Genomic DNA, 288358 nt, shown 5'->3' on the forward strand with positions numbered 1-288358 from the left:
ATATCTATTTTAGGACAACCCACTTTTGTCTGGATGTACTTTCAGAGTGGTAGTGTTAAGCTACCTGCAGCCCATTCCTGCATGTAATCATGGGAAAACACACACTTAAAATGAGGTATGTTTTATTATCATTTAGAATATTATGATTACAGAAATCAACTGAAGAGACAGTTTTATTCTTCGTCTTATAATTGCAGTTGTAAATTCTTAACTGCACATGCCGTATTTTCATTGTTTAAATAAATCCTCACAATATGGGGCCCTGATCCCCGATGAGGGACTCCTGCAGCACCACAATGGAAAAGAAACAACAACGATGAGTAACTGTGCTCTTGCTTATGAGCCATGCCAAGATGTTTGTTTGAATTCCTAGCTCTTTAATTAATCCTGAATCCTGCATGTGAGTGGTTCGAGTTCTAAGGCCTGTTACCTATGTGGTGATGTTACTCCCTGGTTTGCAGATGAAAGAGTGAGCTTGAAAGGGAGAGAATCATACTGGCAATTTGACCATATATATGCATATATATATATTTTTTTCAGTAGAGAGGGTAATTAAATGTATAGTAATACACAGCAATAAAGATGATGTTGCCTGTCTACAGATGAGCTGCCTATATGCAGGACTCATTTCCTTTGGCATTAACAGAAGTAGAACCACACAGGCTATATGATCCTAATGCTGCATTGTAAATTGATCGCGGCTTCTTTCCATTTCAGTTTCAATATTGGAAGAAACTTGATCTAATGTGTTTGAACACAGGACCAAACACCAGATGCAACTGAGTTCCTCTCCTGATGTAGTAGCATCCTCTCTGTAGCATTTGGCAAATCATTTAATCTTTGAATTGTGAAGCTTTGAATTTTGCTATGTAAAAGAATTTTGAAGATGTGATGGTGTTAACCTGAGCCACATTAGTGCTGGAAGAACTGTTTAGATGTTCTTAGTAAAGGATGGTGAAGATCAAGGGTGCTAGGCAAGAAGTGTTACTAGAGATACATCCAAGGAGCAAAATTCAGATATTGAACCTAGCCTGAGTGTCCATAAAGATAAAAGAGCACTGAGATTTAGGGATCAGTATGACCTCGTTTATTTATTTTATTCACAGAAGCAAGCAGTTAACCGGTTTTATCAGAGATTCAGAATTCCTAATTCTTCCTTCACTTTCACATACCCAGGTTCAATTGCTTTTTCCCATCAGCAGAAAAGGTCATTCTCATTAGGAGACAAATAATGCAAATTGGATGCATCCAATTTGCATATTTGAATATGCAAACGACCACACTTCTCATTTTTCTTCCCAAGTACTGACCTCTGAGTCAAATGGAATTTATTCCACTCTAAGCTGAAAGTGAACTTCTATACAATAAAGATGATTGGGTGTCACAGGGCATCTGACATATTTTATCTAATTGTGATTCCAGATACTTGATGGCAGACAGACAGCCTGTGGCAAGATTTCACCAGAATGAAAAATTAGAAGTCAGCGTAGATTCCAGTTTTTTGTGTAGAAACAGAGGTGATTAAGCAAAATTATTAGACCTGTTCAATGCCAACATCAAAAATTGTTTCAGAGACCAGTGTTTAAGATTGATGTTACCAGCAGCCCCTTGATGCAGACTGGGAATGTAGCCATGGAACAAGCCCAGCCCCCTGCAGTAAGGAAGCAGAGATTCAAGGTCACTGGCAAGCTGAGATGCTTTATATAGCACATTTCAGTGCTTGCTTACATTGCAGACTGACCGAGGGTTCTTATAGTACCAAAGATCGTCCTTTTATTAGGTAATCACTATGAGTGATGAGAAAAATCTTGCCATCATTATCTGTGATGGACAATACACTATTATTCTGCAATAATATACTATTGTTCTGCAATAGAATTTTAAAATATTGTTGCATTTTATGCTTTGGTAACTAGGTTGAATAAGGGTGTGATCCAGTGTTGCTCTCCAGTTCCTTCAAAAATAATTACACACTAAAAGTTGTAATACATCAAAAATTTAATTACATTAAAAGTGCTTACTAATGTTTTGTTGTTACTTTGTTTAATCTTGGCATCTGCATGCCATCCGTTAATTTATTTCAGTAAAAATTATAGGTCACATTGTGAAGTTCTTATTATATTTCCATGTAGTCAAAGCTCCCATAGCTTCAGTGAAGGCATTGATTTGGGGTATGGGGCTTTGTACATGCAGTGATGTATCTAACACAGGACGATAACTAAGATAGTACTTTAGTTTACGTATATTTCAGATTTGTATATAAGCATATTTTTTTCAGTTTATGTTACTTAAAGTTATCGATTCTTATAATTAATTCAAATAGTCATTTAAACATTTCTTCCATGTTGAAAGAGTTTATCTGGGGCATAGGCTTCAATGCTCTTAAGTAAATAAAATATAAGCCACATAATAAAATGGAAAACTGAAGAGACATTCCAACAGCAATTAAAGTCCGTCCTTCCTTCCTTCCTTCCTTCCTTCCTTCCTTCCTTCCTTCCTCTTTCTCTCTCTCTTTCTCTCCCTCCCTCCCTTTCTCTCTTCCTCCCTTCTTTTGTATACATACACAACTCATATGAAAGAATACTGTAAGCTGCTGCTTCTTTATAAAATAAAAATACTGTAGTCAGTCAAGTCAATAGACAGTGATTTAGTCAAAAAAAGAAACACCGGTACCTTGATTCAAATTAACTCAGCATAAAAATCAGAATATTTTGGCTCTTGTAAATAAATTCTATAGTGGATGCTATGCAATGCTGTCTTCCACAGCAGCTTCTTTTAATAATATTGCAGGGTGACAATGTATTTCAGAGGACTTTAAAGATATTAAAAATAAGCACACACACATTAAAAAAATATATATAAATACACGGACACACTATATATAAGTATATATAAAATATAATACAAAAATTCATTTAACAATTTTAAAATACACACTTTAAAATTTATTACGAGTGAATCTTTAATTCTTCCAAAAAATGCAATAAACTCGTCCTGCTGACACTGTGCATAAGTATTTCTTACTCCATAACAAGTATTTCTTACTCCATAACACAGGGCAGGAAGAACTATCTGGAAATTATGGTCCATAGTTACTTCTTGACTCATGAATCCTTTATGAGGATTGTGTGTGTGCGGAGCAGAAGAACAATAAATTTTCTCACATTTTCTATTACTCTCAGTATAAAAAATGGCATCAGCCAGGTAGAAGAATGTATTTGTGATTGCTTTGAGTCTACGGTGGAGCTCTCAAGCATTTCTCTCTGTGACATGGTGGCTGGAGTAGCTCCCTCTGCTCAGTTACATCATTCCTTCTGCTGTGTGAACACAGGATGAACAGGCTCAGAGAATTCCTTCTGATAATATTTAAAATTTCTGCTAGGTTATTTTCCTCAGGCCTACCTGGCCATGTATCATTGTGTCAATACCGTTGAAGGGGTCATGGGAGCACACTGAACAAGAACAAAGCTGGACAGGATCCACACACAGGATCCACATCTACAGCCCCAGAGATACTTACTTGGGTACTTCTACACAGTGCTAAACTGAAATCCTCGCTTGGGTTTTTCAGAAGCACTATGGAGATTATTAGCCTGCAGTAATATAAAAATCAATTAGATGTAGGGAACTTGGAGTTGTACAGTGTCTGCTGCAGGATTACTTTGCAAGTGCCAAATTATGTGATAAATTTTGTGACACGAACAGACAAAATAGTTTTTGATTCAGTTGTTTTGTAAGGTTGTTTAGGCCACAGAGAAGGAATTTGAAGCTTCCTTCTTTCATAGGAAAGCTGATGTTCCCTCAAACCTGTCATGACTCAAGGAACGACCAGAGAATATGAAGGGCAGAGGATGTACCAGCAGATCCAGGGTGGTGATGGTGTTGATGGAAGTCAGCTGTGGGGGCGTAAGCCAGAGGAAGGGAAGGCTCATGGCTGTTGAAAAATCGTATCTCACTACGGTGCTGCAAGTGTTTTACTGTGGTATGTGAGGTGAAGAGAACTTGGAAAGGTTACAAGCTCACTGCTGTGCTACCTCTACCACCACAACAGAAAATCCAGACATATGCCATAGCATATAGTGTTGTTTTGGACAACTGTGATGTTCAGGAAAGATTTCCCTCATGGATTTGCTGGTGTCCTGAATGCATTCAAGACTAAACGTCACTTTGGCAAACTGAGTTGAAGTGAGAAGACCCATCTGAGAGGGGTTGGTTGTTTTCTTACTTCGTTGGTGATATCCAGGTGTTAATACACAATGACGCAGCAAATAGGTCTGAAATTATATTCTAATTATGCAAACTCTGGGAGCATGCAAATCTAAATGGACCAAAGCATGCTGTAGGCTAGGGTTTAAAAAGGTGATACTTGGTCAGCCTATGCCCAGACTAATGGCACTGGGATACCCACAATGACAACAAGACTGAATGCGGCATGGGGAGGTGGTTGTTGGGCCACACAAACAGCGTGCAGCACAGATGTGACTACGTAAATAGTAAAACTCTGTCATGTGCTATGCAGCATGACTGGTACTTCAAAGAACACGACATCCTATGCAATACTTTACCAGTGACTACAAACTGCAGAGTTATTTCCTGTGGTTTGCTGTTTCCGCTATTCAGGATGAAGTGACCCCTTCATCTCCAGGTTTCCCGTTGTGCCTTATGTAGGCTTTTAATGGATGTTTAGTTTTTGGCAAATTAATCAGCAATACAAAAAATATTATTTCTGTAAAAGCAAATAAGTTTTGAGATATCAACACACAAGATGCAAAACCATATAAATGTATCCTGTGAAACCTTCTTAACTTTGTACCATCCTTACAGTTTGAATCAGTGATTACTCACAGAATGACATGATTTAGAAACAAAAGACCATCTGTCTCAAACAGATGACATCTTTGTAACCTTATCAGTCCTGAAAACAGAGAAATTAGATTCTGCAAGTTTATCAGTAACCAATTTGTAGGGAATACAAGAAGAAAGAATGAATGGGGTACCTACTTTACATTGAAAAAACTCCTTGACTTTGTGCTTCTCTAGAAGCTCTGCAGCTTTCTGTCCTCCCACATCTGATAGAGAGCCAGCATACTGTGGTGAGCTGAGCTCATGAGCAGCTCTGAACTTGTCACATGATGGGCTACATGGACCTCTATGGGTTTTTTTTCTATGTGAGGTGGGACCAGAATGTTGGGAAAGCCTGACTGCAACAGCCATATCAAAGTGGAATATGTGGAAAATGGGGGGAATTGGCTAGAGGCGATAAAGCTGAAGGACACCTATAGCAAGGCCAAAGGTATGATTATCTCCTTGATGAGAAATGGGGTCAGTGACGATTGTTATACACTGGAGACGAAAGAGTGAATGTTGACTCTTTCAACCTTACGTGGGTTATGCTGTGAGTTGCATTAGTGGCATGTAGGAGAGCAGGGTGCACTTGATCAGGCCAAGAAGGTGTCTTATGCAATTCAACAAGGTCAAGATGCAACTCAAAAGCCAGTAACATAAGCAGACGTTCCCCTCTGCTGCTTCTCTGTTGGAAGACCGGGAGACACATGTGCTTTCTATGTGTAGGATTCAGCCAACAGTGAGAGGGTTTGGGATGACTCCATCCAGGCCATGGATGAGACTTACAGAGGGAATGGCAAACAGACAGGCCAGAAAGTAGTGCCATTGCCATGAAGAACTTTTGGCCCTGCCTGCACACCTCGGTTTGGAGCAGAGGAAAACTTGAGACAGAGTAAGATGGTGGCATCACATATCCATGGTGGCATATGTTAAACCCATGTCACTGGGGGGAATTGACAGGGTCTGCTTCTGTAGTCGACCTATCCTGGATTCAGGTGTCTCCATGAATCCTACAATCTAGGAAGCAGCCTTCAATATCAGGCTGTTAAAGAGGCTTTTGGGTATCAATGCTATTTGACTAAACAATCCAGGCAGAAGACAGGGCAGAGAAAGCATCTGCCACATATCTGATGTTGTTGGTGGCATCCCCAGCATTATGAGATCAAGGGGAAGGGATATGCCAGGACATCATAGCAGCATGACTGATGCCTATACCCCATCACTCTTAAACTGTGATGCTGGACTTTGGACTTTTGGTTTTTTTTTAATGAGGATGTAGACTGGCATCATCAGAACTGAAGGCCTGGAACAGTAGGTCCCTCATTTAGAATTACAGCACCTACAGAGGTGTTTGCACAGGAACGTTCTCACAGGGCTGCCCACAGCTCCAGGTTAACTTCTGTATCTTGGTGGATTCCAAGCCCATCTACAGAGGCAGATCGCAGCCCTGAAGGCATCTGCAGCACCTCCATACCCAGAGCAATTCCTGTTCCCCAGCACCTTCTGTGGGGACCAGTCAGAGTGAGGGTTTTTTTTTTAGCTGGATGTGGCTATTTTCTGCTGCCTGCCCAGACGCCACTGAGTAGACGTGGCATCAGTGGAGGTTCCTGGTGAAGCTGGTCAGGGGCCCGTTGGGACATTCCTGTTGGGACATTCTCAGGGAACAGGCTAAGTATGGTCTCTGCTTATACTTAGTCTGAATGTACTTTGAGAGATTCCAGGTGTCTGAAGGAACACAGGGAGTTAGAACTATATCTTTCAGTGTCTGATAAGTGCCTGGTTTGAGCTGGCTTCAGGAGGAAGGGCTGACCTTTATGTGATATTTTCTCTTGTATTTTTCTGAGTCTTCTTTCTAAGTATGGCCTGGCATTCAAGGCACAGTCTTTGGCAACAGCCTCTCTATGCAAGTCAGAATAGGTGGAAGTGAAGAAAGCAGATGACAGATGAGAAGTGTGTGGACAGTAGTCTCTAGACAGCCTTGGGTTTGGAGGGTTGTAGGACAGCTGCCTGCTTTACTCTATGTTGTGTAGATTTACCTTTCTTCTTGCCCAGGCCAAGGGCTACAGCTCACTATAAAACTGAAAAAACACCCCAAACAACTAAGCAGGTGCAGTGAGATAGTGACTTTCAAACGGGTGCCTCATGGAATGCAATGAACTTGCATCAGGGGAAGTTCAGATCAGACATTAGGAAAAGGTTCTTCACTGAGAGGGTGGTCAGTCACTGGAACAGGCTCCCCAGGGAAGTGGTTGTGGACTCAAACCTATCAGAGTTCACGGAACATCTGGACAATGCTCTTAGTCATATGGTTTAGTTTCAGGTAGTCCTGTAAGGAGCAGGGATTTGTACTTGATGATCCTTTTGAGTCCCTTCCAACTCAGTTATATGATTCTGTGTGACACACCACAAGTAAAATATGGCAAAATATCTATGTGCCTTGCAGCACAGACATATACGGGATGGGTATCTCTGCAGTTGCAGTCACTGGCAAGGCAGGTATAATTTGAATCTAATGCGTGGCTTACAGGACCTAAAATTAGGAGACAAAAGTATTTTAGATTTGAATGAATCGCAGCCTGTTCCTTGTTCCAGCCTCTTACCTTCAAGACAGTATGAAGTCTCTGGAGTCTTCCATTCAAATACTTAGATCAACCCAAATGTCTAAAGTCACTAGAGATTACTTTTGCTTTTATATGAGGTCCAGAGGACTGTATATCATCCCAGGGGTGGAGGATCCTGCCATATTTTTGTTATTTGGAGGTGTAATTACTGTAACAGGATGTCTATTTGAGAAAGGAAGCTAAATCCTCAAGAACAAATTAGCTAATTTCACATTACTGGCATGATTTTTGTTAAAAAGGCCTGCTAGATTTGAGCCCAGTTTCTGAAAATAAGTATTGTCCTGTGTCCAGTCTGTTCTCATGGTGTCAGTATTTTCTGCTAGAAAATAATTCCACTGGTGCAATGGATGAGTGATATGAGTTCTGTGGATCAAGTTCTGATCACCGGAGCGCTATTTAGAGTGCAGTTTTGATGGGATAATTGCAGAAAGTTCTCGTCAGGACATCAGACTTGACAGTTGCAATGGCCCTTTTTGGACTTTGAGCCTTTGATGCCAGCAATAAGCTTATACAGCAATGAGAAACTTTAGCAGTTATTGTAAAAGTGCATTTTATACATGACTGTTGCATGAAACAATTCCTGCTGAAATTTATTTGCAATGTCCTTGAACAACATTGAATTCTTCAGATTAGGTGGTGCCTGTGAAGCAAACCTATTCATTTTGCTAATGAGACAGAGGAGGAAGATAAAGATTTTAAAAAATGCCTGGCATCATATTTTATTAGTCACCCGATATAATTATTGACAGGGATCAAGGATGTTAAGTTCCAGAAAAGGACTACTTATTATCTTAACACTCCTGAGATGCATTAAACACATTTGAATTTAATTAGAAAGGAGTATCCATGATTTAAGAATAAATCTTGTCCCTATTAATTTTAGAAATTAAGATGATTAATTTCCTTTAAAATTTCTAGCATTTTGGATAAAAGTCCTTCATAAAAGGTGCATGGCTTACTTTCAAAGACTAAATTTATACAATGTGGTTTTGTCAACCAGATTGAAAAATGGTTGTAGTTTAAGACTGGATACATTTCTGAAATGCCTTCCGTGTGGTATTTAACAGTACAGTTATCTTAGTCATGATGAGTCAGATACTGAGTTTAAGAGAGAAAAAGAAAATGATTTAACTAATACCAAAAATGGTTTTTTGGTTTTTATTGTTTGAGGGTTTGGCAGTGCAACCCATCTGCTCCAAAAAACTGTAAGATTTCATTTCTCAAAACTATGTAACTAACAAATAATAACTTCAGGATAGTTTAGAATGAGCACAGATGGTCCAGAAGATAATTGATTTAATTTCTTTTTGCTTTTTAAAAGGACAATGAGTACAGCCATGTTATGTAGTCAGGAACTAATATGGGCAGATATTTGCATTTTCATCATTTATAATACAGCTAATGCATGGTCACATGTTTTAGGATCAATAGTAAACTGGCAGACTGAGGTGTCTAATGGAAGATGTTGAAGGGCCCACAAATCAAAGGAGAATATTCAGGAAGGACAGAGAGACAATGAGAGGTAAACACTCAGCAAAACTCACAGAGAAAGCACAGACGTGGCGATGGGTGAGTCTCCAGAGCCTGTGCAGCACATTGTGTAGATGTAATTCCATAGCGCTATGTACACAACAATCCAAAGTGGAGCAGGAGCAGAAGCCATTTTCACTGGTACCATTTCAGCACTTCAAGAATGGGAACTAAACAGCGGCTGCAGGGAAAACACAGGGGTGAAGAAAGCATCTGTTCTGTATGAATGGAGAATTATTTGTGACGCTTTGGTTTCAGAGACATATGCTGATGCTACTCAACCAGTGGTAAAACAAGATTAAAGCTTCTAATGATTATTTGCTAACACAAGAAATTATTGGCTTCACTCTCAAATAACTCTTGTGGATCCCATTATGATGTTGCCATGGAACCAACTCGTGATATTGGCAAGCTCATATTCCATATGGGCAAACATAACACTCATGACTAGTAAAATAATTGCTTAGTATGTCAGGAAGTTCCGAAAGATGAGAAAAATCATAAGAAAAATTGATTTGGATAAAAAAACAGGCATGGAATCTTTTTTTTTTTTAAGGATGTATTTATTCTGGTCAACAAATCACTGCTAACACTACTGGCAGATGACAAAAAAGTTGGCAAATACTGGAAATAACAGGGGTAAATTACAAATACGAGGTAATCATACAGAGCAATCTGAAATGTTTGGGAAGCAGAAAACAAGAGGCTTGAATTCAGTCAGACACCCATGGATGCACCAGGAACAGGAAATCGAGGCCCTGTCTACAGAACCAGGGCTGTATCTGGAGAACGATGATTCAGAATAGAAATCAGGGATTGCTGCTGGCTGATGTGGGCAGAGTTCAGAGGTAGCCACTATTTTCTACCTCAAGGAAATATAGCATTTGTATTAAGCTGTCCCTACAACTGACTGTAACCCTATATTAAGCATGTAAGTGGACACAGCAACCCAAAACAAAGATAAAGAGCCATTATTCTGACTTCAGATCTGCCACACGGAACCTTTTCCATCCAGCCAGACATTTGAGAGCAGGAAGACAGGAGCAGACACGAGTTTCTTCAGTAGCACATCCCATTTGCTTCTGGCAAGTAACCATGTTTTTCACCTCTGAAGCTGTGTGCTGTTTTCCTCCGTAATTACTAAAACGGTCTGTAATACAGACCATAAACTAAGGAGGTGATTTTACATCTATTCATAGAATTGCTGAAAGTGAGGCCAGAATACTGCTTTCAGTTCTTTTGCGTGTGTTTTAATAAGAGTGTTAAAAGTTTGGTGAGAGTTCGGGGAAGAAAGAGAAAAAAAATGAGTTCATAGTTGAGAAAAATCTTTAACAAGTAAATTTACTTAGAGTAAATCTTTTCAACTGACTGAAAGGAGATTTTGAGGTGAATTGTGATTAGCAGGAAATATCAAGTATTAAAGTTCTTAGCTGTAGTGGGGAGGGGCAGAACAAGAACCATAGTTAGAAGCTGAAGGCAGTAAAATTCACATCAGAAATAAGGCATGATTTTTAATAGAGATGGTAATTGATTATTGAACACAGCATCTAGAGATGTAGTGACTTTTGACTCTCTTGATCCATCCACTGTAGCTGAACATCTTTCAGAGACTGATTGAATCAAACACTAATTTCTGGGCTCAAAGCAGACATGGACTGCTGACAGTAAGGCTTTTTAAAAATTATCATTATTTTTTATTTCTCTTTTTTTATTCTTCAACTCTGTAGCAATATTGACCCTGGCAGGAGTCTAGGAGTTCTAGCAATAAATACCTACTTGAAGAATCAACCAAATTAGCTGGGAGTAAACAGCATGGAGCAGATAGAGGTTCTCCTGCCCCTCTACTCTGCCCTGGTGAGACCACATCTGGAATATTGTGTCCAGTTCTGGGCCCCTCAGTTCCAGAAGGACAGGGAACTGCTGGAGAGAGTCCAGCGCAGGGCAACAAAGATGCTGAAGGGAGTGGAGCATCTCCTGTGTGAGGAAAGGCTGAGGGAGCTGGGGCTCTGGAGCTTGGAGAAGAGGAGACTGAGGGGTGACCTCATTAATGTTTACAGATATATAAAGGGTGAGTGTCATAAGGATGGAGCCAGGCTCTTCGCAGTGACAGCCAATGATAGGACAAGGGACAGTGGGTTCAAACTGGAACACAAGAGGTGCCACTTAAATTTGAGAAGAAACTTCTTCTCAGTGAGAGTAACAGACACTGGAACAGGCTGCCCAGGGAGGTTGTGGAGTCTCCTACTCTGGAGGCATTCAAGCCCTGCCTGGACACCTTCCTGTGTAACCTCATCTGGGTGTTCCTGCTCCAGCAGGGGGATTGGACTGGATGATCTTTCGAGGTCCCTTCCAATCCCTGACATTCTGTGATTCTGTGAGATGTCACTGGTCTTGTTCACATCTGTATAGCAGGTGAACTTTGATTTTTATAGGCAGACACAGATCTTCAAATATTTCATTTTATCTCATTCCTAACCAAGTTTAAGCTGCAATGTGGTGGGTGTATTTTGTTATTGTTTTGTTGGGTTTTGTTTTGTTTTGAGGAGTGTTTTGAATCCCCACAGTGAGACACGAAACACACGGTAAAGGTGAATGGAAGCAAAATAAGTCTCCTCGTGCTGCCTAGATGTGGAATGGAAACTGTTCAACTTCGTGACTTGCCTTATGCTTCCTTTGCTTAATGACACCAAGGTCCTACAGAGTTTATGCCTCGAACTACAAACTGCAGATGTCTTCTGATGCTGGGCTCCTACCAGTGAAATAAACCTAAGGACCAGAAAGGGTTTTATTCATCACTGAATCCAGTCCCTTGGTTATTGAAAGCAATCTCACTAAACTTTTTATAAATGCACCCAGCTCTAAGTTAAAAGTAGTGGAGATACTTTACTCAAGTGTTCATTTCAAAAGCTCATTCAAAACTGTATTACTCTGATGATGCATTTTTTTCCTTCTGTTTTTGGGGGCATAGATTCATCGAATATTGACAAATATATATATCTAAAATCCAGCACATACCTATGTGGGTCTATACTGAACTAGTTTATATTCATCTTTTTGGTGCCAACATTCTAATTTTCCATTTAAATTTCTTTCCCTTGGCTGTTTCAAAAAATATATGCATTATACCATAATGTAGCATTTAGCTGGAGAGTTAGTGTTACTGGGTTGACACAATAAAGATATAGTTTGGAAGCATTTGGAATAAAAAAAAAATATGCTTTTTATTTCAAAAAAGCAAACAAATAGAAAATAAAAAGAAGCTATGAAGGATGATTTGGCTTTATCAAGTTATAATGCAATTCTTGCTATGCTTTAGCTTACAAAATATAAGACATTGAAACAATGACCCAATAAATAATCTTGATGTACATAATTATGATAGTGTAAAATTTTGTACCATGACCAAGTTATTTTAAGTTTTCCATCTTTCTTTTTGTCTTTCACAATTGGCTTTTGAGTATGTAAAGTGCTGGGTATCATCTGTGATGTGTGTTTACCCAAAGTTCTCTTAAAATCAGTGGTCACTCTCAGCAACATACCTTCAGGCTTCGATCTGGCCAATTCTTAGGCAATATCTTGAATGTAATAATCTAAATAGCCATGTTAACTGAGAGAATAACTTCTTATTTTCTGTTTAGTCCAAGCTGCATTTGGCCGAATGATGTCTGGAAAAGATGGCATCACCTATTCAAATGCTGCTAGATAAATTTCAGTTGAAAGGCATGGTGCCCATTTCACATTTACAGTTAAAGAGTGTGATCTAAAATCCATTTGCAAATTCTGTGGGAACCTTCCCAGTGAAACAGTTCCAACTTGAGCAACTTCAATTTTAGCCAATTCAACTAATTTTGTTAGCTTGAATAACCCAATGTTTTTTTTTCAGAGAATCTTAGAGTTAACCCAATGCACATAAAACCCTCCTTGGGGTCTGAGGATACCAGATACTTACTGGGTTATCCTGAAGCTGGAAAACTGTTGATTTAAATCTAGGCTGAAAAGGAATAAACTGAGCAACATCTATTGGATCCTCTCAACTTTTATGCTGAGGAGTTAGACACCCTTAAATGTAAGTTTAATAGAAATCTGTTTTTCGTTACTTCCTTTGTGTGTGTAGATCTCTACATCACCAGCTTGAGAAAATATTCTGTTTATACTTAAATAATGTCTTGATTAAACTTAGACCAGGCTTCCTAGGGTTAGTGAGGAGGTCCTAAGAACTGCAGAGGACAGTCCCTCCAGAACTGCCTTTGTTTTGTCTGAAGTATGAATGAAAAACATATAGAGGCCTTTTAACCAGTCTCTGGTACAAGGTACCTCAGGCTTAATTTTCTTACTTTTGTATTTTTTATTTGTATTCCCATCAAAAAGCAATGAATTCATCAGTCAGCCGCCTCATTAGTTTGCAAGAGCTGCCTCCTCTGGACTACATTTCCTTTAATATAAATAGATTTTGCTGTGGTGGGTACAATGACCTTCTTTTGTGGTGTAGGCACCTGGAAACTGAGCAATAACTACTGCCCTGGAAAGGACCAAAGCTATTTCCTCCCCCACCCTGTCTTTTTAGCAAATATAAATGTGTATCATGTTTCTGCTGATTCATTTGCTAGAAATGGAAGACAGAACTTGCCAGTCCATAGTGTGTGACAAATTATGTTCTGTATCTCTTTCTCAGGTATATTTCAAATTAAATAGATTAAAAAGAAAACATTCAGCCCAAGTGGAAACAAAAGGTGCAGTTCTGCTAAATCTTAATTTTATTTCTATAACAGCTACAAAAGTACAGCTCATTTTCCTTACAACCTTCTATTTCAGAGCAGCATTTAATATGTCTGCACATAACATTAGAAATGTATGAAATCCTTGGCACCTAGATACAACCCTTGGACCTCCTTAATGAAATAAACCTAGTTTGAGACTCAATGAGCTGTTCTTTAGCAGTGGGTGGATCATTTCCCAGGTAGCTCGGGAACTAAATCTCACCTCAGGCATAGATTCTTAACCAACTCGGTGTAGGTATTGGTATTTACTGGCAGATATACCCTAGGAGCCTATGGATTTCTATGCCATAAGCTTAGTTCCTTCTCTTGACTCCCAACCATGGCTTTCGCTGTCTCTTCTCCCCCAAACCACTTCACTCTTCCATCTGCATCTTGTGGGTCACCCTTGTTGCCTGCATCAACTTGCTGCTTGACTATGGCCTGATATCCAACCGTGCTGCTCCTTTGTCTTGGTACTTGTATGTATATTTTAACATATTGATCGCCGATTGTTCCCATTTTCCCCCTTTGACTGGACCTGCTGGTCTCCGCAATTCTTAGATCTGTTTTGTCCTGGCTACAACACTTCTGTCTTCAGCGCCGATTTAGTGAAGGTCTAAACACAAGGTTCCTTGCATCCTTGTCGTAATGCCGTTGTAATTTATTGCATAGGTCTGTTATATAAGATGACAAAAGCTGGGAACCTATCTGCTCTGTACAGATGTTAAGCACAACACTTTGCAAGAGGAGGGTTTGTCTTTGAGTCCCCTGAGATAATTTCTACAAGCAGCTCTGAGAGAAATTGATTTCTCCGGGAACAGGTCCTTGCACACCAGTTATCTACTTTCTCCAGCTGTGTTTGTCATTATAATAAAATATTAAATATGTTACATCTACCTATAAACCTAATCTTCAGTGGTACCGTTCTCTCTGGACTAGCTCCTGAGAGGGGAACAGCAGCCGCCACTTTCACAAGCTAAAGTCTCATGTGAAGTTCCTCTTGGCAGCTACAGATGCTTTCACCACTTTGAGCATCCCAAGAAGAAAAGGTGACTGAAGATAAGTGGGAATAGTTGAAGAAAAAAGCAGATGAGTGATAATATCGTCAATCAGATGCAACCTAGGGCTGTGCAGGGAATAGCTGTAAAGCAGGACAGCTTCTCCCAATAAGCACCTCAAAGACGCTGTGCTCCATCAAGTCTGTCTTTAATGGTCCTCTCCTGTTCCTACAGCCTCAGCGAATACCTAGAAACTCTTCTTCCTCAAGCAATGGACTTCAGGAGGAGACAGGGTGGGGACATTTCTGACCTCTCACACCCATGGTGTGATTGCACCTGCAAATCCCGTGTCTGTATCTTCACAAGCAGCAAAAGAACAAGGGTGAAACTGCGGCCATACTAAATCTGGAAGACGATCTGCACCATTCAGCGCAACCCGAAATACATTAGACAGTCAAAGATTACTTTTGCTAACTCTAAAATTTAACAGATACTTCACCATCTGCTTTTAACCAAGAAAACAGGCCAAAGGCTGGGAAGTGAATGTAATCTGGATTATAATTGGCACAGATGACATGTATAATGTAGCAATAGATGTAAATAGGCAGAAAGTGATGAGCCTTATTTTTGAAACTTCCTTGGAATAATGTTACTTATTTGGAAAGAAATAATTGTTTGATTTGCAAAATCACCTTCTATAATTTATAGTGTGTCCTAGATTAATAGTTTTTTTGTGTATATTTAGCCAGTTGATCTACTTGCAAACTCAGAAACAAAGAAAATTACCTTTGTGTGGAGGGAGCAACCGGGAGACTGTACTGCAGCACTTGGCCAAAAACCAACGCAGCAATTTGTCAACAGCAATCACTCAAAGACTAAAACCTGCTACAGACAAGTGGAACACAAGGTTTAACTAAAGTCTTAAGCGTGGCTTTGAAATTCTGACACATTTACAGGGAAGGCTGAGTTTGAGGAGGATCAGTAGGACCAGAACCCCCCTGGTGAGACCCCATCTGGAATATTGTGTCCAGTTCTGGGCCCCTCAGTTCAAGAAGGACAAGGAACTGCTGCAGAGGGTCCAGCGTAGGGCAACCAAGATGATTAAGGGAGTGGAGCATCTCCCTTATGAGGAAAGGCTGAGGGAGCTGGGGCTCTTTAGTTTGGAGAAGAGGAGACTGAGGGGTGACCTTATTAATGTTTATAAATATATAAAAGGTGAGTGCCATGAGGATGGAGCCAGGCTCTTCTCGGTGGCAAACAATGATAGGACAAGGGGTAATGGGATCAAGCTGGAACACAAGAGGTTCCACTTAAATTTGAGAAAAAACTTCTTCTCAATAAGGGTGACAGAGCACTGGAACAGGCTGCCCAGGGGGGTTGTGGAGTCTCCTTCTCTGGAGACATTCAAGACCCACCTGGACATGTTCCTGTGCAACCTCACTTAGGCGTTCCTGCTCCAGCAGGGGGATTGGACTGGATGATCTTTTGAGGTCCCTTCCAATCCAGAACATACTGTGATACTGTGATACTGTGGCTTCCCCCGTGAGGTCGGTGCCTGTCCCCTTCCCTGCGGGGAGCGTAGCCCCTGCGCACACCCACGTCCTGAGAGGCTTCGTGGGCAGGACCGGGTGAGTGGTGCAGGCGGCATCGGGGTGGGGGCTGCTCCGGTGCCCTCCCGGGAAGGGGGTCCCCGCCGGGCCCTGTGCCGGTAGAGCCTCAGGAGCCTCCTGGCCCCTCCCCTGGATACAGCGCAGGTGCCTCTTCCATCCCCCGCGACACACTCGGGCTCTATCTGTCCCCAGGCAGCCGCCAAACGGGCACAAACCCGTCCCTTTCGGGTCAAACCAGCGATCCCGCCACCCCGCGCTTCGAGCCCCGCCCCTTTCACACCCCCGCCCGCTCTGGCTCCGCCCCACCTCGGCCACGCCCCTTCCAGCCTATCTCCCGCCTTCCTTTTAGCCACACCCCTTAAGGATAAACCACGCCTCTTTCCCCGCCCCCGGGGAGATATAACCACGCCTCCTACCGGCTCCGCCTGGCCCCCGGGCCGTTGGGGCGGAGCCGCGGTGTGCGCGGGGACGCTGCGTGGTGACGCAGCAGGCGGAGCCGGGGCGGTGCTGCCCGCCCTTCCTGCTGCTCCGCGCCCACCGGTCGCTGACAGAGCGGCGGAACCAGCCGCCAGCGCCGCTGCCGGGCCCCGCAGCCGCCGCCTGGGCCCGCGGGGAGCAGCCGACGCTGCCACTGGCCATGGTGGCCCGTCTGCCGCCGGGGGGGCAGGAGCAGGCGCGGCGGCGGCGGCCGCCATTGCGCGCGGGGGCCGCGGGACTATGAAGGATGGAAGCGGACGAGGTGACGATCCGCGAGCAGAACTTCCACAGCCAAGTGCGGGAGTACACGGTAGGCGACAGCCCTCCCCCTCCCGCTGCCGCTGCCCCCCGGGCTGCGCAATGCACCTTCTTCCTGACCTGGCGCTGCGGTGTCCCGGAGGCCGCGCTGCCCCGGCCCCGCCGGCCGTGCTGTCCGCTCCGCCCGCGGGCGGCCCTGCGCTCGTCCCGCTCCTTCCCTCCTTCGTTACCCGCCCTTTGCCGCTTTGCCCCTCGCCCCAGCTCCTGTGCCCAGAGCGGTGGGGTGGCTTGTCCCGTGTGGGCAGACCCGTGTGTGCGGCTGTCGCTCAGGGCTGAGGAACGCCCGGTGAGGGTCTTCTTCCTGTGCCCTCGGGGCAGCGGGGTGTGCTGCTGGCTGTGTGCAGCACCTCAGCCCTCCAGTGCAGCCTCGCTGCTTAAGGTATGCGTGGGATTTCGTGTTAGTGCTTGTGGCACTAAGATCCTTTTTGCTGCCCTGTTTGCAACCTTCCTGTTTTCCCTAACCCCTCGTGTCAGTGTCTGTCCGTGGGGAGTGATGCAGAGCACGTCAGCAGCGCCTGTGCTGCCCCGTCTTCCTCAGCCTCCTATGGGCAGGTGCAGCCCTGCACCTTACAGAATAACAGAATGTTAGAGATTGGAAGGGACTTCAAAAGATCATCCCGTCCAATCCCCCCACTGAAGCAGGAACACTCAGATGAGGTTACACAGGAAGGTGTCCAGGTGGGTGTGAATGTCTCTAGAGTAGGAGACTCCACAACCCCCCTGGGCAGCCTGTTCCAGTGTCTGTCACCCTCCCTGTGAAGAAGTTTCTTCTCATATTTAAGTGGAACCTCCTGTGTTCCAGTTTGTACCCATTGCCCCTTGTCCTACCATTGGTTGTCACCAATGTGCAGGTGGAGAGAGCTCTTGTGGTTTCCTCCTCCAACTACCTTGTAATTGTTTTCAGGACTGCTCAAAGCTGATAGAAGTGTTTTGATGGGGCTTATCTCTTTTTTGCTTCAGTTCAAGGGAGGAAGTACACTCTGCACATGGGAGATGTGTGGTGTTGTCTTTTGTGCGCGGGGTATTCTAACTCAGCTGGGTAATTGCATTCTTGTTGAAGTTGCTGCTAAGAAAGAATGGATTTCTTGAATTAAAATAAGATTTCATAGGTTAGCTTTAAGTATTTTTTATTTAGAGGCAACATTAAATATACCACTGTTAACTGATTTATGTAGGCCTATAGTTAAGTTATTTGATGAAAGAGACTTCTGTCCTTAGTGTGTTAATTTCTGTTCCATATTTTATGAATCCATATGTGAAGACCTTATTTCTTCTGGTGAAGTATTATATTTCTGGGCTATTTTTTTCTGAAGGCTGCAAAACAAGTCTATGAAGAGAACTGTTACTTTAGGAGATTTTTCTGTATTTTCTTTTTTTCTGTGAGTGGATGCAGTGGATGTTATAAGACCTGTGACCTGTGGAGAGGCATAAGAAGAAAAATACTTTTTTTGTGAAGAGTCTTTAAGAATTATCTTAATCTCCTTTGTGCTATGAAAACGCAACTATGTACACAAATCGTGCATCTCTTCTCGATGCTGGCATTCATCTTTTCCCTAGTGTCCATTTTTCCATTTGTATTTCTTTGTCTTAATTATCTCCTGCCTACATCCACCAGAGTCTTGTGATACATCATATGCTACATATTGTGCTTTTGTACCTAGCAGGATGCACAAACTTTGAGTCTGAAGGAACGGTTGTGTGCAGTCTCTCCAGGCACTCTTACAAATAGTGAAAGTCTATTAAGTTTTTAAAGAACAAGCTCATCTATAGTGCAGCTACTTCACTAAAGATTTTATTAACCCCTCTAGAACACTTGGTAACTCTTCCTATTGGTGTAGTTGTGTAAGAAATCACCTAAAACATCAATAACTCATATTGTAGAGGGGCAGTGTTGCTCTAGTTGGACCATGGAGGCAGAATATTCTTGCTCTCAAAACTGTACTTTGGTCTTTAATATTAGATTACAAACCATCTATGTTACTGTTTAATCAGTGAGAATAATACCAGTTTTGCCTTTTAGATCATGCATTGCTACGGTTGTGATCTTGTCTTTAATTTATCTTGGAAGACCACTGTGTTTTATGAGTGTGTAAGCTGCTGCCATCCACAGCTGAGTCTGCTGAGTGTCCTTGTGGCTCTCCCATGGCTGCAGAAGCATCTTGCAAGTATGAAGACACTTGTGGTTAGTTTAAACATAACCATGTACATAGAGGATGTTGCTAACGTGTACCATTATGTTAACATCCCCTCCTCATCATTCCTGCCTTTCCTGGTTGTGAATGTATGTAGTGAATGTAATTTTTTCAACATCTGCAAATAGGCAGTTGTTTGGGTAGAGAGTGTAATCATCAGCCTTTCAGCTGGAGGAGGAAACATATTCCACTTTCTGACACACACAAGACTTTCATTCCAGCTGCAGTTGGGCTGGGGGCAGTGAAACTATTAATAGAAGGATTTGATGTTTGTTGTGTAATATTACAGTGGAGGAAACCTCTATATGTTTGTAAGAAGTCAAATTTGTGGAATCTGGTGGTATTGTCTTTGGAGATCTAGTTGTGTGGCACAATCTTTAATGGAAGCTAAAACGACACATTCATGAGAGAAAAGAAATCAAAGTAAGTTGATGTAGTTGAAAAGAAAAGCCTTTCCACTTTTACTTTTTTGTTTGTTTGTTTTCTTTGAATAGATACAGAATTTCTAGATTGTGCTTTTTGATGGAGTCCTAAGGGCACACTGAGCTTCACTTCAGTGTAATGCTTCAGTTCTGTTTCATTTGTTCTCTGAACTGGCAAGCTACAAAGTTTTCCATAAAGTTGTGTTATGTAACAGAAATTAAAGGCTTGTTATCCTGCTGGTGGTGCCTCTTTCTGCAGGTGCCAACTTCTGCTAATTCTGCCTTGAAAAGACAAATGGTTCTCACAACGTGTTTATAGATTGAACAAAGGTAGTAAAAGATTTCTTTTTTTTTTTTTAATAAATCCTTCATCTGCCTTTGAGGTGACTGCCTCTGTGATTTAATGCTTAGTTTAACTCTGCCCATTCACTGTTGGCCTCGTTTGGGTTGTCTGTATGGTACCTGCTTTTTTTCAAGAGGGTGCCTGTTTGCAAGAAAATAGTCCACATTGTATTTTGTTATTTTATGAGGATGATCTTTTACTAACAGGTGATGAACTGCCCAGCCTAGTTTTGGCATGGCTCTTCAAATATGAATTTGCTGTGTTCCTTGAAACAGTTGCTTGAAAACACCCTGATTACTTCAGACTTGTACAACTTGAAAATTCAGATTCAGTAGACACAGAGACTGAGAAGTGACCCAGTATAAGAGACATGGCACAGGCATGTGTTTGCTGTAGGTGAGAGCCTTGACTTTGATAAAGTTGGAGTCATACTTGGTTCTATCTAGAAGGGGCATCTTTCTGGAAAGCAGCTTTATTTGGTTTCAAAATATAGAAGAGCATCAGTGTTCTGTACTTGATCAGCATTTGTAGGAAAGAGTTGTAAAGGCCGGACAATGTTCTGTGCTAGCCTGATACTGTTATTTTTGTCTACTTATTTAGTTTGCCTTTCTTGAGCCTTTAAATTCATTTATAATTTGCTGAGATCTTGCACATCCATGGAAGTTATTTAAGTGTTGAGGGAACTGCTTTTCCCTTGTGTCCTGTTATTATGTCTGTTTATACAACATAATTATAAACTGCTGTTCTCTGTTAGTATTGTCTTGAACTGTTTATTTCAAATGCAAATTAAGTGCATTTGTTTGGTGTCCATGTGTGCCACTGTATTTACTTTTTAAAAAATTATTACACTCCTTTTTTCCAGTTCGAGTCTATTCTGCAATATTTGTTTATATATTTAAAATTTAGACCTACTTTTTGATGTTATTTTTCTATTTACAAAACGTTTGTTGTGTTTCCATTTACAAAATGGAAAATATACACATCCATTTGGTTGTGAGTTTTCCTTGGCAAAATACACTGTATGTGCATTCGTAGTGTGGGGAAAACTGCAGAAGAAAACAATTTGGTGATCACAGAATTTTCAGGAAGCTTAAGAACAAATGTAGTATATTTGGAAATGGCTTAATTATATTAAATATGTCATGAACAGAATCAGTCCTGGTAGAATAGGGTCACATGCGAAAGTGCTATTATAACTCTAATTGCTTCGTGCAAGTTCAGGCAGACGTTGAAACTGGTGTAATATGTAATTTTATGATTAATGTCAGATGCTTCCATTTGAAGGACTGAATGTGGTGTAAGTGTAGGTAGAGATGTAGGTCTCAGTTGCTAGATGTTCAGAGCAACTTAGTTTATCTACTTCTTAATACGATTCGCTCTACAAGAATGCCTTTAAAACAAACACACAAAAACCCAACACTCTTTAATATTAAGGGTTTTTTGTTGTTGTTGTTGCAGTTGATATGATATTTATTCTGTGTAAATCTGAATCTAAAAATAATTTCCAGCAGCTTAGAAAAGCCTTTTTAGGTAGTTGCAACTGTCACATCTTTGATTTTTGTTTGCAACTTCAGACTAATACCACTGGCTTTGTTTTTTTTTTCTCTGGTTTCTTTTTGTACCTTTTTTCCTCTAATCTTCGGGGTGGACAGGTGTTTAGGATCCTGCTGTCTGGTCCCTGGTGGCATTTGTCACCTGTAGGGCTGTGAGATGGGCATGTTGATGTGAGCACCGTCCTGTTGATACTGCGCTCTTGTTCCTGACCAGTTCTGCCTCCTTAACTTTATGCCTCAGACAAAAACTGTAATCTTCACAGATCCTTCTTTTCCTTCCAGAAGTGATGATATTCTGACAGTGGGTCAGGAAGAAAATGCTGATTAGAAACATGGGTGATTTTTAAGAACAAACTTATTACAAATACACTTGTATAAACACTCAAAGATTTCAGTATCTTTTATTTAAAAAAAAAATTATGCCTTTCATTTTTTTATTCATATGCTGAAAATCTGAGTAATTTGTATCATAAACAGCTTCTTGTATCTCAAAAATAACTAGGTTTCTCGGTATTGCTTTTTTTAATGTTTTGGAAAATAATTGAAGAAAGGAGTATTTGTGGTAGTGACATGAGATATAAAGCAGAAAGATTAGTGCACATTTAAGGTAATTGCAATGTGTTAGCATAATTCTGTCATATAAAAAATACACATTTAGTTGTAAACATGGGTGATGTTCTGAACTTTAAGGAGTGATGAATCATCTTCTGGCTGCTGGTCCTTAGGGTCAGCACTGGTGCATCCATCTGGAATCAATAGGCATCTCCAAACACTTGGCGTAGGCAAATGGATAAAGAGATGCTTATTCCCAAAACAGGAACAACTTTTGGAGAGTTCTACTTTTTCTGTTTACATAAAAGAAGCATGAAAGGCTGAAGTGTAAGAAGTTGCTATTAGTTACAGTTCAAAATAATTCCTTTGGAACAGTGATTTGTTTCTTTGTGGTAGCAGTTGACCAAAGGGGTGACACACTTCATGGGGGGTACAGGCACCTGTTTAAGAAAATTTAGATTAAGGTGTAAATTAGGTTTGAGAAAATCTAATGAAAAGTGAAAGAACTGACAGCAAACAAAATCAGCTATTAATTACAAGACCACAGAAAAGTTTATCCACCGTGGGTTTTGTTGGCATTGCTGGTTGTGTGGTGTTGGGTCTGTAATGGAGCTGGATGGGATGGCAGGAGGTGACTGAGAGGTGGTGAGGCTGTAATGAACGTCTCAGTCTTTGATGTGGTGTAGAGATGCCGAGTGTGATGGAATCTATAAGCACAAGACCCTCTGGAAAGAGGCGTTTTCAGGGATGTTGAGGGGTGGGTGAAGCAGAGAGCAGGGCTGCAGAAGGGATGGTGGTAATGTCAGCAGAGGGAGGGTCTGAAACCTGTTGTCAGTGAAGTTATGACAAAGTGACAGTTCAATTCTGGTGACATAGAAGGAAATTTGGGTTAATCAAGACTGTCTGAAGAAAACATTTCATTCAATTTAAGCTTATCGCTTTTATTTGAAGGTTCTGTAAGTGATACTTTTTTTAACTGCAGTGCTTTCTCCTTTCCTGTCTTTCACCCTCCCCAATTTAATTTGCTATTCATCCTCATTTAGGAGGGCAGTGATAATTCTTCTTGAGAAAATCTTAACCTCTGTGATACTCGCTACTCTCTCCACACCCTCCTCTTTACCTTGGGAACCACTGAAGCTTTCCTATAAACACAGACTGTCAAATGACTGGGGACACTGACTTCTTGGTAACATTAATTTGCAAGAATTTACATCACTTATAATGCAGGAAAAGGAGAGACTTTGAAAGTCGTGATTATAGTTTGTTTTTATGCATATAATAATGAACAGCCTGAGTTGTTGCCTCACTCTCAAAGGTAAGCATACAGCCTGGTAGAGGTGATCTGGAATAAGTCGCTGCTGTAACTCTCTTATTAGTCATTCATGTGACAAGTGAAATTGCATCGTACTTTCAGCACCTTTGATCTGTTGCTCTTTGGGGCCCAATTTATTCTCATGAAGACGGTGACAAACCTCGTGTTGATGTTTCATCAGCTCCATGTCGACTATGTATCGTAGTGTAGCTGAGCAGCTTCCCACACAGGGGTTTCTAGTTTCTTGATGAACTGAATGTAGGAGAAGTTCTTTCTAACCACAAAAGAGCCTAGTCCTTGATATTGTTTTAATATTTGAGCACTTTAATTTGACTTTGAGAATTTTGATCAACTGGAAAATACTTGTTTCAGTTTCCCTGCTTCCATGTCACCTTGTGTTCTCCACGGCAAGTAGCACATACAGGAGGCATTGAAGTCTGATATGGCCCAGTGTGATACACAAAGGATAGAAGCAGTATGTGTGCATGATTCTTCCCACCCGCTCTTCCTCTCACTCCCCCACCACTTTATCTTCTTGGCTTATAGTGGTGTGGTTTCCAGTGTTAAGCACCGCGCTTGTTGTTGAAATGTGATACTTCACAATTTTACTCTTGATTTTAAGTGCCTGTTTATGCCTCGAGTATCCTATTTTTTCCATTACCTAACTGTACTTTCTATTTTAACATATTTAGCTAATGGGAAGAATTGGTGCTGATGAGTTTGTGTTGAATTTGACAACAGCAACATGTCTAAAATGTTTGCTCAGTTTAAGACTGGTAATTTATGTGCGGTGGAGCATCTGCATAGATGGTGAGAGCTACGAAAACTAACAAGCATTGCAGTTTAAATATATTTGTGTTTTGGGAGTGGGGGTGGAAAACAAGGATGTGCTATGTAAAAATTCTACAATATGTATGTGCAGGAAGACAAGGAAGAGGATTTTTATGAGTTAGGAAGAGAAAATTCATTAGCTCTATCTTCTAAAATATTTAGGTGTCTTGCCCTGGACAATAATATTAGCCACAGAAGCTGTCTTAACGCAAATAAATTTTTTACCAAGTTTGCATTGATTAGACTTCCCAAGTTATTTTTCAAAAGGAAATTTTAAATTGAATGACTCCGAAGTTTTAATATAACCAGTTATTATAGCCTGGCTGTAAAATGTTGAATAATAACTTCATTGAGTGGCACAATGTTAGTGTGATCTAGATTGGTGCTGTTGTTGCTAATTCTAAACGGTGTTTTTAAATCTTGTGCTAATGCTGAAAAATATTATTGAATCTAATCTTAATGACATTGCTATTGCCCATACAGATTGAAGAAAAATGAGTTGTAGTCATTTTTTTGAGGGGTTTTGAGGGTATTACTGGGTGTAGAATACAGTAACCTGAACAAAAGTATCTTGTGCCTATTACTGGTGGTCCTGGAGGTGTCAACTTTTTTTCCCTTTACCTAGCAACATAAATATATCCAAGTATATAAAAGGGAATGTAAAAGCTCACAAATTAATATATTGGTTTGAATTCCTTCATTAGTTTGAAGTGGGGCTCTGCTGCTGAAGTTGATGGTTTTAAGGGAATGGCATATGGAAGCTGCCTTCTGAAGGGCTGTAGAGCTTGTTTTTTATTTTCGGCTGAGCAGTATTTCTAGCACACAGAATGGTTTTGGGTGTTTTTTATCAATGAGCAAAACTAGGCATCCTGCCTCAAAACCACCTAATTCATGATTGGGAACCAACAAACAAAAGTGGGTCAACTTCTTGAACATGTCTTAAGCCAAGGAGGAACTCTGAGGGGGAAATCATAAGTATGGAGGGCTGTGTTAATGAATACAATTCATCTGTAGTCATAAGATGTATTTGACTTTTTCTCTTAAGCTTGAATTTAATGTGTCATGCTAAGTGTATAAGGCTGCTGGATTAGAGTGAACTTAATCTAACCACAGAGTGCAGAGTTTTTCAAATTATATAGCAGATGATATGAATGCCAAGGTCAAACTGAGAGCATAGCTAAACATTTTAGTGTTGTTTAGGGTGCACAGTTTGTTATAGGTAACTTACCCTTGACACATCCAAAACAGGGGAAGCACCTTGTTTGCTTTTTAGATGTCAGTGGGATAATGGGGTTATTAGAAATAGACCAAACAGAACTGCTTGTCTCCACCTGTATTTTCTTGCTGTTTATTCCTGCCATCCCTTCCACAAGTAAACAAAAGTAGTTGCCAAGTGGGGCAGAAGGAGGAAGCTTTTTAGTTACCATGTGGCATTTTAGCACACATTAAAATATTTTAGCAGGATGAGAACAGTCAGAGCTGGGTGCACAATGTGGTGTTTAGTTGTTTTCTATTATAGAAATTAAAACCCAGAAGGGCAACACTGGTGCTTTTCTCTAGGTAGTAATCACAGGCAAGCAAACCACTCAGTTTTGTTTTCAACTCCTAAACATGTTCTTGGACACATTCTTAGGGTGGTGTTACCCACAGTGACCTCCGCCTGCTCTCTGTGCTGTTTTTCCTATTTAGGACACGTTCTGTAAAGTAACAGCAAGAGGTGGAGATATTCTTCATTAAGTCTGTAGCTGATTTTTTTTGGTGTATCCTTTGTATGGAAATGCTGGTGGATGTAATAGCAGTAGCTTTTTTTGGTTTAATAGTGACACAGCTGCTTTATTTAAAAGTTATTTCCTCCCTTCTCTTATTCCTTAGTTTTTTGGAGCTTCTTGATCTTTCATTTCATACATATAGCATAGCAAAATGCTGCTCACTTGTCTGTTTTGCTCCTCCAGTTTTACTCTCCCTGTTCTAAACACCAGTATGCAGCCAAGTGGGAGGGCATGAGCACTTGTTTGCTTTGATGCTTTTTCAGTGGAAATCTTGAGCCTGTGTTTCATGTTTGGAAGTGTGTTAAATCAAAGAACATTACTGAGGTTTTTTGACTTCTTTCTGCAAAGGAATTCTGTGGTGGTTCCTTACTGCTAAAAGTTGTTGTTCTGTAAGATGTCCAGCTTTTTCATAATGGGAGGACATCCTTGACACAGTCCTATGGAGGCCTGTGCTTACACTATATTAAACACAGTCATAAATGAGAATGGTTTAAACTATGAGGTCACAAAGTTTCTGATGGTGTTAATTTATACAGGCTAATAAAAAGATCTGACCGGGCCCCAGCCTCCTGCTCAGAGGAGGGTCAGCTCTGGTATCAGACAATGTTCCTTAGGACTTGAAAACCTCCAGGGTTGGAGATTGCACAACCTCACTGGGCAACTGGTTCCACTGGAACTGTGGAGGGGATTTCTCCTTTCGTCTAGTCTCATCCTCCCCCGCACACACTGTCAGGAGCCCAGCTCTGCCTTCTACATGACGTCCTCATGGGTACTGGCCAGCTGCTGTCATGTCCTCCTGAAGCCTTGTTGTCCTCAGGCTGGACAAGCTGTGGTCCTTCAGCCTGTCTGCACCAGGCAGGTGTTCCAGCCTCCTGACCATCTTGGTGATGGTCCTTGCTGCAATTACCAATGTCTTCCCTAGAGTGGAGGCTCAAAACTGCATACAGCAGCTATGTGTGACCTGATGGATGCTGGCTGGAAAGGGATAATTACTCCCTGTGGTTATCAGCTTTGCTTCTGGTGGTATAGCCCAGGATGCTCTTGGGAGTGTTTGCTACTAGGGCACACTGAGAGGTATTGGAACAATTACTGGACAACACAGCTGTATATTTTTTTCCTAGTGTAAACTACAGCTCTATTTCCTGCACAACATTTGGGAAGACTGATAGTGGATAAGTAGCTGTTGATCTTTCTGTATATAAAAATGTGGCTTTTAATGCACACATGTACAGACATATGCACAAATTAAAATTGTGAATGATGGTTGTATCTTGTGCATCAGGGAAAAAAGAAAGAATCTTGTGCATTTTGAGCGTTTTCTTTCTTAGCATTAAAGTGCAGCTCTAGCACTTGCAACTGAAGATGATGCTTTACCAATCCAAGGCATGAATTTCAGTGCCATTTTTTTTTACAGATCATCCCCACAGACAAATTAGTGTCAACTGATCTTTAGTAACTGTCAGTGGGATAAGTATAATGTAATTTGAGTTAGTTCAGACCTTTATTGCTCGTGTTTAGTGCTAGACTCTTCAGTGCCAGCCCCTTAGATGTGTATAGTTACAAACTGAAATGCACACAGTTTAGCTCCAACTCCTTTCTCTCAGGAGCTGAGAGCTGCCTGGTACAGATCCAAAAGTATGACTTGAATCACACTTGGATGACAGATCCGAAAGTATGACTCTATGGAAGAGCTGGACACAAGACACCCAAGAATGCTGTGCAGTGTGTCTCCAGACGTAGCCTCTCTTGGTGTGTCTGGTGTGTAGTATAAGCAGGAGCATAAAGCGCTTGCTCTCCCACATGAAGATGAACTCTGGGGAAAGACAGGTTTCTTTTACTTGTCCTACAGAGGTTGTATTTATTCCATGCAAAGAGCTGTGAATGAATTATGTGCGTGTAGTCTGAAGACTTCTCAATGTGCCATCTGCTAAAATGGAGCCCTTAAATGTAAAATAGATTCTTTATGTTTTGTTTTCAGTTACTGGGTGGTGTGGAGTGTAGGGGGGGAAACTCACAAAAAACACATGAAAAATTGTTAATTCCTTTACTTTACTGGCTGTAACCGTTTAAAATTTTCAGACTTAATTGCCTTAATATTCTGATGCAGCTGGTCAAACATGGACTGAGTTTATTTCCCCTGTCATGTGGGAATGTACTGTAGCTGGGTTTAAAGTATCTTCCCATGAGCAGTCTGACTATGGCAACAGATCCACAACTACTTTGCCCATCTGTTAAGTTTGAATGAATTTAAGGAAATAAATTTTAAGCTTGAAAGTTATGTATGGGATGTGCGTGCATGTTTTTCTTTTAAGTTGACACTATAAAAGGATGTCAGAAATCCTCAGTGTCTTCCCTGTGTCCTCAAGTCAGATGTGGAAGAGCCTCATTTGAGCTCCAGTGAAAAACTTCTGGGGGAGAACTTGGGCTGACAAGGAATATAGTTTGTCCTAGATTTGTTGCATTTGCAGCATCTTTAACTTTTGTTGGTTCTTGTTGTAGGGATGGGTGATGGCACAAAAAACTGCTTTTTTGCTTGAAAACCTGGCTTGCACTATGATTTACATTTAACATTGTATTCCAGTATTGGCTCCAATACTGCCACATATAACAGTTTTCTGAAGAAAAGATGGAATTTAACAAATACACGCTTTTCTTTCACTGAAGATGTCAATGTAGCTTTATGGATGGTGTACTTTTTTTGACTAGTGCTCTATTTCAGTATGACTGCCCATGCTTTTTTACTAAGTGATTAGAACTGAAAGTTGATGGATGTTTTAGGATACTAGCAACATATGTGAATTTTCCCTTCTCTGAATTTTTTTGAAGTCAAATTAGAAGTTGTTAAGAACTGTATTTTCTGAAGCCACATGACTATGGGTGAAGTGTTTCTTGTGCATATGCCAAGGCCTATATTCAATAACTGCATCAAAAGGTATTTCTTAAATAAGGGTCAGTGGCCTTAGTAGAACAGCTGTGAAGTGAATAAAAAACTGGCTCTAGTGTTCATGAAAACAGGTGTTGTTTGGGGGGAAAAAAAAGCTACTATTCAGTTTCCTCAGGTATCAACACTAAGAACAACCTTGCTCTTGATGTGAAATGTTGTTAGCACAAACCCAAATTTTCATGAGATATTGTCAATGCAAAGGAGGGTTAGAACATGGTGCAGAAAAGACTCTAGTACTCCAAAATAATAGATATGGTATGAAATCAAGGTGTCTTTTTTTGAAAGGAAAAAAAGACACAGTGATGAACTTGAACCCTAAAAACAAGTTCCTGCTGAAACTTGAGAGCTGCTCTGCCAGCAGCAATTGGGGAGGACAGTGGATGGATTCAGCGATGGGAGGATAATGTGAAGTTATTACCATGATTTTCGGATGAATGTGTTGAAGTGTTTTCAGTACAGAAAGCTTAGTGCTGTTACATAGAGCCAGAAGATCTTGTCTGAGGCCTGCACACGACCCCTGTCATTCATAATTGAGAAACATGAACTAAAGCTAGAACAGGTACAAACAAGGGTGGTATTTTTTTTTTTCAGTACAAAAACATCCTGAAACAAGGACTGGTATGAAGTGTAAAAACCCAGGATTGCAGTGTGACAGGACACTGGAGTCTGTTCCTCAGCTGGCACGGGCAATATGTTCCTTTTCACCAACTTAACTGAGTTCTACTCTATAAATAATCAGGATGCTGACTTTTGTTCCTCCCTTTAGACAGCTATTCAGGATGTGTGGTTAGAAGCACTGCAGGATTGTAGGTTTCACCAAGTAAAAATTGAGACTGATGTAATATTTGAGTTTGCTTATTGGCTTGTTTTGGTCAGTATGAAGGTCTTTTGATTTACGAATTCTCTATGAGGATCCTAAAGCTTTCACTGATTAGAATTTACTTATTTTTTTTTTTCCCTCGATATTTTTAAAGTAACGTGAATCTTCAGCAATAAACAACTTTATCAAGTATTTACAAAATTATTCTCAGCTCTGACAGAAGTAGAGGCATAATTACACCAAGATATATAGTTACACCTTCTTGCTGAGTTGCAAAGTAGCTGTCATTTAAAACTGGAAATACATTTGACAGTTGGTGTTACTGGGCAGCTTTCATCTGCTGCACCCCCTAAATACCTCACTTGTCTCAGTGGTACCTTATAAATACAGACCCACATTGTCATTGCGATGTTGCTATCACAGATAGAATAAAGGTCATCTGGCTTATTTGAGGATACAAACAAGATCACAGTAATTTTTATTTCTGTCTGAAATACATGAGCTTAACTGTGTCTTTAAGTTTATTTTACCCAGAGGCAGTGTTATTTGGGTCTGATAGATTTTTAAAGAACTTTACTGACCCTTTAGGGGTGATACCTGATTTTTAAAAATGGAATCCTAAAATTAGATGTCTCTACCTGTAGCCTTGGTCTAGTTTTCAGAGGAACTGGAAATTTAGAGGAGGATTCTCTTTCAGCACTGACATTGCCTTTTCTGATACTGTTGGCACAAACTGTGTCAGAGAGCTCTGAAAACTCAAGGCTATTCTCAGTTTCTTTTGTTCTTCCTGATTCAAAAATATACCCGCATATTTTTAAAATTAAATCTTAATAAAATTGTTTAGAATTATTTGTTTAAAGAATGATTTATCAAAACCTTTTCCTTTTTTTGAAGCATGCTCTGGAAAGTTGGAGTGATGAACTCTATTCAGATGAAATATTTGAATTTGGAGAGCTAGTTATGCAATCTGATTTTCAGCATCTGTATTTCGCTGTGACCACCATGTGCTGCTGGCGCACAGAATGAGCTCAGTTGCCGCTTTCAGACGTGCAGCACTGTGATACTTCTGGGACACGTCTGTTGTGGGCACCCAAATGCCACGCTCAGACACTCGGCCATTCTTTATCTAAAATGTCTGGCTACACAAAAGAAATAACCCTCCCAGTTTATTTTGTTGGTGTATCTGAACAAGTCTATCTTTCCTGATTGAGCGATACATTCTTTTCCCACTCCAGTTCTGCTGATTTGGGTGTAGAGTGCTTATTTAGATGTAAATTTTTTGGGGGCTATTGTCACTGCCTTAGCTTTCACTTTTTCCTTTCACTTACAGTAGCTTTTCTGCTCCTGATTTCTTTAAAGACAGTTCTTAAAGGCATCAAATATTGAAATGATGGATTAAAGAAGTAGATCAACTGTTGCCCAGGGAAGTAATTTTGCCATTTCAGATCACAAAGGAGCTTAAAGGTCAAACTGAAATGAAACAGAGTTAGGGTGCTTAATATTATAAACTGCAGATCCAGGCAGGACAAAAATCCCAAACCAAACTAAAAAAAAAACGCAACCCAACCAACCAAAAACCCACCAAAAAACCCGAAACACCTTATACAGATAGTAAGGCAAACTGACTTTAATAGTAAAAACTGCTGCAACAGTTTTGCCCGATGTTTTTGGTTTACTGCTGTATATAAAGACTTACCAGGTGGCTACTAGTATTGTGCACAAGCAAAAGAATCTGTACAGTTTGGGCTACTTCAAGTAGGTTCTGAGCCTGTGGTGTGCAGGTAATTGTCTCTTGCAAGCTGCCAGAAAGCAGAATAAATACACTGTTGGTATTTAACAACGTTCCCTGTGATGGCTCAGGTATGGGTGAGGGCTGCAGCATCACGGAGTGACAGGCTTTGTTTTTGTTCCATTTCTGATTGACTCATGGTTTTAATAGGTCTCAACAAAGAATGTTGAGGAAGCAGTTTTGAGCCACTGATGTCTCATTCAGGAGCAAATAAAATGTGGTGTTTGGTGTTGTGTGGTGTTATTTTTTTGTTTTGTTTTGTTTGGGTTTTTTTTTTGTTTGTTTCATTTCCCACAAAGGCTTGGAGGGTTAAAACTGCCTTGCTGTTTGATTCCTTTCCTCCCAAGATCTCCAGTGTATTTGTAGGTGCTTTGATCTTACCTGATTGTATTGAAATTCTAGTGCTAAATCTTAAAAACAACTTGATGCAAGTCATGCTGGGCTCAAGGCACTTCTGACCTAAATAAGCTCCCTACCTAATGAGAAGGGGAATTGTATCCTGGGCATCTAACTTGAAAACAGATTTTCAAGAGCCCATTGTGTAAAATTATTACCCTTAGGTTACCTGTGGAGAGGATGTTACCTGTGGAAAGTGTGGTAACTTTGCAACTCAAGTGGATTCAAAATTCCCAAAACAGCCCATCCCACTCATCCCCTCCCAAATAAAAAACTACACTGTAAATAAGGCTTTTTTTCTTAATTTTAGAGTAAAACTTGCTGACCATATAGTTGATCCAATACCTCTAATTAAACTGTTCCGATTGGTTTCACTTTCTGTTGATAAGATGTAAAACATAAGCAACATTTACATAGAATACACTTCTGTTGATCTGAATTCAATTTTAAATTGTGGAAATTGGATTATATGTTTATTCTTATTATAATCCAGGCATTTCTTCACAACCTAATGAAGGCTTTTTTTTTTCCCAGATCTGTTTTCTCCTCTTTGCTGTTCTCTACATAGTTTCCTACTTCATAATCACAAGATACAAAAGGAAAGCAGGTAAGCATAGACTCACTAATATATTGAAAAATAATTTTATTTTTCAGATTGTCATGGAATGTTGTGTCACATCTGGAATATTGTGTCCAGTTCTGGGCCCCTCAGTTCCAGAAGGACAGGGAACTGCTGGAGAGAGTCCAGCACAGGGCAACAAAGATGATGAAGGGTGTGGAGCATCTCCCATGTGAGGAAAGGCTGAGGGAGCTGGGGCTCTTTAGCTTGGAGAAGAGGAGACTGAGGGGTGACCTCATTAGTGTTTACAAATATATAAGGGTGAGTGTCACAAGGGTGGAGCCAGGCTCTTCTCGGTGACAACCTACAGTAGGACAAGGGGTAATGGGTTCAAACTGGAACACAGGAGGTTCCACTTAAATTTGAGTAGAAACTTCCTCTCAGTGAGGGTGACAGAGCCTGGAATAGGCTGCCCAGGGGGGTTGTGGAATCTCCTTGTCTGGAGACATTCAAACCCGCCTGGACACCTTCCTGTGTAACCTCATCTGAGTGTTCCTGCTCCGGTGGGGGAATTGGACTGGATGATCTTTCGAGGTCCCTTCCAATCCCTGACATTCTGTGATTTTGTGATGGAGGAACCCCAAGTCAGTTTTAGGCAGACAACAAGTTCCAAAACAGACTTTATTCTGGCCGGAAAAGTACAGCCAATAAACTGACCAAAACAGGGTTTATACAATTAGTTAGCACTCCGACAACATAAAATAGAGGTTCAGATATCAGTTGAGGAGATTATTGGGGTGCAGCAAAAGGAGAATAATGAGGATCCACAGCGTGCATGCACACAGTCACAAGAAACAAACCGGAGCCCTCTGACTCTAGAGCACCCACAAGAAATAATCTCTTGCCTGGGTTAGGCAAGGACTCACACTCGCCGGGTTAGGCAAGGACTTATTCAAAGATATATCCAGTAAATAACCACTCACCCAAACGAGAATGTGAGGTCCTCTCAAACCCGGGAAGTCTCCTTAGACAGCATCCCGGTCTAAGGAGGGTGCTACAGTTTGCAGACCCGCTGGTCCAAGAAGAGCACTCCAAAGGGGATCTTTGGCAGGAGCCCCATGTATAGTCTGGTCAGATCTGGCCATGGGCATTACAGCATGGTCCAGAAGCTTCTCAGCTCCTCTGGGCACCTCCTCTGCTAACGATCCTGTCAACTGACTCAAGAGTCCCATAAAGGTGCTAAAAGAGCCATTAACTGCCCCATTGAAGGCTCCAGATCTCAGGGGGATGTTCAGCTGCGCACAGGTGAATAGGTGATTCTTTTTCTCTCCGCCTCCACAAGGAATGGGGAAGAACTAGATCTCTGCCCATCTGTGGCAGCCTGGACTGATCTGATTGTATATGCTGCTGTCTTGTCCTCTGTTTGCTCCCTTTCTCCCTGAGCCATGAGTTTCCATCACCTCATGCCCATTCTGGCACTTCTCAGACCCTTCAATGTGCCTTCTAATATCCCTAACGAAGGGAGGGAGTGCACCGAAACATCTCAGAAAAGGATCAGTGAGTGTTGTAGCTGGGACTTCACGATACAGCGAATGGCCACAATTAATTTTGTTGTGGCTCTGTGGCAGCCTAAACTTTAACTGTGTTGAGAGGGAAGAAAGGGGAGATTTCCAAGTAGATGCTTGTGTCTCCCTTGCCCTTAGGTCCTGTTGTTTTCCCTTCATGTCAGCTTTTCCAGAATAAGTGTTCCAGCACCAAAATTCAAGTTCAGAGCTTTAGCTGGTAAAGTGAAAAGTTTGACAGTAATACAGAAGGCAAATAGCAGATTTCTTCTAAAAATCCTGCTTGGCTCTGGTACAGTTATTTCAGTGCTTTTAACCTGTTCATAATGACCTCACCACTGAAGTCTTGTACATGGAGATAATCCTGTATTTTTTCCTTGGTCTGTCTGAAACTAGTCTGTAGGAACCCCTGTCATTTTCTATATTTCTTCTAAAAACAGAATAAAAATCTGTGTAAAACAGCAGAAACTTTGACTCTTGACAGCTGATCTATGGCCTCAGTAATAGTCATGCTGGAGAAGCATTCTTACACATGGTGATCTTAGCACTTTGAACTTAAATGGAAACTTTTTATTGATCTGTAGTGACCTGTGCTATGATAGAGCTGCTTTTGTAGTTGGATTAATGTTTAAAAAGTAAACTCTTCAAGAAATTTAATATATATATATATTTTTTTAAAAAAAGTACACCTCTTTAAACATAAGAAGTAGTTAAACAAGTGATTAAGCTGGGTACTATCTTCTGATCCTGATATGTATTTTGGATAGTACAAAACTGGAGATAGGGCAGAACAGGGAGGGGGAACTGTTTTGACAAATGCTATTGAATGTAAAGACACTCTTATTTCCTTTTAGCAGTTGATCTAATCAGCTACTGAGGGGAACTGTTCTGCAGCTGTCCTGATTTGTGGAAGCTTTGTGAGCATTTAGTTTGGCAGACTTTGTAGCCTGCTAGGATCTTCCTGATGAGACATGTTTGAAGAGTTAACATGTCTGGAATTCTTTCAGGACAAATTGTTTGTTTCTACAACAAGCTCTCTAGCCAAGATGATTCATAAGGGACCTTGACTTAGTCTCTCAAAACACCATAAGATTCCCATCAAAAAGCAGAAACAATAACCCAATGTACTTTCATGGGACAATTTCAAAATAGCCTGATGTTAGTGGTTGCATGTTTATTGCAAGCGTGCGCATGACTCTTAAGAACTCGAAACACCTGGTTTTATTTTTTCTTAGATTTTAAAATAAGTTTGAGTTACCTCTCATGGAAAATCTGAGATACTTTAAAGAAGAAAGCTGACTCTAAAATGATTTCATATGTAGAAATGCATACATTGGTGTACAGATGTGTGTAGAGAAAGGTGTAAAGAATAAATGAAGGGTATATTAGTGATTGACCTCTGAGTTAAATATTGATAATACTTCAAAAAGTTGGGATGTTAATTGATGAAAAAATGAACAAAAACAGTGTAAAATGTGAAATACCAGAAGGGAAGCTTGTGGTAGCTTAAATTCAAAACAAACAAGAACAACTCCTCTCCTTCCCTCTCTCCCCCTACATTCCCCCTTGGTAAGAGGAATAAGGGGAAGCAACCAAATGGTCATCACTACTGTTCTGGGAATGCCTTCTTGTTTTTAAAAATACATTAATACTGAAAATGAAACATTTATTAACAGACCCTAAGACTCTCCCAAACTTGCCCACTCTCTGTGGTTTCAGAGATGCCCGCAGGGACCATTCCCAGCAGCAGCTGTGGTGGCAGTCTGAGAACTTGTTTGCTGTAGAGCTCTGTGGAAGATGTTTCCAAGAAGTTTTGATCTGGATATTTAAAGAAAGTGAAATAACTTCATAGCTCCATTGATTGGAAAGAGTTTAAGACTAGCAAAGAAATATATATATATATATATATATATTTTCATTTTTGGTAGGAATGTTCTTAAAATATTGATGCTAATAAATTGTTTCAGTAATTCTAAATTGTAAATTAAAATTATTTTTATGTGTAGGCATTTTAGCCTAAGGAAGGATAACTAACTTCTGAATATAACCTGCTGTAATTTAATTTTCAGATGAGCAAGAGGACGAAGATGCCATCGTTAACAGAATATCGTATGTATAGCTCTTTTTTTTACACAACTTTTTTTGCTGGATATATTATGGTAGGAATCTTGTATACGTCCAAATAAATAACAGACCATTTAAAATGTGATAGCAAATAGGTTGCTAGCAGGTGGAGGAACAAGATTTGGGTGGCACCTTGTGTTATGAAAGGCATGACAACAGACAAGGCACTTTGGTCTAAGGGCTTTCTTCACCCCTGGCTTGTCTGGTAGGCATGAAGTTGCCCAAAATATTGCACAAGGACCGAATGCAAGAGGTGGAACTCGGTGCAAGACCTGTGCCTAAGTTTAGGTCTCTAAAATTTGGGTGTTTTGTGGGAAGTAGGTGTTTAAGTTCCCTCTGCAGTCGATGACAGTCCTGTCAAGGGAGGCGATGCATCCTGGAAGGCAAGTTACCTCACCCTGAGGTAGACATCTGTATTTGATCATCTTAAAAAAGAATAACAAATGGAAGACAAGCACTTGCCAGACCTGCTGATCTGCCAGCAGCGCTCTCTTCCTGTTCCTTTATAAAGCTAAATATTAATATCTCATATTTAAATATGTCTAAAGAGTTATGGAATATCTGTGGGCTGTTGCTGCCCTCTCAGTTACACGATTTGCTAAACTATATGGGCTTCCTACTTATTGCAATGTTCTTAGCTTGTCCATGGTGGTACTTTCAGCCTCTTGGAAGGAGAGCTCATTGAGTATTTTATTGATTTGTCTTGTACCCTGGGAGAGCGCTGAATACATCACAAACTTTTAGTTGTGCATTTGTGGCAAGCTTCAGGGGGGTACGAAGATGATTCTCCCAGTAGTGTCTTATACCAGTATTTTTTATAAACTTGAAATGCATACTTGCCATAAGGTTTATTGCAGATCTAAAGGAAAATATATACTTTTAAATGCCATGAAACTCTTCCCTCTCAAGCAGAGGAGAATCTCTCCCCTGCTCTTTAAGAATACAATGAAGGCTCTTCTAGATGGAATTATTTTCATAGCAGTGGTAGTCTCAGCCTGATTCTGAATTTTTCAATATTCAAAGAGTGAAATTTGCCATGTTAACTGTTATCCCCCTGCATCTAATTTCTAGCTTAGCTTTAAAACACAACAAATCATATATACTGTGTTCTTCATGCAAAACCAGTGTAAGACAAGATTAGCACTTCCATCACCCTTTCATTTAAAGTGTTGTTATAAATATTAAAAGCTTCTTGTTCCTCCAGCCTAAGCCTTCTTGTTCCTTAAGTGTGCATGTTATTTTCCAAAAAGCCGTAACTGTCAAACATACGCAGATGGATGTTGCTTTGCATTGCGTAATTATCAGGACCTAAGAGGAAGGTGGGGGGAGAAAACAAACCCAAACTGCTGTAGCACTTTGAAAGGCTGCAGTGTGTTTGGTTGTTCTGCCTTAGAATACTTAAACACCCTTAAATAAGAGAAAGAAAAACACCTCAGAAAATGACAAAACCATACAAGAATATTTTAAAATAAAATTAGTCACCCGCACTTTCTTCTGTAAGTTTTGTGTGAATGAAAAATGGATTTGTAGACTGTTAAAGTAAGATCTCTGTAAGCAACTTACTGACATTCCTATTGTAGGAATGATCTATTGAAATTTATCTTTTTTGTCATGCAATTTAAAGAACGATTTCTTATTTTATTCTAGCATTGGATTAGTATTGTTATAATGTTTTTGTTAGTCTTATTTTTTTAAGAACACAGTTCTTCCTAATGCCACAAGATGGCATTTGATGTGAGTCGTACTTGAGATCTAAAAGGAGTAAGCTTAAATATTTTAAACAATTGACAATTTCTTTGTGTTGACTTTACAGTTGTCAGAAAATGCCGAGATACGAGATGATACCCGAATAACTAAAAAGCAATATTGTTGCTGTTGTTGTATGTGTTAAAATATTTGTGTAATTGTACTCACTTTTTAGACATTAAAAAGCTGCTCTGCTTTGAAAAATTGTAGAAAGAATATAGAAATGGATTTTCTTTTCATTCTGTGTCTATGTGGGAAATGAAAACTAAAATAGATTTATGAAAATATATTCTGTGAACTTAAATAATCTAACCTGTGTATGACATGGGAATTGAATGCTTGCAAGTCCCAACAGAGTAATTGTTGTAGTTGGTAAAAACTAGTTATTTTTACTGGATTCTGTAAACTACTTGGTATTTGAAGTTTGCTTTTTGGAAGTGAAATATTGTGGAAATCAGAGTTTCTTCTGCACTTTTACAATGTAAGAATGTGTTACCTTCAGACAGTGATTAATAAGTAGGCTAATTACTTTTTTCATCCTGTTCAGAGCATGTTGGTGGTAACAGTGGTACATTTCTTTAACTTTCAGGCTGTTCTTGAGCACCTTCACTCTTGCAGTTTCAGCTGGTGCCGTGCTGCTTCTACCATTCTCAATAATCAGCAATGAGATCCTGCTTTCTTTTCCACAAAACTACTATATTCAGTGGTTAAATGGCTCACTAATTCATGGTTAGTACTCAGCATAATGTAATTAAACTGAATGCCTTCATTATACTTGCATAGATATGTTCTTATTTTCAAACTAATAACTATGTTTTCGCTTAAATGCTAATTGAATTGTTCACATGTTACTGACTAGTTGGTTTTGCTGCTGTGTCACATATCACAAAAATCTGTCTTAAATCTTCTGTTGAGTTTTCTAAAGAATTGTGCAGACTTGATGGAATTAAACCAGATTCACTGCTTTGATTATTAATGTAGAGTAAGAGCTACTAGAAGCTAACTTGAAAACACACTGTTAAACTCCTTTATCATGTGTTAATGCACAAGCCTATCTCTGTATGATGATACGTTTAAATCTGTTCTCAAAATAAATGTTTTAAGAAACTTGCTAGCTATGAGCACTTAGGATTAGTTTACATTCAACTGTTAGTGATTTATTTGTAAAGAAGGACAATTATAGAATATAAGTGTATCAAGTGTGATAAGGAAGCACAGGAAAAACTATTTCAAGGAAATCAAGATACAAAAAAGGAATATTACAGATACTTGCTGTGATGATATCTTGATGTCGGGCAGAATGTGTTTTGCAGGCTTCCTGATATTGGTTAACATGCTTATGTCTGACACGTGTAATGGAAATACACTTCTATGGATCTAAGGGAAATAACTGGTGGAAACAGGACATTCTTTAGTAGACTCAGCTGGAGAAAGGAGATAAGACCTTCAAGATGTGAAACAGTGTATTTAATCTGGTACAAATAATTTACAAATTAACTGTGCTGTCCTCTTTCTGTTCTCATGAAAAGATAACAACTGGGCTTTGGAGGAAATTTCTCATAAAAGTACACTTGTTGCTAAATGTCTAATACTCACAGATAGCGAATTAATGAATTTCCAGATCCCTAACTTGCAAGGGTGGTATTTTTTCAGCTTAAAGATGTTTACAACAAATTAAATGGTGATAGATAAAGACAGGATATAACACATATTATCTGTCATGTTTCTGAAAATGAGTATTTTTTGTGTTATCTGGACAGTAAAATTTTAAAGCTGTGGATAAGGAGGACCTGACTGTAGGTGTGGTGGTCAGTGGTGACCCTGACACTGGTGACAATAGTTTAAGACCTAAGAAAAGTGAGGAAGGGAAAAAATAGAATGAAGACATTGAATTTTGAGAGAGTAGACTTGGTCCTTCTCAGGTAATGTGCATGTGGAACCTTACTGGAGAATGCCCTGGAGGCAAAGGAAGCCAGGAGAGGCGCTTACTTTCAAGGAGAACCTTTGAGAATTGAAACATGCACCTCAGTGTCCAAGAAAATGAGCAGGTGTCATAGGAGGTTGATGTGGCTTAATGATAAACTGAGCTCAAAACCCAAAAGGAAGTGTGTGGAAGGTAGAAGTAGGGGTGAACTGGCCAGAAGGGGTGTAGAAATACCACCTGAGTTAATATCCCTGTGTGAAATTAGGAAAGCCACGGCACAGCTGGATTTGTAAGTGGTGAGTAGTTTGTATCGAGCCAACTTCTCTAGACCGCAATGAGAGGCAAGAAGCAGTGTTTGCAAGGCACAAAGCAAGAGTTCTTCACACTGGGGGTGGTTGAACACTGGAACAGGTTGTCCAGAGAGACTGGGAGATCTAAATCCTTGGAAGTTTTCCAAAACTTGGCTGCCTAAAGCCCTGAGAGGGCACTTCAGGGGTTTTAAGCAGCAGATCAGATGTTGTGGTTTAACCCCAGCCAGCAGTTTATTACTCGCTTGTGGTGGGATGGGGGAGAGAATCAGAAGAGTAAAAGTGAGAAAACTCTCGGGTTGAGTTAAAGACAGTTTAGTAAGTAAAGCAAAAGCTACTCATACAAGGAAAGAAAGCGAAACAAGGGATTTGTTTGCTACTTCCCATCAGCAGGCAGGTGTTCAGCCGTCTTCAAGAAAGCCGAGATCCATCACAGGTAATGGTGACTTGAGAAGACAAATTGTTCTTCCTTCCCCCCAAATATGTACTGAGCATGATGTATGGAATATCACTTTGGTCAGGTGGGCTCAGGTGTCCTGGCCGTGCCCCCTCCCAGCATTTTGTGCACTTGCAACCTTCTGGCTGAAAAGTCTTCCACTTGGCAAAACCCAAAACATCGGTGTGTTACCAACGTTCTTCTTGTACTAAACCCGAAGCGCATCACTGTACCAGCTACTAGGAGGAAAATTAACTGTATCCCAGCTGAAATCAGGACATCAGAGTATATGACTTTAGTTCAGTTATTCTATGATCTGTTTTGTCGCACGTAGTCAGGGATCACTAATTTAGTATGTCTCCTACGTGGAAGAAAAATACCACAGCTGATTCTCACTTTTCATGCAGATATAGCTGCTCAGACAATACCCAATTCAGAAATTTTCACTCTGTCAGAATTGCTACAATACTTGAGAAAACTTGGGTTAGTTAGGAAGCTGCTGGCAAAAGCGACTGTCACATAGGAAGGCCTTTGAATTTTCCAGTGACCGTCTTCTTTTTGTTTTAATGTGATAATCTTTAGAAAGCACCACTTTGTGCACACTGTATAATTTATATTTAGTAAGTCCAACAGTAATGCCCAACAAGGAAGTAAATTCAGGATCTTGGTGTTTCCAGGTCCAAGTATTGCAAAGCTTGTGTTAGGGGTAAGACATGGCTGAACTTAACCAAGATTTATTACAGTTGTTCCAGCAGTTCAGGCACATCAGCAGATTTTACATCTGACCACAGGTTTCTGTTGCTGTAAATTGACAAAAATCAGTGTACTTCAATTTCCAAGATTATCTAGGGGAAGGACTCCCTCTTGTGGTATTCGCTAGGTTTGCACAATGGCATTGTGCTGCTCTGCAAAAACCTATTGTCATGCAGTGGCAATATCTTTTTGAGGTTAATTATGGAATGTTGGTGCAAGATTGGAGAGCTGATAGTGCTGTCACAAGCACTCCAGTTCAGAAAATGTTCTTATCTCCATATTACTGTCAAGCGTAGCCTTTGTTTCTGGTTTGCACACTGCTTTGCAGATGTTATGAAATGGGAAAAGTTTAACTGCTTTCAAACACTTGGGTTTTGCTAGATTTATCACTTAAAGTCTGAATAACTCGAACGTGACATTAAGGGTTTTTATTCTGTAGACTGTTCCATTAGTTGTAGCATATAGAAAAAGAGAAAATATATGCCTTTAATTTTTTAAACGAGCCAGAAAGCCTGTACCTGGATCCAGTATAAACACTCTTGTCTAATGTGTGTTGAACTAAACCCAGAAGTACTTCCGCCAGCTGGATGTTCACTTGTGCTGTTGTTGGATACAACCACCAGGTGGGGGTAAAACGTAATGAAACTGCCCTGAATAAGAAAGCAGAAAAATTGCTGGGGGTCTTACCTGTTTGGCAAAGGCTGTGAGATTTTCAATTTTTATGTTTTATTAACTCGTTTTATGAGGGATGGTCTTAAGTCACTAAAAATGCAAAAACAGAGATTCTAATAGACTGCTTAAAGCTTTTATATATGTTTATCTGCAAGTCTCTTGCAAGTTTATGGTGCAGTCAGTATAATAGGAAATAATTTTCTGGGTCTATTTTGATTCAATTTCTGAACTGTCAAATTAGGATAAATACAGTAGGGGAAGAAGAGGGCTCTCTGGTCCTTAATTTGAGGAAAGCGTATATGTCAGCAGCGGTGCAGCACTGTTCTTTCCTAACTTTACATGCATATTGTAGCTCTGTAGTTTAATATTCTGTAAATGTGATTCCTGTCAGCTGCTAATGTGTAAATGTTTGGGTTTTAACTTGTTAAAGCTCACTCTGGATGTGCACCGCTCTGCCCTCCCTTCAAGTGCTCTGTACATACTGTGCAGCTCCTAAGCCTGGTTTACATTGTAGATGTACATGTAATAGAGCTGCTGAAATTAGGACAACCAGGTGTTCAGCTTTGCATCAGGTAACTGAATGCCCTGTCTGTTTTCAGTTAGAGAAAACTGCTGAAATAAGGCCCCCACCCCCATCTAATAGTATTTCTGTCTTAATTTTCTGGGGGGAAAAAAAGTCCGCAGACTGCTGGAGTTAATGTACCTCTAGTAAGGGCTGTTAATGACATTCTTGCTGATGTTGCTATGCGTGAATGTTCCTTGAATGGTAACAGGAGCTTCCTGGCTAAGCAAATTCAAAAGGAAAAATCCCCTTCTTTGTTAACTGGAGTTTAGCCACCTTTAGGCAGTCTGTTTTCTTTGGCAATTAGTATTATATTTCACGTATCTTTTGGAATTTTCTTGGTTTGTTTTTTGTAGTTTATTTGGCTGAGTGTGGTTCTTGGTGTCCTGGTGCTATCAATTGCTGAAGACGTAGATTTCTTGCCTGCGCCACCCCCCACCCCCTGTTTTTATTCCTCTTTGATATTTAATTTCATTTAAAGAAAAATATACGGTTAAGTCATTTTTAAGGGGCTGTAGATGAAAGTGCTAACTATTTTACATTGGGAACTAAATACAGGAATTTCTCTCAACAATGAATTACCCAGACATGCAGTAAATGTCACTTTCCTTCCCTATTCTTTCCAGAATGAAAAAGAACAAGCCTGTACATGAGAAGAAAGAAATAAACAAAGCTGTTAGTTCAAATTTTCTTATCATGGGGGATGTTCTTTTTTTGACTTTCAGGTGATACAATATAGTCCTGCGGGATTGTGGAAATGTGTGTGTTTTGGGGAAGGTGAGGGACTGAGCCTGTTTTTCACAACTACAGAATAAAAGCTGCGTTTTTAGGATGCAGAACATGTGATACTAGTTAAATCTGTTAGCTGCACTAGTACTGAATTGCAGGTAAGCTGCTGCTTTTATCAAGAAGGAACACAGCATCCTGCACACCTTTTGATGGGATGATGGTGAGTTCATGTTTATGCACCAGGAACAAGTCTTTTCAGCAAGTGTTGAGCTTAGATAATCTTAATAGAGCAGATATGCTTAATGGAGATCAGTTATCACTTCAGGTTGTTCTATAAAGCTTTTCCCTTCCTGCAGATGTCACATGTGTCTTACAGATGTCTTAGTTTTAGTCAGTTGTTGATTTTTCAGCTGGATACAGAATGGAAATCGTCTGCTCTGAGCACCCCTGCACAAAGCAGAGTTGGTTGGAAAATGCTGCTCAGGGTGCTGCCCATTTGGGCTTTGAGTGTGTTGGGGGATGGAGATTACAAACCCCAAAACTTCCTTGTGCAACCTGTTGCAGTGCTTGACTGCACTCACAGTGGGAAAATGTGCTGTTGCTTCCATGCCCCCCATGTGTAAGTAGACTTTCCAGTTTTTAAATCCATGCTCATTGTCTCTTCGTTCACTGGATACCACTGTGAAGAGTCTGACTCTGTTTTCCTTGCTCCCTCCATACACGTTGATACAGTTTCCTCAAGTCCTCTCTTCTCAAGGCCAAGCAATTCCAGCTTTCATAGCCTTTCCTTGTATGACAGTGGCTCCAATCCTTTAATCAGTTTTGTGGTCCTTTGCTGGATTTGCTGTAGTATGGCTGCATCTGTCTTGTATGGAGGAGCCCACAACTGGATGTGGTGCTCCAGATGTGCCACCAGTGCTGAGCAGAGAGGTAGGATCACCTCTCCTGACCTGTTGATGACACTTCTAATGCAGCCTGGGGTGCTGTTGGCCACCTTTGCTGCAAGGGCCCGTTGCTGGCTTGTGTTCAACTTGGTATCTAACAGAACCTCGAAGGCCTTTTCTGCAAAGCTGCTTTTGGGGCACCTGGTCCCCAGTGTGCTCTCCGCTTGTTTGTCTACCTTCTTGAGGTTCTTTTGAGTGTTAGGCCACTGCTCCTCTCCATTTTGTGCACCAAGAATAGTGTGGCCAGCAGGGCTGGGGAAGTGATTGTCCTCTTGTACTTGGTGCTGGTGAAGATCTGCCTTGAATCCTGTGTTCAGTTTTGGGCCCCCCATGACAAGAAAGACATTGAAGTGCTGGAGTGAGTTCAGAGAAGGGCAGTTGAACTGGTGAGGGGTCTGGAGCACAAGTCTGGGGAGCGGCTGAGGGACCTGGGGGGTTCAGCCTGGAGAACAGGAGCTGAGGGGAGACCTTATTGCTCTCTGCAACTGCCTGAAAGGAGGTTGGAGCATGGAGGAGGTTGGTCTCTTCTCCCAAGTACCAAGTGATAGGACAAGAGGAAAGGGCCTCAAGTTGTGCCAGGGAAGGTTCAGATTGGATATTAGGAAAAATTTCTTCCTGGAAAGGGTTGTGAAGTGCTGGAACAGGCTGCCCAGGGCAGTGGTGGAGTCACCATCCCTGGAGAGGTTTAAAAGAGGTATAGATGAGGTTCTTAGGGACATGGTTTAGTGCTAGAGTTGGGTTATGGTTGGACTCAATGGCCTTAAAGGTCTCTTCCAACCAAAATGATTCTGTGATCTTGCATCTCCAGCAAACTTGCTGAGGAAGCACACTCTCACATCAGCCAGGTCATTAATGAAGATGTTAAACCCAGTACCAGCCCACTGGGTTATACCACTGGTGACTGGTTTCCAGCCTGACATTGTACTGCTGGTCACAACCCATTGAGCCCAGAAGCTTGGCCAGTTTTCAGTCTACCTCAGAGTCTGCTTACGTAGCCCATACTTCATTAATTAGACTATGAGGAGATGTATGGGAGACAATGTTGAAAGCCTTACTGAATTGAGAAAAACGACATTAACTGCTCTCCTCTTGCCCACTGATGCTGTCATCTCATCATGGCAGGCTGCTGCTGCTCTTATCATGGTATCATCTTTTAATTTGGAGGTGATGATAGCGTTTGTGTGTTGCTGATGTTACAATCCATGATTTGACTGAGTTTCTCTTGAGGAAAAAAATACAGGAGGAAGTGAGTACACAGAACTGAGTTTTGTGAGATTCACTGATAGTAATAAAATACTTTTGTCCTGAAAAATTTTGAAACAGTTATCTGAAGAGCGGTGAGTGGGATGTTGTGGGAACAGCCCACTTGAGTTTGCAGTCTGTCTTCCAAGAGTTCAGACAGTTGCTGCTGTTCCAGTTGGTATCCAGTTTTTAACTGAAGATCATTACACAGATGAATGGGTATTTTTCAGCAATTACGGGTAGATAATTACGTATCCATAAAAATCTGGCGTCTGCTATTATTTGAATGTATACTACATTCTTATATATAAGGGAGGAAAATGTAACATCTTTAACTTTCAAATCTGAGAAACTTATCATGTGAACTTTTTCTTGTTTGTTGCAGGTTTATGGAACCTTGCTTCTCTTTTTTCAAATTTATGTTTATTTGTGTTGATGCCCTTTGCCTTTTTCTTCCTGGAATCGGAAGGATTTGCTGGCTTAAAAAAGGTAGGAAACTACCATTAATTATATGTGTACTGAGATCAATAAAAGATTTTTCTTACTTTTAATAATGAAATGTTTTAATCAGTGGTTTTGTTGGAATGCTAAAAGAGAAGGTTCAATAAATGCACTAGAAATAAAGTAACAGGGGAAAGTACAGGCTTAGTACTAATCGGAAAGGTGATTAAATAGATAACACAGACTAAATAACAGATGACTCAGAGAAAACAGGCTTCATTTTTGAGCTTTAAAATATTACAGATATCCCAAAGAAGGTTCAAATGTGGTCAATATTAACAATATGTTAAAAACCTGTCTTAAATTGATAGAGAATAACTGAGAATATTCACAGTATCACAGTATGTTTGGGATTGGAAGGGACCTCAAAAGATCATCTAGTCCAATCCAACTTAGTTGCATATATTCAAGTTGTGAGGGCTGAGTATTTTGGCTCAGCATGGAATTTCACAAAGCAATTTCTGAACAATAAGATAACTGATATATTAATATGGGAACTAAAGAAATGAAGAGTTACTGTAATGGGAGGCACAGTAAAATGGATTTCAAATCATAAATATAAACTAAACTGGAACGACTGTCTGGGGACCAGTTGTAGCAAGTTTTCATTAATCTTTACCATCTAAAGGATTACACTCTTGTTTTTAATGTTACTACACTTGAGGGGATTCCGTGCTTTTGGATGATGGTTATTAGAAAGCAAAGGATCTTGAACAGATCAGGAAGGATGAAATGCATTAAAGAGGGATGTGAAAGACTGAGTCACCTCTTGATCACATGTAACGTAAATCAACAAGGGGAGGGTTGTGGTGGGAAGGAAAACACAATTCCCATTTGCATTGACAGGAAAGTGATGTGGCGGCAATGAAGTTGCTGGTTTTGTTCTTGGTGGAATTAAGGAAAACTGAAGTGAGTTCTGCATCCAGTTTGGGATTTGAGGGTTCATGGAGACAGTTAAGAGGCAAAATGGAGGATAGCAAAGGATGTAAGATACTTCAAGTACAGCATGATGGAAAATTTTAATTTGGAGATGGTAATGTGAAGAAACAGATTTTAATTCTGTAGGTAAAGCTACGGAGAGATTACGTAGCCTGAGCAATAACAGCGGTGTCAGAAGAGACCTGCAGGACCCAGACAAGGTGGTGTGTGAATACGTGTTTGGTGGAGCCTCTTCTGTGCTCCTTGATGCAACCACGGCGTTGATTTGTATTGACCAAACAGTAGATGTATCCAAGTTACTGCATTTATAAGTCTGGATGACTAAGCTAATGAGTTTGGTTTTAAAGAAGTTTGGTAATGGGTGTAGTATTGTTCATACTACTGTATTTAACTTGACTTACCCAACTTGACTGGAAAACATTCTCCTCTTCTTCCTTCATGTCAGGTATCCATAGGGCTAAGAAAACTTTCAGCAACTCATCTTGTCCTTTCAGTTTTCAAAATATATACAGCTAATGTATATATTTTCTTCTAAAAAAGAAATGTTTACTGATTTTAGTGGGGTTTGTGTCTCTTGCAATCCAGCCAAGCCCAAGGAATCTCTCCATTAGTTTACCATGTACAATACTGCTGGTGGGTCCCCTTGACTTGTAGATTTATGTTGGCTCTAACAGATGCATCATGTATTACAGCTGTGTGTAAGCTCTTGCTTTACATAAAACTTTGCTAGTTTGTAACTTTTAAACTTGCAATACAATAAGTACCATTCAAGGTCATTAGAATCACCACTGCGTGTTTACACTTGGAAGCATTTGTAATTCCAGATGAAACAGAACCATGATCTGTTTGCAGATGTCAGGAAAAAGATGATTGTTGGTGCTTTAGCGTTGTTTTGCTTCTTCATGGGGGTAGAAAAGACCAGATTTTAGTATCAAAACTCATCTGTTGCAGGGGGGGTGGTGCACAACCCAATTTTTGTCATGTTTTGTTACTTTGACTTCTCTTGGGTGTTTCTGGTACATTGCAGAAGCCAAGTGTGGTTCCTACTACAGGTACTCAAGGCCTTTGTCCAAGGTCTGTTCTACCTGGCTGCTCTGTTTACAAGTATCCAGAATGGACGCAGGTGTTTACTGAATTGTTTTACCAGCTTTGGGTGAGCCCTAAAACTGCTTGTGAAGATGCAGGAATTTAATCTATTTAAATACAAACATACTTTATAAGAGAGGTGACCAAAGACAAATGAAGTTGCAAATGCCACTTCTGGACTAAGTTGATATGTAAAATTGAGTGTGCTGTTATGATCAAATTCTGATGGAGGTAAATGATTCTACTTGCAATAAGTACTAAATATATATATATTTTTAAAAGTAATTGCATCATATAATAAGGCAATGGGAATCTGGTGAAATTTCTGCTTAATTGAACTCAGGATTACGTATAAGCTTTTCACTTCTAGAATCTGTGAAGGATACTTCCCATCTTTTTTTACTTTGCTTACATTTTGACACATTGCTTATCTCAGAAGATTTTGAGACCGTGATTACCTTGTAGAATTCTGATATTTTAACAAATATTTTTGATTTTGATTATATTTGTGCAAGTTTAAGGAAAAGTCATATTTTGTCATTCATCACATCAAACTAATGGGCTGGAGAGGTAAAAAATCATTAATATGCTATGACTAACCGGCAAAATCAGATTTTAGTGATCTCTGTTTAAAAGAACATTTCACACATTTGCAGCACTGAAGAGAGGAGTGATCTGTTATAAATGGGAGGTTTGGCACAGGGTATGTAATCTTTAATTTTTCATCTGGGAGCTGAATACAGGGAGTTGGGAAAGCAGTTGGTTCCAGATACCCAGGTCAGCTCAAAACTTGGATAAAAAGACTGTTGCAGTGGAAGTGTTTTTGCAGATCATCTTTAATTTGCTGTAGAATTACCTTCACTATAATGAATAAATAGGTCACCTGAGATTTAGGTGCGCACAGTCAAGACGTCAGTTTGAAGATGTTAATGTACGAATTATTTGTTGGGTTTTTTCTTAAGTTCTGAAAATTATTAAATGACTAAAAGAGGTTCAGTTCTGAAATGGGATGGATTCCTTTGTTCAGCTTTAACTGTGAACAGTGTTAGGCATTATCAAAAATGGGCTGAAGCCCCCAAAGTTTTTAGCCTTCTGCATGAGTCTTAATCATAGCTTATGTATAAAAGTTGATTTTTATCGACTGGCTCTAATGAGAACTTGTTGCAAGGTATGATATTTCAGGTAGCTCATAGGTTACTATTATGAAGTTCGTATAACTTTCTTTCCATGTTTACGTGAGGAAGTGTTTCCCCCTTAACTGTTTCAGTTTCATGAATCTGAATGGGTTTGATTAGCCATCTTCCAATTTACTATGGCTTTTTTTCTTGGTTGCTAGTATACTTTCTAAATGGCACATGGCCCCTCTTATAGACTCTTTTTGATTCCCCAAGGCAACAGTTTAAAACAACCGAGGACTTGCATATTGTGCAGGGGAGAGAAATACGGAAATGAGGCCCTGGCCATGGACGGATGCAGTGTTGTACTGAAAGTCAATCTGATTCTCTGCCTAGTTTTTAATTAAAAACACTATGTTAATTCAAAAAGGGTATTTTGGGCCCGAGGGGGCTGACCATGCCCCTTTAAAGAACTTAAGTGCTCTTCCTTTCTATAGTTTTATTTCCATTTAATGGCACTTGCAGACTTCTGATATCAGGAAAATAATTATAGAAGCATTATTGCTGGTGTATAATCCAGAGTGTTTCAAAAAGATGGACCCACTTTCAAAGATAGAATGATTTCAAATTGGGCCCATCTTTTTGAAACACCCTGTGTATGTGTGTGCATCTTTGTGCATATATGTGTACATGTTGTGTGTGTATTTATGCACATGTATTTTCATATATGAGTGAATTAAGTTTTCCAAGACTACTGAAGTGTTTGGAATTCATTGTGCCATGTTACACCTTAGCTGCTGTTATTAACTCAGGTAATGGAGAACCTGAAGTAACTTTAATCTCCTGCATTGGTATTGAAAACATTTTTGTATCATTCTATATTCTTCTTATCTTCCTTTGTGGAGTCTATGCATAAAGTTCTATCTCTCGTTTAGATGCTCCTTCAGTTCTTTGTCACTGGCTTTCTGAAATATTGTAGTACAGTTATGAAACAAAGGTCTCAACCACATTTCTTAATGTCAGAATTAGCCTCATTCTTTATCATTGTGTCTCAAAAAGAAGCAAAATTATGGTATTTGTTGCTCAGTGTGGATGTTTCCATGTGATACGGAGTGCACAGAAAGTTACGTGTGTGCTGCTGTGTGAAGGAGACAAGCACTTTTGAGGAGATAATTGCTATACCTTTTCTTGACCTTAAAAACGCTTTGTCTTGATGTAACTTCAACTGAAATTTGTATTTGTTTGAAGTTGACAAAGATAAAGATGCTTGGGAGTAATTTCCTTGTAAGAAAATACAAATAGTGCAATTTACCATTGTGAGAAACTGGAATGACTGGATATTGCGTAATCACGAGTGCAGAGTTTTAAAAAGGCTTTATGAAGTATTTTACCTTAATACTGATCTTTGAACTTGAAGTCATGGCATAAAGTTTAACATGAGCGACAGCAACATCCTGACCAATTATCCAAATTATCCAGACATCCCAAAATGTTCGGAACACAACACACAGAGTCTGTGGATTAAGAGGTTAACTCCTGGAACATCAAAAGAAGTGCATGATAATAAAAACAAATAGTACAAAAATTTGAGGTAACTTCCTTGTTTAATTAATTAGGTAGACCAGGTGGAAGCGAAGAGGCCAGAGCTGGTGCTCAGAATGTCTATAAAGCTGAGCAACATGACAGCACAATGGAGGAGGAACAAAGATTTTTTTAATATACTTCTATCCTGTGTCACAGTTTGAAATTGTCCTGGTTTATGTCCCTTTTGGCAAACTTACATAAAAGTGACCCTGTACTGTATTTTATGACCAGATGACTTTTTTTTTCCCAGTGGCTAATTTGTATCAGACCCCCATCTTAAAGAGACACAGAAATGAGTAGGAAGTCCAAGCCGGTTTGTCTCAATGAGCTTTCATTGCATGCTTTCATTATTTTTGCTCGTTTTTGCCACTGATCATCCATAAATTGTTGGAAATGAGTGATTAAGGAAGTGCTGCTTAGTGTTAGTGGCACATGCACATTCTTGGTATGTTTTTTGTGGGTGAGAGGAAATCGCGTACTGCACAAACAAAAAGGAAGACTCCTGCTGGGAACCTTTCAAGGAAATTTAACTTGCATAATGTTTTGATCTTGGTGTTTATTACAGAAAATAAGAGTAATATTTCACCAGCTATTGTTATGTGTCAGCTAGACCCTCCATCTGCTTGCCTTTCCTCGATACCTCTTCCCAAATTCTCATTGAGTTTATTTTAATAAAAACACCACTTAAAAATGTAGCAGTTTATTCATACACTTAAGGCAGGTGAGATGGGCCGGTGTCCAGAGTAGTTTATTGCGTCGCACTCAGCTACTGTATAAAGATTTGTCTGTCGGGACTACACAGTCCTGCCTGTGTGTGCAGTTGCAGCTTCATCTATGTGAATAAAATGTGCTTTCTAGCTTCCCTTCCAAATATTAATAGTGAAATACAGTGATTTCAGCTTTCAAAGGTAGATCCCTTCTTTCATTGAAGCATGGATTTTAAATATGTGGGGGTTTTTTTAGTAATATTACTTATTTGGGGAGGAAGCGAAATGTTGAGGCTTTGCAAAAATACAGTTAATGGCATTTTGTGAAATATCTTTTTCAATACCGAGCACCCACATCGCCTCAAGAGTTGAGTTGATTTGATACACTCTGTATTTATCAATAGCAATGACTTTTCTTAGTCAAGTTACTATGTAAAGACTGAACTAAGCTTAAGTTTGTAATGTGTTGAGTGCACTGTCTTTGCGAATTCTAGGTGACAAAACATAGTAATAAACAAGTAAAAAGTAAACCTGCCACTTTTTCATTTCTTGGTGGGTATGGAAATTCTAATTTCTGTATTTTTTCAGAAATGCTGTACTCCCCGGTTCTGCTCTGTGTGCCGGTAGAAGTCTGGTACAACTGTAGGTGTAGAGCACTGTAAAATACATTTTCAGTATGTGATGAAGCCAATGCAGGAGTATTTTCAATGTTAGTGTTGGAGTATTCACTTTTAGAAACTCTTTTGCTAATCTCAAGCAGCGTTCCATGGAAAGCAACTGTTTCTATAATACAAAATACTGGGGAAGGTGGCTTGGAAAGCCTTTCCAATCTGAGATTATTGCTGAGTAAAACGAGTCAGTTTTCTAAATTTGTCTTGATTTTTCTGGGAAAGGGATTTGGAGGGTGCAAGAGTCTTGAACCTTATTCGGAAACAGCATTTGAGTTCATGTGTTGTGCTGCTTTGCACCTCTAACCACAGCACCCACGGGCCACTGTGTGTAATGGCTCACCAAAGAGTCTTGAGCTACCCTGGGAACATTGTGTGTTTATTTGCCATTTAAACTCATATTTATTTGTCTACAAAATCATTCAGTGTGAACTGAGACTTTAATGCTCTGATGTCCATGAAATATTTACTAGTATGTAACTGAATTATTATACATTCTATTACAACCCATTTACTCATTCCCTTAGTAATACCAGAGATAAAAGTTGTTTAATCAGTCACATCAAAGGCAGCTGTTTAGTTTTGTATTTTTGACAGACGATAACATCTGAAGTTCAGATATGAAGTCCAGTTCTTTAAACTGGAGTCATTTAAAATGACACCGCTTAAAATTTATTAGACTTTTTGTTGTTGTGGTTTAGAACCAAATCCTGATTCTTCTGGGCTTCTGGTTTGGCAAGTAGCTCCATCAGGGCATTTCTTCTCCCTATTAAAATAAGAATATACTTAACTGACAGTTACACAAACCTGTAAGAAAATCTGTAAGATGTAAGGTATATAGTCAAGGACTATATTTAATGGTAAGTCTTCTGTTAAGAATGGTGCATATATTGACTCTTTGCATGCTGAAATCGCAGAAATGGTGTGTACACAGCTAAATGTAGAGTGTGTGTATAATTTGTAATGTAGAAGACAGGCACATCTAATATTAAATTTGAGACGAGCTATAAAACAGCAGGAAATAGAAGATGAGAAGATTTAGCATATCGCATTGACAAGTGTCTACATGCAACTCTGAAAACATGTTAAAAATACAGCTTTATGCTACCAGGTCATTTATTTATAGTTCTGCAGAAGAAACTTCTTACCTTACAGGTATATTTCAGCAAGTGAGTCTGGAAGGAGTTATGCAAGTGTATGGCCTGTGTTTGAGGACCTGTGATTGGAATATGTAACTGTTCTGTAGATCAGTATAAGACGAAAATACATTTATCTGTAAAGGTATTGCAGGGATGTCTGTTTTTCTGTCCTTTCACAACTTTGTCTTACACTCTTTAAGTTAAAGACAGAATGTGAAAATTACCACAGTAGGTCAAGGAAAAGTTGGGAATGTTGGTTTTATTAGTTTGTGTATTACAAAGCATAGACTTCAGCATGCATTTTTATGTCTGTATTTAGACATTTGGGAACAAAGGCTGTACAGGACAGGTAAATAACACACATATATTGTTCAGCTTTGGGCCACGTCATGTTTCAGTGAGAGCAAGATAAAAAGAAGTTCAAGAAGCAGTGACTAGGAGAGAGAAACTGGTGGCTGCTGAGGAATAATGGTTCAATGTCATTTTGGTTTTGTAGGCATATGAAGCATTTTGTAAGGTTTAATAAGACATCTTAAGTCAGGTGAGGACATTATCTGCAAAATCTGTCCCATTTATTTTACCACAGGGAGATGTATGGTTTGACTGTATGTAACAGTTTTGTATCTGGGGACAGCTGAGGGGGAAATAAGTGGGTGTTGGTTGTTACACACATTGGATCAAGATGTGATGAGATGTGATCTGTGCTCCGTTTCATTGAAGTAGTTAAATGTCAGTTGGTCACTTCCATAAATTAGAATGTCCTCCTTTTAAAGAGACCTCAGAGTAAGTTACAAAAAGAAATAAAATAGGCTAACAGGAGATAAGTGTAGCTTTTCTGCGCTACCTGCCTCACTGCAGCTTCATTAGCTGAGCAATCATTCAGCTTTTCTGCTGTAGTTTATGGCCTTGAGATTATAATTGCTATTTTTTTGACCTAAGGTAGATAGAAAAGCAAATTGTGTCAGGTTAGTCTTTGTTACTGCAACATTTTCATTTATTTGAGATACAGAAATTAGTAGAGTGACAAGATGGAGCAGGAATTATTGGTAATATAGGAGTAAAACACTGTGCAAAGAAAATCCCAAATGCACTTGGTGTTTTTTCAAAATGTGATTCTCTGACCATCACTTCTCCAGCGTATTGTGAAAAAGTGTAGTATATGACTTACTATGAGTAGGTAATCTGTAAAACTCATTAGTAATAGAGTGCTTGAGCGTTAGTTATTCCCCCTCATCTGAGCCAGGAACAAAACCCATCGCTGAACTTTGCTCTCCCTGCTCCTACGTTGTTCTGAACTCGCACTTCTCTGCTGCATTTCACACCCTTGTGTTTGGTGGAATTTCCATAGCTCTTTGCTAAAAGCTTTAACATGTAGGTGGAAGCCTGCAACTGGAATAAGCTGTGAATATTTTTCCCTGCTGAATAAATTGAGCGTGTTTTCTTTTTGTTATGTTCCAGCTTTTGTTTTAGTGATAACTTGTGTTTGAGTAAAAATAGACATTCTAAATACTTCTACAACTTGTAAGCACACAGGTGGACCAGCTACCAATACTAAGCTTGACTGTCTTCATTTTATCATCGATGTAAACTGAAGCACTGGGTTCTAAAATACTTCCCCCTCCCTGATTTTATTTTTTCAGGCAGAAGTGAGTAGTTTTCAAATGTTGTTTGGATGAAGTGTTCTTAATGCTCTCTGTAGACCCCTCTCTTAGTCAATGGAAAAAGGCAAATGCCTCTAAGAATTTGGCAAGTCTGAGTTAGAGGCTTCTTCAAGAGGGCAACATGAACACCTTTCCAGCTCACTATTTGGGTTTCTATGTTATTAAATGGTAAGAAACATGATCTGCTGCTCTTTTTATTTGAGCATGGTGATTTGTTGTATAAAAATGGCTGTTTTCTGAGGAATATTTTATGAAGATTTGAATATTTTAATATTCTCATATTAGCCCATGTTTTGAGTGGTCATTGATCTCAAATAGTGACCTTTCAGGTCAAGCAAAAACATTGTATTTATTTGAAGACTCTTTATGCACTTCTGTTGCCTTTTATAAAAAAAACAAAACCAGACTTTACAGATTGAATGGAAGTGTCATTTTAATTCACAGAGAGGAAAATTGCCATATAATTTTATATTGATAGTGGCAAGTCTTTATACAAGTCTCTTGATCATAAAAAGACATGAAACAATTTTTTAACAGGCTTCCTTTATTAAATGAGGCTTTACTAGGTAAACACCACTTCTCCACTTCTGATTCCCTCTCTAAACCCAATAATTTTTTCATTAGTACTGATAACCAGCAGCGTGATATTTAGACCTTGAGCCTGTATTACTTATTTACTATTACTAGAAATACTCCACATTAAGGATTACTCAATATTAAGAATTAGTTACTCTGAACGGGCAACAGCAAGGAGCTACTACATTTGTAGTGAGAATTTGTAAGGCAGCCAACAGCTTCAGTTACAAAGGAGGGGAGGAAAGGAGATGATTTTGTCTCCCATGCATGGCCATTTTCTTTTTTTAAGTTGTGTGTGTGGTTTTTTTTGTGTGTGTGTGTGTTGGTATTTTTTTTGTTGCTTTTTGAAGGATTTCCCAGCTCATTAAAAGGAATTTCCATCAGTCTGGTGCCTTGGCCAATTCCTAGAAGTGTCCTTTCTTCTTGAACTTATTTGCCTTTGCAATGGGTTAGTAACGGACATTGACACCAAAGAAGCTTTAAGATTTTCCTGAATTTTAGAACTTTATTAGTGACCTGTGTGCTTCTACGTGTTATTTTCTGTCTTTGAGGCTTTTTTTTTTGCCAGAAACACAATCACAAATTCCAAGTGTTTCTTTATACTTTCGCATTACTTATCTTAATACTCTGCCAAGCTCCTAAGAAGCTGGAAAATATCTATTTATCTTCCCGTCACTCCCGTCTAGCAGGAAAGGTTCTTTCAGATCCAAAAGTCAATGATGAGAGGGAGACTCATGGTGTCCGAAATCCCAGAGCTCCCGTGTTGGTGCAGGTGGCTGCAGAGAGTCTGGGAAACCGGGTGGGCGGCGGGAGTGGAGCATCTATGAGTTGATTAGCAAGGGCTGAGCTAATGAACTGAACAAGGGAGAAAACTTGTGGGGGAAAAGGGAAGTGTTGGGACAGTCATCTTTTTATTATGTGTATCTTTCATTTCTTCCTTCCCTTCTTCCCACAAGCTTTGGGTTGTGTGCTTTTACTGTAGTGTCGGTAGATCCGCATCTGCCCTTTTTAATAAGGGATATAATAATTAATTAGGTGTAATTTTTTGCAATAGTTTCTTTCTGTGAAGGAGGAAGGGACAGGCTGCAGCAAGGTAGTTGTGCACATCTGACAACTATAGGCTGTCATTATTTTGCGTTTTCTCTGGTACGCTGAGCTTTTCCTCATTTTGAAAAACTGGCATGACTTCTGTTACAAAATTTGGAGGGAATGTTTTTTCTAATATACTATTTCTTGGTTAAATATGCGAGAGTGATACCTAGATGTGGAAGAGCCAGGTGTATGCACTTTCCTTAAGTAATTTGAATCCATGTATTTGAAACAATACCTTAGCTGCTAGGCAATAAATGAATCTCACATCAGTCCCACTGGAGCCCATCTTGTATTGGATAATTAAATAGAACCTAGGATAAAAAGTGAGAAATAACTCATTTTTTTTAATCCAAATCTCAGCAATGCAAGTGTGCAAGGAGTCTGTCTTGGTTCTTAGGTTATTTCAGTGAGTTATTTGTGTGCGGTGACGTTGACTGGAAAGTTTGCCCAATCTGGATCCCAAAACATCCTAGAACACTGTGGTTTGGATGCTCTTGTGGGACACTGGAGAAGAAAGCTGAAGTTTTCTTTGGCTGAGGATTGTACTGTATCCTGGATAGATGGCCTGTTCACCAGCCTGCTCGTGTCTTTTTTTGACCTCTAGTTGAGTGATTTTTGGTCCTTCATTTCCAACTGGGCAGATGTAGTTTTAATGCTTATTAGTACATGTCTCTAGCCAGTACCCAAAAATTCATCATGTTTTTTTTCCATCAAGTTCCTTTAACTTTCATTTTGTTTGGTTTTTTTTCCAGTTCTCAGTTTCTCTTTGGCTGGATTTTGTTACTTAGACTGTGTAACTATTACATCTTATACAGTTAAGCGATTTCTACTGCCTCCTCTTGCTCCATTGACAGGATGATAACCACTGTTTAATCATTGGGGAAAAGATACTACCAGAAAAATCAGCTGAAAGTTGCTGGGAATGTTTTGTGACTGATTTTTTTTTAACATTTGTATTGTGTGGAAAAGATAAACTTTAAAATGCACTCATTGTGTTGTGATGAAAAGCATTAATTTTAATTTTAAAGTCCCCCCAGACTGGAAAGGTTCAGTAAGGGAAGAGGTGATGTGGGAGAAAACACAGCACTGGTTACACTCTGAAGCCTTTGGTTCTTGTGTGGGCGAGGAATCTTTTCTTCCCAATTGCTTGAATCTGATGCCTGAATATATTATTTATTGATTAAAGTTTTTTAGCTTGTTCTGAGTCATTGATTTCTACATTTTTAAAATGGACTGAGTTTTCCTAAAACTACAGCTTCTGGTTTTGACTCAGTCATTTGTGGTGGTGTCATAAGGTAATGACACCTTGACTAAATATCAGTGTGCTAAATGTAGTACATGTTTTCATGTTACCTGATGAAAAATAAGTCTCCTCATTAAAAATAGTTATTTCTACACTGTCTTGCATATGCCAGAGCAAAGATTGGTCAACCTACAGTTTCTAACCATAGGAATGGTTAGAAAGCTTGAAGCTGATCTGTTCTTAATGCTCACAAACTAAGAGGAGGTATTGCATGCTAAAAATGTAATCGATGTTATTGTTACATCCTCAACCTCATACCTGCTGTAATTCTTATTCTCTCTTTGGTGTCCTCATTTCTTTTCTGCAGAAGTTGCCATGTGTGTTTGTTGTAGTCGGCCTCTCGCTGAACAAATCTTAAGGGTGCTAAGACTCCTTTTTGTCACATGAAAACAATGGGCTCTGTGTGTACTTTAAATGTGCCGTGATTGCAGAAATGTTTCCCAGGCTTCCCCCGTGGGTCAGGGCACGGTGTAAAAAGTGATGTTTACCTACCTTGCAAGAGGTCAAGATGTCCAAGCAGAGCTGTGTCCAGATATCCAGCACCATAGAAACTTTGCTAGAACTCTCTATTTGTATGTAATATGTTATAATTTTTACTTTATTGATATTTTTTTAAATTTTTTCCTGCACAATTTGCAACCAAATTTAAATGTAGAATTAACAAAAGCCGTATCATGTTGTACATTAGAGATGTAGTTCCAAAAAGGTCCATTTTGTAGGAGCTAATAATTTGTCAAAATCACTATAGCCAGGTAATATTCCAGCAAATAGATGCTTTTTCTAGTATTAGGCATTAGGCTGTAGTTCTTTGGTTTTACCAACAGTTTTGCCTCTTATGGAAAGAGAAAATCATAGAATTTCTTAAATTCGAATGGACCCACAAGGATCATCGAGTGAAACTCCTGTCCCTGCATGTGACAACCCCACAGTTCACACCATATGTCTGAGGGAATATGTTGCAAGTTTTTCTACTCCATCAGTGTTAAAACATAAGAACTCTTGATAAATATTATCTGTACATATATATTGCAGTCCTTGTAGTGTTACAAAGCATTAAAAATTATGCTTAAATTGCTGGAAAGTAATTTGTGTTCTTAAGCACAACTGGCAGATCAAATATTGGCAAAAAAATGGCTTGATTGCTTTCATTTACTTAATGATTCTTTCCCTAAAAAGGAAAATGGTTGTGAGTTTCTGGCACAGGGTTGTGTCTCTGCTTGGAAGATAGAACTGTATCTCCCACAGCGTTTCCTGGATGTGAGGTGCGTGTTTTACTGTGGTTTTGCAAGAATGGCGGTTGTTGGAGATTTCCTATTAAGTCTTTCCAGATTTTGCTCAACTCGTTATGGCCAGGGGACCGTCACAGGTTCCTGGGCTGTGCACTGTCCTCAGGAGTCTTGTAACCAGGGAGGGTCCCTGTGCTACCTGAAACCTTGGGGACAACCTGTGTGCGGAGCAAGGGCTTCATTTGTCACCTGTGCTGCCTTAATGGTGAAGCATTTTGTACTGATACATTTATATAATTCCAAACAGTTACAGAATTTCAAATGGGAGAAAAACCCTAACACTTCTTACTGTCTCCTTTATCAAGAAATGTCCAGTTTCCTTATTGAAAAGCTGTAAGAAACTATTGCCAAACATGTTTTCTTATAAAGTAAAACCCAGCATCTAGGTTGTATATCACAGAATCACAGAGTGTCAGGGATTGGAAGGGACCTCAAAAGATCATCTAGTCCAATCCCCCTGCTGGAGCAGGGACACCCAGATGAGGTTACACAGGAACATGTCCAGGCGGGTTTGAATGTCTGCAGAGCAGGAGACTCCACAACCTCCCTGGGCAGCCTGTTCCAGGCTCTGTCACCATCACTGAGAAGAAGTTTCTTTTCAAATTTAAGTGGAACCTCTTGTGTTCCAGTTTGAACCCGTTGCCCCTTGTCCTACCGTTGATTGTCACAGAGAAGAGCCTGGCTCCATCCTCATGACTCTCACCCTTTACATATTTATAAACATTAATAAGGTCACCCCTCAGTCGCCTCTTCTCCAGGCTCAAGAGCCCCAGCTCCCTCAGCCTTTCCTCACACAGGAGATGTTCCACTCCATCTTTGTTGCCCTGCGCTGGACTCTCTCCAGCAGTTCCCTGTTCTTTTGGAACTGAGGGGCCCAGAACTGGACACAATATTCCAGATGTGGTCTCACCAGGGCAGAGTAGAGGGGCAGGAGAACCTCTCTCGACCTACTAACCACCCCCCTTCTAATACACCCCAGGATGCCATTGGCTTTCCTGGCCACAAGGGCCCAGTGCTGACTCGTGGTCATCCTGCTGTCCCCAGGACCCCCAGGTCCCTTTCCCCTACACTGCTCTCTGATAGGTGATTCCACAATGTATACTGGAACCTGGGCTTGTTCCTACCCAGATACAAGACTCTACACTTGCCCTTGTTATATTTCATTACATTTTTCCCCGCGCAACTCTCCAGCCTGTCCAGGTCTCTGGATGGCAGCACAGCCTCTGGCGTGTCAGCCACTCCTCCCAGCTTCGTGTCATCATCAAACTTGCTGACAGTGCACTCTATTCCCTCGTCCAAATTGCTGATGAATATATTGAATAATATAGGCCCCAGTACTGACCCTTGAGGCACTCCATATGTGAACACATGTAGTGTGAAAAATCTTAAATGTCTTGCAAATGGCATAATATTCATCCTACTTAACACATTTTTCCTTGATAATTACACTTTTTGACCCGTATATCTGTCATCCTTTCAGGACTATTGTTGCTATTTGTGCTTCACTGGACTTTTCAGCTGTTTTTTTGGCCATGTGTTGTTTTTTAATATATTTTGGATATTTATCATCCAGGATGACTCATCTATATTAAACGTAATAGGACAGAAACATGTTAAGATTTTGATGATGCTTTCCAGAGTAGCAACTAAAAATTTGTCAGAATGCTTCTAAAATAATTAAAACCTTTCCTGCTAAAATTAGGGGTTTTTTGAAACATAAACCCTTAGGCCTGCTGCTCCAAGGAGTGTAAATAGTTCAGGATTAAGCAACAAAGATTTCTGAATGTCTCACTAATTGACTTTTAAAGAAGTTGCAGTCTGCAAGTCAGATATCTCTAAGGTTGTACAAGCCACAAGATCATTAGAATGTGTTTGTAGGACAGTGTTTGTTTTGTAGGCTTGCCTTGAGAGCTTCAAATGCTCTTTTTTGTTGATATTTTCTTATTTAGCCCCCTTCATTAGTGTACAGAGAAGATGACAGATATTATTAGGCTTCTGGCAAGTTCCAGGCTTCTGGAGCCTCCTTTTATGTTTCAGGTTGGTCTGTATGATGCTAAGTTTCTGCTTCCCTGACAACAGGGAGCGATGTGGGTAATTCACTTCCAGAAGTCCGTTCTACCATATGGATAACCTGGAAATCCCTTGAGGAAATTGCAAGCTGTGGGATGTGTTTTGGTTCTCTGTTTAGCAGTTACCAAAGATGATCTTCTGTGCTTGTAGTGATGGAAGCAATGACAGTTGTGTTATTCTAGATACCTTTATGGAAAAAGACTTTAAAATCGAGCTATTAAAACTCAAATCACTGTCCAGCAAGAGAAGTGCCACCGTCCTTCAAGTTGTGGTTAAGGTTGGCCCTTAATTGATCCCATATTCCTTTTGATTTTGGATCTCCATAGAAATTTATGTATTAATTTAAGACCAAAGATCAAATGATTCTTCACAACACTTCTTTCTTTTAGCTCATGTTACTGTTTTCCCTTTTGTTCTTTCTGTTTCACTTCCAGTTCATTTCTCTCCTTCTTAGTGTTTTATAGCCTTCCCTCTTCTCTGCATATCCTTGGGGAGTAAAAGCAACACCTACAAAAGTGAGGATACTTTCTGAACCCCCTCTCTATGATTAAAGAAAATCTCTTTGTATCATGCTTGTTTTTTGAGATCTTGAGGGCTGTGTGAAGAAGTAACCATGGACTGTGGTGCATCCTCCATTTCCTTTGAGGAATGTGTGTCCTGGTTACTGAATCATATTTTCTGATCTTCTTGACTGGCAAACAAGCTTTTGAATCCCAGGTTTTATTCTAGATTTTTTTAAAGGAATATGCATTTTTCTAGGACTTCCTACTTCTTTCTTTCCCACTTCTCTCTCCTTGTACACACAAGTGTAAGCTGAAGTCACCACAACATTCTTAGTGTATAGCCATGAAAGTATGAAAAACCACCATGTTAACGTGTGTTTCCATTCCCTGTTTACTTTTATCGCTTCAAGCTCAATGGTATTTTATGCAGTGTTTGTTTTTCTTTTTGATACCTGGTATTTGTTACCTCTCCAACTTCAGCAGCATCCCAGCAGTAGTTGGCCAAGAGAAACAAAGGGACTTGGCCTTCCTAGAATTAACGTGCTGATCGACTTGCTGTAGGGATCAGCATCTTACTGAAAATAAAGCAAGTGTGTTGCCTGAGTCCACTCTTTTAAGATTTTTTTACTTTTTGTATCTTCATATTTAAAACCAACACAAATTAGCCCAAAGTGGAGGGGATCACTTTTAATTTTATTTCTAAAGGTTATGGTTGTGTTGATCTCAGCTCTCACAGCATGGGAGAATTACTGATGGCTGTGTAGTTAATGCTGTAGTGAAATTTAAGTGTGATGTTTTAACTGATAGTAGTGTCAAGATTGTTCTCCTTATGCCTCCTTCTTAATCAGCTGTATAGACACTTATAACTTGTTTCAGTCTGTATCTTCTGAATTCTTCCTGAAATACAAGAAATAAAATAGACCACAGGATCACAGGCTGGTTGGGGTTGGAAGGCACCTCTGGAGATCATCCAGTCCAACCCACCTGCTAAAGCAGGGTCACCTGGAGTAGATTGCATATACCACACTTAATTCAGTGTTTTATGACATTTGATACAAAAATCTTTTCCCTCTGTGCTGTCGGTGTGCTGGCGGTTTCCTTTTGGTGCTTCACTGCGCAATCTGTGCTTTGTTTGGAGATTTAAAACAAATCCCTGCTCCCTTAAGACAGGTTAAACTGCAGGTTTAATTTCATTAAAATAAGTCATAAAGTACTGAATTAATTGTGGTGTATGCATTCTGTTTGTAATGAAGGACATCTCAGGAGTGCAGAAGTATTTGTGTTGTCAAATGCAGATTTCAAAGCTGTGATCTGAACAACTTTCTGCAAAACGTGATGTGAGTTGTTTGGTTGTATAGCGTCCTTTTCTTGTTCTTACCTGCCAGAATTATCAGGAAAGGAAAACTAGAGGAAGACTTGAGCATCTTCATTTTGCTTCTTGAATACAATACAAAAAAATTAAAAATACAAAGTATTTTCTCATTCCTCTTATAGTCAGTTCCCATAGGAATGTTAAGCAGTGATCATAGGATCTCATGAGACAATTTCTCCTGAATAATCAATCTATTGGAAAGCTCTGTAAAAGGAATCAACAAGTGACTGAAAGGCAATCGCTGTTTTTGGTGTTAAGATGTAGTGCTGCAAGGCTTTTTCCTTGCTTAGTTAGAATGTTAATTTGAAGGAATCCTGTGTACCAACACTACATGTTTTTTCATATAGTGCTTTGTTTCCTCTGTACTCAAGGCAGCCACTGTGGTGTGGACTGAACATGAACACTAAACATACTCTTATGGGCTGGTCTGAAATCTTCAGTTTTAGATGGGGTTGTTGCTGGTTTTGAAGACAACAGACTCTAAACTGAATGTTCTCTTTCGCACAGAAAGTAGTGAGGAGTAAATGGGTTCAAAAGTGCAACAAGCATGATATGAAATAAAAGCAGCGATGTCTTCTGTGCCGTGAAGATACACTGTGGCGTTTGATTCATCTGAGAAATCTGAGTAATATAATGGGGCTGTGGGGGAGAACTGAAATGACTCAAAGAAGAAATGTTAAGCCAAAACCAAAATGTCAGTGAAGAGGTTTTTGCTCAGAAAAAAAATTATATTCAGCATTGAATTTCAAGATTTATTTGCGTAGTTTTGCTTTCATTGAACTAAAGTGAAATGCTCTTTGTATTTACCCAGTTTTTCCCTCTGTTCTCGAGTCAGCCCAGCCCTTAAATGAGTGATGTTACTAATTATAATGTTCTAGCTTTATGTTTTTCATCTGAACAAACAAAACTACCTTCAGCAAAAACCATAAAAAGCAGTAAGGATCTCTATGTCTCACTTTTGGGTTTTTTTGTTTGTTTTTTTACCAGTGAGGATTCCTGGGTGCCGGCACAGGTTTCCAGGCAGGTTGTGGAATCTCCATCCTTGGAGGTTCTCAAAAGCAACCTGGACATGGTCCTGGGTGGTCCTGCTGGAGCAGGGGGGTTGGACCAGCTGAACTGCAGAGATCTCTGCCAACTTCAACTGTTCTGTGATTCTCCAGAATTTTCTTGTGTGTGTGTGTGAAATTCTGTACTTTCATTTCTTACAAATAACAGCTTTTTGACAGGGACACGTATGTATGTGGGTATGAACTAATGTGCCTTGAACATTGATGTTTGAATAGGGTGTAGCCTTATGGGCACCTAATTGAGATTAAGTATTTACCTGCATGCTTAAGCATCTTAAAAATATAATAAGATTAATTTAAAGAATCTAGAGTTTGTGCAAATAGTACTTTTGGCCAAAAGCACTGGTCCTTGCTGTGGTTGTCTCCCTTGTTTTGAGAGTATTATTTGTGTCATCCTGATGTTACCTGTTTTCAGACAACACTTGCAGTAAATACAAAATAAATTTATTTATAGTTGAATGTCTCCATCACAATGTAGTTCTTGTTTCTCTGTTTTGACAACTGTGCTACGCCATCCAAGGGAGGAGGATTTGGTGTTCGGGTCATTACGTAAAATGAAATATTTTCCAGGTTTGTCCAGAAGAATCTGTTGCTGTAAAACTTGAAGTCAGAGAGGCTGAAATTTGTGCCTGTGTCTCACAGAAGGGAAGTGAGGAATCGGCTTTGAGGCTTTCGGAAACCCAGAAGGGAGATTTGTTTTCCTCTGCCTGGGAGAGGAAAGGAGTCCTTAAGAGTTTTGGAAGCCTTGAAGCGGATCTGTGTCCATGTGTCCCTGAATATTTTGCGTTTTCTTCTGATCCTGACTTTCTTCTGTTGTAAAGGGAAGGTTTTATATTGGAGCTCAGTACTTAGACTGAAATCTGTTTGTTTCCTGGTAATGTATTGCTCAAGTTTGAAACTAACATGAAATATATGGCTGTTTAGTCTTCAAATACATATATTTGGCTTAGAGGCTCACCTCCAAAATAACTCATGGAAGACTGAAAGCTAGTTGCTGAGCACTACAAAAATAATGTTTTAATATCTTTTAGTGACCTTAAAGCCACTTGTGTTGTACACAAAATACATTATAGGAGTAAATCCATATCCTGTCCATACTACCTTTAGTTTGAAATTTGATGTTTGAGATCCTTTATGGAGTTGGATATAATCTACCCAATTAAGCCTAAAGGGGAATTTTGTGAAGGTCCCGTTTTGTCTGTGTTTCCTCATCTGTTTTGGAGAGGGCTGAGGATGGAGAGGATCAGAGCTCATGGTCGGGATGCCTGAGGTCCTCACCCATGGCTGGGTGCAGGGCTTATGTAGGGAGCAAAATTTTCAGGGTAAATGTAGTTTTTAAAGTTAATTTTGTGTTAAGCAGTGAGGGGAAGTAAAAGTAGACAAAAAATAAATTAAAACAAGCTTTCTGCTTTGAACTGTCAAGTAGACTTCTCAGTGGAATATGCCCAAGGTAGGTGAAGCTGTGTGAGAAACAGAGGTTGCTTGTGAAGGCGTGTGCTGGCGAATGAAGAAAAACAAAAGTCAAATTGTGATGTGAACAGCAATCTGATGGTCCCTTAATAGCAACGTTATCTGAAGAAAGTGTCCCAATATGGCTGTTGCTTGAAATTAGTAAAATTAGGGTTAAAAGCACTAGTAAAAAAGAAATAATTTTGTCTATTTCACAGAATGTCAGGGATTGGAAGGGACCTCAAATGCTCATCCAGTCCAAACTCCTTGCCGAAGCAGGAACACCCAGATGAGGTTACACAGGAAGGTGTCCAGGCAGGTTTGAATGTCTCCAGAGTAGGAGACTCCACAACCCCCCTGGGCAGCCTGGTCCAGGCTCTGGCACCCTCACTGAGAAGAAGTTTCTTTTCAAATTTTAAGTGGAACCTCTTGTGTTCCAGTTTGTACCCATTGCCCCTTGTCCTATCATTGGTTGTCACCGAGAAGAGCCTGGCTCTATCCTCCTGACACTCACTCTTTATTTATAAACATGAATGAGGTCACCCCTCAGTCTCCTCCAAGCTCCAGAGCCCCAGCTCCCTCAGCCCTTCCTCTCACAGGAGATGCTCCGTTGCCTCCATCATCTTCATGGCTCTAGTTTTTGGCATACTTACATTTGCAAACCTAACACTCATCTGTTAGACTGTTAAATTTTTAGACGCACGAGCAGATACTGTATTATAACTTTGGAGAGCTGTGATTTGTGTGTGTTGGGAGCGAGAGATCTGCATTGGATGGGCCGAGGGCGGGAGGTGGGGGCTGCGGCAGCCCCGGGCACCCCGGAGCCGGCAGTTCTGCGGCCGCGCACTTGAGGGCTCTGAAGACTGTGAGGAGCCGGGCAGGAGCCGTCGCGCTTGAGAAATGTATTTTAACTAAATTGGTGCATTGTACCTGTGCGGAGTTTAATGCTTGCCGGGCCATTTGGCTATTTGCCATAATTGGCTTTCCATTCCCTTGATTGGAATCATAGATAAAAATTTGCTAATCCACTTTCTGTGCTGAGAGTATTAGGAAAGTAATCCATCTTTTAAAAATGCTCTGGCAAAATCATATGGTATAAAGAATACTTTATGGAATAATGAGATTAATGAGGACTGTAAGGCATATGCAATTTAAAACACTTTTTTCTGTGGTTTTTAGGGGGGAAAGAAGTAATCTGGGCACTATAAAGCCATAAGTACTTCCTTTTTTATGCACTGCCTTTTAAGTGTGCGTTACACGCTCTGCTTTTGCCTATATGATAAAATGTGAATGTATATTGAGGATGAAGGAACTGCTATTTGTATATTTTTTTTACGGTTGAAAATACCTGATTCCAAGTTCCTGGCTGTGTTCTGCCCTCCCTCTCCCCTCTTCTGCCCACAGGGCATCAGGGCGCGCATTTTGGAAACCCTTGTAATGCTGATTCTTCTTGCACTGCTCATCCTCGGAATCGTGTGGGTGGCTTCAGCGCTCATAGACAATGATGCTGCCAGTATGGAGTCTCTGTATGGTATGGAATCTAAAAAACAATAAACACAACACACTAGTGTAATTTTGAATAACAAAATGGATATTTTCAATTAAGCGTATTTCTAGTAAATGCTATGTGAGTATTGCACAGGTTGTGAAGAAGCTGTATTAATTTAGTCAATAGCTTTTTTATTCTGTTAAATGCATTTTTAGCGTACTGAGTATTTCCATGCTCACGTGGACATGAATGCATGTTAAAAATGTCTTAAGTGGGATGGAAGTAAAAGCTGAAGATGATTTTTCAAGCTAAAATACTTGGGGATTTAGTTGCCTGCAGGATATTATACTGAATAATTCTCACTTTCTACTTGAAAATACAATTGTTCAATCCTCAATGCTTAAAAAAATAAGTTAATTCAGTTGTGTTTGAGTTTAGTGTATTTGTAGTTAGATAAGACTGTGCTCAATATTTTCTTGACAGACCTCTGGGAATTCTACCTCCCGTATTTATATTCCTGTATATCACTGATGGGATGCCTGTTACTTCTGTGTAAGTATTTTCCTGATTATTCCAAAAGATGTATTTTGTTATTTATTAAAGGTTATACGAAAGCGTTTTTCATTGTGAAAATGAAGACTGTGAAAGTCAAGAGTATGAAGAATGTTGGTTTAAATGCAGAAGGAAATTTGTTAGGTTTGGGTTCTTAAGTTTGTGAACAAATGCTATCTTACAGGTTTTGGGAAACTTCACACCTCACCCAAAATAACTTAAATTTTTAACTTTTTGGAGCAGGTATTTGAAAAATAGGAACTCTATTCTGCAAAGAAAAGCACAATTTTTAAATGAAATGTCTGCAGGAGGTCAGTAGTATGGAGAGAAAGTTATTTTGGAACACTTAGTTTGTCCTGTATTCAGCAAACGAGCCTTCTTCCTTTTTTAAATGGAAAATGTTCCTGTATAGACAGAAGTTAGCACACAGTGCAATTAGCTTGTGTAATTGCAAAACTGTTATGTGGCCAGTCTGGAGGTCACTTATATGGTTGCATATGAAATAAATGCAGTAAAACAACCCAAAACAAAACAAACCAGCCTTACATCAACTGGTCCCAGCCAAAGTTCAGTGGTCCATGGTTATGAGAATGAGAAGATGATGGAAGGCTCTAAATCCTGCTTATAATTTCAGGTCCCCTTGCCTTCCCCAGATAATTTGTAGAAAATTGCTGAGAGGTGACAGAACATCTCCTGTTCTAGATTATCATGATTTCACCTGTTCTCCAGGCTTTACAGGTTTACAACTAACACAGGGATGTTGCTATGGAGAAAAGGTAGAAGTTAAAAAGTGGTTCCGAATGTCTCGTATATGCTGTTCAGGAGTGTGATTCGCAACAGCTGCTGGATGTTTTAACAGGAAAGTTGGTTTACAAACTCCCTATGTCTGCCTTGCAGTTTGTTTCAGCAGAGCTGTGTGTTCTGGGGCTACTGTGAACCACTTCACCCAAATAATTGGGATTCAATGCCAATTTTTGGAAGAGTTATTTGTAATTTTTACAGACATATCACTGAAGTTCTTTAAGGCACTCCGAGCTGTTATATGTGTAGCTGAAATGCCAGTGTACAGCAGTGGGAAATTGGTAGATGTGGAGGTCGAGCATCATTAGATCTTCAGTTGGCTTAATTGCTGAAAGGCTCATTACAGTGGCGATTTGGAGCATCATTTCCATTGTATTTTCTCTTTTTCCTGCAGGCTTCCACTGTCATAAAGGAAGCCTGGCTTAAGCGTTAGCCTTTTTGAATATTCTTGTGTTTTTCTTGTAATACATAGTAGTCATAGTGAAACACTACTTAATACAAATAACTATAATCCTCACTCCTTTTGTAATCCTCAATTTTTTTGACAACACTGCTTTATTATAATGGAAACTACAAGTGTATATCCTCATCCATGATGTTACAAATCCCATTTCCTACACACTTCAGTATTTGAAAGCTGTTTTCCCTAAACTGTTGACTTCCACTAATAATTTTTGATTATCGTGGTTTGAACCTTTCTCCCAATGTGTGCACCACACCTGGAAACCATCACAGCCTGATGGTTATTTCATAGAAAAGCAGCTTAACATCTGGTAGGTGAGCCTACTGTCAACTGAAGTTACAGAATAACCTTCCTCTGAAAGCAAAGCAGTTTCATCATCTCTTGCCCTCACAGCTACACCTGTGCTAAAAGATTAAATGTGCCAGAGATGTTCTCCAATGCTGTGGCCAGCTGGTGTCATTCCATCTGTGCTATTGCAGTTTGCAGGAGGTGGCTGTGTACGAATTGCTTTGTGACAACGGTTCCTGGGCTGCGTACACTCCAGAACCGCACCTGGGAATTGTTTGGGAAAGTGTGAACTGGCCCAAGGCAACTCATGCCAGGGATAGTTCTAGGAATTTACCGGTGTACACAATCAAGTCTTAATGCCCAGGAATGTATCCTGGCGCTGCTGAATTTACTAGTGTAGACATAGCCTCTGGTGCCACATGCTTTGAATAAATAGTTACTTGAGTAAGATTAAGATACCTGATTATATGGTGTTTCTTGTTGACAAAAAAATTCAGTCATGCATTTGGAGAGATGCTTCTCTTGTTCAAAATTCATGTGATAGCAACATATTTTAACGTTTCTGTTGGGGTTTGAAGCTCTTGCAGTTCTCTTAAACTTTATTATAGCATATTGAACATCCAAATAAATTGGTATTTGACATACAAATTGCTGTTTTGCAAAATTTTTCTTCCTCTGCAGTATGCACGCCAGTGGGACTTTCACGGATGTTTACAGTCATGGGTCAGTTGCTGGTGAAGCCAACGGTAAGCGTGACATGAATCTGTCCTCATGTGCCACCTGTTAGAAGGCAGAACGGCGTTAGGGTACTTTCTTTCAGAACACGTGCGCCTCTACAGAATTCTCTTCAGTTCAGGGTTTCTATAGTCAATATTTATGTGCTTGTTAAAAATTCTTTGTGTAGCACAAGAGCCTGCTTTTTCAACTGAAGTTTTTTTAATAGCATAGACTTCCTCTGATTTTTCCAATTTATATAAATGCTGCTAGTACTAATACTTATTGCTAGTGTTGCCTGCAGTGTCTGTTTTACAAATGCCCGAAGAGCGTGGGCTTGTATCCTTCGCTCCCAAATTCAGAACAAGGTAAACTAAGGCTGGATAACAAGTGAGGGACCTGGGGGTGCGCTCAGATGGGTAAGATGTTGGTAGCTGGCATCTATAAGAGCTTCTTACCCGGAGATGCTCTGCTGGTCTTGTACTGAGTGCTGTGAGGAAAGGAAGAAGTTTGCATCATGTGCAAGTGCTCTATTGACTTTGATGTCATGTTTCCTAGTTCGCATTAGTAAAATTTGTGTGTGCTTCATCCTTGCATTACTTTTCATTAGTCAGTTCACCTCTGAAAATACATAGAAAATATTTAGTGTTTTGCTCTTTGTAAGCTTTAAACTCAAAGCACCTGATACTAAAGTAGACAGGCTTCATTAAGTTGGTTCTAACTTCCAATAGCAATTTATATTTGCTTGGAATATTGGTTTACATTAAGAAGTCACTTTTTAACATACTTTTCCAAAACCTGTAATTATTTTTTGTTTAAATCAAATTGAGTGTGAAGGTTGATAGGTTTTTAATTTTTTTTCCCTAGAAATTATTTGAATGTTTTGAATGATTTGAATATAGGTCAGGTGTGTTGTCCCTTCCCCTGTTCCTTAAGTCCGTTTAGACTGAAACTGAATGTAAGAGCTTTAATGTGAAATGACAGCTAAACAAAAATTTACTTACAGTAAAGAAATAGATATGTAACAGAATGGAATAACTTTTTGTGGCATTCTTCTAAGTATCAGTATTGTAAAGCTGTAGACTATATATTTAAAATATAGGTTACTAGAACTAGACTAGATCAGTGCAGTCAGAAAAACAAGTGACTGATGCTCAGACAGTTTGTGTTTCTGTTTCCGAATACAGATCCTTGAAGACCTGGATGAGCAAATGTATATCATCACTTTAGAGGAAGAAGCAATTCAGAGGAAGCTTAATGGTATGTTGTTCTGACACTGCTTCAAATACAGTGTTAGGAGTAGGGTGGTTCTGGTCATGAGTATTAATCTCACTGTTAGAGAACATCTGCCCTCAGAACAAAAAAGTTCATCATCTTATTATGTAGCAGGCATTATAGGTTTACATTTGTTTGCTTACTGTACTGTTCACGATTGGTTTGTGTGTGTGGCTTGGTTTTTACCGTGTTCATCAGCTCTACTATGAATACTCTGAGACTGAGAAAACAAATTGAATAGTTGACCTAGACCCACTACCCTTACTACAAAATAGTTTGGATTGGTAAATGACTGTATTTTAGCCTTGTCTGAAGAACCATGGAATTATATTAGCAAGAGGCTCAACTTCCTGCATTAGGAGTTTCGGGTTTTCATTTGGATGATTTTTTTTCTATTTCAGTTCATTATTATTTAGAATCTTAGGGTAATAATTCATTAAACATCAAAGCAGCCCTTTATATTCTAGGAGCTATTTGGTGAGTTTTATAATTTTAATAATCCCATTCATGAATAATAATACAAATGTTTTAGACTTCTTGTATTTAGTATTGCAATTTTGCAGTTCTTGATAAGGTGTTTCTGTTTCGAAGTATTTTAAAAGCAGTTTGAAGTTTTGGCTTCTAAGAGAGTGAGTATTGCAGCATGGCAGGCACCAGTTACGAACATACATCAGTTCTCTAAACCTGGAAGTCATGTTGTCCACCTTCTTCTCTGAATTGCTTTTAACTGCATGGATGAGCCATCCATCCACAATTTACACAATTGCTTCAGGTTGGAAAACCAAAGAATATTCATGTCATGACATCTCCATTGTTGTGTTGTCTTATGACTTATTTTAGTCTTAATTTTCTCCATTTCCTGCCTTTCTCTCTTATTCTTCAGTCTTCTGTCATATGTCTCAGTCCTTTCTTCTTTCAATTCTCAGGAAGTCTCCTTTCAAAGTTGCTTGGTCAGGGAAAGTACTTCTGATAACAGTAGGTCATGGTGGTTGTCTTTATTCCAGCCTTTAAAATTTGTGGAGGAATAGTGACTTCTTTGTGCTAAAATCAGCTGTGGTTGCAGTGGATAAGTAATGTTCACCTTTGCTATTTTGGAAGCTTAGGTTTTTATGCTGACACGTGTATATATACAAATGCACGCACACAAAGAGGTGCATGCAGTGGACGTCTTTGAAGCTGTGATGGGGTAATTATAATTGTCCTGTGTGTTTGATGTTAGCTAGCAACTGTAAAATATTTGCTACTGAATATTTTAAGTTGTCATGGTGATTGTGCGTATGTACAAGAAAAGCAGTACAGGAAAATTACCCCATAGTTTATTCACGTATCTATTAGAAGTAGTGCAGAGTGGTTTCCACTGTTCAGGTGGATAACGTGATTATTTAGGTGATGGTTGCTGTTTTTCTGAGTAGAAGCCTACGCAACAGTTGTTTATATTACAAATTAGTTGTGAGGTGGACATTGTTTGGAGGCATCTACTAATGGGATCTGGATTTTGGACGTGCAGGTGGCTCCCCTAACCAGTAGCCAAAAGGCTGAGTTCTCGTTCTGTGAATGGGTTAGTATTGAATGTGAAGTGGACCTGCAACGCACCCACGTTACACCCAGCTCTCGCCAGCTGGCCCTTGAGAGGGGAAAGACATGAGGATTAGCTGTCCTGACAGTAGAGGGATTGGAATTCTGCTGGTTCGCGTGTTGAGGGAATGGTATTGACACCACTGTCTGAAGGAATGCTTGAAAACCCATAGTTTGGTGTACGGAGAAAATTAATAGACTTAAGCTGAAAAGCAGATAAAAAGCTAAACTTGGATATAGCATGTAGATGGGGGGCAATGTGTTATATGCACAAGAAGATACTATGCAAGACTTCTGAGTAAGGTTAAAGTAATTTTAAGTATGGTTCTTATGTGGTAAGTGTGGAAAGCTTCATCTTCTCTGCCAGAAGTCTTTCTAATATGTACAGATTATGCCAGAAAAATAGATACCATTTTTGCCAGAACTATAAAGACTCATGCTTATGTTATTACATTTCTGAAATATGTACGCTATTTACATGTACAAACAAAGAGCTGAATTTTTATTAGAACTGAAGAGGACTAGAGCACAGACTTAAGCAATACTTGGGGATTGTCTTTTTCTCTTGGTGGGATAATTGCTGTCACAATCCTAACTCTACTTTGCCCTGTCCTAATTCATGTTTTGTCTGACAATGCCTGGACACAGGAGGGGTGTAGCATCAATCACTGTTCCCCCTGAACAGGCTGGGCAAAGCCTGTCCCTTCAGAAGAGGAAAAATGTTCAGCTGTGTGAGCTGGTGCCCTTCTTGATTCACATATTGATTAATATAGATTTAACTATTGTGGCAGTGATGCAGATAGAGTGTTTTTTGAAACTCTTCATATTTGAAAAGAAATCTAACTGTGAAAGTGTATATCTCCTTTTGGAAATGGCTTTTCTTTCTTCTCAGTTGTCTACAGTGTATAGCCGAAAATCAGAGAGGGGGGGGTGGAAAGTTTGATTGTGTTATCTACCCCAGTATTTTTATCTATTGAAGAGATATTGGGCTTTGGGAAAATGTTTGTTTCCAGTGTATTATATTTCAGTACCCACATCACTCCTACAGTCGAAGAATAAAGCCGGGACTTTTTTATATTAGAAGAAAAAAGTTGCCTTCGGCTATTAGTTTTCCTGAATCCAAAGAGAGGGGTGGAGTAGGATCAAAAATACTTACTTGATCAAAGTTATTGGCTCTGAAGGTATCCTTACCTATGTAAGAAAGATGAAAGGTGTTGTTTTTATTGCACGCTAGTAACAGTGTAATTTTGAACTAATTGGTGTTGAACTGCCAATCACCTAGGGGGAATGCAAATAGATACTCTTACAATTTCCTTTGAGGTACTGAAATCTTATGTCGAGGCTGGAAGAAAAACAGAATAATACCGTTAAATTGACCTTAAATGAGCTGCTTTGTGGCTTTCTCGGAGAATCCCTTCTAACTTTTCATTGCTAGTCCAAACAAGTCTCGTCTCCCGATTTGATTTATTGGCTAGACAGCACTGACATTGAACTTTGTGCGTGTTTGAAATAAAGCTAATGTTATAGAGCTTTTAAGAATTTAGCTGCATCCTTTTCAAATACTCTTTTGACTGATCTGAAACTTTGCCTTCCCCTCTCGTAAAATACCCTTTTGTGTAGCAACCTGTTGTTTGCTACTACTTTTAAGGAGGAACTACAACAGCACTTAAATATGATTCACAATTTCTACTGAAGTGTCAGGGACCTAATGTGATCACACTGACTTTGTTGAAAAGGTTTCCATGAATCTCAGTGTTTTGAGCTTGGGATTTTTATGCCGAGGGAAGGAAACAACATATATCTTGAATAAAGCTTTTCCTCAGAGACCCCTAAATCAGTTATGGAAAAGAAGAAAATATCAGATTAACTTGTTCTCTTACTTTTTCAACTGCTTTCATTGAAGTTCTTGAGACTTTTTCCACTGAGCTCTATAGCAATCCCTTTTCTCAAGTCATAATCATTAGTCATTCTGTAAAACAGATGTTTTAGACTTTTTTGGCAGGAATGCATCAGGCAAAAGATTATTTTTGTAATGATGAGGGTTTTTTTTTCCTCAAAACCCCTGTATTATCATGATTTACTTAAAAGACACTGAGAAATTAAACTGACATTCATATTGTAGGCACTTCAAGTGAGCAGAAGTTGTCACAAAACAGTGTTTGTAGGTCTATAGTGGTTAATCTTGGGATTTGAGATATTTATATGTTTGAAGACATGTAAATATTACCACATGCACATTATGGCACTGCTATCAAAGATAAATGTTTAGGCGTAGCACAGAGGGGATGTCTTATATGCAAAAATGTGTGTGAAAGAAGCATGCAGTTAAACATTTGAAACTCAGTTTTTGAAACACTTGGATGCCTCACTGATAATTTGACTGCACTGAACAAATCAGTATTAATACTCCAAAATGAAAAGATGAAAAGCTTGAAAATTTGGGAAATACTCTCTTATATGTTGGTTCTCATGTGGGACCTCAATGTGCTGGAATATCGAGTATGTGAGGTTGGGTGGGAAAAGAAATTCACCTTATCTTGTACTGAGATTGCTGGATGGAAAATAAGGAAGTGATGAGATTTGACTATGAAGTAGCATTGGTGTGCCAGCAACTTAAGTGCTATTTAGTTTTTGTAGGCAAATGATCAAGATATGAGATAAGAGCCTGGACAAGACTGTTAGTGTCTTAGACATTTATTAGAGAGTGTTTAAAAAAGTATCTGAAGGATGGTGCTATTACAGGTTAGCTCGCAATGGAAGGTGAGGCCCAGGGTGGGGAACGGCCAGCAGGTGAAGGGTGTCAGTGTAAATAAAGAAATAAGGTAACAGAGAGGACTTTGGGTTTCTAAGACCTTGAACTGTTGCTGCTGCAGAGCGAGATTGGCCTGGAACAGGCAGGGAAAATACCAGCCCTCTTAACTTATTTTGAGGTGATGTTATTCAGACATAAAAGGGATGCAACTTGAGAGTGTTGTCAACTTATTGCAGGAAGAATGTTTCCAGTTTGTGATTGCAGGAAGTAAAGCAGAAGTAATGAGATCAGAACTGAAGCAGCAGATCTCTAGTCAGCATTTCAGAGCTGTATCATTGCCTGAATGCTGGGCAGTGTTTGTAGAGGAACTGGAGTCAAGGAGAGAAGCCACAGGGTGCTTGAACTGGAGAAGTGATGGGATGTTGAAGGGAAAAGGATGGAGAGGGAAAATGATCTGCATTGCCTAGAGCCCCTGTAGGGATAGGAGGAAGAGTTGCAGAGCAACTTTTAGGCAGAGAATAATTAGCAAGGGAGGGAGGAATTAAAATTATGGTTGCCATTTTTCAGCAGGTGTAGAGGAGAGATTTGGAGGAGCAGTGTAGGGGAAAGGGACCTGGGGATCCTGGGGACAGCAGGATGACCATGAGCCAGCACTGGGCCCTTGTGGCCAGGAAGGCCAATGGTATCTGGGGTGTATTACAAGGGGGGTGGTCAGTAGGTCAGAGAGGTTCTCCTGCCCCTCTACTCTGCCCTGGTGAGACCACACCTGGAATATTGTGTCCAGTTCTGGCCCCTCAGTTCCAGCAGGACAGGAAACTGCTGGAGAGAGTCCAGCGCAGGGCAACAAAGATGATGGAGTGGAGCATCTCCCATGTGAGGAAAGACTGAGGGAGCTGGGGCTCTGGAGCTTGGAGGAGACTGAGGGGTGACCTTATTAATGTTTATAAATATGTAAAGGGCGAGAGTCATGAGGATGGAGCCAGGCTCTTCTCGGTGACAACCAATGATAGGACAAGGGGTAATGGGTTTAAACTGGAACACAGGAGGTTCCACTTAAATTTGAGAAGAAACTTCTTCTCAGTGAGGATGCCAGAGCCTGGAACAGGCTGTCCAGGGGGCTGTGGAGTCTCCTCTGCAGACATTCAAATCCACCTGGACACCTTCCTGTGTAACGTCATCTGGGTGTTCCTGCTCCAGCAGGGGGATTGGACTGGATGAGCTTTTGAGGTCCATTCCAATCTCTGACATTCTGTGAAACAGATAAAATTATTTCTTTTTTACCAGTGCTTTTAACTCTGATTTTACTAATTTCAAGCAACATCACTATTGGGACACTTTCTTCCCTGGGGAAGGGGAGTGGGGGCAGAAGCTGAAACTGGAGGTCCAGCCACCAGCTTACTTAGTTTGGAGGCAAAGGTCCTCTCTGCCTTTAAGTTGCTAAATAATGATGCCCTTGAAGGGCGTCTAGAGGTTCTTTACATCCTTATATATGAATCACATAGAGATACAAGAAGGAGTTTGAGCCATTCTGTGCCAAGCTGCCATACCACAACTGTTTTTTGGACCCCTGCAGTGGTTCAGCAATAGCTGTTCTCTTAATTCTTGAAGCAGCTGCTCAACAGAATAGTCAGGGATCAGAGAAGATGACTCTGAAAGTGCTGTGTTGAACCCTTCTGGTTAGACACAATTAGAGGGTTCTTGCCAAAGCCTCTACTTATATTTTTGAAAAGGAGTTGAAGAGTCTCAAAAACAAACCTGCAGTTTAAAGCCACAAATGTGGATGTGACACTTCCTAAATCTGAATCATCACCCTGTGTCTTACAGTACTATAGTGATTCTCATCCAAAAGAAAACACTGTCTTCTGTGTTACCAGGTGTATCCTCCACAGTGGAATTCCAGACAGCAGAGTTGGAACGGGAGCTTGAAAAAGTGAAAAGCAAGAAAACTAATCTAGGTAATTTTTATTTTCTACTGTTTCATGTGGATTGCGATTTAGTAAGTGACCTTAATCAAGTGACTGCTACAAGCTAAACACAGCACCTTAATTTCAGCTGTGTTCTGAACTGAATTTGTGCATTTGCAGTCCTTTCAATTGTCATAGTTGCTATAAACGCCTCACATGGGATCATTGTGCCCCTCTAACAAATACATTTAAGTAGGGAGTCTGATTTTGATCTATTTTTTAACATAATTTTAGAGAAATTGTAACGCTGTCAACATCCTGGCATTGGTATAATCTAAGACATTACTTTTTTCTTTGTTATTGAATTATTTCTGTACAAGTCAAATTATTCTTAAGAACAGTAGAATAATTCGTAGCTGGTTTGTCTTTTAAAACCTGTAAGCAATACTTTTGACAATGGCAGCTGCTTGACAGATGTCTACCTACTTATTCAAAAGCTTGCAGGATGTTGCTTGTATCAGTGTGTTATGTGCAAAACTCAGACTGGTAAGAAAAATGCGTTGGGTTTTCTTTTGAGACATATTGGTGATGTCCAGTGAGTTAGTCTTACCTTTCCTGCTTTATTAGAGGAAAATAACATTTAAATATTTGCAATTCTCTTCTGTCCCTTTAGGTCTTACTAAAGTATACATGTGAACAGCTTATTTTTAAATTCATAATGTTTTAAACTTTGCAGAACTGCTGTATGCCAGGGGAACAATGTTATGATGAAACAGGCCTGTAAATAAACAAGAAAAATCTGCCTCTGTGTGTCTCTCCAAATCTTTTTCTGAAGATGCTTCATATTTTTGGAACAGCTTTGTACAGCTGTTCAGGGTGGATATTTTTATGGTTCTGGTTCAAGACAAGTTCGCTCTTGTTACCTATAGTTATAACAAGAGCTTGTAGATATCTGAATGACTTATACTTTGTTTTATTCTGAGGTGACCTTCCAATCGCTAACATTCTGTGATTCTGTGACCTGTGGTATTAAGCTGCTGTTTTTCTCTTCTGAACAGAACGTCGGAAAAAAGCTTCTGCTTGGGAAAGGAATTTAGTTTATCCAGCTGTTATGATATTGCTACTGATTGGGACGGTAAGAATTTTTGTTTTTCCCCCTCCCAACAAAAAGTATAAAGAAATATATGGTCATTTGGGGAAATAGCTTTAAAACTTTTGAGTGGTGTGTGTTTAAGCAACAAACTTGATATTTTTTGCTTGACTATTTTAAAATAATATTATGAAATCTAAGATGTATACACTTTTAAGATATGGAATACTTTTAAATAACGAGACTGTTTCTACTTCTTTATAGTCCATCTCAGTCCTGTTAGTTGCTCTCAACATTCTTTACCTCTTGGTTGATGAGACTGCAATGCCAAAGGGATCAGGGGTAAAGTAAACTCTTATGATTTTATAACTTTAATAACTTTAGTAATGCTTTGGAGCTCTTACAAAAGTGCAAGTGAGAACTTTTGCTTTAACACTGAAACTAATGAGCCTCAACCTTCTAGGTTTTGGTCTTGTGCACACATGAACATTTATTGCGAGTTCTTAATAAAACTAGTCCAGAATCTTTATGAAGATGCAGTGGTTCAGTAGAGTAAATCAGTAGTTTGGAGTTTGCATTTTACTCATCTGCTTTTGTATGGTCTAGAAATGTTCTGTTTAGGAGACTGTGTCAAAAACAAATATGGAAAGCCTGTCTTGTGTTTGTGTTCCTTTTACAAAACATGATGTTTTTCCCCCTCTATGATAAAAGTACTTCAAGAAATTAAAGAATGGCAGATTGAGGAGAAGAGTCTTTAATGACGAGGAGGGTTTTATTAGCTCGGTGTTGCCTTCCTCTGCGTGTAGCCGTGTATGAGCTGGCACAGCTGGAAAAGGGCTTTAGCGGTGGTGGCTGCTCTGCCTGTGGTATTGCGAACAACTCAAGTATTTATTTTTGAGACATCTTATTTTGGTTTCCAAAGTAATGGAGTGTAACATGCAGCATGATGGGTAGATGCAGTGTCTATGAACTGTGAATCATTAGACCGTCTGTCTTAGTAATACATGTCACTGGTGTTTGAAAGCTGCCTGGTGCAGTTGCACAGGATGGGAGACTTGCAGGTCAGCCCATCAGAATGCCCCTTAAATTCTGAATTGAGGGCTGTATTTCATGTAAGATGTTAGTTTTTTTGGTCCTGGTAGAAGTTAATTTTATAAACATGCGCATGTATCTTATTAAATTCTGTAAAGTTTATTTTTTTTGTTGTTTTTGTAGGGTCCTGGAATAGGAAACGCTTCCCTGTCCACCTTCGGTTTTGTGGGAGCAGCCATTGAAATCATTTTGATTTTGTATCCTTTCTTTAAGAATTCTGTCTGTTAACAAGTATTCTCTCGAGTTTTCTGGGACACTGCTAATTTACTAAGACACTTGCCTGGAAAGAAGAAAGAGCCAGGTTGGTCCTTCTCAAGCATTCTAAGTGTTTTTGGTGTTTTTCTTTAGTTCTTAAGGCTTGAGTGAAACTTGTGTTCCTCGGAGGTTCCTTTTTCCTTGATTCTCACAGCTATCTGATGGTATCCTCTGTCGTCGGCTTCTATAGTCTTCGTTTTTTTGAAAATTTCACTCCCAGGAAGGATGACACAACTATGACAAAGGTGAGCTCAAGTCTGTGCTGGCCACGGCCCCCTCCTTAATGTCTTGCCACCCAAGACAAACTGACTCTTTGAGTCCGTAATTGCCCTGAATGGCTCATTTGCGGTGATGGGTATTTGTTTGTACGCTGCTGCGTAAACACAAACTGGAAGATTTTCAAAATGCTGAATGAGTGGGAAAAAGGATGTGCTCTGTTTGGTTTGGATGGCATCCATTCACTTGTGAAAAGCCGGGAATAGCAGAGCTTGTTAACCAGCTATAGAAAAGCCAGTGAAAGAACTGTTTTCAAAGGAAACCTATTGCTAATGAGTAACTGGGATTGTGGTAACTGTACTTCAGGGAGCTGGTTTGAAATCTGAAGAACTTGGTCCCTAGAAGTAATACAGACAAAGTAATTCAAATTTGAATAATTAAACTAAGACTGAGGAGGTCTATTCAGCAATAGTCTGAGGCTAATTTGACTTTGGCTTCAGAATAACAAATGCTGTTACCCAACGGGGAGGAACACACTGAGGTTTGTGGCGAAAGATTCCCACAGCTGACAAGGGACTGTGATCAGTACCCAAGGAACAGATGTTGAATGTAATTTTTCAATGTTTCATTGTGTGGCTTTTTTTTAAAGACATTTGTACCATAAATTGCTGGAAGTGAGAAAGTAGGCAAACACGTAGAATGGGTAGAGTAAGTAGGTAGTAGAGAGTTGTAATGTTCTTAATGTTTTCTGTTGTTTGTTTACTGTACACTGAGAATAGCATAGAAACAAATACAGATTGCACAAATATCTACCTACTTTTAAGAAGTTTTCTGTTTATTTTCTTTTGAATTATGTAGAATTAGAGCTGAAGAAAATGATCCCTTGTGCGAGAGAGTTTCAATTACTCTTTATAAAGGCTTCACAAAAACTAGAATAAAATCTTAACAGCTGTGATTTTTTTCTGCTATTTGAAGTAGTCAACAGGCGTTCAATTGAAAGGAAGCTCTTTGTAATTTTTTCAATAATGCTAATCCTGCAAGCAGTTACATACATAGCTTAAGCTGATATATCAGTCATCTCTTTGGAGCCCATGGAATGGTTCTTTCATAAAAGGTTTGTAGGAATTAAGTAAACAGTCGACGCTTTGCAATGCGGTAGTTTTGAATTTTGAATCTAAGCATATATATAGCGCTAATTAAAAGCAAATGATTGCTTATTTTATTTTTTAACTCTCCTCTTGGATCATCTTCATCTTATATAACACTGTGTAGAGAAGCATGACAGAAGTAAGCGAGACTAACAATATGTTATTGTGAATTGCTTTAGCTTCAGTTTGAAGAATGTAACTTCCAGGGACTCTTTTTCATTTTGACCGTTGTTTGTCTTTTATTTTTCGTCCACAATCACGTTTATAATTTAAATGCTGTTTGTCATTTTGGAACAGATCATTGGAAACTGTGTCTCAATCTTGGTGCTGAGCTCTGCTTTGCCAGTCATGTCAAGGACACTGGGTAAGTGAAATGGAAACGTACAACATTGTAATAAAGGATGTTGAAATAAAAAATCAGCCCCTAGCTGTACCTTTCATAGTGTGTATGTGATTTGCTGTCACTTTCAATAGAAATGCCATGTGTTTTGGGCATTTTCTACACCAACATGAACTGTTGAACATACATTCTAAATACATGAACTGCAGAACATCCATTCTAAAAAAAATCTGTTATTTTAAGAAGGCAGGTCAGATTTTAAACTTCTTAAAGCAGGAGATGGTGAGAATAGATCTGGAGACTGCTTGTTCAGGGCAGTATAAAATAGTTTTGTGTTCGCTTTGAAATCACAGTGCTCAGTTTTTGTGGAAAAAGAAATACATTTGGGGATTTCAGGTACAAAATTTGAGATAAAATTGAGGGCAAATGGCTTTTTAAAACCAGTTAATGACTCTTCATTTTTTAAGCATCTTTACTGGCAATGATACTGGGCTACTTCTGTCTTCCCTAATATGACCTGCTTGCATTCTTTGTTACTTCAGTTTTCAAATACGAAAAATTGGTATCTCGCATAGCAGAACTCAAATTTCTGATTTTATTGTTAAGAACTCACAGTAGCATTTGAAGCGGAAAAACTATTTTAACCAGTTGGAAAAACAAAACATTTGGTATCTTCGCTTTGTTGAATGAGGTAAACTTCAGCTTGAATTCTCAAAGTTAGATTGCGAGGTTATTATATATTTAGTGTATGTAGCAAATGTGAATTTCCTTGGGAACATTAAACAGAATAAACCAGAAATTTTCACCTTGGGCTGTGTGAGTCTTAATTACAAGCTTAAGAGTTTAAGCTCAGGCCCACAGAGCAGTGATGTTGTACTCAATAGCTCTGTAGCTGATTTTCTTTTCAACCAGGATACTGTCAACTCAAGAGTAGTTCATATTTTCCAGTAAACTCTACTGTATATTTTTGTGCTGTGTGTATGTACAGATGAAAGGTTTTATCAGATTAATTAGATCATATCTTTAACAAACAAAAAAAGCCTGTAATGCATTTTTAAGGGTTGAATCTTAAAGTACACATTTTAGAGCTGATGTTTTAAAAATCTATTGTAAAACCTCACAAAAAATGCAAAAGAATAATTCTAATATTTAAACTAGTGCAGTGTGCGATAAAGATCTAAGAAATAAAACAGTTCTAGCACTTAAAGCAAGATGTTAAGTTGAAAAATTAGTGCTTTAGAATAGAATTTTAACATGAGTATTGTGACCACTAAGTTAGTGCGTTCACCATTTGTTTAAAAATAAAAAGATAATTGTTAATAATACATGAGATTAACAGTTGATAATGAACGGATTCTGTGGCAATAAGTACACATGCTGGCTGCATTGTTGTCTCATAGGAAACAGATTAATGGTAAAACTCACTTTAAAATAAAGGACTAACAAATGAAATTCCTGAATAGTTTGCCATAGAGATAAATAAAAGAAGAAAAAAGATGGAACAATTAACACACAGCCAACAAATGCAGAGTCACAGCTGTCCAAACAGGATTAATAGAGCGCATTGGAGTACAGTGAGTCATGTGGCGCTTTGCGAGAATATCGACATGTGTTGCACTGCATGTTCCCGCCCTGTGCACCCAATAGATGAAAAGACAGAAATATGTGAAGCAGGTTCATAGGCTTTTTGCTTTATTAAAAAGGCGAGTTTCTAGACTATCCAGAAGACTTTATCATTATGGCTAAGGTAAAAAAGCAAGTTACCTAATACATGTACTGACCCATTTCAAGTTTCACAATAGAAATATGAGAATTTTTTGTTCTTAGCATTTTCATTAAATATGTAGGTGGTGGATGCCTCTAATCTGTCATTCTGTGAGAAAGTTTTGTCTGAAATCAGTTATTTTATTAGAATCAGTCAACTCATCCTCTCCAGAAGTTATCAGCCTTTCAGTATTCCTCCTTGGAAGAAGTTTCCCACCAGCACCATATTGCTGACCACTGTGAAACAAATTGGGAACAGAGCACTTAATAGCCAGGAATATGCGAACAAAATTCGATTTTCTAATGTACAAAAGTACTCCTAGAATTCTTCTCTGATTATGGCTAATAGGTAAATAGGGAGTTAAAACTTATTTGTATATACAGTATTTATATAGTAAAGTAACATAGTATTTATTTTTTTTCAACCGAACAATTCTTTAATGTTTTATTTGGTAAGTTGTCACCGGCATTATGGGATCTATATTTGTGTCCGTGAGAGATGCAGCTTTCTGTCCAGTTACTGAGTTGTCTTTTACATTGCAGTCTTGGGGTTTTTTTCTGTGGGTGAGTAGAGACTTCTGTAAGAAAACATCTCCGAAAGCTTTTTAATGCTTTTCTTCCACAAACTTATAAAATGATACTGTGTCAGGTTGTATTTTTCTGATGAGCAGTGAATTTTATTTGTAAGAGGCAAATGAATGCAACTTGTAGACAATGTTTTTTCCCCACCTTCTCTAACAGAAGCATCAGGCTTTGTTTTTGTTTGTCACCATAACACCCGCTTCATTGCCAGTGACTTCTGAACCCGCTTTTGTCAAGGAGCATTTTTGCAGTTCACTCAGTGCTCTACCTGTGTTGTTTTTCTTTTAAGTGCCTGGAAAACTATATGTTCAGAATCAACTCTCTCAATTTTCGTGTATCTGCACTCTGACTAAACCACTCTGTGCTCCTTTGAAAATATTACTCTGAAGGACACCGTGTATTCGGCTTCAAGTGTGAAAGCAACTGGTGTTTATGATCCCTCATCTGTTTACCGGCTCATTCAATCCTTCTGCACTTTCGTGATATTCTGCCCTGCCTCTCTTGCTATTTTGATCAGCTTCGGGATTATTTTTCTCGCTTTATCTTTTGACAGTTCTCCTTTTAATTGTCTTCATTTTGACGTGATTTTCTTACATATTAAATTTGAATCCCCTATTTTTTTAAATTGACTGCTGCATACAAGAAGCGTGTGTGTAACTTTTAGCATTGAGAGCCGGCTGTGAGCCTTGTGATCCAGGTACAGGGAGGTTTGCAAGTGACAGGTTTCCCCTCGACTGACCCTTCATTCTGCCTTTCTTCGTTAATTATCACTGTTGAAGTCATGATTCTTAAAAGCCCTCAAACCCATTTAAAATAAAATGCTAGAAAACTTGCTTCCCAGGACTTCAGAGCCAGGGTTATTTTCTGCTTGCCTATTAATAGTATTAATAGTTTTTCTGCTGCCATTTGAACTTTGGGGTAAGCTAAGCTTCCTTCCTTTATACTGTTGATCTCCTCAACAGCGCACATCACAACATCGTCTGTGCCACAAGGTTTTTTGGGGGTGTAATGGCCAGCAATCCAGACAACTGTCATTTGGGTAGCATCTCAATATTTTGCCCTTTATTCAGTGCAGCTTTTGGTGGAGAACTGGCAGAGGAACAACCTGTGGTTCTTCTACCTCCCGGGATGACCCTGTAGCTTGGAGACACTTCCACCCTTTGGAAAAGCTTTGGTATAGTGTCAGGGATTGAGTAGCTTCCCATCAGCACAGAGCTGAGGGTCGGTGAAGAAGACCTGTCAGCACCATCTTTCACCCAAAATCTTCCGTGCAAATGTTCTGTGCTGGTGGGGAGACCCAGGAGAAAAGCTGCCGCTTGAAAGATGTCCTGAACTTCGGTTTCAAAAGCAGCAGCTCTACAAAAATACTTCCAAAGGCTTCATGTTTGCTGTAAGTTGTAGTGGTGCTTGTGGAAAGGCTTTTTACAACCTCTACTTTTTAATGAACATTGTCTTGTGTTCAACCATGTGTTTTGTGTGTTATTTGAGGGAATTTTGCTTCTGTATGTCCAAAGTAATAAATGGAATTTCTGTGTTTCTTAAAAGATGTAATCAAGATTTTTGTGTAAATCTGAAATGCAATTTTAACAGGAATCACCAGATTTGATCTGCTTGGAGACTTTGGAAGGTTCAACTGGCTGGGAAACTTCTATATTGTGTTATCTTACAACCTGCTCTTCGCTATCATGACAACGTTGTGTCTGGTCAGAAAGTTCACGTCTGCTGTGCGAGAAGAGCTCCTGAAGGCATTAGGTAAAATAGCACTGAAAATTGAGTTTGTACTTGAACATTTTTTTAACAGTAGCACATCAAGGTAAAACACTAAATTTCTGTTACAACTTACAGCAATTTTTTGGGGTGGAAATTTCTGTAAGTTAAGGTGAGAACGCATTGCTTTGTGTTGTTTTCTTTAAGAGTCAGGAGCTAAAGTACAATGTCGACCTTAATGATACATCTGTGAACTTATTGATCTGCAGTTAGATTTTTCAGCCTTTAAAGAGCACAGAAACATTCTCATTGCTACAGAGAAATTATTCCAAAATCAATCTTCACCTTGTGTGTGGGTTGACTTCTTTTTGTTTCAAGTAACCTATTTGTTCCCTAAGAATAGTTTAGTGGAAGCCTTAACTACTTTGTTGTGATGCTTTCTTTTGAGCTCTGCATGTTCATAAAGGCTTTGTACAGAATATATAGCATGAGTAAAACCTCTACTTGATATAATCAAAATTTTGCTCCAGTTGTGCATTCATGTTTCTCAGCTGTAGAAGGCTTGAAAACATATTTGATACTAGGAGGATAAAATGTACATATTTAGTACTTGTTACTACAGCTTTACTATTTAATTAAGCTCCTACCTCTTTAGAACCCTCCAGTAGTATTTGCTTAAACTGAGAGGACTAATGGTGAAACTTCAGTGTTTATTTGTCACCGTGGATTCAGTTTGTAGTGTCTAAAAGGAACGTGGGTTAGTTGTTACCAATGAATGCTTTCCGGAGTTGTGACCCTGCTATATAAAATCGAAGCACTACTGGTGCCAATTAAGTTAAATCAGACCTATGAAAAAAGGAAATAGAAAATCACTGATAGTGTATCACAGTATCACAGTATGTTTGGGATTGGAAGGGACCTCAAAAGATCACCCAGTCCAATCCCCCTGCTGGAGCAGGAACGCCCAGGTGAGGTCGCACAGGAACATGTCCAGGCGGGTTTTGAATGTCTCCAGAGAAGGAGACTCCACAACCCCCCTGGGCAGCCTGTTCCAGTGTCTGTCACCCTTACTGAGAAGTTGTTTCTTCTCGAATTTAAGTGGAACCTCTTGTGTTCCAGCTTTATCCCATTACCCCTTGTCCTATCATCGTTTGCCACCGAGAAGAGCCTGGCTCCATCCTCATGGCACTCACCCTTTATATATTTATAAACATTAATAAGGTCACCCCTCAGTCTCCTCTTCTCCAAACTAAAGAGCCCCAGCTCCCTCAGCCTTTCCTCATAAGGGAGATGCTCCACTCCCTTAATCATCTTTGTTGCTCTATGCTTGACCTTTTCCAGCAGTTCCCTGTCCTTCTGGAACTGAGGGGCCCAGAACTGGACACAATATTCCAGATGGGGTCTCACCAGGGCAGAGTAGAGGGGCAGGAGAACCTGTCTCGACCTACTAACCCCCCCCCTTCTAATACACCCCAGGATGCCATTGGCCTTCCTGGCCACAAGGGCACAGTGCTGGCTCATGGTCATCCTGTTGTCCACCAGGACCCCCAGGTCCCTTTCCCCTACACTGCTCTCTAACATGTAATTTCCCAACCTATACTGGAACCTGGGGTTGTTCCTGCCCAGATGCAGGACTCTACACTTTTCCTTGTTAAATTTCATCAGGTTATTCCCCGCCCAACTCTCCAGCCTGTCCAGGTCTCTGGATGGCAGCACAGCCTTCTGGTGTGTCAGCCACTCCTCCCAGCTTCGTGTCATCAGCAAACTTGCTGATAGTACACTCTATTCCCTTGTCTAAATCGTTAATGAATATATTGAATAATACTGGCCCCAGTACTGACCCCTGAGGCACTCCACTAGATACTGGCCTCCAACTAGACTCCGCACCATTGACTAACACTCTCTGGCTTCTCTCCTTAAGCCAGTTTGCAACCCACCTCACTACCCTATTGTCTAGACCACACCTCCTCAACTTAGCTGTGAGGATGCTGTGGGAGACTGTGTCAAAGGCTTTACTGAAGTCAAGGTAGACCACATCCACTGCTCTGCCATCATCCATCCACCTTGTTACATTCTCATAAAAGGCTATGAGGTTGGTCAAGCATGACTTACCTTGGTAAAGCCATGCTGACTGCCCCTAATAACCCTCTTAGGGTGTAGGATTAGAACAAGTGGTTCCATGCTGGGGTTTATGAGTGTTGAAGCTCCAAGGGAACAGGTCAGTGGGCCAGGGGTGTGTAAATCTCCGCATTGATTTTTATGCTGTTTTCAGAAAAGTTCCAGTATCGATTGAGACACACGGTGTGAGCATGATGTATTTGATGTTATCACCCAGCTTTAAGGTCATTTTATGAGAAGACCTTGATTCTTCTCTTTCAGTTCCCTAAAAATAGTTTAGTGGAAGCTTTAACTACTTTGTTGTGATGCTTTCTTTTGAGCTCTGCATGTTCATAAGGTCTTTGTACAGAATATATAGCATGAGTAAAACCTTGTATAACCCTATATATTTTTTTTGGTGTGCAACTGTTTTGACCGTAAAGGGATTATTGTGTATAATGTAGTGGCTGTTGTAGAGCTCTGAAGGAAAAAACATCAGTCACCATGGGCTCATAGCAACAGATCTGGTGAAACTTTAAAGTTTCTATCTTAAAGCAAATGATTTATCTTCATAATTCATGGCACTTTATTAAATAGTGTTTAATAAAAATTGTGTTGAAAGCAGATTAACCGACTTGCAGGTGTAGTAGGATAATGGTCGTTGTTCTAGTGGATTTGTAAAGGATTTGTTTGGCCTCTTGCTGTCACAGATTGTGTGATTTTTGTGTAAGTACTGTGACCAAAATGGAGAAACAGAGTCATTGGTAAGAGATCTGCATTTGGTACAATCAGGCAGCTCCAAATCCATGACACAAACTGGGTTTGTTTTCGACGCTGTACGTAACAAACAGGGCCTGTTAAAAACTGTCACGTGGGATTTACAGGACGAGAACCAAAATCTGTGTGTTTATTTCTTCCCTGTGCTAAAAACAGTGGCACTCAGAGTTAGAGGCTGGTGGAGCATCATAGTTAAGGACTGGAAGGTAAATTCCTGCTGCAGAGCGTGATTAAAGGAATAAATGTAATACCGGCACTTAAAAATAATGCAACATTGAGTAGATTTGGTTTTTTTTAGTAGTGCGGTCAGTTTTGGAATTCCAATGATAAAAGAAACTTAACTTTGTATGTCATGGCTCTTCAGTAACACAGTCAATTTCCTCTACACTAAATGAATAAGAAGCTCTTTCCATTTTTGACCCTTAATTTTGGAGAATTGGTAGGAGACTTCAGAGAGAAGTTGTAGCAAGCAAGAAAGGGCTGACATTGTGCCTCTTGTCAATAAAATATTACATTTACCATATTTCCCTATCTCCCCCACAAAAAGAGAGTTTAACTACTTGCCTGTGGCAGGATAGGAGACTTTAATTAGCACTCATAATGCATGCAATAAGAACAAATGGCTGGAAATGGAGATAAATTAGTAATAATGTAGGCCTGAAAGTATCATTAGACAGTATAGAGAGGTGATGCGGTCATCACCAGTGATCTTAAGATCAGCAGTGGATGCTTTTAGAAAGATGCTGTAGTTTAAAAGAAATATTTTAGGTAATTATTTTGGTCTTTGTAGACTGACAGAGTAAAGGGTTGTGAGTCCTTCTTGGTTCTTCCCATCTAAGTCTGTGGTTTAAGTGATGTGAAGTTCGGCTTCTCTCGCTTCCATCCCTGTCCATTGTAATGGACTTTTCTCACTTAAAACACAACTGAGAGAATTTCCCAGCAGCAATTCTTACCTGAGCTGGAACGTCAGTTCTGCTCTTCATCCAATTCAAAGTCCTTAATCACAGAGTAGAATTTGATTTGTATGTGTTCTTTTGAATACCTGTATGCACAAAACATGGGAGGATCTCAGTTTTTTCCCTTGTCATGATATGTTTTGCAGGATTAGATAAACTTCATCTGTCGAACAACCCAAGAGACTCGGAGACAAAGCCGTCTGCAAATGGGCATCAGAAAACACTGTGACGAACAATCACCTGCAATCACTAGAGCTGAAAACATCAGCCTCATGGCATTCCCCTCATCTCATCAGCAGTTTGATATTGGGTTTATTTGTTGATAATTTGGGTCCAACCTTGTCTCATTTTTTCATGCTGTGTGCTTGTGTGGAAGTTAAGTATATCAGATTCTTCTCTTTCCAGTGAACTTCTGGTCTACTGGTTTGTTTCCCACTAAGTTGATGCAGGAGGTGCCTTGAAGACTGGAAGCTGAAGAGAATAATGCATTCCTTTTTATTTTTTGACCGTCTCACACCTTTAGATATAAACCCACTCCCGTTTGAATGCACAGTACCTCCTGTGTTATACAGACACAGCTGTAAAGAATAACTTTGGGACTTGGTTAAAAAAGAAAACAAAGATACACTTGAAGCCCTATATGACCCATGCTGGGATTGTAAACTACCTGGAGTAGGAATCCTTGACGGGAGATGAATAGTTCCAACTAAGAACAGGTAAAAAATGAAGGGAACTGGTGTGGCTCACAATTCCTTTCCTGCTGGGTTCAGTGGGCTCTTCACCGTCTAACGTCCTGAAGCTTTCCTGGCAGGGCAGCGTTTTCAGCTTTGTTCTCAGCTATAAATGCCAGTCGCTTTACTGGTAGCCAGACAATGTCTTATCAAACAAAATGCAAGATGAAGATTAACTTCAGTGTTCAATCTGAGCCTAGTATGCTTTGTAAAAAGCTGTGTAGACCCCCTGTCACAGCTCTTACAGTTCTGTAAGCTATTGTGCCGCGGAGGTCGCCAAGTACATCCCTGTAAAATTCTTTATGAACTACTGTGTATAAGCTGTACTTGTAATCAATGCAAGTAGCACAGGCCTAGGAGGCTGCAATTGCAGTTTTTTACGATCTTCTTTAATTTGAAGTAAATTATTTCTCTGAATTTATACTATAGTTACGAGGATTTCTGTTCAGTGGCATAATCCAGTATCTTTCGCTAGCCTATTTTTTAATGTACACATGAACATGTATATAGACCTTTATGTGTAGATATCATAAATTAAATTCTAAGCTTATAGAGCTGACATAGGTGGTTTGGTAAGTCAGGCTTTTGTGCTGAGCCTTGGTAGGATGAATTTCTGTGGTGTTACAGTTGAACTGCTCAGAGGCCTTAGATTCAGGATGGCATTGGTGGGTTGTAACATCCTTTTTTTTTTAGAGTTACTGCAGCCTTAGGAATCCTTTAGAGTAAAGAAAAAGCCCACCAACCAAACTCCAAGTGAGTATTTAGAGTCTGGTTGCATTTGTGTCCTGCTCTGCCACACTCAGCTGCAAACAGACTGGGGTGGGGACACGGTCAGTGTGCGCCCACCATGGAGCGACCCAGATAACATTCCTTTTTCTGTAAAACAAGCAGGTCCGGCTGGAGTTCCAGGTGTTTTATGCGATCAAGCAGTGACAACTGGCTCTCCAGCATGGTTCTGAAATGAGATAAACCTTGTTGGACATCTCCTGAGATGACTGCTCTGCACTGTAGACCTTATTGCTGTGGGTGTGAATGTGAGCCTTTTTTCCCTATTTTATTTTGTCCTTACCCCTGGAGTGTTTAAAAAACCCCAGAGAATTTCTCCTTCCTTTATTATTTTTTGCAGGCTGCCTTTTCTGACTTGAACTGGGGCATAATGTAAATACTACTGTAGTAAATATGATGCTAGAGAGTTACTTTTTGTGTGTGTGTGATTAGTATAAGTTCAAGGTTTATTAAACTGACTGTTGATGTGTTGTGCTGAGTCTTGGAAGACTTAAAGTAAAATTGCTTGATTTCACTAAGATTTACAAGCATCTTTTTTGTTGTTTGAGTTTCACGCTGACATATTAGTGACAGATCTTTATCTAAGTCAAAGTTCTGCAACCAAGAACAGGGAACTGTAGTTAAAAGTTGGTTTAAAATGTGTTTACATTTAAAATAGTGGGAGATTTATTATTAGGGGTGTCATTTGGGTATTCTCAGAACTTGTAGCCTTATCTATTAGGGTTATAGTTAAAAATAACCAAAATGTATCCACTTGTCCATGCAAGTGATTGTGACCAAAATTGTCCTCATGTCTTCATGGGGCTGGTGAATTGTGGTGTGTGGGGGGCTGGTTAGCTTGGTTGAAGTATTCGGGTACAACTTTAAGACAGTTATTTAAATACATTCTGTGAAACTGAATAAATGGATTTAAGGAATAAATGTAGGGAGTGTGAACCAGCGTAGGTCTCGCTCTTCATGCTTTTCTCAGTCGTTAGGCTGCCCAAGGCTTTGCAGAGATGTTTGTCCTGCCATCGGTGACCCAAGACCATAGACAAAGGTGGGATTATGATTCAGATGGGGTTTCTGAAAGCGAGTTGGTAATTAAACTGAGCAGAGGTGGTTCCTGCTGATAAGCACACAAGTTTCAGGCCAGACTATAAAAGTCTTTCAAAGATGTTAGAGCCTTGGCTGGTCCACCCCGCCTGCTGGGTTCTGCAGTGGGAGACGCGTGGGTTAAGGCTGCGTTACCGCGGTTTTACACACAGTACGGAGGTGGTGAAGATGCTGCGTGGTTTCCGTGGTGGGCGAGACGGTCAGAACTACCCTGTGCAACTCCTGACAGCGTCTTGTTTTAAAATGAGCTGCTGATGTTGTGACACTGTCCACATGAAAATACGCCTTTGGCCTTGGAAATGACACGCTTATGCAAAAGTCCTCTAGAGATACGGCGCTACTTTCAGATATACCGTGTGTAAGATACAGGTCACTATATACTCTTCACAGAAGCATATGGTCACTTAAATACAAGCAACTGGTAATTCATTAATGGATGTTGACGACACATTCCTAGTATTTTGACTCATGTAGAGTCAGGTGGTCTATACCTTCAAGGTATATACAGCTGATCTTAGTAACATTAACATCTGCCTCACTTCTTATGAGGCAAAAAGCACATAAATGCTTCCATCTTCGACTAGATACCACACAAGACCAAAAACTAGATGTAAACGGAGTGTTTTGAGTTAGCTGTCTCCTGGCTTTATTCTGTGTTGGTAGCACAATATTAGATGCAGTGGCAGAACTGTAATGTTTTGGGCTTTTGAAGTGTAAAGCACACATAATTATCACTTTAAGCTAAAAGATAATCGTATTGGTTACTGAATAGGTAACAGTTTCTTCATTCATAGGAAGCTTTGTTTACTGTCTGTAATGTGATGTTTATCTTTGGCCCTGTTGCTCCGATACCTTTTACCCTGTTGACTGTTTTACAGTGTCATAGAAATTAAAGGATTTGACCAATTGTTTTCCTCGTGTGGTTCTGAAGTGCCACCTCGGGTCCCGCAGAGCTGCAGCCGTGTGCCGGTGTCCAGCCCCTGCAGGCGGGAGCTCGTGTGCTGACAGGGATGGATGCGTGAGCAGGAGCTGCAGGGGGACGTGATGTTCCTCCCAGCGCATCACCTGGCAAATCACAGAATCGTTTTGGTGGGAAGAGACCCTCAATATCAAGTCCAACCATAACCTGACTCTGGCACTAAACCATGTCCCGAAGAACCTCATCTACACATCTTCTAAACCCCTCCAGGGATGGTGACTCCACCACTGCCCTGGGCAGCCTGTTCCAATGCCTGACAACCCTTTCTGGGAAGAAGTATCCAATCTGAACCTCCCCTGGCACAACTTGAGGCCATTTCCTCTTGTCCCATCACTTGTTACTTGGGAGAAGAGACCAACCCCCTCCATGCTCCAAGCTCCTTTCAGGCAGTTCAGAGATCAGAAGGTCTCCCCTCCAGCTCCTGTTCTCCAGCTGAACCCCCCAGGTCCCTCAGCCGCTCCCATCACACTTGTGCTCCAGCCCCTTCACCAGCTCCGTTCCTTCTCTGAACTTGCTCCAGCACCTGAAGGGCTTTCTTGTCGTGAGGGGCTCAAAACTGACCCCAGGATTCAAGGTTTGGCCTCCTCAGTGCCAAGTACAGGTGGATGGTCACTGCCCTGGTCCTGCTGGCCACACTGGTGCTGGTACAAGCCAGGATGCTTTGGATTTTTTGGCCACCTGGGCACACACTGGCTCATGTTCAGCTGCTGTCAATGAACACCCCCAGATCCCTTTCCCCGGGCACTTTCCAGCCACTCTTCCCCAAGCCTGTAGTGCTGCCTGGGGTTGTTGTGACCCAAGTGCAGGACCCAGCACTTGGCCTTGTTGAACCTCATACAATTGGCCTCAGCCCCATGATCCAGCTGGTCCAGACCCCTCTGCAGAGCCTGATGTGCCACCAGGAGTGACGAGTGCCCTTGCCTGTCCCACCAGCTCCTTCCTGCCCGATGTCTCTGTGGCAGCTGCTGCTCCTTGGGGTGCTCACCCGTTCCTGCTGCTGTGCTGTCAGACAAGCTGGCCCTTTTCTTAAAGAACTTACAGTCTGAAATAGCAAGAATAAGGTAGAAACAACGAGCACTTGGCTGCCTCATGCATCTGACTTTCCTCGAGTGTTGTAAGAATGTTGTAGGTTATTTTCCTTTCATTTCCCTCTCCTCCAGAAGCAGGATGGGCTCCACAGGTGTATGTACAGTGGCTGAGCTGTATGCTCAGTGGACTAGGATCTGCGGTTTAGAAATACCAAATACAGGAAAATAGCTAAATCCTGTTCTTTTACATACACTCTGATCTTTAAAAGAGCAATTTTAAAACACAGAATGCTAGTTCTGTATTGATGACCATATTTTTCTAAGCAACTTTTCCAGTTTATTTCTCTTTTTTTTTTATATATACATAGCATTAAATGTTTAAACAACTATAGAAGGTGACTCCAAACAAAGGGATAGTGTCAGAAATGTCCTTTAAGTGTCGGCAATCCTAACATATCTAAATCCAAGCTATTTTAAAGCTGTTTATGTCTGAAGACCTCACATAATCATAGAAAATAGGAAATCTCAGCTCTTAAAGGCTTTAGGTATCCAACTATTCACTTGTACCTATATGAGCACTTTGGGATACGACTTCTAAATGTTTATATCTTAACCCCAAGTGTGGCTGTTGCTTCCCCCTCCTGCCCCCGTGCATATGTTTGATATTCCGTGTCATGGGATGAAGCTCCTTTCATGAGCAACGCTGTATTGTGCATTCCTCTTGTATTCGGTGATTACATGGATATGCGTAGCAGGGCACTTGGCTTTGATCTTAATATATTTCTTCTCCCATCAATGTAAAGAGATATTCCTTCCCTAGTTAGAAATGTTCTTCCATTTTGAAAATGTTAATATTTATTCATTCATTTGCACTGGATCTGATTTTTACCACTAGATTCCATTAAAACAGTCCTGTCATTACGGTGGGTCCTCTGACAAATTGCCAAGAGCTCACGTAAGTTTGAGTTCACAGAGATATGGAAATGCTTTAGCCATTGCATAGATACGCGCTTTTGACTTTCAGTACTGTGAGGCCACCAGCCTGTTCCTCAGTGAGAGAGTAACATGCTTGTTCAGCCAGTTTATCATAGAGTCATAGAACAGTTTGGGTTAATAAAACCAGGACATGTTGGAAGGAACCTCCCAAGCTCATCCAGTGCCACCCCTGCCATGAGCAGGAATGTCTTCACCCAGATCAGGTTGCTCAGAGCCCCATCCAGCCTGGCCTGGGATGTCTCCAGGGATGGTTCATCCACCACCTCTCTGGGCAACCTGGGCCAGTGTCTCACCACCCTCTGTGTAAAAATTTCTTCCTCATGTCCAGCCTGAATCTCCCTCCTTTAGTTTAAAACCATCACCCCTTGTCCTATCACAACAGGCCCTGCTAAAAAAGTCTGTCCCCATCAGGCCCTTTTAAGCACTGAAAGGCTGCAGTAAGGTCTTCCCGGAGCTTCTCTTCTCCATCTGAACACCCCAACTCTCTCAGCCTGTCCTCCCAGCAGAGCTGTTCCAGCCTCGGATCATTCCTGTGGCTGCTCTGTCCCCTCTCCAGCAGGTCCATGTGCGTCCTGTGCTGAGGAACCAGAGCTGGACCAGCACTGCGGGGGGATGTGAGGCTGTGCTGATGGCTGTTACTCCAGAGTAGCTGATCTACTGCAGGACCACTCTTCAGTATCTTCTTTGTAAGTTGTAGAGTAAGAGCACAACCCTTGATGTGTCCCGCCACCTTGGAGATCAAGAGACGCATCCTTCTGGTGGGTCGGCAGCGCATAACTCATCTTCTGATCAAACTCAAACTCTGCATGGTGCCAAGGTAAAGGATTTGTGTATGTTTTCTGCACCTTTTGTATTTCATGTGTTTATGAGCTTATTTTGGACCTTCTCTCTCCATGTAAAATAATTGTTCAGGTAAGCAGTGTGATGGTGGTACCTGTGTTGTGAGTACAATGGAGGGGTTTAAACACTTAAGAGGAAAATTAACTGGTATGTGACTTCTGTTTTCCCTTTAAGTTTTTCCAGCCTAGGCCAAAATTAATTTAACAAAATCTGTGCAGGTAACTTTCTCCTCCCTGGCTTTATATAATGAAGCAAAGTTGAGCCACTATAATTTAAATATAGATTTCTAAGTATTTTTGTCTTATTTGGCCTGACTATTATTACTTTAATATGAAGGAATAGAAAATGAAGACACATTTGGGTCATGGATTTGAAATCTTCGAGTGTGAAGCACAGGTACAGAAAAAGTACAGCTGGACTTTATTTAATGTGGGGTTTGGAACCCAACCCTGTGTTCCCTACCTAGAAAACACGCGTGGCTCCTGTTTTCACAAAGCTTTGTCTGTAGAATGCACACTGAGGGGACTGAAAATATCCCAGGAGTACCGCTGGTGTCAGCTACAATGGACTGGGGTGATGCGACCATAAGAATCCAGTTGAGAACCAGCGTTTCCATGGCAGGGGGTAAAATGCAGCTGAAAAATTATGCTTTGAGTGTTACTTAATTCAGTACAATTTTCTGTGTACATTTTCCCCATCAAACCCTTCCTGGTTTCTTTTAGGTTGTCAGAAATAAGTTATATGATGTTCTCAGTTGTGGATACTTTGCTGTGTTACAAAACTAGGTTGTGTATTTTTTTGTTTTGAAAAGCAGTGGTAGCGTCTTTTTTCATTTGTTTTAAATGTTACACTGAATGTTTTATAGGAAGATTTTTTTTTCCCTGTGTTTTCAATAAAGTGTGATTCATAGTGTGATTTTGCTTCTTTATTTTAAGCAATGAAAAAAAGAATCTGTGATATTCTAAATTATCCTGCCAGCTGCTGAGGTGAGTGGTTGCATTCCTCTCTCTTCCTCCTTCCTCCCTCCAGTTGAACATGCGTTTCAGATTCTCAAGCGATCGGGTTTTTAAAATACACGCTGTATGGTACACGATGGAGACTCCTGCATGTTCAAAGGTGTTGCAGTTGTGTGTTTAAGGCAAGTGCACCATGAATCTGAACCCTCGAGGCAAGTGGGGTTGACTTATAGAAGAGTATGTTGCTTATGCAATGTAGAAGTCATTTCCAATAGCTTAATCATTGGACTGAAGGGCAAATTTTATACGTTAAAAACATGACCACTGTGTTTCCTAAACTATTTGTAACTTAAACAGTTTCAGATTTTCCCTTTCATGGGAGATCTTAGGCTATTTTTAAAGTTCAGGAATCGGGTGTCTGGAAGGGACCTGGAGCTGTCGGATCCATCCAGCTGCAGGGGATCAAGCACATCTGGGATCCCACCAGCCTGGTGGGGTCTCTCTGCGGGGCCATTGCTGGGCTGTCTCTGGGGGGGTACATTCCAGTGCCTAATTGTGCAAGGGTTCCTAAATGTCACATGTGGCGAGGGCTGTTCACACTTGGAGCTTTCGCTTGGTTCTCAAATACTCATCATAAGACAAGGAGTTGAGGAAGAAATGTTTTACACTGAGGGTGGTGAAGCACTGGTCCAGGTTGCCCAGAGAGGTGGTGGATGCCCCATCCCTGGAGACATCCCAGGCCAGGCTGGATGGGGCTCTGAGCAACCTGAGCTGGTGAAGATGTCCCTGCTCATGGCAGGGGCTGAACTAGATGAGCTTTGGAGGTCCCTTCCAACCCAAACTGTTCTTTGATAAGTCTCTGCTTGCACCAGCATTTTCCACACTTGAAAGGTCACATTTCCTTTTATCTTCTCCATAAGCAGTGACCTCCATTCCCTCAGCTGTTACCTGCAGGGTTCTGCTCGTCCTTTCTGCTGCCTGAGGGGACCCTCGTGTGTTTCTACAACTGCAGAGCTCAGAACTGGACACAAACCTCCAGGCCTGAGGCTTCACCTCACATCATGGCTTCAGTACTTTGTTTTTTTTTATGGTCTTTTTTTTGCAACGTCATTAATTCATACTGAACCTGTGTTCTCAGATTTCTGTATGTCTTTCCATGGAAAGTCTCTATATGGCTACATAGATAAGATGCAAGTCGTCTCGTACATGGGGTTATTTCTGTCTATTTTGCACTTCTATTTTTTGTGACACCATGTTTTCTGCAGGACTGTATCCTGTTACAGAAATGCAAAGGCTTGATATGATTCCCTTCATGGCAAATCCCATGTCAAATACTGATTCTTTTAAAGTAATTTTTACCAGTGGTTTTTTTTTTTTTGGAAATGAAGTGAAACCAATGTCTGGAATTCCCCAGGGTTTCTTGCCTCCTTTCTGGTTTCAAGATGGTTTATCCATTCCTGGTCCTTCAGTGTCACACGTTCTCCTTGTGTTCTGAGGGACAGCCCTGCAGCCCATGTGCTGAGGCCCCAAAGCTGAGTCTGTCTGCAACTGAGCTGCAAAACACCTGTATCTAATGATTCTCTAATATAATACAGCCCTTCCCACTCCCAGCTCTGGTGCTGTGGGCTGTGCCTCATTCGGTGCATGACACAATTTGATCCTGTCAGCATTAAGTTATTGCCTTTTTATGCAAAATTAATTTTCTTGTTAGCTTGATATCTTCCTGCTTCGTATTGTTTCAGCTTCTGGCTTTTGTCTTTTCTGGCTGGAAAGTCATAAACACGTTTTATTTCTCTTGAAAGTAGTCAGTGCTTACTGGTTCCATGGTTCTCTCGGAAATGATCCTGCATCTTTGAGGGCCTTTGTGTCTACCCACAGCTCTCTGGAGCTTGTCAGAGCTGTTCAAGCAGAAGCAGCAGCCAGGGTTCTAGTTAGTAAACATGGCTGAAGGAAAAGGGGGTCCAGAGAAGAGCAACAAGACTGGGGAAGGGACTTGAACATAAGACCTATGGGGAGAGGCTGAAGGAGCTGGGGTTGTTTAGGCTGGAGAAGAGGAGGCTTAGAGTGAGCTCATCACTCTCTAGAACTACCTGAAGGGAAGTTCTAGCCAGGTGGGGATTGGTCTCTTCTCCCAGGCAGTCAGCAATAGGACAAGGGACCATGGGCTTCAACTCTGTCAGGGGAAATTTAGGCTGGATATTAGAAAGAAATTCTTTACAGAGAGAGTGGTCAGGCATTGGAACGGCCTGCCCAGGGAGGTGCTGGACTCACCATCCCTGGAGGTTTTTAAACTGAGATTGGACATGGCACTTAGTGCCATGATCTAGTTAATGGACTGGAGTTGGACCAAGGGTTGGACTCTATGATTTCTGAGGTCTTTTCCAACCCAGTCGATTCTGTGATTCTGTGAAAAGTGTTTCTTGCTACAACTACCAGTTGCAGCAATTGAGTGGGAACCTGTGCTGCAATAAATCAGGTGTAAAAACACACAGGTGAGGAGTGGCAGTGGGTACTGCTGAGGGAGCACAAGGCCTGAAACAACCCTGGCTCATCTTTGGGAAAGGGAAATGAAAGCAGAGAAAGGTGGGAGAGACAGAGGGAGGAAGAATAAAAATGCTGGAAGACCAAAGGTGAAACTGAATATAAAAGGGAAGCAAGAGCACCCTTCTGTGTTTTATTTCTCTAAATACAAGGTGACTACCATTGTCCATAAAAAATAATTTGGTTTTAGAAGATCTGGATCTGAAAAATCTCCCAAGTATGTGTGGTGCCTGCTACATTTGACAAGGTAGTTCACGATGAGTTATATGTTATCAACATTTAAGGATTTTCTTTTGATAATATGAGCGACATAAAGGACAAAGATGTCGCTCCCCCAAGGAAAACTCTTCAAATGCTTGAAGACAGGTATGATGAAACAAATGTGAACAAGAAAGCAGAACAGTCTGTCGTGAAAACTGTTTGCAGTTACCAGGAGAGAGACCGGTGGGATGGACTGCAGGGCTGAGCGGCATGATGCAGATGGGACAGTCAGAGATCTCTTGCCGAAATGCCTGAGAAGAAAAGAAACAAACCAACCTGTAGTGAAACAATGGAAGGTAAATATATCAGCAATATGCCAATCCAAATGTTATGGCTGTAATTACTTTCACAAACTATTAACACTTTAATTTTCAATTTTTTTCTATAATCTCCTTGGGCTCTTTAACTGCGTAGAAGAGCAATGCTGCTGAGGTAAAGCTCTGAACTGTAAAAACTCTTTAATAGTTCTGATTTGCAACAGATGGACTAAAATTTAAGAAAACAGAAAACACCGAATTGTGCTGAAAAGACTGCCATGCCTCAAAAGAGCATCAAAGAGCTTAAAAACGCAAAACGACTTTAAAAACGAACAAACAAAGCCAACCCACCTGTATCTGGATCTTCTCCCAGTCAGTTTCACTTATTACTATTTCTTCCAATTGCTGAAACACATCTCGACTTGCAGCTATAGAAGAATCTATCTCAGAAAAAAACTCATCTAGGTTGATGTCATAAGAACTCAACAGTCGATTGCTGATCTCTTGAACCTGAAGAAAAGAATCACCTGCTGTCAGGCTTGGAGTTCCTCATAGACAGTCTGGATGGGGACAAATTGCGACTGGACAAGTGGGCCTGATTAGCTGCATCATCTATGGAACCTCATTCCTGTTTGCTGCTGGTGTCCAGTGCTGGCTTAGAGGTTAAAAGCGTCAGGTCCCCAGCATGCCTGGATGGACAATTGTCCTTCAGACAGAACACAGGACTTTGGTCCCTTTCTCAAGAGAGAGGGGCTGCTCTGAACCCCTACGGGTGCAGCTCAGAGGCTGCTGATGTGTCAACTTAACTTAAAAAAGACTAATAATAATAATAATAATAATAAAGTAAATAAAAATCCCCCTAGGGCCCTTGTATAGCATGTGTATTTAAATCACGATGGGCTAGGAAAAGCAGCAACCTCTTGTGTCCTCTGTGAGAGAATTCTGTGTCTAGCAAAGAGCAGATGGGTGATGTTGTGCTCCCCTCATGACTGTTCACTGACAAAAAGGAAAAATAAAGTCTGATTCTATCCCATGCAAACATGCACACTGACCTTCAGTGGTATGTGTAAAACAAAAAAACCCAAACAAATAAGAATCCCACCACAGGCCTCCTTCAATATTTACACTTAGTGGTCTCCAAACAGTCCCAAGCAATGACACTGTGGGCTTCCTGAATGACACATGAAACACTAATGTACCATGATTTAATCGAGTTATGTCTGTAATATTTTAATGTGATTATGTGTTTAACTAAGTAGTGACAGTCCTAGTAAGTCTTATCTGAATTTGTCACCCAGGTTCTAGAACTGAATCTACTCCACATTGCAATTTTAGCTGCTTATAGCGATTTAATTTTGAAATCCAGCTTCAGGAAGAACAGGGTAACTAAACCTTGACTTATTCATGGTTTCTGTTCAACAGCAAGTAAAGGTTGATACATTTCAAAAGACTTTTGGTTCTGATTTATGCTTGGTCTTGGTTTCTACTGGTATGAAACTTGAATAGACCTGATCACTAAGTGATCCTGAAACTCCTCTCATGATGCTCCTTGATCAGAAACTGTAAAAATCAAGGAAAACTTCTCCTGCCCGAGACAGTGATCTATTAAGTTCCCTTGCTGCTAAGATACTATCTGCTTTGAGCTACTCCTGTCTTTCCTGCAGTATGACCTGACCCAATCCATACCCATCAATCAGCAAATTAAAGTCTAAGGATAGGAAGAAAAAAAAGTACAACTGCAATTTATCCCCAAACTCATGCTAAGAGGCAAATCAGTGCAAACTATCAATGTGAACAGGAAAGAAATAAGCATTTTGTATAAATTGTTAGTGTTAATGTGTTATAGGATTTAAATATTAAATCCTGCTGTGTTTTAATGCATAGTGCTGAATGACCTTTTTTTCCTCTGAACAACTGAAACTGATTAATTGAATTTATGTCTGAAGAGCACCATACCTCTATATTTTATGTCTGTGATTTTTTAGCACTTGAACAGAATGGGCCAAACTGAGTATTTGAAATAGTCTCTCAGTATGCAAAACTACATCAGTCATCTGTACAGCAGCACAAGACTGATAAAATAAAAGGATGAAACAAAGCCCCGAGGTGAACTTTGTCCACAGGGAAGCCTTTTTAAGTGATCCAGTGTCAGCAAATTGCTTACTAATGTGTTGACTTATGGCAGCCCTCAAAAGTAAAATGAAAAGGCTGGAATTTACAGCGTATCAATGAATCAGTTGATAAGCTTTTACTGGTTTAATATCCTCCTAGTTTTGCTGCTCGGAGCCACTTCAAGCTAGCAACAGAATGTTTACCATCTCCATGTGATAAAGTCAAACGGCTAAACAAATTCCAAGACCATTATACTGTTTGGTGAGATTTAAATTAAAGAAATCATATGGAGGGGGGAGGAAGAAACTAAAGTCAACTCCATCGTTTCTCAAGGACTTCCCTTGCTTCCTAAATGACAGGAAGATTTTCAGCAAAGCTAGAGATAATGCAAGGCATTTGAAAATATTTAATTGCACTAATAAAGGACTATACCACAATTAAATGACATACAGGAGTGGCACTTATAGGAAGGATCAAAGAAATTCACTACGTAACATGCTGAAGCAACACCCTGCTTTCTGTGCAAAGCAGCGCTAAAAAGTAGCCTACTTTGGTTACAGTGACCTTCCTTATCTCCTTTGATCTAAATTATTAAACATTTTAATGATAGGTGTAATACGGGCTATTGCAGCGTCCTGAAACAAGTAATATGTGTCCTGCCTGGTACTAATATTTCAGACCTTGCTTTTCATTTTGTGATATTTATTGAAGAGTATGAAACTTAATGTTTAACCTTTGTGGTCCTTTCAGAGAAGGCAGGGTTATTAAAAATCAGATTTTTTTCCAATTGTGATGCCATTTGGTTATGCTAAAGTTTAGGGAGTGACATTTTAAAAGCACAGCGCAAGTTTGAAAGGCCAAATGTATTTTAGAAAAGCTTTTTAGCATCTGGAAATGGATAGCTCCTTGTGAAAAAATTTCTTTAGTGTTTTCATTAACCAACGCTTAAAAGTATAAGAGCAAACAACAGCAAAACTCATCTACAATTCCCACTTGAAAGCTACTAAGAAAAATGAGTATATATCCTTTAATCATAATTGGTACTGAATCCATTTAAACACGGCTAATCCATATGAGAAAACTTTATAAATTTATTCTAACTGAAGGTGAAAAAGTAGCACCCATTTTATTCCCTGCAAAACCCTGAGGAGTTACATGTGAGAAAGATTTCTTAGTGCTGGGGCTATATACAGAAACTATTTTACATGAGGACCTTCTCATTGCTGATAATCTTGCAATGAAATCTGAGCATTCTGTGGGCAACTTGGTAGACAGCTACTGTAGCCACCTGAAGTCCCATGAGAGAAATCTGAAGGAATGATGCTCAGCTGCAACTTTCAGCACATTTAGAAGCTGCCTTCAACCTCCCTTTACTGAGCCCTTGGTTATAGCTAAGGGAAAGCCGCATAGAGCTGTTTGCTCAGTCTTCCGGGCAGAAAAATCAAGGGGTTTCTGTTGTCTGTTCTCATCACGCTACTTGAGGACAGTCACAATCCAGCGAAGGATTCCCTTCTTCCAAACGTCAGTGTTTGAGCACTGTCAGGTGTAACGCTGCCTTTCCTCAGCTACCTCGTGGCCAGCAGGTGGAGGGAGGTGATTCTGCCCCTCTGCTCTGGTGAGACCCCATCTGGAGCCCTCAGCACAGGACAGACATGGACCTGTTGGACAGGGGCCAGAGGAGGCCACCAAGATTATCAGAGGCTGGAACAGCTCTGCTGGGAGAACAGGCTGAGAGAGTTGGGGTTGTTCAGCCTGGAGAAGAGAAGGCTCTGGGGAGACCTTATTGTGGCCTGTCAGTGCTTGAAAGAGGCCTGTAAGAAAGACAGGGACAGACTTTTTAGAAGGTCCTGTTTTGACAGGACAAGGGGTGATGGTTTTAAACCAAAGGCTGGACATGAGGAAGAAAGTTTTTACGCTGAGGGTGGTGAAACATTGGCCCAGGTTGCCCAGAGAGGTGGTGGATGCCCCATCCCTGGAGACATCCCAAGCCAGGCTGGATGGGTCTGAACAACCTGATCTGGGTGAAGATGTCCCTGCTCATGGCAGGGGGCTGGACTAGATGAGTTTGGAGGTCCAAGTCAAACTAGTCTACAACTTTGTATTCATTTTTTCTGTTACAGGGCAGGACTTTGCATGGGTTACTAAGGAAGCACAGCAACCAGCAAGCTGTCTCAACATTAAGGCTGAGAACCGTATTTCCTATTTGATACCAGTTTGGTTGCAACATTTTGCAAGATCACATCCAGGCTACCAATCTCACTATCATACATAAATGTATAACATAGCAAGGGAGAGTTTTGCCTCCAAAGCTCTCCTCTAACAGGATATAACCAAATAAGTGTGAGAAATAATGAGAAAGTAACAAGACTTTTATACAAGCACTCTTCTGTTTAACTAAAACCGTGATTTAAAAAAACCCAAACCACCTATTTAAGTCTTGGTTTAAATCTATCACTGATGTAGCTTGCAACCTGAGTATGAGTATTTTTGGAGTTGAACGCACTAGCTACCTTGAAATAGCCATCTTGTGTGGATTTGTCCATCCTTGTTAGGCAGGCGGTTCGGTGACCTGGACTGGAAGACAGCACCTTGTGCTCCTGGAGGGAGCAGAACCAAACTATGTCAGAGCAATTTTTATTACTCAAAAGCTGAGCTGGACTGGTCATGACTAAATTGGGAGAAGACTGGAAGCTGGTGAAGAAGGACTTGAGGATGGCACAGGGATTCTGCAGCAGTTGTGGGTTTAGAGGCAAGCAGGATCATTGCAAAATGCTTGCACCTGATTTGGCCTCATTTCTATGGGGTCAGGACCCCAGTTTATTACAGTTGGACTTACAGCTGAGCAGAACTTAGAGAAAGGCAAAGCTATGGAATGGAACTGTCCAGTTCAGTGCTCAGGGAGGGAACAAGGACAGTGAAAAGAAGTTATGATTGTTTATGGATTTCTTTGTTTCTCCTCTCTATATAGTTCTATAGGGAACTAGTTATTTTGCTTTACCAAAACCAGAAGAGAAATACAGAGCCTCACAAAAAGCCCCACTATTGTTGGCCTAGGCAAAAGGCAGACCTTAAAATTAAGCATTTAAATTATTTTCCTTACTTTACATTGTGAAGAGGATGGAATGAACAAACTAACAAAACAACCGAGTGCCTCCAGTGCTGCCTGTTTGATATGAATAAGAAGGAATAAATGAAGAGGTAGAGAACTGATATTCAGGAGTTTTGATTTAAGGGAGCTGAATTATATCAAAGAAGCAAATGCAACATACCTTTTGCTCAAGGAACTGCTTTCTTAATTTGCTGTCTTTAGGAGGCACTGTTTTTCTCAAGTTTTTATACCATTTTCTAACAATATATCCCCTCCAGGAAGCTTGAATTCTGTAAGACACAATTTTACTCAATAAGAGGAAAATAAAATTTATATGATTTTACTATTTATATGAAACAATCATGTTATGCCTTTTTTTTTGCAATTTGACTTTTGTAGTGTACTCATTCTGTCTGGTTTCTTGTAATATTAAAGTTTTAACACATTTGGAACATTATTTAGAAATGAATATTGTCCAGTGACAACACCTCTAGCAGAAACAAGTCTTACCTAATAGCGCACTTTATTTTAAACAAGCGTGCCCCATCATGGATGACTCTGGTCTGATACTGCTCTTTTCTACACATCGGACAACACTTTTTACCTCTGCATTTTTCAAAGGCTTTAAGGCATGCCTGCAAAAATAATTGACATTACTTACAATATATTTCATATCATCAGAACAGATAAAACAGGATAGATGGCAGAATGCAATACCAGTTTATTCACCAATCCATGAACACTATGCAAGAAGCATATTTTTATAACTAAAATATCAAGGGAATTTTGTAAATCTCATATATTCACATGAAATTTCATTAATTAAACTACTTCCGCTTAGTATACAAATGTATAGCTCAGGTACAAACTATGTTTTCCCATACGGTTTTTAAAATGGTAATAAAATTGAATAAAGTGCCTCATCATAAAATAGCCTTAAATTATATTTCTTACCATAAAAATCTGAAATCAAAATTACTGTTCAAGATGACTACATTTAATTCCTTAAGATATTCACTTCAGTAGTTTAATTAAAAAACTCATCATTATGTGCTTGAATAGTTGTATAAAAATGTACTCACTTTGTGGAATACATGGGAACATGAAAGCAGCACCTATTTTTCAAAGGAAAAAAACAATCAAATCCAACCTGACTTTAAGCCATTCTAAAAGCTGGAAAGTAAAAAATGCTGACAAGAAAAATTCTGACTGCCTGAAAGGCCAGTTTCTTTCTGTTACTACTGCAGTCTTTCCAGTGAAAATAAAATTAGCCTTCTGTAGAAATTACTTAATACATTACACCTTAAACCAATAAGTGAATTTCAGATTAAAAACACATGGAGCAGCAGAAAGTAAGAAATGCCAACTGCTACTGACTGGAGGAAAAGGTTATAAAACAAGTACTTAGAATCAAAGCTGATTATTTTTTTTCCCCCTTTCCCCACAGAGATGTCAAATTTCAAGAAGTGATACACATCAAATGCAGCATTTCATACACATGCACACACAAAAAAAAAAGAAAAGAGAAAGCATGTTCACAGGCTACAAGAAAACTTCACCTTTATCTGACCTAAATTCCCACCAAATGCTGACGACCTCCATCCTGACAAAAGATACAGAGTTGGACAAAAAAAGGCAGTTGGCTCTTAGAGGAAGGAAAAACTGGGAAAGGAGTGAAAACCAGAACAAGTAGTGTGCACTATTGAACTGGCAGACACAAAAGGATTAATGGCTGGCAGCTAGCTGAAGGGAAAGCTTTCAGATACAGTGGCTTTTTTCCCTTGAGGGAGGAAAGCTAACAGAGTGCTAAGGACAAAAAGAATTCCAGAGGTATTTCCCTTTTTGTGCCAAATCTTAAGTAACCTTTTTAATGAGTGCTGTCTTTTGCTCTCTCTTGTCAAGCTTTAGACTGTCAGGGTAGCCAGAAACTGGTAGAATGGTCTTTTGCCAGATCCATTCCACCTGTCCATGGACAATCGTACACCTTCAGTTAATGTTGATGTAAAAGGAAGCAAATGCCCTGTATCTAAGGTTATTGCAAGACTTTGGTTCACATCACAAACTTGGCTGTAAAATGTTTTCACGAAAAATTAAAAGAGGGAACAGGCAGAAAAAAACACCCGAAATGTAGCACAGCAAGAAACTTGCAAGCAGTTGGGCTAATTCTTCTAATTACCATCCTCACCTCTATGAAGCAGCCGTCCTCTTCAATCAGTCACTTGTCCCTTTTGCTTAACATTTTCAAGATGATAGATGAGAGAATCTAACAGAGCATGATGTATTTATGCTTATGCTACACACATGAATTGAATAAAACCATCAAGGTAAAATGCAAGCATTTCTTCTGATAACCTTAGGAAGTGACTGACTGGCACTGAGAGCACACCTACTTCCATTTTCCAATTAGAAACAACCACGGAACTAAACTGTAAAGTAACAAAAACTGTCTGAAAACAAAATATATCTTAAAATTCATAATTAGTGAATATTCACCATTCTGATGAATGAAGGCTAGCATCATATCTAATAGGAGTTTAAATGAAGCAAAAAATAGCCTATACCTGCTTTGCAGGAAAAGATAAAAAGGCTGATGACCTTCTCCTCTATCATCATAACTTCAGAACTGAACAAGCCCTACTGACCTTTCTCTACCATTCCACGTCCAAAATACTTTCAGAGTTGGCCACTGATAGCTGGGTCCAGCGATTAAATGCCAAATGGTGTCTTAACGTCTTTCATTTCTTTCCTTTCTATCTCCAGCTAACGATTTTTAGCAGTAACTCTGGGAATTTTTCTTTTTTTAATACAATTCTGTAGTCTCCACAATTATACAGTACTACACATACCTGAGGCTGAAGTGCAAATTCTTCCCTGCATATTGCACAAGGCTGTGTGGAGTCTCCATGCTCTATGGATCTCTGCTTTATTTTTACCCACTCTTCAGCAGTCAGTGGTGAGGAAGGAGGCTCAACTAGGCCTAATTTCTGAGCTGTAGACAATAACAACAACAAATCACTGAAGAAAACCCACTGGCAGGTGCGGACAATGGATGGTCTTCATGTGAAACTCATTGATGATGCAGTTATTAAGAATACACAGATACTTCACATAAAACTGTAATCAGACAAACCACTGGCAGGCAACATACTTTTTACTATTAGTTAGCTGTTCAGTAATTATCAGAACCTCTTTTACATACAGGATTTATACGGGAAATTTTTAAATGCAAACTTTTATTTGCCAAGTAATTTGAATTTATATCTTTTCACTGCCATTATGATAGGGAATACTAAGTAGCCAGTGTAACAATGCACATTAACATAATGTTGTCTGTATAAACAAAATCTCTATTAGAATTAATTTGTGAAGGTTTCTGCAACGTTACATTTTTGTATTCTCAAAAATAAACAAAGTGGTATAATAAAAACCTGTTGCTGGTGCAAAATACTGAACTGTAATGAGACTGTGATGATGCAAGAGAAATAAAGAGCATAAAGAAACAGAGGAGGTTACAAGACAGCAGCGACAGTGTCACTCTGATAGGCGAGCTTCTCGATCTCAAATGATAACTGTGAGGTGCCTTGCTGCATGTCCTTGGGAAATCTCAGCCTTCTCAAAAAAGGAATCAGTGCAAATACTTAGAGTATTCCCTCCCTCCTCCACAAATGGCAGATAAAGTCCAGAGTCAGTATCTCAGTAGTAAAAAAGATGCTAGTAGGTACAGCAAAGAACAGACCTTTGTCATCTTTGAAGACCAGAGGAAGCAGCTTGTGTGGACTGGAGGAGGAACGTCCAAGGTACGTGTAATAAGCCAATAACATGAGTCCATGATGAGGCCTCAATGGTATTTGCTAAAACCCAAAAGGAAGAGGGACAGGCAACAGGCAGAACGCAAGCTGATGGTACAGAGATGAGAGTTTTAGTTCTAAATGGGAAAGGTCAACTCTTTTGTTCATAGCAAAATCCTTGCATAAACCAGACATTAATAAGCAGCACTTATTTGTTCTGGATAAGCTTTCAAAACTCCACCGCGCAGACTGTGTATCCAAACCCATGATACTACTTAGTCACGAGGAGAAAAACAACCAAAGAAAGCAAATAATGGGGTTTTGGTGATCCATTCGCTCTTATTATAGGATAGGATTTGTTAATCTTTGAGACAAAAATTCTGCTCCTGAGCTCATGCATCTACAGATGTACATCAATAATCATTTAAAATTTCCACAAAATTGTCTTTGATCTTTTTAAAGAACTTATGTGAGGTACTAAAGGAATTATAAGGAATACTGTCTTCCCTCTGGTTGAACTATCTGCCTAACCTACTTCCTTGTGAGCTCATGACAGCCTTCAAACATCAATCAATTTGGTGCCATATCTTAGAACAACAGGATGGCTTTGATGTTTCAAGCTGGTTTATGCTTTTGGAACTACATGGAAAGTGCTTTCACACACGGCTTGGTTCATACCCCCTCCCCCACCTTGTTACTTTTGTTACCCTGTAAAGGTATCAAGTCAAATGTAAGCAATGTGTGGAAACCTAAGTATCAAAATAAAATTGGAATCAATGAATGCCGCAGATTACATCGGTGGCCATATACGAATTGATTTAGAAGCACGCGGTTTTGGTTTTGCGACAAGTCGATACCCAGACACAAATCTAGCACCTCCCCATGTGCAGGAGCTCTCAGCTCTGCCTGCAGCCTATGGGCTCCAATTCATACCGCTCCCTGTCAAGTGGGCAAGCATGTACATATGTATTGATGGCATCATAAATTCAGAATGTAAAATATACACTGTATTAACATAAAATAGCATTGTCTATCAATTTTGGTGCAGAAAATGCTTTTATCTGCTGCTCCTGATGGTGAAAAATAATATGAGCGTTAAGAGAAACATGAAGAATCCTGCATTTAGAGTCTAAAAACTAGTTCAGAACATATATTTTGCTTAAAGCTTACACATGGGAAGTGGCTGAGTCACCATCCCAGAAGGTGTTTCAAAGACACATAGGTTCTTAGGGACACGGTTTAGTGGGGGACTTGACAGTTCTACGTTAACGGTTGGACTTGATGATCTTAAAGGTCTTTTCCAGCCAAAATGGTTCTATGATTCTAAGAACTGCTGGAATTGGTAGCTGAGTGACAAGCAAGTTTTTCTAACCAGGAGCACTTTCCATCTTGAGCACTCAACTCTCAAAGAGCATACACTGCACAGAACAGTGTTTCTGCTACAATAGAAGAATCAAGTTATAAAATACATGATAAAAGTTTCAGTAAAAACATACATCAAGTTTATCTGACAGTAATACCCAAGAGTATAATAGAATGAGTAAGGATACAAGATCTCGTTTTGATAGTGCAGTATACACAAGTAGTCTTTACGATGAGAAAATCTGGATAAGCAGGAAGCGAAGAAGAGAGCCATCCAGTCACAACATGAAAGGCAGTATCACAACCTAAAAACTGCCTACCCTTGATTTCTTTTCAAGCACTGTGGTCAGAAACTGTTTCAAGGAAGACAACGAGATGGCTTTGTGGAAAGCCCTTTGTATACCCCTGTGGTAAGAAAAAATACTTATTTAAAACTTTCCCAACTGGCTGATTAAAACTGCAAATAGGAAGAGAATGGCAGCAGAACCTAACTACTAAATAACATAAACCAGATGGGATATTTGTGAGGAACAGGTTATACAGGTGTTAAGATGGGAAGCTTTTGTACAACATGGCTGATGATGGAAAAATGGCAGCAGGACAGACAAGAAGGGATATGTCGTTGAAGCAAAAGGCTCTATGAAGGTATTGTCAAAGCAGCACTTTGATTAAATATGAGCACTGAGAGCCTACATTTATCACAGCTCAAGACATCCAAGAGTTTTCATCCTTATGCATCAAGTTTACAAGCCAAACCCATTTACTGACACACCCATTTACAACCAAGTGAGGTATTTATACTAAAATTAACATTAGCAAAGTGATTCCACAAATTAACCTTTAAACTATTATTATTTGATTTTAGGACTTAAGTGCCTATTGAGAAAAGTGTAATGATAGAGGCCTATGAGATTTTGTTTGATTATCCACAAACTCAAGAAGAAAAAGTTGCATTAAATTACATTTTCAAAGTTGTTTCACAGCTGTAAGGTTTAAACCACACAATTCTTATTACGAAGAGGAAGCCTGCCACAAGCATTTTAAAATAATCTGAGACTATAGGTGAAAATATCAATAAACAAAACCCAGAGACAATTGCAATTTTTAAAAATCTTTCAGCACATTCTTTGTAATCACTTGCACAAGCATTCAAATGGGACATTTCAGGCAATGCTGTGATTTAAAGAGAATATACTACGTCTCTCTTATAATTGCAGAGAACATGCTTACACTTGGGCTGCATTTTTTCACCACGACCTTTTAGCTTCCACAATCACTAATTATTTATATTTGCATTAACCCCAGTACCTCTCGTTTTTTTTCCCTCTCTATCCTATCTTCTTTCAAATTCCTCTTCAAAATGAACCAAAGAAAAAACCCTCCCATCTTTAGAACTCCAAGCATGTAAACATAGTAATATTCACCTTGTCTTACTACCTTTGTCCCATCACTTGTTGTGTATTATCTTAAGTTACCCTCTTAACCTTCAGCTGATTCCAAGAGGCAGATGCCTGTGCTTGTACAGAGCCTCATTGATTTACATGGTTCTCTTTAGAGCTGGGACTACTGTGACAGTTACTGCAGCAAAGGCAACATGATCTGCAGAGAGGCCTAAGGGCATTTGTATGAAGAAGAATAAATAAAACAATTATTAATGATGATGGAAGTTTATTATGCTTCAAACTGCAAACTGGTGAGCAGGAAGGTCCTTTAAGAAAAGCCTAAACAAGACAACCGAAAGGACAAGATGTTCATGGCAAGAATACTGTAGAAATCTTTAGAAAAGGGAAATACAAGCCTGAGACTGGTAGGTGGGAAGCACATTTGGATGCCTGGTCTGATAAGATGCTCCCTGGCTTTGTTTTTTTAAGCAATATTGTCTGTTGCTGCTCTACAACGGTATTATTATAATACTATTTAAAAGTGAGTTTTCTCACCAGGCATCATTCCAAGTCTTCACATCTGTGACTTTTATCTTGTTGCATGTTTGCTTCTAAATTTGAAAAAAAAAGGTATCTAGCTACAGGTGTTAATTCTTCCCGGGTTTAGCCCCAGGACCATTGTAAAAACAAACCTTTTAAACTTTGAGTAAAGGTGGGTATATATTAATAAAGAATACATTTAATGCAGCACTAGTAAATGTCTCTTTACTGAGTAAGTAATAAAACAAACCATTTCAAATAGACTTAAAAAAAATCATAATAACAAAACACTCCCTCAAATAAATATGTCTAAATCACTGATGCTTGCTTGAGAATATGACCCTCAATATACAAAACATATTAGAAAAGTGTAAGACTTCCCACCTCTTTATGAAGAATTCTTCTTCATCAAGATGCACTAGCTTTTTCATTTTTACCTTCATTGTCACAAGGATAATTTTTTTAATGCATTTCAGATATGAAAAGACACTTGCAAGTCACTGACGGCAACTCCATTGTTTAAATGACTGTTTACCTGATGGCATAAGCTGCTGGTTTTTTTACAGATTTTAAGACAAGACTTTATGCTGTTTAGCATTAAATTATCTTCCTGAACAGAAAAGTTACATTCCTCATTTTAGTTTATTTTAAGTAAGAACAAAAATTCACAAATTAGAATATAACAGTTTACCTAATGTTAGCTGCGGAGGACTGGGATCAAGAACATACTCCTTTTCTGCATCTTCCTTGTTTCTGTAGTGAGTGCTCTTTTTCCTTAGTCCAGTATCTACAACTGCTCTGACCATTTCTTTGTTCACGGGTTTGAAAATGTTCTTGATATTTCTTGTCCTTGACTTAAAAGGATTGGCTAAGGAAAGATCCTGGAGCTGATGACTGTGTATTATATGATCCTGCAGAGCAACTGCAGAAACTGCTATTGCCTCTCGTTTGGAGGAGCAGCCCTAAAAAAAGAAAAAAGAAGTAAAAAAAAAAAGTGAATAATTATAGTTATAAATTATTTTTTTTTTAAATTAAAAGAAATTCTGCTCTCAGCCAATGTTTTTGACTTGTCAAAGGCTTTTACACACACGCAACTCCCGTACTTGAAGCCTAACATACAATTACCATAAGATGAAATTTAAGACTGATGTTTCTGACATATCCTAATTTTAACTTATAAAAAGTCAAACAAAATCTTTGATTTATCATTTATATTAAATAAAATAGCAGTAATTTTAAAGTTTTAATTACCGAGCCCATAATTATTGTATGCAATAAACTCATTACGGACTATAAAAGTTTGGCATGCCCAAACACATTTTACTTCATTAAAAACAATCCCAAAGGCTAACCTTGCCTTCCAGAACACTGAATATAAACAAAAATATATTCTTTTTATACAGGGAATGGGTTTTTCTATCTATTCCTCCACTTCTCCCCACCCTTTTGCCTTATTTTAAAATATGTGAAATCATACCTTGTAAAAATCCTGATGGTCCATTGATAATTTTTAGTTGATTTTACAAGAGTCATGTGGCTCTGCAAACAGATGTACAAGAATTTGAATAATATTTCTCAGCAGAAAACCCCTCATTGATAGCAGAAACAAAACCTACAGTTTCATTTGTTTTCTCCTAGGCCTGCCATTGGAGATGGCTTAATATGTATTCCAGGCACAAAAGTTACCTCTGGAACCATAAACACTGTGCCCATCTCCTGTCAGCCTCATCTCCCCCTCAATGGACTGTCTACAAAATACACAGAACAGCTTCAAAATGAGCGGAGGTAATCGCAAATTTCAAGCTGAACCAAGGAAAAATATGGCTATAGCAATAAACCACATTGAACCACTCTCGCCAGACTAGTTTATTGTAGATAATGAAGCCTGTGATAGAGTGAGGAAGGATGGTTCTATAAAGAAGATGGGGACAGACTTTTTAGCAGGGTCTGTTATGATAAGGCAAGGGATTATGGTTTTAAACCAAAGGAGGGGAGATTCAGGCTGGACATAAGGAAGAAATTTCTTACAATGAGGGTAATGAAACACTGTCCCAGGTTGCCCAGAGAGGTGGTGGATGCCCCATCCCTGGAGACATCCCAGGCCAGGCTGGATGGGGCTCTGAGCAACCTGATCTGGGTGAAGATGTCCTTGCTCATGGCAGGGGCTGAACTAGATGAGCTTTGGAGGTCCCTTCCAACCCAAACTATTCTATGATTCTGATTCTATGATGTTAGCAACCGCTGTGTGGTCGCAGCTGCATCCACACTGGTACAGCAGGAAAACCTGCGGCATGGCTCTGTGGTGGGAGGAGGCTGGCAGAGGGTGAGACGCTCCGTTCAAAGCTGTGGCAAACAGGACCCACTGCTTACACCGCTGTTGTGTTGCTGTGTGTAGTTGCTCCTCCTGCCACCACAGCCAACTCTGTGCCCCCCGAGGTCCGGCCCGGGGCTGCTTTCCCCTGCCGGGTGACCGGCTGCCCCTCACACGGGGCAGCGCTGACCCCTCTCCAGCCCCTGCCCGTCGCCCCGTTGCTCTTTTTTTACCTCTCGTACGTTTTTTTACCTCACAGACCTCGGCCCCACGGGCCGCCTCACTCACCCGCCGGAGCCGCCACCTCCCCGCCTCTGGCGGCACGGCCGCGTTGCCAGGCAACGCAGCACCCGGCCCGGCAACGGCTGCGGGCGGGGCTGTGCGCAGGCGCAGTGGGTGCGCGGGAAGGCGCGATGAGGGAGGGCGCCGGTTGCTCAGAGGGGTGCGGGTGTTGCTTCTCCTGGCCCGGCACCAGCGGCTGCTCGTAGGGACGTCCCTGCGAATGGCTTGGAGGGGCTTTCCCTGTGCACCGAGGCTGCTCCCTTTCCTCTGTGTCACAGAATCACAGACTGGTTGGGGTTGGAAGGGACCTCTGGAGATCATCCAGTCCAACCCACCTGATAAATCAGGGTCACACAGGTCACACGGGAATGTGAACAGGTGGGTTTGAATGTCTCCAGAGAAGGAGACTCCACAACCTCTCTGGGCAGCCTCTTCCAGGCTCTGGCACCTCCCAGTAAAGAAGTTTCTCCTCATATTCAGATGGAACCTCCTGTGTTTCTGTCTGTGCCCGTTGCTGCTCATCCTGTTGTTGGGAACCACTGAAAAGAGTCTGGTCCATCCTCTTGACACCCACCCTTGAGATATTTATCAGCATAAATAAGATCCCCTCTCAGCCTTCTCCCCCTCGCTGGTCACTGTTTTCCCCACTAGCCCGGTGTCATAACGTGAGGGTTGGCACTGCACACTACTGGCAGCCCTCCATGTGCTTTTTGACTCGCAGACTGTTTTTTCACTTTGCATTTTTCAGTTTTTAATGTGTATTTTTGACCTCAGGGCCATTTTTAACCTGGCAGGTGGTAAGATGAGAGGGAGGCCCTGTGATTATTGCATGGAAGGACTTTCCTCAGCAGCGGCCATTGAGCTGAGCTCTCTGGCTTCTCAAACCTTTCCAGCAATGGTGACAGGGATGCGCAGTCTTGGGCCATTTGCTCCAGTAGCTTCCCTGGTTAGTGATGGACACTGAGCCACTCTGTGTGCTGCATTAGTTGTAGCTGATCTATGATCCACTGGGGATCAGTTTAGTCATGGGTGGCTCTGGCCTGAAACACACCTTTTTGGAGGCCAGTATCTAGTGCAGTGCCTCAGGGGTCAGTACTGGGGCCAGTATTATTCAATATATTCATTAACGATTTAGACGAGGGAATAGAGTGCACTATCAGCAAGTTTGCTGATGACACCAAGCTGGGAGGAGTGGCTGACACGCCAGAAGGCTGTGCTGCCATCCAGAGACCTGGACAGGCTGGAGAGTTGGGCGGGGAATAACCTGATGAAATTTAACAAGGAAAAGTGTAGAGTCCTGCATCTGGGCAGGAACAACCCCAGGTTCCAGTATAGGTTGGGAAATTACATATTAGTGAGCAGTGTAGGGGAAAGGGACCTGGGGGTCCTGGTGGACAACAGGATGACCATGAGCCAGCACTGTGCCCTTGTGGCCAGGAAGGCCAATGGCATCCTGGGGTGTATTAGAAGCGGGGTGGTTAGTAGATCAAGAGAGGTCATCCTGCTCCTCTACTCTGCCCTGGTGAGACCACATCTGGAATATTGTGTCCAGTTCTGGGCCCCTCAGTTCCAGAAGGACAGGGAACTGCTGGAGAGGGTCCGGCGTAGGGCAACGAAGGTGATGAAGGGAGTGGAGCACCTCCCTTATGAGGAAAGGCTGAGGGAGCTGGGTCTCTTTAGTTTGGAGAAGAGGAGACTGAGGGGTGACCTTATTAATGTTTACAAATATATAAAGGGTGAGTGTCAGGAGGATGGAGCCAGGCTCTTCTCGGTGGCAAACAATGATAGGACAAGGGGTAATGGGATCAAGCTGGAACACAAGAGGTGCCACTTAAATTTGAGAAGAAACTTCTTCTCCGTGAGGGTGACAGAGCACTGGAACAGGCTGCCCAGGGAGGTTGTGGAGTCTCCTTCTCTGGAGACATTCAAGACCCACCTGGACATGTTCCTGTGCAACCTCACCTGGGCGTTCCTGCTCCAGCAGGGGGATTGGACTGGATGATCTTTTGAGGTCCCTTCCAATCCCAAACATACTGTGATACTGTTAAGGTGATTATTTCCATAGTTGTGACTACACCTCTTTACAAGCATGGCTGGGTGGGGGTTTACTTTTTCTCCTCCATTTAGCAATGTCAGGATGGCCCATTTGAAGTTATGCACTGGTTGCTTTAAATTTTAAAGGAAGCTACATCACTACCATTCTGGGTGACCTGTGTTTTTTGGCAATTCTGTTGTTACCATTGAAAGAGAAAAATCTACACCAAGAGAACAGATGAGTGGTATCCATATGGCTGAAACCAAAGATGCTTGTCAACTAGTGTCCCATCTTTGGCCATGATAAAACGTGGCTGTCTCGGGGGATCTCTGTCAGACCCGGGTCAGGTGCAGCAGCAGCTCCTTCAGGACTTTCTGAGCCACACCCTTGTTTTCAATAACCACATGTTGTATTTCTTCCAGATCCAGAGCTGTGCAAAGGTACCTTTAGCCCCTAGTAGGAGTGTAGGTTTCCTCTGGCCATTTGCCTGGTTATTCTCACTTGGAGGCCCTGTATTTCCCAAAAGGACAGGTGCAGATGCTGCTTCAAGTCCAGGTGTGCCATTTCTTTAATCTTTTGGGTTTAAATAGGTTGTCAGAGTCCTTCTCATGTGCTGCTGGTTTGAGAGATTTGTTTTCTTGTGGAACCGACATTTCCCGAGCAAAAGCAGTGAGGCTGTCCTGAGAGTAATCCTTTGAGCAACATATAAATGGAGTGATTAATCCACTGGATGCACTTCTTGTCTGTAATTATAAATAATTACTTTAGAGTCAAATCTGCAAATGAGAATACCTTTATGTACTGTAGGGGAAGATGTAAAAAACAACTGAAGTGGCTATCTTCAAAATGGCATTAAATCACTGATTGTTTCTAAAGACAGGAATAAAAAGATAAAATAATGGTTTTTAAAGTGAACTTGCCTCGCACTAAACCTGACTCGATAATACCGTAAAGGGATATTTTACAATATAAACTTTCAAAGATTTTTAGTAATAAATGTTAATTAGCAAATAAAGTAGAAAACTTGATTTTCTGCTGTCTAAAATTTAAATGAAAATGTAAATGCTATAATATTTGCAAAAATAAAGCCATTACTGTGTAGGATAATCATTAGTATGTATCAGTTTTAATACAAAGATACTGAAAAATACCTCTCTCATTTTGTGCTTGAACTTGGTCCAGCATTTTGTGTCTTTTCAATGTTGCTAGTAAGGTCCTTTTAAAAGAATGTTTCCTTCTCTTCTGTTTCTGTCATACCTCGTTAAGGTGATCCTGTACACATGTATGCTTAATTAAGGCTTTTCATTAAAATAAGCCTTTAATCCAAAGGTGCTGGGCCTTAATTGAAACTCAGAGAAGATTAGTGTCGTCTCTTATTTTGGTTTTCACTTTTACTGTGCTTCCTACTGCTTCTAAACTAAAATGTCTGTATTAGCCTTAGCTGATACGTGGTCAGGATGAAATTAAAATTCATACTGCAGTCTTCTGGAGAGTAACGTTCCGCAGTAATTGCCATTTCTTATTAAGTGCCACCTTTTACCAAGAGCCCCCACTTCAAATGCAAAAGGTTGCTTTAAACACTCTGAGGACATTAACATAATGAACACGCAGCCTGTTTTGAAGGTGACTAGTAAGTGACTAATGTTACCTGGTTTTATCCATATGTATAATGTAAAAATGTTTAAATTGTGCTGAAATCATGGGTCTGTCTAGAGTGGTTGAGTTTTACAGAATTCTTTTTAAGAAGATTTGTGAAAAATGAGAATTTTAGCCACAGGTTAACAGCACACATCCGAGGTACCACACAACGTACTAAGATTTAGGGCCTTTTTGGGGGAGTAAGACATAGAAGCAACAGCTTCTGGTCTTCTAGCACAAAATACACTAGTGGAAAAGCCAGTCTGTTTTCTTTCTTGTAGAGCTGCAAGTGTGATACTGCATTCTGCTGTCAGCGGAGGGAGAGTAACTTTTCAGGAAGAGCTGATAAATGGTGTGTGTTGAATAAATTTGATACAGAAACAGCTATGACAGGGCAAAGGTTTGAAGTAAGCTTTCTAGTATAGCGACTGCAATGAGCTTCGCTGAAACTGTGTCTTCATACTGTGGTATTGTCTGTAATATGTTTTTGTGCTTTGCCATGTTAGAGAAGTGTAATACAAATATTAATATATTTGAAAGCAATGCGGTACTTCTGTGGAGGTTACTTCAAATTGATCAACAGTTGAATGGCGATTTTAAAATACCATGTTATAAAAATGTATATTGACATGATGAGTAAAGCCTGTGCTGCAGACAGCAGGAAGGGTGAGTAGAATACCTTATGTAAGCTAAACCTTTTGTAGGCTTAGGTGGGTTATGTAGTTTTGTCACAGTAATATTGGGCTGTGTGACTGTCTCCAAACCACACTCCAGGGTGTGGACAGTGAATAGGATGAGGAATCACCTTTACATGTGAAAAGATACAGATTAATTTTTCATGGGAAATAAGGACATTCATGCTGCTACAAGTGTGCAAGCCACTAATTCTTCTAAGAATCAAGTGCACTGCTGTCACAGATGAGGAGAGCTGAGTCTGAATGTGTGAGCGAGGAATTCCAGCTTGAAATATTTCTGCTGGCTGAAGAAGGCAGATTTTGGCAAATCTGCACATGTGAGCCGTGCCTTTGACTCAGCAAGGAACACCGTGTTGCAGAGCTTTGTAGTTGCCCAGTTAAAGGTTTTTTTAAGAGAACTGAGTCAGACATCCTTAATTATAAAAGTAAAATGTCTGCTCTTTCTTCTCACAAGTTTGGAAATGTTTTACATCATTTACTATTTGTTCACATATATATTAAATATACAGATTTGTTTATACTTATGTCTACACACACATAGTCTGTGTTTTTCATTGTGCTGCTTGTTTAACGTTGGTATTTTCTGTCACTTTCTGCTAACTCAGGCATGTGCTTCCAGCTCAGTAGGAAAGCTGCGCAGTTTTAGTTTGTAAGGGTAGTAGAGATGCTATTAGGTCCCATTTAAAGCCCTTTCAAGTCAGTGAAAAGGCCATCACTGGTTTACAGTTGAATTCAAAATATGTTCTGTAAAGTAAATATTATTTCTCTTTCAGGGAGGAAAAACATAATTTAAGGAGAAATTTGTATATGTACATTTTTGGAACAATTTAGATTCCAAGCCAAATGTGATTTAATGCATGACCATTGATTTTTATTGAGCTTATGTCATAGTGAATTTTTTTAAACTCCAATGATACACATATTAAGGATTTATAGATCTGGAGTGCTTTATTTTTGTAAAAAAAAATCATATATTTTATAAGAATGCATTATTTAGGTAATATTACTGTAAAAAGAACAAAACCAAAACACCTGGTTTGCAATACTCCTGATGCCTCTGTATGAACTGTGTCTGGTACTACGTTGTGTAATGCTGTAGATGTATGAATGTTTAGTTTTGGATGTACCTCTCTGTGAAGTGCTGCATATGTTCTGACCTGTAATTTCCAGTTAGATTAATATTTGCTTAATGGAGACATTTTCACTTTGTGGGAAATCTGTTTAATTATGTGAAGGGCGAAATTTCTCCAAATGCGTACTGTAGAGTACAAGCCTCGAGTTCATCCTGTTGTCAGCATTTAATGCACTGATATTGTTTCGTGCTCTCTGTTTGTCTTTGGAGAGGTCCTCATTCCTCGAGGATGAAATAAAGCTCTGGTTCCATCACTGCGGTCTTCAGAATTAGCACTGAAAACACAGGATTCTTTTCCTGGGTTGATGAAAGTAATTTCTTGTTTGCTGTGTCAAACAAAGCATGCTATTTGTCACGTTGTGGTTTGTGTATCTTTTAAGAAGCTTTCAACTTTGATCTGAGTCAAGGTACACTCAGTAGCACAGATGACAGAAGTAACAAACCAGTGATGTGCATTGTCATTCATACAAACTGTTTAAGTCAACAAATACTGAGACTCAGATGTAGAAAACCATATTGCTTTGGAGGGGGCTTGTGCATTCTTGTGAGAAAATGCAGACCTTTGCTTTTCTTGTTTCAGACAAAGGTGTGGAACAATTTATTAGTTAAGGATTCAGTTCAGTGTCTGCAATCAAAAGGTGCCTCTTCTCGTGCAGATTCTGGCCCTTGCTTATATTTTCTAGGTAAACAGTTGCATTTAAAAGACATTGTAGAGATGGGCTCAGTCGCACATAAAAGCTGCTTTCTTCAAACTGTCATCACAGGGGTTTTCAGAGCGTGCTTTTAATACATCCAGCACTGGTGTTTGTGTGTGTCTCTCTCTCTCTTTCTTTTTACATTAAATGGTATTTGAAATGGGTATTTTTTTTTAAATGCAACTTTCACCTGCTTTTTACCTGATCTGTCCATAGGGAAATGAACCTTTTGTCTAGCGAGACAGAGGGTTAGAAAACTGTTTCACAAAATTACCATTTTAAGAGAATGCAGAAAAGTCCATTATAACAAGCATTTGTTCTGAATGGTTGTGTGGATCTGAAAGTTATATCTTGCCACATGGTAGAACTTTCAGGTTGGAGGTGCAATTTGATCCAGTCTGACCTGCTAAGATTGTGCAAGGAATTTTATGCAGTTAGCAAAGTTTAGAACTTAAACCATTTGTTTAAATCATATCTTTCAGAAAGCCATTCAGTTTCCAACTAAAAATTTCATAACTCGGGGGAGGTTGTTTGTTCAAGTGGTTAATCATCGTGACTGTTACCCTTTATTATATCTCATTTGAATTTGTCTGGCATCAGCTTCTAGCCATTTGCTCTCTTTATGCCTTTCTCAGCTAGGCTGAAGAGCTCTTTATTAACTGGTATTTTCTCTTTGAAAAGACACATTAACAATGTCATCAAGTCATCCCTCAATTTTTGCTGCTAATCTGAATAGATTTGGTTTGCCAGACCACTCTTGAGACATTTGCCTAGGCCTGGAATATTTTGCTGTCTTTTTTCCTCCTTGTGCTTTATATAAATTTTCAACTTTAAAGAATTAAGATACCTGAACAATATAATATTCTGGTTTTATTTTTTTAATATGGACAAATTGTACAAAGCAAAAATACTTCTGATTCTCCCTTAGCACTATACATAACTTGACATAACAAAAGTGCATGCAACAAAAAAAATGTTTGTCACAAGAAAAAGTATATTTCCGCAATTTTGTTTTTCTCCTCTTGGTGTTTCTTGGCATTTTCAGATGAAAATATTCCATTTCTTAACTGCTGTTCAGACCTCTCATCTTTGCAAAATATACCTGAGAACAGGAGATACAGTAAGCAACTGTATCTGTGGTGCAGAAAAGGTGCAGAGACACCTTTACAGAGGAACATTTCAATAAAGTAATAAAAGTTGCAAGTACTGTTATAAAGAGCTTAAAGAAAACTCTAGGTAGGGCTTGATGTCTGGCTTTAAGATAGTACAGGTGTGATTTATCACTTGTGAAATATGGTGCTCGTGAAAACAATGAGGTATAATAATTCATTTTTGTAGACCGCGTAGGAAAGACAGTGGAAGTGGGAGGTGAATTCTATAAAATTCATAGGGTTTTTCTGGGGCAAGAAAATGGAAGAGTGGATAGGATCATGTGAGAATATGTAGGGTAAATACCACCTTGCATAGGGTAAGTGTGACAGTAAAGAGCACAAAGCAAAGACTATTTTCTTCTCCAGTTTGATTTTAAGGAGAATGTGAGTAGAGGTAGATGACATAATCAATTTTATGTCAAAATGTAATACACAACACAATATAAACTAAACATCTTATAAACCTAAGGTTTGTATCTCATCTAAAACTTGGAACGTGACTTTTGGTGTGTATTTTAAATAATGGGTATCTGCTGTTGTTTCAAAGCTGCATCCCTGGAATTATCGTCTAATTAATCTCATAAGGTGGAGGAAAGCTGCAGGATATTTAGAGTTATGGTGATAATGTGCTGGAAATACATGAGGAGTCACCAGGGAACAAAGGCAACAAACTGAGAGGACAAAGAGCTCATGCAGAAACAAAGTATTTTGGTTGCTTAGAACTTCAGCAGAGCAGATCGTAAGAAATTACCTGCCCTCGCATTTGCTATTTACAAACAGCAGGTGTTGCCAAAAGTGGTGATGTATGTACAAGGTTTTCAGCAACCCATGGAATTAAATGACAGTGAAAGTGTGGCATTCATCCAAGGAATCTCAAGGAGCTAAAGAATTGCTAACTGAATTCCTATTAAAACTTAGGTAATTAATCAGCAAAATGTGATACAATAGAGGAAAACTGAAGGTAGACAGCTTCATACAAAAGTGTTTTGGCGGAAATGGTTCCGAGAATGATTCCAGGAATTAGAATGGTGAACTTTTCTTTGGTGTCAGGAAACTTAATTGATAAAATTGTTAATGATAAAAAAACCTTTTTAGAGTATAATTCTAAGGAGAAATTACAGTTACTGTTGCAAGAGTATATCTTGTTACTCTGGCCTCATAGTGTATTTTAAAGGTTAACGATCTGATGAAGAAAGTTGGCAATGCAAGTACATATATAATTTTATCAAAAAGACGTGAGTTCCACAAAAAAAAAATTGACAATATTTTTAGATAGTAGCTAGTCATAAAAAAAGACCTTGATAATTAAGGTGACACAAATGAAGCCAATGTGGGAAAGTGTTGGTGATAGAAAGCAAAAGATTTCATCATAACAATAAATTAGCCATTTGAATGTCCACGGATCATTGTGGGTGTGTTTAAATTGCCATCGAGTCAAAGCACATGCCACCTCTTGTGAAGCAGCCCAGTCAGCACATCCTGTTGCCCGAGAGGCCACGCAGGCTGCCCCGTGTGCTGCCCCCCTGCACTGTCTGCTCCCCGCCTGATCCCAGTTCTGGTTGACAATAGGTTGACCATGAGGTAACAAGAAGGCCAATGGCACCTGGGGTGCATTAGGAAAAGTGTGACCAGCAGGTCAAGCGAGGTTGTCCTCCCTCTGTACTGCCCTGGTGAAGCCACATCTGGAGTTCTGTGTCCAGTTCTGGGCTCCCCAGTTTAAGAAGGACAAGGAATTACTGGAGGGAGTCCAGCGGCGGGGTACGAAGATGCTTAAGGGTCTGGATCATCTTTCTTATGAGGAGAGACTGAGAGAGCTGGGTCTGTTCAGCCTAGAAAAGAGAAGCTGAGAGGGGATCTTATGAATGCTGATGAATATCTCAAGGGTGGGTGTCAAGAGGATGGACCAGATTCTTTTGAGTGGTGCCCAATGACAGGATGAGGGACAACGGGCACAGACTGAAACACAGGAGGTTCCATCTGAATATGAGGAGAAATTTCCTTTAAGGTGCCAGAGCCCTGGAACAGGCTGCCCAGAGAGGTTGTGGAGTCTCCTTCTCTGGAGACGTTCAAACCCACCTGGACACCTTCCTGTGTGATCTGCTCTGGCGAACCTGCTTTAGCAGGTGGGTTGGACTAGATGATCTCCAGAGGTCCCTTCCAACCCTAACCAGTCTGTGATTCTGTGATGTGCTCCCCCGCTGCCCCATGTGCTGCCCCCCCCTGCCCCATGCCAAACCTGGGGGTACACCAGCCTGGGACAGCACTGTTGCAGGGCTTCAATGCTGCACCCTATTGTGAATCTGTGCTCTGAGGAAAGGCTGGAAGTGGTGACTAATGACATCCTAATTTGCTGATGAAACAAAATAAAGCATTTTGTCACTATATTTCTAAGATAAAAACCCAACCTCCAACACAAGAAAGGTCAAGGGGGAAAATAGAAATGATTAGAGGCATGTGGGGAGCTTCTTTACAAGTAAATTAACAAGAATGGTCCAGATTTGCAGCTGATGAAAATTGGCACCGTTCCACTAGAATCAATGGCACTATGCCAATTTACACCAGCCGAGAATCCACCCCAATGCTTTTTTAATATGGAAAACCAGGGTGATTACAGCAGAGACCTACAGTAAAAGACCAACATAATTACAAAAGCAAGGTTGTGAAGGTTAGGACGTGCCAGAATTAATGCTCTGTGCATCTTTAGAGATGTGGGGGTTTTTTGAGTGTTGGTTAGGATCCGTTTTTACAGTCACTGTGAAGTTGCTTTCTACTTTCTACCCTTTCTCCTGCCTTTCTCCAGTTCCTATTCTATACTCCATTGGCATCAGGAAGTTTTTTTAACTATTCTGTTTAGGCACCACAGAGCGAAAAGGGGAGCAGTGGGAGCACAGGAGGCAGCTTGAGTGCCCATATTACTGTAAAGATCTGTCTACTCGTTTGTCATCTTACCCAAATTAGCTTTAAGGAGAGGAACTCGCCTCCTGCCTCTAAGTCTCTGCAACATACAGCTCAGTGGGAGCTGTAAAATCTCAGAAAACTGAATTAACACTTAGGTGGTTGGGCACACTGAGCTTAAGGCAGACTTGAAAGTGTTGTTAAAGTGCCTGGGTTGGATCACCCAGCTGTGTATCCATGGATTTTAGGTTGCAGTGTAAGACTAAAAGCCATGGCTTTTCTGATTTTGGTCCCTATGCTCCTTACACTGATATCTCCCAGTTGCAGAAAAAGTCCTGTGTAGACTTTTAGGATAAGAACAGTCAACTGCTGGGGTTAAAATATGGTCGATGTGGTTTTGTTTTCAGAGCTCTGGGCGGATGGAACATGTTAGTAGTAGACAGAGGCTTTAAATCTGCCAACTCTCACAAGACTCCCTTGAGCACATGTAGAAGGACGTGCCCAAATTTTATCTCTTTGCTGCAATTGTCACACCAACAATATCAGTGAAAACCACAAGTTTTTGAAGGTCAACAAAACACTTTTTCCACTGACATAGAAGTTTTTTACAGAAACTTTCCAGAAAATTTTCTTCCTGAGACAGAATCCTGGCAAGGAAAACAATTGAAGTTTGGCAAGGTTGTAAGCAACTGAAAAGATGTAATAAAGTGGTGTTAAACCACTTAATTATAAACATCGTTACCAGCTAAATAATTTGCATAGCGAAGTTGTGCTTGGTGCTGCTAATTGCACTTCCTGATACAACCTGAAATAAAAGGTAAAGTAATGAGAGGGAAACACAAAGTTAATGAGAGTTAATAAGATACAAGAAAACGTGCATATAGATACATCCACATGGGGGAGAGAGAGGGAATCCATGTTGCTTCTGTAGGGCAAGCTGTTGCATGGACTAGTAATTCCTTCTAGAATTATTTTTTCCCCTGTAAGTTTTCAATTTGTTTTACTGATCACCATTGCTTTGTAAACTCTCATCACAATCTTTCTTGCTCATCTTCTCATTTGCCCTCACCTTGTGATTATTTTCTTTTGTTTTGGCCTGAGTGGGAATTCGTTCGAGGAGTCGATGTGCTCGTCTTTGAGAGGTGAGGAGGAGCGGGACACCTCAGACCCTGGCTCTGCGTTTGCTTCACATTGTTCGTGGCCGTCATTGCCTCGTATGCATGTCCAGCTTGGCAGGGTGCGAGCTGTCCTGTGGTGATAGGTGTTATTAAAGAACAGTTTCAGCTGGCATTGTTAGTATCCAGAATGATTTGTTTCCAGTAATAGTAACTTCAGCTGCTGTACAAGTTCGCATAAACCCAAGATTTTTCTCTACATACTGTATTGCACAGTAATAGACATCTTGAAGGGATTGTTTCTTCTTCTAAAACAGAATTAACTTAGTATTTCAGACACTGGTCACTGGGCTATTGGTGCTCTGTGATGTCCTAGTATTTCTGATTTTAAATTATTTTTCCTCTCTATTAATTTATTTTTAAGATAAATTTTAATTTTCTGTTTTGAATGCCTATTATATGCCTATTTAAACATCTGTTTAATTTCTATTTAAATTTCTTATTAAAACCAAGCTAAAAGATGATAGCAAAGCTGCATCTTTATCCTCCCTATAACATTTCCTAATGACTCTGATATTTCTGATTAGAGCTCATCTCCAAGGTTGAAGAACCGGTGAAAGATTTGTTGTAGAGGAAACACAAATGCTTTTGCTAATAATGTGGTAGTGTTGTAGCTATTTTGCCTATTAGCCTATGCGTCTGAGAGACAATAAGTATTTGTTTCAAGTATTTCTGTTAATCTGACAAAAGTTATGAAACCACTTTATGTGTGTCATCTCTCCTAGAGCTTTGTATTTTTTTTAATTTTTAATAAAAGTTAGACTTTGGATTTGGAAGAATGAGCAAAATCAGACATTCTGTCAAAAATACATTAACATTTATGGTAGGTCATACAATTAAAAAAGTAAATCACAATTTAGGTTTAGCCTTTACACTGTCAGTACTAGTGGAAAGGTAGCTGAGTAGCTCTTGTTGAATGAGATTTTCTCTAATGTTTAAGCCACCAATAAAACCCCCAGTTAAGCCCTTCATAGGAAACTTAAGAATTGACTGATGGGAGTCACATGGTTAAATCAGTGCTTGTTATTCATAATTTATTCAATGGTTGATGGAAAAAAATTGTCCAATTATTTGACAAATACTGCTTGGCAAGATGATTTACAGAGAATAATGCAAGTATTTGTTGAAGAATTTAAAGTGACAAAAAATGCCAAAATTACGGCCTTTATTCTCAATGCAGTGATTAGAGCTGATTGAATGATATTCAGACAGTTTGACTAATTTTGAATAGTCCTTACACAGGCAATATTCCCATTGACTTCAGCTGGAATTTTGCCAGAGTGGGGACGACAGGATTGGGCCTTTGAGTGTAAATGTCTTGAAAGGGTCCCTTTATGAAGCAGCAGCTTAAATTCTGAACTGCAATGAAAACCCATTTTCAGTTTTCCCTGTTACTTTGCCTGTTCTGTGGAATTGCTCCGTATGAATGTTAATCCCATTCCCTCTTTATCAGCAGAGGGTGCTATGGGAGTTTTGTGCTCTCCAGTAGCCTTTTGTTTATGCACAGTTCAATCGAATTTAAGTTGAACTGACCATTTCAATGGGAGTCAAGTGTGTATTTAAATGGTGTGTGGGAGAGTCATAATTTAATGGCAAACCATTTCCTTAATTGATCCAAGTTAAGAAGGGAGACATTTTAAAGTGGATAGTTTCAGATTCCTGGCCTCTACCCCCATACCCTCCTAAATGGGTCACTGAATGTGGTCTTATACCCTTACGTGATAAATGATAGCATTTTCATGTATTTTCAAATGCAGATTCAGTACTCCAATTTACTAGAAATCTATAATGAACTAATATTTTTGAATATAAAACTTTTTTAAGTTCCCTTTTTCTTTTTTTTTTTTTTTAAATATTAGTAGGAATTTAATACAAAAAGGTGTTTACAAATCCCTGATGTGGAAACACTCAAAAGTGGAAAAATAGGTTTTGGTAAGCCAGTATACCCTATGCTTTGTTAGAGGAGTGTTAAGGTTGTAAAGTCAAGTGTAGAGAAAACAGAAAATACTTAGGCAATCTTAATTCTGGTAATTTTTCTGATTGTTCATCCACATCCTGACAGGGATATTAAATTACATGATTGCATACCTACTTTTTGCTATGAGACATCTGCACCTTTAACGTATACAATAGACACCACTGAATAGGAACTTTATGAAATGTTTCTTTTTATTCAAATTGCTCAGTGTATGGCGCTGGGTTATTTGCTGCACACCATTCCGTCCAGCATTGAACGTGCTATTATCGACTTCTTCAAGTACCTTTCTATAGCGCTACCATAAAACGGGAGTTTATTAATCCTTTGATTAACCACTGTTTAATGTATTTTTGCTGTTTAACACACAGGGACAGAAAAAATGGTGAAGTGCAAGGTAAAAGTGATCACGAGTTTTATCAGTCCAATTTGAGATTGCTTAAAGCCGATACATTTCAGAATGCTTTGCACTTCATGTAGTAAAAGCAGATGCGTAGCTGTGTCCTGCTGCAGCTCTGAATTCTCACCCCTTTATAAACCATATTCTGGCATCTCAGAAAACCCACATTTTCAGAAAATGAGGGCCAGACAGTCAGAGTTCAGCAGTGAAAAGTTCAGGGTGATCTTTTCAGCATCATATAGGCTGTGGTCAAAGCTGAGCAGACTCCAGTACTTGAGGATGGCATTTTTTAACCTTAAGACCATGTTTTTTTCTTTCCTCATGCACTGCCTGTCTTTCAATTCCTGCTGCTGTGTGAGAGAGGATCTTGAAGATGACAGTCTACTTGCCTGCAGAGCTGTCATGGGTTCCCAAATGATTGGCTTCTTGGTACACAGAATGAAACGGCTTCATGTGGATGGACATCTAATAGTTAAAAATGGCTGAGGTGCTGAAGTAAAATTATGGAGGGATTCCAGAGTGTTGGGTTGGTGTGTGTTTGGGTTTTTTTTCAGCCATAATATTTATAATGTCAACCTGTGGAGGGAAATAAAACTTCAAAATTGATGGAAAGGTTGTTGGAAAGCTGCACTTCAAAAACATACTGATTTCCTGAGACACTGGCAAGGCCAAAATCCTTGGAAGCGCTGGGCAATCTGCGGCCATTTGTTGTTCTTCATTATGTGGCCCAGCTTCTGCTTCATCCAGTCATCCCCAAACCTTTCTGCCTGTTCCTCATTCCACTGGGATAATTTGCAATATTCCCTTCTAGCTGTGACCGAGGAGAGGAAGGATAACAGACAGAGGCAATAAAAAACACAGGAGGGAGCAGATTTACAGCTTTCGTTCCGAGGTGGTGAGCCTGGTGGCTGCAGACAGACCAAAGGGCTTGCAAGGCTCTGCCAGGGGATGGACCAGTAATTCGGGAGGACGTAGCATGGTTGCTGCAGCTGGCCCAACAGGTTTGAGTGGGTGAAGCTTCTTATTGTCTGCTATACGATCAAAATTTCCACTCAGTCTGCGTGGGCAGATCCGTAGAAGCTCGCAACTTGGCTGGATTTGAGGACATTTTCACACAAACAACAGAATGTTGACACTATGGCAACTGCTGTGCCATGTTTCCAAAGCCCAATCTGAGTCATGCAGGGAGCTGTAGCATCTCCACCAAACAGCTGGAAAAGGTGGTTTTTATTTAAAAGAAAAGAGAAGGGGAGGGAAGGAGAAAAGCAGAGTGTTCACCCTTTCATCCCCGAGAAAGAGCAGAATTGTTTAAGGTCAACATTTCTCTAAAATTTCAGCCTTAATCAGAGCTATTTTCAAAAATTTCAGCCTAAACCATTAGAATTTGAGGAAAGCTGTTGAACTCCTGGAAAGATGGTGTTTTAATGGGAAGTCTGGCAGACACAGCCTTGTTTAAGAGCACTGTCCTCTGCAGACAGCATCTTCTCTACTGTAAACCATAATCTTCTGGTGCTGAGAATGTTTTGTTCATTACTTTTGAATTGTCTCCTATGTCCCTTAGAAATACATAATTAGATTTGGTCCAGTCCTTGTTAGTTCTGCTCCATATGGAAATTTGGTTTCCTGTGGCATCATCAAAATCCTTTTTATGTTTGGGTTTTTCAAATAGTGGTTTGAAATCCAAAGGTGGCTTCTATATTATTTGAGGCTACTGCTAGAAATGGTGTAAGATGATGAGTTCCGAAAAATGCTTGTAATAATATACATAAAAAAAGGCTTTCTAAACTGAAGACTCTCCATCTTTTTTGTTTGACACTTACTAATCAGTGTGCTTCACTTCCAAGGGTATTTAACTGGAAATTTTACTTCACAGTTGTATTCTTAGTGCTTCCAATAATAGAATTTTCTTGTAGGTCAAGTTAATGTCGTTCTATCTTCCTGGTCTCTAGAAGATGGTCTTCCCTTCCAGCTTTAAGGAATAAGGATGTTATTATTAATGATATTATTACTGTGACACAGCTTTTAAGTACAGAAATGAAGAATGTCTGTATTTAGTTAGGCATTTAGGAAAAGTGATATAATACAACCTAGTACTAGAGGAAAATATTTGGCTTATTATTTATTTGCTTATATTCAGTGAACTGGAAGAGGATTTTAAGTGGTGATCTGTACTAGAACAAAACGGATACAGAGAAAGGCTAAGGGAAAGAATTGAACCTTAGAAGGTTTCCTGGCAAATCTGTTACCCCCTTAGATCGTTCATCCTGAAGGGAATAGTAAAATGCCATCAGTGACCAAGCACATCATCATTTGAGTAGAAAACAAAGCTGTTCAAATCACGTCTGTATCCACACTTGGAAGAGAGCAGTCAGATTTGGTTATGCCATTAATAAAACTTTTCTTAGGCCCTGACCTGTGCTTTTTGTTTCCTTAACACTGACATTTCCTGTCCAACATCCCATTGTCACTCAGGACATGAGCCTGAGCATATGCTGAGCTTCCAGCCTGTTCATGTAACCTAAACACCTGAGCATAAGTAAAATTCACTTCCAGGTTTGACCCTGTGCCATCAGGACAGGTTCCCTGCAATGAGATATCGCTTGTCCAGTGTCTGCTGGGAGCTTTCAATGGTGGGCTGTGACAGTTTATTCAATGTTATATCTTTAGAGATCACCCAACTGAAGCTTGGAGGCATCCCAAATTATTTTATTATTCAAATATTATGTATGTGGTTTTTGTTTCCAAAGGCTCTAAACCAAACCTCAGCTTCTCAAACCATTTTTAAATTAGTAATTCTAAGAGGAAGTGTTATCTATAGGTACATATTTTCAGATATGTGATTGCTTTTTGTTGATAAGGCCTATGAATTTTTTTTACAAATAAAGGACTGGTCCCTGCACCAGTGAAGGCAATGTTTTCTTGTAATTTGGTTTTGTATACCGAGACCATTTTGTAGACTATTTTTCTTATACCATTGAGAAAGTTAAGTGAAGATGGAGATTTTTCATTGCATGTAAGTATTAGGATGTGTATCTGATTTTATTACTGTTTTAATTCTCTTAAAGATTTGCTGAGTAGTGAAGCAGAAGCAGTCAGGAGGGAATAAACTGCTAAAACTGTACTTGCTCATCATACTTTGCTTTCTTGCAAAGTTCTGTAGAATAGAAAAAAATTTGATTTATTATTTTTTACTGTTGTAAAAGTCTCTTTAACCTGCATTCTGCATTTCTGCAGGTTACAATAAGGAAGCCAACAATTTTGCCTTATGCTTTCCTTGTTTGTTGAGATCACTTGCAAAATTATTGGCACCAAACTTAATACTGCTCCTTCATTTTCTTTAATTGTTGCTAAGCTCTTCTGCCACGTGGTGTATTTTTATTTTACGTTATATCCAATGTGAGCAGAAACTGTCCTCATATTGATCCTTGTGGTGACCTACTAATCACTTCCCTTGCCGTACACTTTTCCATTCACAAGCGCCTTCTCTCTTTGATATCCTCCCAGTCCAATAAACAGCTCCTTCCCAGTGCTGGGCATGTTTAACTTTCAGATTAGAGTATCAAAGGGCCTTCTTAAATCTTCATTCTTCCTAAGTCTTAGGCAAGTTATATCCAAAGCTATTTAATATCAACATTGATGGGAATAGGAGGCACCACAGAAGGGAAAACTTAGGTGAATGAGGAAATTGGAAGACCGAAAGAAGAAAAGAGAAAGCAGAGAAGTCTAGTTATTGATCACCTGCACAGATACAGTTTATAAGTAGAAGTCAGAGCTCCATGCGTAAGGAATCTATTTGTTCCTTCATTACATTATAAATGCAATGTAATATCCTTTTTTCCAGGGCAATGCACAATATCTAAGGTGTACTTGTGAAGTATTTATTAGGTATCAATACATCTGGATTTTGGCTTGAACACCAAAGTGACCTGGAATATTTTGTTCATGATGGCCAAAAACCTGCAGGGGGTCAGATCTTTCCACACTGAGTCATTGAGATAACACAACAAATTCAAGAGGTCCGTTCAGAGAGCAGAGCACTTACAGTGTGAATTGGGAAAAGTGCAAAAGTGGGTGCTCATCCTCTGAGAAATCTTTATGAGTAAACACTTTGCAAATAAAACAAAACAAATTGGAAAAACAATTTTGAAAAAAATCGGAAAAAAAATGTGTAAGGTTTTTCTTCATGTGATTTAGTGTGTTTGTTAGTTACCCTACCAGGTTTTGTCAGGAGGAACCAGGCAAAATAGGACTCCCTGCATATATGTGTTAGACATACATAGTGTGATTGTTCCTGATTTTGTAATAAAGACTTATAAGGAACTGGGACTCAAAATTCTGAATCCCACCCATCTGCTGCTTCTTTAATGCTAAAGGCAGACTGACTGGGAACTACCAAAATACACCCCCAATCAATAAACAGCATAGGAAATTTCAGTTTCTCCTGCTTATGGAAGCTTAGACTTAAAGGCCACCTGAGGTCATTATGTATTGCATTATCTCCCAGTGCCTTTATCCTGGGCATTCCAGGAAGTCATTTATCTCATGATACAATAGCCTTTGGTCAACAGCTTCTACCCTTTGGACAAAAAGTAGATAATGGCCAGTACTAACAATATTGTCCTGGGACTATGGGTTGTAAATCCCTCCCAGGAAATCTGGCAAATACTTGGGTATTTAGTATGATTATTTGAGGTAACTTTATCGAGGGTAGCTTGGGTATGGCTTTGTGCATGGCAGTGACAGTGGTGTAGATACCGTGCCAATGCACATAAAGTTTGAGTAGATGCTTGCCAGCATAAACTCCACTCACTTATTTACCAGCCACATTTCTCTAACGTGGAAAAATGTGGTGGAGAAAGTTGTCCACAGTACACTAGCAATTCCATTACTATTCTTGAACGTTAATCAAGAAGGGCTGACACTTTGTCAGTGTGAATAGTATTTCATAATGCTGATGTTATCAGGTTGCTGCTTAATTTCTCATGTGTCACCTTCAACCTTATCCTAGTGCTGGCTGAATAAATACACACCCTTCCTTTGTAAGCATTTTTAGAAGTCATAGAATTTTCTTGTATTTCAGTTATTCTGTCTGTAGTTACCCACTATCATTCTTTAAAGAGTGTGTTGATGTCACATTTGTATCAGCCACATAAGTGAAAGAACATAGCTGGGATTTGAAGTTCAGAAGCATGGAGTGTTTTGATGTTCATTTTTCCTTGTACTTCTGCATTCAGCTTCTGTTATCTTTTTATTTAGCACTTGGTGAACCTGTCAGAATTACTTTCCTGGAGACTGATGTCTGTTTTCAGTCTCAGGTGAATGACTAATATTGGCACAGGTAGGGGAAGCAAATGCTCTGTGTTTCATTGTATTGTCCCTCCCCTATTCCTCCAAGGCTGGATGTTAAAACCAGCAACTCTGGAGAGGCACAGTATGGATCTGGATGTGGTTCACACAGCCAAATCGGCACTCATTTGGCGCTTTCTGTTGCTTGAGAATCCTTGAAAACCTAAAGGCAACAAGCAGTAGGAGTTAGGATTCAGATGGGCTTTAAGCTGTAGGAGTCTGGACCATGACAGATGAGGGGCTGAAGAATGACCATGAGTGTGTTTCTTAGAGATGCTGATGTGAACAATCAGAGGCGAAAGGAGCTGTTTTTTGTTAATGACTTTAGAGACATAAAATAATAGAATAGCAAGATAGTAACAGCACCTTGCAGCATCTAAAGCAGACTTTAGATTGGAGTGGCCAGCTTAGAAGTGACAAGGTCTGTATTCCTTCAGACTTAAGGATCCCAGAGGTCTGCATTATTAACACAGTCTGTTCTTCCTCGGATCTTTGCCACTGTTTCCCTGTTTTATCTGTCGTAATGAAACTCTTAAATGATTTAAATTCAGTGGAAGCCACCTCTGAAAAACACAGTGTCGTGGTTTAACCTGAGCTAGCAATATAACCACGATCACCACTTGCTCACTCATCACCCTCCTACCCCTGAACAGGGACGAGAATTGAAAGTGAAGGGGGAAACTCATGGATTGAGATAAACACAGTTTCATAAAATAACAAAAGAACATGAATACTACTAGTACTAACATATATAAGATGGAAATAGAATATAAAATAAGATACTCAACACAATTCCTCACGGGCTCAGTCTGCCCCAAGCAGCCAGCCCCAGGAAGCAGCACCCTGGTCTCGAACAGCTGATCCCAGAGAGAGAAGGCAGAAAAAGGCAGAAAGGCTCAGAAGCCTCTGCAAACAGCAGGATGGCAAAAGGCCAAAATAAAGAAACTCCCAAACAGAATTCTCCTCAAACGGAGCAGAACCAGAACAGATCTCCATCCCTGTCTGTCCTGACTCTATCCAGAAGATCCCAACTCTCCTTAAATATGAAACATGATGCTATTGGTGTGGAATATTCTTACTGATCAATCTGGATGTCAGTCAAGGTCTGTTCCATCCATGCTCTCCTTCCTGGTTGCCTCACACCTGTGGGCAGAACGCTCAGAAAGGCGTTGGCTCCCAGACAACAGCAATTGAAAGCTGTAACTCTGTCCCAGGTTATCTTCTTCTTCTCAAACTAAATCCAAATGATGACCTTGCTAGCTGTGAAAGATTAACTGCATGAAGGAAATTAACTTGCTTTCAGTCAAACCAGCACACATAGCCAGTTTTCTTGAGTGTCCAACTCTAAGATTCCAAGAGTGGGAAAACGCTTTATGTTTTCATTGTGACGTGGGAAAAGAGCTCTTTTTACATTCAAGCCCCATTTTAATACTGTGCAGTACAGATGAGCTAAGGAATGGTGTTTCTAGGTAGTAACATTCTGAAATAAAATGCAGACATATTTTTTGATATCTTTACAACCTGTCCAGTACCTTCAGATGGATTTGGCTTGGGTAATGAATGGTATCCTAGATCCCACCCTTAAGCAATTACATGATGTTACATAATGTTGTATTTTGTTGACAGCCCTAAAATGTTTCTCTTCTGGGAAGAAATTTCCCAGACTATGTTCTCACAAGAAGTATGTTTTAATATGGATCTCCCTGATCCTTTTTTCTTCTGTTCAAAGAAAATGTCAGATCTCTTTACAATTAGCCAGGAAGCATTTATAAAAGGTTAAGTGATTCTACAACTATTCCTTAATTGAGTTTAGATGCATTCCATTCGTTTTTACACCAGCATCAAAGAAAACTTCTTTCCAAAGATAAGTAGCTTCTTCTCATATTTCAAAAAATCATCACGTATTTTTGTCAAGCTTTCAGGAATGAAAGCTACTGGACTGCAGTGTTGTCATAATAAGAAGAAAGGTGTACACAGAGGTACTGTGATCCAAAGGTGACAAGTGCTGAACAAATAGCGCGTGAAGACGTCTTCCTAGCTGACAGCATCCGTCTCCATCAGTTATTGCTCTTGTACTGGTTCAGATATGTTTGATCAACTTTCAGATGATTATCCTGGCAGGAGCAGGTGAAAGCAGCCATGGTACTTTGATTCAGAGTAAAGCACAAGGCAGGTTGAAGGAAGCTTTCATTAGAAGTTGATACTCAGTTGACAGTGAGATTCATATGAGGAAAACAGTTTTCTATTTCCTTCCTTTATAAGAGAGGTTTGGTCAGGGCAGTACGAGTGTAGAACACTTCTACTTACTGACTTGTGTATCAACACATCTGGTATTTGGATCTACCACTGCAAGATAGCAGTGTAGAAGGAGGTCTCTTGTTCTTTTGGTTGCCATTTGTTTGTTTGGATCCAGTATTTTCAATTAAGTGACATCTTTATTCTTTCACTTGGGTTGAATTTTTAAAAACAGGTTTGAAACATACCTATTCCCATAACAAAACCAAGGCAATTGTCTGTGTGCAATTTTAGGGCACTCCGGTTTCAAGCAGCTCAGACTAAATCCTAAACTAAATTTTCCCAACAAGAAGTTGATTGTATTGGTAGCAATAATGTTATCCAGTTAAATCAATATTTTTTTTTGGGGGGGGGAAATAATTTGGCAGGTTGATTCCAATTTCTGTGAATGTATTTCTTTTCCATAAGTATTCACCAAATCATTCATGGCAATTTCATTTCATTTTATGACTGCTTCTAGGCTATTTCCCTGCTGTGTATTTGTTTCGACTGTATACTTTGGGATTGGTTACCTAGAACACATGATAATGGTTTTGCTTTCTGAGTAGACTGAGAGCTGTTGGTGCACATCCCAAGATGTTCATATGAAGGATGAGTCTTTGAAATAGTCTCCATTCATGCAAATGAAAATGAGTTCAGGTGAATATGTGTGAATGGTGAACCAAGAGATTAGAAACCAAATTAGTCTGAGTCGTTTTTGGAATTTGTTTTTTTTTTTTTTTTTTTTTCACTGTATTTAACCAGCTCTATTGTTAAATGATTTAGTTTTATTGGAGAACAAGATTTAAATTCTTGTTAGCACTGAAGCAGGTGAGGTCCTGCCAGTAACTCCAGTGGCATTATGGTTTTGCTGTATGTCATTTTAAAACTCTTTTTTTTTCATTCAAAGCCACTTTAAATATACAGAAAGAAATAAAGGCTCCATAATACAAATGAGAATCAAGCCAGGGGTATATTTTGATATCCCCGATAGCTGTTTCTTTTCAGTATTCATCTGATCTCTGTCTCATAATTTCATGCAATTTCCATTTCTTGTACTTGACATTGACATCCTGCTGTTTGTGCCTTTTAATCTGTGTCTTCATCACCCCTGATACTTTACAATATTATTTGACCCTAAACTTTGAGTGGCGTAACCTATCTTAATCAGATGGTTGGGTTTAGCTGGCTACTAATGTTAGCTGCTGACAATTGTTATCCTATACACATTTGAGAAAGAAATACCTTTTGCGTTATTCCACTTTAATTTTACTTTAGTATTTTACCAAATATTAATTTTTGTCACCTATTAAAGATTCCTCTGCTACAAGGAAAGGTGATTTTTAAAAGTAAATAGATGCTTATGTAGGCTTTAATGGTTGTCATTTTTGCATTTCCTTCTCCGAGTTTCCCTAACGAGACAAACTCTTCAGTTGTTCTGTATCTTCCCTGAAAGACGAATTGTCAAGAGTGAGGTAAGATTGAACCATGTTGGTGCACCACAAGAGGGAAAGGCTGGTTGGAGAAGCTGAGCTGTGAAGTACAGAGGGCAGAAATGGCAACTAAAGCCATAATTTGATTTTTTACTGTGCCACATTTACACAGTTGTATCAAAATTGGATTAGCTCTTCATCTGAATAAAAGATAATGAGATATTAAAATGAAATTCTGCATAGCTAGAGTCTACAGGATGTCTTCTGCTTTTTTATATTAAAGCCAGGAACTCCTATGATTAATTTACATTTTCTGCAATACCTTTTCAGTTTTTCCTGCAATTGAACAAGACCGACCATGAATCCAAGTTTAATTACTTATAAAATGGCAAAAGGCTTCCATACCTTATTCTGGGTGCTTTGGTATAATATTCTTCAATAAGCATGTGCAAGCAGAGTTCTCTTCTGGTATTAATAAATAGTTACAGTGAGCACAATTAACTAAAATGTGGTCCCACAGGCAACACCCTCAATGAAATATTCCTTTAGAGTCAAAATTGTCAGGAGCTGAAAGGCCTCAGCACCTTTGTGGCTGTTGTTCTGGGCCTGTACACTCAGGCTCGCATTGAATGCCCGATCGAGAGCCCTGATATCTTCAAAGTTTATTATCTTTGTCATCCATTTTTATGGTCTTTGTTCACTGCACTTGCAAATACCCCTCCTGTGTCCTGCAAACTTGTAGCAAAACGATGTGTACAAGAAGAACCTTGAGTCATTTGTTTTTTATTTGCTATAGTAACAAGCTGAATTGTTGACTTTTTGTTGTTTTTCGGGGAGCTAACTTTGTTCTAATATATCTTATATTGCTTGGTTGAACTGCCATGCTCAGGTCAGCAGTTGTAAATCAGACATACAATGTTTGCCTTGTAGGGGGTAGCAGGTTCATGATGCAATGGGTATGAATGAATGAATAATCTTTCCCTTAATTCCTATCAGTGTTCTCTTGATCCTGGTCTAGTTTCTGACTGCACTGGCAATAGTCTTGAAAGCAATGGAAAGCCTCTTAAGAATAGGAATCACTTGTGATACACATTTTGTGTGGATATTTTGAATATGAAATGAATTTTGACACAAGGAGATGCACACAAAGTGGAAACTTTGGAATTCCAACCCATACTATCCCGCTAAATGCCTAACTCTCTATTACATGTCACAAGGTTTGGCAGTCTTCTTTTTCTTTACACCGTGACACATTAAAGAGCAATGTAGAGTCTTTGATCTCTATAATGTCCATGTACACTCTCACTGTTAAATGCAGAAAGAATATAAAGACAAAAGGCAACCAAAAATACACCAACAAAACTTACAGGCCCCATAGCAATTGGAGAAGTGGGGATTCTTTTCAGAGAAGCAGCATTTTTCATTCCTGCAACAGATTCACTGGTCATCTGGAGTGAAACTGAAGCAGCACACAGCAAAATGCATCACAGATTTGGGACATCTTGGCTCTAAGGGGATTTTCCTTATGGTGACATCCCCTGCATTGCACAAACCTGCCCAGTTTCATTTGTCTTTAAGTAACAGCGAGACATTACAGGGATAGCATAAATACAGAAGATTCTTGCACTAGCAAATTTGTAGTAAAAAGCTGTTTCCTTTCACCTGTGTTTACTCATATGGCATATCTGTTTGCCTGCACAGATGAAGTGATCATTATTAATTAAAAACCAATAAAACATATGCCTTCTCTTCAGGTTGCCCTATTTCCCAGCATGACACACTGCCCCTGGGAGAGGTCGAGTTTGGAAAATGCCCGGTTGCTCCCATGCCCTTGGGATTGTTATGTACTGTAGAATTCTTAAAGTTTAATCTGCTTTTTAAATTTATTTGACCATGTCTGTGTTCCTTCACTGAGGTTGACTCCAAGGAACTTTTTTTGGCCTTCCTGTGAGAAAGGAGGACCCCCAAGGCTTTTCTTACTGTTTATATACATGAAAACGTGAAGAGAGATCAGGCAGAAGGTTTAAGTACCACCACTTGCATAGTCTAAAATCGTAAATCCCTACAAAGTAAGGCTAATTAAAGTCCCCGTCTTCCCTACCTGACTATTCACACTCTGTCTTACTCCAAAAACACCAGGTACGTGCAGGATTAGTGAGTTAATGCATTATCAGATATCCGGCATCAAGTAACTGAGCAAGATGTGCGATCTTCTGTGATCCACTGGCTCTATTTATATTTTTCCAGCTGGAGCGGGCATTCCTCAGCTCTGGGAAAGCAAGGGGGGGACACCACACCCCCAAATCCCCTTTACTTTCTCCTTTCCCACAGGAGAGAATTGTTTTGTTGAGAGACAAGGTGGTTAAAAGTTAATTGCAATTTAATTACCCCTCGTGTATTCCTTTGCAGTTGAAGGAGAAGGCAGCCTCTCAGTTACTATCTTCATGCTTTCAAAAACAGCCCAGTGAGGCTTTCAAAAGAAGTCTGTAAAACTGGGTGTACTTTTTACACATATGGTCAAGCTGGTCCCCCAGTCTTGCTCTCACAAATGCCATGGGACAGCATGAGGTTTTTTTTGAGGGGAAAGATGTGTCTCCTATTAAAACTGTAGGACTTCTGAGACCATCATCAATCAATGAACACAATACTAATGAAAATATTACTAGTTTTATTTATTATTCCTACAATGTTGACATGTGGGGTGAGACCTTCTTTCCTCCAGGTGCTATACAAACGTGAAATAAATAGACAACCTCCCTCCAAAATAACTTCAAATCTTAAATATTCTCTTAAGGAGCAAACTTTCAGAGAACCCTCTGAAAATCTAACCTATTTGATGGCCGCGGTCTCTTTTAAAAATAGTATAGTTATTTGATTGAGACTGCCTTTTAGCAGGTTTTTATTGTGCCATTAACTTGAAAACACCATTGTTGTGGTATGATTATTATGATTAAAGATTGTCTTGATTTTATAGGATTGAGTGTGATTTGGTTTCATAGAAGTCTCTATTGTGAAGTTCAAATATTTATCTGAATTCAAAAGCACGTGTGTTGGTATAAGTCTGTAGTTTACTCTATATACCTGGTACTTAGGTGGGGTGAAAATATGTGTAACAAAGTAAATGTTAGAACCAGCATTTTCTTGGGAAGATTGATGTGCAGTAGATACAGCAGAAGACTGACTTTCCGGAATCAAGTGCTGCTTTTTTTGTTGTTTTCATTGTAAAATGTTTTAAATTCTTGTGTGAAAAGGCCAATGTAAATGCTGACTATTGGCTTCTTCTCATTTCTTCTGCTGGCTCCTTGTTTAACCAGGGACTAATAATCACTTAGCTTTTGTATGGCTGAGTTTACTCGTGAATGTTTTTTCTATGAGTATTTTGTCAGAGGTGTCTTTAAGTTCCATTTCTTTTTGAATCTGAAGATAAAAGGCTTTATTTTAATAACTGTCTAATTCCTGAAGCAACACTGACATATTAAGTAAAACAGTACACGATTTTTATAGTGTCTTCTATTAAAAATTCTAAGCCCTGAGTGTATTTTACAGATGTGTGTTTTCTCCTTCATATTTGGAGAAGGGGGAAGAAAGATGTATGCTATTAGAATTTTTGATATACAAGAAGAAAAAACATGAGTAAAGTCTTTAGTAATAGTGTGACATTGAGAGATGGTGTGGTTATTATGCACTTTGACATCAATCCTCACTAATGCTAACTAAAGTTTTGTGCATGGAGCTACATTAAATAAATAGGTGCATTTGCCATAGAATTCCTGTAGACCAACAGCTTTTGTTACAAAAAAGTGCCTGGTGTTCAACAGACACTTTAGGAATTAACATATTTTTTCTGCTTTTATGAAGATGTAAATTATTCAGTGCAGTGTGTTTGTACAGCTAATATATTTTATCTATATCAGGTTGCCCCAAAGTCCAGCTTTGGGCTTTGGAAGGGACCAAATGGTTTCTGGAGGTTTGTGGTTTGCTTTTTTTTTTCTTTTTTGGACAGGATTAAAGAATGTAAAGGATTATTTGTACTAAACAGATTAAGCTGTTAGTAAACATGTCCCCTTTAAATTAAGTGGTGGTGAAGACAAAGAAAGTGCTTTGTTGTTGTCAGTTGGATTTGTCTTAAGTCAAATGGGCAAACAAGTTAAACATCAGTCCTCTTTAAATCCCTAATGGCTGTGCAGATTAAATCTCAAAAGGTCTGTAAAATGGGTAAAAAAATTAAATTGCTTTACTTCTTCCCATTGTTTACTTTGGCTAAAGCATTTTTCTTCTTTTCTTTTTTTCTTCTTATCCAGCTTTAGAGAACTTTGTTTTCAAACTGTATTAGCATACAGACAAATATTAAACAAGAATTTCACTTCTCTGCAATCTTGTCACTTGTGATGAATACATCCTTGCTCGGTAAGTGCTGGTGACACATCATTGTGGCAGCTTCTGCCTCTCAACAGAAGGATAATTAATCTTGCTATCAACACTCCTAAACAGGGGTAGCTAGTTCAAAGTTTTATTCCATGGAGCTGCTTTGTGTGGGGTGGGATTCCTTCATTTGAAAGGGCTGCCTGTGAATCATGATTCACTTTTCTTTAGTCCAGAGAATACTGATCTGTGTGGGGACAACAAAATGAGCAGGTTTTGTGCTGCTCTGACCCGGCACTTTTATGGCTTAATAAATAAGGTGGTAGGTGCAACACGCAATTCAGAAAATATACCAAGAGCTGAGGTGGCCTCGTAGGAGCGCGGAAGTGAATTCAAGGTGTCATTCTGAGATTTCTTCTTCCACCCAACTGACTACAGTGGGGATTTGAGTGATTTGGTTTCTGACAAGAAGAGATCCGAGGTGAACACACTGTGAACATCCCAGCTGTGAGTGTGAAAACATTTTCTATGTGCATCCAACAGCTGTCAGCATTGGAAGTGTTAGAAGGGGGACAAACTGCTAGCTGGCTAAGCATCTAAGACTGAGTATTCACAACTTTTTCCCCCATGAGTTTCAGCATTCCAGCAGCTCTGTGGCGATGAAAATCAACCAACAGAGTATTTGCTCCAATTGGATTTTCATTCAGTTTATTAATGATAAAGAAACATCATGCATATTAAAGGAGTGTTGATTGAAGGTCACAGAGGTGTTAGCTATGGTATCCTGGCTAAATTCCAGTTGGCTAATTACAATCTGCCTTCCTAAAATTCCCATGTAGTTTCATTATTTAGATCATTAGCTCTTTGTATTTTGTTCCAAACTCTTAGTAGCACAGATTCATTTATCTTAAAGAGTTGTTGGTCATGTTGGTTCAGCAGAAGGTAAATGGTGAAGCCAACTTTCTGACTCTTTGAATACAATATCAATGATATAGATATGTGATTTAAGTAGGAATCTTGCACCAGTAAAAAGCAACTGAGGCATGTTCTATAATGCCATGCCACACTGTGACTGTCATTTGCTGTACTAGAATCAGATGGCACAGGTATGTATATTTTTGCTGTTTTCTTCCAGTTATCTAAACACATCATTTGATGCATTTTTCCCCCAACTCTTTCATTTTTTTAATTTCATGCTGCTTACTCCTGCTTGCCTGATACTTTCTACCCTTCTGGCAAGCATCCTTTCTTTGCAAAGGTCCATTGAGCCAAGCAGGTCAGATAGGCAATTTCTTTTTGCTGCTTTTCTCATACCAGTTGCTTTTTACAAAGGTGTGTGAGCTATCTGTGGCCCTTCTAAAGGGATCATGCTGGGAAACCCTTAGTAAGTTTGCAGATGACACTAAATTGGGTGTGAGTGTTGATCTGCTAGAGGATAGGAAAACCATACAAAGGGATCTGGGCCAGCTGGGTCGTTGGGCTGTGGCCAATCATATGAGGTTCAACAAGGCCAAGTGCCGGGTCCTGCACTGGGGTCACAACAACCCCAGGCAGCGCTACAGGCTTGGGGAAGAGTGGCTGGAAAGTGCCTGGGGAAAGGGATCTGCGGGTGTTGATTGACAGTGACTGAACCTGAGCCAGCAGTGTGCCCAGGTGGCCAAAAAGGCCAACAGCATCATGGCTTGTGTCAGGAACAGTGTGGCCAGCAGGCCCAGAGAAGTAATTGTGTCCCTGTACTCGGCACTGGTGAGGCCCCACTTTGAATCCTGTGTTCAGTTTTGGGCCCCTCATCATAAGAAGGACATTGAGGTACTATAAGGTTCTTCAGGACATGGGTTAGTGCCAGAGTTAGGTTATGGTTGGGCTCGATGATCCTGAGGGTCTCTTCCAACCAAAACAATTCTATTACATGAATATATTTTCCATTTGGTGGTACAGAATACAATTGCCCCCCACTCCAGATACACCTTTGTTTGGTCAGACCTCTCAAAGTTGTCTGTAGGAGAAAGGTGAGTTCTATACTTGATTCTAAAGTTAGGTGGCATTTGGTATCTGCAGTATTGTTTTCACACTTAACAGGGGTCACACATCAATGGTGTTGTCAAGTAGCAAGAGACAGACTGAATTTGACGGTGGTCTGTACTGGCTTTACTCTTATACTCCACAGTGATTTTTGGTTGCTGGAGGTCCGCTGTGAGCACTGATGGAGGAGAAGCAGTGAAGCAGCTATTCAGAAATGGGTTCAAATGCAGTTGAAATAATTGACTCTAGAGATTAGGTCCATGCTCTTAATTGAAAAAGGGAAGGAAAATGATTTATCAATTATTCAAGATGTTTTCTTTGTACAAAACAGTGAGGTTTTTTGTAAGTATACATGTCTCAATATAGTGTTTTTATTGAACGATTAAATGTAATTAGAAACCAAAGGTAAACGGTGTCTCAGCGAGTCAAGGAAGTAACGGAGGAGCTGAGTGGTGTCTGTACCTTTCTGGGCACTGTCAGTTCCCCACGAAGCCTATCTGAGGGTGATTAGCTCTTTACGCACTTACTTCAGCTTGATTCCAACTAATGATGATTTACCATTTTGCTAAATGCTAAGCAGCATTTGTTTGACAGAGTGCAAAGTGCAGGCTCAGAGAAAAACAGGTAAAGATTCACTACAAAGGGCCTGTCAAAATACTTCTCAAATGAACTGTCATAGTATTAAACAATTTATTAATAAGCCTATTAATACCCAAGGATTTTTTGTGTGAGTGTCTTGAGGTTCTGTTAAAAACACCAGTGTTTAAGATGCTATCCACACAGGCTTAATGCCAGGGAAAGCAATCTCATTAAATTGGACCTCATAAATATTTCATGAGGTCCAATTTAAAATTAATCTTGGCGTGAAGCCAAACCAGGCAGTATATTTGCTACTGTATTAAAAAGAAGCAGCAGATGAGGTATTTTTTTTCACAATAGTAATCTGACTGGATTTTTGCACAATCCTAACAATATTTTTAATAATACAGCTGTTAGTTTTGGCAGGAAAGAATACATTTCTTTCATCAGCCGTTCATGCAAGAATCATACAGCAACTAGCATATTTTAAGTGTCGTCATTCTAGAAGATTATTTTTTTTCCCCCCTTGGTGATGAAATCTCTGTTTTCTGAATAAAAATATCACCTTGTTACTTGAAAGGAAATAAATACAGGGTGTTTCAAAAAGATGGACCCAATTTGAAAAATCTGTGGCTTTGAAATTGGGTCCATCCTTTTGAAACAGCCTGTAGTCAGATCTGTAATTTAACAGTAAAAGTGTAGATTTCTTTGGGAAAGGGCTATGAAGTAGTCAATTTTCAAAAGGGATTTAGGGAGGCAGGAGGTTTTCAATGTGATTTCAGTCTGAAATACCTATATCAGCTGGGAAATAAAGTTTAGGTTTTTAAGTCATTTGGATAGGATTGTGAAATTTACTTCTGGTCTCAGGGATAGTTGGCAAATTGGAAGAACTGCAGTTTGACAGCAGTTGAAATTCAGTAAAAATATATCCCTAGGTATGATTGAAGTCTTCTAAGAAAGCCTTTTCATATTTTGCAAAGACAATGTGTCCTGATTTAATGCCTCTTTGAGTCAATCGGAGCTTTAATCAGCGGATACAGAATCTGAATGCATAAGACATAGGCAGAGAAAGGGCAACTCATTTACTTTGCTCATTTAGGAGATCAGATGGTTCTGGGGGACTGCCTGATGGGAAAAGAATTCTGGCTGCAAAAAAATCATTGCAAAAAGAAAAACTCTCCTACTCTTGGCAATAAGCATCAGATGAAGTCTCTAAATAATTGCTCATTTTTGACAAGAATATTAGGAGACACTTCTCTATCTCTCATATATTGCTTGTTCTCCTAATCCGTGACCAAATTCCAGTCTCAAGAATTTCCTTTATACATTTGGAAAACAATTAAAACTGTGTGTGAGCAAAGGAAATAAATAATAAATACAGTGACATTATAAGAGCTTGAGTCATGGTTTGTGTTGTATGGTTTTAAAACTGGTTTGAGGATGAAGAAGAAAGCCTTTTATGCTGGGATAATTTCTGGGAGACCCTGGTAAGGAACAAGATTACAGGGTGTTTAGAGATGTGCGTTTCAATAAGGAGCAATCACCATTCATATGCATACGTTTCATTTAAATGCATTATATACACTAGCAGATTGGGAGGCAATCCTGAGACATTGAACATAATTTATTTGGATTTGAAGAAAGCCTTTGCTTTTGTGCCTTACAATGGATTTGATTTACTAAGTCAGGAGACACAGTGGAAGCAAATTCAAATGGACTTGTGTTTGGCTGAGGAAGGGGGAAGAGCAATAATATCAATGTGGAAATGGGCAAAGGTAACATGTAGGAAATGGCATGGGGAGTCCAGTTCACCTGCCTCGCTGCCCAAAATTCTTGTTTAGGAGTAACAGAGTGAAGGGGGAAGGGGAGGCTTCATCACATAGCAACTTGTGCCTCCTGTCCTGGGGACAAATTGCATCCTCTTGTGAAGGTGCTGCTCTATCCCACTTACTTTAGATGGACCTAAAGACCTAGCTTGGATGAGGTGCCTCATCTGAAATTAGAAGAGATGAATCCCAATTTTGTTATTTCCTATGTTTGTTAATTGTATCTTTTCTTGATTGCAACCACTGAGAGACCTAAGGGTCCATTTAATTCGCTTGCATTCTCCTCTAGTGGGTTTTGGACTGGGTGTTCTAACCTTATTGGTGGAAGGGAGGGAAGTGAAATGCTTCCTGTCAAGGAAAGTTGACCTCAATCAAACTGCATTCACTGGTGATACTGGGTGGATTATGCTGGGAGGGAGCAAACAGCTCTGGCAGTCAGCAGGATGGGTCATTTCCAAGCTGATAGGTAGAGCTCAGCAGTGATGTAGAATATGATATGTCAAATGCTTCAGTTACACAGAATAGTCTTGAAGATCTGCCTTTTAAAAAGCCTGTAAGATCTGAATAAAAGGGCACATAGAAACTGTAGGGGTTTGATCCTTCCCAAGGGGCTTGTCAGTATGGCCGAAGTGAAAGATACTTTTTGAGAAGTAGGGATTTCACTAATTCAAGGAATTCTAGCTTTATGGTTTTTATTGTTTAGCAAAATTTGGTCAAAAGTTGAGTTATGTTTGGCTTTCTATTTACTTTCCAGAGTTACAGAATCACAGAATGACTGAGCTTGGAAGGCACCTTTAGAGTTTGTCTAGTCCAACCCCTCCTGCTCAAAGCAGGTTCAGCTAGAGCAAGTTACTCAGGGCAATATCCAGTCTGGTTTGAATATATCCAAGGATGGAGACTTCACAGCCTCTTTGGGCAACCTGTTCCAGTGTTCAGTCACCCTTATGATATAAAGTTTTTTTCTTATTTTTGAATGGAATTCCTTATATTTCAATTTGTGCCCATTGTCTCTTGTCCTTTCCCTGGATACCACTGAGAAGGCCTTGTGTACACCATCTGCCTTGTGTGCACCATCTCATCAGGTATTTATGCACATTGATGAGATCACCCCAAGTCTTTTCTCCAGGCTGAACAATCCCAGTTCACTTTAAATGACATAGGGTCCGATATCTTAATTATCTTTGTGGCCCTTTGCTGGACTAGCTCCAGTGTGTCCATGTCTCATACTGGGAAGCCCAGCACTACAGCTGGCACTCCAGATCTGCCCTCACCAGTGCTGAGTAGAGGGGAAGGATCATCTCCCTTGACCTGCTGGCAATGCTCTTCCTAGTGCAGCTCAAGATGCTGTTGGCCTTTGCTGCAAGGGTTCATTGCTGGATCATGTTAAACCTGGTGTCCACCAGGACCTTCCAGGACTTTTTCTGCTGCTTTCCAGCTTGTCAGCCAGGTTATAAGGAGGTTATTCCTTCCAAGGGACAGAATTTTGTGTCAAACTCCATGAAAGTCCTCTTTGCCCATTTCTCCAGCATGTGGAGGTCCATCTGAATGACAGCACAAATATCTGGTTTGTTAAACACTCCTCCCAGTTTTTTATTATCTGTAAACGTGATGAGGGTGCACTGTGTCCCATCTTCCAATTAATCAATGAAGATGGTGAACAATATTGGCCCCAGCATCCATCCCTGGGGTTCACTACTGGTGGTTGGCCTCCAGCTGGACTTCATGCCAGTGATTACAACTGTTGGAGCCCAGCAGTTCAGCAAGCTTTTAGTTAATCTCACAGTTTACTTATCTAGCCCGTACTTCATCAGTTTCTCTGTGGAAAGGTTGTGGGTGACACCACTGAAAGCCATCCTGGAGTCAGGATGAACGTGATCTACCACTCACCTGCACTGCTGTCCTTTTGTCTTGTGGTAGAAGGCTGTCAGCCTGGTCAGGCATTTCTTCTTCATAAATGCCTGCTAACTAATCCAAATCACTTTCTTGACCTTCAGATCAGTGGAAATGGTTCCCAGGATTATTTGCTCCATCACATTACTGTGAACTGAGGTGAGGCTTCAAATGATACAAAATGAAGTAAAACAGTATTTATTTTGAATAATTAGATTTTGACTTAAAAATTGACCTCCACAGGTTAATATTGATCGAGAAAAAAATATGAAATAAAATAATTGGGGCAGAGGATTAAAGGGCAAGGCAGGGTGTATAAAAGCTGCAGGGTCAGTAAGAGAGGTCAAGAACTCAGGTTCTGAGATTCTTTTGCTGACATCTTTGGCTTCCTTGGACTTGTGGTCCAGAAACTAAACAGCAGGCAACTGCTATTGCCCTGTACTGGAAAAAGAAACTTGCAGTACTGGATCTTCTTCCCCACAATATTTTTAATCTACTAATTTTGATGAAAGTTTTGGAAATAATCTCGTTCTGAGGGGAAAGCCAATATTATACATTAGCTCCTTGGAAAACTATAACACAAATGGAAGTTTACAGTGGAAGGTCAGTTTATCATATATACATCTTTAGATACTGGAGCACATGCAAGGCTGTGGTAAGTGCCATTGTTATGAATCTCATCAAAGCTTTTAGCATTGTTCTCTGCCCAGTCTAGATGCTGTTCACAAAACCTTTATCTAGATACCAGATTTACATACTCAAATAGAAGAAGATAGATTGTCTGTCTGCAAATAATCAGCTGTTTTCATCTGCTTTTTTCTTGCTCATATCCTCTCAGCAGAAAGTGACCCTGTTTTCTTTTTGGTCTAAGATGTAAATCTGAACTAATAAACACCTTCCTCAGTTATGTGAAAGAATGGAGAGGTTGCAATGATTAAACATCAAGGTGAAAGCTCATGTTTTATCAAAGCAAGAATATATTGAATGGTGGTAAAAAGATAATCTATCTGGCTATATAAGAAAGAAGACAAAGAAATGAAATAAAACATCTTAGTATAAATTAGGATTAATAAAAAGACAAATCTGCTGTAACCTGGAAGCTCACCCACTCAAAATGACAAAGAGGGCAGAAAGGTTGCAGTCTGCTAGTTAACAACAGGATGGCTGTGATTCACCAAAGTGCCTGCGGAAAAGGCAAACAGAAAGTCTCAGACACGGTATTTCCAGTAGTGATAAAGAGCATTAATGTCATCGCAAAAAGCATTGTTAAAGCCTAGCATTGTTTAGCCTAGCAAACACCGTGCTCTAAGTGTATATGGCTTCTCTCTGTAAACCAATCAAGGGAGGAAAAACACTCCTGCTATTGAAGCTAGAGGATAATGTTGGCATTAAAACAAATGGGCGTAATCATCCATGAATAAGGCTGGCAACACGAACAACGTTTGTAAGTATCAGAAAGAGCAGTTAAGGTTCTGGAGCCACCTCCCATTACAAACTGTGGGAAGATAAAAATTTAAATAGCTTAATGATGGACTGTACTCAGCTTATAAAAGAGTGCAATGCAGTAACCTATAGCAGCTCACGCTATGTCCCAAGAGCTTTCTTGTAGTAAACATATAGCTAAAATCACAAGAGGTGGGATTCAGTTCCCTAACCATAGGTGTCTAGTGCTTTTTGAGATACCTTAGGATAACATGGGTGGCCTTCAGCTGCCATTCCTGAAGGGTGCAGGTCTCTCAAATCCTGTGCCACATCTGATGTGTGTCAGGTGGATGCTTCAGAGGCTCTATGGTATCTCAAGTGGCACCAGATGCTTGTGTCTGGGCAGCTGAATCAAGCCCTGGAAGTCAACAGGGGAAAAGTTAGGAAAGTTAAACTCAACTTTGCTTATCTCTGGTTTGTAGTGGTAGTGAAGTATCAGCACATTATACCAATGTAGTGTGCTCTTGAAGGAGCTCATTAGCTCTGATATGTGTTTAAGGGTTTTTTTTATGACCTCATTAGAAATGATGGAATTGAAACTGTATGAAGTATGATTTGTGAGCTATGTAAAGAAATATCTATTGCTGCTGAACACTAAACTATACTGTAGTAGACAACATAGGAACAGGCAAGAGAAACTTCTGTACAACACAAACATTATTTTTTCCACTATCAGGAGTCTATACTGTCCCCTTGCCTTCTGCAACTCTTTCGTAAGTAACCAATGTTCTCTCTCATTTTAAACTGATGGGTAAACAGTGATGTCTCCAATCTTACTTAAACATTTAGGCTTCTTGAGATGCCATTATACATCTTTTGTAATAGCATTGCAGTATAAGACCATTTTAGATCTTTGATACCAATGAATGTTTGTCTTAAATTAATAATATACAGGATGACTCCAAAGCCTATTGAAATGAATAAAATTAGTTGAACATTAAATTGATTTAGTGAGATTTAGAGCAAGCTATGCATATGGAAATAGAATTAATTAATTTTTATTGACTGCAACATAAATGGGGAAAAATCTCCAAGAAGAGGTAGAGGTGCCCTTAGAAGTGGGACTAGATGATATTTAGTGAAACTCTGGAGTTGATATTAGATAAATTTGGCACTCTATGAAAGCAGATCAGCATTCCATTCAAGTTGTCATGCTCCCCTTTCAAAAACAGACTTTTATCTTTCGCCTTCAGAAGGAAAGCATGTGATATTTGCAACCAGGTGTTTCTGACCATATGCCAATATTATTAATATCAACACGTTAATAATATTATTAGAAGATTATCCGCCGTGCATAAGAACCTACACAACATTTTCAATTTCATATGTTAATGAACTCTGGGGATAAGCTGGAAGTTGAAGCAGATTTGTATCTACAATAGCATGCAGTGTCCTGACAGCAGGCTTCTATTTCTCCATTCTATGCATTAAGATTTATACCAGACTACCAACACACAAAGTTGATAGTATTATCTTTGGCTATATATTTTATAGGGGAATATTTTGAATAGAAAGAACTTGCTTGATACTAGATAAGCTTTTCTGTGGAAATTATGAGGCTGCAACTCAGGTATCCCATTGTAAGCTACACCTGGAAGAGGAGAAATCATTTGACTGAGCGGAGTGGTGATGTCTACTTATGATAGTTCAAGAATATGTATGAGATACAGGTGATATAGTCTATAATATCAGAGCTTTTGTTTTTGGAGGTGATTTAGTTTCAGTTCTGGCAATACTTTGTTGTTCTGTTCATTCCGTCTTTGGAGTTTTAGGGATGAGGCCATTGCAGAATTAGGGGGTTTATGGCTCTGCTAATTCAACTCTACACTAGTGATTTCGATATTTAATGCACTCGAGAACAAAAGATATTTTAGATTTTCTATGGCACGTTTAGATTCAGCCAACATTTAAATTTTGACCCACTATACACTGTGGGATTTTCTTTTCTCTGTCTTTGAAACCTATTTCATTTCCCTTCTCTTCCTGCTTTAATATAAACCAACAAACCACATTGCCTTTAGACTGATTTCCTCTGCAGATATATTTTTAGATTGACCGGTATAACCCTACTGTTCCTTAACTTACATTGTCCTTTGTTTCCTTTTATAATTAAATGGCCCTAATATGTTTTGCTGTATTTGCATTTCCATATGCGATCTTTTTTTTTTTTTTTGTAATAAATACAGGATATGTTTTAAGAGACAAAAATGTAATTCAAATACCTATCTTCTAGAACACATTATTGATTTAAAAAAATTAATAAATAGAAGTTCTCTTGTGCAAAATCCACGGTTCAGTTTGGGCTGAGTAAATACGAAATGCTAAAGCATAGTGGTAGGAAAAGCCAGTTTGGACCCATATGTTGCAGATATGTGGAATCTACGATGTGATTACATTTAGGCTTAGTAGCAAACAAACCATTAGACAGGTGACAGGAGAGAGGCTGTTTCTTACCCTAATTTTATGGGTTTTTATGTAGTAGAGATAAACGAGTGTTCCAGTGTTCCCAAGTGAAATGTCTTTTGAACTCTCTCTGGAATCCCAAAATTGAAATTACATTGTTCTTCGGGTGTAAATGGGTATAGACAGGTAATGCAAGGCCAGGTGAATTGTATCAAGGAGGCATTTTTATTAATTTGGCATGCTTACAGAATGCTTTTAGTCTGGATGGCAATCAAAGCTCTGAGATTTGAACTAATGTCAAACCCTTAGGACAACTTCTTGGTATTACCACATAGCATGATACTTGCAGAAAGCTAAAGAAATCTAACAAGTATCATGTGTTCAATGAGTCTGGCATACCTAAGGCATTCTTTTGGTTCCCCAAGAGTAAACTGCATGGGAGAATTAGACATTCATTTTTACGAATATGAATAGGTAGAATTCTCAGTTCTGATTAAGTATTATGTATGGAAGTAAATTTTAAATGCATCTGTTTTTAAATGTTGTAGGGAACGTGAGGGACTCCATACTTGTGCTTAGAGGCAAGACTGATTATTTCTTAGATATGATTTTATTCCAAAGATCAATATTTCTTAAAACAGGACTGTGATTTACCCTGTTTAACACAACATCAGCCATAGATACTTTCCCAAACATCAATGGCATGTTATGAGTAAGACAATAGATACCGATGATTTTATGCACCCATGCTAACCCAAGAGGCATGTATTTCTAGTAATGGTGAAGTTTTTATTCCATAGATGAAGAAGGGGAGGGAGAGAATTTGATAAATAATTGAGTTTGTTCCAAACAAATTGGGTGGCACAAAGTGAGGAATATACATGAAAGGTGGGGAAGAGGATGGATTTGCCATAGCTAAGAAGTGTAGGAGGAGATGAAAGTAGAGATGTGGCTTTGAAAGAAAGCTTTGAAAGAAAGAGGAAGAAACATGGATGTGGGAGATTTGAGGAGACACAGTGAAAGAGAGAAGCCATAGGGAGCTGATTTTCAAGTGCAGCTGAGCTGGAAGGGTTGAGAGTGAGAATGTGTTATGGAAAATGGAACATGGAGTCTTAGCAGTGAGGATGAAAATACAGCTGGAGATGTAGAAAGTGGAGAAAGTTCAGGATCTGGATATGAGGGCTCCACAAGGCAAAATGATGGGGATTTCAGCAATAAAACGGCTGGTGTCATCAAACAAGTAATAAGGAAAAGGAATGTGATATTATTCATATTCAATCATATTCTCTTTGAGTTAAATCACGGTATCACAGTATCACAGTATGTTTGGGATTGGAAGGGACCTCAAAAGATCATCTAGTCCAATTCCCGATGGCCTTTACCAAAGAGAGTTTACCTACTAAGCTGCACTACTAAGTGTTCCTGAGGATTAATGATATCATAAAAATACAGACGTCTTAGGTATAACAGGACCTGTAGAAGGTAGAGAGACAAACCTTTAAGGTACAGCAGAGAAGGTCAACAAAGAGACTGAGAGAGGCAATTAGTCTGGAGGGAATTGTCTGACGGAAAATCAAATGAAGAGCTTCAGAATGCAAACTGAGAAATGTCACTGTTTTTTATCAGTTCTGTCTTTCCTAAAGTTTTATAAGAGACATTTATTGCACCAAGCAGTTGCCACTATCCCAGCGGAGTACAGATACAGAAGCAGAAAGACTGATGTTTAGAACAGATGAAATTGCCTCTTAAGAAATATGGGTGACAGTCTGCACTTTGAAATTTGGATTTAAAAATTAATTAAATCAATTTACGTCTTCCATTAAAGCAGAAACAAGTTGAATCCTGATGTCACTTTATCAATGCTCTAGGATTTTATATTTTTTTTAATTATTATTTTGTTTTTAATTAGCCTCAACTCTGTTTTGATGGATCAGCATGCATCTCAAGAAACTTCATATCTAGGCAGGCAGGGCTGTATTTTTATTTTGTTTTACAAAGTGTGTTTGTTTGTGGTAGGTATGTTCAAATAGACTTTATAGTTAATCTAAACCATCACGTTGCAGGAAATGATCTAGCATAAAGTCTATAGTTTCTGTTTTCCTCTGCATTTTATAAACAGGAAATCATTGACTGTGGTTTTTTTTTTTTGTGAGACGTTATTGATTTCGTAGAAGTAGCTAGATAGTAAAGGTACTTAAAAGAAGTGTAAGTGTTCAGTATCCTTTGGGTTCTCAGTAAATTTTCTTAGCCCTTTACACAGGTTTCATTGACATTGCTCTTTCTCAGTATTAAAAAAAGGCCTGGGAGAAAGCTGGTGAATTTTTGAGGACTTCACCATGTTACCTTGCTTCTATAATTACATTGACTTAAATCAACTAATTTACTCCACTCTGAAACTAAGTAAGCCTTACTCAGCCTCATCACACATATTTATCAGCACGGTTCTGTTTTAAAACATTATTGGCTGTAGCAATTACAGTCTTCATAATTTATGATACTATAATATAAGCTCTTTTTTTTGCCTGGAGCTCTGTAATTTATTTATGTGTGTTTTTATTTACATGACATATTTCGTACTTAGGAAAGACACTTCAGTGGTAATGCTGAAGAGCAAAAGCATGGAATGCATGCACAGAAGAGTGGTTTTAAGGTATGTGCCACCTTCTTTGAGATCATCTTGCCAAGCTGGTGGTTCCAAGCAGCATCCAGAAATGATTCATTCCTTTCTTCTAACTCAGTCTATTCCCATGTCAGCAAACTACTACATAAATGGCATGTTTTCAGCAAACTCTCTGTGTGTCTATTTAACATTTGGACTATGGCTCAATTTCTGTCCAATCCATTTAGAATACATATACAAGAAAATGGGACAATGTGGGAATATGTTCGATATTGGTGGGAATATAAGTTCGATATTGGTGAACAGACTCACTTTCTAAAAGTTTCATTTTCTGCTTTGTAAACATTCCAGGACTGAGTAATATGTAGCTATAAATCTTGAAAATAGAACCAATGAGTGTCAACTCTTTGCTTAATGCCTCCAGATTCCTGATTTGATTGTATATTTGTCCCTCACTGAGACCCTCGATGTAGTGTCTAGATCCCATAAACTGTTGGTGCTCCATGAAATATATTGTCAATTAGCCAACTAGACCAACACTAAGTACTAAAGAAGCAAAACTAAGGTGTGGGTCATGGTTTGGAGAAGTTAACCACTATAAATGGGAAAGTCAGTAACTGAATTTAGTAAAATTGCTCCCAGAAACATAAGCGGTTTCTGCAGACTTGCAACGTAAGACTAGGTGTAATGTGAAATTCATGTTCCTTGCATGTAAAAATACTTCCAATGAGTGTGTGCAGTCCCAGGGAAACCAGCAGGAACACTAAAATGGATAACGATTCTCAGGTTGAGCCTCTGCTTATAATGAGAGTCATGGGTGGATCGCAATGCAAACAACAGCTTGTCAATACACAAGATAGTGGCTTCCGTGGACACATCATCATAACAAAAACCTTGCACTTAGTCTGTATCCTAAATTCCAATGGAATATCAAGAGTTCTCAAAATGTGATCAATGAACGAGCCTTAAAATATGATATATTGAAATACAACATAGTGTCTTGCTTTTAAAAATGAATGGGATCAATACATTTTGTTTAGATGTCCACAATCATGGAATTGATTAATCTTTAATTCTGAAAGGTAAGTGAAAGTGCCTGAAACATTTAATATAATGATACATGAAGACAATCACTATAAACACAGTGAACCCTATGCCCTAGAGATGCCAGGAAGGAACGTGTTTGTCATAGGTAATTCTTGTTGCTCTGGATGCAGTGTTTCTTTTGCAGGTCATCCATCCAGCATTGACATATTAATGTCACTGGATTTCTTTTTATTATTGCTGATTGCATGGTATTCAAGTGTGATTTTCGCTTTGGTTCAGCAAGGTGGTGTGCCATGGGTTTCCATAGTCACGCGTGACTTGCAGATAAAGAACTAAACAATCAGTGAAGCTCAGAGTGAAAATGTTGGCATCATGTTTTGGCTTTATAACTTTAGATGATTCCTTGCTTAAGCTGTGCTGGCTGGGTAGGAGAGTTCTGCTAAGAAATTGGTATTGCAAAAAATATCATGCTGGACTTAAGCAGGCTGCTTTAGAGGCAGTTTAACCAACTCTGTGCCAGTCAATAGAAGAGCTGCACAGTGGTTTTTTATTTTTCTTTTTCCAGTCAGCTTGATCACAGCTGCTGGGAGATCCTAGGCCAATTCTGTCAGAGTCTATGGATAAGTTGTCACTATTGAACGTGGGCTTCTGTGTCAGGCAGTGATGCTTTATAGAATATTTCACTCATGCTGTGCTATCAGGGAAGGAAATGGTCCTACTTTGCAAACAAACTTGCCTTACCTGTTAATGTTTATGGAATTCTTTCTTCCTGAAGTGACTATTATATATTCAGTTACAGGTGGTACAAGATCATTTACACCACTCTGAAGCAAAGCTGGTTAAAAACAACCAGCTAATGCTAGTAATAAAAACTGAATAAAAAGTTGCAGCAAAGTATGTCTCTAGTATAACCTGGATAATCCTTTCACTGCCATCTGAATAATTTATTTGCTTGAAAGATGTTATTTTGGGTGAGTCAGAGCAATGTGTGTATTTAGGTTAGAGTGAATATGTTTTCCTGAAGAAACTATCACGAAAAAGAATCATACTTCATTGTAATTACACACCTAGGCCTTATACACTTTACAGTACCCATGCCAAGACTTGAGAGCTTATTTGCTAATTGCAGATGAATATGCCACTTAATTAATTAGATGCTACACACCCTCAATTGTGTGTATCTATCATAATGATTTAATTTATAGTGATACATTTGTCTGGATAATTTATTGTCCAGGGAGGGAGGTAAATCACGCTGTTTATTTAAGGCATCTAATTTAGGTGTGATTTAGGACACCAGGAGTTAGGAACCTCAGTTTCCTGTGTTAGGGGAGAGTAGCAGGTACCTCCAGAGAACAATTCAAAGCACGTACATCTATCTGGACATATGAATACACTTGTTCCTGTGAGCAATAGTGATGAAATTAAATAATTTCTCTTATGAAGCAGGATGAGTACTAATAGGTAGAGTACTAACCCCATCAGTTGCCAGAGCCTTGGATTAAATTCCTTCTCATCTGAGTATTTCTATGTGTCCATGAAGACACCCAAGTTCATCCTCTCTCTCTCTGCATTCTATTCTATTAGCGATGTGACTGTCCTCAGTCCTACAAGGTGACAGTCATCTTTGTCTTGAAAATCTGATTCTGGCTTGCTAAAATTTGATTACCATTTTGTACGCTCTTTGGCACAATGTATTGTTTGCTTATTTTCTCCAGTGTCAATTCTCTGTATGCCATAGCAAAACATGAATCACCTGTGCTTTAGGAATGACCATAAAGAGGGCATAGAAGTTATTTGATATATATATATGTATGTGTGTGTATGTTTATGCATCTAGGTATAAGCTTAAATATATTGTACAGAACATTGCAAAGGCAAAGTGATGTCCACAGTGTTACTATTCTAAATACAACCCCCTTTTTTTTGTATGAAATGTCTATGGTCATAAAGATTCTTGAATTAAAAGTTTTGCTGAGCTTTGGAGGGGAATCTCACAAAGTACTTGCCCCAACAAAACTAAAACCAGACAAACAACAGCTACGTATCAAGGAAAAATATTGATATACGTTCTGTTACTGTAACTTCGTTAAGTTTACCAAGGGTGCTTATGGTATGTTGACAGAATATACTTGCTGCCCAGTGACACATAAATAAACAACAAATCATGTCAATACATTAGAGAGATCTTAATATTGTTAAAGAATTGATTTACTAAATACATAATTTGATGGTTTTAATTAATAATACACTGTAGTGTGGAGTTCTGTCACCGTGACCCTAGGGTCAAGACCTGTAGTTTATGGACTATTAATTAGCCATTAAGTCATTTGCTCATCTGACCTGCAAATCTATCAGATTGATGGATAGCAGAGACCTTTAAGTTCCTAATAGGTATTCTATTTAATTTTCAAAATCTTCAAGCAATGTTTGCTCACTGAGTAAAATGAAGTGAGAAGAGAGCTTTACAATTTTTAAGGCTATTTCATCACCTTTCACTTGAAAGCAGATATTATCTTGAAGAATACCATTGCTGTCTCCACTGTTCTCCCAGGACCACTGACTGAACAGCGCAACTAGTAACTTAATTTCTTTTCTTTCAAAAGAGGAAATCAAAATGATTTTTACAGATCTTTTGAATGTGTAATATTAAGCATAAATTTTAATTGCACTTCATTTACTAAATGGTGCATTACCTCATCCTTCGGTTTTAACAATGGATTTTCCATAAATCTTCATATGGTTAAACATGATAAACTGCTCAACATATCATTGAACATGGCAGTGCTTATTAGCACTTGAGAAGTTATTGATTGCTTATCTTGATTAATCTTTTATGGGTCTCTGTAGTATTAATTCCACAGAAAAGACTTTGGAAGTTCTGTAGCATTAGTCTCCTCATTCATACATTCGCCTTCAATTACATGGATTTCTCTGACTGCTCTTGCTAGATTAATTATAACCTCTTTGTCACCAGATCTTGCTTTCAGTTTATCAAGAATTAGAATTTTAATGAAAAATACATATTTAAAAGATTCTAAGGAAGAGTGGCATTAATGAGACAAGATGTTTCCTGCAATTTGGTAGAAGGAAGGAATTCTAAGGTTTCTGGCATAAGGAGAAAAAGTGAGTATCAATTTTAAAGGCACAGTTTATGATATATGGGTTTTGCCAGATATTCAGCTGCTTCATTTCAGATACAGCCTGGGAAGTTTCCTCTCATATTTTAACTTAATGACAAAGCTTTTCTAATACAAGTAGTATCAGCATTAACATAAAGAACAGGAAGACTGCAGCTTGCTCTCCAGGTTTATCTGGGGAAAGGTAAGGAAGGACACAAGCCTTGCCTGGATAAATGCTGAGCTTGTCCTTGGGGAGAGGTTTCCTATATCCCAGAGAAGCAACTGCTCTATGGAGCTATAGGCTATTTTAGAATCTCTTGCCTGCCATTTTTAAAGGAAAATCTTAATATGTTTGCATCTTCTTTTTCGTATGGAGTGAAAATAAATTCCATGATTCAAAATTTCACAATGTCTGGTTTTGGACAGTCCTAAAATCAAAGAGCATAATATGCATAGAAATCCCTTGTAGGTGTAAGGACTTGGTAAACAGAGGTCACTCTAACGAAAATATCCTGACCACAGATTTGAGAAACCACTTCAAGCCACAAAATCTGGGAAATTAATATTCTCATTTTAATTTGGTAGAATGTCATTGGTTCATGGTCAACTATAAGTGAATACTTTGGTTTGTCATCACCATTTCAGTGCATTCTTGGTCTCAGTCTCTGGTCTCCCTCTACTCTTGTTTTGCAGTCTCTCTAAATATGCATTTAATGAGCACTGAGATTCAGGAAGGAGGGAAAGAGAAGGCTTTGTGGTAGCCCAGTGCCCAGTCTAGACATATTATATGACATTATATATAACATATAATTACATTATCTATTATATGTATTATATATATTATATAATGTGGCATTATAGACTTTGCATTTGTTCCCTTTTTTATACAGACATTAAAGAAATCTACATCTAGCATATGTGTACATTGAACCCTTAACAGATTGTACGGTTATGGAGGAGTCCTAATCTGATGCTGTGGAACAACAGCAGGAGGATGTAGAACTTTCCAGTGATTTACAGTGGGCTTGACCCTTCTCCAATTCAGAAGAATGGAAAAGCTGTCACTGTTTGGAACAGACAGGGGTCAAACTGGTGTCACTGCAGCAGCACTTGTGGTGATCTCACTTTCTTACAGACCTAAACCATTGGCAAGAGCAACAGAGCTCTGAAGTAAACAAACACAAGCCCCATAGCAATAAAAGACTAGCTTTATTCTGATGTTAACATCATATTGGAGGAGTAATGAGTCATCAACCTTATTAATAACGGGCAGATTTTCAATACCAGCATATTTTATTGTCATCGGTCCCTGTTGCATGTGTAGGAGCTGGAGTACAGCCAAAAGGAGAGGAGGGGTAGAAAGGACCCTCAGTTTCATAGGTTAAAAGAAAAAAAGGAAAAAGAAAAGGTAGAAAGCAAATGAGATAAATTCCTGTTTCTATTTAACTTGAAATGAAAATGCTGAAAAGGCTGATATTTCACCCTGCATCAGGACTTTTCCCCTTTCTGTAACATGCTTATGTATTCAGTGCTAGCCGTTGAGAGCTCTGCTGTCTTCATAGGTGTGCTGTGGGAAGCTTAACTAATCCTGGTAAAGGGCTTCACACAGAAGGTGCCATGGGAATGCGTGGTGGGTTGACCCTGGCTGGATGCCAGTGCCACCAAAGCTGCTCTGTCGCTCCCCTTCTTGGATGGGCAGGGGAGAGAAAATGCAACAAAAGACTCGTGGGTCAAGAGAGGGCAGGAAGGTCATTTGCCAGTCACGGTCACAGGCAAAAGAGTCAGCTTGGGAAGAATTAATTTGTTACCAATCAAATCAGAGTAGGATAATGAGAAATAAAACTGAATCTTACACCACTTTCTACCCATCCCTTCCTTCCTCTTAGGCTCAGCTTCACTCATGATTTCTCTGCCTCCTCCCCACAACAGCACAGGGGGACAGGGAATGGGGTTTGTGGTCAGTTCATCAGATGTTGTCTCTGCTGCTCCTTCCTCATCAGAGGAGGACTTCTCACACTCTTCCCCTGCTCCAGTGTGGGTTCCTTCCCATGGGAGACAGTTCTCCACGAATTTCTTCAACGTGAGTCATTCCCAAAGGCTGCAGTTCTTCATGAACTGTTCCAGTGTGGGTCACTTCCATGGGGTACACTCCTTCAGGAACAGCCTACTCCAGCCTGGGTACCCCATGGGGTCACAAGTCCTGTCAGAAAACATGCTCCAGTGTGGGCTTCTCTTTTCATGGGGCCACAGATCCTTCCAGGAGCTTGCTCCAGCGCAGGCTTCCCACAAGGACACAGCCTCCTCCAGGCATCTCCCTGCTCTGGTGTGGAGTCCTCCTTGGGTTGTAGATGGACATCTGCTCCACCATGGACTGCCATGGGCTGCAGGTGGATATCTGCTCCACCGTGGACTGCCATGGGCTGCAGGTGGATATCTGCTTCACTGTGGGCCTCCAGGGTCTGCCATTGAAGATCTGCTCCACCATGGAAGTCCATGGGCGGCAGGGGACAGCCAGCTTCACCATGCTTCTCATCACAGGCTGCAGGGAAATCTCTGCTCTGGTGCCTGGAGCACCAGCTCCTGCTCTGTCTTCACTGACCTTGTGGTCTGCAGAGTTGTTGCTCTCACGTATTCTCACTCTGTCCGGCTGCAATTACTGTTGCACAGAAACTTTCCCCCTTCTTAAATATTGTATTGCAGAGTCTCTACTATGGTCACTGCTGGGCTCAGCCCTGGGCAGCAGCGGGTCCATCTTGGAGCTGCTGGAACTGGCTCTATTTGGCATGGGGGAAGCTTCTACCTGTTTCTCACAGAAACCACCAGCGTAGCCCCCTGGTACCAAAACCTTGCCATGTAAACCCAGTAAAGAATGCAAGTCATGGACGATATTGATGACTCATTGAGTATGCATGGACACCTGTAAAGGATTCTCTTACGTCTGCATTGTATTCCTCAGTATATTTTCTATTACGTGCCAGTTCTGAAAGCTGTTGAATGTTAACTACTGAATATTAATGAAGTTATTACACAGGCAGACAGAGTCACTCCTTCCAGATACACTGAACAAAGGGACGGACCTACAGTGACTCCCTGGCCCTAGGAACTGTATCGATCACATCACAAGGACAAAGATTTCACCACACAAATCCCTCAGATTTTATGTAGTGTCAGAAAGGGCTTAAATGCAGATATTTAATTGCGTGGGGATGTGCAGGCTGCACAGATAGATAGCAACGTACTATGGAATTCTCAGCAAGCTGGCATAAAACAGGATTTATACTTAGGCTGTAAACTAAATGGATACATTAACCAGAAGATCTCTATAGGGGAAAAGAAGTGGGCCATGACTCTAGTGTAGCCTGAGGGTCATGACAGCAGCTGCAGAGCAATTGTTCTTTGTGTCATGCAAAATGTTCATCTTCTCTTGTTTTCACATGGGTCTCTACAGAGGGAGAAAGATTTTATTCTCTAATTGTATTGGGGAAGTTATTCCAGTCATTTTCGTAGGGTAAACAAATGATGTTTCTTATTAAGATATGCTGTCAACTACAAAAAAGAAAATATTCAGTCTGAAAGTATCCTTAAGTTTGTTTAACCTATTTTGAAAAAATCCATCAGAGAATTGTCTTTAAAATGCAAGATGGTAATGTTATATCTCAAAATTAGTTTCAGTATCAAGTCTCTATGAGAGGGGTTGCGTTTTTGAAGCTGACTTCCTGAACTTCATAAGCAAATTTGATAAATAGGTAACTAAAAGGAAGAGCTGCAAATACTAGGCACGTCTGTATGAGCAAATGTGAGATTTGCATAGCGAAAAATCTATTTTAAAATTTAGTGATTTCGTTTATAATGTTACTCTTTATCTCTACAATATTTGCAGCTAACAGCCTTCAGCTTCTGCTTTGGCTTATACAAAAATGTGCACATGAAACACCAATGTGTTTCTTGAAGGTGTAACCCCTGTGTCGGACGACACTTGGGCTCTCTCACAGCCCTCTAACATCTGCAGGCTCAGAACATCTGCACCATGTACCAGCCAGCCTATACCGTATGCTGGATGGTCCCTTTAAAATCAGTTAGGGAAGTCGTGTGAAACACACTGCAATTTTTGCTGTTTGAGGACCTTTGCAGTAAGTTGGTTTTACTATACCGCACTGTGTTTTTTTCTTTAATGAAAGATGTTTTACTTGAAGAAGACTTTTGTAGGAATGCTTTTTTGCTCAAAATCATGCCACACAACATCAGAAATGAACACGTTAAAAATTAATTTTCACTTACAATCTCTTCACTTAAAGGGTAACCCATAATTCTCATAATACTCACTTGAACTTAATGTTTTCCTCTCTTCTAATGGACAGTAATTGAGAGGGATCCATCATCTAAATTATACTCTAGTGCAGAGAATCACTTAGAAAAATGGTGCTATAAACTGGAATCTCTATGATAAAAATCAATCCCTGGAAGCTGGTTAGTTTTAAGGAAAGATATTACCTATCTCCTAGACTTATATGTAGCTTTATTGTGTTTGTACTTATTTGCATATGGAGTGTAAGTCCATAATTTTTCTAATACAAAGTAAAATGATGGCACTCATACTACAATTTTTTTGCTTCCACATACTTCCATGGAAGACTGTGTCTTCTTCACTGACATAACTGGGTACAGTTTGCAAGATTTTAAGGATGTCCTTTCAAAGTTAATTAACAAACACAACTTTTTCCTGAGGGTTTCAAGAGGGGTCCGTGAAGTCCTTTCTTATTCATGGTGGGTCCATAACTTATTCTAGGTGACTGCCTTTTACTAAATTGTGGGAAAATCCTAGGAAGGAAAACCTGGTTCTTCTCCAATTTCAGTCCTCCTGTTGTAGCAGAACTTGGTCCCTTTCTAGTGAGAGATCACCAAAATGACTGTGAGAAAAGCCTGCAGGACATCTGGAGGGAGCCCCTAAGTCATGGCTTGTCAGATGTTTGAGAGTGTGTTTTTGGAGAGGGGTCATTTTGTACCAGCCCAGTCCTTAGTCATTTCCACCTGACTGCTACCCAGGGCCTGACACCAGGGATATATGGACACCACCTTATCAGCATGCCTATTGCCCAGTTCTAATTTAATGAGGTAGATGGACAGATAGCTAGATAAGCAGACAGACACAGAGATGCATGCCCAGGGCACTGCTTCCCTACATCCAGCCTCCAAACACTTATTTTCCAGATACTGGGTGCGTTCCTTTCAGTTGTCATCGATCTCCCATAGCTTCATTTCCCAAGTGGCTGAAGCAGAGGCAGCAGCAGTTGGTGGGACCTCAGGATATTTTCATGCTGAAGGCATGTTCTCCACATACTTTCCATGAGTCTTTGCTTGACACTTAAAATCAAATAGGATTGACCAGGAGCTTGTGGTGACCACTGCACTGTTATTCAGAAAGATTAATACAAGAGCACTAGTGAGGGTCTTGAGACTATCATGTAAACATGATTAAATATCTGTGATCCTAATTGTTGCAAGGGAGCTGTATGTTGTAATATTGTAACGAATGTAGTGCAAAACACTTCTATTTTGTTTTCCATGTTTTGCAGCTGGAACTTGGAGATGTGGTGGAAAAAATTTCTCCAACGTAATATAATAAATCCGTGGAAGACCCAGGGATGAATGCAGTCCTGAATCCCAGTCCTGTAATTTAACCAGAAAATATTTCTCTCTTCTCATCAAAGTCTCTTGAAAACATCAAGGGCCAGTAGGGTTAGGCGAAAACTTTAGCAATATATTCTGGATACCATATTTGAAAATTATTAAGAAATTCATCACAAAAGACAGAAATGAGTTTCCTCTGACCAGCTCTGACCTTGAAATGTCCTTCTCCCCTGACACATCGGTTTTAGTTTTCAATAGCTGTGAGAAGCATCTTTCTCTGAGAAGCCACGGATATTCCTTTTGCCAGCTTGTAAGCAAAACACAAAGCAATTTTAAAAGCTGTCAGCTACAATGACTTCTTCAAGTTAAAAAAACACCTTTTGTTTTTCCAGTAACTACTAATGGCTAAAGCACTTTGATAAAAATCTTCTGCACTTTGGGTAAAGGGCTAGTTTTATTGGGGGAAAAAAGCCAACACAAAACCCTCAAAAAAATCCAGCAGCCTTGATATATGAAGGATTTCCTTTTTCCTTTATAGGAACCTGTACAATAAGCCTTTTTTTAAAAAAAATCATCAGATTTAAGCAGAGGCAGCCTCACAATGTCTGGTGCTATTCTTCTCCTTGCCACTTATGTATGCCTCCTCACAGACTATGATATCACATCTCATTAATCAGGCAGCAGGCTGGCTCGAGTGAGATCAGAGCGTGGGCCAATGCCAGTGCTCCTTTCCTCTGATTCATCAGGTTCCTCTTAGTGTGGTCACAGAAGTGTATAAATAGGAACAGTATTCAATATTTTATCTCCAGGCTAAATTTAAAGGTTTCACTGAGATCAGGTGTATGAGATGGGCTGAGCATCTAAAGTAAGATTTGTCAAGCAGATACATTAGGTGGCAATTGCTAAAGTACTGTGTAACTAAAGAGGTTTTATTTAAAGGCATGATAAGGGAGTCTGTGCCAGCTTTTATAAAGAAATGTGAAAAGAAATAGAATCATAGAAAGTCCTGAGTTGGAAGGGACCCACAAGGATCATCGAGTCCAACTCCTGTCCCTGCACAGGACAACCCCACAGTTCACACCATGTGTCTGAGGGTGTTCAGTCTCTTCTTGAACACTGTCAGGCTTGGGGCTGTGACACCTCCCTGGGGAACCTGTTCCAGTGCTCCAGCATCCTCTGGGTGAAGAACCCTCCCCTGGCACATCTTTCTGCCACTGCCTCAGGTTTTCTTGTTGGTCACTAAAGAGCTCAGTGCCTGCTCTTCTCCTCCCCTTGTGATGAGATCTCCTCTCAGTCTCCTCCTCTCCAAGCTGAACAAACCAAGTGACTTCAGCTGCTCCTTATACGACTTCCTCTCCAAACACATCACCAGCTTCATAACCCTCTTCTGGACATTCCCTAGTAGCTTAGTATAGTTTTTTATCCTGTGTCCCCAGCCCTGCACACAGAGCTCCAGGTGAGACCACTCCAGTGCAGAGCAGAGTGGGACAATCCCCTCCCTGCCCTGCTGACCATGCTGTGCTGGATGCACCCAGGACACGGGTCCCTCTTGGCTGCCAGGGACACTCTTGGCTCATGTTCAACTTGCTGTCGACCAGAACCCCCAGATCCCTCTCCGCAGAGCTGCTCTCCAGCATCTCATCCCCCAGTCTGTATGTACAGCCAGGGTTGTTGTTTCCCAGGTGCAAAATCCAGCACTTTATTTTGTTGAACTTCTTGCAGCTGATGATTGCCTAGTTCTCCAATTTGTCCACATCCCTGTGCAGGGCCTTTCTGCCCTCAAGAGTGTAATTTTCACTTACTTTACATTCTCATGCAGGGGCTGACCTATTTGCTCTGTTTTTTATTAGATCCCTAACCAATGTCCAGACCTGCTAGCAGAGTCACCTGGCTGCAGAGAAAAAAGCCGAGTATTTCCAAAGTCAGGCAAAATATTCCATTGAATGGATTAATTAGGAGGCTCTGGGTTTAGTCCTTATCACTACTCACATTACTGTTCCCAGAGTATTGGGGAGCATAATCCCAAGGATAGCTGTTGACACGTGAAGAAAATAAGTTGTTGCTAAAAGAAGGCAAAGAAGTTTTGACAAAGAAACTCTGCTGGTTTAACTTTTATCTTTGTGTCTCCTTGCAAGTGGGGAAAAGAAGCCAGGGGGGTGGTTGAATTCATGCCCTGATTGTAAAAGATTGTTCATTGTATTGAAGTCCATATTTTTTTCTCTCCAGGTGGAGCATCTTGCAGGAAAAGACAGACAGTGGTTAGGGACTGAACTGTAGCTGCCTCCTTTGCAGAACAAAGGTCTCAGGGATAAGGAGTGCAGCAAGAAGAGCAAGGAGTAAGGTCTTTACACCCTGCAGGTGACAATCTGCAACCCACAGTGTGTGGGATAACACTGAGAAGCACATTGCAGTTTTTTCACTTTTCTGTTGTCCACACAATGTCCACTGGGGAGGTTCTTTCATTGCCTGAGAGAGCTGAGGCTCTACAAAGTGCAGAAAAAATTATCTGATTGTAATGAGAAGACACGTTTCCATCTTAGTGCATGCAAAAATCTTTGTGTTCCAGGAATATATGGCTGTTCCAGACTGCTTAGTTCACAGAGCAAGCCAGTATTAATTAACATTGAGTTTTCAGGTGTTGATTCTCTTGAATGAACTTTTTGTTTTCACTTCAATGGAAATAGCATGGCAGGAGCTTAGACACAGCAGAGTTGTGTAATAGGGAACCCAAGTGTTATCCTGTGGCACAATGGGTTTGTGAATTTTGGATTTGAGGATGAAACTTTGTCAAATCATTTAGCAATCTAGTTCTCAAAAGAAATCCCCCTTCTTCCTGTGTCTTGACTACTATGAGCTTTTCTACGTGCTTTTCTACTTACTATGAGCTTTTTTACTTTCCTCCTGTGCATCCCACTTCTTTGTTGCAGCCCCTAGAAAAACCTTTCCTGCCTATCTTTCCAGCTATAATTCTTCAGAGACTTAATTCTTTTCTGCTTTAAAAAATACGAACTTTACATTCAACCTTTTTCACACCTCCGTCTGTACCATTCCACGTGTTCTTGACTTTGAAGCCAGCCAAATCCATTTCCCCACATGTCTATGTTTTTAATTTTCTTCTCTGATACAGGGAATTCTGGCCTATAACTCTCTATTCCTTGTGAATCAATCCCTTATTTAATATCTATTTCCGATGTACATCTTTCAGGGAACTAACAATCTCTAAGCAGAAGTCTATAGATGCATAGCAGTGTTCATGTTAGCACTAAAAATAATTAGGTAGACTGGAAGAAAGAAAAGGATCTTGGCCAGTTCAAGCCTTTGCTTGTGCATTATGTTACTTCTTCTCATTCCATACTCGGTTTGCATGAAGTCTCAGATATTAAACTCTTTAAGCAATCTAATTAAAAATATTTGTGAAGCACTGTACACCAAATAGAGTGCAGTGGCTGTGGTCAGCCATGCTGATTAGTGGTATCAGGAGCTGTCCCCATGCCTCCAGTGCTTGGACGTTCTGTTCCTTTCCCCGCTGTGTCAAATCGAGCTGGTCTGTGTTTACAGTGATTTTAATCAAAGTTGAATTTGTCCCAAATTTTAGTAAAACATTCTTCCTAAAGTATCACAGTGAAGTCAATACTCCTATTGTTTCCTGCTGTGTCTTTATTTGCATGTTAATGGCAGATTATTGTTGTCTTTTCCAGTGTACCTCCCCAGAGACTCTATGCATGTTTTTATTGATTAGTTCCTCTTCATTTAACATTTAAATGGATATTTTCAAATTGGTGCAAAATTATAATGGTGTGTTTGCTCAAGGCATTTAACTGTGGTATTAGCAGAATCGTCCAAGTCTGCTGATTATGCATGCTCTGTACAAAAGAGTTTCGAGACTGCAGTGCAGACCTGCAATTAGGTCTGAGTTACACAAGCAACTGAATCCTGGGCCAGAAGCACCCATCATCTCATTTATCTTCCTCAAATGTTAATGCAGATGAAGTATAGAGCAGAAAGTACACATTAGTGTAAGAAGAAAATAAATCTGAATTTGTAGTCTTCAAAAGAGTTCTTAATCTTTTTTCAGTTTATGTAAATCTTATATGCCCATCTTATACATTATCTTAAGTTATCTCTTTCTGTTGTTGTAGAAACTTGGGACTGGAAGCTCTTCAAAAATGAATTTTTATTAGGTGAGCATTCATGCACTTACTGCATGCAGTAGTGTAAATTTCACCTATGTGAACATGCACTGTAATGATTGTTTTGCAGCTTTAAGACTATGGGCTGCAATCTCATCAAATTCCATAAAACTCATCTGGCCTTCTCAATATCTAAGTGGAAGAAGTGCAAAAGCTGAGGTTTCATCAAGTAACACTTTATTTATCTAATTTTCTTTTGGAGGGGGTGCAAGTAAGGAGCACTTATGGGATCTACTGGCCTTGCAAATTGGATTTCTTCATTGTTTCTACAGGCCTGGCAGAAACAACACTGTTTCCCTCTTGCTTCTGAGAGACCTGAAGATGTGGTCATCTTTGCATTGTTCCTTCTGAGTTAATTTTATTTCTAGCCAGTGTTTTTAAATAGTCTCAGGGTGGCACTGGGTGCCTGCTGGCAGATCCCAGCTGACAGCTCTAACCTGTTGAAAACACATTTTCACAACAGACAAACTCAGCTCTTCTGACTGAATTCAACTTCATTAATTTTGTTGGACCTTACAGACTCCTGCGACCTTTCTTTTTCTACATTTGTTGTCCTTTCCGCATGCTAAGGCGCAATAAATATAAACTATTCTGCTCAACAGCTTCTCAGTTTTGCCCTGAATTGGAAATCATCATAGGCTCTTTGTGGACAGTGAGGAGAAAAAGATAGTTACCCTGGTGTGGAGGAGTTATATGGCAAAGCTTTGAGTGACCTCTGCCTGGGATGGACTGTATATGAATGGTCTATACAGGTAACTGCCTCTCAGGGGAAAATAGAGGTTTTCACCCAATTCTGTGGAACTGGTGGAACTTATACTCAAAGAGTTTGTACAAAGAAGACCACTTCAAATTTCAAATAAATGGAGTTAGCATATGTTTGCTAAGACTGGCATATTCCTTGAATATCTAATCTAATGTTCTTTAAGACCGACATTTTAATGCACTGTTGAGTATTTCACAGGGTGCATTTGTATTTGTTAGGACACTTAAATGACTGAATCTCAGTCCTTCTCTGGTGGCTGTAAGGAAAAGTACCAGGAGCCCTTCCTGGGCTGGGCTACCCTGGGCCCCTCAGCGAGGAGGCAAATGCTGAGCTGGACCCTTCCTACGGCTGGTATCTGCTGCTCAGGAGGACATCAGGCATCTCCTTCCTTTCTGCATTATAGAACGGTGTATTAAAGTTGATTTAAAACCGTCAGACCAGGCAGGTAATACAGGTAAAACCTAGAAAACCAGGGCACTGAAATCGTACTCTAGCTGGTTCTTGTGGCACAAAATCATGTTGCTTACACAATCGGAAATTACGTAAGGCTTGGTTAAAGGTAGAGATTTTGCCTTTAACTCTGCATTTCCTGGTGGTTGTCAGCTTAAAGCAAGCCCTAATGTTATTTTAATGTAGTTTGGTCTGTGGATTGCATCAAAGTAGGTTATATATTGATTGCTCAAACCTCAAAGCTCTGGAGGTAAATCTCTACTGAGAAGTGTCAGAACTTCAGTTAATGCATGTATTGATAGGCACAAGATGTCACTATTGTGCTTACTGCAGAGATAACATTTGTGTTGAAATTTTAATGCCCATAATGTTTAGCCTTTCTAGACTATGGCAAGCTAATCAAAGAGCATTCTCTGGTATATAAATCACTGCGCACTACTGAAAATTGTAGACAAGATAAATCAAGATTTTCGATCAATTCAGTCTTCCATCATTCTTTCCAGCAGCACAGAAAATATAGTCCATGTTGTACTTACAGTTTGATAGCAAGGAGACGTTTAACATCAAGGCTGGAGATTAACGGTGACAAGTTATATTGTGGAGAATGTGAAAGGGTGTTTAGACTGAAATATTAATTTCTAGATTGATGTAGAACTCCATAATTGAGGCCATAAATCAGCACTAAAATCAACCTGATTATGCATCATCTAAGATAATACTCTAGGTCAACATGTTCAAAAATTAGTCCACAGTTTCAAAAACTGGAAATTAAAGTAGGAAGGGGAATCTGTTTTTGCACAATATATTATATTCTCGAACTTTGGTAATGTTCACCACAATAGAATAAAAGTGTGGGGTTTTTTTCTCTTCATTTTCACAGACTGTTTCTCTTCTTTTGAAGACTTATGAAGTGTTTTATTAAAAGATCTGTATCTAATCAATAAAGGAGGAGGTTTATTTGTAATGAACACCTTAGTGTATGGTTCGGTCTCTTTTAGAGTTTGTGAGTTATCTGCATATAGTTTTTGACCTTCAACATTTGTTCATTATACAGAAAGATTTACTTGAATACATACCAGCCTATGGGCTGCACCTACCTTGAGTTTATCAGTATCTACTGTTTATTCTGCAGGATCGGTCACCAAGGGCGCATGGTATTCTTTTTTCTTTTCACTTTCTGTGCTGAAAACCACAGAAGGCTTTTAAGATGGAGCTACTTCTGCCTGAGAATTTAGGTCCAGAGTGGATAATGAAGTACAGAATAATCATTATATAGTTGAAGTCTTCTCCAGTATCAATAATGGAGGTGTGCCCAGGATAGACATTTTCAATGGTGCCTAGAAAGGAAAAGTGTATTTAAAAAAAAAAAAAAGAGTGTTTCCACAAAGGAATTTCTCTCACATTTGCCAGTGGATGGCTGCATTGGTAAGCTGTCCTGTATTTAGGGTCTAACTTGCCGCACCACTGGTTCTTTTTTCCTCTGAAAGCAGATGGGACATGTGTATCTGGCTAGAACTACATTTCCCAAAATACAATTTATCTAAAAAAAAAATCTGTTGGCATGAGCTGCAAAGTGGTATGTTGGGAGTTGTAGCGTTGGCTGGAAAATCAGCCGCATAAAAACCCAGGAGAGGCTACATATAGTGTTTTATAAAGTGAAATTGCTTTGGGTTACCCTGTGAAAGACACTTGGCCAAGTAATCTCTGTTGTCATAATTTTTGTCAATGGGACAAAAATCAAGCATTCCGAGAGTTTGAGTTCTTCATTTCCCTTCATGTTACAGGTGGATCTCCAAAACCGATGGAGTGAAACGGTTCACTACCCTGGCTGGACAAGAGGGAAAATTCATTGCGGTTTTGACACGATACATTTTGGACAGATTAGAAAATACTCTGCTAATTAGGGGAATTCCAGGCATGTAGAGGAAGCATATTTCAATAACCCACGATTACTCTGGGTTTCATGTAAAGCTATTTGTTTGGCTGCCAAAGTGTTTTATGGTGTAATGCCAACTGTAATATATGCAGAACACAAGCTAAAAAAAACCCTCCAAACTTTGATGCTTGATGAGTTCATAACATGGGAACACAAAGACAAAGAACCTTGAAAACCTCAACATGAATAATTAAGGTAAATAGACAGACTGCTCTGTATTGTAATTAAATAGAAGGAACTTTGGGGCATTACATAGTTATCTAGAAATTCAAAACTTCTTAAAACAAAAGCAAGTACTGTAGTATCTCTATTATCTAACTATTACACTACACAATTTATTATGAGCTGACTTATTTGCCTCTCCTTTGTGGAACGAGCATGCTCCCATCCCAGCATTATTTCCAGCCTCATAGAATTACTGGAATTCTTTGAGCATACATCAAAAAATGAATCACTGGTGTGTTAAAGTTTTCAAGAGAATCCTTGATAGTTTATAGAGGTGGGGCAAATATTAAAAAAATATATTTTTTAGTATATTCTGTGTGTTTAGGAGTATATAGTAATTTTTCCTAGAATCATATAATGGTTTGGGTTGGAAGAGACCTTAAAGATCGTCCAGTTCCAACCCCTCTGCCATGACCACCAGACCACATTGCAGAGGACCCTGTCCAACCTGGCCTTGAGTTTTGCAGCTACCAAAATGTGTAAGTTCATACTTGAAGTGGTAACTGAATCTACGCCAGAGTATCCAAAGCTCCTATAGAGCAGCAAGATTTTGACACGTGGTTGTGGGAAAAAAAAAACCAAAAACCAGAAAGGTGAAAAAATCAGAGGTCTAAGACAATAAGCTGCGTTGTTGCTGGATGCCGAAAGAACAACATGAAAGGAGTTTGTAGCGAGGTGAATGGCAGTCCCTTTTCCTACATAACACGTGAGAGGAGAAGGGGAAAGGGCCTCAAGTTGCGCCAGGGGAGGTTTAGTTTGGACATTAGGAAAAATTTATTTGCTGAAAGAGTTGTCAGGCATGGGAACAGGCTGCCCAGAGAAGCAATCGAGTCACCGTCCCCGGAGGGGGTTAACAGACCTGTAGATGTGACACTTAGGGACATGATTTAGAGGTGGACTTGGCAGTGTTAGGTTAATGGTTGGACTTCATGATCTTAAAGGTCTTCTCCAACCAAAACAATTCTGAGATTCTGTAACAACATGTACAATGAACAACATGCCCGTGACTCTGGTTGGAGCCAGGGTCCAAGCATCGCTGTTTTAAGTCCTGGTTTTAAGACACTTGAATACTGCAATTTGAGGCAAAAGCCCAGGCCTGGCTGTCATCACTATTGCTGCCTGCCAGGAATCTTCCAGGTTGTGTGCAGCTGGCTGAATGCAGCTTTTTGGAGCCACGTGCCAGGTGCTGTTTCCACTCTGCTCCAGTGGGTGCATGGGGAACCATGACAGCCCAGACAGCCTGAAACTGAGCTGCAGAGAGGCAACAAAATGGCAAGAAAAATGGTGAATTCCCCCATACTTTGATTTTGGAGGCTGAGATGGAGGTGACTGCCAGGTAAAGGACCTGGGAGTGTGGATCGACAGCTGGCTGAACATGAGCCAGCAGTGTGCCCAGGTGGCCAAAAAACCAACAGCATCCTGTCTTGTACCAGAAATAATGTGGCCAGGAGGACCAGGGCAGTGACCGTCCCCCTCTACTCTGCTCTGGTGAGGCCAAACCTCAAATCCTGTGTTCAGTTTTGGGCCCCTCACTGCAGGAAGGACCTTGAGGTGCTGGAGTGAGTTTAGAGAAGGGAACAGAGCTGGTGAGGGTGCTGGAGCACAAGCGTGATGGGAGCAGCTGAGGGACCTGGGGGTTCAGCTGGAGAACAGGAGCTGAGGGGAGACCTTCTGATCTCTGAACTGCCTGAAAGGAGCTTGGAGCATGGAGGGGGTTGGTCTCTTCTCCCAAGGAACAAGTGACAGGACAGGAGGAAACGGCCTCAAGTTGCACCAGGGAAGGTTCAGATTGGATACTGGGAAAAATTTCTTCACATAAAGGGTTGTGAAGCAATGGAACAGGCTGCCCAGGGCAGTGGTTGAGTCACCATCCCTGGAGGTGTTTAAAAGATGTATAGATGAGGTTCTTAGGGCCATGGTTTAGTGCTAGAGTTAGGTTATGTTTGGACTTGATAATCTTAAGGGTCTCTTCCAACCAAAATGATTCTATGATTCTGTTCTATGATTCTTTGATCTGTATGTGTCAGGACTTCTTCTCCTGACCTTTCCCAGGGCTGGATGAAATGGCCTCAGCCCCAGGATGAGAGTGATCCCCGGCACGAGTCAGCCAGCGTGACGCTCCAGGCGGATGCCAGAAATAAAAGAGAGCAGCAGCATCTGCACCCCTGCTCTCCCCTTGGGCCCGACATCATGAGCGTGGCCAGGGAGGGAGGGTGTGGTGTCAGCCAGCTGCCAAATTAATTATTTGGGAGCTGGAAATACATGGATTGACTCAAGGGCTGCTTTGGGGTGCAGGCAGGGGGTGGGTTTAACACTGACCAGTGCAAAAGAGCCATGGGCTGGGCTGGTAGCAGCTAATATGTCCTTCTGAGGTGACCTGAGATGCCGCTAAGAGCCTGGCTCCCAAAATAGTTTTAATAGGCTGCAAATTTTGGTTGTTGTTCACCACTTTGTTTATAATTAAAGTCAGTGGGGCTGTTTTGTTTTAATGAACTTGTTGTCAAGCTGCAGCTAAAACATTAGCCTGATGTCTATTTTTGTTGCCTCTGCCTGGGATATGGTGTTAAAATGTAAATACTGATTTCCATTCTCCAGTGAAGGAGGGGCAGGATCATACCATAAAAGCAACATTGGGACTAAAAGACAGAAGAGGAGTCTGCAGCACTGTGTCTGCCTCTTGCCTCCACCATAAACTTTTTGTTTAGTCTTAGCGAAATCCTTTGAGCTCCGTATAGCTCCTTTTCCCCATATGTAAAGGCTGATCTCTGGGATTACAAACCGCAGAGGTATAATAACGCATATTCTTCTCGTGTCAGGCCCTCCAAGGGAAGGTGCTATGGGAAATGAAAGACATAATTTTTATTTTATTGTGTCATTCAGCACTTTGCATCAGAAAAATTCTGCTGCTGCAGTTTTGTGCTCTGCAAGAGGCTGAATGTCTGGCACGGGGATGAAGCAAATTCCTAGATAGATGCATAATCATGCTGAGATAGGGCTCACCGTAGCTACAATGCGCGTTTGTTGTTTTAACCTGGAGGGCTGTGCTGGTTCACCCACGCAGCCAAGGACAGGAGTGGGATCTCGTGCTGCATAAGCAGGATTATTTGCATTGCAGCATCTTCAAAGACAGTGAGCAGAGGAGGATGGATAGAGAGATGTGATCTGCTTGTTCTGCTTCTGAGTACTGGGAATACAGTGTTTCCTCTCCCTTTTAAATGTGTGGCTTCTGATATGGTGCAAGTTGGAGGTGATGCGTTAGAAACACCACAGACGGGAACACTGACTCTGCTGACCTGGACTGCAGGGGCAAGGAGCACCCTCCGTCCTCTAGCTCTTCTCCTCCCTGAGGGACCAAGTGGGAGGAGGGACACAGACCTTCAGCTCTGACCTGCTAAAGACAGGTGATTTACATCAGAAAGGTCCTTAGAAATGCCCCAAAACTGCAAGTTCCTGCTGCCCATCTTTTTCTTTTTGTGGAGGTCATCCTCGTTGGATGAAGGCCGGGAAAAATGCCCACATACCAACTTCTCAGCAGATGCTTCTATGGATCGTGCATTGCATGACAATGATTTCAGTCAAAGCTGGTGTACCAACCTGTGAGCAGTGGTGTTCACTTCTCTGTGGCTGCTGGGGTCTGTCCCTGGCACAGGAACCCTGTGGCCAGCTGGGTCTGTGCTGGTACCTGTGTCTGAGATTCATAATCTGGGCAGAAATCCCAGATATATATAAAAAATCTCCCTTATCCAGGATAATGGGGTGGGGGGAGGATAAAACCGGAAGACAGAAAATGACAGAAAATGCGTAGGGCATGAGAACAAATTTAGTACCTCCACTTAGGAAAAAAACAAAACAAAACAAAACGTTTTTTTTAGAGGACAAGAGCAGCACTGATCGGAATAGTACAAATTGTGCCAAAGCTGACAAACATGGAAAATTACTCGATCCTCTTATTTGTTCCTGAACCTTGACAGTATTTCCGTTTCTATGGAAATGCTCTCTTAGGGATGAAATGCTTCTCATCATGGGAGGGTCATCCAAGGCAGACTTGGGAGGAGAAGAGGAGAGGTGACTGATGGAGATCCTGAGGCCAAATTCTTCTGTGAGCCACAACAAGGCTGTGGGTTGGCCCAAAGCTGGAGAGAACCTGGCAGTCAGGTCTGTCATCTGCCTGATGACAAAGCCTGTCCTTGGGCAAGGGGCTCAGGCATTTATTGCCACGGTTCCAGCCACTGTCTCTGAACATCTGGGGAGCTGCCAGGAGCGTGCGCTGCTGGGACTCTTGAGTCTGAAGTTGTAGCACTTCACTTCCTAGAACACCATGCGTGTTTGTGTACCTGCGATAGCCAGTTATGAATCATTTATAATCCTGGCATGCTCCTCAGCCTGCAGATGAAAAGGGAATTTCAATCCAAGATGGGGTTTGCCATGATGTTGCAATAATTGCTCTTTTATGTGCATCATTTCTATGAGGTTCTGTCAATCAAAAAGTTCAATGTCTTCGTTATTCTGTCATGCTTGAGGGGAGCACTGGTGGGCTCAGTGTTGGGATTTGCACTGCAACAGCCATAGAGGTACCTTCACCAGGAATCAACAGAAGCTTATCTGTTCTACAGGTCTTTTCTGGAATCTCAAAGTAACATCTTAAGCTGAGAAGCCCTTAATGAAAACACCAGACCAAATTCTGCTTCAGAATATGCATATGCGGCTCCTATTGAAGTAGATGGGCACTCTGCCTGCATCTGAGATAAGGATCTGGCTTGCAGCAAAGCTTAGAGAGGTACACACTAGGTTTTAATGGATTGTCATCTACAACAGAATTTATTTTTAAGCTATTTTTCAGTCATTTCTAGAGTTGTAATAGGTAAACTTCCCTTGTTTTGCTGCTACATCATCTACATGCTGGTTTAATAAGGTATAGAAATGGAAATAAAACAATCCAACTGGATAGTTTATTGTGGTTTCTTTAAGGCAATGTCAAGATATTTTACAAGCTTGCAAAATTACATTTATTACACTCCAATCATCTGGCAGACCATAAACACTCCTGAATATTTCTGTCAGAGGAATGGCATTTTTTTTAAAACCTAGAGAATATGAGTTTGTTTGAAGAATGAGTGAATTTGCCTCAGCATCTTTTCATTTTCCTTTAATTTGGCCTGTTTGGCCTTTAAGAGCTGTGCCTCCGACATCTGTTTTTTCTTTGCTGACACCAGTCAGGCAAGTAATCAAGGAGAAGTCTGCCATTGCTTTGTGCTGCACTAAAGTGTATGTTTGGAAATTACAAAGCTTTTCCAAGGAGGAAAATCGTGAGATATAAGAAAGAAATTATGAAATAGGATTAACAAGGTAACAAATAAAAGCAATTCCAAAGGTAATAAGTCAAAATAATGGAAGTTTAGAAAATAAAACCTCACAAATATAAATGTTATAAAAAGGAAATATATATGTAAGGAAGCAATATTAAGCTTAGAGGTGTCATTCCATTTCCTCTCACAAAACCTAAACACGGGACTTTTTGGGACACCATACCTGTGTTGAAAGTGGGACATAGTAATTCTAAGGCAGAAAGGGAGTGTGGAGCCCAGCCGCTGCTCCCCATGATGCTGCGTTCTTCCTTTAATGCTTTTATTCAGAGGATGCTAATCTGTCTCCTACAGCAGAGGATTGGTAATTCTGACCCATGAATAATGTCCAGGGTTACTGGGCACCACTGAAACGTGCCACTTATTTACTGTGCATACAATTCATAAGCACATGTACACTACAAACACGCCAAATATGAATAGTCACATGTGCTAAATCAATGGAAAGAGCCAAAGTAAATGCAGCCTTTCATATCCTTACATTTGGGAGAAGCCTGTGACACGAGTACATAACAAATGAGCTCTTTCCTAAATGGGAACTCATAGTGGGAATGTCAAGACTTCTTAAAATTTTTCTTAAATTCAGTCTTCAGTCTGACTATGAGCAGGTCTAATGTCACCATCAGCCTATGAACATGCCAAGTGTGGATCAGATATTTTTCCAAGACTTGGAATAAATTGTGGTTTTGTGTATATAGAATGGGCCAGTTCTATATGATACATATGATACAGCTGTATGATAGAAAAAAGAAAAAAAAAGAGAGAGAAATCTAACTCAAAAGGATGCACACATTTTTTATTTTTGAACTTTATAATTTATAAACACATCATGCCTTTGACTTGTTGGAAATACTGCTTCTTTCGCTGAGGTTATAAATCCTGCTCTACAACAACAGGGCAGTACATGTGTAACCCCTCTGGACTGGACCAAGACAGGGCCATTTCTGTTCTCATTGTCTGGATATCTTTGGGGAATACGAGTGGATAATATTCCAGAAAAGGCTGTGCCAATCACATATAATTGGGCTAATGAGGAGCTAGTGATGAGAAAGAAGTAGTTCCATCAACAGCAGAATTTATGTAGTTTATTTTAATATTTTATCTTGTACAATGAGCAGTCCCATCTCTCAGCTTGTACAAACAAAACTGGAGCTTTTTCTTCACTGGAACATTTGAAATATCTCCCTCCTTTTGGCTTTTCTACTAATATAATTGTGCTGTACCCTTTCTTCCAGTGGGATCAAAAGATTCACTCAAGTCCTCAGGGTGATCGCCCACTTTTTGAAGGCAATTATGAACTTTACATTGTGGAAGCTCTGCTTTTCTTTCAGATAAGACTGACATTTTCCAGCAGCTTTAGTGGTCATGAAAAACTGGATAAACACTGTTTCCTTAATACACTGAAGTATAGGAAAATAAGAAGAAAAACTCAAACCACAGCTACATAAAGTTTTGTAAATTGAAAAAGATGTGAGGGAAAAAGCTTTCAAAAATGGCAGAAAAAGAAAAGATGCTTTGTGTGCTGGGCTTACAACAATTCTTTAAGGGAAACAAACATATCTGCAAAATGCTGAGAAATAATATCAATGAATGACGTAAAATAACAGGTGAATGGTAAACATGTTGGAGTCTGTGTATCACATATTGAGCTTGTGCACCCAAACAAAAAGTACCCAAAATCAGACACTAGTTTGGTAACTTTGCTGGGTCGTATCCATACAATTTTTCATGGTGAAAAGGTGGTGTATCAAACACACTGTTATACTGAGACAACCTGATACCTATTTTGTGATGAGATGGAAAGAGACTGGAAAGCTGTGATTGCGGAAGCTATGGGAGATGGTAGGTCTGTATTTTTCATTCCAAGGAAGAGACATTTATTTGCATGCTTAAATGGAATGAATATTGACAGATATAAACATGCTCAAGTTCACAGAAATTTAGTTCTAGCAAGTGAACTTGTGTTTCAAAATAATTGTATCATGATTTAGATACACTGAAAAGCACATAAGAGGAACACAGTGCAAATAAAGGACCTGAGCAGGAAAGCTTTCCTCAAAAAAATATAATAGGGATGATTTAGAAATATTATTATCATTAATAAAATTCAGGGAAACAGAGTTATACAACAAACCTAACACACAACCAAAGCTTAAAAGATGCCCAGAAAATCTAACAGATTAGAAAATGTGAGCAAAAAAAGATTTTTGCAAGGTGTTAGCACATTTCAGTAAAAGACATGGAAATTAAGATAAGATAAGATAAACACTGGAAAAAAAATCCCTTGTCATCCAGTCTCACTGACTTGTCCCTGGCTCTGGTGGATTTTTGAGAGCAATATGGGGGTTTCGGTTACGGGAAGTTTTGTCTCACTGTTTTTTCTGTTAATGTTTTAAATACAACCAGTGCAAGTTCTTGCAAGGACCCTGAGTCCCAAGCCAAGTAGTGTTACCTGCTTGATGGCTTATTATTCCTGGGCCTGGGATTTCTGCCAGGAGAACATATGAGTGAAGTGGGGATGAGGATATTTGTTATTCATCCGTGCAGAAAGCATTTCCATCAGAACTTCACAAACTGAAAGCAAAATTGAAAGAAAAGGAGATATTAGGGAGATAGAAAGGATATATGAACTAGTCTAAGAGGATTTTAAGAATGATTATATTGAGTACAGCTTTTTTTTTTTTTTTTTCAGTTCTTCAAAGTCTGTAAAACCTGAATAGACCTGGAAAAATGTGTATGTTTTTGTCTTAGTAACAAGCACTCCCTAATGGTGGGACCCACCTTGGCCTGTCTGGTACCGACCTTAGTTGGGTAAATTGTGGCTCTTGGGAGCACCGTCCAGGAGCCACCCAAGCTGTTGGCCCCCACCTTCTGCTGATGTCTACCACTTCCAAGCTTCATAAACTTTCCTTCCAGGTTATCCCTGCCTCTGCTCTGCTCATGGGAGGCTTAATCAGGGAGACCCTTAAGTTTTGGCAACCACATAGAATAACCATGTCAAAGAAGGATGGCTGTGGCTCCAACAATATAGACCAGCCCAAGTTCCCTCAGTTCTGAGGTTAAAAGCAGCAGGGCAAGATAAAAGTGTTGACCCAGGCTTTTTTTAATATGTCTGGAGTGGGCAGCAAACTCTTTTCCTATCTACCGTGTTTTTTCCTGTTGCCTCGTTCTGGTTAATTGCATAACTCTTGTTTCTTTGAAAGCACTTTGATTCGCCATATGAACACTGGAAGTATAATAAGATCAGGCTGCTCGTTTAAGAGTGTGTCTGGAAATGGTGATAAACCGTCCATTCTCTGCTCTGCAGTTCATTACATCTATGGATCATGGCAAGTTCCCATCCACTGCTGGAGGCTAGCTGAATACAGTGTTATGGGGATGTTGATTATTTTATTCTTGGGACATTCGCAAAGTCTATTGAACTGAAGGCCTTATGCAATGTGCAATTAACAAGTTAAGAAATAACAGTCACATGCCAGAAAGGACCAGTCTTTGTCCTTGCATCAGCTTCAGGTGCCCTCCCAGTGCAAGTAGCCTGAAGCGGGAAAGCAAAGGGAGTGAATCTGTGATCGGGAGAGGCTTGCTGTGCCCAGGATGTCAAACAAAGCAATATTTGCTGATAAATTTGTAATAAAAATAAGAGGTAATGGCCAGTGTCTGGAAGTTCACTTGTGCTGAATCGTAATCCTGTGTAAGGAGCGGGAGGAGGGAGGGAGTGACGCAGGTAAAGGGCAATGAGACTGGTTTGGATCATGGCTGCGTTTGGACAGGGTGACGTGTACCAGGATCTGCCCTCTGTACTAAATAGATTATGGATGCTGTGCCATCAAAACTGGAAATAATCGCTGTTAATGGAGCTAAAAGTGTCAAAAAGATATGGACAAGGCATTTTGCTGGTGTGTGTCTCTTCAACTCTGCTTCTTTTCCAGTCCTAGGTTTAACCCTTCAGAAATCAGGCCTTGGTAGAACATGGGGGTTGTTCTTTACCCTAATATTATCAGATAAAAAAATGTGTACATTTATTTGGTAAGAAAAAAAATAAAGGGAAGCTACAAACAGCAATGCATTGTACAAAGAGTAACACTAAAGCGGTTGGCCTGTGCCCATAGTCCATCACCCCCAGAGCTGCAGGGCTGGGCTGTGCGCGTTTCCCCAGGCTGCAAGGACCGGCGTGGGGAGACAGGTCTCCCTGAGCAGAATAGGTGCAATGCCTCTGATGAGGCGAAGTACCATAAGACTGTGAGGATTCACGTCTGTAACATGCAGCCAGATCTCAGGGTATTCGGTGCTGCGTGGCTGACACTGTCAGAGCCCTTTAAAATTCCCAGCCTCTGTATCTCAATTAACAAACAAATCATTCACATTTTGCTATTTGGAGGAAAAGTGCAGAGTGGACTTGGTTATTTGATACTAATTATTTAGCAGGTATAAAAGTGTATTCAAGCCTCTAATCTCCTTTCTGAGCAGGCAGGCATGCTCATGTTCAAAGTGTTGCACAACTTGCCCATCTCCAGTTGAAAAACCCTTCTAACTTTGTTTTCAGATCTAATGCAACCCCACCCCCGGACGAGCTGTGTTCGTAGCTGGCCAATAGTCGATTTTACTGTTAACCTCATCCTCTTTTCTCTGCTTTTCCTGCAGTTTCTTGTCTGTTTTCCCTATATGTTTAAAATACCAGCTGTTGGGGAAAGGGCTGCTCAAACTCTTTGGGTGGCCAGGGTGATGTTCAGGGCTTTGGGTAAAACAAATGAATGAGAAAATTGAGGAATAGGTTTTGTACCTACTTGAGATGTAAGAGAAATTCACTGCTAGATCTCTTTCTGCCTCTTTTTCTCCCTCCATACATCTATATATGTATACATCTATATCTGTATATGTCCATATATATCTGTGTGTACATATGTCTGAATAATCAGTGTATGGTACCAGGCCTATTGTAACAGAGATCCTGGATGTGGTGAGATGAACACAGTTTGTTGCTGATATGGATTGTGAAAGGTTTCTCTTTGTCAAGTCTTTTCCTTGACTCTTCACATCTTCCATTCACTGAAAACTTACTGAAGTCAGTGGGATCACAGAGGATTCAAATCAAAATAAAACCTGGGCAGAGCCTGATACGGGGAATTTTTGCTGAATTAGGCATAAATTAGATGTTATCTCCCAGTCAGTTATTGTGATGCTGAAAGCAGATACTTCAAGCTGTTTGCAGTGTGTAAAAGTGTCTAATCTTCCTTCTTAACATTTAAAAACCAACCCAGGGACAGTGTTGTGGTTTCAAGTTGTAGGTGGAACAGACACCATATTTATCTGGGTGCTGAGGAGGTCAAGAAAATAAAGCAATCTTCTTTCAGCTCCCTGCATTATTAGCACAAAAAATAGCCTGCTGGCACAAAACAAGTTTTAATTGATTGTTGTTATTGATTTTACAGGAAGCAAAGCAGAAGAAATACAACTTGATTTTTGTAAGCCAGGGTGACCTGAAAAATACAAAGGAGAGAAAGAGAATAGAAATATTTTGCCCAGTTCTGTGAGTTTGCAGCTGAGCACTCCCTAAAAGCCCTCTCCATTGATTCTCTATTTATGTATTTTAACCATATTGATTTTCTCTTTATATAATCTCCGTCTGAAAGTTGTATTCAGATTGTGTGTTTTGTGCTGTCACTGTGCGGACCAGACTCGTTCCTTATGTCCAGTCATTTAAACACATCTCTTCCTCCTCTCCTTTTCTACCTGCCTCAAAGAAAAAGCTGCACATAAAAGTTTTAGGCCAGATGGTACCCTGACTCCCTCCTTTTTGCTGATCATCATTTCCTGGAGCATTTTCTATCCAGGTATGGGATTTTTTATGCTCATGTTCCTCTACCAGTGCCTGGATGGGAACAGAGATCCTGGGCTGTGAATAATTGTGGACTACCTCAATAATCGTAGAAACCCAGTTAATTAACCCAGGTGGGCTCGTTGGTGTTCAGTAGGGGGACCTTAGCCGTAGTCAGCCTTTCTCCTGGCCAGGAAGGGAGGAGATGCTGAAGTACACTTGCTGCTGCTCAGATTTGTTCCCCTTGGGCATGGATTAAGGGGTGAAGTGGGTTAAGAGGAAGAACTTTATCGGTGGTGAATAACAAAATTTTTGCGACTATTAAGTTAAAAGAGGAGAATTTTCTCACCGTTCAGTCTTGCATGCAAATTTTATGAATTTCAGGGTAGGTGTGTAACGGGAGAATGTCTATGGGAAGAACAGCAGTGCTTGGCACTCTTAGAAAAGGAGCCAGTGATTTCTTGAATTTTAAGTAGGCTCTAAATGTATATATGGAATTAATTAAGTCACATGGATAATGTTATTCCACAAAGCTTTAAAATGATTAGCAACACCAAATGCATTATGGATTTTACTGTGATCATTATTAACTTCATTAATATTATTATTAACAGTATTAATCCTATTAATAGTATTATCATCTTACCCAGTATCTGTCCTCAGGGATTGTGTAAATGCCTTCTGACTGCAGAACAGAAGGATGGTTACAGCCACAACGATCTCTAAAGGAGCGTAAGTCACTCGCTTTCCTTTTTCCCTTCTTACATGAAATTGTTATTTTATTGTGACTTGGAATATTTATACAACAGTAGTAAGAAACCTATAGTCTTATTTAAATTTGCATTCTGATGTTTATTCCTTTTTGCAAGATTTTCTTGGCAGCAATGACTAAAAACATCCTCTCTTCCAAAAATAATAATTGAAATAGTATGATTCTAGGAGCTGGGTTTCTAAGGACAACATTTAGTTTTTTACAGACCCTGTTTTAAACTAAATGTTTAGTTACTTACAAATTATTGGTTTTAATGCAGTGAAGAATGACAAATTATTCCTAACCCCAAATGAAATCTCCTGTGGCGCTTGCCTTACTCTGTCAGAGCCCTGGTGTTTCTGTCCATAGCAGCTTGGCAACAACATTCTTCCCAGAATGGTATACAAGGGAAAAAAACCCGATTTCTTTTTGCTTTTGCAGCACCCACCCAGCTTTCCCACCAAGTGATCTGTTGTTAATGTGCAGGAAATCCCGATGAATGCACATCATTTGGTGAAAGAATGACAGCAGACACCACAGCTATCCTTAGCAAGCATCCACCTGCTCCCGTGGTGTCTTTTTAAAGCAAGTTCAGCTTACCTCTTCTCCTCTTAGTTTTCCTTTGCTTAATTGCAGGTGATGATTCCAAAGAAGCCTTCACCTGTTCGAGTGCGCTTTCATCTTTCTAGACAAAGCAGGCTTGGGCTTGGTGCTTGATCTGTGGCATAGTTAGGGCCTTTGGTATTAAAGGCGTTGGGATCACCCTGAGGCTTTTAAGGCTTTAGGGTTAAATTGATGAGCGTGTATAAAATGTGAGCTTTGTTGTTTGGCAGGGTTTTTCAGCATTTGTTATTCCTTTTTTTCCGTTAAGAAACCATGGGACTATACTGCATTCCTCAACTGCCTCTTGCCTGTTAAACGACGCTGTCAAATAGAGACCTCTTTGAGTTATGATTCATTATTTTGTCTTTAATCCTCAATAGCTATCTAACTTAGCTGAGATGTCCAGGTATGCCTCCGTACCAGAGCAGGATACCTGTTTCTCTATGGGAGATACTTCTGACCACTGAGCCTGCAACTTGATTCCTACTCTTTCTTCTCAGTTATGGCTACCAGCATTAGGAATCCAGAGCTGTTCCATTAAAAATCCATATCAAAACCCAAACAGTTCACAAACACCTGGACTTTGTGTTTCTCCTCCCCTTTTTTTCAAGTAGGGAACAAATTGACCAAAGGCCCAGGGGAAGGCAATGCTCTGACCTTGACTACTAGTGAGGATCTTTAAAGGACTGCTGTCCATCGGTGCTAAAAACAAAAGCTGTTACTTCTAGAAAGAGGCTATGCCTGGGTTTCTGGCTGAGATCCCGACACTTTGGCTGTATCTGCTGTGAAATGGTTTCCTGCACCCTGGCAAGTCCTGGTGCCAGAACTGACCCTATTTAGGAAATTACTGTCCTCTGGGAGAGGGAATAAGTAGTGGCTTTAGTGAAAATGATTTCAGCACAATTTGCAAAGTCATAACTGAGATTAAAAGCTGGGTAAAATGGTGTTTGCTTACTTTTTTTTTTTTTCTTCCTCACCCATTCGTATATGTTGCGTGGGGGAATTTACCTATTTTCTTAGATGAGGCTTAAGATAAAATTTCCTCTGGCAATTCCTAAAGGTTTTGGATGCCTTGCATAGTATAACGTGGGTGACATGCCCATCCCAAACTTTTTTCCCATATCTTTGCATACAATTCCTTAAGATCAAGCCCCAGGAAAGTTTTTGTGAAACATCATTGGACAGGCAAGTTACTGCGGCTTCATGTGTTCCCATTCCTCATCCACAGCAAATATGAAGTAAACTGGTAGAATAAGCTCCTATGTGTAGTAGGTTTCATGGTGGTAGTTGAAAAGAACATATGCTTAATACTACTAATACAACATTCTAATGGTTAAAACCATATACTTATACATATATGTGTATATATATGTGTACAACATACGTATAACTTTTACAGTTATCATATCTCAGTTGATTGGTGGTAACTTATAAAACTTTAGTAATCTGGTTGCAACTTCTTGTTCATTCCAGCAGTAAGGGCAGGCCCATGAGTGGTGTCCACATATACACATAAAAGGGAGATATTTTTTTTCAACAAGGAGTGAAATAGAAATCATAGGATCATAGAATCATTTTGGTTGGAATAGATCCTCAGGATCATTGAGTCCAACCGTAACCTAACTCAGGCACTAATCCATGTCCATAAGAATGTCGTCTATATGTCTTTTAAACACCTCCAGGGATGGTGACTCCACCACTTCCCTGGGGCAGCCTGTTCCAACCAGTGAAGATCTAAGTGCAGGAAAGGACAATTTACTAGCTCTACTGATGACAGCGTTAGAAGCATTTCATAGTCTGGCTTTGCCATTTGTCCCCTGAGGCAGCATGCAGACATCAATTTAGGGGCAGATGCCACATTTCAGGACAAGGTGCAAGTCCTTTTTCCCTCCAGAGATTCTGGCCACCAGGATGCTACTCAGTTACACAGGTTGCTTCTAGACATGGTTACTAGGGTAGAACTCTCTGTGCTAACTTCAGAACTGTTTCTTACCAACAACACAAACTTAAGGCCTAGATAATAAGACCAGACTTGGAATTACTTTGCTTTTTATATTAGACAATGACACATATTCATGTTATGGTATTGTCTCCTGAAACAGTCTTCTCCTTCTAAAGGCTACAGGTTTATAGACCCTGATTCATCTTTTAACTTTTGCTTTGCCAAGTGAAACCCTTAGGAAGACTTAGGCTTCCTAAGTCTTTTTGTTAAGTCAGATTTCTGATTCCTTTAATTATTTCTAGGGGTCTGTTCTGAACCTACTCCAGTTGTCTGAGTGTAGACTACAGAACTGGATTCAGCATTTCAAAGACCTATTTTCCTTTAATGTTTCCAAGGCCCCTTACCTACAGCACGAAAAAGAAATGTCAAGGGATTATGCGCCTCAATCTTTTCTGGAGTCAATATTTTCTGTGATATAGTCCTTCACCCTGCATATACACACAATTAAATGGAGGTGTCAATGCCTGGATGTGATTGACTAAATTTAGCATCCATAAGTGCAAAGTTAATGGGATCTGGGCTTCATTTACCACATTGGCCACATTGGTCAAATCTCCATTGACTAATCTGGGAGCTGAGACACAGTTTACAGGTAGGCATCAACATACATATACCTGAATTTGGAGCTTCGTCCCTCCCTGGGTGGTATATAAAGGAATGCTTGGCAAAACTGTTGAATATACATATAAATAAAATCAGTAAATTCCTTATGACATGAAAACTGTACTTTTAAATTATTGCAAACTGTTCCAAGTTGAGACTACTGGCTGCAAATCTGTGCTGTGCCTACGAACAACCCCAAAAGTTCCATGTTTTCTTGACCTTCCTTGATGAAATGATCTGGAGTCAAGTTCTCCTCACCCAAACTTACACCCTTCAACTGACTTCAAAGGAGATGGATGAGTCACTCAGCAGGGCAGAATACAGGCTTGTTATTCCTGTAAGACCTTCTATCTGTCATTAATACACTTTTTCTTATCTAACTCTTCTAACAGTCAACTAAATTTTAGGTCTTGCATACACTTGGTTAATTTTTTTTTAATTTAAAGTTTGGGAAGGGTGTTTTCCCTTCTCTTCTGTTTATATTTACATTTTCAGATAGTACATATGCAACCTAATCATATCACTTTGAAAGTGATATAGAAAGTTGTGCTCTCTTAATCAGATTTAATCAGTTTGGATGGATTCCAAGTACTAAGCATTAATCTCACTTAAACCAAACTCCTGATAGTTCATCTAGCCTGAGTATTCATGTCAAAGACATAAAACAACCTCCTTTAATGCCCACAGTACTTTTAAAATTGAGCTTTCACCGTCTGTTAATAAAACCCGCTTTCTGTTGCTGGTTGTGTCCTGTGAAATATGTCAGGGGTGAGTTTCTCTTTCATTCCAGTTCTTTTTTTTTTTTTTCAAAAGTATACTAAAATTATGCAATATAGTAACAAGGAATTAGTTACACCTTGGCAGAATCTCCGTTACATTGGCTTACACCAAAGGGAAGGAGAGAAGTGTGGTCCTTACAAGCTTATAGCAGTCCTTTGCCGTGGAGTGCCACTGCAATGACAACTAAATTGGACACTGATGCTTGCTTATTTTTCAACATATGGGTGTAAAGCACGTTGACCTTGCAGTTGACTCTTTCAGAGCACCTTTCATCATGGCCCCAAGCCCACAACATGATGGAGAGCTCTCTGTTGACTTTCAGGATTCCCTGGGGAGGATTATTCACATGCAGAGCTCCCTTTGATGCTCCTGGTATTTCAGCATCTCACATTATTAATCCTGGGCACGGTACTGTGGTGCTTCCCTGTCAAACTGTTACGGAGATCACGCTCAAAACAAATGGTGCCTTCAGATGATGTTTTGCATGATTCAGCCCTTTAAGGTCATCATTTACAACAACAGGGGAGCGAACTACAAATTAGAAAGGGCAAGAGTAAGAATCTGTGTTTCTCTGGGGCATATTTTTCAGAGGACACTGCTGTATTTACTGACTGCTGCTGCTGTCAGGAGTGAGCTAAGTATATTTGACTTTGCTTGGGAAAGCAGGTGAGGTGTGCGCATTAGATGGTTCTAAAAGTCATGGCTAGGCTTGTTTTCTATGATTTTACATAAAAGTAAATGAAAAAGAGAAGAGTGTTTGTTGACTTGAGAAAAAAAATAATAATGGATTTGAAGAATGGATCAAGTTTCATTCTTGATGAGCAAGATACTTGATTGTCAACATACTTGAGGTTTGTCACTGGGGATGTAAGCAATGAATAGGCATCCAGGTATACATTTATTCTCCACAAGTAAGAGTCTCTGGGCACTGGGATATTTTGGAAAAGTTTGGCCACTAGGGAAGAGTTGCTTGACTTTCTGACTGCCTCAAGTCAAAAAGTATTTCAGAGCAGTCTCTGAGGTTTGATGGTTACAGGACAAGTATGGGAAAAGTGTGAACAGTCAAAAGACTGCCACACTCAACCCTTCCCTGGTTTCAAGTGTTCCCTTCCCAGAAACCTGCTTCCTTGGCCATGGAGAAGTGATCCCTTAGTATCTGACATCGATGCAAATGCCAGTGATAGTTGTCAACTATGAGTTTCAAAATGTAACTTGAACATGGATTTCACTTGCCAGATGTGTTAAATAACAAAATCCACCCTGGAATTCAATTTGTATTTGATTGCACAATAGCTAATTTCTTCAGCTACTTTTTCAGCTTCCTCGTAACACTTATGTTTTTGCTTGTAAGTTTTTTGTTTGCGTATAATGAGGCTTTGTGTCTCCTGATTACTTATCTTATGTGGGTGGTGGAAAAATTGCTCTACTGCTCCAATATTTGTGGTTGTGTGGGGCAGGTGGTTTCACGCAGAGCTGTGCAAAATATCTGCAGTAAATAAAAAAAAGAAGGGGAAACCTCTTTCTCTGAGATTCCTTCAAACACCTGGAACCTTTGCTGCAAACCCCAGGGACCCAGCAGAAGAGCTAGTTTCAGGAATGGAGAGGCCCTTTGCCAATCTTTGCAGCTTCCAGCGACCTGGAATTGGTTTGGGTTTTTGCTGCGTGGCGCAGGCCAGCACATTCTGAAATTCCAGCTGCCTCCTGCATTGCCTGAGGTTCCACTCCTGATTGCTCCTTTTGGGCTCCAGGCATTGTCTTCTCCCACCCCTCCCAAGACTCATGCATGGAACAGGTCAAGACTAGCTCTTTGGGACTAGCGTTCAAATGCAAGATGTGGCCTAAGCCTACATGACCTGATATACTCTCCAGAAGTATCAGTCATGTGTCTTCTGGCAAAATGAACATGCCGAGCTCTTCTTCCAGGTATATAGGTGGATCCTGGACATTCATCAGCTGTAAAAAAGAAAATTCTAACTAGATACACTGTTGAGTGTTGTTCATAGCTGGCTGGGGAACAGACCAGGAATAATACATTCAGATTAATAATGTTTAGGATTTGATGTTGCCACCTGAGGACACTAGGAATTTAAGTTAAATGTACTGAAGTACATTTCTCAGGAAGATTTAATCCACCTGTTAACGGTAAGCTCCAGGACTCAGGCACTAGGATGATTATGACAAAGAGTTTGTAAGGTTTGAAGTTTGCCCTTTAGGGATTTACAGTTGTCTGGAGCTTCATGCTGACACCTCCTGGAAATACCATGACATCCCAGATACCACCCAGAACACCTGCTGGTCTGCTGTCTCTACACATTACAGCAAGGCTGATTTCTGGACATCTGAAATCATGGATCCTTTAGGTTTGCTCAAAGACACATGTCTTTGACGTGGATTTCTGCCTTGAGCCAGAGGCCCATGCACAGCTAGCATGCTTTCCTTGGCCAAAAGTAGTGAAGGCAATGCAACTCTGAAAATCTACAGGGCAGGTGATTAATTCCTGTAACAGCACAGCATCTTCCTCAAACACCTGTGTACACTGTCATTGCATCCAGCAGGTAGATCTGGCAACTTTTCTGCTCTCCTAGTGTGCATGCCTAGGTGGGACTAAGATGTTTTCTTCAAATCATGGGACAAGCTTTATATCCAATTGTGTGATGGGACAGCACATCCACTGGTTCATACAGCATGAAGCCCTCCAGCCACCTCTTCCGTCCTCTCCGAGGGAGTAGAACATCATCACCACTTTGGTCCACATACCTTTGGGTACTGGACCACAAACCAGGACATTTGACGTGCAAGGTCAGAGAGCAGGAAGAAAGGCTACAGCACAGGGCAGTGTGAAATCTAGGCCTCGCTATGGCAGAGCACAAGGCAGCAGCCCATCTGGTGAGCTGGATGCTCAGTGCCTGAGATACGGCAAACCTAAGAGCACTGTTCTTGATACTGGGTCTTGGATCTGGAATGTGCTGATAATTTGTATCTAGACCCTCCCGTATAGACTAATATATGCACTAAGGCATGCGACATTTGCTAAAACTACTTAAATCCTTGCTTTTATGGATGTGTACATGAAACTTAATATAGTTTTTTCAATTATATACTTGACACCTACAGAATTCATTTATTTATATGATAACATTTTTAATCCAGGAAGTGGATATTTCTCACACAACAAGGCATGGCCAGGCCTGTGCAGCAGTAAACTGTACTGCTACACTCAATACAACATCAAGCTGGCAGAGAGGTGAGATTTTTGCTTCTGGACTTCAGAAGGTCAAAATCAGTGCGGGAACTTTTCCCAGTGGTGGCAGCTGCAAATGTCAGGGAGAATTGCATTTCCAGCAGCTTCCCAGGACAGATTTTCACAGTCAGAACCATTTATGTCTTGTGTACTGTTGGAAAAACATAATAAAAGATATGTGGGTATCAGCTTGAGGTGATTTTTGAATGAACACAGAGGCATGTAAGCAAGGGACTGCAAACAAAATTTTCACTTCAGTTATATTTTGTGTATGAATAAAAAGAACACCCAGAGCAGGCACTGATCATACTTATTTAAAACCAGGAGACTGGAAATTTGAAATGCTTATGTGGCATTTGTGGTAATGCTGTAGTCCTAAATAAGACTATTAATGACATAAATATTTGTTTACGACAATGTCAAATTTAAGTTGCTGTAAACTGTATGATCCAGGTATTTAATAACTGGCACATATATTCCATAGGACACCACACGCAAGCTTGTATCCATTGGATTAACTGCTTAAACAGCTGATGTGTTGTATTTGTTAATGTTAATGTTGAGATGTTAATGGACAGTTTATACCAGATACTTAGCTGGAGACTTCTGAATTGTTTCAGATGCTTTTAAATTAAAAAAACAGTGATTATCTCCACTCTCCACAGGTGTGGGTGATAACTTGAATCTCAAAAGAAACCCAACAGAGTTGTAAATGAGACCCATAGTGAGATGTTTCAGTACCACCAAGTCTCCACTCCTGTGATCTGTCTGGGTACCCCTGCTCCCCATCATGGCCCGTCCCAGCCAACAGAGATCTCCAACATCAGCCTCTGGAGAGCAGCTGGTGACACAATACAGAATAGAAGGCTCAAGGTAGCACTGGAGATGTTTTCTTTCCCATACTTTGTTTTAGAGACACCTTGACCAGTATTTTCTCTGCTGACCTGTTGGAGAACCTCAGGAGTGCAGATGTGTGCTTATCTGAGCAATAACACAGCCAGCTGCCTTCAAAGGGAAGGGTGGGGAAGCGCCTATCTCAGCAAGAAGGGGTGGAGAAAAAGCACATTGACAAATATGGCCTATTTTTTAAGGACTAGCACTCATTTTTTTCCCATTAAAAAGGACAAGAGGGGGGAATGTGATTCTCTGGGTATTTTATTGGGGAATTAAAATGTTGGCAGAGGTAGGTGGCAAAAGCCAGCACTGGTAAAGTAACCACCTCCTCTTCCACTTTTTTACTCACAGTGGAGCAACTTGGACAAGTTGAATTGCCCCAAATTTTCTTCAGGGCATGACGGCTGAGTAGAAGGAGTTGGTGACTGGTGTTTATAAGCTCACAAGTTCCTTTGAAGTAGGAGCTTTCCATGGCCTCTGTAGAAGACCTCGCAGGTGAGTGTGTGGTAGCTCATGCAAATACTTGACAAACCACACAAATGCTTCTCCAGGTTCCAGAACAGATCACTCACAGGATGGTGAAGCGTGTGTCCCAGGGAGGGTAGTAACCTCCTTCTGAAGCCTGTCCACTACATAGTCCACATAGGTACTAAAACCTCTCCTGATAATTTCACAGCATGTGATTGATACGAATCTGCATGCTACCAGGAGGCTAAAACGTACATAATAGCTATTAAAGCATAGACTAGTCTTAAATTTCCAGAGAGTCATCTTGCAGTCTCAGACATACACAAACTTCATGAATATAACAAAGCATTGTCTTCAGTGACACAAAATGTTCTATTTTGTGTTAAATTGCATTATTTCACATTTCAATATCATTTATTTCATACATATATACATTGAGACTTGTACTTAAAAAGACCTTACAGGGTTTCAGGTTCTGATCCAAGACTGCTCTCAAAACATGGTTATAGGATCAACTTAAGAACCCAGAGTAGTACTGAATGGTACATTTTCATCGAAACGTCATCATGGATATTTCAGATTAAAAAAAAATCTCTGGAGCTTCTGAGGTGCATTATCTGCTTGGTATGTAGGTGACCTTTTGGTATCATAAAAAAGAATGACTCCTAGGAAAAAAAAAAAAAAAGGAAATATTGGCAAATAACATGCTGCAAACATGACAGAGATTTTTTTCTAAGACAAAAATAACTATTAGATGAACTCCTATTAACTTTGAAAATTTCTCCAAATTTCTTGTTAAACATAGGTTATATATGGTGACAATGGTGTCTTGGTAAATTCCCACCACGCCTGCTTGGGCCTCCCATTCCTTATAGTGATATGTAAAATATTCCTAAGTGATATGTAAAAATCCACATAGGCTTGATTTTCTTGGCTTGATTGTGCTGCTGTTTTCCCATGTACGCAGTGAATATGAAAAGCTGTTGGTCTGAACAGGCACCTGTAAACCTGACTTTTCACTTTTTTCCTCAGATGCACTGTCTACACAAGGTCAGAGGCAGCAGAGAAGCAGAACTCTTGGCTCTAATTGCCTTTTCCTGCATTGTAAAATACGGATAGGACAGGCTGTCCACCTGGGGATGCTGGGAGCATTAAACACCAGCTGGAAGCATGCCTCAACATGCTACAACTTGTACAAAGGTTGCTAAGTGACTTAAATCCATTGCACAGAGTAGAACCATATAGCGTCAAAACAGCAGAACCTGACTTAGTTTCTAGTAACTCATTAAAATGACTCTACAATTCTTTTGATGTTCTGTACTAGTCTGGTCACATTCCTTTCTATTTTATAGCACGGTAATAACAACATTCTTGTAAACAGTCGTATAAACTCTAACCTTCATATTGCTCTCTTCAGATCATCTGAAAGCATTTTCACATTGGGATTGGGCTTTCTTACCCCCATAAAGCATATCCCACCCTAATAACCTACACCATCAAAGGAGCCAGGGGAGAAAATAAGGATGCAAAAGTTGATTAGTGCTGTGTCGCTTGCTTTGGGCAGCGATACCATCTTGCAGAGGTAGAAATTTTTTGCAATCATTACCTTAGTCAATTCATTGTTCAGAGCTATTGGGGTTTCCACTCTCTTTCAGAGGAAACTCTGCAGTGGACGGAGAGACTCTGGTTTGGATGTTTGTCTGTTGGTGCCCACCCTTTGGTGATTAGCAAGCTGTACTCTCCACTGTTCATATTGTCATCCCCTGCTCACAAAGATCTACAACCTGGAGTAATATTTTCTGATAGCTCAAGTTCTGTATGATGTGGCTGGCAATGCAGAATTATAGAAACAGAGAACACCCAGGAGGCAAAAAAAAAAAAAAGAGAAGCCACTCTATTTTAGCCATGCTGCTCTTCTCCAGTTCTAATATCAGATAAAAGAAAGGTGATTTTAGCTAGAGAAATGTGTGCTGTATGTGCAGCGAGGAGGACCGGCAGCAGTTTCCAGATGTCTCTGGCCAAAGGCTTGGCACTTAAGCATTCGCTCAAACAAAAGGGCCAAGGATAAGGGACTGCGCCCTTTGCAAACAACACAGCACACGGACGTGCACTCACATGCAAAGAATTTACATCGGCTGAACAGTTTTCCAGGCAGTCAGTAAATATGACTTATGCCTTCTCTTCCTCCATCACTAGTTTAAACAATTGGGGAGCAAAACCAGACACAATGATCTTCCTGACGCTGTAAAAGACAAGGAAAGATTTCACACATTTTAACATTTCCTCATTTTGCTTGCTTTCCCTCTGTTTCTTATTTATTCTTTTATTTATTTTACTCCTAATTTATTTTTCTTCATTCAAGACAACTCTGCATTTTCCTTTGGACTGTCCACTTGGAGCAGAGAAACAGAATAATGTGCTGTGAACCTATCACAGGGCATAAAAAGGAAGCTGTAAATACTCAACTGAACGAACTGGCAACAATCTCTAAATAAGCAATGTGTTGCACAGCATATCTGTTGAAGGGTGGTACATTTATAGTGGTTGCAATCTGTTGGAGAATTATTTACAAGTACATAAAAAAAAGAAAAAGAAGGTAGATTTGACAGATAAATTTTTCACAGTGTTACCCTTTGTTTATAGACCTTCACTCCTTTCAGTGTACCCTAGAGCAAATCTCTGCCTTTTCAAAGGGCCACACCATTGTTCAACTGAAACATTATTATTTTTTCTCTCAAGTTTGATTAAATTACTTGGCACTCAGACAGAAGTTGATAATAATACAAACACAATGATCAAGGTGGCAGATGTGCCGTTACTCTCTTAATGGCGAATAACTAATTCTTCACACTGTGACTACGCTGTTTCAAAGTGACACAGGGGCTAAATGGGTAACGTTATAGCCAGTTTTACATCTTTTTTAAATTGAAATGGGATTGAGAATTTAAAGGGGAGCATTTAAATAATTGCTCTCCTCAGAAAACACAGTCTGGCTGTTGGTTTGTGGATTGTGCGTGTGTAGAGATTGCAGAGATCCGGGTCAGAGAGGCAAGTGGAAGTTTGAGGCTGATAGTGCTGGTGCAGGTACGGGGGCTCAGCTGCCTTGCAGGAACTTGCTTCTGTATCTGAGCCCTAGGATAAAAGGTGTATGTTTAAAGTGTGCTAGCTAAAATGTTTTAATTAACACCTGTTAAAGCCCTGGAAAAAGCAGCACAAAGTATTTGCTGGTGTATCAAATGATGGAAAAGTGGCCAAATTAGGTGAAAGTGTCAAGGGAAATGTTAGGACACCCTGGTCCTCTAAAAGGACCTAGAGGTGAAAAAAGTGATTCCTGCACCCTGCCTGGGGAGATGAAAGTAGCCACAGTTTGAGTGAGGATTAGAAACCAGGGGTTTTAAATATATTAGCTCAAATGCTTGAGCTAATAAGTTTTAAAATAAATCTTTTCTAGACTACGCAAGCCCTGAGGGAAGAGCAAAGAGATTAAGGTAAAAATAGAAAACATGAAGTGTCTAATAATGAGCCACACCTGTTTAGTGAAGTTTCCCTATCTCTGGTCTGGTCTACACCCCGTTTTTGTATCAGTATGACTGGCTTGGCCAGGAAAGTGTTTTTCTAAGGGAAGGGGAGGATAAGCAGGTTGCCACGAGGGAGCCACGTGACAGTGGTGAAGGACCTGAGGGCAGCCACTGAGTTGTCTGCAGAAGATGTTTCCCTCTCATTTACCCCGATACTGGAGGAGTTTTGGTTGTTTCATGTGTAGAAAAAATTAAGGAGTTTTTAAGAAGATCTAAAAGTGATTTAATAATTTAATAATTTAATTACTTGAAGACAAGTGGTTTTCATTTACTACAATGGATCCCAATCTTGCTGGCCTCCAGGCTTTATTGTGCTGTAAATATTATTACTCATAATAAAAACCAACCTAACGTTTTTCCCCAAAACTCTAAGCTTTGGTCTTCAGCTGCTGATGCTGGTTCAGGCTGGAAGAGGAAGCAGATAAAAAACACCAGGAAGGCTTCTTTGAGATTTCTTATGTTATTTTACAGACCCCAAAGTCCACATAACCTCCAGAGAAGTACAGATTAGTGCCACACAACCTTCCAGTTTTCTCCAATCAGTCCCTTTTGTCTACCATGAGAGCTGTCACATGTGGTGATGTCTGACTTTGCCCATGCCTGTACATTATATTGCTATGGGGCAGCCCATGTGTAGGACACAGTGGCTACAACAGCAGGCAACTCATAATGTCACACGCATGTCTTTATTTTGGTTATATAGTTTTTATTATTATTATTGTTGTTGTTGTTGTTGTTATTGTTATTAATTTTTAAAATTATAGACAGGAACACATCATTCTTTTCTGAAAAATATTGAGAAACTTTAAAAGAGATAATAAAGATTAGGTTCGACTAGGGGATGCTCAGTTTTGAGATCTGAGAATTTGTGTTATTTGTGTAACACCAAATGATTTTCTCCCCAATCCCCAGCCAATTATTTACCTAACAGAAACCTATGTGTCTCCCTTGCCCCCAGCAAAGCCACAAGAACTTGGACATCTGGGTGCCTGGGATGACATCCTGGTTTTACTGAAGTCAGCAGGAGTTTTGTCACTGGCTTCTTCTCCTTTGAGTTTGCCCCATGCCCTTGTTGGAGTAGGCAATAATCTTGATGAAACTGTAGGACGAATGCAGTCACAGTATAAATAGAGATATAAATTACATTAGGTGTTAAGAGGCACTGATGGATATATATGAGGTAGCTTACATAATATAGGAAAGTTGCCACACAGAGACTTGTTTTCCTTACCCTTTCTGCGCCCTTGCCATTCTCTCTTCCTTTTACAAACTAGCTATTCAGTTCTACTAATCTGAAAGGTGAGGAAGCATTTATTCACTCATGTTGATTTTTAACAGTTTGTTGCAATATCACAGAATCACAGAATCAACTGGGTTGGAAAAGACCTCAGAGATCATCGAGTCCAACCCTTGGTCCAACTCCAGTCCATTTACTAGATCATGGCACTAAGTGCCATGTCCAATCTCAGTTTAAAAACCTCCAGGGACGGCGAGTCCACCACCTCCCTGGGCAGCCATTCCAATGCCTGACCACTCTCTCTGTAAAGAATTTCTTTCTAATATCCAGCCTAAATTTCCCCTGGCAGAGTTTATACTTCATATACTTCATAGCCTCATCTCAGCTGTCTGTCTGACTGAGATAGAGATGGAATAGACCTGAATTTGGTTATCTATCATTGTAGTAATAAGGTTTAGACCTTCATTTATGTATGAATTTACTTACATTTGCTTTAATAAAAGCCCTACTGAGAGGAAAATACTGTGTTTCCCAGAACACTTTTATGATATGTTTAAGTCTTATATAGTACAATTAGAAAGCAAATGAGGGAAGGGAAGAAGGAATCAAGAAACCTATATAAGTGACTTTTATGCTCCTATTTTCACAGTACATGGCCATCTCATGATCGTTAACTGTGTGATGGCAGCTTGAGCTTGGTTTGATGAGCAGCTGAGCTGAGCTGATGACTGACCAAAAGCAAAGGTGATTTCTCACCACCTTATTCACTTAATCCCTCTTTCCCTTCTGCCCTTTTTCCTCCCTCCATCCCTTTCCCAACTGCAAAGTCCCACTCCTTTGACAGCAGCATTGGTATAGTTGGATTCTGCTATAAACCAGTGAAACTCATTAACCCACCAGAAGTCTGTTTGTTTTTCTTATGGAGTTTATTTTCTGCTGGGTTAGTGAGTTGTACCAGCTCAAAGGGGTCAGTGATACCAGAAGTAGTGCCAAATGAATAACAGCAGTGAGGGGAGATCAGGAATTGATGGAGGAAGAGAAGGAACTTCTCTATTTTGGTGGCAGTGAGCTGTCATAGGGGCTCATCCTGTGACATTAAATTCTGGCTTGAATATACAAGTTAGTTTCTACTGAAAAAGTCACTTCTGATTCCTTCTCCCCCCTGGGCTCCTGGCAGATTTCTGCTAATTTGATCAGATGAAATGCCTCACCAAATGTTGAGAAGGGCTCCTGACTCCATGCATTGGAGGGGAAGGGAGGAGGAGGTCCCCTTTGGTGACGATGTGTTACCCCAGATCAGCAAGGACATCTAATTGCACCCAAAGTGTCTTGCCCAATATCACATGGGAAATCTGTGGCACAGCAGAAAGCTGGTGTACTCTCTTGTAAGAGCAGGAAACCTGCTATACTCGCAAAATCTCGGGATCTTGCTTCTACTGGTGCAACCAGGATTAGGTGGTTCAAAGGGCAGTGCTGATTCCTCAGAGGTATAGGATAATCTGCTTTATCCAGTATCTAAGCTCACCCTGTTAATACTTTCTATAAATCAGACAATGTTTTAAACTTGAAAGTGTGGAATTATTAGTACTTTCCTAATTTGTCAGTAGAAACGGTTGCTCTGAAAAATTCTAACCTCAAAACTGTCTGAAAATTCAATAAGTTTACTAAGTTCCTGGCCTCAGGTTTGTCCTTTGACAGTCAGTTCCACCAGCATAGTAGGCGAAAAAGTCTTTCCCCTTTACCAGTTTTGAATTTGTCAGGTCTTAATTTCACTGCACACTCCCTATTCCTTTGGGTTTGTGGCAGCGAGAACGAATTTCCCCAGCTCACGCATTAACACTGCAGCAGGAGACACGACTCCTGCCCGTGCTCCCGCTTGCTGGGTGGCTGCTGGGCAGTGTCATAAATCAAGGATCCCGAATCCCATCCTGACTCCCACACCACTTCCCCCTGTCATCTCAGTAACTCAGATTACCTGTTCCCCTCCATATAGCTATTTGCAAGAGGAGATAATGATACTTGTCTAACTGACAGGGGTATTGTGGGATGATTTATCTCATTAAAGGGAGTGAAGTGCCTAATGCGACTGCTACTTTGTAGAAACTAAACATGTATTTTTTAGAACTTGAACGTCCTTCCCTGTGGCAGACTATTCTTTGCGTGTGCACCAGATGGCACTGCGTTGCAGGTTCAATTCTGGCTCAGATAGCAACTACCTTTTAATTTGTGTAACAGACACATTTGGTAACCATTCTTTTCTATTCCCACAAGAATAATGTAAAAAAAAAAAATCTTTTCTATTATATTTTAGTTAATTTTCTTTGTTATTTTTTCAGGGAAAGACTTAGCACATTTCTCTTTCCTCAGATGAAAGGAGGTCTTCAAAACCCATCGAGACACTGTCAGCCACCATCTCTGACCGTGGAGACTGACAAGTACCATGCAATATATTGCGATCCGACCAGCTTTTTTTCTTGACCGTAACTACACAATATACATAATACATGAATCTAATAATAAATCCCAGGAGTTACATAGTTCACTTGGGGTAATGAAAATGCACTTTCGCAAAGGTATTAATAAGATTTATAATTATTTACATATTCTCTCCAGGGAAGAATGTGAGCTGTTAAACAATTTGCTCAAATAAAAGCAGCGCAGTTACAACATGGGAGAGAAAAGAACTTCACTTCTTTAGCCTCAGTCTCTTACAAGCCTGCATTGCTTTCAGTATTCCCATTTCTAGTTATATGTGAAATGATAAGAAGAAATGGAATGCTTCAAAGGGAAGGGACTGTTGTATCCACATTGTAAGTTTCATAGTCCTTACTTAAAACACAATTTATCTTTATTGCTCACATAGGGGTGATATATCGCCTCACACAGTAAATAGGCAAGGTGGACTTTGTGGTAAAATTTAAACTTTAACATTTTCTGGGGTTATAAAAATATTCCTCCCTATGACACCTTATTTAGAGATTAATCTGTATCCTTTCCACACAATGGTTTCAATGCTGCAGTTCATGAACACCTGCTTTTTATGTCTCCTCTTTTGGTGCTTGAGCTGAGGAACTGTCAAAGGAATTAAGTACATATACTGTATTTTTTTCAGTGCATGTAGCTTTTGAAAACCCTCTTATCTTATTGGAAACATCACAGAGAATCTATGAAAAGATCCAGAATATTGCTATGCACAAGCCATGGGGCTGTGTCATTGCATTGAACTTCATAGTGGCCTGTGAAGGCATATGGGGAGAGTGAAATGTGTGTCTGTGGACAAGAGCTTGCTTCTGCAATTGTCATTTTTTCCTCTCCCCTGGTCTGGCAGGGTGAAGATGTGGGAGAAGGGCATGAGAGTTTAGATTACATGTGATCCCTGTGCTATAGGAAAGGAAAAATGTCTCAGCTTTCTGCATTCATCTAAATGTCATGACTTGGCCTCTCTGCTTACAGTCTGGCAGTTTGCAAACCTGGCTCTGACGGTTCCAGGTGAGAACAAGGTTGTGTCTGACCTCCCCTCTGTGCAGGGATGACACAGAATAAGCAAATAGCCTGTCTGGAAACACAGCTGCCAGAGGGAACAGATGGCTACTTGGACTTTCACGACTGTTTTCTGAATATTTGCTGAATGTCACCAGGTTTGTTGCTGGAACTGAAGGTCCATTGAATCTAGATGTTCCAGGAGCCAGTCCTGGGATCTGCAGCCTGCAAATGCTCCTCCAGAAAGCAAAGGGTTCAGGACAAAGGTCTGGGACTAGTTTAGGATGAGGGCTGAAGTTCAGGGTCATAAAGCCTCTCTGTGCGAGCCTCTTTGGGTGAGAAGGTGAGTCTAAGCCAAAGCCACCCTCATTCTCTTTGTGCAAACTATCCCGTCTCTGGGTCTGGCTTAGCACCTTGTAGTCCTTCCCACCTGGGTGAAGTCTGGGAATAGCTGAGCTCCCTGGACTCTGGTCCCATTAGCCAATATTTGGTCCCTCAGATGGGGTTTAGAGGGGTTGTCCTCTGATGCCAGTGCGAGCCATGGCACTGCTCAGCCTTCCAGACATGAAGCTACATGGAAACAAGACATACTGACTCAGAAGGAGTTTTGCAGTCCTGAAGGTTTCTTGTCTGTGGTAAAGAACAAACTGCCTTGTCATTTCTCTGCATCTTCTCCCATTTTTTTCAAGGTGAGGCTTTCTGCCCTGGCTCATTTTACAGGTCTGTCCTTACTCCTAATGAAGCTAAAGATAAAACTCCCACTAAGAGAAGCCTGTCCTGCATTTAGAAACAGCTGAGGACTGGTGGAAATCTTAAAAAAACCCATGATATTGTTTGTCATAAAGGAGTAAAATAATTAAAAAAGGATGACAAACTCTCTAGCTAAGACAACTGTCCTTTGACATTTGTTCATAAACCAATTAAAAAAACACCTGAAAGTTTGTTCCTGTTTCTAAATACATATCTCACATAACAATAAAACCCACTAACATTTAAGTGCATGGCAATTCTAGCACTGCTTTTGCACAGTTTACTTAAGAAGCTCCAAAATAAACCTGAAGATAATCACACTTAGACCAAAGGCATACTCAGGATAAAATAAAAACACAGCCACAGTAGTTACAGTCTGAAAGTGACTGGGGTACAATAAAGTATAGTCACAACTAAATTATGTCTTGGACTGAAGTAGATACATACTATTAATTGGATGTAGGCCCTTTAACCTTTTTGCAGGAAGCAAACTTGAGATCTAATAATTTTTGTGAAGATGAGCCTTCTGTACTTCCAGTAATATTTCTGGGCTTTGAAAGGATCCTGACTTTCTGTTCAGATTGTTTTGATGAGATTGGCTCTAATATTTCAACCATGCCAACTGAGCAGAGGTAAGAGAAGATAAAGGAGAGTGGAAGTTTGATTACCTTATTCAAAGGATAAAAATACCCTGCTGGTAGTATCAGTGCTCCACTGCTGATCTTTTTAAGGTACATTGTTGCTAGACGTTTTCATGGATGTAAAAAATTGTGGCAGAAGGGAGTTTTAGCTAACAATTCAAGTATCTCTACTTATAAAGAAGTAACCCGTTGGCAAAAAGACATGAAGGGAACAGTGTTCATATCATACACAAACCTGATTAATATATAATTTCTCTGTTGAGTTCACCACCTTTTGTTACTATTAACTGTGTCCAGATTAAGGTCCTAAACTAGGCTTTGTGCTTCTAAAATATACAGGACAATATAATCCCGCATTCTAGCAGATATCTCCTTTTAAGCAAACTGTTTTAATTTTAACCCCAAACTATTGCTGACTTTGCTAAGAAAAGCCAAAACCCTAATCCAGGTTGAGAACCTCATGCCTACAGTTTAAAATGTAATGGGTGATTTTTGTGTGCCTTGCTTTTTCTTTACTAGATTTTCTTGAAGGACTCAGGACCTCACAGTGAGGTTCTCCAAGGCTGGAATGAGACATCAGGACCAGACTTCGTCAACCCTAACTCCTGCTCTGAAGAGTTTTGGAGGAACCTAAAGTGTTCCTGATGTGTGGTTTTCAACTGTCTAAATTTACAGAAGATGTTTCCCCCAATTCATTGCAAACTAATCATCCAACCTGTCTTGCAGGAGTCGTTCAGGAGGTGCTAATGGTGAACAAAGTAGGAATGAGCAGCTTAAGCTGTCACCAGCATTTCTTCAGTGAAGGTCTGGCCACAGCCAAGGTACATCTTATAACCTAATAACTGAAGAGGCCTAAGGGAATATATATGCTTAATATGCGTATATTATCTGAACAGCCAAGATTTAACAGGCACAAAACATAAAAACTGAAATCCTTTACGAACTGGCTGCAGGCGGGGAAACCACCACAGTGGGCTGGATAAACATTTGCTATTAATTTCCTCTCATTGCAGATGCAGTTTCATCCCAAGAGCTGAAGTTTTATGAAGGATCAGATTTTGTTTCCTTGTAAAGCGAATTAGAGAAATGCTTAGAAGCCAAAACAAATCTGAGTACTGAAGGGTGATGACATCTAACAGGTTTTCAAAAAAACACTACTACTAGGCGCAGGCACTAATGCTCTGACTATTGGAATGGAGTTAAAATTGATAGCAGATGAAATATGACTAAATATCCTTGAAGGTTAGGGCAGGTGCTATGCAATCATTCAATCTTTTACTAGCTGTCAATGGTTGTTTGTAAGTGAGGTCAACAAGATGTTTACTGTATGGTTGAATGCTTTATTTGAAGTCAAGATGTATGATCTTTGAATGAAGATATTAATGGTGTGACAAAAAATCCTGAAAAAATAATTCTTTCAATGGGAGCTGCAGTTAAAGCCGTGTACCAACAACCTAAATGGCAAAGTAGCTTCAAGGAAGGTTAATAGCATAGATATTTGCTGCAAAAATAGAAAATAGGAAAAGCAATAGAACTGTTAACCTGCTCAACTTTATAAACCTAGATTTGGATTAGAAATTATAATTCTCTGTAATTATTATAGCTACTGATTTTCTTAATCAAATAAAAAATTATTTTTGGAGTTTTACACACTCTTTCTAGGTACAGATGATGTTAACTTAGAATCAAGAGCTGGTTCCTTTTAACTTAAATCCCATTCCTCAGGTGTCCCATGTGACAATGCAAGAAAGAATAATAAAGGAAAAGTTTTAACTGCAATTGCTGGTTGGGGGCTGGATTCAAATAATTCATATTGTTTGTATCATAATTCATGGTAGTCATTCTAATGATACATTTCAGTGACTTCTAAATGTTGACTTACTTAAATTTTGAATGTAGATAATATACACAGACAAATGAAACCCCAAGCACCAGTCTTCATCAAAAATGTGTTAACTGATCTGTGAAGCCAAGCCATGAAAGTCAAGGGATGGCAAAATTAAGATTACGTTTGCAACCTTAATTTGGTTACTTTGGGTGTAATGAGTGGGACTTAATACTTAATTACAGATCTCTGTTGGTCCCTCTGCTGCTTCCCTCACTCTTTCAGTGCACAGGCTGGCCCACATTCCCTTAATGAGTAAGTAGTATTTCATTTTCTTTTCGTTATTTATTGTGTGACCTTGAGTCTTTTCTTGCTCCCTCCTGCCAGTTCCAGTTCTGAACTCAGCATTATTATTTTTCTCTAGGCTTTTCCACAGCTTTCAGCTCTTTACTGTCTGGAACTTTCACAAAAAATAATATATTTATTTTCACGGCAGCCCAACAGATGAGATATGGCATTTACCTGACTCCACGGGTGGGGCATGGGGGCAGGCCAGAAATGTTTGCTGAATATGAGAACCCAGTTTCTGCTAGTTAAGAGTTTGACTTTGCACAGCATGGAGCCATATTTTCTGTGATAGTTGGAACAATGGATAAATCTGTGCTCAGCACTTCTGTAGCTCAGAGACCCCACAGCATATAGTCAGGGACCCAGAAAATGAAGCTGAACAATTTATAACTGTGAACGAAAGAACTGGTTTAAATTGCTTGCCTAGCTTTGCGGAGAAGCTGAACAGCAGAAACACAACAAACTCTCAAGGACAATGGTGAAACCATCCTCCCTCTTCTGGTGAGTCCCAGGAGCAGATTTAGTGAGAGAAGCTGTGAGCCGTAACCACCTTCTATTACCTTCCCTGATGCGATACCTGCAGTCCGGGTCATACCTGGGGAACGGCCATGCCGCAGTGCATCTCTTATTACTGCGCCTGAATCCTTCTTTCTTTCTTTTTTTTTTCTCTATTACAAGACATCCAGCTTTTGAAGTCTTTATCCTACAGGCAGCAGTCTCCTTTTGTTATATCATCCGATCTATCATCGGTGCCGTCCATTTTGTGCCCCGCAGGAGGGAGAAGCATATGATCATGCTATTAAAGATAATGCCTATGCAAAAAGGGATTGAAGCAAGGCTGGAGAGGCAATTTGATTCTGGCACTTCCTCACATCTGATTGCAACGGCAAGATTCTTTTCACACAGTTTGAAGTGTGTAATTTCCCATATTAAAAAAAAAAAAAGTAGGCTGCCAAAATAGGCATTTCATTATACAGGACTGCAGTGACTCCCAGGAGAGCCGGCGGGGCTGGCGACTGTGTTGGCCACTCAAAGCTCTGTTACTTCAGTTAATAGAGTAGCAACATTAATAATCACTAGACCAAAGAGTAGCCTGAGTAGCCTCTATCCTGCTGAAAACACTAAGGGGCTTGTTTCCTATGAGGCAGGCTGGACAAGTTGTTAGTGGATCTTGCTGATATTTCAGAGCAGCAGGAAATGCGCAAAGCCCCAAAATTGTGTTTTTCACTCCAAGTTCAGGAGTGGGGTTTGATGTTGTCCTGTTTTTCTAGATGCAGCTACTTTTACTCTGTGTATTCCAATGAGACTGGGACAGGAACACTTAACTACTCCTGACCTCTTTGCCCAGCCACGTTCAGTGTCCTGCAGATTTATCCATTGTTCCAAACTTCTTGTTCTGTCATCTTCAGTCCTTCCTCAGGTCTTCATAGTTTTAATACTCTTTCCCAGCCATAATTCAAGGTCTTGTTTCTTACCAGATCCCCTACTATGCATCCTCCCACACAACTGGCATTAAGCTGTAGCCGTGTTCTCCATCTCTCCAAACAAATGTCAGATTGCCCTTAGGTTTCCAGTCTGTTCCTCAGTTTAGTTTTCTTCAGTGGCCCCTATCTTCTCTCTCTTCCTCTCCCACTTCCAACTCAGAGACCTGTTTCCGTAATCTCTACCATGGAGGTTGAAAGCATGGATAACTCTCCTCTTATATTTTGAGAAACCCAAAATGACTGAAAATAGCTTGTAGTTACTTGGAGCAGCAGCACAGTGTCAGATCTCTTTAGCTCCAACCTGAAATATTGGTGCTGTGGATGTGCGTTCAGGGAATGACCAAGGTCTTGGAAGTGTCCATTGTTGATGTGAGACCTGTGGTTTTCTAATGGTTGCAATAGTTCCTTGGTGTAGCTTTGTAGAGAAATTATAAAGGTTTTGATTTAGGGACAAGCTACATCTTAATGCCAAAATTCAGGTATCTTCACTAAAGCATACAGGCATTAAAATTCTGAAAAAAAGGGGGTTACCACAGGGTTTTAACCAGGACAAGGCAGGTATTTTTCCATGATGTTGTTCTTGGAAATAGCTGAACTATTTTTGCTGAAGTTTTCCAAAGAAGATTTTTCAAGTTCAGACAGGTGTCTGACATGCCAGAGTTCAGCCTAGTCATCTGAAGTTTTGCCACACTGCGAACCTAAAATGGGAAGAATCAAGTAATCTCAATAATTGTTGGTGCTACCAGCAATGCCTATGAAACTCATATGCATTGTGTTTAATTCACCTTCAAATTCACCCAGATTTTAAAGATTTTAAAAGCCTTTTTAAACTGAATGGCTTTGTGAATAGGAGCCCTTGCTCACTTACACTCCTGGGTACCTGGTGGTCTTACCAGCCTTTAAAACGTAGCTCCAAAAGACAGGCTCTATATGAGAAAATAGCTTAATATGAGACCTTTAGAAAATCCTACATAATGTCTCTGAAATTATGGGTATCTGATCTATCTCTGTGTAGATGAAACAAAATCTACTAATGACTTTGACCTTCTGCTGACAGGTTTTTCTGTTGACTTGAATATTGTGGGAGTGGCAGCATAGTTAAAGCTGGAAATTCCCACCCATTTTTCCACTGTCTCTCTCAGTAGACCAACAGATGTTCCTCATTAACTTTTAGCAGATAGATTTCTTGTAGATAATTCAGGTTATTTTTTTATTGCATGTAGGAAGCTAGGAAGCGCCTTGCTATGAAGCACACCTTTTAAACCACATCTCAGTATCCCAGGATTTTTCATAGCATTTCTGAAAGATACTGATTTCAAAGCACAATAAGTCTTGTTGGTTGAGCCTTCAAAAGTATACTGAAGTTCTAAAATTAAAAGTAGAATATTAAGTAATTTCTTGATTAAACAGATCTACATGTGTCTGAACCTCTACTTGTGGTTTGATAAACTATAAGAGACCCTGCAAATTCCCTTGGAAAATTATTTGAAATTTTCATGCACTGTGGACTTCACAAATTAAAATCTACTGGCTCATGTGCTCCTGTAGTCATATGAGGAGGTTCTTTTTGCCTGAAACAGGTCCTGCACAGAGTCTTCTCAGTGTGTTTTTGATGCTAGCTGGGACTTGGCCATTTTTGTCAATTTTCAGCAATTTTCCTGCCAATGAAAATGTTTCTTAACTAAAAATTGAATTTTGAAGTAAATAACTAAAAGTGTGTTCTCCTGAAATCTTTCATAAAAACCCCCACATATTTATAATAAAATTTAATGTTTTCTGTCTCCATTAATATTAGGTCACAAACAATGACCTGACTGTAAATGAAAGGCTGCTGTTATACTTACTACTTCCATTTAGTTTGTGTATTGTTCAAGTCATGTCTCACCTCTTACATTGTGAAGTATCCTGATGGTACTGGGTCTTCTGTGTGTTATGGAGATGCATAAACTATTAAAACTAATGCTTAGCTTTAGCTTCCTTCCAGAGATGTGTATTTTCACTGTACCAACAGAGGTGCTATCACCTCTTGGCAGTTTGAATTACACTCAGGGTTACAGAGTCAGTGCTTTGGCCAATTAATAAAATTACACTATTGACAAATGGCCAAAGCAGCTGTAATGTTTGATGCCTAATTGCTACCCAAACCACTGTAAATGAGAAATGATAGCGAATCCCCTATTAAAATACAAACCTGTGCATGCACAAGCACACATTATTACAAGTGCTTAGTGTTAGAAGTTGAAGACACAACTGATCTTCTCCTGCATGTACATAATTGTCGGTGCATGTGGAAAATTAACATGTCAGGTGAGTTGGAGCCCATCTGAGACCAAGTGTGGACATTCCTCAGCTAGACAAGGGGCATTTCACTAGCCAGTACAGCAGTTAAGCAAAATGGGAGTTACATCTAGCACGTGGGCTAGGTGTCTCATCACTTTGCAGAACTGTCTTGTAGCCAAGAAGAGTTGCCTCAGCAAAAACTTGCTGTGTACTCCCTCAGATCAGCCTTGTCCTTGTCATGCCACATTCTCCTGCTCTGGACGTTTCTCTTTAGGTTAGATGCTGTCCATGCCCAGGACTGACAACTGCAGGCTTTTCTGGTGTCTCACAGAGGTATCCATACTCTCCCCTGGTCCTTAGGCAGTTGCATAGCAAGTGTAATTAATAATAACCTGTAGCTAGCACAGTTAGCAGTCCTAGTGCTACTCTTTGGTCTTGGTGGAGTGAGACTCAAGTCTACTGACACATGACTACTTCATGTAATCTGCTAGACAAGGGAAAACCTTCATCAGGAAACTCCAGTCCATCCCTTTCTGCAGATTTCTCACCCCATGATATAGCTTTCTGCCTTCTGAAACCGGTGAGAAGGAACTCGCTGAAAAGCAAGTGTCTGTGGAGATGCGGGATTGTTTAGTGCTGGTTACCACCTCAGGCATTCTGGAAAGGCTCTGCTGCAGGAGGTGCAGCTCAGAGATCTGAATATGAGCTAAATGAGTCCTGCATCTCTACCTCGTAGCTCTGGGAATGCTAGGCAGGTAATTAAGAAATCACACGGCACAGGTGTGCCAGGTGAAGTTTGGTAACTTGCTTTTGATCTAAATTGAGATGCTCTGGGGATTTAACTTCTTAAACAAAAAGGGCATAAATAAATAATCAGGATTTTTTTTTTTTTTTAAGGTTGGAACATGCAGGCTATAAAATTTTGTCTTGGATGTACACAAGTAGGCAATGCTAGAAGATTGTTTAAGGCTAGGGCTTTGTTTTAAATGGGGGTGTTGTTTTCATTAACTTAAGTCTGATTAGTTCTTTCACTGGGAATTTCCCCACTGATATGAACAGGAATAGTGCTTGGTTTATGGGAACTAACTCAGGAATAAGTTATGAAACTGTCTTTAAAAATAGACCTCAAAAAAACTCAACAAACCAAAACCTGGAGTATTAATTATAACACAGGAGTCACTCAGAGCATTTCTTTTTAATATTAATAATTGAAAATGAGATGGCTTTAAAGGCTGTAATGAGTCCTTCAGCATATCACACTCGAGTTATAGCATTACTTCATAGCTGGAAGCCAAGAAACAGTCTGACAATCAATTCCTAAATTATTCTAAGCCCACACAATAGCCTTTTGCCACGAAGTTTCAGCATGGTACCTATTTTGCTACTATGTGGGTGGGGTGAGATTGAGATAAACAAGAACACAACTGCCCACTTTTGATTTTTCATCTTCACTTAAGTTCAGTCTTGCATCTATAGTTTCTGTAAGTTTGAAATATTTCAATACTTCTCTCTTATTACACAATTCCCTGATACACCTGAGGCCAAAAATAATGTGAAAAAATGTCTTCTTGCATTTTAGAGTTTGAATAAGAAAAGGAAGTGCCAGGAAATAAGACTATCGCTGTGAAACGTTTAGCCTGGTTCTTTGGTCTTCTGAAGTAGGAAAGCTTTCACATACTTTCTCCAAACAAATTGGGTGGCTATCTCTGATGTATCAGAGTGCCCTTATGTTACTCCTTTTGATACCTTGGGGAAGAAAGATAGCACAGGTGATGTCACATGGCTCCTTCCAGCCCCATCGTGTGACGCCAGCTCTTCTCCTTCACAAAGCAAAATGCAAGGAAGGTCACACACAGTGGGGGTTTGGGCAAGGGTGCTGATACAAAGCAATAATAAAAGAAGGAACAGCACCCTTTTATGACTACAAATATGCTATAATTGATTTTCAAATGTTATTTTTATGCTTGCTTTTGACAAAAGCAAAAGATGAATTTGCATTATGAATTGAAACCTCTCTTCAATGGGGCTGTGGTAGTGATTTACAGCCTATAGTAGAGGACTGTGGGAAAGACGAGATTGCAGGCTACCTGTGTAGTACATGGTTTTAGAGAAATGCCTTAGGCGGATGGGGATAGGAATAGATGGAGGAGTGGGTCTGGAACTCTGAAATGCAGAGCTCACTATAGATGGTAATGTTGTGAAGCCTGGTTTCTGGTTTAGGTCAGATGAAGAGGAAAACTGAAGTAGAAGAAACCTGCTAAGGTTTGGACCACTGTTTTGACACGTTTCCAGCAAGAATGAAACATGTAGTGTTTTGAGGGGAGAATCCATCCCCATACAACACTATCCTACAGTTAGTTGATTTGTTTTCTGCTGAAATGTCCTCTACTGTCACTTGTTAGGTTTATCATAAGAACGAGGTTGTTTCGTCACTTTTAAGAAGCCTGGAGCAATAACAGGGGTTTCTTCCACTTCAGTAATTCTATCACTTCCTCCTCTTCTCAGTCTTTGTCTAAAATCTGGAGACCAAAAATCAAATATTTTTATTTAAAAACACTTCAGAATGTTACCTCATTATGAAAGTTAAAAAAAGGATTTTTTTCTGTAAATGCTCTGTAGAGAGGAACTGTTTTTTCACTACCAGCTGTAGCGCTGAGTAATTCTGCCCCTTCCTATCATCCTTTCCTTCAGTCAGATGAGTACAAAATTCACCTTTCTTCCTTTTTCACTACTTACCAATATTTCCCACATCCCTTTACCCCCAATTACGTGATGAGTAAATTAAAAATGAAAGGGGAGATTATTTTCAGTTAAACACTTAGAGTTTGGATTTCTCCCCAGCTGGTGTTTGTCTCCCCCTGAGCTGTTAGATTTCTTACGAGAACAAAGATGTTCTGGTGTTTTGATTTTGAGGAGATCTGGAATATTAATGAGTAATGGGGAAGTCTGGACTGTGAGTAAACTCAGCCTGTACTTCACTGCTGTCCCAGCCATGAAGTTGTTCCCGTGGTGTTGCAGTGGATTGTGCATTTACCACATTACTTCTGGTCTAATAGGGAATTGGTAGTGAGCATTGAAGCAGTTCCCAGCTATGAAGGCAACACTTTTGTCCTCCCAGAGCTGAAGGATTGCTTTCTTTTAAGCAGACTTCAATAAAAAGTTATTCTTCTGTCTCGGTAACAATAAAAAACTCCACAGTGAACCCACATAGAAGACATCAGTAAAAATGAGTTTGGCACACTGGATATGAATTTGACACATCTGAGAGTGCTGTAAGCCCATTTAGAGAGATGGTGCTGACCACTCCACCCTGGCGCTTCCCACGATTCGGGCTGGTGGGATTCATGGTAGCTTGGGACTGAAGCTGCAGGGAGGAGATGCACTCTGGCTAAGAAAGGCTTTCATCGAACTGTCTTAGTGCAGACCCAGTGACGAGATATAAAGCTCCCAGGTGGGCTGATAGCTGGACATACAGACACAACTGATGGTTCCTACCAGAGGACATGTGGCTTCTTATTGCCTCCTTGCATTAGGTCTCGTGTTAAGGCTGGTTGAATGCCTTCCTCTTCAGAAAAAGGTTAAAGCAGCCACTCAAACGTGCTCAAGTGATGCGTGTTGCAGTTGGCTCACTCATAAAAATGGGCAACCAGAGAATTTAGCACTATAGCCTATTTTTGGGAGAAATGCAGGGCCAGGCAGAGACTACCCCATTGGCAGCACACACAGGTTTCCAAGAATCCATTAATCAGGGCAGTGGATGATAGTGTTCCAGAAACAACACAAAGTCCATCACAGCTTTCACCATGTAGCCCAGAATGTGGAGCCACTTTGGATCAGACTCATTCCAAGATCCTTCACCCTGTCATGTCAGCCTGTTAGTGCAGTGGCAGCACATTAACTGCCAGGCAAATTCCATTCTTGTCCTGCTTAAACAGTGAGGGCCTAAGTCCCGCTGAACACATTGGGGAGTCTCCTTAGTTTTGATGGACTTGTGGTCTCTTACATCAGTTGCATGCTCAGCAGCTGGAGGTAATTGTCCACCCATATTACAGACAACAGACTGAATCTCAAAGAGCTTATTGGACTTCACGTCTCCATTGCAGCACTAACGCAAGGCAGTATTTCCCTGAATCAAAATGCCATTTCAAGGATTGAATAGGCTGGATCTGAGTTTAGAACTTGTTTAAGAGTCATAGTATAAGCACATGAAATAAAAAGTCTGAAACTAGGATCTATGGTTCCCTTACATTTGCATGAATATATGCATGCTACTTGGTTAGCAAGCATGTTTGTAAAAATATTTGAGCAGTATGAAACATTAAAGAAAACCATATAATTGTTTTAAAAAATGCAAACAATTGATCTTTTGATGTTTTCATGCATAGCTGAGTTTTTACTTTTAAGTAGGTACTATCACTAGTGAGCTCCTTTTGTTTATTACCTGGGCAAATTTGCCATTTGATAAAACAAAAAACAAATAAACAAAAATACCAAACAAAATACATAACAAGAATGTTGCTGACTTATAGCCAGATCTCCTCCAGGTAAAAGGATTATTTTCTTCTGTTTTGAAAATTAAATCTTAATCTAATTAGATCTTGGAGGAAAATAGTTGTGATATGTTTTCTGTAGGTAAAAGGACTAACTTAAAGTGCTTTGTTTATGTTACTGATTTTACAGTAAGTAATAAAATTTATTAGGGGTATTATCCATTTATAGAATCAGTTTGACAATGACTTTTTAATGAAGTACAAACTTCTCTGGACATAGGTTAATAAAACACAGTATTACAATAACACAGGCTTTGTCAATAGGTCTCTGAAATATGGAAACATAAATGGATCTCAGTCCCGCTATATATGGTTATTGATTTTAGTTGCAGACCAAGAGTTGTGTCTTGTATTTGTTTGTTTATACACTGTAATTTTCCTCCTTCCTTTGTCAAAGCACTTCTCTTGTCCCATCACTTTCTGTGGTATGTGGACCTGGCTGGAGTTTTACCTGAGAGGACTCCTCCTGTGGACTCCTGCTTCTACTGTCCAAGGCTCAACAGCCTGGCAGCTCAGCATGGTGAAAGATCTAATACACAAGTCAGGTGAACAGTTTACAAATACAAGCTTATATTTGGAATTACATCCAGAAAGTGATTGAAAGAAGGTTCAGGCTTCTAAGGGCCAAAGCAGGGCAAACCTTGACATTTCAGATGGAAGGAGCCAAGGGCACAAATGCAGCAGTAAGGGTCTGCTATTCGTGTGAGACGTCACAGCTTCTTGGCCATTAGTGTATTGGATAGAGAATGCAAGGCTCACCATGCTTCTATGGACATCCAGACATTGCTGAGATTTCTGTACAATTCCAGCTTTGTCAACTTGGGCTGACAAAAGGTGGACAGTTGGTATGTGCCATTTTATTTATTTCCCTGCCTGTTAACCAAATCTTTATACAGACACTGAAGAGGGGAACGTTGCTGATGCATGACACTATAGTCTTTTTGGATACTGAACCAGATACTGAAGAGAGAAATAGCTCCTCCAGGCCTACTTCACCAAGAGCTGCAGGTATTCCCATATCCACTATTGTCTTTGTGGTTTGAGGAGAGCCTTGCACAGACCATAAATGTCAGCACATACCATTCCCTTGATGTTTTAGATGACTTCTGGACATATTTACAAGTACTCTCAAACATTTGGGAGTACAAATCACTCTATTCGGGTATTGTTTATTGGCTACCTTCTACAATTCTTATACAACCTATAATAAACTAGTGGTCTAGATTGTCTACTGAAACAATAGAAAGTGACAATCAACAATATCATATCCTGCAGCAGAATACTCATACCTAGTATGCAGCCCTTTCCGCGGAGGGATTGGGAATGTGGCAAGGAGTTTTCTGCAGCTGTTAGGTGGAGTGCTATATCTTTTAGAGAACTGTTAGATATATATATAAAAAAATGTCAGCCGCTGGGCGTTTGTTAGATTAATGTCCTCTCCTTAACATGAATGCATAGAAGGTAGACCATGTGATTATGCAGGTATGGTAATTATCCTTCAAAGAGTTGGAAGGCTTTGACGTAACCTCTGTGTCCCAAGTGTGCTGGTTCCAGCACTCGCTAGAGGGAAGAATAAGGACTTGAATCTGCAAACCCTTCCCGTGTGACAATCTGGTATTGTGCCTTATAAAATCTGGCAAAATTGTAAATGACAGTAACTTTTATAAGAACTAAATGACTTAGCAAAGTTTTTTTCTTTTTTTTTTTTCCCCTGATAAATAAATTCTCTGATGTGCTGTTCTAACAAGCAGAGACATGCATGAACTATTGTAAGTACTCCAATTTATAACTGCTTTGCAACAGGCTACAACAAGCTAGCATCATCTTTTAAGTATTTTGAAATTATTTTTTTACATGTCTTTACAACATCTTATAATACAGCTTATAATAAAGCAATTTCTCTGATGCTTATTAATTATTATTCTCCAGCAGTGTGTCTGGGGTGCAGTGACACTTGACTGGAAATGTGAGGGCTGAATCGGCTTCACACCAGCTCACTGGAGGAGGAGAGTCCATATTCGTGGATCTCCATTTCAGAGATCTCAGGCAAAGACAATAGACACCTAGCATCCCATAATCTTGCAGTTCTTTCAGTTATTTTGGTTTGACCAGATGTCCAGCCAGCTTTCACCACCCCATCAGCATTTGAATTTGTACAATTTTTGCATTTTTTAAAAATTGAAGTAGACATTCTTCCCAAGAAGGGAGTCAACTGAATCACAAGAGGTGTTTAGAAACACAGTTTTTTTGTCTAAATCCTCACATTCATCATGGAAGGTAAGTTCATGGACAATTAGTTCATGCCTTGGTCTTTTGAGGGAGAATTCTCCCATGTATCAGGTTATAAAAGTACTTAAAAGGAGCCTATAAGAAGGATGTGGACAGACTTTTTAAAAGGGTGTGTTATGACAGGACAAGGGATAATGGTTTTAAACTAAAGAGGGGAGATTCAGACTGGACATGAGCAAGAAATTTTTTACAATGACATTGGTGAAACCCTGGCCCAGGCTGCCCAGAGAGGTGGTGGATGCCCCATCCCTGGAGACATCCCCGGCCGGGCTGGACTGGGCTCTGAGCAACCTGGTCTAGTTGAAGATGTCCCTGATTGTTGCAGGGGGGGTTAGATGACCTTTGAAGATCCCTTCCAACCCAAACTATTCTATTATTCTATAAAAGTCTTCAAATCTTTTCTTATAAAGGAAGCTGTTAGGACCCCAAGGGCACATTCTGACCCTGCGCAGTCTTCACCCACCACTGCCCATGGCCCAGGAGCCCCACTTCATCCCAGCCTGGGGCTGTCAGATTGTGTCCCAGCAATACCATAGGAGTGTGGGGCTCCAGCCCTTTCTCTGGCTTCATCTCCTTCTGCTCCTGGGTGGAACTCTTGGATGACTCCTGCCCTGGTCCATAGCTTGGTGTGTTGGAGGCCACCCTGTTACCAACCCCTGGCTCTGCCCACCATCAGCTCTGGTGGGATTGCATTGTTGAGGAGAGCTGGGACTGTGCTAGGTCCTGCTCAGCTCCGCAGCCCCAGCAGTACAGAAGCACCTACATTTTATGGTATTTTCCATGAACCCTCTTTCCCTACCTCTAGAAAAAGACTGTGATTGCAGTCAGTGACATTAAACTTGTTTTCCAAGCTTTGCAGAGACACCAAGCTTCTCTCCTAAACACAGACAGCTGTCTTTCTCCCAGCTCCTCCCAAGTCTGTGCCTTCTTTGTGTCCTTTGGAGTCTAGCTTGTATTACTACTCGCTCTGAGGCTAATCAGATTTTTTTGTGTGATTCAAGTGGAGTTTTGCCAAGAAGAAACGTTAATTTTACTTTCTAATCATCAATAAGAACAGGTGTGGCAGGACACCTATGAATCTGTTGATCTGAGTTCTTATCCAATAGGGACATGCTTTTTAATATGAGGTCATACCAAACCCAGACACCTTTTTTTTTTCTCCTGTGTTTGGAAAACTTTCCTAGCTGCCAGCAAACAAAGTCCAATTCCTTTGTACAGCAGAGGTACTGTGAACTAATGCCTGTATCAAACCTTATTGCATACATGCAAGGAGAAAAACGTTAAATTTTCAAGATCAATGAAGATCATCTGCTTTCAAGATGCATTGTTCTTGTTAACAGTGATGTAAGGGAAGCACCTGAGAGGCAGTCTGGAAACTTCATTAGCCAGGACACAACAATATCTCTTGGTTGTTGCTGCATGGTCTGGCAGCTGTTGCTGCTAATCTGGTTATCAGGGCCTGCAGGTGTATCTGTATTTACACAACTAGCTTCTAAGGACCTACATTTATCAAGTCATGATTTATACTCTACAGAATGCTTTTTTTTTTTAACATTTTTTATTGAACATTGAGGATAAGACAGAATAAGGGGAGCTTGGTCTGATTTTCATGTAGGTTCAAGGTTTATTAAATTTCCCTGCATCAGTTTACCTTCCTAGATGTCTCCCTGTCTTTGTTGAGATGAGTCACCACATGGAGCTGGCGGCAGTGACGTTTAGGTGCCATGCACAGCTATAGGATCCATCAGAGTGTAGTGCTGCATCGGGTCCGTGCCATGTATTACTGCTGGATGCTGAGAGACAGGATTTGTTATTTGGGTGCAATAGCCTATGAATGTGGTTCTCCTGCCTTCATGACCTGATATGGTATCTCCTCCTGGCATTGCACTGAGCCAGAACCTGGTATGGGGACCGCTGCTGCCAGAATAGACATGCCCAATGCAGTCCCATCAGGTTGCATCCAGATAGGTGAAATTTCTGGCTTTCATTTCATGCTTTTCTCCCCTAGATCATAGGGAAGGCAAGGGTGCGTCTGGCAGACAGTGCCCTTGGCAATGGTTTATTTGCAGAGTCTGCAGGGTATACAAATGAATGCTCACCTCTTGAGTTACACTGGGATAAGGAATAAAGTTACTACATGCCATTTCAAGTGCCCATATGTTTTCAGCAGGAAAGTGACTCTCAAGATAATATTTTGGGTTTACCAGGTATAATTCTGTATCTTTCAGCCCTATTAATTATGAATTCTTTCTTTCTTTTCCTGCCTCTGAATGCATCTTGCTTCAGCTGCAAGGTCAGAGGTGAGGTTCTGGTTCTGGCAAAACTTCCTCCGACTTCATTAGGTACCTTCCCACTCCACAAATCACAAATCTGTCACTGAAGACACTTTTACTTTGGCAATCAAGCAGATCATTAATGGTGACTCTTCCAAAAATAAATGTTCATAAAAATGAACTAACATTAGCCAAGCACCATCAAGCAGAAATATTGCACTAGGTGCTAGAATCCATCCAAATCCATGACTCTGCTCTTGGAATTTCGTTTAAATTAGAAATTCTGTCAGTAATCCTTCATCTCCATAATCTTCTAATTTATGTACAGCTGCACTTTTTAGATGTAAAGAGAACTAACTATTGATTATTTTAGTGATGGGCCAAAACCTTTTGTGCCATCTTGCCTGTGGTTTCTGGCGAAGCTCTCAGGTCCGTCCCACTGGAGATCTCAGAACAAACTTGTGGCTGCCTAGTGAGATGGGGAAAAATGTCCTTCTTGATCTCTTTGTCAAAAGAACTTGATGCTCATGGGGCACAGTCCTCTGCATCAGATGGGACCACTCCATGAGAGGATAGTGCTATAGTTGCTACTCAGTGTTCTTCCCGATGCTGTTCCTGGTTAATGAGTTTCCTATAGTGTGGAAACTAGTAATGGAGAAAGACAGAGGACTATTTAGTAAAGGAATTGTTCTCTGAATGTACTTCCTTTTGAGGACCATATTGATTTCTGTGTTGTAACTGGTAAAGAATTAAGGAGATGAGTTTTGCAAGGTAGAGGAAGCCTTGCTAGCTTTCACTTTATTAATACCATGCTGGGTGGTACTGGCAGAGGTTGGATGACTACTTGCTTTGGAGCCCCTTCCAGTGTGTCACAGTATAACACCCATTCAACATGCCTCATCTGCATGGGTAAAACACTGAGAGGTATTTCTGGGTAGGAAACAAGAATAATTTGATGATGAGCTATTTGGGATAATTTTTACTGAAGTCATTCCTCCCAGAGCCGTGGCTCTGTTCCAGGACAATGACAGCAGACAATAACAGCAGGACAATGCCTCTCACTTAGCAGAAATCTACTGTGAGACAGAGGAGGAGAAAACATGCTGGGCTGTATGTGGACAGTCTTAATTCTCCCTGAATCTCTGGGCCTAGGGAATAGCTAGAGCTAGGCACTTCTAAAGGTCTATGAAGAGGTGACCTGGAAGATTCAGTGAGAATTGTAGGAACTGCAGCCACTGGGAAGTAGTAGGTGCAGGATTTGTTAGAAAAAGTCTGTCTTAATGAGAGCCTAAGTAGATACTGAGTTTTACAAACCTCCACTGATTCCTGTCCATGTGTGCACAGCACATACTCTGAATTGTTGCAAAGCACTTTTTGCACTGACTCATAACCCACATTGGAAAGACAAATAGGGACAGATCATTGCATTCCTTTATATGTGTGGATAGACTGCTACTCCCTAGCACCATTGAAATGCCTGTAAAAAAAATATAAATCATGTACTGACAAATGTACACAAAGGGGGAGAAAAACCCAGGTAATATTTTATTGTAGTGTTGGGCCTCATTTCCGCAGCAGAGTTCCCTCTTTCAGCTGAAATGGGCCATTACTATATTACACTGCAAACTCTACGAAATTTCAAGTGAAAATAAAGGGGCATTGTTATTGTATTGTCCTTTACTAACAAAAGTTACCTCCACTGTTTAAATAATATCCTTGGTCTTCAGCTCCATGCATTATTTAATAATCTTGGAAACTTCAGTGACCTTTAAGCAATAGTAAACTGTGATTGCTTGACAAATAGGTCAATGTTTGTATAATAGTTGTGTCTTGGAGGTACAAAAATATTCATCAGAATGCTTTGACTGACTTCCCCCACCCTTCATTTCTTTGGCAGTTTTCCCACAGCATTGCCCTCTGTTAAACATTATTCCACTTCAAGGGTATTTGCAGGACTAGGAAGCAGGCAGTATATTATGGTCCTTGAAAATAGAGGGTAGGGGCGGTTGTATGTCTCTGAGACACATACTCACACACATATGCACACACATATATGCCATGAGTAGCTGTTACTGGTAGCAGAAAATATGTGTTTAAAAAAGTCAGTAAAAAGATTTGGTGTCTTGTATGCTAAGGACCTTGATGTAGATATGTTGGATTTATTCCTGGTTAACATGTACCCTGTTTTAGGGGGATGGTAAACTGGTGTTTGCTGTTTGAAGGGCATACTTGAAAGCAAGGAACTGAGTTTGAACTTCTGGTTTTATTGTTAGTAGTGTTGGTTGCAGGGCCAGTTAAGCAAACATGTGGGCTCCTGCATGCTCCTTAGCAATACTTAAAGGGAAAGTTGTATTGACACATTCTCTATTACTTGAGTTTGAGTTAGGGTGATTATAAAAGTCAGAAGTGGTTTCAAACAAGAATATTGAAGAATGCAACAACTTTTTTCCATGGCGTTTTATAGGAAAGTGTCTGTAGTTCCACCACCAACTACTTAATGTTAAATGCCTTGGTAATGTCTATTTCACAGTAAAAAGTGTGCCCCAGAATAGCTGCATAGGGATAATGAAATATCAGTTTCATTTTAAAAGCCCAGATTTTTTCCACTGCAGCGCTATATACATACGCAACTATAAACAGAAATTTAAATACAAATATAAACACATAAATATTTATCATCATTATATATACTGTTTTGAGGGATGCAAAACATGGAAAACTGCTCCAAGTTTTTCAGTGTCATTGTAAATATTCTGCCTGGTTTTGCGCAGTTGTGTTTGTCAACATACAGTTATTGCACTAAAAAAAATTACCATACCACCTGCTACCAGAGTTAAACTTCTGCTTCTTAAAGAAAAATCATACACGAAGCAGCAGCATTAATTCTTTAGTTGCAGCTGATACTATGCTTCAAATCCTACCTCCCTGAGCATCAAATAAAGATAAAAGATCATTTTGATAACAGTTTTCAATAAAACAACAAGAACATCTTGATTTCGAATAAAGTTCTGGACCAGTTTGTAAGCATTAAGTTAACCTTAATTTTGCAGCCTTTCAATGCTTAAAGGGGGCTTATAAGAAAGATGGGGACAGACATTTTAGTAGGTCTTATTGCAACAGGATAAGGGGTAATGGTTTTAAGCTAAAAGAGGGGGGATTCAGACTAGCCATAAGAAAGAAATTTTTTACACTGAGGGTGGTGAAACCCTGGCCCAGGTTGCCCAGAGAAGTGGTGGATGAACCGTCCCTGGAGACATCCCAGGCCAGGCTGGACGGGGCTCTGAGCAACCTGAGCTGGTGAAGATGTCCCTGCTCATGGCAGGGGTGGCACTGGATGAGCTTGGAAGGTCCTTTCCAACCCAAACTATTCTATGATTTTAAGTTTCTATGTTAAATTTGTGTGTAATTGTCTATCATCACATATCTCTAGTTTAAGAGCTGAAACCCATTTTGTACCTGACTGGTGTGCATTATAGCACATCTCAGGTCAAGGCCTCATTTAACAACGAGGAAATCTTTCTAGCTTGAGGGGGTTACACACACACTTTGCATATTTGAACTAAAACATCTTTATCTGTTGGCTTTTTTTTCAAAGGCAGAAGCTCTCAGCCCTTTCAACTTGAAGCACAGTAGAAGGAGCCGTTGGCATTTCGGTGCCATCTTTGAGCTGAATCTCAAGGATAAACTCCTGCCCTCTGCTTGGCTCACAACATTATTAACACTCTAACTGGGACATGCTCTGAAGTGGTTCTGACTCAGTAGTTCTCCATTAATTAATTAGTAATCCTCTATCTGAGCGTACTGCCAGGTTACAACAGATACTGATAACTCCTAAGTATTTATTGCATTCAATAAATAGAGGCTTCAAAGAAGATGCCTGGTAGTGAGGTGTAAGCTTTTTAATTATTTCCAGTGTTAAAGCCACGAAAAGGAATTGTAAGGTGGTGGGTTTGGTTTTTTTTTGTTTTCCCCTAACATTCTCCCCTCTCCTTGAAATATAGTGTACTTTAAATCATTGATGTTTATTTTATTTTTAATTTTTGGAAAAACGTTTTCTCATACATTCTCCTAGGTTTATGCTTTGCCTGACAGCAGACAGGCATTTTGCCTGGTAGCAAAGCAGAGCCACCTCTTAGCTCAGGGAGTAAATGCAGAGGGCAAACAGGAAGCAGTACAGTTACTTTTTAGATGAAAGGATTTACAGTCAAGTCTATAAAATTTAGAACCCCAGTGATACTCCACACTTCAGTAGCTGCAAGGGTCCCATGATGAAACCACAGCTTTGGAAACCAAGGTCTTCAGGAGTGTAGTCCTAGGTTAGAAACAGGATCCAAGTGGTGTAAAGTCAACTGAAAGAACAGCTACAAATGGACACACACTTAGCGTCCCAGAGTAAGTTGTGTTGTCATTCAGATAATGGTCAAGCAATAATCATCTACATTAATTAAGATCTGAAATAGTGAAAAAAGTAAAAGTAACTGAGGTAACTGCTCTGTTACAGTTAAGGTTTGGTTATATTAACACAGGAAAATAAATTTCTGTATTTAGTCGTTAGCAGTGACTTCAAGCTGCAAACTGTATGTATGTACAAAACATTCACACTGTTTTAAATATTTTTTTAATAATCAGTCAACTTGAGAGGAAGAATCTAAATATGTTTGGCTTTCTTCATCTTAATATTTGAAGAATAACAAATTTTACAGGAGAGAATCCTCAAATATATAGACAATCTTATACAAAACAGAGTTTATGGTAAAAAAAATCTGAAAGTGTGGAGAGCCAGGATTGACAGGGAAAACAATTGTTTGCAAACAGTTGAAAATGTCCTTGTGAGTCTTACTTTTTACGATAATCCACAGTCACTAAAGATAACTAAATGCACCAGAAAATAAGATATAATAAATAATAAAGTAAAAAAATCCTCTTAATAATTAGTGGTGTGCTTGTTGGAACAAAAATGAGCCTTTATAATAGAGCATTCATCATCCTCTTCCTCTCCTCTGTGGTGGCCCCTCATGGTTTCATTTGCTGTCTTTCCTTATTTTTCTTGCTTTCTTTACAGTCTACACCATTGTTTCTTATTCTTTTTCCCTAAACTTCTTTCCAACGTTCACCCTCCACACACATCCACACGGTCTCATGCCTGTTCCTGTGCATTCAGCCTTTTGTCCACGGCCACTTTGCTTAAATCCAGAGCAATGCTCCTGGGGTAAAAATGGTAATGCTATATGGAATTTGTCCATACTCTCTTCTTCCAGATCCTGTTTATCCCAGAATCTATGTACCTGGACTTGCTTCCAGGACTTCTCTTTCTTAGTGCACCTTTTTACCGTCTCACGTTCCCCCACCACGTGGGGCCTGGCTGGGCTTTGGGCTTTTCTGTTTTCCTGTTACTTCAAGTACTTTCCTCTGATCTTTTTCCCCTTTGTTATTGCCATCATCAATACTTAATTCCTAAGAATTTCTGCTTAATTTTGCCCATATGCACAACGCTTAGATTCTTTAACTTTCTATTCAACCCCACACGTCTTTCTCATTTTTTGTCCACCTTCATCTCTGATCTGATTCCCTCATTATCACATTTCACTTTACCTCCCACTGAACTATAACGTCCTTCTTTCCTGTGATGAGTTGTGTCTGACCAGTTTTTCTTTCCCCACCCCCTTTTTTTTTTGTATCTACGAATACAACTTTTCTTTTTTATATCCATCAAAACTGTCGCAGCAATTGTTTCCTCAACTCAGCTTTGAATGATGTAACTTCTCTTTTGTGTCCTTCTACTTCCTGATTTTTCTGAATTACTTCAAATGTAATCTATGTTCACTTCAGGAGTCATTCATAACCAGTTACTCCCTACCTGCTACTCCTCATCCCAATGAGTACACACATTTGGTTATTCGCATGCATCAGTCTGGAATTTCCTTCTTCAAATTCACAAGCATAAAATCAATCTTTCTATGCTAATTTTAATTCTTGAGAGAAAATTCCTATCACTTCCTGAAAAAAATATTATTTTTGACATCCCTACTTTTAAGATCTCTTTCTAGGATGCTCGAACAATAGAAGTTAGGGCATTGGTATACAGAGACTTTCTAACTGACATTTTCATTCTGTCTGTGTACTTTCATCCTTGCTTCAGTGGAAATAAATTCTGTATAGAAGAAAGTAAAACAATCTTTTAGATCAGTAGATACTGCACTTACTGCAGGGGGATCCTGTTTAATATATCTTCAACATTACATTATCATTATTTTTCTTAGTGAAATATAACCTGATCAAATTCCTAGTGTGGTGAAGTACACTCTTCCTAGCTCACGAACTAGTAAGTCACCTAAAACAACTGCAAAACAAGGTTTCTCGTCTCTCTACATCCTACAGTTACACCAGCATCTAATGAGCACTGTATCACCCCCAAACTCATATAATATTAGTGGAAAAATGTATTTTGTTATAAGATAAATTTTGAGAAGACTTAAATTGCATTTTAATGAAATTAACTAACTTTGAGACAGTGGGAGGATAGCTGGGAGAGTGTTTAAGGGGGAGACAATATGATGTCCTCCCATCCAAGCAACTCAAGTCATAGCATGTCCTGAAATCTGCAAACCAGTTCTCTGATGACATGCAGTGACCTTGGTGGAGAAACAGAAGTTTTTCAAAAGGACCTATTGATTCACCGTGTTTCAAACCAGCCTTCAGGATTCCATGAAAATGGACGCCAGTTTAAATACCAATTATAGATTTTATGAGTAACGTCTTTAACGTGAAAGCTATTGCTTCTAAAATTTACTGTGATTCATGCTAATAAATTAATATACCTTAAGCAATTAGTATTTAGTATTCAGGATTGCAGAGAATAGTTCAAAACCTGTAACAACTCTCTGAATTGCTCAGTGGTGAACAAGTATTACAGAAAGGCAAGTAGATGAATCACACTATATACTCTGTACCTTTAGCATCTGTTGAAATTGATGTGAGCTGAAGACACATATAACATCTCACAGAAAACTGTTTTGTCACCAATTGTTATTTGTTCTCTTTCTCATGTACACTAGTTACCTACAAGACCATTCTTAAACTTGTATGTGATAAAACTTAGCTCTGCATCCCAACTGAATCTTTCTAAATGTTCCATGCATAAAGTCCCTTAGAAGTGAAAACTAGAGTATAGCAGGATCTGTTTGTGTCGAGGGTGACACAGCATGCCAGCTGCATTTATTTCTTGCATGGCTCACAGAAAGAGACGCTGGAGATATTTGTGACACTTGTATTTGGCAGAGGAGGAGACTATCCCGATGCACAGAGCTGGAAGGGGCAGAATTGTGGTTCTGGCTCCTCTTCGCTCTGCTCTGCAAGGGCAGCCAGCACTGAACGCTGGTTACATATGTCTCACGAACCTCTTCCGGATTTCAACTGTTGTGAATGAGGGAACACTGATCAAAAGGCTTCTTCATGTACTGGAAAGAAAAATAGGGATCTCCATTGTCTTTAAGCAACTAAAGAACTAATTAGGAAAGCTTTACAAGGCAATAAATGTTTTCTATGGGATAGATATACATCAAGGCAATGAAACACTGGAAGCAGAGAATGACATTTTTCTGACCTGTCTGATAAAAGAAGATGATCACAAGAAACTGTAATTTAACAAAAATGCTTTCCTCTTTTTTCCTCATACCTGCGTTACTGTGAATTGCTGTGAAGGAAAATCAATTGTTATTATGGCTATTGAGTGCTTTTTAATAACATTATTATACATGGCTTTTTGGTAAATGTTATTCTAAAGTCAAACATCTTTGTAAGTATCTTATGTGGACTATCTTATAACTTAGATATGATTCAAGTTATGCTTGTAAAATCTCCACTTAAAATGAATCTCCATGTGACAGGTAATTGGCTGCAGGCCTGCTTTTTGTTATTGATTTAACTTAATGCCAATGTACACAGGTGTGTTGGCGGGTTGTTCAAGCTTCCAAGGCACCCACATTTGGCAGGACAATAAATTGTTGCATAATAAGATTATTTTCCCCCTTCAGTCTTGAATCTTTTCAAAAGTTGTATTTTAAACCTTTGTAGTTATGTACGTGGGTGAGAGAAAAATACTCAACAATGTTACCATGAGGCATGTTTCGATTTATTGTTTGAGGTGCTCAAGGAAACAGCAACATGTAGATAAGATATCTGCAAATATATATATTTGCCAGCTGAAGAGAAAAAACAAAACCTTTATATAAACTAGATTATTTCTTTTTTTTCCATGCTATATAAAATTCTACGTTGTTGTCAGATGAAATAGGTTATTTTAGAAAGAAACACAGCACTGAAAATATCAGCTGTTCAATGTGCTTTAAATGCAGACAGCAGATGTGATTTGCCCTTACACACAGAAATATCTGCATCACAGACATCCAACTGAGGTCTCATTTGAATACTTTGAGCAAAATCCTGGCTTCATTGAAGTTGATGGGAATTTTGCCATTAACTTCAGTTGGGCTTCGGTTTACTTCTCTGGTAATGAAATATGTGGCAAGATAGGTATCCTGGAGGAACACACAGGCTATATGGAGAAAATGAAGAATGCCACAGCAGGCCACAGGTAATGCAATTCTAAGGAGAGCAATGACCTTGGAGGAAAAGAAGGGGAAGGATTGCTTTGTACAGAGAGGTGGGAGGAGATTTCATGAAAGGATGTGCAAGTGTAGCAGGTAGCATGATTGAACGTGTAAAATCAAGAGGAGGAGAAGATGCTTCTACTTTCACAAGCCCAAAGAAAAGAATGAAAAATGAAGTGTTGTATCCAAGCTTTGGAAGAGTCTGAATTGGGGGGGGTGGGGGGTGAAGTTTATGATGGCTCTTCTTTCACCCAGATGTTTCTCTTGGGCTTAGTTCAAAAGGAAGAAAGGTGTGTTTAGCCTTCCAGATTTGTCCATTGATCTGTGTTTCAGAGGGAAACACCATTAGCTGTCCTCTCACTAAGAAAAGGCCAGAGTTGAGAAAACCAGCTCAGGACAGGAGCAAAATGTTTTGCCTGAATGATTCTGAGCGGCTGTGTTGCACTCGAGTGGGCAATCCCTCTCCCAGGCCAAGGGGTCCTTCTTACATCCTGGCACTTTGTTTCATAAGACATAAAACACTGTCAGCAAGTTAATATTATGGCAAAGTCCCAATGATTGCTTTGGAAATACCGTGGTTCACTAATGTTTTTCCTCGGTGGTTTCAAGGAAATCCTGTACAGCCTCTGCTAGTTTAATTGAATGTATTAGATAGTACTGGTAAATATACTTGAGACCTCCAATATGTGCACTATGGCAAATCTGTTATATTTTGTAATGCTAAAGCTAATCCAGCAACTTCTTGACATAGGCTGCAATTCCTCCAAAGGAGCAGTTGCAGGCTGTGCACCACATTGTGCTCTGAGATGCCTTAGGTTAAAAGTCATAGACACCATGGACAAGAAGTTGTCTGGGTCTGTAGTGTAAAGCAGATGATACACATTCACTGAAAATCTTTATGAAATATTTATCAAAAGCTCATTGCTCTACTTGCCCACCAGACACTATCTGAAAATTAAATAACTGTGGGGTTTTTTGTGTGTGTGGTGATTTTTTTTTTCCCCTCTTTAGATACCCGAAGACTTTATTCCAAAGTATGTAGTGACGGATTTAAACATACCAAATTAAATCTTGTAAACTAGAGATTTGTTTTAATTTAAAGGAGTACAGAAACTGCTCAGAATTACCTTCTCTTTTTCTTTGCAAATATTTACCTCTGAAAGATACTCACCTGGAAAGCAAAATGCTGTGCATGTATATATGAGAAAGAAGAGGATGGTGAAGCTTTGCACTCTTCCAAAGGGCTGTGGAAAAAAATTAAAGCCAGGTCACTGTTTTCAAATGGTTTATTAACCCTGGATAAAAGGCTGGGAGAAGCGGTATCACGTGTGGAATATGCACCCAGACACTGCGATCGGAGCACGGAGGCAGGAACTGCCATGTGTGCTGTTGCAGACAGTGGGAAGCCCCCTCCCTTCCTCTGTGCTTTAAAAACAAAACGAAACAAAACTCATTTTCTTCAATGCACACAAGAGAATGTTTGGCATCTGCTACTGAGCAGCATTCTTGCCATGTTTCACTATCTATCAAATGGCACACTCGTCCTCTGCCAAGAAAAATACTTGTTCCCAATACTAATCATGCTGCCTGACTACCCTCTAGCGTATATTCTTCCAGGACTGCTATCCATCCGTGCAGCCATTTGAATGATATTACAAAGACTATGATGAAATCTCTCACTTACTGTGCTAGCAAGAGCTGGGATATGCTCCAGAGTCGGTGCACGTCATTCCCAGGGAGAAAGGAGTGCCTCTCTTTAGCAACTGCCTCCATCTAAAGGAAGAGTCGTCACTGCAAGGGCTCTGTGGGGAGCAGGGCTCTGGTTTGGGGGGAAGGTTGTCAAGGTACAAGTTGTTGGTGAAATGACAAATGAAGGGATGAAAAATAGTTGATAGATAGATCACAGAAGTTAACTGAGCCCAGTAGTTTAGGGACAGAATAGGGTGCCCTGACTCCTGAAGAACTGACAGAGGTGGGTGACCTGGTTGAGGATGCACTGAAGGACTGGATGGAGATCCCACCCATGCCTGTTCCAGGAGTGTGAAATGTGCCTGTGCCCCATTGCCTGTTCCAGCCCTTCTTTCCCTCTCAGAGGCTCCTAAAACCTCTCTCTTGCAGCCCCCACACCCACCTTTCCTTCTTTCCAAAACCTTCCACCTCTGAGCCTGCTCTCCCCACCTCCAGCTCACCCTTGGATGCTTAGGTGGTCCCTTCTGACTCCTTTCCCCAAAGCCCTTCTCCATTTCCTTCAAAGTGTGAGGGTCCTGGGGTATCAGATGGTTTGTGATGGCTTGTGGTTGTCTACATTGTTTTCTTTTTTATTTTCTTTAACCCATGCTTGTGTTTTACACGTTTCAATATAAGTTTTCCGAAGTATAAAGCAGGCTTTGAAAGTCTGGATGACCATCCTTTAGGGAAACACTTTATATTAATGTGTACAGTTAGACATCCTAATTAACAAGAAATAATCCTTGAAAAAAACAGAAGAACTTCAAGGGAAAACTTTGAAATTTCCACAGGAGCCCAAAATGACACCTAGAAAAAAGTTTCCAATGAATTATCACTATTATTTTTAATTTAAACTGTACTGTGAGACTTCATAATGTTTAATATAATGGTGTTAAGGAAGTCATGAAGGTTCAAAGATATGAGTAGGGCAAGATATATATGGGAGGAAGAAACAGAATTTATTAGCCTGACTGATTCATTGAGGAGACCAGATAAGCTTTAGGCAGGAGGTCTTCAGGTAAATAGTAACAGAGAATCTGTGACCCACAACCTAAGTTAATGGATAGTATAAACTCCAAGGGGCTTGGAGTCAAAACACATATTTATAGGAGATGGCTAGATAGATGTTTGTCATAGGAAGTTTTTAATAGGGACAATAAATTGGTTTTGGTTCACCACTAGGTTTTTAAAACTGTGAGATAAAACAATTTTTCAGTATCTGGAAAATATTTTGCATTTTGAAAAGATTCCTGTCTGAATTGCAATAAAAAGCAGAAATTTCAGTAAGTCGATGAGTCAATAATGAATAAATACAATGTTTTGATTTGACAACTATGGCATATTTCAGTGCAGTTTTTATTACTGATATTTTTTCCTATGGATATACTAACATATTTAAAAATAAAGATTTTTTGGAAAGCAGAAGAGAAAATCATGTTACTAATATATATTTTAAAAAACATACCAGAATTCTACAGCCAAAGATTTTTTCCAAATGAAAGGGCAAAACAAAGCAGTTCAAAACCAGCTCTTCTGCCCTCCTGCAGACCCAGCACAGACACGTGTGCCACACACACGACACATGGCCGTCTCATTGAGCCACCCTCACTCTTGTTAATACTCAACTCCAGATTTTTAACTACAGGACAGTCGACATGTCAGAGCTGCTGCTCTAAATCCCTCATCCTTGGTAATCAATGACTACAATTATGAAACTGTAGACATGTTGAAAGAATAAGTAATGTTTTATGTTAGGCTTGAATATAAACATGCCTCCATTTACACATATTGCTCATCATGACAACTAATGATGAAGGAAGGAACTAGTTAATCTTGACGTCCCTTGAATCAGGCTGCTCTATCACAAGACCTTGAAGCACTATGTACACATAAAAAATAGAACTAATTGATTAGAGATCTTTTGGGTAAATGTGGACCTGATCCTGAACCCCAAATTCATCACACATTCCAAAAAAAGGAATTTTCAAAAGACCTTAAAGTATTCCTGTAAGACACATGGCATGTGCTGGACCTCTTCCTAGCCCCTTTTCTTCACCTCAAACAAATCACCTTGCTATGAGCTCTTCCATCTGCTGAAGGCAGCCACTGCTCAAACAGGAATATTTTGTGAGAAAGGACATGATGGGACCTCATGGTCCCTCATCACTTTTGGTCTCAAAGATACTGGCCATGGAGTCCTGATCTTGCTTGAGTGAGCTTGCAGATGTGGTAAATGCTGCCCAGTGGCTTTACTGGGAGAAGAGTCCAACCAACTGAGACTTTTGGGGATTTTTCCCTTGGTAAGAGAACAGAGGAAGAAAAATAAAATAAGAAGTATTGAATGTAATTTTTAGAGAGGTTTAAAATTTGAGCTGCACTTCCAGAATTTGAGCTGCACTCTGTGATCCAGACATAGTTGAGCACGTTATGAAGACAAGGGGGGATAAAGTTGAAAAAAATGCTGCTAATAATCACAATAGGTGTTTTCAAAATGGTCTAAAAATTCTGGAAATAGATAAAATAGAAATATTCAACATCCATAACAATGAAAAATATTCAAACCATTCATAACCAAATGCTGTCCCCACTACATTCTCCTAGACCCTATTGCCAGTTTGATATATATTTTCAGACAAGTCTTAGAAAAATACATTTTGAAGGATCTGTTAAAAAGGAAACTGCTGTGCAACTTTGTTGATATAGTAATAAAATATATATTTACACGCAGTTTTATATACACAAAATGAACCTCATATCCTACAGTATCTTACCGGAGCTCAGATGCAGAGCATGACATATTATATTTGTGGAAATGGGATCTATAACCTAATGTATTCTTGCATCAAAGAATAATGTCTCATAAATAAATCATTACAGCCTGTCACATCTATGGTTTCGCACCATAGTGTATAAAATTATGTATTTTGAGATATGGAAGAAGGCGATTATCTAATGTTTCAATAAAAAAATTTATCCTGTGCTAATGCATGTTCTGTCTTGGAGGTGTTATTGCCTTACCACTGTTCATTGTAGACTAATCCATAATATCAAATGAATGACAGCATTTCTGTTTTCAAAAACGGGTGCAATTTGTGTGCGGCTTTTCTCTTTCGGTAATTAAGAAATCAAATAAGCCTGAGTGAAACTATTTAAGAGGTTCTAGATATAATTAGAACACCTAATTCTCTCATAACTAATTTCTAATTAAAGTAATTTGTCTTTTTGCCCTTCTTTTCAAGGGTGAAGAGCAAGTGGTGATGAATGCTCAAAATCAGGAAAAGTGAAAATTGCAGTGTGTTGATTTGCGGTGATTGAGCACGTTTCAGTTTTTAACAGCCACCTTCAACTGGGATGGTAAATGAATTTCCAGCCTCTGTTTACATCACATATATGTTATCTGGAGCTTGATAAATGGTAGAATTTCTCATATAAAATAGCTACTGCTGTCCAGAAAGTCTGGATATATAAATGCTACATTTTTTAAGGATAGCAAATTTCAAGGAGAGGGGGTGGAGGCAGCGGGTGAGCAGGGAGAAGAGCTGGAGAGTGCACAGGAGAGATAAAAAAGTCTGAAATTTGTTCCATAGGGTGAAAATTGTCCTTTTAAAATTTTATTTGCAGCTGTGCCCAGATGATGATGGATTTATCATACGAACCAGGGATTAGTTAACAATGTGTACCCTATAAAGAGCAAAACAAGTCCTTGCTCATCACTGCACTTAATTGCAGTGGTTATATCAAAGCCATATAAAATTTAATCATCAACCACAAGTAAGACTTTGCTTTACATATGTGCTTGCTTCCCTGTTTTTCCACCTGTTTAAATGAAAGATTCTTGGAATATCACAATATGTAAATATTGTTTATGATGCAAAAATATGCTCTTTCATCTCCTCGCTGCTTTGATGTCGTGATATATAAAGCTTTTAGTGCCACCACCTACCTGACACACAAAGGTCTTATCTGATTCATAAACATGTGTGCCCAGTGCAAACAGGCTGTATCCAATAGACGATTTTTCTTTGGCTTGTAATATTTTTTTAACAGACAGAAAGAGAAAGAAAGTGTAAATGACAGAATCACTCAGGTGAAAAGAATATTTTAAGCGTCAGGTAAAGATAAGCCTATTATGATAGAATAAAAAGATGTGGGTCAATACTGATCCTAAGAGGTTAGTTATATATATAGGTATCTCATAAAATGTGTTTTAAAAACTGAAACTTTTTTTTTAAGAGTTTTGATCCAAGTGGGAAATAAGCAGTAAGACCAGGTGGCTGCCTAAGAAATACAAATATCCCTAATTAGCAAGAGAAGAAAGAGGAATGCAGGAAGTAAGGTCAAAGCTGGAAAGAGGACACATTAAGCTAGGAAGGGAATAAGGTGTAGACAATATTTAAAATTTGTCATTCACTGGTAACAATTTTAAAGGAAAGGGTGCTGTTTATTGTGTAGCATGCAGTTTCATATAGGATACAAGTAGCTCTTTTGATGAGTCCACCTCTGATAAAGCACTGCATTGGTGCATCACTCTGACAGAGCTTGAATTCTGCAGAGGTGCTGAAAATGTGACACACACTTTGGGAGAGGTGTGTCTGCTTGGCAGCAAAGGTCCTCAGGGCTTTTTAGGGCAAATTCAGTTGCCAGATCCTCAGGGATCCTGAAGCCTGTCCTTTCCGTGCACGTGGAACCACCGGGACTCAGGGCTCATGCACCAAGGGCTATGGCAGACTAGCCAAGCTCAGGCTGCCTGCAACTACCTGACAGCAGAATTTGGCCTTTTAATGTCAGATGAACTGCCACTGTTGAATGAACTTCAAGGTGCAATGCTGCTTCTTTTTATTTTTTCCCTGATTTTTTTTTTTTTCAAGTTTCCAACAGCACCCTGGGAAATCCTTTCGTGTTCTTTATTTCCATTTAAGCCCTGGGTTGCTTTGAACAGCAGAGGTAATTGTACGGGTGAACTTCAGAGATTTGAAGGGAGGGATCAAACTTGAAAGGCTTTGACTGGAGGTGCAAGCTCCAACTGGAATCCTGTCAGGTGCTGCTAGACGGGATGCTGAGCAGTAGGAATCCCTGCAGCAGAGACATCCTGAATATATGGCTCCCTAACACAGCCTTGGAGGCCAGCAAGAGCAAAACTCTGCATTTGCAGCCTCACAAGAGCACTGTAAATCGTTCTAACCTATAAATTGATGTGTGTGGCTATGTGACTTGACTCAGGTCATCTATGGGAGCCTGTGTGCATGAAGAAACCATCCCTAAGTCTGTTTTTCAGTGTGCTCTGATTGGTTTTCTCTGAGCATCAGAGCAGAGCAGCCAAAGGGATAGGAGATGCAGGTCCATGTATTTTTCTGAGATCTACATATTTCTTTGGGTAGAAAATCCTAAGGATTCAATTAAAAAGAGAAACAAGAAGGGACAAATATATGTATATATGCAATAGCAGTCTGTAGACAATTTCAGAAAACAGCAGAATTTAAGAAAGCAATATTTAAGAAAACAGGTTGGTGCAATGCACAAGTTTTGTAACAGGGTTATACATTTTTCAAATTTTACATGACAGCCAAAACACTCCAGATATGTTCCATTCCTCTGTCAGGTCTCCTATATCTTCCCTTTCAGTGCAGGCGAAGCTCCTTAAGTTTGAAGGCATGGCTGGATATGTTCTATTTCCATTTTTCATGCTCTTCTCATGCTGTGTCTGACTATCATCACCACTGCAAACTAGGAATACAGGAAACATGAGGAAACATTGGGCTTGGTTGCATTTTTCAGATTTTGAATGACTTTTTTCACTGTTCCTTTGGCAAATAAGCAGGAAAAAAAGTAATGAGATAACTGTTTTCTGCTGGACTTCAAACAACTACAGCTCTAAAAAGAAATTATTTATTTTTATTTATTTTTTCTCTTAAATTAAAGTATTTGTCTTGGCCAAGAAAATCTGTCTCAGTAATCACATACTGTATCAACACCATCTGTCCTCTTGTGACAATAGATATCACAATGGATAGTCAAAGTTTGTTTCCGATAGTAAAAAGTCTGAGAGAAGTTTTTTTAATTGCATTTTATTCTTTTTTTTTGCTGTATCACAAGGCTACTTGTTTACAGAATTATGTTTAATTTCAAGATCCTCGGTTAATGTTACTTCTTTTCACACTGGAGACTCTTTCAGCTTCTCAATTACAGTCTGCAGATGTCTGGTAACCTCTCTGCTGAGAACACAACACAATAGAGATGCTGGTGATCTTTTCAGATCTCCATTGTTTTTCTCCTTAGTTGGTGATTAAAAATCACTTCCCTGCTCAATTCGCTGAACTTCACCATGGGTCTTGGTGATCTTGGTGCCTAAGATTCAGAGACATGAATGCAAACACCTCTAAATGATTCAGACCAAATCCTTGTCATTTCTTCCACTTCCAATCTTCCCTCATGGGTGGATCCTTTAGGCCTTTTTCCCTTAATATTCAACCAGTAGTATATAGTTTTGGGGGAACCAGCTAAGGGTCAGTGTTCCTCACTAACACTTGTTGTCATATATTAATATCTCTTTTTCAACTTATCCGTTTCAGCCACTGTGTATGATAAGGAGGTCTAAATCCCTGGACAGCACAGGTGTGTACTTGAACTGTGGTAGAAAACATCAAAGCAAACTCTTCTCAAACTATTCTGAGTGCTGGTGAGATCACTGGAGCTGCAGCCTTGGAAACAAAAAGTTCAAGACCTGCCATCTCCCAGCTTTATCAGTGTCAGCCTCTTGGTGGCCAAACAACTAGTGACAGTTGAGTCAACGTGAGTCTGGTAAGAAAAGGGATGTTTTTACGCTCCATAACTGGGGTACCTAATTTCCAGCTCTGAGACAAAGGGCAATCATCATGGTCCGTCTTTCAAGGCCATAGGCTGGCTGGATTGCTATGACAATGATAGTAACATTCTTCTTACTTGTTATTTACCTTGGGAACTATTTGCCCACCTTCATCTGCATCCAGATCTTGTGTTGGGCAGTACCACATCTTGCTTCATGCTGTGGGTTATGGATGATTCCTACCTGAGCATCTCCTGTGCCAGAAAAGGCAAACTCTGCAGTCTGAGAAATACTTTTCTAGACATGACACAATGAGACCTATTCAGACTACTCACTTTTTGGATATAATTAACCATATAATTATGGAGTTAAGACTTCTTGCAAAGCACATACTATTATTAATGATAATTTGTACTACAGCAGTGCCTAGAGGAAGGGATGCCTTGTATAAGGTATATAGAAAAAATATACTTATCTGAAGTTCAGTTTCAGATTCAGCTACAATCTAGCTCAGCCAGCCATACAAAGACTGGGAGAAAGGAGCAGAAAGCACAACAGCGTGAAGTCAGGCTTTGAAATGAGAAATAAATTGCTCAGGATCACAGGGGTCACAGAAGCTGATCTACAGGAGAACTAAGAGTTGTGCATCTCCTAAATTGCACTGTGGTATACTAACTGCAATATTCCCTGTCTTCCCCCGTTGATATTTTGCTGCTTAAAATAATGCTGAGTTGCTGACCACATAGAACACTGACCCGTCCCTTTCTGGGGAAATTCTGCCACACAGAAAAGAAACGTACAGACACCTAAAGAACAGTGAAACAAGGTCCTTATGACCTTTCATCCTGCCAAGATTAAATCAGTACCTTATTTTCTATGTTTTTCAGATTTTAGTGATGCTAGCTAATGTCGCTTCTAATGTCAATGTATCAAGATATCTTGGTGCCAACTGCACAGCCAGGATTGGTATTGCAAGGAAACGAATGCTGTGCTGCAGACTCAAAGGGATCAATGCTGTCAGGCATTTGCGAAGGACAAGGAATAATTTGTATTTGAGCCTTTCAGTCACTTGCAAAAGGCTGCCTAACTGGAATGAGACACGTATCATGAGCTCAACACTTCTTTCAAATTCCAAACATACTTCACAAACTCCACTTATTATGAAAATCATGATTTTTATCACTCAAGAGCACTAACAAATCAGCAGAGAAGAATGTAAGAAAATACTACTGCTGAGACCCTGGCTCTTTTGTTCATAGGAAGTTAAAATGAAACTATTCTAAGCAGAGCAGGGATGCTTAGCAGTCCTTGTATGCTCATAAAGAAAACAGGTTTTGTTTGTCATTTAGATCAAAAGAATAGGTTGATTTTGTTTGATTTTTTAAAATATATCACTAATCTTTACACCTAATTGTTGTGACCATTGGATGCTACACTACTAGTGGGAAATGGTAGGAATTTGATACTATTTTATCTTTGTCTTGACTCTCTCTACTATATCCACCTGTAATAAAACACACTTCTTTGCAGCTGGCAGCTAAAACAACATAGGAAAGAGAAAGTGAAGCTTTCTCCACAATATATGACGAAAGGACACCTGATCTACAAAGACAGTGCTGAAATGGCTAGTCTATGGTCTTCAGTGACTCTCCCGGGTTGTGGACCCACTTCCTAGGGAGGAAACAGGCAAGGAACATGGTTTTTATGCTATGTGCGCACAGCCACCAGTGTGAATACAGTTCTTCCATCTTTGCTAATTGCAGGTGAACCAAAGTCTAGTGCCTGTGAATAGTTGGTCTTGCAATTTGCTCCCTGATATCTTAGGCTGAAATGATACTTGAGTTTGTAATTCTGTTTTACATGGACTAAAATTGGTCCACGGCCCTTTTTCCTTCATATTTTTATTTTATGTGCTGCAGTATTCCCTGAGGCTTCAGTCAAGACTGGACCCATTCTCAAGATTCTTCTCCCAAATTATAGTCAAGATCACATCTGTCCCCTCTGTGGATGTGCAGAGAGAAGTGAGAAAGGAGTTTCCAGGCACAACAGAAGTCTTCGTTCTTTGCTGTGAAAATGTCCTTCTCTTCATGCTCCTCTGTGGCCGTGTGCTCGGCCCAGTTGAGCTGCGTAAATGCTGTGCAGTTAGTGAACAAAATTTTAAAGATTTTCCTCTTGGTCTTGTTAAAATGCAGTGATTCTCCCCTCTTCAGTTATTTGGGTTCTGGAGGCATGACCAATGGTGTCCATGGAAAACACTGCATGAGGTGAAGAAAAGAAAACCCGACAAAATAGGAAAGCAGCCAAGCTTGAGAGAGAGCAATTTCTATGAAACCAGGAGAGAGGATAAATGGAAAAAAATGTTGACTGTTGCACTGTACCTCCCATTTCCTTCCTGGAAAAAGGCAACCATTAGAACCACTACCTTCAAATCCTGAACACTGCAGAGTCACCATTCACTCACACTCCTCATCCTGTAGGAAGAGATAGAATAACTTATCATCTAACTATAGGCAATGAGCAACACCAATTTTATATTCTGTTTTCCTTTCACCAGATGAGTTTATCTGATTTATTTAATATTCGTGCTTTTCAGGTACCACGTTTTTCAGTGGCTCTGATTTTTATGTTCAATTGGTAAGGACCCAGTATCCCCTAATCCCAACGGCACTCAATGTTTCTTTAGTATACTTGATATGTTAGCACATTTACACCCTATTTAAAATTCTATTTTCCATTGAAACAATGTCATCAGACTGTACCTCTGCAGGTGATGGGATCAGCAAAAAGAGTACTTTTTTGTTAGATTAATGATGGAAGGCTGCCCTGTCACAGGAAGGTTTGAGGGCTTTCAGAGACATCAATCAGCTTGGTCTTATGAAAATTACACCATTATTTTTACTGTTCACCTTACTGGGATAGCAGTGGAAGATTTGTGTTCAGAAGACATATTTATACAAACTTCCCTTTTCATTTTTCATCACTACAGAAAAGCTTATTATAACAGTGCTTGTGCATCACCATTTAAAGAGATCATCAGTTATTGCACGTATCACAAGTGATTGCTCAGTCCTAGTCAGTGACAATGCAGAGGAGTGCATACTTTTGCACAGATGGAAGTGTATAATTTAAAAGAGGGTCATTCAACTTGGCCTCTAAAGAGGATCTCACTTCTAACCCTCTTTGTTGATTTTCTCTACCAAAGAATGGCAGAGCAAAAGTGGGTGTTCATTTCATTGCTTGGGCAGTGTTGGCTCCTTGGAAACATTTGCCCTGTTAGATCACTTTGGTTCTTTTAAATGTGTTTCATTTGTTTTATGAGGTATTTAGAAAGCCTTGGTAGGTAGGCTGCGTGCAAATAAAACATGGTGTTATTTTAAAACTCATTTGGAATAGGAGAGATTAGTTGGTGACTGAGTATCATTAGAGAATGAATTTATCTCTTTGAAACTCTTCCCTTATGGGTTACTGCATTTAACCTGCAGCTCTGTCAGCTTCACAGCAACAAAAGAACTGCCCAGGATGCATTATCACAGCGGTGATGGGAACACACTGGATAACATCGCAGGTGCACCCACCATGACTTGTGGCACCCTGGAGCTGCAGCTCTCCAGCAAGAAAGGCTGCTTTTACCTAGATCAATAAATCATCAATAATCAGCTTCCTAAATGCAGTTTTTCAAAAGAGTGAAATCACGGTTTGTGTCCTGGATATTTATCTTCCTTTTCCTGATGCTTTCCCAAAACCTCTCCTTGAAGGGGAGTAGGAGGTATCAAATGATTTTTGCCATAATTAGAACTAATTGACTGCTAAAGGGGTTTTGGACTTGTGTCAGGTCTAATCCTGTACTGCTCAGAATTAGTGGGACTGAGTCCGACCTTGGTGACACCAATATAAATCAGAATAACTGTGCTGGTTTGGAGAGCTGACTCTGACCTGTGTGATGGGTGTGCCGCAGACTGAGCTGGAAACAGAGTTAAGCCAGAGTGAGCTGATGCTGCAAGGAGTTAAATATTTACAGCTCATCACGATTATTGCAACAGAGTGCGAGCTCTCAACACCTCTGAGGATCAGGCCCTGCGGGCAGGCTGGTGATTTCCTATCCTGAGCAATGGGGTTAGAGAAGAAAAATGGGAAGAGGATGGTGATGCTCGGACTGTTTGCTTGGCACCGGAGCTGATGAGTGCCCCTGACTCCACTCCTCAAGCCAGCGGTACCCAGGGCTTCTTGACAAGTGCGATGGTCACCTTTTTGTGCCCCACTGTGACTGAACAACCGACGTAAGCTTTGAACGCACCCTGCACAATTTGCAAAGTGGCAGCGTGGCCTCTGCTGTCCCCCCGACTGGGCTGAAAGCTCTGAAGTTTGCAGAGAAACATGCTGCGTCAGGCACAACTGGGCTGGCCCCACAGAAAGTCAATACTTGTATGAAAACAAAGAAAATCTTAGAGAATGAAGCAGAGGCTAAAGCATGCCTTCACCTCTTTCCTTCAAGCAACTATTTTGTTAACTTGAAAGACTGTACGGGTGATCTTACTCCATTCTTTCTCTACAGGTCAAATACTTGTCATAGGAGACACCCTAGTTAATATTAAACTAAAAATTAATAGATTAGATAACTATTACATGCTTTTAGTGACAATTAATTTAATAGCTGTTTCTTTTTTCCTTTTTTTTTTTTTTTTAACAAGGTAGATGAATATAGAAGCACAGTTTACTGTGCCTGTGTGAGCTCTCAGATAGGTCTTTTGTGTTGCAATTACGACCAATTGATTGGGCTGACACATGTAATCCCCTTTGGATCACCCAGCGATATGATGTCAGTAAGAAGTCCTTCAAACAGAGCTATTAAAAAGCACATTAAGCACGTCCTTATTGTAAGCTTCATGCTAGCTTATGCTAGAATAACAGTGATACAGTGGTATTTGTTTGAAAATGAAAGGATTATATGGTCTTTGTAAAATGAGGAATTTAGTATTAGGGAGGGGCAGTGGAATGGTAATTTATTTTTTGTTTATATTCCTCTGAATCCTTTGATATGTCAACTTCTGTCACTAACCATTAGGCCACTTGTAATTTCTTGTATCAATGAAGATGAAATACATACCGCCTCAAATAATTTATGTCAAACATTGAAGGGCATAGATGGTGGTGCTTATTGTGAGGTTGCAATGAGAAATGAATTGGGGTCTTCAGAAATCTGTAGGTAATTTATTGTTAAAGAGAAGGCATGAATTTTTCTAGCCTTTAATTGTCATGTGGATGCCCCTTGCTTTCAGCTTGTGCTGGAAACAAATTGCAAAAAAAGAGTGGTACCTCAGAAAAGAGGTTTCACCATGACTCTTAGTACTTATTAATATTTCTTCAAGAGTGTCATGTCTTCTCTTGGGTCAGATTGTGATGTGGAAATGAAAGAGGTGCTTTAAGACTTGTATTGCTTTTCATGAAGAAGAAAAACACAAAGAGTAGTAGCTTTTATATATATATATATATATATACACACACACACACACACATATATATACATATATATATATCCTACAAGCATGGGATGAAAGTTGATAAGCTTTTTGGTATTTACAAAATTACACAGTAAAGGACACCAGAGGATTTAACAGCATGATCTAAGTGCCAACACTGAAATGAAATGAAATGAAATGAAATGAAATGAAGACATTCTGGAAATTTCTTTATGATGCATCAGCATCCTCATCATTCCTCTTTGCTCTCCTCCCTTTTATCGTATAATGCCAAGGTAACACTTCAAAATGGTTACCCAGCTGCTGTGCATGTCTTACACAGATGTGCTTTGCGAGCTTATGCTGTTTCTCACAAAGAGAGAATTTTCATCATTAGCCTGAATCTAGGTGTAGAATATGTTCTTTGGAAAATCAGAGCTGCCAGAGATTTGATACAAATTATTTGCAAGGTCTGATTTTTCTTCTGCTTTATTATCATCTAATCAAAGAACAGATTACTCAAAATTACTCATCTTTAGTACTGCAATGTACTCATCACAGCACTCCTCTGTGACTACTTCACAATTTCTCATAATGCAAGAATTAGGGGATATGCAGTGAAACTATGAAGCAGCAAGCTTAAGACATACAAAAAGAAGGGGGTTTTTTGTTTTGTTTTGTTTTGTTTTGTTTGTTTGTTGTTGTTGTTATTGTAGGGAGCATGATTAAATTTTGATACACTCTGACACTGAAATTTCTGTAATCCAAAAGTATAAATTTTAAAATAATTTAATAAATTCATGAAGAAGATATTTTCTGGTGACTATTAAGCATCACAACCTGGATACAATCACCATTTCAAGGAGATCATAACCCAAAAGGACTAGGAGGGTGAATTATGCTGGGGAAGAACACTGTGTTTGATCTGTCTGTACCATCTTTCCCTACTGGGTGCTGTCAGAGACAGGTTACTGGGCTAGACTGGTTTGATCTTGTATGGCTGCTCTTACATCCCAATTGATATCACAGAAAACTCATGAAGACTTAATGTGAATAATGAAGTGTGTCTTTCTGTGCTTACTAGTAACAATAAAGTACCACATCATCATATATATGTATATATATATATATATGTATATGTATTACCTAAATGCTATAGTTTAGATACACTCTGCTCTTATGATTCTCTGCTTGGAGAACACTCTTGTAATGAACACAGAACATGGGGACTGTCTGGAGATTGGCTTTGGAAGTGAAATCTGGTGTGGATTTGAGACAAAGGCTGGTTGCTGCTACACACTCATCACCGTTAGAGTTGACAGCATGGTTTTGCCATGTGTCACCTAGATCTCCTTAGAGATGAACCTGGAATCTCTAATATGCACCAGCCTCCAATGAGCTGTAAAGGTCCAAACCAACAACTGATCTTTCAGCCATCTTCAAACCACTGATGTGGTGAAGTTCAGATCAGAGGATCAGGCTACACCTTATCTAAGGCAAAATTCCCAGACCACATGTATAGAATAGACAGAAGGACTCAGCCCTAACTGCTATCATATACGATTAATTCAGAAGAGTTCATATTAAATTATTTGCTAAATCACACATATCTGAACAAGCTCATAAGTTGCCTAAATCCAAAAATTGGACACCAAGAACAGTGCACCACTGCTACCTAAAGATGCAAATGATTGAAAGCAGCAGTCACCTGAAGTTCTGCTTCTGAGCATATGAAAAGCATGCTGGTCCTAACAATGACATCCAGCAAGTTAGCTTATTTATACATGAACACGTCTGCCCTTACAGCAAAGTTCATCCCTGGAAGACATCCTCTGAACACGCCTGCTTCATAGAAGTTCATGCAACACACACCACATCTAAAGGAAGAAATTGCACTGACCTGCTTACTCTATATTTCAAAGGTAGAGTGGCTCACTTAGAGTGTGTGAAACTATGAGGTACAAATTACTATTTTAAGGCATAAGTCCCTGCAGAGTCGAAAAGGGGAAGAGTTGAAACAGGAAACAGAAATGGTGGTTGGGAGAGAATTTGTAGGTCTCTTGTTCAAACTCCCACATGAAGCGAGCCTGTTGCGGTCAGCCATGACTTCAACAGATTCTTAAAAACATCCAAGGACAGAGTTTCCACCACCTCTCTGGGTACCTGTTTCACTGCTGCACCGCCCTTCAAGTGCATTTTTTTTCTCATGTCACACAGAATCACAGAATCACAGAATGTCAGGGATTGGAAGGGACCTCAAAAGATCATCCAGTCCAATCTCCCTGCTGGAGCAGGAACACCCAGATGAGGTTACACAGGAAGGCGTCCAGACAGGTCTTGAATGCCTCCAGAGTAGAAGACTCCAAAACCTCCCTGGGCAGCCTGTTCCAGTGTTAATGTCCAGTGTTCCAGTGTAATGTCCAACCTGAACATGTTAAGCTGCAGTCTGTGGCCATTGCTGCTTGTTATGTTTTCTAGCACCATCGAGAAGAGTTTGGTTCTGTCGTTTTTGTAACTGTCGAGTAGATGTTGACTGCTATCATATTGCCTCTTATCCTCTTTACCAGACTAAACAAACCCAGCTGCTTTAGCCTCTCCCTCTGAGTCATGGGCTCTTGGCCCTTTACTGTGTTGTAAGCCCTCTGCTTGGCTTTCTCCAGGCTTCCCACCTCTTTTCTGAACTGTCCCTAACCTCATGCTTCTACAGCAGCGTGCACACAGTGCTGCCCAGAGCATGGTTGTGGAGTACTACATGCTTTTTGCATAGGTCTGTGCCATGAGAGAGCAACTCGTAGCTGTTAAATGGCACTTTGCATTTACTAGAGATTAAAAGAGCAAAAATTAGAGCTTGGGAAAGTATCTGTCTAAATCCAGAAGGAAACTGCACAGGATGCAGTATTTAAGACTGGTGACAGAGGTGAAAATAAAGCTGACTTTTCCTGCCCTTGGTAAAATGTGTTGCTATGGCGCATAATACTAAGGAGTCACCTTTACTATCACAGGCTTTACGTCCATAATACTTTATGATTTTACTCTTTAAAACACTTACCTTTTGGCAGTGTACCTAACCTACATAAGTAGCTGTTATTCTGAGAGCTGACACATTTGCTGACTGAGCCAACAGTTGCATGACACTGATGAACTACAAAGAGGTGAAATAAGCACCTGTGGTCACTGTTCTGTTTCAGGCTTGGCAAATCAGTGCATCAGGATCCTTTACTGACACTTCTATGTGGTGTTAAAAAGCTGTCTTCACACCATTATACTGAAGCAGCTTACAGAGGTTTACTCATTAATGTGTTCAGGTTTGCTACTGAATGTGTGCTATTTGTAGTAGAACCCAATGTGGGGTTTTTTTGTGATTAACTCTCAGATCAGAATAGGCATTCACTGCTCTGTAGCTATTTGTGGTGGAAGTTTTATATGAAAAGCTACTCTGGGTCAATAAGTATCTTCACTGTTCTTCTGTCCGCTCCACAGACACAATAACTTACTTTATTTTAATATAATAGAGTCCCTGTTGGAAAACAATTTCCTCTACACAGATGGAATGAAGTGGTGAAGATCTCCATACCATCCTTTTACTGTCCTGCATGTCACCAGCCTGCCTAAATCATCAGTAGCTAAAAGTGTAACTTACATTTCTGGGAGTAGAAGGGAAATCCCTGTCCTCGTGCTGCAATTGCAGCCGATGTCACCGGACTGTGTAACTAAAAGTAAGACTTTCAGGAGAAGGAGGTGATGGCTCAAATGCCTACAGAGGGTTAGTCATCATCACTCTCCCTTCAAAAAAGTGAGGATCTGATAACTAAGGTGAGAAAGGGCCATCTTTTACAAGAAGGAAGTCAGATCACTCACCAGTAAACGCTCAGACTGCAGTTAGACAGAGATAAAATTTTGCCTCTGGAAAAAGCCCCATGACATTGAAAGCTGTGTTGCTCTGTGCTGCCCATATGTGATGCTCATGGGGATTATTCCTCGGTGTCTGTCCGGGGACAGGCAGAGGGCTGCAGTGATGCACCAACCTTCCTTAGCTCCCACCAAAGCCCATGGGACCAAGCATTGCTCCTTCCAGTCCTCCACACTGAGACAGCCCATGCAGGAGAAAGGGTGTTCTGAGGGAGACAATCTCCATGATTTAATGAAGGCTGGGGACAACAACAAGAAAAAGAAAGGACAAACCCTTAATAAAGAGAGCTGGAAATTATTTATAGACTTATGGAAGTGATTCAGGTGCCAAAACATAAGCATGTAGCCTCATTTTTGATGCCTGAGGCCACCTGAGACAGGCACACAAGGATTGGCAGATATGACACACGATCTATGAAAGACCCATTCCCTTCTGGAGCAGCAGCTGGGGGCCAGATGCGATACCCTATGGCAGGGGTGCCAAACCCATTTTCACGGGGGGGGACACACATCAGCCTCGCAGTTGCCTTCAAAGAGCTGAATGTAGTTTTAGGCCTGGATAGATGTAACTATTCCTTCATTTATCCAGGCCTAAAACTACATTTGGCCCTTTGAAGGCATCTGCTAGGCTGATGTGGCCCTCTGTGAAAATGAGTTTGACACCCCTGCCCTAAGGCATCAAAAATGGCAATAGACGCATATGTTTAGGCAGCTGAATCCCACCCTGTGCTTCCAGACTTGTGATGAATAAACCTTTTTAAAATTGTCTCGGACTCAAATCCCGGTTCTTGAGGTGCTTTCCCTAGGGCTCAGCGGTATGTGGCAGCAGCAGATTTTCTTGGTTTAACTTGGATAGAGTTGTTACAGTCCTTTGTTATGTATTTTTAAAATTGGTTTTAGGCTATAAAATCATGAAGCAGTTTCTTCTTTCATAGGCTCTGCACATAATCCAGGTGAGACCAAAGGTTTTTCCTCACCACAAGATGTTGATGTGATTACTCCAAATCCCATCTCCTTTGAATACCTATTCTGTCACAGCCCCCTGTTAGGGGCCTGTTGTCAAATAGCCAGACTGAATCATATTGGAGAACATATCCCTGCTGCAGTTGTTCTCTCAGATAGTTAAACAGAAGCTAAGAGGTCATAGGCATATTCTCATTTCTCATTGAACCTCACAGCTCTTGATATCCCTATTCAATTTGCTGGAATGTTTGGTGATGTAGAAATTTGGCTACTGCCTACACCACATGGTGGGAAAGAAGAGGAGAGAGGAACTGAATTGCTAATATGAGTTAGCCTGATGCTGTGAGGAAGGAAACATTGATCCTATTTGGATGATGTGATACGATCTTATGGAAAGGTTATAAAGAATCCACCAGAAACTGAAAGTTTTCCAGGAAGGGTAGATTTTCACCCCATACCTCTGAAGGTGGAGGTTCTGGCTCTCTTCCAACATGATTGCACACTGCTGACTGCTCCTGAAAATAATATAGGTTTTGGGGATAAGGACTAAAATATTAATGTTTTCCTAGCCTGTATACAGACAGATAGAAAGTGATACTATTAATTTTTTGAACTCTTGGTTGGGCACCTTTAATGATAACTTAAAGAAAGCTGAATAAGGAATAAGTCATGACATAGTGCTGGCTGTTATACCATTCCTTGGTCCTTGAGAGGGAAGGTCAGGAAGAAGACCTGGGACTGGAGAAGTGAGAAGGGAACAGGGATGGAAGAAGAATTAGAAAAAAACATTTATGGTTTAAAGGACAGGTCTCAGCTGCCTACCAGTGACAGATGTTGAGAGATGGATGCATTTGCCATATGCTGTGCTGCAGTGGAAGAAAAGACTAATTATGACATGAGTTTTGAAATCTATTTTTTAGTAAGTATGCACAACAGTCAAGGGGTATGAGGAAGCCGAAATACACACAATGCCCTTGCTGTCCGCTTTTCCCTGCACCTCAACTTGCTTTTCTGATGAGCACAGTCTGAACCATGGGTTGTGCATGGGGTTAAATCTCAAGGCTGCTGCATGTGAAATCCCTATCATAGCTGTTAATACCTGCTGTCGAGAGACTTTGGAAAGAGCAGCAGGCAATCGCTAGTGAGCAAGCCTTTAATACGTCCCCAAAAATATTTGCAAACAGTTTTACGAATGCTTTGGGTTAACTTATTAAAGATGAAAATAGAAAACAGTAAACATATTGATATCCTTTCAAAATGTTTATATGTTGCTGTTTTCTTTGATATACGTTCCCACCTGATTTTATTGCAGAGGTTGTTCACACATCTCACTAGGTTTCTCCAGAGCCCAAGAAAAATGAAATCCAGATGCCTCCAGGCTTCCTCAAGGAAGCAACAGTTCAGGAGCCCTTGCAGACAGATGCAGCTGCAGTCGCTGAGCCCACAACAAATGACCTAGCCTGTTTTGAGTGAAACAGGGAATGTGAAGTTTAGCGTAGTGTTGGCACTCAGACACAGTCCTCACAGCAGACATATGTCTAACTGCTTCGTTACTTAGGCACCAAATTGAAGGACTGCCTCCAACTCCTATTTATAACCATTTCTCTGAGCACTTTGACAGGCTCAGCTTTCAAGGCCGGGAATGTATGATGACTGTGAAATTGCTTGTCCTCATTGAGCAACGACAGTAAAACACCAGAAAGAATTACAGCGCACATTCCCTTCACACCATACCTCTCTCTCTAGGGATCTGTAGGTCTAATGAAGAACAAGCTGTGATTTCATCACTGCTTCAAGCAAAACTCTGTGCGGGCTGTTGCTGAAAGGTGCAGTTTTGTCTTTTCCTTCCTCCAAACACCAGGTGCTGCTGCCTCCAATGTGCCCATACTCATGAAAACCCCAGTGAGGGTTGAAAATTACCCTGCACCCTCAATGGATTTTAGGAAACTCATCTGTCACATTACTTGCCTGCACGGCCACTGGAAGGAAGGAAGCCTCTTGTGACAACAGCTTCCAATTACATCTGTTAGAAAAAACCTCTACCCTCCAGCCTCAGGTGGTTTGCTGCACGTGTGTTATGCACCCTAACTAAAATCTGTGCTTCTTCTCTGGTTCTTCTCACTTTCTTTGGACTTTTAAAATTGTTTTTATAACAAAAAAAGCCTAACGGATATACATTTAAACACAAATGTCCTCTGACTTTGTGCATGTGCTCTTTGACATCCAACTTCTTGGTTTCCTTCTGCACACAATGTTAAGGAGCTGCAGGGAAATCCTCTTGGTTGCATGAGTTGGGTAAGTAATTTTGTTGCCTGCAGTGACTTGACATCTGATCCTACACAACTTTGTGATCCAATGTGCTTTCTGCCTCTGTCTGGTATTGCACAGCCAATATTTTGCACTCAAAATAGGGAGGGTGGAAATAATCAGGCTACTCAATTCTGTGGCATGTTCAGTTTCATATCTTCATTTCATCCTTCCTGATGCCATTCCAGTCCTGGCTGGTGGCTACAGAACACAAGTGGTCTGGGTGAAATCACCTATTCAGGACTGGCACTGGGAACTGGACGGCTAACTGGGAAACGTTGCCCCTTACCGTCTAAGCTCTCACTGTTGCCCACTATCTATAACACTATTTTGAGGCTACTGGAAACATGTTCTACCCAGCAGAGCAGCTATGATACTTTTATAGCTTCTCACTTGAACTTTTACCAGACCTCTTAGTAGACTGGAGCTTCAGTGGTTTTAATTGATTGACCTTTTGGCACATTATCTGCAGAGCTGATCTTTACAATTACACAGGAAGGCGATGCCAGCTCTACAAATATTCTGAAATGACTCTGTTTTATTCTCTCTTCATTAAGATTTTAGCTACTCCTGATCTACCTCCATATAATCAAAAGAACATGAAGCTCATTACAACTGAGAAGTTTTGAGTGTAGACTTGCACAAAAAGTTGTTTTTTGTTGTTATTTCTTTAGTGGTTTTCTACTTTTTTTCCCCTCTGTACAAACGAGCACCTGTACAGTAGTAGAAACTGCTAAATTTCACCCTCAAGCTCTAAAATCTGCCAGCAGCAGATTAGGTGTATACTGCTTATCTAAGGGCATGTTCGGCTTGCAAATTGTCTTAGTGACAGCATATCTATTAACAGTCCCATAAGCACAGAGAGGGCTGGTTCGGAGCACGTGTAAGTTTGAGATCAGCCATTGAAGAGAGTGATGCAAGCTGGCTTTTCTTCCTGAGGTGATGAGTGCCTCAACAGCAGCCAGGAGTGCCATTGTCACACCATCCATCAACTGCCTTCCATCCCTCTCAGCTGAACCTATGAATTAAGCAACTGTGGTTAAAAAGCAATAAAATTAAAAGTTGTAATGGGGAGTCATTGACAAAAGGGTTACAATGCGCTGGCCATATATCTTTTAACTAGCTAAATATAACCATAGGTTTCCATAAGTTCAAAGAGTGGTGGCCTGGAGATGAATATGATTGTTCCAACTGAGTTCTGGGCCAGGAGCCAGAAGATTGTTAAAACACCTTAGAACATGCTTATTCCCTCTTAGAACATTTTTTGGTACTTGCTCTATTAGTATGGATTTTATTTCCCCACCAAACGAGTTCTCTGCCTTTGAACCATAAACAATAATGGCACATCTGTCTCTAGGCTGCTGTACTTTGAAAACCAATGCTAAGGACACAGAGGGGTAGATTTTCAAAGCGTTGTGTGGGAGTTTGTACCAGGAGTCTAGCCAAATATTTTTCACTCATACTCATCCCTGAGCCTAACCTTTCCTCACTTGTTAGAATGGCTCAGTTTGCTCTGCCCACATGAGGACATTTCAGAGAGCTTTTACCTCCAGGGACAGAGCTTCAGCTGGTCAGGAAAGCCTATAAATAGCGTTTTACTGATGACCTTTCGAATCTAGTGATGGATCTTTCCTCTGATCTTTTTTATTTTACATCTCTGACCTTGTCTGTGTTTGTATGTGTTTCTCAGTTTTTACTGAATTGTTTACCATTAGGCCATGATGCAACTAAAATCACTGATAACACATAGACAGGTGGTGTGAAGTGATTGCTGCATAATACACTCACTGCTCAAAACCGCACTGATGCTCATTGCATCCACCTGTTTTCTGTTCTGTGGAGGTAGATGGCAGACTGGCAGAAACCAGACCATTTTGTGCTGCTTTTATACTGTCACTGCGACGAAGTGGCAAACAAAGTCATGAACTGAAAAAGCCTCCCTGCATATCTCTGTGGTTGTAGAAATCAGCATCGCTCCATCGTGACTTCCTGAGAACAAATGACCTGGCTCTGAGGATGCTGCCTTACCCACTGGTCAAGATGGAAAAAGTATAACACTTCAATGGTATAACTAGCTACTTAATAGGGACATGGGCATAAGTCAAGCTATTTAGAATGGCCTTGTTTTTAGGTTTTCTCTGTCTTTTTTATGAATTACGTCTGATAAGAGGAATATATTTTTGCATAGATTTTTGTCATTATTCTGAGCGGCTTGGTTTACCGTTCAGTAAAAACATCTTGGTCCTTAACGCTTTCTATTTTTTTGGAAAGGCTTTACACTCCTGTGGAAGTTTCCCCTTTCAAAGACTATCTGATGGTGTTTCTTTGCAGATGCAGCACATGGATATTTGCTGTATCACAACAAACCCCTTTTCCAGTTACTACGGTTCCAAGGCTTATTTGATTTTGAGGCACTTCTTGCCATGGGGGTGTTATCATTTTTCACAGTTGAGAATCTCCTTTGATGAAGTCAGCTCAAAGTTCTATCTTTGGGTGGTTTCCCAGGAAAAACCTTTTGGCTACTGGTAATTTTCCATTTTAAAATGTTTGCCGGTTGAATTCAATTAGTGTCCGTGGAAACTTCTCGTCTTTAAAGATACCATCATCCTAGAATTTTCAGCACTGAATCTCAGGCATCTTTTTATGTTATCGAAGGCTGAGGCCAACAGAAAACATATATTGAAATTCTGATCTTCTTTCATGGAAACATCATGATGCAAAGAAAGGAAAACTTATGGATCAGCAAGCTAGCTGGGGTGGGCATGACTGGATCCTTGCAAGATGTTTTCATGCCAGTGGAAATCTCTGGGTTTATAAATTGCATGGCATGCCAGAGGTATGACTTGGTAAAGTTGCATCATGCTCCTGAAAATCTTCTGCTGAGGAAACGAATGCTTTTGTGAATGGTCTTTGGCATGAATTAAAAAAAGAAAATTAGAATCCAAACACTTGCAAAGTTCACTCAGGAACTCCCAGTTCCTGGACTGGAAAGGATGTAGATGCTTTGATTGCTGTATATGCTCTCACAACCTGCATGTCACCTCCTTGAAATAACAGGAACAGCACCTCAGCCCTGTCCCATTTAAATCTTTTTGTTGCATCCCGCTGTGCTCTGATGTTTTCACATAACAGCGTAAGTGTTCCACATGCATGGTAGATGATGTAAGGTGATTAAAATATTGTTCTCACAACATTTCCGAATAGATCCTCTGCTTCTTTGAGCAACAGACACATCTATCACTAAAATGTATGGATGGATAATGAGCAGACCTTCAAATGGCATGAAACCCTCCATTTTCTACTGTGAGAACTCATTATGCCTGCCTGTTATTAAATAAGTCTCATAACAATATTTTAATATGATTAAAGATGCTGTGCCTCCCTTGTTAAGAACTCGGGAAATTGATCTGGGCAGGGCATTAATGTACTGGGGAAGGAAGGCATGTGAATCTTTTTTTTTCATTATTAGTTTCTTTCTTTGCTACTGGTTGTATCAGAGCCTTATCAGTTAAGTGCAGGAGCTTAACAATGAGTTCTCTCAGCAAAGCCCTCTCTTTTCGCTGGGTGAGGTTAAAGAACAAACACATTGCCGTGAGCTTTTAAAAGCTCGATTTCAATTACATGGTAGTAGGGCAAAGCTCTCAAACACACAAAACTTTGACTTTGTAAAGATTGTGACCTCCCAGGTACACGTGCTCTAAGGAGAAAAAATGTACTTGACATGTCCCACTGCTGTTTCCACGCACCAGGAGCTGTGTGTATCGGGAAGAGGGCAGGGTGGGAGGGACGCAGTGGCGCTCATGCTGGGATGGAGGAAAATTGTTCCTCTGGGAAAGCAAAGCTCGTCTGTTTGAGCAGTAAGAATTTAAAAGATAAATATATCCCTTATCATGGAAGGATAAACAACGAGGTCCAGGAAAGACGCTTTGAATAATTGAGGCTGATCTTCTGCATTTTGCAAGACTGTTTGCCTTCGCATTCCTATTAACATCTTATAGGACTTTGCCTTTACTCCTGTTTGTTTGTGGTAGACCCACAATGTTGTAAGCACTTTCTAGGCTTTCAGGAAGAGCTGGCGCTTTCAGTCTCTGGGTGGACAGACAGACAAACAGACAGAAGTCACAGCAGAGGAGCAACAAAAGGACTTTTCTGTGCAAACTGAGATCCACTATAGCTCGTATGGATTTCATGAATGGGGATTAAAGAGTTTTTTTTCTTCCCTGTCTCACTTAGCCCTTCTCTTACCTGGAAGTGGAGCCCGTGCCTGTGACCACAGCCTTTCTGCAGCTTTTACACTGGGCTGCCTCTGGCCACAGACAGGCAGGAATCAGCACAAAAGGGACACAAGACTGAGGGTAGGAGACTGCAGAATGTGCGTGGCACCCCAATAAGTTTTCCACCTGTAGGGATATACTTTATAAGGCTATTTGGGGAGCTAGGATGCTCACTGAAAACCAGTAAGAGCTGCATTCTTACCCACTGATATTGCCCATGGCACTCCTTAAAAAGAAAAAGCAAAACAAAGCAATATAAGACACAGAGATGAACTGTATTTGTCTACTCTGAAATCCGTTTCTCCTTCTCAAGCCTTCCATAGGACTCTCTCTGAGTCTGTTGGAGGGAAAAATAAGTAACATTCCTAAACATAAAGGGAGATGCTTAATCCCCTGGCCTTTCATAGCTCACCCTGTTCAATATATCAGCTGCTCTGGAAGTCATATTGGAGAGATAAATGCAGTCTATACTGTATTGGAAGTAAAAGGAAACTGAAAGATGCACACAAAAATAAATTGAACTGCTTGAAAAAGTGTTTAACTACTAGGAAACACAGCAGGAATCAGAGCAGCTGGAATAATAAAAAAGCCCAGAAAATATCTTGATGATGGTTCAGGTTAATCCCTGTTGGGTTTGCAGTTCTGGTCTCATTTACATTCTCCAGGGTACAAGGGAACAGACCTCTGCCCTCCCTCCCTGCTGCACATCTCACTTGTAGGGTTGACTCAACAGCCCTAGAGCCGGCTGCCCAGTATGATGTGTTTCATGTGGTCATTGGATGACTGTCACCATGGTGAAAGTCTCTCTGTACGGTTTTTCACCTGCCCTTAGTCTGTAGCAGCCCTGAAGTAAAAACTCGGTGTGGTGTGTGACAGGGGAGTGGAAAGAGTTAAAAATCTTTCTTCTTTCGATGCTAGGTCCACTATTTGTGTGAGTAGGAGCTCTCTATCAGGGCTGGGCTTTGTAATGTATTCCATCTATTGATAAGGAGGCAAAATAACATTTCTAAATTGTTCAGGGTATTTGTAGAACGCCAAGGCACTCCAGTGGTCTTCTATACAGAGCACTGCTGATGATAAAACATAAGAGATATACTCTAGAAGTGCCTATTTGCTTGTGGAAATATCTGAAATACTGAAAAGCTCACAGATTTCCCAAGGTAGACGAAGAAGCCATTCAGCAAATTTCCCCTCTACTTGAAATGCAGTTTTCAAATAATTTAAAATCTCAGTACCTAATGAAAATACCGCATAGTCCCCATGGCTTCCTGCAGTGATACAATCCAGTCTGAGGCTCATACAGTATAGCAAATAGCCTTCGTATATTACTTTGAACTGAGTGATTTCAGTCTGCAGTACATTTGTTTGAACCACACTCCTATAAATGCCTTCAAAGGAGGGCAGAAGCCTGCCCACTGAGGAATAAATGTAGAAACAGAACCTCCTGTGCAAATATTAGTGTTCAGCATCTACTGTAGCCCCAGTGAATATGTTCATAACACATGTACAATTCAAACAAAAAGGTTATGTGCAGTACATGGACATGTACTGACACGGCCTGTGTGTTACATGTGGAAGCATATTCACTGTCCTAAAGTAAATGTTGTTGTCAAAAAGCCACCTAAATTTCCTAATAGTACTAATGCAAAGGACGGACAGAAAAAATAACTCACATTTATCTAGAAAATGGAGAAAGTTTCACCTAATTCTTTTGGAGGTTTCTCCAATGCTTTTTCCTACATTTCTATGCTAAGAAGCTGCTATGTCAATAAATTACTTGGAAGCACGAGGCTCACTGCAAAGAGTCAGCCCTGTGGTTTGTAAATTCTTGTGGAAGAGGAAGGAGGAAATCCTGCAAAAGGTACCTGTAAAATAACCCATCAGTGAGGAAAGTCCAAATTCAGGCTTGCTTATACCCTGAAGCTTAAAAGGTTTACATCCGTTCCAAAATGCTTAGAGGAAAATCTAGCTTTCAGTGACATTAATAGAAAATTGTCCATTATTTCCAATGACCCATTGATACAATTTTCTTCCTTTTTCTTTATCACGCTGTCTCTGTGTTCAGTATTCAAATGCTGAGACATTTTCAATAATATTTATTTAACTGAATGTATTTGATGTATCACTGAGGTAGCAGCCACCACTATGTGCAGTATTGGGATACTGAATAAAAGGCAACAGTGATCTTGAGAGACTGTAGTGTGCTGTATGTTTACATATGAAAGCAGGTTCAATATGCACTACATTGCGGAGTCCCCATGATGCCTCTCTTCATCACTTGTTAGTCCAAGAGCCTTCTTACTTTCTCAGAGCTACTCCTTATGCATATGCATATTGCCTCATAATAATGCCATAAGGCTGCTAATCTATTCTCCTTCAAATCCCTCCTTAAAACTCACTTTATCTGTGGTGGCTGGAAAACATCTGACAGTAGCCGAGCAGCTGCTGTGCTGTTACTTATTCTACTGAAGATGATAAATACTCTGTTACCCTGACTCCTTCATTTCCCTCTACATTGTAGCTACGTATTGTTTTCATCCCATGTTAAAATGGTAAAATGTTTAGAGAAGAAACTGTTGGGATTTTTAAAAACATGTCTTTGTCACCTAATATGACATGGTTCTCTAAGTAGGGTCTCACCTTACTACCACAATATGAATAATTATTGACATATTGTCTAGGCAATTTCATATTCTTTCACAAACAAAACATCCTATATTCCCTCCAAGAAGGCAGAAAATATCAGTTTTTTAGGGGAACCAGGATGTTCTTTTTGCATATGGTGAGGTAGAGTGATAATTGCCATAAATCTATGATCGGTGGCACCTTCTCTATCCCTTCTCCTCTCCGCTTTCCTTGCAACCAGCCTGAGCCTCCCTCCTTCTGCTCCTGGCTCTCCAGACCTTTCTCCCTGTTTTTTTTGGCAGCCTCCAAGTGCCTGCTATGGCAAACCTTTCCCTTCCCTGGCATATGGAGAAGTGGCACAGAAGCAGCTTCTCCATGACAAAGCTTGGTAACCTTGCCAAAATGCTCACAGCAAATTCAGTTTCAAGCAGCATCAGGGCACATGTTTTGTATGTTATTTTATTAGCATTTGGCACTTTATGCCCTGGAGTAGATGTTGCTTGGTAGTCCTTCTTCTGTCAAGGTCCAACCTGCATGCAAACCTGATTCCTCTTCAAGTCTTGTCAATCTACATTAGATAATAAATTCTTCCTTTCTGCAGAGTGGTTATTTATTTTACAGTTGACACCATTTCAATTCATTAATATCTTTATCAATGATCTGAATGAGGGGGTTGAGTGAACCCTTAGTATGTTTACAGACAAATTGAGTGGGAGTGTTGATCTGCTGGAGGGTAGGAAGGCTCTTCAGAGGGATCTGGACTGGCTGGATCATAGGGCCGAGTCCAGTTGTATGAGGTTTAACAAGACCAAGTGCCAGGTCCTACACTTGGGTCACAACAACCCCAGGCAACACTACAGGCTCAGGGAAGAGTGGCTGGAAACCTGTCTGGCAGAAAAGGACCTGGGGATGTTGATTGACAGCTGGCTGAACATGAGCCAGCAGTGTGCCCAAGTGGCCAAAAAGGCCAACAGCATCCTGGTTTGTCTCAGAAATAGTGTGGCCAGCAGGACTAGAGAAGTCATTGTGGCCCTTCACTCAGCACTGGTAAGGCCCCACCTTGAATCCTGTGCTCAGTTTCTTCCTCATCGTAAGAAGGGCACAGAAGTACTAGAGAGAGTGCAGAGGAGGCGATGAGGCTGGTGAGGGGTCTGGAGCACAAGTCTGATGAGCGGTTGAGGGAACTGGAGCTGTTTAGCCTGGAGAAAAGGAGGCTGAGGGGAGACCTTATCACTGTTTACAACTATCTGAAAGGAGGTTGCAGCATGGAGGGGGTTGGTCTCTTCTCCCAAGTACCAAGTGACAGGACAAGAGGAAATGGCCTCAAGTTGTGCCAGGGAGGGTTTAGTTTGGATATTAGGAAAAAATTCCTCATGAAGCAGGTGGTAAAGCAGTGGAACAGATTGCCCAGGGCAGTTGTGGAGTCGTCATCCCTGAAGGGGTTTAAAAGATGTATAGATGAGGTTCTTAGGGACATGGTTTAGTGCTGGAGTTAGGTTATGTTTGGACTTGATGATCCTGAGGGTCTCTTCCAATCAAAATGATTCCATGATTATATGATCCAATGTGGACTTATTTATTGAAATTTCCAAGTCATGGAATTATATCATTATGTGAGGCTTTAGGTTTTCAGTTTTTCACAAAAGAGGCTTCTAGTCCACCTCTTTGCAGAGAAGAGATTGAAACTGCCACTTCTAAAGTGAACCAGCCAATACAAGAAGCAGTATGTTACTTTAATGTTTGTTAAAACTGGGTTATCTTCAGCCTATTTCATATAACAATCTAAATGCACTCTTGTGCTTGAAAAGTGAAATATCATTTTTTGTTTTCTGACTTCAATATTTTCTTCATAAATCCTGAAGTTTTCATTAGGCTATTAAAAAAATACAGTATAGAATATATCTCTGACACTTTGTGGGTAACAGCTGTTATGGCAGCTAGTTATAAACAAGCAATTTGGAAAGGAAGCTCATTTTCAGTTTTAAATGGACAATTTTATTGTAGAGATATTTGTGAAAAGCCCACTACAAAACCATTATTAAAATTGAAGATGTGGGTTCTTTTGCACTTATCCAATCTGGAATTTGAAACTATACAGATTGTGTGACTTTCATGACTAGTCACAATGGAACAAAGTAATCCAAATTTCATCTCAGTGAGCCATTAGAACAGTCAAAGAATAAACAGATTTTTTAAATCTGAAGAGTGAACAATCATGAGAAAATGGCAAAGTTTTAGTACAACAGGATGAAATCATGAACTGCATAAGTTAGACTTGGATTTGATCGGTGGACCACTTGGAGGATAAGGAGTTGGCTGGATGGTCACACTCAAAGAGGTGCAGTCAACAGCTCGATGTCCAAGTGGAGACCAGTCATGAGTGGTGTTCTTCAAGGGCTGGTATTAGGATTGTCACTGTTTAACATCTTTGTCAGCAACATGGACGGTGGAATTGAGTGCACACTGAGCAAGTTTGCCAATGACACCAAGGTGTGTGGTGCAGTTGACATGCTGGAGCCAAGGGATGCCATCCAGATGGTCCTTGTCGGGCTTGAGAGGTAGGCCTCTATGAACCTTATGAAGTTCAATGAGGTCAAGTGCAAGTTCCTGCACATAGGTTGGGGCAATCCCAAGCACAGATATAGGCTGGACAGAGAATGGATTGAGAGCAGCTCTGAGGAGAAGGACTTGGGAGTGTTGGTTGATGAGAAGCTAAACATGACCTGACAATGTGCGCTTGCAGCCCAGAAAGCCAACTGAACTTGGGCTGCAGCAAAAAAAGCGTGACTAGGAGGTGGAGAGAGGTGATTCCCCATGTCTACCCTGTTTACTCTTCTCTGGTGAGACCCCACCTGGAGTACTGCATTCAGCTCTGGGGCCCCCAACATGAGAAGGACATGGACCTGCTGGAATGAGTCCAGAGGACGCCATGAAGATGAACAGAGGGTTGGAGCAGCTCTCTTGTGAGGACAAGCTGAGAGAGTTGGAGTTGTTCAGCCTGCAGAAGAGAAGGCTCTGAGGGCACCTTTTAGTTGCCTTCCATTACCTAAAGGAGAACTACAAGAAAGCTGGAGAGGGTTTTTTTACAAGGGCATGTAGTGATAGGACCAGGGATGATGGCTTTGAACTGAAAGAGGGTTGATTTCAATTAGATATAAGGGAGAAATTATTCGCCATGAGGGTGGTGAGGCACTGGAACAGGCTGCCCAGAGAAGCTGTGGATGTCCCATCCCTGGAAGTATCTAAGGCCAGGTTTAATGGGGCTTTGAGCAACCTGGTCTAGTGGAAGGTGTACCTGCTCATGGCAGGGGGTTTGGAAGAAAACGATCTTTCATGTCCCTGCCAATCCAAACCAGTCTATGATTCTACGTTACTATGATTCTGTGATTTTATGATTCTATGATTCTATTCATCTCAGAATTGTATCTAGAAGGTTGATTATACATCCACAAAGTGTCCAAACCAAAAAAAAATAAAAACTCATATTCTGAGGTCTTTTGTGCTGTTCATTATAAATTGTGAAAGGCTTTGGAGTGTTCTATTAAGATCTGCTCCAATACACCCTGCAGTGAAAGTAAATCCTCCTTTCAGAAAGCATTGCCTTAACTGGAAAGATAGAGACAAATTTTATGGATCATACTTAGTGGACCAGAAATAGCCACTGATGATTCTGTGAGGTAGGGCCACCTTTTCCAGGTGTCATTTTAATGACTGATATGCCAAGGTGCCAGTGCTGCTGCTGAAGTAGATGGTATCCCTCAGGGCCTTCAACACAGCATCTTTCAGATGTTTTGTGTTGAAGGCCACAACACCCATGGACAACAGTCAGAATAGAGAGGAGTCTTTCCTAACTGTGGAAATTGTTCCCTCAAGCTTTCACTGTTAAAGGGCTTGAAATGGTCACTCATCTCAGCCATAGCTTCTTCTACGCCTTTCCCTGTGTGGCATGATGCCTACCTCTGCATCCAGCCAGGACAGTCATGGGAGGAGGAGCTCTAGATCAGTGCCTTGCAGTGCTGTTTGAATGGGCATTGCCATCTTTTTTTCCCATTTCTATTTTTTTTTTTTTTTTTCATTTTTTCTACCTTGGCTTGCTTTCCACCATGTCTTAGATTCCTGTCTCCTTCTTGAGTCCCATCCTGCTGCTCCACTTTGACTTGCCCTCCCTCCATCTTTGTTCTGTATCCTCAAAAATAAGGCCAGCTCCCAACAGCAGTGTCTATGGCATGACCTGACAGAGTTCACTGAGGTTTTTTTCCCTCCTTACCTCTTCTGCTGGTGGGAACTGCTGCTCAGGATGTACATGAGTGAGAAAGCTGACCCCTCACATTGCAGTGAATGGGAAGCGACTCAAATGTTTTCTTGGACTATTTGCACTACAGCCATGCTTAATAGCCTGCAAAATGGGCAGTGTAACTGAAAGACTGAAGAGGGGACTGGAGTGATTATTATGCAGTGACTGAAACTGTGACATTTGAATGCAACGTGTTAATAACCTTATCAAGAATAATTTGTAATAGATTTATAATCTTACAAGAAAGAGCAAATAGAAGGTTGTGTGTGTGCAGCCAGGCAATTCTCATTGTTGTCAAGAGTATATATTTTGCACCGATACACATCAAGACAACCACTACTACTGACGGGTAATGTGTGTAAGCAGAGAGGCATGAAATAGCTAGTGAACAGTGTAAAAGAAACAACACTTACCAAAGCAGAAAAGACTATTATCCATTGTATGATAATGACCTCTGGGTTCTGGGAGCTTTACAAAAAGTCAAAAAGGAGGTGACGTTCTGGGTGGAGCTCACAAAGCCCAGGCCAGCCAAGGGGTAGAAGCCTAGTGCGAGGTGGAAGTAGTAAAACCCAATTCCTATGGTCATCAGCTCACTCCTTGGTGTTCACAATAGGTCAGTAATGAGCAGATAGCTATCCAGAAACGTGCGACTGTGCTGGTTGTGCCATGCAAAGGCAATAATGTCCTTTGCTATGGAGGTTGTGGAAGACTTACCAAGATAGTATCAGTAGGGGCTGTTACACTATGGCAAAGTGATATGAAAGTTCAGGTCTATTAGCAATAGGATGAACGGTTACTACCGCTCGGAGGAAGAATTGGGGACAGTAAGACTTCTGTATTTCAAAGAAACGGTAATACAATGTCCTTTTCTGAGCTTTTCCAGAAACACTACCAGGACATCCACTTCAAAAGAATAGTTTGTCTAGGCTTAAATTATACTTGAGGCCAATTCCACAGCTATGCAGTGATATCAAGCAGCACAATGTCCTATTATATGCAAATGCTCGTGTCTTTAGATATACAAAGGAAATTCTATAGATTAAAATGCAGCAAAACTAAAAGTTATTCAAGTAATCAGCAGCACTTCTTTTAGAAAACCCCATAATGAATCCAGAGGCATGAAAAGCCTATCTTGTACTTAGATGCTGTTCAAATAATTTACCTTGTATTTAAAGAACAGAGAGGAAAAAGCAAAACAAAATAATCTTGTGCCAGTAGAAAAAAAAATGCTTTCTGTCAGCTGTGGCACGTTTAAACACCCTAAATATTTCATCAGACACTCCACTTCAGTGTTTTAAATAAGATTTAATAAATAGGTGCATGTTCAGACTTGTACAGCCCTACTTCTCTGTAGTTGGCAATGTGCTGCTGTATGTGTTTGACTGCACAGTTAAGAATTTTAATTAGTTACCTGTTTTATACAGACACTCATTCTCTTTTAACTGTTTATTAAAAAATAATACCATAGCCATTGTGCAAGAAATCTTCCACATACTGTAGAACTGCTATGTTTTCCACAGTAGGGCCTTATTTTCTGAATGTACCCCCACATTCCTCTTGTCCCTTGCTCCCAACCTCCAGACTCTGGAATTCCTGCAGACCTGAGACATTAATGCAAATCTGTCACTGGGTTTTATGACCACTTTATGTGCTGTTTATTATATGGAGATGTCTGAGGTTTTCTATTTGCACACCCAGATGGGTGACATAAGCAATGTCTCATTCTGAAGGAAACACAACTGGAGCTGATGATCTTTCTTCTTTCTGTTTTGTTTTGTTTTGTTTCTAACTTCTAAGCCCATTTGGTAAAAAAAAATATTGAAGAGAACTGAACAAACTTCACAACATTTGAGTTAAGAGATGATGACAACAAACTGACTGCATGATCTTGTTTTGATGACATCTACTATCTGTAATTTTGCAGTACTTGGAGACTAACCATGTTCAAGATGCTGTTTTGCGTAACAAGTTCATGATCATTCAGCAAAAATAATTCCAACCCTATCTAGATATCACAAAAAAAGATGACAGGATGAAAATATTCCTTAATTTTAGGTTGATGCTCAGTGAATGCGTCACAGTTGGAACTTGGCACCTCAAGAAGTTGGGTTTGCTAGTCATAGTTGTGTTTCTTTCTTCACTGCTAGAGAAGCAACCTAGCTTGAACTACTATGAGATGAATGCCACCATAACGGTACTTTGACAAAGTTGGCTGTAGAGAGATGCCAGTTCTTGTGTCTCCACTCCAAGCTGACCAGACCTGAGGCAGCTCCACAATCTGTATCCTATATGGCACTTTTTGAGTTAATATTTTTTGCAGTTTAGCAGCCGAAGAGCAGGAGGGTTTTTTGCCTTATTTATGAAGATGCTGTGTCAGACAGCCAGAAACTATGGAGTATCACCTGTCCTAAACAACGGATGTTTGTAAACAGCTGTATATATGTAAATATGCAGATGGGCATTCATTTTCCAAATGACATCCTATTTATGGTTTCATACTTCAAAATGAGTCCAGAATACAATAGAGGAGAAACAGCTTAAAAGGTGATTGATGACTTCATTTTAAGTTTCTAAAACTTGGGTGCAAATGGAGTAGATGTAAGGATTTGAGCCAAAATATTATAACTTTTCCTTTAAATGTGGCCTTCGATAGTAATGTACTTACTGCTGGGTTTCTGGGTACACCAAAGGCACAGATTGAATCTTTAAGGACTGAAGTCTGGTGGTATCAGGAACACCTTAGATTGTCTAACACATCCAGATATACTCATCTGTGGATGTTCTTCCAAGATGTCCTTTGGTCTGATGGGACCAGTGTGCCAGACCTTGTACTATTATGGAGCTGAGCATCTCTTCTGAGCCTTTTCTTTGACTTTAGTGCTATTGTGCAGTTTCCACAACCTGAAGTCTGGTGGCTTCATCTGGTGAGGTGAGGTGAGATGGGAGGCCTTGCTTTTCTTCTTCCGTGTGGGAAGATGTGTTTCCATCTGACAAACTGCAGTGCAAACAGTGTCTGATTCCACACATGTGAGCAGATACGATGACAAGCCCCTTCGGTTCATGCTAGCTAGCTGAAGAGTGGTATCCAGGCTCAATCCATGTTATACTTACGCTTTACAGTGGACACCTTGCAGACACCCTCAGGCTAGCATCGCAAGGACTGTGATATGACACTTTGCACCTCTGTCTAGTGATTTTTATTCACTGCTCAGGCAGAGCAAAATTGTATGAGCTCAGTATTATGCTCAGGTAAACAGAACACATCTCTCCTCAAAGTTACAGAGCGGAAGTGTTGTGCAATCTCAGTGCAACATCTTGGCCACTCTATCTTGGAAGACTCCATCATTATGAGCAACATGGGAATATGCTTAGATGGTAACACATATAGGTAATAAGTGAGTGGATCCCACTCTGTTTATCTCTTTCATTTTTCTTTGCAAATTGTGTGAAAACACTGAACTCATGGTTTGTGATTAGCCAGTTTCAAGTGATCTTCCAATTTGTCCAGGGACGCTGTCACTAGGATTAAATTTAGCATGCCTGGAATTGCAGCCTGCTTAGATATGTGTTCATTAAAATCCTCCAGCCATCTCTCTATGAAATGTCAATACCCACGTTTTCTGGTGCTTTAGGCTTTATCAGTTTAGATAAGTGAAGGGCAATAGACCAGCACAAGAACATCCTATTTTGTTTTCAAAGGATGGATTCTAATTTTTGTAACTTCCTAGTCAAAAATGAGAGGCTGCTTCTCTGAAAGGGAGAGTGAGAGGGAGAAAATGTTCTTATTTGAATCCTTTGTTGTTTCTTTCGAGTGTTTTCTTCTACTTCCTCTTGCTCTTCTCACATTTACTGCCTACCTTTACACTTGTTCACTTGTCAAAGAAAGATGTTGCTATCCTGTTGGCCCATTAGCTATCTGTTTGCTTGATTTACCAGACTACTTCAATATGCTTTAGCACATTTAGGAAAGATAGCTTTTTATTTGATTTTTTAAAAATGTTTATATAATGTTTTTCATTCTGAAACTTTTACAGTAGAAATAGTATAAGTACTTAAACTAATAAATAGGAAATGTTACTTTTGCTTTTTGTGTGTGTGTGCGTGCAAGAAAGAGGGAGAAGAGCAAACTTTTTTTGGGGAAAACAAGAAATCTCTTATTTGCCAGTCTTTTGGAGTGAGGACAGGCACTGAGAGCATCCCTGCCCCTTCCTTCATCCTCCAACAATTTGAATGCAACAAATGGTCCCATCAAGCCATGTTGTAACAGTGGTATGAGCTGGTTTAATGTATCAGGAAGCTGTGCATTGATTCCGTTAGTGACAAAAGTGGCCTGATAAAGACAAGTGTTTATCATGAAAGAGCTGGACAGAACAAAATATGGAAAACAAAATGTATTCCTCATTTTAATATTTTTTCATGAGAACTATGAGAACTTCTAACTATTGAAGAACTCTGTTTTCCTTAATAGGATGTAAAATATTGGAAAAAAAAAAAGAGAGAAAAAAAAAGTGGTTTTGGTGATAGTTTTTCCAAAGCCTCCTTGCGCTCTGAAGACAGTATGTGAATATTCCTCAGAAAAAAACTAAAACTCAATAACGTTAACCAAAATGCTTAGATTTGACTTTATCTGTCCATTAATTAGACACCTCAACTAGATTATCTGGCTCCCTCACTGGCTAGTGGGGAGGGACAGGTAATGCCAGTGATGTTCACTTCCAGGATCCTTGGCTACCTCAAATAAGCGGGATTAGTTGCCCTTTGAGAATGTTTCCTTGTCCTTGTCTATAAAAGATGCCTAAAGAGCTGTTCTATGTAATACATCTAGCTGTCATGTGTGAGTACTAGTCTTTAAAATGAACCGTTCACATCGGTTCCTCAACAGTAGACAGGAAGAGATCCATCCCTCAGGCTGAACATGAGGAAGAAATTTTTTACGCTGAGGGTGGTAAAATACTGGCCCAGGTTGCCCAGAGAGGTGGTGGATGCCCCATCCTTGGAGACATCCCAGGTCAGGTTGGACAGGGCTCTGAGCAACCTGATCTGGGTGAAGATGTCCCTGCTCATGGCAGGGGTGTTGGACTGGATGAACTTTGAAGGTCTCTTCCAAACCAAACTGTTCTATGATTCCATGGTCCCCCTGTGTCTCACCTACCTCTGCTGCAATGGGCAGTCACCCGTGTCTGTTCCTCTATAGCCACCAGAGAAGATGTTGGGCAGCAGCCTTAGGTTGGACACCTACCTGAGGGGTCCTGATCATCTCAGGTGAAGCTGAGGACGCAGTGTAGCCCAGTCTATCCTACAGTTGAGAGAGGTGAAGTCATGTTTTGCCCATATCTAGAGACAACCCTGAGTGTCCTCAACAACCTGCAGCCTTTGGGGCAATTTCTGTGGGCAGCCTTCGCCTGCTTGTATGTCCACCAACTCAGGTACTTGAAGCGAGTGATATACAGAAGAATTACCACCATGTGTCAAGACTAAATATACTAAATACATACAACACGCACTGCATGTTAGAGGAGTGTTTTCCAATTCCAGTGTGGCTTCACACCTGTAAGCGGTTACTTATATCTTCCCTTCCTTTGCTGACAGCTTGATTGATATGACTGAAAAATATACAAACAAAAACACAGGATGCGAACAACAGAAAACGGAAACGAAATGAGATACTTCACCACACATCTTATTTGCTAGTTTTGCCATAGAAAATTCTTTGATTTTGAACAGCACTTTCCAGAACAAAGTGATCTTTCAAAATATTTTGCTTATTTTGCCTAATATTGGTGTACTATTCCTATAAGCTAACTTTAAGTGCTGTCTAAATACTAATTGTTGTTTCTCTATGACTTGGGAAAGCAATCTTTCCTCAAACAGTCCATCAGGGATAGTTTATTGTCTGTAAATGTGCCTTCTTTATAATCCTGAGCTACTTACAACTTGAAAATGAAATAATGTCCAAGTCAAATTCACTCTTTTTATTTATTTATTTATTTATTTATTTATTTATTTATTTATTTTAATATGAAACAGCTGAAGGATAAATATTGCTGAGCCACCTGTCTTGTCTGGTCTGTGCCACTTCCTTGGGCAGTCAGGTTAAGTCAAAACTAGACTGGGATGCAGTGGATTTTACTCTAATTTTTTTCTGTGATTTTCGCAGCTCCTTTGTTTTAGGGCTTAGGTCAGTATATGGCATCATACAACATGCAGTGATCACAGAATCACAGAATGTTAGGGATTGGAAGGAACCTTAAGAGATCATCTAGTTCAATTCCCCTGCTGGAGCAGGAACACCCAGATGAGGTTACACAGGAAGGTGTCCAGGCGGGTTTGAATGTCTCCAGAGTAGGAGACTCCACAACCTCCCTGGGCAGCCTGCTCCAGTGTCTGTCACCCTTACTGAGAAGAAGTTTCTTCTCAAATTTAAGTGGAACCTCTTGTGTTCCAATTTGAACCCATTACCCCTTGTCCTACTGTTGGTTGTCACCAAGAAGAGCCTGTCGTCATAAAAGTCAATGAGGTTGGTCAAGCACTACTTCCCCTTGGTGAAGCCATGTTGACTGCCCCTAATAACCCTCTTGTCCTTGATATGCCTTGAGGTGGCACCAAGGGTAAGTTGTTCCATCAGTGGTTCTGGGAACCTGGTCCCATAGGCTTTCTTCTGTGGGCATGAGAATGGCTGTGGACTCACCTCCTGGACAGAATGCACCCCATGAAGGGCGCTTCCTTCTCTGGGTTAACACAAGTCGATTTAGACTCTGTGAATGGTTGATTCTTCAGTTGCTAAAATCAGAAAACATTTCAAGATGAATAAGAAAAGTGGCTTATTTTAAAATGCTGAAATGTAATGATCTGACTGACTTTCTTATTGACAGAAGAATGAAGAATCTGGGTTTAATTGTCGAGTTCCATCTGACTTTACCATTAGTTTCAGATCCTTTTAAACTATGGGGGTGATCACATTGTATTCACCTAAAATGTGTGTTCCAGTTTACTCCTCCCTTCCCAGTACCATTGCCCTGTGAAGAACATAGGTACCCCAGTCACGCGACCAATTCATACCCATCCAGCACTGACATCTGCAACTTAGAAAACCCTATCCCTGATCATTATACCTCAGTGAAAATATTTTTTCAATGAGTTTCCCATCTCATTAGTAAAAGGTGATTTTACCAAAGCACTTGGCAACTGTTTTATAGTGGACTTTTATTTAAAACTTAGTCTATATCATACGAAGATGTGATTTGAAATGCCCATGGCCAGGACTTATTTTCAACTTCAGTTGTTATTCCATTTGCTTTAAGAGGCCTAGCATTAGGGTGTCAGAGATATTTCTTCAATTTGCTTTTCTCTTCCAGGACATTAAAGGGCACTTTCAAGTTAAACTTATCACAAGACTATGTGAAAATGAGAGTGTCTGATGTCTGGTGTAGGTGAGTTGACCAAGGAGATTGTCAGGCTTCAAATTTACCTTTTTGTTCTTAAAGAACAGAAGTCAGATCTGGCAATTAGAGTGAATTATGGTTCCTTTCCCAAACCATCTTTTCACCAGATACACAAAACCCCCCTATGTTTATGTTTGCCACTGGTGTTTGGTGGAGATGAATGTTTCTTTAGTCTTTGTTTGCTTATGGGAAGCTTAAGGCTTATGCGAAGATTGGCACCTAAGTATAAAATAGTTTCCTGCACAGCAATAGCTCAAGGTTTTGAAGAGAGGTCAGCTTTTAGGCTTTACTTTAATTGTTGCTCTTGTAATCCCAAGATGCTCAATGTTTTTTTTAATGCAGACATGGGCTGAGTAGACAAAACTTAAAAAAACCCCAGCTAAGTACGGTGCTAAGCTTCTGAATGTTTTCGCAAGACACCTCAGGGAATGTGGAGCTACAGTAGCTTTTAGCTACTTCGGTTTTGTGAAAATTTGGTATTGTAAAACCTTTCTCTTGCTATTGAGGCTGAGGATCTCTTTGTTGGGGATTAATGTGACAATGGAACAGGGTTACTATTGGGATCTTAAAAAGCAGTGTCTCTTCTAAGGGAAACTCACAGCAGAGTTCCTTGAACTATAGAGGGCTGTGCAGGTTTTAAATGTCAGCTCTGGAGGCCACAAAAACAATTAGATGAAAGTTCTAGTTAATGTTAAATCTTAACTAATTGATTTCTTGTTTTTCAACCTGCCTTTCCTTCAGAGACATAAGGTCCTTTCTTTTCTTTTGTGTTATTGTCTCTGTTAAAAGTATTGAAAATTCTTATAAGCTGTATTGCAGCTGTAGCTTCACCCTTTAGGAGTAGCACTGACAAAATCATAACAAATTCATTTAGATGAGATTGTCACTGTACAGCTGGCTTGTTAAAAGGGGGCCTTTAGTAGACAGCTCCACAGGCTGATGGGTCACTGCTGATGTGTTTCAACACCCACCTCCTCTCTTTCCCTCTAGAGCCAAACTGATTCAGTAGTGGCTGTATTCACCTGAAAAGCTGGATGATGGGTCGGTTGCATTTCCCACTAACATCACTCTGTAATTCCCTGACAGGTTGCAGCACAGGGACATTCTGCACACTTCACTGCCCCGTTATTGCGGTGAACCAAATCAGCTGGTTTATTTTTTTTCCAATAAATATTCTCCCTGTCTGATAACATTGTCTCTCTTCTGAAAATCTGACCATCATTCTTGATTTGGGCTGGACTTCAATCAATATAATTTACTTGTTTATTTTCTTTTTATGCCTTCTCAATAAGTGCCAATATCCAAACTTTTAACAGCAACTTTATGTATGAGGTCTTTTTCTAGTGTTTGACTACAGGAAACCTAGTCTTTATATCCACCTTTTATTCTAAACTCCTTTGCATTTTGGGAGTTAGATTGTGCTCTTGTCTGCCCAAAGTGAATGAAAAAACCCCTCTCAGCTCACTGGTCTGAGGTTTGGGTTTGGCCCCCAACCTCAGTTACTAAAATCAAGGATCAAATAGCTCAAGAGAAGGCCTCTACCTTTATTCTCTGGCCAAGGCTGCTGTCAAGAGATGTAAGAATTAAGCTGAGTTCATTCTTCAAGGGAAGTAGTAACTTCCGTCTTCAGCTATGACATGTTGTGAAGCTACAGGTTATTGCTGAGCCCCTAGGGTCTAATCCTAAACTGGCTATACTATTTGTCTCTTTTAACTTCTGATATTTTACTCTGCTCATAAGGGTGAACTAATTGAAGACAGGCTGTAGTGTCGGTCTGAAAACAAATAGGGTACAAGTGAATAAACCCCCATACTGTGGTGCAGTACTTGTGATGTGAGTGGCCACACCATGTCCTGATGGCTGAGTTATCAACAAAAACAATGTACTAAGCGCCTTAAAGTGGAGAAACAGGCAGCTGAACTTCCATGAGTGTTTGGATGCCTGAATTCAGGTATCTACCAAGGGCTCAACTTTTAGAAAATAGGATTCCTCATGAACAGACACTTAGAGCTTGGATCATACAGTCGCCTTCTAACATTTGAAGCTATGTGCTCTTAATTCATCACATGACTTTTGTTGCTAGCCAGGCAGGTATTTTTACACCTGTATTGTCTTGCTGGTTCCAGGAAATGAGCACACATAGCTCCTGGCTATGACACAGCCTCCATGAGGACTCCACGTGAGCCCAGAGGTCTTTGCAAACACACAGATCCTCTGCAGATCTCACTACAACCTCAGGAAGAGAGTCAGCATTTCAGGGTGCAATCATATTTGCTATCCTACTATGCAAACTACTAGAAAATTAACAGATATGTAGCTAAGAAGGGTATCTAGATGAGGTTTATGCTAGAAATTACATTTCTGAGGCTGCCTAGAAGTATCTCATCAGAGGGTTGTGAATAATATAGGACACTTTTTGCCATTGGTGAAACAGTGCTAGCTGAATTAATGCAGTTATATTTCTTGATATATATAAAAAGCCTTAGCTTCTTTTTGGCTTTTATTCTTGCTGTAGTCTAGGAGGTATTTGAGTAAAGTCAGTGATTTTTCTTCCTGTCTACTTTAGAAAACAATACTCGTAGGTTCTTTCTTTGACTTAAACACATTCATTCTTCCTAAAGCTTTTAAAAGAAGCAGAGCTTTCAAGATCAAAGATATTCATACAACACCTGTACTAACACTATTTTCAGTCGTTATTGACCATTCTTTGTGATATTGTTTTATGCAGGTGCCTTTCCAGTGAGCTCTTTAGAATGTCAGGGAATACAAAAAATAAGCATACAGAGCATCTGTGTATCTTTTTATCAGACTTTAAAAAGCAGAGCTTGTTGACGAATGGAAAAAATAAAAGCACATAAATATAATCACTTCACTCCTCTGCTCCCTGCGATCCAAGGTATTAGAGAATCTTCAGATGGCTTCTCACATGATCATGAAATCACTGCATATTCTGTAGGATTCATGGATACAAGCCAGGAATGAATATTTGCAAGCAGTGGGCAAAGCATGTCACTTGATAATAATTTTTTATTACCTCTTTTTAAATAGTGGAAATTGTCTTGCAAGGGAGCAGAAATAATTCCACATGTCTTAGATTACCCATCCAATTCAGCTGTAAGAGTGTCTGGTGAATACTTACGAAGAGCAACTGAGAGAGAACTTGTAGGCTTTAAATTGTTCTCTAGAAGTACTTTGCAAACACTTACAAATATCAAACCAGAAATGGATGTGAGTTCTCCAGTATCAAGAAACAAAATAAAGACAAATGGAGAGGGACAAACATGCAATAACTCTTCCACATAGACAGTAATTGGACCACTGCTATTGCTAGCTATGTTACATTTAAAGCCTGTCCTCTTGTCCTGTAATATTTCTGTTTAGCATTTACCAGGCACAAACTGGACATATTTCAAGGTTCAAGCATAGAAATATATACAGACATTAAAAAAATGGCTGTGCTCTGAACCAAAGAATAGTTGAACTCAATGACAATTAAGTACTTAATCAGGAGTTGGATCAAGACTTAAAGAACAGAATAAAACCACTTTCTTGTGCAAATTAATCTACATTTATTTCTTTCATAAAAAGGAAATGTATATTTCGCTTCAGGACATGATGCGAAGGTGGGCTTATATGGCTTTAATGTGAAGCAGTTGATTGTAGTGCAATGTTTGTATGAGTTTGAATAGTAAATGTCTTTTTTTTTTTTAATTTTTTTTTTTTTCCTCCTGGGACAGTAGTTATTTTAAAGGAAAAGGCGGATGACAAAATAATCCAGTCCCAGAATGAATGCCCAGATACCAGGCATTATATGTGAGAACTGAATATTCATAACCATGTGCTTGAAGGCGAACAGACTGCAAATCAACTAGATAGAAAATGCTCATCAGGAAATGGTGTGATGCAGGTTCCTTCTTGTTTTTAGGACCATGAGCAGGTACTTCAGAAAAGGAAATTACCAGAAAATATTTTAGTTCTTGTATAAAATGTTTATTTTATGTTATTATTTTATTCTCTTGCCTTCTTGCAATGTGGTCCTGTGTGAAGACATGGTATTTGGTGGCAACTCTGTATTAGCAGTAGCTGAACTCAATAAGAAAACCAGTGTAAGTAAGTAAAACCTACTGGAGTGATAGCAGTGCTGGGGCCCATAAAGAGATGGAAAGAGATGTTCCCATAGTGTCAAAACTGGGGTTCTATTGCCAGGGCTGAGCACCTAAAGCACTCCAGACATCAGAGATGCATTAGTTCTTCCAAAAGAGGGCAGAAGCAGCATTTACAGAGTCCTCTTGACAAATATGTTATTTTTACCCACTTGCAGTCTTCTCCCTGCCAGTATTTCAGAATCCAAACCTCTGGCTCTACAAAACAAACTGCTAAGAACCAGCCAGGAAACTTCATAAGAACTACTACACCTCCATGACACTGCAGACTGCAAAATGTGTCAAAATCCTAAGTGCACATATAGTCTTCCTGACAGCAAACTCCAGGAGGGGAAGTACAGACTGCAAAATGGGTGGAATGCCAAAGGTCATTTTCAGCCCCTAATATTCATATTGTTTCATTATGCTTTCAGTTTGCATGATTTAATAATAGCTTAATAAAAAGCCTGAGGAAGTGCGTGAGCTTGTGTATAGCCCCTTGACAGAAGAAAGACAGAGGGCTAAAGAAATGGTAGGCAGAAAGGTATGAAGCTATGTAGCTACATGTAACTAATGTAAAATTTTTTGGACATTCCAGGCAAAAAGATCAGACCAAATGTGTCACCTTACCCCAAGGCAGTGAAATCATTAAAAAAAAAGGCTGGAAGGGACTACAAGAGGCAATTTAGTCCAGCTCCCTGCCCTAAAGCAGGATCATGTCTACCTGCGTCATTCCTGACAGATGTTTGTCCAACCTGCTCTAAAAAACCTACTCACGATCATGTCTGCCAGGTACCCAGGCAGACTTTCGTGCATGTTTGGCAATGCTTGGGTACCCTGTCAAACCAGCAAATTCTCACTGAATTCACAGTTGAATGAAGTAAGACAGAAAAAGAAATATACCCATGTCCTTGCAGTACAAGATAAGTTGTATTTTATTTTACATTGCTGTCTCACTGCGAAAGAATTCATTCTAGTAATTTGTATGATTTTTCATGCAATGTTTAGCTAAGACGTGCATAGTGTGGTCTTCAGGCTATTAACACTGGGCTATGGCAAGTAAATTCAGAAGCTGAAGTACATATATATATGGAAGAATTTTGTAGGCAGTCTTAGAAATTTTGAGCCTGATTTAAAGGACACTGCCAACATCTATACTGATATTATTAAGATTTGTTTTTATGCAGTTGAGATGTTGAGAGAAAATGTATCGTTTCACCAAAATGTCTGTTACACAAGCTACCTTCCAAGATACAGGTTAATATATCTTTCCAAAGTATTTAGTCACAAAAGTGTATAAGAGCTAGCATACAGCTTTGCAACTCTTGCCATTTGATGGTGCTAGGTTGGTTCATTACAGCTATCAAGAAGGACTCCCTCAGCTGGTATGAGAGCTTGACTGTACATAGACTAATCCATGCTGGAAAATTTGAGATGTTCAGGGAAAAATACAGGTCAGTTCTGAAGCAGAATGAAAAGTTTTGATTGATTTCAAAAATTCACTTTGAAAGTTCTGATTAATTTCTCATTTTTGATCTTGATTAATTTCTATAAATAGAACAAAGGCAAATGAATAATTTAAAGTAATTTCATTTTAAGGTGCCTGGTACAATACTGTAGAATATTTTTAGGATTGCCAGTCATAGCATTCACAAGGATTCCACCTACAGAATATTAAATCTAAGTCTGTTTTCACACTCACTAGTATGAGACGTTTTTCTATTCCCCTACTTTTACTGATGCATTGGCAAGGCAGAAACTTATCAGTGTTTTGCTTTAAAACCCTCTTACCTACCGACAGAAGAGGCAGACAATAATTTTCCTGTTGCTAGCAGTTAGTGTCAAAAACACCATGCAAAAGTTAATGGTATATTTTAAGAGGGTTTTGCTAACTTTTCTCCTGGCAAGTAAGCCAGGTTTTATTTCTGATCTAGGTGAAAAGCTGAATGTGTAAGAGAGGATGTGGCAGTCTCTGGATGTGGTGGGACAGTCTGGGATCTCCATTTTCACATGCAGGACTGAATTTCCCTGTGAAAGGCACTTTCACCAAAAAAGTGTTCATTGTCCAGGTAATTCTATCTTGTGTTTTGATATATTATGCCTAAGAAGGCAGAGAATGTAATTTATGAAACATAGTGAACTACCTTATACTGATATGAGACAGAGAAGCTGAGAAGACATCATCTCTTAGCATGTGTAGGAGGATGGGAAATAAAAGAAAAATGACAGCATTGGAATTCACTCATGTCTTTCTCCAAGGATCCCTAGTATTTTACAGCTACACGAAGGCATGTCCTCAGGCCTCCTAAGCAATTTGTGAGACAAAGATATAACTACAATTTTCTATTTTAACTACAGATTTTTTGATGCTTCTTACAAGAGATGCCTCTCTAAAGAGTCTTGACTTTTCAGAAATGTGAAAAATACAGATCTTCTGCAGTCCACAAAGCTGGCAGAAGTTAAACAAACCCTGAGAACTGGTCTGAACTTAGGCACCTGAAAAAGGAGGTTCTTAGTGCAAGTGTGCAAAAAACCAGAAAATGTAGTCTATATATTAGGGACAAAGTTGTGCTGAATATATGAGGAGAGCAAAGGAGACAGTTTAAATATAATTGTCCAGGTGTTATTATAAGAGCCTACACAACCCTGTAGGAATTCTGGTAGAAAAAGGATGGAATAATCTAGGCTGGAAAGGACCCTGGAGGTCATTCCAGTCTGATGTCCCTCTCACAACAAGGCTACAATCAGAGCAGATCACTCAGGAACATCTCTGGACAAGTTTAATGTTCAAAGACGGAGAGTCAAAAGCCTCTATGGGCAGCCTGCTTCCCATGTTCATGCAATGTTTCTCTTGCTGCACCTCGCAGTTGTTACAAATTCTCGTTTTGCTGTGTAGCTCTGAAAAGAGTTTGGCTCCATTTTCTCCACAACCCCTCACTAGGTAATTGAAGCCAATGATCGGTTTCCCTCTTAGCTTTCTCTTTTCCAGGGTAAACAAGGTTCAGTCTCTTCTATACAATGCCTCAACCTCCCACACATTTTGATGATCCTCACTCTACTTTGCCAACATATTACTTGTATGGAGGGGTCTAAAAAGGACCCAGTGAATCACAACAGAGAAGATCATGGGGATCAGAAGAGGTAAGATGAACCCACTATTTTCAAAGCATTCCTCAGGGAAAAGTTCTCATCTTATCTGAATTTAGCCCAAATCATACTTAGAGCTCCTCTGAAAGCTCAAGTGGTTGGAAGCTACACAGTTCTTCCATCATGTTGCCATGCATCTGTTCGGGTGCTTTCAAGCTACATGAATTATTGTGTGAGAGGGTTGATGCCTGCAAGAAATCCAGGCCCAGCACTTGGGGCTCAACATTATGTCTTATTCTGACTGAAACAGCACAGAAATTCAGATTAAATGGAATTAACATCCTGAGAAATACTAAAGCACCTAAATTAAGGGCTGGAAGGACAGAATACACTAAAAATATTTTTAAATCTCCCATCTACCCTTCTATGTCTTTTTATTTTTTCCAATAAAAATAACTTTTTTTTCCCAAGTTTTATGAGTACCCTCTTCCAAAATATAAGCTGTCCACAGTAAGATCTTCATAAATGCCTGTGCTTCTGCAATACTTCCAGGACTTTGCCTTCAAACAAGAGAATGATAGGTCATGCTTTTTGTCCATGCAGGAATTACCTGGTGCCTGACAGTGAGTGTGAACAGTCAATAGATGGATCAATGGGTAGATGAAAAAAATATTTACAGTCCGATTCAGTTGTGTTGTTCCTTTATTTTGTCAGCCTACTGTGGTTATGAACGCTGGTGCAGAGCAAGACCCTTTCTGAGAGATGTGAGAAGCAGAGTTACTTCATGCATCCATTAAAAAAGCAAAGAAGAGTTATGGCTTGTGGTCAAAAAAAGGGAGATGGCAGGAAATAGGAGAGCATATGAAAGAGGAGAATGAGGAAAAGAAGAATATGGAGAATTGAAATAGAAATATGAATCCCTAAGAAAACTTCTACTGTCCAGGCTCATGTTACAATTTCACCCTATGAATAGCTCCAGAACGTTCAGGAAGTTACAATTCTGGAAACAACCAGCTGCTATGTTTTGTTCTGAGGTCTGATTTTTCATCCTGTATCCCTGCACAGTTCTTACTGTATATTTAATCCTATATGTATGTGTGATAGGTTTGAAAGAAAATAGGTCAACAGTACTTAAGATAAGTAATACCTTAATCAATTTTAACGTAACTTCTGATGGATAGTGACTGAGGATAACATACTGCCTTCACTAATTCAATTTAAAGTAGAAGGGATATAAAAAAATTGTATTGTATAAATTGCTTGGGGGACACACAAATTATCTGTTTTATATTCCCATAGAAGCTATAATATCCAGTAGGGTGCTGTTAAGGACATGCAATAATTTTAGTATCTACTATGATTATTATTGATATACAATGTACATGTAAATTCAGACTTCTTCAGTTCTGTCTGGAGGAATCATTAATGTGTAATGGATCTGATGACACAGAAGACGTTAGTGATAAGTTGTAGCTGGACTTTCACTCATTTTATGCTTAATAGATTTTTGCTTAAAAGAGATACAGGTTGGTGCAAAAGCAACTGTGGTCTTTGCATTATTGAAATTTCTGTTTGATATTGAAATACGTTCTTCAATAAATGTGGTTGTGTTACATATCATTTATTTATTTAAATTATATCATTTATTTTTTTTGCTACTGACTTATTAGACTATGGAAATGATGTTAGATGAAAAGCAAATTTGAGCTATTTTCTTATTTGAGTTCAAATTAGGTTGTAAACAAGTGAAGACAATTCACAACATAAAAAACGCTCTTGGCCCAGGAACTGCTAACAAATGTACAGTGCAGTGGTGGTTCAAGAAGTTTCACAAAGGAGATGAGAGCCCTGAAGATGAGGAGCATAGTGGCCAGCCAGTGGAAGGTGACAATGATGGATTGAGAGCAATCATTGAAGCTGATTCTCTTACAACTACATGAGAAGTTACTGAAGAATTCAACATTGACCATTCTATGATTGTTCAGCATTTGAAGCAAATTGGAATGGTGAAAAGTTCAATAAGTGAGTGCCTTGGGAGCTGATAAAAAATCCCCAAAATAGTCATTTTGAAGTGTTGTCTTCTCTTATTTTATGCAACAGCAACAAACCATATTTGGTTGGATTGTGACATGTGATGAAAAGAGGATTTTATATGAGAACCCGTGATGACCGGCTCAGTGGTTGGACTGAGAACCTCCAAAGCACTTTCCAAAGCCAAACTTGCACCAAAAAAAGGTTATAGTCACTCTTCTGTGGTCTGCTGCCAGTCTGGTTGACTACAACATTCTGAATCCCGGTGAAGGTGTTACATCTGAGAAGGGTGCTCAGCAAATCGATAAGATGCACTGAAACCCGCAACGCCTGCGGCCAGCATCCGTCAAAGAAAGGGCCCAATTCTTCTCCATGGCAACTCATGATCGCACATCACACAGCCAACACTTCAAAAGTTGAATTAATTGGGCTACAAAGTTTTGCCTGAACTGCCATATTGACCTGATCTCTCACCAACTGACTACCACTTCTTCAAGCATCTCAACAATTTTTTTGCAGAGGAAATGCTTCCACAACCAGCAGGATGCAGTAAATGCTTTCCAAGAGTTCATCAAATCCCAAAGCACAGATTTTTACACTACAGGAATAAACAAACTTAATTCTCATTGGCAAAATGTGTTGATTGGTTCCTATTGTGATGAATAAAGATGTGTTCGAGCCTAGTTATAAGGGTTAAAAATTCATAGTCCAAAACCAAAATTACTCTTGCACCAGCCTAATATCCACTCATCTACAGCCTTCAAAAGATGATCATATATGGTGGAGGGTAAAATGTGCAACGCGTGTTTGTTGGAAACCGTGTATTAAGAAAAAATAATAAATTAATATCATTACAGGGTTTCAAAAATAGCAAATGCACATTACTTTTTCATGTAGATCATTCCATGCAAATAAAAATGATGTAGATATTTGTTAGAAATAGCAACATTCCTGGTAAGAATATTAGAACCAAATCTCTAGCAAGTATCTCTCAGAGTAACTCCATCGATGTCTATAGCACTATATCTTTTTGTACAGGGTTGACATGAAGAAAACCATGGCTTGACTACATAATTGAGCTTAGGACCTTACTTGGAACAGTGAAACTCTGCTATATTTTCAAGGCAGTAGAACAACATGAGTGGTACCAGGCAGCGAATAGTTGACAATCAACAGAAAATCTTGGATGCACAGGTGCTACAAGAAGAGTACGAGTGCAGTCCTGGGCACAGAAGCAGGGGAAGGTCAAGTTAGAGTGCAGAAGAATTTTTAGCTTTCTGTATGGTATAACATAACACACAATCTTGTAATAAAGTAATACAAGCTTGTAATGATTAGATGAATCTACAGAGGCTGACAAAATGTATGAGGTCTTACCTGTTGATCAAAAGGTCATACACCAGCTAATTCTTAAATGAGGCAATAAATAAACATCAAACCTGATACAAGCAGTGATCTGAAGCTACGATGGAGAAAAATAAGACCTTTAAGGAAGGGAGCTACACAGAGCTTCTGTGAGACATGCCAGGCAGGAAGGTCTCCTTTCCCCAGAAACTTTCTTAAAGTCCATTCAAGCCATCACTTCCAGGGATGAAGTGCTTGAAATGTCATATTCAGGGCTCTCTTTGTCCTCTTTTCATGTCTCCTCAGAGAAATTAGTGATCTGAGTGTCCATGAGGCCACCATAGCAGCAGTTCTAGGAGACAGATGTCAGATTTTCCTTGTCTGTTCAAGAAGTCACCCAAAGCTAGTCCGAGTTTTCTGGTCACTGTGGGGTACGGGACACCAGGGAAGGCAAACCAGAATATGCAACACAGAAGGTGAAAATGCTTTTACAAGCATATAAGTTTACTTTAGGGGGTTCTTCAGTGAAGTTCTTTATATGTTATCACCACAAGGCTGTTTACATTCATTTCACACCTAAAGCAGTAGCATCCCAATGGACTAGAGAGAAGCTCAGACCCAGAGGTGTAACAGGCTTGTGATGAGCAGTGCATGGAGGAACAGGGTTTTGGAGATTATGACAAAGCAGTGAGACTCCAGTGGAAATTACCCATCTCCTGTTTCTTTCCTTACCAACCACAGGCTCAGCCTAGATCAGTCCCTCTAATTTGACAATCACTTTCCAAAATAATGGAAAGAGATTGCCTTTGCCCTGAGGTGGTCATGGTCCTTAACACTGCCCAAACCTACTCTACAGGTAGTTGGATGTGCGGCAAGACTCTACACACAGGAACAGCTCTGGGACACTGTTATAGCTCCAGTTTTCTCTGCTAAAAATCATTTAGGGTAAGAACTTCAGTGCAAAATCCTTCTCTTGCTGCAACAAAAGAGGCTTTTCCATTCATTCAGAAGAGCAAGGAGGGAAGGCAAAGCAGAGTTTTACCTCCAGCACAGCTCTAAGTCGCTCTTGAAGATGCAGGTAACATATGCTTTAATGGGAACTTTTTAAAGAAAATGAGTTGCTTTAATGAAATAAACAGTTTGTTTGCAGGTGAGGATGGTTGCTGCAGGATGGAACTGCTGTGGCATTTTGTTGTGATACTTCTCTCACTTTGTATTCCAAATCAGATGTGCTGTACAGCAAGGCAACACATAAACTTGCCCAACTTTCTTTTGGCCTACTTTTTACAATATCTAACAATCATATTCATGTTCCCCCTTGTGCATGAGAATGATGTCTGACTTTTTAAATTAAAACATGGAACTTTATGCAAGCAAAATCTTTACATGGGTTAATATAAATCATGGTGTTTTAAAAAAAAAAAAAAAAGAGAATTATTCTGTAAAACTTCATGAATAGTTTAAAATTTATGATCAAGGTCTGCTTCACGTACCTGTTTAAATTCCAGTAAATAATGCAAAGAAGTGTAGAAGAGCCCTGCCATATTTTTTGCCTTATGATCCTGTTAGTAGACAGCTCTGCACAGCAACTTTCCCTTAACAAGGTGTTTTTCAGCACTTGACTAACTCTAACTGACTCAGTGCAATCACTTATGTGCTTATAGTCACTCAGGTGCTTAAGCACTTCACTTAATCAGTGCCTCAGGCAACAAGGATGAAGAGAAATCTACTGCCCCAGAGGGACCAGTCTCTTTTCTGTGACAAAGGCAGACAAAAATCACAGTCTTCTGAGAAAAATATACATGCAAGGATCACTGTAGTCAGGATATCCTTAGACACTTGCTCTCTTTTGGCTTAGAAATGACTATGAAAGGGCCATGGATGCATCTTGGACAATGCTGGCAATGGGGATTCACGGTTAGTCTGTCCAGATGCAGAATGTGCACAGGAGGTCTCTGGTGGGAATATGGCAGCCTCATACAACATCCAGGAGAACATGTGTCTCCCATAGTCTCCCTCCAGTCAAACCAGGAGATTTTGAACTGCTAATCGTATTCATAAAATGTGAATCTCTTCTCATTTGGCTTTTCACTCTTTACTTCTCTTTGTCAGGAAGGTGCTGGTCTCCCACTTTACCTCTCTTCCAGCCTTCCCTTCAAGAACATAAGTGGATTTAGATGCACACCACTGAAGGTTTATTTTCAGTGTAGTCCAGAGACAGCTCTGGGTAGAGCCTGTACACCACTGGGAGCAAACAAGGTCCTTGCCAAGCAGCAATGCTTCATTTTGGAACACCACTTGTACTTTCTGCTCAGGACAGTTCCCAACAACCTGAAAATTTGAGGTTGTTTTCACATGAGGCAGGATTTGTCACTAAATTCAGCCAAACAGAATCATACACATCATTGCTTCCCTGTCTATTACTAGTCGGTGCAAGGCCACGTAAAGTGTTTTGTAACAAATCTCTGCAACCATTTCATCTCTATAGAGTTTTCAGTTTAAGGCTGGTGATGAGTGTGCATGATGGTCTTCAAGAAATTGTAACACCTTGTGATACATAGAGGTGTTACTGATGGACAGATAAAACGTTTGGACAGATAAAAGCTACTTTGTTTTCAACACATTTCTTTTAAAATGATTTAGCTAGATTTAGGTTAGTCCCATCTAGAACAGAATAATTTCCTCCAACCAGTGAATCTGGTATTAAAAATAGCCTTGCAAAAAGTAATGAATATTTATAATATTGACTGACAGTGACAGCTCTTTAAGAGCTCAAGTAATATAATTAATAAGAAGGTGATGGATTAACCCCCTTTTAATTCAATGGAATTATCTCAGAGATAACTTTGACTCCAGTGCCTTTTGTTTGACCCATTAGAATTTCCTTTTTTAATTGTTAAAGAACCATGTGCTCACAGCAAGTGTTTTTTAAAAATCAAATGAGGGGAAACTTTATTTCTTGAATATAAAAACATACTTATAGTCCATTCAAAATAGCAGTTGACAATTTATGAACTTATATTTATCTATTTTACTACCTTATGATTTTTTTTGGTATAAATGATAATTTCAACATAATGCAGTGATAGTGTATGTGTTTGTGTCCCACCACTCCATTCTAACCTCCACGCTGGTCTGCAGACTTTGAGGCGGCTGTTTTAGTTTAAGGTAAGCTAAGAACCTTTTTCCATTGATCTTTTTATTCCATAACCACAAAAGAAAATGCTAGGACGGTGCTACTGATTTTTTTTTTTTTCTCCCCAATATGTGGTCATTATAAGCAAAAAAGAAGCTCACACTTCTACCTTTTAATTGGGCATTTAGGAGGACAATGTTTGAAAGCAATTAATGGGAAAAACATTTTTGTCCTGTTTTATCAATTGGTCTCCAAGAAAAATGCTGTCCAAAGTAACTATTATGTGCAAGCCAGGAAACTGTTGTCCTTTTCAGTTTTTCCCATGTCAGAATTTATTCATTTAATTCAGTTCCCCAAAATTACTTCAGTGCCAATTATCTCTCTCTGTGTAGAAAATGAGTTTGGCCTACTTCAGCTTTTCCTTCATTTTATGCCTCTTTTCTGCTATTCTTCAATGAGTGAGTAATGTGCGATGTGAAAAAAGGGAGGATCTTCAAAAATATGTGAAGTGTCTAGAGTGGCTTTTTGGTACCTGTGAAGAGGCCCCTTGAAGAAGCTTAAAGGACAATAGAATATTGCGGCTAGCAGTGGTTTATTTTGTCCACATGACTCATTTCACATGCACCCAGGCAACTGATGAATGGAGGATTAACACAAGTTTTCACCTTATTGAAATGAGTGATTCAAAGCAAACAAATAGGACTAACTAGTTTGGAATATGAAATTAAAGTTTCTCTGAGTTCTTTTGTTATGCATCACTTTCAAACTTAATTAGAAATATGATGGCTTTGGAATTGCTTTTAACTAACTTTGTTAAATGACAGTAGTTTAATGTTTGTTATTGTCACACAATCCACTTGTCTCAAATCTAAAGACTCCCAGGGACTGTTCAAACACATTTACAAAAAGTTGTTTTAAAACAAAATGGAAAAATACCACATATATACATGTATTCACTCATTCTTTGTGCATGTTTATATACATTTACACAAGGAAAGAGCATTAGATGCATTTCTTATTGCTAATTGCATTGTATATATCTATAAATATTTATAGATGGGTAGATTACATTATAAGAAAAGTGCTTTAGATGCTATCTTTATGCTAACTTATGCAACTCATTCAACTCCTTAAACTCTGTAATTATATTCTAAACAGGTTGGGGTTACCCATGAACACCATTCAACCCTACGTGACTTTATATGGTGCTAAGTTACAACACCCTGCGGTCATGCAAGTCATAAGCTCCCAGTTTACAATTTTAACAACTTCCTTTAACAATGGCTCAGCATCTTTGTATGGTGTAGCCTATGCTCAGGGCACACAAGGGCTTTCAAACCAGGATGCCTTCCTCCTGTTCTTTTTAATGATGCACTAAGTTGATATGAAGACTCTTTCTGTGGAGCAATAGCCGAACACATCTGGCTGGCTGTACAGTTAGTGGGTCATATGCCTCTTTCCCTGTTTTTAGGATAATTCTCTCCAGTGTCTCTCTAACATATTGGAAGCTCCCTGTAGCTGAGTAGTTCAATTGGCTTCTTCCGTGGAACAGCTCCATTAAACCCTGCATGCAGGGTTACGCAAAAGCTTCAGGATACTTTTGAATCACAACTTCTGTCCGTAAACTTTAAGATTATGAGCATGGCACTCTGTAGGTAACCTCTGCAGAGGTGTATTGAATTAAACCCAAGGATTTTGATTTAATGAACCAAAAAGTGGGTGGATGCTACTAGCCTGTCACTGATTCCCAGTGCTTGTGGTCCTGGAAAGCTGGGCTCAGTGCTATTAGAGCGATGCTCAGTTTGCCCTGCTGAAATGCAGGGCTCTCAGGCTTTGCTCCCTTGTCTCTCCCTGCCAATAGAAAGAATTTGTTTTGTTGCACTGGAGCTGAGCTGATTTCTAGAAACTACTGCTGCTCATCATAAATCCCCATGAGAACCTCCAAAACAACTGGTCCTCTACAGAAAGCTGTTCCTACACTTTCAGGAGCAACTCTGCCAAGAGATGTGGTTAGTTTGCATTGCTAAGACGTGATATTAACATCTCAATTTCATCACTACTAAAGATCACCATCTCACCTGCAAATTCTTTTCCATACTAATCATTATCAATGTCATACAGCACAATGTCTCTGCCCATTTGGGCTGGATTTGGAACAGATGTACAATTCACTTTGAGAACTCTTGGTAAGGTCAGAAACTGACATTTACCATCCCTGGAGATAATTCTATAAAAGAAGCAAATCCTCTACTGCAGATAATAATGAAGTAACTATATAATTCAGCAGAGTGTGATCACTGGACTTTTGAATATGTCCATGATAGGACATCCGTATTGTATGTATGTATTGTATTCCTGAGTGGTGCCATATCTAATTCATAAGTGAATGGTTGTAAATCCTACTGAATCCATAATACCCAATGGATATTTCAGTCTTCCACAGGAAGTTTTACGAAAGGATGGACTGAGAAAATCCTATTGTAGAATGCTTTCTGTCTCAGAGGATGAAGCATTCAAATGGGAAATGAAGTCAGAAATCATCTTATGAACAGAAAGATGTTGCACCACGGCCTACATGGAAACCAAGATTGCCAGTTCCAGGGTGAAGCAAATGTTTCCAGTCTTTGTTGGATGAATCGTAAATGCTTCTGTGCCACAACAATATCTCATCCAGCCAAGATTTTGATATACAAAGTCAGTGGTTTCATCTTCAATCGAATCTTGGACTGGAAAAGTTCTATGAAACATTGGTCTTGCATTTAGCATCATTATGGATGTGATAAAGACAGCGCTACCCCGATTAGGAACAAATGCTGTTACTGTTCTTTCCAGTAACAGAGACTTATTTCTAACATGACAAATACAAGAAATTGTTCTCATATTCATTCTTGTTTGCTGGAGCTGTTCTAACTGAAGATAATCATCACAGGAATGCAGTGTGATAACTGTATCAGGGAAATCCATGTGTAAGAAACACCTAATGTAAGCTATCTTGTATTTTAACTCTAACAGCAAATATTTTTACACTTCTCCACACACATCACACTAGGTCTTTCTTTCAAACCAATTCCATGCAATACTGAAACCTAGGGATAACATTTTTCCTATGTTTTCCTATGGAGAAAGACAGCTTCACTGTTCACCTGATCAATGAGAAAGGTAATTTTTCTGGAATATGCAGACATTATATTGCAGGCAGCCCAGCTGCACACTGACACAGCAGTTGTCTCCAGACACAGCTTCTGAACTCCATGTCAAAAACATGTTTCTGTGACAAGGCATGATCAGTTTTTCGGACAAACACCATTTATATCCTCAGACAGTATTACCCTTCTTCTGTGTTGGATGAGAAATGACTCAGGTGTGTTTTGTAAGAGAATAAAAATACATAAAGGTGTCAGGGGTTATGACCTGGGAGACTGCTACATGTTTCTTCCAGAACTGCCACTCATGGGACTTTCAGAACAGCTCCTGTCCAGGTCCATTTCACAAGCCACTAGCGTGGGGTTTCCAGCTTTTCTTCCTTCACTTTGCAAACTTGCTTTTCTTTTTGCCCTATCCTTTAATTTTTAAATTTTCAACTTTCACAAGGAAAGAACAAGTCTTAGGGTCAGAGTGATGGTGTAAAGCTTGAGGAGCAGTACTGCAAGAGAGAAACAGTTTGGAAGCACACAATAAAATTAGTAGCCATCAATGCCCAAAATTGTAAGTGAGCTTAAAAAATAAAATAACAATTCCTCTCATCTCACATCAAGAGTTTTATATTATCAATCCCAACAACCAGAGCAGAATGAGCTCTGTACAGTACTAGTTAATTTAGGAAAGGAAGATAAAACGAGTGAAAAATGATATTATTTTCCATTTAATACACTGATGTGGCAGTGTTGTTAGCAAATTCATCTTTATTCATTCCTCTCCCTCACTCCATTAACTCACAAATCCCAGGGAAGTCACCAACCCATCACACTCAACCTCCTTTGAAACCTTCCCCAAACACATGCACAAAAAGCACTGTCCAATCCAAGGAGTCACACCGTGTCTGCTTTATTTTCTCCTGCCGCGCTGCTGGATGCTGCACTGAGTCCTGCTGCCTGTCCAGAACTGCTGTAGAGCTCTGCTGTGGGCTGCGAACCAGCTGCTGCATTGCAGACCAGGAATGACAGCTTATCAGGAGGGAGTTAACGTGATTCCTCTAATTTGTAAAGCGCTTTGGGGTTCCACTCAGTGGAGTCTGCTATCTAAATGTATTATTGCTACATCTTAAACGTTATACAGTGGAGCACTTTTGGGTTCCAGTGCTTCTGATTTTTCTGATCCTTTTTTGGGAAAGACATCCATGAATGTCTGGCTACGTCTAAAGACTGCAAATGGAGGGAAACAGGCCATTTGGCTAATATGAAGGGTGCCCCACTGATGGGAGTGTGGGGAAGGTCCACAAGCTATGGGGTTACCTGAGAAAGAAAATTAAGGAGAGTTTTGTTTGCCCAGGGGTAAAAAGGATACAGGTCTGGTGTATCAAAAACGAGCCACGATTCAGCTAAATCCCAAATCTTCATGGATGCTGTCTCCAGCTCTGCTGATCGGCCCCCACTAGTAATCATCTCCCACCGCCACAGTCCCCCACCACTCCCCCCAGTCCAAATTGGGAAGAGGCTGAGAATTTGTCTCACTCGAGCCCTCACCAGGGCCACGAGTGTCAGCTGCTCTGTCTGATGACTGGCACACTGATTATGCACCTATCCAGACACATGGAAACTCCACAGGGAAAAGCTCCCCAATACACACACATTTGTAATCTCTTGTGAATAGAGTCCTAAGTGCCCATTAACTATTGCTCAATTACACGGGAACTCTGCAGAAGTAAATATGGCATGCACATGAATATCAATTAAAGCCGTTATGATCAGTGTGGTCGTGAGTCAGGAGGGAAATGTGCATAATCTTGACAGGATAACGAAGACACGCTTCATTTTACTCGTGCAGATTGGAATAGTATGTTAAGCTAATAAAAGCTTTTGCATTAAAAAAAAAAATAGTTTGACAAGCCCAGAATAGTTTTGAATCATATCCACCTGTGATTTCAGTTGTTAAAGTCAGCTTTGAAGTTCTTTTTTAAAAGACAAAGGGAAAAACCTTCACTGCTGAGCCTGTAATTTCTCAATTGCCCTTTCCTCCTTCAATTGGTCCGTGGTCATTATAGCCCTATCCTACCTAACACCACACAGCTACAACCAGCAATCAGGTACTTGCAGAAAAAAAGGTTGATAGCTGAAAGACCAGACAAAATGTAGGGCACCAGACTGACGAACCATTTCAACTGGATCCAAGGGAGCTCTTACACTCTGGCAGCTGAGTACCTGCATTGAGGTATCACTCAAGCTGCATCCTTCTGCCCACCTACTGACTGACCAGAAGTAAATCTCAGGTTGACACCATTACCTCTACCATAAGTGCAAAGTGTGTAAAGAGTGGTGCTGCACGGCAATGAAGGCTTTATACTAAGGATGTTTCTACTGTCATGGACTTTTGTCTTGGGAGGAAAAGGACAAATGATGTACAAATTTACCAGGGACAGGCTGATTTCTATAGTGCTTATGGGACTACTTCAATGGCACTTATCAGTGGTTCTGGCCTCATTTCCGCCCTGATGGAAACTTAAATGCAGTGTTGCAAACTTTCCACATAATTTTCTTTTGCTGAGCCAAGCTATCCTAACATCCTCTTCCAGATGCTACTGAATTTTGGAAACCTGTTGTCTCATAGAGAATGATATAGCCTTCTCAAACCAAAATGTGGTGTCCTGTCTGTTGTCATTCTTAGACTGTTGTCCAAGGAACCTAAATAAAACCTTGGCAACACACATGCTTATTGCTTGAAATAATGGCTTAAACTCACAACAAAATTCTCTTTATTTTGAAATCAGCTGTGTTGCACTTGTGGGCTAAAAAGACACATGGACTGCATCCTTGGAGGAAACTGAACATGGGTAGTGAAGGTCAGCTGCTGATCATCCACACCATTATTTTACATCTGGGCATGACTGGGAAGTAGTGTGGGTTAGGAGGTGGACCTGGAAGGTTATGCTATTGGGATGAGAGTCACTCTCTGAACTCCAGTTTGTTTTATTTACAAAGATGTAGCCAAAGACCATGCCTATAATCACACAATAAAGAGGTGCCGGGCAGGGCTTCAATCACTTTCCTGCTGTGGTCTGTACTGTTTAATTGTTAGCAACTTCCCTGGCACATTTTTGCCCTATTCCATCACCCTTCTACATGATGCCCAGACACAACACAGGCAACAGAACTAGCCAGGGACCGTTCCCACTAGGCAAGATGGAAAAAGGAGGACGGAGCCTTATGGTTACAAGCCATGCCTTGCCACTTGCCATCAGGGTGAAGAACGGGCCCTGGCCCGTTTTATGTACTAGGATAGATGTAGCCATAGAGACTGGAATGTTTGTACTGCCTTTAATTAAATGGAAATTGTGTTTCATGGCAGTTCTCACAACAGTCTAAATCTGTGGGATCAGAGTGATGTCTGACCACTGCAGTCAGAGACTGGTATGTAGACTGAAAATGTATATCGATGCATCTGTGTCAGGAAGGTAGATAATTACACTGGATACAGTACAAGTGGGCTGACAGACAACATTGTATTAAGTAAAGCAAACAGCCTCATTCCTGAGTATAATACAAACTTGCGATAGTTTTAGAAAACAAATTGCGACAGTTATGGGGGACTTCTTTAGAATTATTGTACTGGAAAAATACTTAAACATTTTAATATAATTATTTTAGTTTTGATCTAGTTGAGGTAATAGCTGGAAGATTTTAGAGCTGGGGGTACATTTCTGTTGTCTACTAACTTGCAGCAATGCATACAGTTACATTTACAGATAAAAAGCAAGTTATATAGTTCAGCAAATACAGCCAAAAAAAGGAAACATGAGTAAGTAAATATTATGAAATCTGAACAAATGTCAGCTGACCAAAAGAATGAAAGTATGGGTGTATATGATGGCATGTTGAGGAACAGTTATTTCAGCCCAAACCTCATTCTATGTTTGCAGAAATTTGTTTTTATATGAAATGAGTAGAGTAAGACTCATCCATTGATATTCATTGCTAAGCAATATGTTTCTGTCCTTTGTTAGGGTTGTATGCCACAGACAGCCCTATGCCAAGTGCTAAGTCTTCAGCACAGGCTTTTTAGGATAAAAATTAAGCAAGTACAGTATTCATATTTCTTTGCTGGACTGGGGCCTCATTGTCTGCAAAACAAAACCTTTCAGTAGCAATTTTTAACAAACTTTTACGGTCCTGTTCTTTAAATGCCCAGGGGAGCCATTGGGGTCTAGTATGAGTTATCACCTTAGGAAGGGATGAACCTGAGATATTGAAAGCATCTTACAAGTCAGCGCAGAGCCTTGGCTCCCACTGATTTTCCTTGATTTTGGAGGTTAAATCATTCAAACCTTTACTCTCATTTAAATGATCAAGAAAACATTCAGAATGTTCCCCTTCCAGGAATGGGTTAAATTTAATTAAGTAATATTGAAAAGCATTCTGGAGATGAAAAATGCTTTGCTATGTAAGTGCTGACCATTAGCCATTATTAGGTCCTCTCTTGATGTTCTTATGTTAGCCCAACTAAAAAGCAACTCATAAACTTTTTCATTATAGGCAAGGTCTTGTCAGTTTAAACCAGCTGATTTAAAGTACATGTAACAAGTCAGATTGGTATATGTTTAATGGTCCATAGTAGGTTCATGGCAAAAGAGACAGAAAGTTGATTTTTGTATCTGCTTCTATAAGTTAATAGGACATAATTTGCGGTGAGGGACAAAGTTTCTTAAGGAAATCATTGTGTTGGCAAGGCTGCTTAAATAAAGTGTCCTACAGGAGCTAGGTAATAAATAAAAACCCTGTCTTCACAAGGCTTTGCCATTGTCTGGAAAACAGAGAGAGAAAGAGACTAAAATAATTAAAGGTGCTTATTCTAGTGTAATCTCTCAGTAAATGAAGTATTCTTGGATTTTCCCTTTGCAGGAGCTAAATCTGTGACCTTCTGTACCAGAGGAAAAAGTCCTTTGTGTTCTGAGCTCTAACAGACTTACTATGGTTTCCTTTCTACCACGGTCCACGAAACACTTGTTATATTTGTTTTCCTTACTTCTTTCTCTTTTGCAACAAGGCATTAGTTCAGTCTTTAAGGAAAGAGTAGATTGCTGGCTTTTATTTTTTTTACCTTGATAGGTCGTATGCCTTTATGTCTTTGGTTTATCTCCTGTGTTTCAGAATGTTTCTTTTACCTTGTGGAATACTGTCAGAAGTCTCTGTACAAAAGCAAAAGCGGTGGTTGCTATAGCAATAACCAATCTGATGAAGCTGTGACCTAAATCATGACTGAGAAAAATAGTACCTTTTCTATATCACTGCAGTTACTGCTTCTTTGGATTATGCTACCGTTTTGCAGGATTTATTACCTAAAATGAACTCTTTGGCTCGAGGATACAAGAAAAAGAAAAGTGATACTTCTATAACTATGGAGTTGGGCAGGAACATGAACAGCTTAAATCTGCTGAAATTTATTGGTGAAAAGGAGTTCTGCTCTTGGTAGCAGAAGTGTAGCT

General features: G+C 40.0%; 2 protein-coding genes across 3 annotated transcripts; one reads left to right on the top strand and one right to left on the bottom strand.

Annotated features, from left to right (window-relative positions):
• Nucleotides 1-16760: 16760 nt before the first annotated feature.
• On the top strand, nt 16761-93118 carry LMBR1 (limb development membrane protein 1). 2 transcript variants are annotated; one of them, XM_080339997.1, is made up of 17 exons: nt 16761-17148; nt 32614-32686; nt 36270-36309; nt 38660-38799; nt 46026-46129; nt 67163-67289; nt 67731-67799; nt 70033-70097; nt 71253-71325; nt 77542-77622; nt 78630-78706; nt 78926-79003; nt 79877-79950; nt 80163-80253; nt 81670-81736; nt 85649-85810; nt 89742-93118. In XM_080339997.1, the coding sequence occupies exons 1-17, from the start codon at nt 17086-17088 to the stop codon at nt 89822-89824; spliced, it is 1467 nt and encodes a 488-aa protein (XP_080196123.1). In that variant the 5' UTR covers nt 16761-17085; the 3' UTR covers nt 89825-93118. The 2 variants fall into 2 exon arrangements, with proteins under 2 accessions (XP_080196123.1, XP_080196124.1); XM_080339998.1 differs by lacking the exon at nt 32614-32686.
• Nucleotides 93119-99819: 6701 nt separating this feature from the next.
• RNF32 (ring finger protein 32) lies at nt 99820-114050 on the bottom strand (the record flags this gene model as incomplete). The annotated part of the gene is made up of 8 exons (XM_080364227.1): nt 99820-100059; nt 100417-100575; nt 105447-105555; nt 105776-105900; nt 106348-106380; nt 108112-108254; nt 113029-113299; nt 114024-114050. The coding sequence occupies 8 exons, from the start codon at nt 114048-114050 to the stop codon at nt 99820-99822; spliced, it is 1107 nt and encodes a 368-aa protein (XP_080220353.1).
• Nucleotides 114051-288358: the final 174308 nt, after the last annotated feature.

Source organism: Nesoenas mayeri, assembly GCF_963082525.1.
Source record: "Nesoenas mayeri genome assembly, chromosome: 2".
NCBI classification, from domain to species: Eukaryota; Metazoa; Chordata; class Aves; order Columbiformes; family Columbidae; genus Nesoenas; species Nesoenas mayeri.

Excerpts from the sequence above, each read along its gene's own strand:
- LMBR1 (XM_080339997.1), top strand. The coding sequence starts at position 17,086 with ATGGAAGCGGACGAGGTGACGATCCGCGAGCAGAACTTCCACAGCCAA. Across the intron at positions 32,687-36,269 it reads AAGATACAAAAGGAAAGCAG|ATGAGCAAGAGGACGAAGAT; the intron begins GTAAGCATAGAC and ends TTTAATTTTCAG. Across the intron at positions 36,310-38,659 it reads GCCATCGTTAACAGAATATC|GCTGTTCTTGAGCACCTTCA; the intron begins GTATGTATAGCT and ends TTTAACTTTCAG.